We start from the raw sequence: 288,358 nt of genomic DNA, 5'->3' as shown, positions 1-288,358 counted from the left end.
CAGTCAAATTGCTCAAACTAAAAACAATGCTAGACTGTATTCAGAGGTTATTTTTTAAGGCAGAATTTCCAGTTTTCCAAGAGGTCACGGGCATTATCAATGACCAATGGCCAACCCTCTCTAAAGAGAGAAAAAAAAAAAAAACAGCTGAAACACTTTGAGCAGCATCAAACGTCAGCTTAACAAAGTCAAACTTTTACCAAATAAGACAGCGTTCAGGAATCAGCACACCTGAGAGAGAGAGAAGACACCCGGAGGGGCCCTTGCTTCGTGGGGCAAACTTGGAAATGAAACTCCATGCCTGTGCCTCCTACCGACATGCAGAGGCCCTCTGCAGGTTCTGTTCACTGCAGAACCTGCTGGGTGAATGCTGAGAACATACACCAGGGTTCATAAGTTATAATGATCACCAGTCATACACCTTGCTCTCAATAGGCAGGAAAAAACGTTTCCACCCTGGGCTCCCTGAAGCAACTCCAGGGGCAGAGCTGTGATTCTGAGCGACTTTGAGTTTTGTTCACTTAAGTTCTGTTTTGTTTGCATTCTTGAGTTCCTTTGTGGGCTCATTCCTTCCAAGCCAATACCCCTTGAAGGCTCTCTTGTGTTCCAAGAGCATCTTGGTGACTTTCATAAGTCCATTCATTTTCAGAATTACAGTAAGAATTTGGGGTTTTTCACTGAGAACTAACCCAGTCTCACATCAAAAATCAAGTCAAGATGCTAGATGTTTCTTTGGTGTAGGAATGACAGTGACGAGGACAAGGACTGTGTTTTGCTGAGAGAAGGGAATTCGCTGCCAAACACTCATGTGTTATTTTAAATCCTTCAGCAACTTCAAGGTACAAACACTCTCCATTTTGCAGAAGAAAAAAACGGAGCTTCAGAGAAGTTGTGTCATTTTCCCAAAGCCTCAGGCCCCTCAGTTTCATAGCAGGGGTTTAATTCAAAGTGACTGGATGTCACAGTGCAAGGCCTTTCCACTCCAGGGCACACAGACACAGTTGGAAGATTCCAACCCAAGAGGTGAACCATCCAAGGAGGAATACAATAAAACTGTCACAGCCATCTCAATTCAGGTTTCATGCCTAAAATCAAATGCTTCTCCCTCCCCAACCCTTCATGTCTACATAGTCACCCCTGTGTGGACAACAACTGTGCCATGAAGTATGTGTGCATGACTGCATGGTTACAACCATCTCCCCGTGTTCCATGGTATTCTCCAGGAGATTAAGGAATAGCTAACTCGTTTGCAAGAGCAAATGCTTAAACACTGTTAAAGCCAATTCAGTTAAAATGCCTTTGTATCTGCCAAGTGGAGAAGGTTTCCATTTTGCTCGAAGCAGAAACTGGCTGTCCACCTCTCCTGTGCTCCAAAAGTGCAGGGCTGGTTTATTTCTGTTCACATTCAGGGCAAACGTTAACCATTGTTGTAAATGCTGACACTACCTTGAGACACAGTTAAATAGCTAAGCCCAGAACAGATGAACGAAGGAAGCAGAAAGCCTGTTGGCCAGAGCACCAGCTTTTGGGGGAGCTGACAGCAGAGAAGTCTACAAGATAAAGGGCCTGGGGATGCTCTTGGTGGATGCAGACCAGGGTGTCTGGAAGGGCTGTTCACAAAATTCAGTCCCTCCCACAGTGTGACAACCCTGAGGGGTACAGGTTGCTGGCAGTGAATTCCATATCTGGGTCTGGTTAAAAGAGAATGAAGAATATTCCATGGGAACCATGAGATATTTGTTTGATGCCCACTGTTCGTAGACTTGGGGCACTGCTAGAGACAATTTAGGAGTAATTAGAGCTCAGGGCCTGAGGCTCCACTTTAATGCTTGAAATATGACTCATTTTCCTGGCCTTTGAGCTATCAAATTGGACTGGGTTTCCCTCAACACTTCCTCACCATTATCCACAAAATGATTCTCATGGAAAACGCAAGCTAAAACTAAATTTTGACTTGTGGCACAGAAGTGTTGATACCAATAAAATCTGTTGACCAGATGGATTAGTAAGAATGAGTTACCACAGGCATTTAAGAAACTGAAATAACTATAGCATGACTGTTTGGAGGATTACTGAGAATATCGTCCCTACACCCATGACCTTCTAATTCAAGATAAACTTAAATAGATAGATGGATGATGATTGATTGTTGATGTTGTTCAGTCACTCAGTCATGTCCAACTCTTGGCAATCCCACGGACTGCAGCACACCAGGCTTCGCTGTCCTTCACCATCTCCCAGAGCTTGCTCACACTCAAGGCCACTGAGTCAGTGATGCCATCCAACCACCTTGTCCCCTTCTCCTCCTGCCTTCAACCTTTCCCAGCATCAAGGTCTTTTCTAATGAGTCAGCTCTTCAGATCAGGTGGCCAAAGTATTGGAGCTTCAGATAGAAACACGCATGCATGCTCAGTCACTCAGTCATGTCCAACTTTTTGCAACCCTATGGACTGTAGTCCACCAGGCTCCTCTGTCCATGGAATTCTCCATGCAAGAATACTGGAGTGGGTTGTCATTTCCCCTTCCAGGGGATTTAAATAGGTAGATAGATATAAAAAAGAAAGGGACAGAGGGAAGGAAGGAGGGGAGGAGAGATAAAGCACTGGACTCATGTAAAATAGTCTACAATCTACTGTTATGCTTAAGGTATAAAATTAACAGGTATTTATGAAACAAAGGAAAACAATTGGAAGTAAAGACTTAAATAACCTTGTAGGTGTTTACTGAGAAGCCAGGCCTGAGATGTTTTGAATTTTAATCTGTGTGTTATCATATGACTGGAGCCAATATGTGCATTTCATAAGGAAATAAAAATCTGGTAAATTCCCATGTTTCTTGTGGTTGATGATGTCTGTAAGTTTCTTGGTCTTACTCTCACATAATTGTGCTCATTCTGTAATTTACAGACCAATTTTAGAGAACAGCATAAAAAGGACACAAACTGTTTCTGCAACTGACTCTGCAAGTAATTTTTCTTCATATAAAATGCTTTGATTTGATTATAACTGAGCTCCTTCCCCAAGGCTCCAGGTCAGATCTTTGGTGAGAAATAGCAGAAGCAGAACCTCACTGGATACCATGATGAAAGGAAGCAGGTTGTCAGTGGGTATCCCTTTTGGACTTTCCTATACAATTCCTGGTGGCTCAGACTGTAAAGAATCCACCGGCAATGCAGGAGACCTGGGTTTGATCCCTGGGTCAGAAAGATCCCCTAGAAGAGAGCATGGCAACCCACTCCAATATTCTTACCTGGAGAATCCCAAGGACAGAGGAGCCTGGTGGGCTAAGTCCATGGCATTGCAAAGAGATAGACATGACTGAACGACTAAGCACATATAATCCTGGGCTCCTACATAGACTATGTCTATGTCTCTTTCATAGACAGCAAGGTCAAGCCATAAACGGGAATCAATGAAAACAGAACCCTCAGTGTTCCCCACCCCAAACTTTTGAATCTGTGGATTCTACCAATAAAAATAAATCTAAAGTTGTATGTGTTTACACTCACTATCACTCTCAAGTGTACCCACATCACAGATATTTGAAGACTTTAATCTGGCAAGAGCTGAGGACTGAGGAAGCAACAGTATGTGTGAGACAGGCTACCCCATCTCCTAAGGAACGCACAACTCAGAGGGGCTGTGGAGAGACACAAGGTGTTGACTTAAGCACATCTAGGGTTTAAGGAATGTCATGTTTTATTATTCGGACAGATACTGTTAATGAGACTATGCTGAAGGTGGGTTTGGAAATGATGCTTGTGGCGAGGTGCAGGGGGCGCTATAATAAGGACAAGCCTGGCTTAGGTGGAAGAAGCAAGAGTTATAAGAAAAGCTACACATCACACATCACACAAAGCAAAATGCACTGACCCTCACAGGACAGGCTGTTACAATTAGGGGCTTCTCTCACTTTTAGTCTGGCTTCACTGTGGCTCTTTTAAAACAAGCAAAGAGGGGACTTCCCTGGTTGCACAGTGGCTAAGAATCTGCCTTGTGATACAGGGGACACAGGTTCCATCCCTGGTTGGGGAACTAAGATCCTACATGTCACAACTAGAGAAAGAGCGCTTGCTGCAACAAAGAACTGGCATAGCCAAAAATAACTTTTAAACACATAAATAAGCAAGGAGGAGGGCATCTCATGGTAGCAAGGGACCTAGAGATCATTCTACAGGGTTTATTCTACTCTTCCTTCCACAAAAAATCACATTTTGCAGCATTCAAAGATGAGCACTGTACATCCCCTAGTTTTCATGTTGTAACCCTACCCCTCCAGTGTGAGGTCACTAAGGAGACAGTGGGAAGTCACAGGGTCATGAGTGTAGAGGATCATGAGTGGGATTAGTGCCCTTAGAGACGACTCCCCAGAGAGCTCTCTCATCCTCTTTGGGATCACAAGGATACAGTGGGAAGCTGGCAGCCAGCAACCTGAAAGAGGACTCTGCAAAATCTGGCCATACTTGTGCCCTTGTCTCTCCCTTGTCTCAGGTTTCCTACCTTCAGAACCATGAGACATTAACTGCTATGGTTCATAAGCCTCTCAGCCTGGGGTACTTTGCTGTAACAGTCCATGTGGACAGACCACCATCTGGGTTTGTCCTTTCACATGTGCGTTTTATACTTTTACCATGCTTCCGCACAAATATGAACCCCTCACCACTGGGTTCTTGTTCAGTCACTCAGTCACGTCCAACTCTTTGGGACCCCATGGACTGCAACATGTCAGGCTTTCCTGTCCTTCATCATTTCCCAGTTTGCTCAAACTCACGTCCATTGAGTCTATGATGACATCCAACCATCTCATCCTCTGTCGTCCTCTTCTCCTGCCCTCAATCTTTCCTAGCATCAAGGTCTTTTCCAATGAGTCAGCTCTTTGCATCAGGTGGCCAAATTGCTGGCACTAATGAATATTCAGGGTTGATATCCTTTGGGATTGACTGCATCAGTCCTAATGAATATTCAGGGTTGATATCCTTTGGGATTGACTGGTCTGGTCTTCTTGCCATCCACGGGACTCTCAAGAGTCTTCTCCAGCACCACAGTATGAAAGAATCAATGCTTTGGCACTCAGCCTTCTTTATAGTCCATCTCTCACATCATACATGACCATTGGAAAAAAGTCATAGCTTTGACTATATGGACCTGTTTTTTAATACACCGACCATTGAAAGTGGATAACAGGTCCTGCTTTAAAGCTGGGGTGGGGCACCTTCCAGAGCCTTCTCTGAGACTGGCAGTGCTGACACGCAATGTGAATCTTCCACATCACATTGGACGGGTCCCTCTCCTCTCTCCAGGAGCAACATTAAGCAGTAACCAGCTCAGTGTCTGCACAGGGATTTCCACAGCAACAGTACAGACATTACATGTGTCATTTGTTGCAATAATGCAAAATTTATCTTTCTGAGAAAGGAACACAGGGATCTTGGTGGGACTTACTTGGGAACAATAGTTAACAGTCAATTTATTTCCAATTGTTTTCCAACAAGGAAAAAAATAATTCAATATATGGTTAGTTTTAAGAGGCTTCATGACTTTGAAAGGGATTTGGATTTTCTCAGAAACAACACTTGGACAATCAAATTTAATAATAATAACGTGCTTAGCTGCTCAGTCATGTCTGACTCTTTAAGACTCCATGGACTGTAGACCGCCAAACTCCTCTGTCCATGGGATTTCCCAGGCAAGAATACTTGGAATGGGTTGCCATTTCCTCCTCCAGGGAATCTTCCCAACCCAGGCATTGAACTAGTGTCTCCTACATTGGCAGATTCTTAACCACTGAGATACCTGGAAAGCCCTAATAATATTAATAAATAATGGCAAAAGGCAAAAGATAGAATGGTGGCACTTTTATAAATCTATTTAAAAAGTGATCAGTGGCTAGATTTAAGGGCAAATAAGCAAATAGGATTCAGTAACACAAATGTTCAGAAAATACTCTTCCTAGAAATCTTTATTTATTTATTATTTTTAAAATTTTGTTCTTTTTAACAGTTTTAACTGGAGGATAAGTACTTTACAATATTGTGATGGTTTCTGCCATACAGCAACATGAATCAGCCATAGACATTTGTATGTCCTTTCCCTCCTGAACTACCCCCCTCCATCCTACCTCCCTCCCCGACTCATCCCTTCAGAGCACTGGCTTTGCGTGCCATGCATCACACATCAAACTCCCACTGGCTATCTATTTTACATATGGTAATGTACATGTTTCAATGCTACTCTCTCAAATCATCCCATCCTCTCCTTCTCCCACTGAGCCCTGAACAGTCACTTCAGTTCGCTTCTCCTCTCACTGACTGCTTTATGGAAAACAGCATCCCCCAGCAAGCAAGCAATTTTAAAATATGGCTGAATATTTTTTATCCCAGGATAATTACAAGTTCATGCTGGTGCCAAATATAAATTATGTCTTATTTCTCTCTGAAAACCATGGCAGGGATTTCCATGGCATTCACTAGAGCATATGGCCAGACATGTGCATTCTTTTGAGAGGTCACTCGTATACGTGTGCTTCAAATTCACGTGCACACTGTGCCGAGGATGGCAATAGTGGCCACTGGTCTGAGTTTTCACTAGTTGATTTCACTTTCAGATGAGCTCGTACATCAAGCTCTCAGCAGTGTGGACTTATTAAAATGCGAGCATTTGCCAACTTGAAACACTGTCAAGTGCAGTTCATTGTTCCCTTTCACACTTCAAGAAGGGGGAAATGCTCTCACTCTCACCGCATATCATGAGTGACTGTCTTATTCCCACCTGAAGTAATCGAGCTGAAGCTGCTACTTAATTCCAACATCCACCTTACCACCGCAAATGTCACTGCAAATGTCAGGCATGCAGTTCTCAGCATCAAAGCAGGTTGCACAATTTGCTCTAGGAGAGAGGGCTGTTTTTCCCCCAGCATAGCCAACAAACAAAATAGATTTTTATTTCTTTTACAGCACAATGGCTCTGAAAGAAGCAGTCATCTTCTATACAGCATGTCTTTCTGGCATAAGGTTGAAATAAACACAGAGAGTATGCTTGAATTTAAGGTCTTTATGAACAACACAGTCAGCAACTACTTACAGATTGCATGAATCTGTCTTTGACATCATTCAAATGCAGCCCCAGACTTCATCTCTTCCCCCGAACCCCTGTTGCTGGAACTATCTCAGCGGGTTATGTTGATGTCCTGTGAGAATTAGTCCTCTTTGGAAGAATCTATATAACTCCCACTGATTGTGATCCAAGTTTTGCATTGCAGAATGAAGAATGAGAATGTGCGTAAGAAGAGGAGTTTTTTATTTATGATCGCATAAGGTATTAGCAAGCTGTGTGTCCGTGTGTGTCTGTGTGTGTGCGTGCACACACTCTAAGTCGCATCAGTCATGTCCAACTCTTCGCAACCATACAGACCATAGCCTTCCAGGCTCCTCTGTCTATGGGATTTTCCAGGCAAGAATACTGAAGTGGGTTTGCCATGCCCTCCTCCAGGGGATCTTCCCCACCCAGGGATCAAACCCACATCTCTTATGTCTCATGCATTGTCAGGCCGGTTCTTTACCACTAGTGCCACCTGGGAAACCTACTAACCAGCCATACTTAGGTCAAAACTTCAGAAAGGTCTCCAAGTTAACAGCAAGTTAGACCTTATATAGACCCACATTCTTTCCTAAGAAAGGCCATGAAGGAAGCAAATGTTATTGCCCAGAGTTCAGAATAAAGACAGGAAGATATGGGTAAGATATTAAGTAAAGAAGGTTGAAGGGCCAAGTGAAATCCCTTGGATAAATTAAAAACTATTCAAATATTTGCTGGAACTCGAGCCTTTGGCTTCCTGGAGAGCTCATCTTAATTAGCATTATAAAATGAGATGCATTAAGTATTTATGTGATAGGACAGATGATACTGGCACAGAAAGGACTGGAAGCTTTGGTGGACTCTGTGAGGTTGATCTAGATGAATGCAGTGTGGCAAACGTGGGCTCCAAGCAACATAGGATGGAGCTTCAGAGAGATGAGTAATTGTATGTCAGTGTGTGTGCACCAGACCCTCCCAAGTCCCATGGGGTACATCCATGCAGAAGAAAGAGTTTTAAGAAAGAAATGGTAAAAGAATGAATCCCTGTAAGATACAGAAGAGAAAAGAGAGAACTGCTCATATCTCTTTGGTTTATTAAGAAGATTTATTAAAGCTGGAAACAAGATCTATAATGGCCAACCAGGTTTCTTAATCCATGACATAACCAAGTGATCTCAGAAGATTAGGTTTCTGACCCTCCCTCAAGTTATGGATTTTGGTATTAAATTGAAACCAGCCAAAGGTTAGACTGATGTCATATCTGGGCAGGATGTGGAGGATGCAGCTGAGGGATCCTGGGAAAGACCTAGAAGCAAGACCATCTCCAATCATTCACACCAAGCATCCTAAGACCACTTTGTGGACAGTGTGGAGTGGGAGGTGGTCAACCTAGTCAGCGGAACAGCGTAATCTCCATGCAGTAAGCCTCAGTTTACTGAGGGATCACCAAGTGGCCAAACTTTGGCTACTCCTGATTCTGGGAGAAGAGAGTTTTATTGTATCTCAGTGAATTTCATAGTCTATAACCTCCTATTCATTTGGTTGATGAAAAAGTTTCAGGGCTACGATGGTTAATGCTTTTTAACTGAAGTATAATTAACATATAACATGTTTCAGGTGTATGACATAATGATTTCATATTTGCATATATTGCAAAATGATCAACATAATAAGTCTAGTATTTATCACCATACATAATTACAGATTTTCTTATTCTGTTGAAAATATTAAAATTTTTTTTTTCATTTTGTATTGGGGTAGAGCTGATTAACAATGTTGGGATAATTTTGAGTGGACAGCAAAGGGACTGAGCCATACCTACACATGTATCCATTCTCTCCCAAACTCCCCTCCCATCTGGCTGCCACATAATACTGAGCAGAGAGAATATATTTTTTTAGATAAAATGGATTTCCTTTATTCTAACTCATAACAAGGCCCTTACAAAGTTACACCATGATGATTATTTTATTTCATTTTTATATTTTTAAACTTTTTATTTTGTATTTGGGTATAGCCAATTAACAATGTTGTAAGAACTTCAGATGAGCAGTGAAGGGGCTCCGTATCCATCCTCCTCCAAACCCCTCTCTCTTTCAGGCTGCCACAAAACATTAAGCAGAGTCCCCTGTGCTATACAATAGGTCCTTGTTGGTTATCCATTTAAAAAAGAGCAGTATGTACTTGTCCATCCCAAGCTCCCTAACTATCCCTTCCCCTCATCCTTCCACCTGTGTTGAAAATTTGTAAGATTTATTTCCTTCAGTTCAGTTCAGTACAGTCTCTCAGTTGTGTCCGACTTTTTGCGACCCCATGAATCGCAGCTCACCAGGCCTCCCTGTCCATCACCAACTCCCAGAGTTCACTCAGACTCACGTCCATCCTAGTCAGTGATGCCATCCAGCCATCTCATCCTCTGTCGTCCCCTTCTCCTCCTGCCCCCAATCCCTCCCAGCATCAGAGTCTTTTCCAGTAAGTCAACTCTTCACATGAGGTGTCCAAAGTACTGGAGTTTCACCTTTGGCATCATTCCTTCCAAAGAAATCCCAGGGTTGATCTCCTTCAGAATGGACTGGTTGGATCTCCTTGCAGTCCGAGGGACTCTCAAGAGTCTTCTCCAACACCACAGTTCAAAAGCATCAATTCTTCAGTGCTCAGCCTTCTTCACAGTCCAACTCTCACATCCATACATGATTACTGGAAAAACCATAGCCTTGACTAGACAGACCTTAGTTGGCAAAGTAATGTTTCTGCTTTTGAATATGCTATCTAGGTTGGTCATAACTTTTCTTCCAAGGAGTAAGCGTCTTTTAATTTCATGTCTGCAATCACCATCTGCAGTGATTATGGAGCCCAGAAAAATAAAGTCTGACACTGTTTCCACTGTTTCTCCATCTATTTCCCATGGAGTGATGGGACCAGATGCCATGATCTTCGTTTTCTGAATGTTGAGCTTTAAGCCAACTTTTTCACTCTCCTCTTTTACTTTCAGCAAGAGGCTTTTTAGTTCCTCTTCACTTTCTGCCATAAGGGTAGTGTCATCTGCATATCTGAGGTTATTAATATTTCTCCTGGCAAACTTGATTCCAGCTTGTGTTTCTTCCAACCCAGCATTTCTCATGATGTACTCTGCATAGAAGTTAAATAAGCAGGGTGACAATATACAGCCTTGACGTACTCTTTTTCCTGTTTGGAACCAGTCTGTTCTTCCATGTCCAATTCTAACTGTTGCTTCCTGGCCTGCATACAGATTTCTCAAGAGGCAGGTTAGGTGGTCGGGTAGCAACTTTGAAATACACAATACAGTATTATCACGTACGGTTGCCGCAGCGCATACTACATCTCCATGACTTAAAACACATTCAGTACATCATGGTTTATACTCCTGAAGTAGAAGGAGTGAATGGATTAGTGACATGATGCTCTAGGTTGTGGCAGATTTTAGCAAGGGACATCTCTAACCAGTAACTACCATGATTACTTCCAACTAAAAGGAGGAAAATATTATTCCCATTTTAGAAGAGTTTTCTCTTTGAAGGATGAGTGATACCCCCTGCCCTGTTCTTGGAGATCTGTTGGAATACCTCAGTCTCTAACCTTATGGGCAATGTGAGACAATGAAAGACTAATAGTGTTTGCAGACCTGGACTCACAATGGTGTGTGCTGATTGCTCTATCCAGGTTACCTGTTATTTTTTAGCCTGTATCCTATCTGGTGGAGAAAATTTAAATGTCATGTGTAGAATATTTCACACAAACCTGGCCCTTTTCAGGTAGTCAATAAGTATTAATTTTGAGACTCTATCATGCAAACAAGAATGAGACATCTCTGCCATTGAGAACCTGCTTCTTTGGTTCAGTTTTCTCTCACAAACCTAATTTTGTGGCAAAGCAGACTTCAAAGACAAAGGTAACATAAAGATGCATCTCAGTTTTTTTGGGGGGTCCATATAACCAGCATTCGGTAGCCTTAAAACAGTCCGAGAGGGAGAACTCTTCATCTCCCCTTGAGAAACTAAGTATTCTTCCTCACCAATAACTGGCAACACTTTTTTAAAACAAGGAATATTTTTAGTATAAATACAGGGAAAGAAATGGAGGGAGAATATATGAGCCCGTCCTTAACTATCTATGATGGCTCATATTCTAACTACATCTTTGAAACTATTAGCCAATCAAGTGTCAGCCTGATTATATAAGTCATGAGCTCTTAGAGCACATATGTTCACATATCACAAGATGTAGAAATTTAGGGATTGTGTTCATGAAACAAACAACGGGGGTGACAAATGAGAACCGTTTTTGAAATTTTAAACCTAAAAGCCAGAGCCATACTGCTTGCCAAAAAAGCAGTTCCATTTCCAGTTCCGCATATCAGCCAAGAAAATCTTGTAAAGAGAGATGGGTTTTAGTAGTTTTTAACCAGCCACACCTAAGATAAATATCTATGATTTCACATCAAGAAGATGTCCATCTTTAAACTCTCCAGTTGATGCAATGTTAAGAAAAATAAAACAAAATACATTCACTACTTTCTTCAATCTTTGTATTAAACACAACCATTTATACAAGAGCAAAATGGTCTCCACTCAGAATAATTCATGTTTGCCTTTTAGCACTTGTGTATCCTAGAGCTTCCGAGAAACACTTTTTGAGGGAACATAGGATCCATCATAAAGTTTCAGGTGCCCTATGTAACGGCTGGGTCTTCTAACAGTCTAGAATCACTGACAGTATTCATCTGCTTTCTGTGGCATCTGCAGACATGAAAAAAAAAATCTAGGGAAATGAAAACCGTTTCCAGTACATGAGCATGCACCTGGTATCATTGCCAGCGATGTCAAAACTAATGTACTAACACTGCACTGAGGGTCCGATCAGGTTGCTTGTGGTTTCCAGTTGTATAAACTCAGTGACTTTTAAAACAAGTTCAGTTGACTTGACAGAGATTCACAGGTAAAGCCATCCAGCATAAGATGACTCAACTCATGAGCATGAAAGGTGTCACTGGGTTGTTTTTTTTTTTCTTGGTTTTCCTTTTTTTAAGACTGCATTGTATTCAGAGCATTTTAAGGTTCACAGAAATTGAGGGGTAGAACATCGATTTCCCATTCTCCTGCTGCCCACCCACACACAGAACCTCCCCCACGATCACATACAACGTCCCGATGTGACACAGCGAACATCCCCCACAATCACATACAGCCTCTCCATGTGACACACACCACAGACTCAGATGATCAGCATTGAAACCTCCATCTACTAAAGGAATATTTCATACCCCTCTAGGTTTTAAAGTCACTTGGGATGGTCACTCACTGTGTGGTTACACTGTGTAGACACATGGGCGTGTTAAGTTGCTTCAGTCATGTCTAACTCTTTGCAAGCCCATGGACTGTAGCCTGCCAGGCTCCTCTGTCCATGGGATTCACCAGGCAAGAATACTAGAGTGGGTTGCCATGCCTTCCTCCACGGTATCTTCCTGACCCAGGGATTGAACCTGCATCTCTCATGTCTACCTGCATTGGCAGGCGAGTTCTTTACCACTAGAGTCACCTGGGAAACCCATGTAGACACAGAGGTTCATTCATTTTTTTTTTAATTTTAGGAATTATTTTTTAATTAAGTGCTTTTAATTGTCAATACATAAAATATAAGTATAGTTTCTTTTCTAGACTCCTCAGACTTAGGTCCTCCAGCCCTCATGTGTAGTCATTATCTTATAATTTCTCTTTCAAAGGATTGTTGTTGCTGTTTAGTTGCTAAGTCATGTCTGACTCTTTGCAACTCTATGGATGGTAGCCCGATAGGCTCCTCTGTCCATGGGATTTTCCAGGTGAAAATACTGGAGTGGGTTGCTATTTCCTTCTCCAGAGGATCTTCCCAACCCAGGGTTGGAACTTGCATCTCCTGCATTGGCAGGCAGGGTCTTTACCACTAAGCCACCAGAGAATTCTTCAAAGGACTGCTTTTAACTTAAGAATATGTACATGTGTGCATATATGTCTGTGCACGCATAGTTACTCAGTCATGTCTGATTCTTTGCAACACTTTAGACTGTAGCCCGCTGGGCCCCTTTGTTCTTAGGATTTTTCAGGCAAGAATACTGGAGCGGGTTGCTATTTCCTACTCCAGGGATGTGTGTGTGTGTGTGTGTGTGTGTGTGTGTGTGTGTGTGTGTGTGTGTATACATGTAGGCTTCCCTGATGGCTCAGACGGTAAAGAATCACTTGTAATGCAGGAGACCTGGGTTCAACCCCTGGCTTGGGAAGATCCCCTGAGGAGGGCATAGCAACCCACTCCAGTATTCCTGCCTGGATAATTCCATGGAGAGAAGAGCTTGGCAGGCTACAGTCCATGGTGTCACAAAGAGTCAGACATGACCTAGCAACTTTCACTATATATATATATATATAGTGAAAATTTCACTATATATATATATATATTCACACATTCTTTTTCTTAAATAAATGGCAAAATGCATGTTTTTTACACTTTTTTCACTATATGATATATTCTGGAAATCATTTCACAATGTTGTATGGAAACATACCTTGCTAAGTCACTTCAGTCGTATCTGACTCTGTGTGACCCCATAGACAGCAGCCCACCAGGCTCCGCTGTCCCTGGGATTCTCCAGGCAAGAACACTGGAGTGGGTTGCCATTTCCTTCTCCAGTGCATGAAAGTGAAAAGTGAAAGTGAAATCACTCAGTCGTGTCCGACTCTTAATGACCCCATGGACTGCAGCCTACCAGGCTCCTCTGTCCATAGGATTTTCCAGGCAAGAGTACTGGAGTGGGGTGCCATTGCCTTCTCCTGAAATATACCTTGGTCCTTAATAAAATAAGCCAATCTCTTTAAAAAATTATTCAACAACATTCTTTCCTGAATAGCATTTGGGGATGAGACTGTATAATTTCATTATTTGTCACACATTTTTTCTGAGACCTTAGTTTTCTTAGGCAAGTCCTCATAGTCATGTAATATCCATTAGCTGTTACTAGAGCTAGAAATAATAGTCACAGTCCTTAGGAGACCCCTCATAAACCCCAGCGTTTCTGGGTGGTATTCATCATCTTGGGCTTCCTAGGTGGCACTGGTGGTAAAGAACACACCTGCCTAATAGGAAATGTGGTTTCAATCCTTGGGTCAGGAAGATCCCCTGGAATAGAAAAAGGCAACCCACTTCAATATTCTTGCATGGGGAATCCCATGGACAGAGAGGCCTGGTGGGCTATGGTCCATGGGGCCACAAAGAGACAGGCAACAACTGAACCGACTGAGCACACAAAACACACACACATCATCACTTTTCTTGCGTCCACCCATATCTCATCATCTTAACAATAGTTTCAAAATTTTGTTCACGTGTCTCTCTGATCCTCTTCATAAGACAGATAGCGTAATAGGTAAAGTCTAATCCATGTATTAAATAGACCCTCAAGGTCTATGAAAATTAATTTGAAAACTGAACTCTGATTATACTAAAAAATAAGTCGAAGTTTTCAGTGAGATTTTTAAAAAACAATGTTTTGTAGTTCAGGCTGTCTGGCATGATACAGGAGATGTAGGGTCTGCTCAGCAAAAGGATAACTGTGGCTGAGTCTGATGTTGATAACTTTATGCTTTGGAAGCACAAAGAAGCACAGAGAATCTAAAGAGAAGATGAGTTCTTTTATCCCCTGAGGTTAGGAAGCTCACTGCTCTTATATGAAGACACTTCCAGCCACCCTGATCCCCGCGGAAAGATCCACGCATCAGCAGCTGTAAGCGATTTTGCTTTAGCCAGTCACAGGAAAGAGCTGTGAATCCTTGCACTGAGCACCTAAAGCACATTTTATCTATACTGCTTAATGGGGCATTAACTCATGACGTTTTTGGCTTCTTACCTGCTTCATGTGTAAATTCCTTTTTCTTCAATGTGAATGTTTCTTATTTATGGTTCTGTTCCTTTCAGAGGTTCTGTTCTGTTCCCTAGCACAGTATCAAAAATATCATGTATATAATACAAGATTGTGTATATATAATCGTCTATGTTATGTACATGGTGTGTATGTATGTGCTTAGTTGTTCAGCCATGTCTGACTCTTTGTGACCCTGTGGACTATAGCCCACCAGGCTCCTCTGTCCATGGGATTTCCCAGGCAAAAATACTGGAATGGTTTGCCATTTTCTTCTCTAAGGGATCTTCTCGACCCAGGGATCAAACCCGTGTCTCTTAGGTCTCCTGCATTGACAAGTGGGTTCTTTACCACTAGCACCACCTGGGAAGCTCCATACACAGTGTATGTATGTATATATGGCAACTCTATAAGTACTTGCTGAACCATTTACATATATAATATCCATTGAAGACTCTGTCTTTAGAAAGAAAAAACAATTTGGTCTTCCTAAAATGCTTTCTGAGAAATTGTGTGAAATGTTTTGTTTGGGTTTTGTCCTGTATTTCCTAAGTTTGATAGGGATTTTTCTCCTCTCCCGACTCCAAATTGGTATGTATTTCTCATTTTATTTTTTCTCACTTTAAAAATTTATTTATTATTATTATTTTTTTTTACAATATTGTATTGGTTTTGCCACATACCAACATGAATCCACAACAGGTCTACACATGTTCCTAATCCCGAACCCCCCTTCCACCTCCCCCATCCACACCATCCCTCCAGATCATCCCAGTGCACCAGCCCCAAGGATCCCCCACCCTGCATCGAACCTAGACTGGCGATTCATTTCTTAGTGATATTATACATGTTTCAATGCCATCCTCCCAAATCATCCCACCCTCTCCCTCTCCCACAGAGTCCAAAAGACTGTTCTATATATCTGTGTCTCTTTTGCTGTTTCGCATTCAGGGTTATCATTACCATCTTTCTAAATTCCATATATATGCATTAGTATACTGTATTGATGTTTTTCTTTCTGGCTTACTTCACTGTATAATCGGCTCCAGTTTCATCCACCTCATTAGAACTGATTCAAACATATTCCTTTTAATGGCTGAGTAATACTCCATTGTGTATATGTACCACAGCTTTCTTATCCATTCATCTGCTGATGGACATCTAGGTTGCTTCCATGTCCTGGCTATTATAAGCAGTGCTGCAATGAACATTGGGGTACACGTGTCTCTTTCAATTCTGGTTTCCTTGGTGTGTTTGCCCAGCAGTGGGATTGCTGGGTCGTAAGGCAGTTCTATTTCCAGTTTTTTAAGGAGTCTCCACACTGTTCTCCATAGTGGCTGTACTAGTTTGCATTCCCACCAACAGTGTAAGAGGGTTCGCTTTTCTCCACACCCTCTCCAGCATTTAGTGCTTGTAGACTTTTGGATCACAGCCATTCTGACTGGTGTGAAATGGTACCTCATTGTGGTTTTGATTTGCATTTCTCTGATAATGAGTGATGTTGAGGGTCTTTTCATGTGTTTGTTAGCCATCCTTATGTCTTCTTTGGAGAAATGTCTATTTAGTTCTTTGGCCCATTGTTTGATTGGGTCATTTATTTTTCTGGAATTGAGCTGCAGGAGTTGCTTGTATATTTTTGAGATTAGTTGTTTGTCAGTTGCTTCATTTGCTATTATTTTCTCCCATTCAGAAGGCTGTCTTTTAACCTTGCTTATAGTTTCCTTTGTTGTGCAGAAGCTTTTAATTTTAATTAGGTCCCATTTGTTTATTTGTGCTTTTATTTCCAGTATTCTGGGAGGTGGGTCATAGAGGATCCTGCTGTGATTTATGTCAGAGAGTGTTTAGCCTATGTCCTCCTCTAGGAGTTTTATAGTTTCTGGTCTTACATTTAGATCTTTAATCCATTTTGAGTTTATTTTTGTGTATGGTGTTAGAAAGTGATCTAGTTTAATTCTTTTACAAGTGATTGACCAGTTTCCCCAGCACCACTTGTTAAAGAGAGTGTCTTTAATCCATGGTATATTCTTGCCTCCTTTGTTGAAGATAAGGTGTCCATGGGTGTGTGGATTTATCTCTGGGCTTTCTATTTTGTTCCATTGATCTATATTTCTGTCTTTGTGCCAGTACCATACTGTCTTGATGACTGTGGCTTTGTAGTAGAGCCTGAAGTCAGGCACGTTGATTCCTCCAGTTCCATTCTTCTTTCTCAAGATTGCTTTGGCTATTCGAGGTTTTTGGTATTTCCATACAAATCTTGAAATTATTTGTTCTAGCTCTGTGAAAATACCGCTGGTAGCTTGATAGGGATTGCATTGAATCTGTAGATTGCTTTGGGTAGTATATTCATTTCCACTATATTGATTCTTCCAATCCATGAACATGGTATATTTCTCCATCTATTAGTATCTTCTTTGATTTCTTTCACCAGTGTTTTATGGTTTTCTATATATAGGTCTTTAGTTTCTTTAGGTAGATGTATTCCTAAGTATTTTATTCTTTTCATTGCAGTGGTGAATGGAATTGTTTCCTTAATTTCTCTCTATATTTTCTCATTATTAGTGTATAGGAATGCAAGGGATTTCTGTGTGTTGATGTTATATCCTGCAACTTTACTATATTCATTGATTAGCTCTAGTAATTTTCTGGAGTCTTTAGGGTTTTCTATGTAGAGGATTGTGTCATCTGCAAACCATGAGAGTTTTACTTCTTCTTTTCCAATTTAGATTCTATTTATTTCTTTTTCTGCTCTGATTGCTGTGGCTAAAACTTCCAGAACTATGTTGAATAGTAGAGGTGAGAGTGGGCACCCTTGTCTTGTTCCTGACTTTAGGGGAAATGCTTTCAATTTTTCACCATTGAGGATAATGTTTGCCATGGGTTTGTCATATATAGCTTTTAATATGTTGAGGTATGTTCCTTCTATTCCTGCTTTCTGGAGGGTTTTTATCATAAATGGATGTTGAATTTTGTCAAAGGCTTTCTCTGCATCTATTGAGATATTCATATGGCTTTTATTTTTCAGTTTGTTAATGTGGTGAATTACATTGTTTGATTTGCGGATATTGAAGAATCCTTGCATCCCTGGGAGAAAGTGCACTTGGTCATGGTGTATGATCTTTTTAATGTGTTTTCTGATTGCTGGAATTTTGTTGAGGACTTTTGCATCTATGCTCATCAGTGATATTGGCCTGTAGTTTTCTTTTTTTGTGGCATCTTTGTCAGGTTTTGGTATTAGGGTGATGGTGGCCTCATAGAATAAGTTTGGCAGTTTATCTTCCTCTGAAATTTTCTGGAAGAGTTTCAGTAGGATAGGTGTTAGCTCTTTTCTAAAATTTTGGTAGAATTCAGCTGTGAAGCTGTCTGGACCTGGGCTTTTGTTTGCTGGAAGATTTCTGATTACAGTTTCAATTTCCGTGCTTGTGATGGGTCTGTTAAGATTTTCTATTTCTTCCTGGTTCGGTTTTGAAAAGTTGTACTTTTCCAACAATTTGTCCATTTCTTCCAAGTTGTCCATTTTATTGGCATATAATTGCTGATAGTAGTCTCTTATGATCCTTTGTATTTCTGTGTTGTCTATTGTGATCTCCCCATGTTCATTTCTAATTTTATTGATTTGATATTTCTCCCTTTGTTTCTTGATGAGTCTGGCTAATGGTTTGTCAATTTTATTTATCCCTTCAAAGAACCAGCTTTTGGCTTGTTGATTTTTGCTATGGTCTCTTTTGTTTCTTTTGCATTTATTTCTGCCCTAATTTTTAAGATTTCTTTCCTTCTACTAACTCTGGGGTTCTCCATTTCTTCCTTTTCTAGTTGCTTTAGGTGTAGAGTTAGGTTATTTATTCGACTTTTTTCTTGTTTCTTGAAGTATGCCTGTATTGCTATGAACTTTCCCCTTAGAACTGCTTTTACAGTTCCCACAGGTTTTGGGTTATTGTGTTTTCATTTTCCTTCAATTCTATGCATACTTTGATTTCTTCTGTGATTTGTTGGTTATTCAGAAGAGTGTTGTTTAGCCTCCATATGTTGGAATGTTTAATAGTTTTCCTCCTGTAATTGAGATCTAATCTTACTGCATTATGGTCAGAACAGATGCTTGGAATGATTTCAGTTATTTTGAATTTACCAAGGCTAGATTTATGGCCCAGGATGTGATCTATCCTGGAGAAGATTCCGTGAGCACTTGAGAAAAAGTTGAAATTCATTGTTTGGGGGTGAAATGTCCTATAGATATCAATTAGGTCTAACTGGTCTATTGTATCATTTAAAGTTTGTGTTTCTTTGTTAATTTTCTGTTTAGTCGATCTATCCATAGATGTGAATGGGGTATTAAAGACTCCCACTATTGTTGTGTTATTGTTAATTTCTCCTTTCATCAGTTCAGTTCAGTCGCTCAGTCGTGTCCGACTCTTTGTGACACCAGGAATCACAGCACACCAGGCCTCCCTGTCCATCACCAACTCCCCGAGTTCACTCAGACCCACATCCATCAAGTCAGTGATGTTTTCCAACCATCTCATCCTCTGTCGTCCCCTTCTCCTTCTGCCCCCAATCCCTCCCAGCATCACAGTCATTTCCAATGAGTCAACACTTCGCATGAGGTGGCCAGAGTACTGGAGTTTCAGCTTCAGCATCATTCCCTCCAAAGAAATCCCAGGGTTGATCTCCTTCAGAATGGACTGGTTGGATCTCCTTGCAGTCCAAGGGACTCTCAAGAGTCTTCTCCAACACCACAGTTCAAAAGCATCAATTCTTCAGCACTCAGCTTTCTTCACAGTCCTACTCTCACATCCATACCTGACCACTGGAAAAACCATAGCCTTGACTGGAGATGGACCTTTGTTGGCAAAGTAATGTCCCTTCTTTTCAATATGCTATCTCGATGGGTCATAACTTTTCTTCCAAGTAGTAAGCATCTTTTAATTTCATGGGTGCAATCACCATCTGCAGTGATTTTGGAGCCCAAAAAATAAAGTCTGACACTGTTTCCACTTCTATTTCCCATGAAGTGATGGGACCAGATGCCATGATCTTAGTTTTCTGAATGTGGAGCTTTAGGCCAACTTTTTCACTCTCCTCTTTCACTTTAATCAAGAGGCTTTTTGGTTCCTCTTCACTTTCTGCCATAAGGGTGGTGTCATCTACATATCTGAGGTTATTGATATTTCTCCCTGCAATCTTGATTCCAGCTTGTGCTTCTTCCAGCCCAATGTTTCTCATGAGGTACTCTGCATATAAGTTAAATAAGCAAGGTGACAATATACAGCCTTGATGTATTCCTTTTCCTATTTGGAACCAGTCTATTGTCCCATGTCCAGTTCTATCTGTTGCTTCCTAACTTGGACACAGGTTTCTCAAGAGGCAGGTCATGTGGTCTGATATTCCCATCTCTTTCAGAATTTTCCACAGTTCATTGTGATCCACACAGTCGAAGTCTTTGGCATAGTCAATAAAGCAGAAATAGATGTTTTTCTGGAACTCTCTTGCAGATGTTGGCAATTTGATCTCTGGTTCCTCAGCCTTTTCTAAAACCAGCTTGAACATCTGGAAGTTCACAGTTCACATATTGCTGAAGCCTGGCTTGGAGAATTTTGAGCATTACTTTACTAACATGTGAGATGAGTGCAATTGTGCGGTAGTCTGAGCATTCTTTGGCATTGCCTTTCTTTGGGAGTGGAATGAAAACTGACCTTTTCCAGTCCTGTGGCCACTGCTGAGTTTTCCAAATTTGCTGGCATATTGAGTGCAGCACTTTCACAGCATCATCTTTCAGGATTTGAAATAGCTCTACTGGAATTCCATCACCTCCACTAGCTTTGTTCATAGTGATGCTTTCTAAGGCCCCCTTGACTTCACATTCCAGGATGTCTGGCTCTAGGTGAGTGATCACACCATCGTGATTATCATATTGCAGAGCTCTTATGTTGGGTGCATATATATTTCTAATTGTTATATCTTTTTCTTGGATTGATCCTTTGATCATTATGTAGTGTCTTTCTTTCTCTCTTTTCACAACCTTTGTTTTAAAGTGTATTTTATCTGATATGAGCATTTCTACTCCTGCTTTCTTTTGGTCTCTATTTGCGTGGAGTATCTTTTTCCAGCTCTTCACTTTCAGACTGTATGTGTCCCTTGTTTTGAGGTGGGTCTCTTGTAGACAACATATATTGGGGTCTTGTTTTTGTATCCATTCGGTCAGTCTTTGTCTTTTGGTTGAGGCATTCAACCCATTTATGTTTAAGGTAATTATTGGTAAGTATGATCCTGTTGCCATTTACTTTATTGTTTTCGGTTCTCATTTATACACCCTTTTTGTGTTTCCTGTCTAGAGAGTATCCTTTAGCATTTGTTGGAGAGCTGGTTTGTTGGTGCTGAATTCTCTCAGCTTTTGCTTGTCTGTAAAGCTTTTGATTTCTCCTTCATATTTGAATGAGATCCTTGCTGGGTACAGTAATCTGGGCTGTAGGTTATTTTCTTTCATCACTTTAAGTATGTCTTGCCATTCCCTCCTGGCCTGAAGAGTTTCTATTGAAAGATCAGCTGTTATCCTTATGGGAATCCCCTGTGTGTTATTTCTTGTTTTTCCCTTGCTGCTTTTAATATTTGTTCTTTGTGTTTGATCTTTGTTAATTTGATTAATATGTGTCTTGGGGTGTTTCACCTTGGGTTTATCATGTTTGGGACTCTCTGCATTTCTTGGACTTGGGTGCTTGTTTCCTTCACCATTTTAGGGAAGTTTTCAACTATTATTTCTCATGGTCTTTCTTTTTGTCTTCTTCTTCTGGGACTCCTATAATTTGAATGTTGGAGCATTTCATATTGTTCTGGAGGTCTCTGAGAGTGTCCTCATTTCTTTTAATTCGTTTTTCTTTTTTCCTCTCTGATTCATTTATTTCTACCATTCTATCTTCTACTTCACTAATCCTATCTTCTGCCTCCATTATTCTACTATTTATTGCCTCCAGAGTGTTTTTGATCTCATTTATTGCATTATTCACTATATATTGACTCTTTTTTATTTCTTCTAGGTCCTTGTTAAACCTTTCTTGCATCTTCTCAATTCTTGTCTCCAGGCTATTTATCTGTGATTCCATTTCGATTTCAAGATTTTGGATCATTTTCACTATCATTATTTGGAATTCTTTATCAGGTAGATTCCCTATCTCTTCCTCTTTGGTTTGGTTTGGTTTGCTTTGGTGGGCATTTACTTGTTCCTTTACCTGTTAGGCATTCCTCTGTTTCTTCATCTTGTTTATATTGCTATGTTTGCAGTGGCCTTTCTGTATTCTGGCAGTTTGTGGAGTTCTCTTTATTGTGGAGTTTCCTCACTGTGGGTGGGGTTGTACAGGTGGCTTATCAAGGTTTTTTGGTTAGGGAAGCTTGTGTTGGTGTTCTGGTGGGTGGAGCTGAAATTCTTCTCTCTGGAGTGCAATGAAGTGTCCGGTACTGAGTAATGAGATGTCAGTGGTTTTGGGGGAACTTTGTGCAGCCTATATATTGAAGCTCAGGGCTGTGCCCTTGTGTTGCTGGAGAATTTGTGTGGTATGTCTTGCTCTGGAACTTGTTGGCCCTTGGGTGGTGCTTGGTTTCAGTGCAGGTATGGAGGCATTTGATGAGCTCCTATCAGTTAATGTTCCCTGGAGTCAGGAGTTCTCTGATGTTCTCAGGATTTGATCTTAAGCCTCCTGCTTCTCGTTTTCAGTCTTATTTTTACAGTAGTCTCAAGACTTCTCCTTCTATATAGCACCATTGATAAAACATCTAGGTTAAAGATGAAAAGTTTCTCCACATTGAGGGACACCCAGAGAGGTTCACAGAGTCACATGGAGAAGAGAAGAGGGAGGAGGGAGTTAGAGGTGACCCAAATGAGATGAGAGGGAATCAAAAGAGGAGAGAGCAAGCTAGCCAGTAATCACTTCCTTATGTGCGCTCTACATTCTGGACCACTCAGAGATGTTCATGGAGTTATACAGAGAAGAGAAGAGGGAGGAAGGAGACAGAGGTGGCCAGGAGGATAAAAGAGGGAAATGAAAAGGAGAGGGACAGATCCAGCCAGTAATCATTTCCCTAAGTGTTCTCCACCATCTGGAACACACAGAGATTCACGGAGTTGGGTAGAGAAAGGGGAGGGAGGAGACAGAGGCGACCTGGTGGAGAAAAAGGACCGTCCAAAGGAGGAGAGAGCAGTCAAGCCAGTAATCTCGCTCCCAAGTAAAAATGGGTATTGAAGATTGGGTTTTTGAAGGTACAAAATTGATAACAACTACTGAAAAGCAAAGATTAAAAATGTAGAGTACAGGTTGGATTTTCAAAAATACTATATTAAAAGAAGAAGAAAAAAAAAGTCACAAAAATTATTAAAATACATATATATGTGAAGTTTGCTTTAAAAATAGGGTGTTTTTTTGAAAAGTAATAGTAGCTTATAAAAATGAAAATTAGAGTAATAGAGGACTTAAAAATTTTAAAAAGGTTAAAAAAAAGAAGAAAAAAAAGAATGATCATAAAAATAGTAAAGATATATCTAGGACTTTCTTTGGTGTTGTTGTGGGCAGTGTGGTGTCAGTTCATTTTCGGATAGTTCCTTGGTCTGGCTTATATTTCTCAAGATCTATAGGCCCCTTCCTATGTAGTTGGTACTAACGACAGGGTTTTCATCTATTGTACCTGTCACTTCCAAGGTGGTTCCCTCTGTTTTAGCTTCTTCTGTTTGCTGGTCTCTTCAGTGTCGGATTTCTGCCCTGACACAAGGGAGCAGTGGTGGACACTTTTTAGGCTCACTTGTTCAGTTGCGCTGTGGGGAGGGAGGGACACTGCAAACAAATAACATTGGCGTGTGCTCGCAGTGTCTCAGCCACACTGGGCCTGCCCCCGCTCACAGCGCACACAGCTCAGGTTGCTCCGCCGGGAACCGTCTGAGGTTGGCCCGGGCTGCATGCACCTCCCAGGTCTAAGCCGCTCAGGCTCAGGCACTCAGGTAGTCCTCAGAGGCACAGACTCAGTTGGGCCTGCGTTTTGTGCCCTTCCCAGGTCCGAGTAGCTCAGGTGTTTGGCGAGTGCAGTCGCTGCGACTTATTGCCTCTCACGTCCCTTGTGCTTGTTTTTCTGTGTATACAGCTGGCACACTGTCTCAGGCGGATGATGACTGTCCAGAACCCCAAGAAGTCTTAGTTAGCAAAGGAGCCTGCTTCCAGTTTGGTAGATAATGTCTCTCTGGGGCTGCGGTTGCCCCCTTCCGACCCTTCCAGTTCTGGCTGCCTGTCATGGGAGGGGGATGGTCTGCAGCTGGCTAATTCTGTTCCATCCTTTGTTCTGTGCACCGTCTTGGTGGTGTCTTATGTTAGAGCCTTTCACGTGGTAGCTATCCCACAGTCTGGTTTGCTAGCCCAAGTTAGTTCGGTTAGTTTGCTCTGATTACACTTGGGGCATTCAGGTCCAATCCTTACTCTAAGCAATGTAGCCCGCGCCTCCCTGCCCAGCCCCAGCTTGCTAGTGGTGGATGCAGGTGTCTGCGCTGCTTCTCCCCTGGGGGAGTTACCATTGGGCTTGTAATCTGTGGGTTTTTATTATTTATTTATTTTTCCTCCCTGTTATGTTGCCCTCTGTGCTTCCAAGGCTTGCCACAGACTCGGCAGTGAGAGTGTTTCCTGGTGTTTGGAAACTTCTCTCTTTTTAAGACTCCCTTCCCGAGACGGAGCTCCGTCCCTACCTATATTGTCTCTTCTTTTGTCTTTTATATTTTTTCCTACCTCTTTTCGAAGACAGTGGGCTGCTTTTCTGGGTGCCTGATGTCCTCTGCTGGCATTCAGAAGTTGTTTTGTGGCATTTACTCAGTGTTAGAATGTTCTTTTGATGAATTTGTGGGGCAGAAAGTGGTCTCCCCATCCTATTCCTCTGCCATCTTAGGACCGCCTCCCCTATTTTTTCTCATTTAAAAACCTATATTTTAAAATGTCTAATACTTCCCATGGGACATTATGATTAAATGGTCTGTTTATAAGTTTAATAGTAAATTGTCTTATACTTAAAGGTTAGTTTCATCTAAATTAAGACATAGTAAAAATGGAGATCCAACCAGTCCATTCTATAGGAGATCAGTCCTGGGTGTTCTTTGGAAGGACTGATGCTGAAGCTGAAACTCCTATACTTTGGCCACCTCATACGAAGAGTTGGATCATTGGAAAAGACTCTGATGCTGGGAGGCATTGGGGGCAGGAGGAGAAGGGGACGACAGAGGATGAGATGGCTGGATGGCATCACCGACTCGATGGACGTGAGTTTGGGTGAACTCCGGGAGTTGGTGATGGACAGGGAGGCCTGGCGTGCTGCAATTCATGGGGTCACAAAGAGACAGACACGACTGAGCAACTGAACCGAACTGAACTGAATAATGCCCCAGCTCTTGTTTAATATTGTCAGAGAAGAAGCATGCATGTGTGTATGCTTAATCATGTCTGACTTTGCAACTCCAAGGACTGTAGCCCACCAGGCTCCATTGTCCAGGGGATTCTCCGGGATCCACTGGAGTGGATTGCCATTTCCTCCTCCAGGGGATCTTCCCAACCCAGGGATAGAACCCACATCTCCTGCATTGGTGGGAGGATTCTTTACCACTAAGCAAGCTGGGAAGCCCAAAATAAGTTGTCATTTAGTTGCTCAATCGTGTCCGTCTCTTTTGTGACTCCATGGACTGTAGCCTGCCAGGCACCTCTGTCCATGGGATTTCTCAGGCAAGAATATTGGAGTGGGTTGCCATTTCTTTTTCAAAAAAAAAGAAAGGATAGGATCCTAATCAAAATTTTAGTAAGTGTTATACATGTTAATGCTTAAGAAATACATAAGTACTATAATAAATATTTCATTTTATATTGTGAAGACATGAGATTCACTTGTGTGGAAAGAACTGCAGCTTGTGATTTACAGTCAAGTGGTGGAAGGAGGGTTATCAGAAATAGGAAGGAAATTTTTAACACCAGACATGGACAGATGTGACTTAAAACACTAATAGTGAACTGATACAGTGGTAGATGTTCAAGATGCGTGTGTATGAGTGCCTGTGTTTGTGTGTAACCCGGGCCAGCTGGGTGGACTTTTCTGTGTTCACCTAGTGTTTCCTGTGAATGTCTGGTGCATAATAAGCACATGGAAAATTCCAGTTATGCTCAAATTGTTCCCTAATATATCAATCATGTTGGAACAAATTCACATTTTCAAAACAAGTGTTGTAGCCAAACTAATTATACTTTATTCCCATCTTAACATTTGTCATTACATCTATTTCTTCTCCCAATTTTGAGTCTTAATGCTGCAAAAGAAGTGCCCTCCTCCTACATGGAACTTATTCTTCCAACTGTGTTTTCATGGTAGTTTGCCAGGGGGTCCCTGTCTTTCAAGGGGTCTGACTTCAACACTTACACCTGCTCTCTTCAGCAACTGGATGGAAAAAAAAAAAAAAAGTCTCTCCTCTCACAGTTTCTCCTTCTGTTCAAAAATGGACAATTTTCCTTTTTCTGTCGAAGTCCCACTCTTTACCCCACTGTGTCCTGCGTCTAATCTCCAGTTTCTCCTTTCAACTCATAAACATAAGATGAAGGCTCCGTGTCTAGAGCCACCATTTCTCTTCACACCCTGACAGACTCTTTAATTCCCCATCAGCTCTCTTGGCAACAGCCTCAGTGTTGGCAGATTCATCCACTGTCTTTCCACGTTCATCCTCCCATTTCTGTAAAGCCTCTGATTGCTGATGGCTGTTTCATTTTCCCGAGGCTCCCATAGCATAGCACCACAGACTGGGCAGCTGAAAACTGCAGAAATACATTCACTTGCCCTCGTGGAGGCTGGAAGCCTGAATCCAGGGGTTGGCAGGAGCGTGCTCCCTCTGACACTCTGGATAGAGTCCTCCTGCTTCTTTCCAGCTTCTGGTCACAGCCACTGCTCTCTGTGTCCTTGGCTCACAGCCTCCCCCCACTTTCTGTCGCCACAGGCATCTTCCCATGTGTCTCTCGTCTGCTCATCAGGATGCCAGGCATACTGGATCAAGCACCTGTTCTACAGGTTCTAACAAGTGTGACCTCTTGTTAATTTTCATCTTTATGACATCTGTAAAGGCTCTATTTCTCAGTGAGGTCACACTCACAGATACCAAGGGTCAAATTGTCCACATCTTTGAGGGGATTTTCCCATAACAGTCACCTATTCTTTCTTGAAATTCTCATTCATTTGCTTTCCAAATGCAATAAAAATATTTTTAAATTTCTGTGTGCTTACTCAGCCCTCCTCTATGCATTTTACATCAATTTATGTATTCCACATAATCTTCATAACTCACTTAGTTGCAATTATTTTTGCCCATTTTACAGAGCATAAATGACTGCTCACAAATACACAGCTAGTCACGTGGCTTGAATCTGAATCTAAGAGATCTGATTTCAGGACCCACATCTATCACAATTCTTTGACCAGCAACTCAGGATCACAAGTCCTGGAGACATTCACTGCTGATCCTAGAAAACATGGCTGCAATAAAGTGATAAGAGAAAATCTCAAACTACAAAGAGTTAGGACAGAGATTTAAAGCAACAAAGGTAAGTTAGCATTTCAAAAGGTTTTGCCATGGTGGTGGGGGGAAAGGTCTGTCACTGAAGAGTAGGACAAGGGGACAGGAAAGGCATGAGCATGTTGGTAGGTTGAAGGTAGAGGTTACATAGAAGCATCCTGAAGAGACAAGAAGATAAGGACGGCTGATGAGACACGCTCTTAAAAGACAGAGGAGAACGTGATGAGGACTGCAAATGGAGGTGCTGGTTTTGAAAAGATATCATTTCACCAGGTCACAGAGAGGGGCTAGAGAAAGGTTTTTTTCTCTCCTGTCTCAACTGTACCAAACATGTAATGTCTGTCTAAGAGCAGACCTCAGCAAACACCCTCTTTCTTTTCTCCCCAGAAGTGTTTCTGACTTCTTAAGGAGAGGGCCACGTCATTCTTTCTTGGCATTCCTCTGATATGTAAAAACTGATTACTACCTGCAGCCAATAATCTTTTTGCTGAATAAGTAGCCGTTCTGAGAAAATGTATTCCCTTTGAAAAGTGATTAACTCGCTTCTGTAATTTATTCTGTACTGGGTTTTGTTTTCTGAACTTAAGTCTGTACTTAAGCAGAGCAACACTGCCAGCTTTTCTCGTCAGAATTCACATGTGAAAATTCGGTGGTTGGTACTTTCACTGCCAAGGACATGTATTCATGGTTATTAGAGGCAGGGGAGTGGGAGAAATGTAGCGATGTTAGTATGTTAGTCAAAGGGCACAAAATGGCAGAAAATAACTAAGCCATGGGTAATAAGCGCAAGCTGGGATCAAGATTGCCAGGAGAAATATCAAGAACCTCAGATATGCAGATGACACCACCCAGAAAGTGAAGAGGAACTAAAAAGCCTCCTGATGAAAGTGAAAGAGGAGAGTGAAAAAGTTGGCTTAAAGCTCAATATTCAGAAAATGAAGATCATGGCATCTGGTCCCATCACTTCATGGAACATAGATGGGGAAACAGTGGAAACAGTGTCAGACTTTACTTTTGGGGGGCTCCAAAATCACTGCAGATGGTGACTGCACCCATGAAATCAAAAGACGCTTACTCCTTGGAAGAAAAGTTATGACCAACCTAGATAGCGTATTCAAAAACAGAGACATTACTTTGCTAACAAAGGTCCATCTAGTCAAGGCTATGGTTTTTCCAGTGGTCATGTATGGATGTGAGAGTAGGTCTGTGAAGAAAGCTGAGTGCCAAAGAATTGATGCTTTTGAACTGTGGTGTTGGAGAAGACTCTTGAGAGTCCCTTGGACTGCAAGGAGATCCAACCAGTCCATTCTGAAGATCAGCCCTGGGTGTTCTTTGGAAGGAATGATGCTAAAGCTGAAACTCCAGTACTTTGGCCACCTCATGCAGAGAGTTGACTCATTGGAAAAGACTCTGATGCTGGGAGGGATTGGGGGCAGGAGGAGAAGGGGACGACAGAGGATGAGATGGCTGGATGGCACCACCAACTCGATGGACGTGAATTTGAGTGAACTCCGGGAGTCGGTGATGAACAGGGAGGCCTGGCATGCTGCGATTCATGGAGCCGCAGAGTCGGACACAACTGAGCGACTGAACTGAACTGAACTCAAATGATGTGTAATGTACAGCATAGGAAATAAAGTTAGGGGTATTGTATTAACTTTGTAAGGTGATAAATGGTGACTAGACTTATTTTGGTGGCCATTCTGCAAGGTATACAAAAATTTAATCACTAGGTTATACATCTAAATATAAATTTGTATGCCAATTGTACTTCAATTTAAGTTTAAAAATAAAATGTACTTTTATCATAAAAAAAGAAAATTTGGCAGTTGAAATGTAGATATCATTCAAAAAGACTCCAACTTTTGTGACTGACAGAGATGATCAAGTTAAATGGTCCCGAGGATCCGCCATCCCCTGGAGGGTCAGGTGTGTCAGCCGGGTGCCACTTAGCACTGCAATTCCTACATATGCCTGATGGAGTCAGTGTGAAACATCACCAGACTCCAAGTTTCAAGTCCACCAAAAGATAAGTCAGCAAACAAATACACAAATAAAAGGAGAAGAAGAAGATAAAGAAGGACGCAGGGGAAGAACAGAGAAGATAAAAAGACAAAGAAGAAAGTCATACAAACTTGTGCTGAAATCAAAATGACACGCTGGCATCCATCTAGCTGATGGCTGATAATTTGTAGGTCCACATAGACATCCAACCTGTAAACACTGAAAAGGCCCAAGATAAACATTCCTGCTTTACTGCACACTCACGGTCTCGTGCCAGCCCGGCCAGCTAAGTCTTGGCTCCCTCTGCTGCTTCCTCCCACTCCAGCCCCCACTCGTGTTTCTGCACAGACCCCTGTGCCAGCAGAGCCACCTACCAGCCATCTGCCAGGCTGCCTTCCTGCCCTCATTCATCTGAAAAAGTATCTTCAATCCCACTCCATCAGGAAGACTACCCCAATTTGTGGGCAGGATTTTAAGAATCAGCCTCAGGAATATAAAGACAAGGATGTTTTATACTTTATATGAAGAGCTTTAATTTCAAACTCTCACAATCTGTACAATAGCATTATAAGGTATTATTGTACCTATTTTTACAAAGGAGGAAATTAAAGCTTAGAAACATTATTTGTCCACATTTCCTAGATAGTAGAGGTCAAAGTTGGAACTCAAATACAGGCCTTCTAATTATTGCTGGTTTAAATTGTTTTGAGGCTTTCTAGATAGCTCAGTGGAAAAGAATCTGCCTGCCAAGGCAGGAGATGCAAGTTCGATCCCTCAGTCCAGAAGATACCCTGGAGAAGGAAATGGCAACCCACTCCAGTATTCTTGTCTGGAAGATCCCATGGACAGGAGAGCCTGGTGGGCTACAGTCCATGGGGTCACAAGAGTTGGACACAACTTAGCGACTAAGCAACAACAAATTGTTTTTATTTTTTTTTTAACAAATTGTTTTTAAAAGGCAAAAATGTATTATGCACTCTATTCTAGGAACATAAGGGATATTCAAATGATTGTGCAAGTGCCCCATGAGCTCATAATAAATATTAAACATATTCATCTACAAAATTAATTGCGCTGACACAGTAGTAAACCAGAGCAGGAAACAGCTTTCTAGGAGTGAATGACTGAGCCACTAACTTTTCCCAAGCAACAGAGACTACTATTTAGTGTTTCAATTTGCAAAAATGCAATAAAAAGCTCTGCTAAATCTCTGGGCAGGTTTATAAGTAAATAATAAGCATTTAAGATACATAGGATTCCTTTATGATGCCCTCAAGGTGAGAATGATCACAAGAGAAATTTAACAATGAATGCCCCAAGAGAAGCTAGCAAATATTAAACAAATTTCAGCCAAGTCCTTTTCATTAAACTTTCATGCTTTCAACAGATATTCATGAGGGTCTTGTCTGTGTCAGTCAATTGATAGGATTCAGGATGTAGCAACTAAATGAGGTCCAGTCCCTATAGCCTAGGAACACCTCTCTGCCTGCTCCCTTTCAACTTTCTGCCCTCATGGACAATTTGCTCTGACTTTGTCTTGGTCATTTTTCTGAAGATGTCTCATTTTTTCCAGCCTGGCTCTCTAACATTTCAGGTGTTCCTATAGTACTGACTCTATAGTCTAGAGAGGGTAGCTGTCAAGACTGCTGCAAAGCCTGATGTTAGTTATTTTGCAAGCCTTTTAAAAAAACATTTTATTTTATAAGAGTATAGCTGATTAACTATGTTGTGATAATTTCAGGTGAACAGCAGAGAGACTCAGCCATACATATTCATGTATACATTCTTTCCCAAACTCCCCTCCCATCCAGACTGCCACATAACATTGATCAGAGTTTCATGCGCTGTACAGCAGGACCTTGTTGATTATCCATTTTAAGTATAGCAGGGTGTACATGTCCATCCAAAACTCCCTAACTGGCCCTTCCCCCAGCAGCCATAAGTTTGTTCTTTAAGTCTGTGAGTCTCTGTTTTGTAAGTTCATTTGTATCATGTCTTTTCAGATTCCACATATAAGGGATGTCATACGATATTTCTCCTTCTCTGTCTGAATTACTTTACACTGTATGACAATCTGTAGATCCATCCCTGCTGATTTTACAAGCCTTTTTTTGAAAGAAAAATCTTTCTCTACTCTCTATACCATCCTTACAGTCGAGTTCCCCTTCAAGACATCTGATTGGGTCAGGAGAACATTACAGTTGCCCAACTGCTACCTACAACCTGAACCAGTTATACTAAGGAAATTTCTCACTGTCCTGACAATAATGAGATAGTGTTTCAACACCACGTGGCTGATAGCTTTTGAATTTCATAGATTTGGTCACATGACATGCTATAGGCACAGAGTCACATTTACATTGGGCCGATTCTTACTGATCTTCAGCAGATTATAGAAATCACAGCTGTAAATAGAAGATTTCAGAGAGGAACAGAAGTTTCAATAAAATAGAACAGAATATGATTGAGGTTAAAAGGGAAGAGCATGACTTCTGGAATGACATCCTGAATCCCTCCATAAATTCATTCCTCCATAAATCAAGAGCAAAAACGATTGGAAATCAAAATTCCAAAAACTCTGGAAACTAGCAAAAGGCTTGCAACAATCTTGTTGATTCCAAGATTCAACAGTCTTGAATAAAGAGCACTTATTCAATTAACACTCTAAACCTAGTAAGAACAGGTTTGTCCACTGTAATTTTTTTAAACTTTTTTAAGGGAGAATAATTATTTTCAATGTTGTGTTGGTTTCTACCTTGGGGATAGTTTAATTGCTAAGTTGTGTCTTACTCTTATGACCACATGGACTGTAGCCCACCAGGCTCCTCTGTCCATGGGATTTCCTAGGCAAGAAAACTGGAGTGGATATCCATTCCCTTCTCCAGGAGATCTTCCTGACCCAGGGATCAAACCCGTGTCTCCTGCATTGGAGGGATTCTTTACTGCTGAGCCACTTGGGAAACATGTAAAGCAGCCATAATTATACATAGATCACCCATAATTATACATAGAGCCCACAGGCTGGGCTCCCTGTGTTATACAGCAACTTCCCACCAGCTATTGGTTTTACACGTAGTGGTGTATCTATGTCAATACTACTTTATCCAGTCGTCCTACTCTCTCCTTCCCCCACTGGGTCCACAAGTTGGTTCTCCATGTCTGTGTCTCCATTCCTTCCCTGAAAATAGGTTCATCAGTGCCATTTTTCTAGATTCCATATATATGCACTAATACACAATATGTTTCTCTTTCTGAATTACTTCACCCTATACAACAGTCTCTAGGTTCATCACCTCACTAGAACTGATTCAAATTTGTTCTTTTTTATGGATGAGTAATATTCCGTTGTATATACATACCTCATCTTTTTTATCCATTCATCTGTCAGTGAAGCCTCTGTAAGTTGACTTCTTACTCACGAGTTCCACAACATGCTTAAAAACTAGCAACCCTGCAACCACAGAAGCTACAAAAACCAACAGGAAGGCAATGCACATCCAGACACAACACCAGAAAACTACTGAAAACCAAAAATAATGATAGAACATTGAAAGAAGCGAAAGAAAACAGCTCATCACATACGAGAGGTCCTTAATAAGACTAGCAGCTGACTTTCCATCAGAAATCATCAGAAAGCAGTAAAATGACATTTCAAAAACCAAAAGAAAAATTGTCAACCAAGGATTCTATATGCAAATTGAGACATTCTCAAATAAAGAAAAGCTGAGAGAATTCATCACCAGCAAAACAGCCTTACAATAGAACTAAAGGGACTCCTTTAGGGTGAATTGAAAGGACATCAGATTCAAACTTATTCCATTGAGAAACTTAAAAGACAACCCACAAAATGGGAGAAAACATTGATAAGTAATACCCAGAATAGAACTGTTAAATTTGTTTGTAAAAAGATAAATCATCCAATTAAACAACAAGCAAAGAATTTGAGTAGATATTTCCCCACTGAAGATATACAAATGTCCAACCAGCACATGAAAAGATGCTTAGCATAATTAGTCATTAAGGTGTTGCATATCAAAACCATAATGAGACATCACTCCACACCTACTAGGATGACTAGGATCAAAAGACAGACAATAACAAATTTCTGTGAGAAAGCAAAGAAGTAGGAGCCCTCAGACATAGCTGGTGAAAATGTTAAAAGAAAAAAGTTTCAAATACTTGGAAAACAGTTGGCAGTTCCTCAAAATGTTAAACACAGAGTTACCATATGACACAGTAATTCTACTCCTAGATATCTACCCAAGAGAAATGGTAACACACAAAAGCATGGATGTTCATAGCAGCATTAATCATAATAATTATTCTTATTCATAGCTGAAAACAGAAACAACCCAAATGCCCAAAATTGAAGAATGGCTAAACAAAATATGATCTATCCATACAATTAAATATTAATCATAAAATATGATACCTGTTACAACATGGATCAACTTTAAAATATTATGCCATATTTTTAAAGGCCTTACACAGAAGACTTCATGGTTTTTTTAATTTATTCTAATTGGAAGCTAATTACTTTACAATATTGTGGTGGTTTTTGCCATACATTGACATGAATCAGCCACGGGTATACGTGTATTCCCCATCCTTACCCTCCCTCCCACCTCCCTCCCCATCCCATCCCTCAGGGTCATCCCAGTTCACCAGCCCTGAGCACCCTGTCTCATGCGTCTAACCTGGACTGGCAATCTATGTTACACATGATAATATACATGTTTCAATGCTATTCTCTCAAATCATCCCACCCTTGCCTTCTCCCACAGAGTCCAAAAGTCTGTTCTTTACATCTATGTCTCTTTTGCTGCCTCTCATATAGGGTCATCATTACCATCTTTCTAAATTCCGTATATATGTGTTAATATACTGTATGGGTGTTTTTCTTTCTGACTTACTTTGCTCTGTATAATAGGCTCCAGTTTCATCCACCACATTAGAACTGATTCAAATGTATTCTTTTTAATAGCTGAGTAATATTCTATTGCATACATGTACCACAGCTTTCTTATCCATTCATCTGCCGATGGCCATCTAGGTTGCTTCCATGTCCTGGCTATTGTAAACAGTGCTGCGATGAACACTGGGGTACACGTGTCTCTTTCAGTTCTGGTTTCCTTGGTGTGTATGCCATGGCATATGGCATTTCTATTTCCAGTTTTTTAAGGAATCTCCATAGTGGCTGTACTAGTTTGCATTCTCACCAACAGTGTAAAAGCGTTCCTTTTTCTCCACACCCTCTCCAGCATTTATTGTTTGTAGACTTTTTGATAGCAGCCATTCTGACTGGCGTGAGATGGTACCTCACAGTGGTTTTGGTTTGCATTTCTCTGATAATGAGAAATGTTGAGCATCTTTTCGTGTGTTTGTTAGCCATCTGTATGAGAAGACTTCATGTTGTATGATTGCATTTCTGTGAATTCTCTAGAACAGGAAAATCTGTGGAAGTAGAAAGTCAATTGCTTTCGATTTCAGAGGCCGGAGAATAGTGAGCTGGAGAGTGATTGCGGTTGCTTATGGGTTTTCTCTTGAGGTTATGAAACTGGTCTCAAATCAGAGTGTGGGGATGGTTGTACAACTCTGAGAATACAATGAACACCACAAACTGTACACTTAAAACAAGTGAATTGTACAGACTGTGAATTCATCCTCAAAAAGCTCTTTTAACCAAAAGGTAAGAAGTGAAGATAATTTACATAGATTCACAGTCTCCACAGTAGCTTGCAACAAGATGCTAAGAAATTTTAATTAAAAGATATTAAACACTACATGGCAGACATAGATATCCATGATTTAGGGTGTGTAATAATGATTTGATAACAACTGAAATTTACTGATTACTATGTCCTGCTGGGCACTGAGCTATAAATTAGACAGTTTTAAAAGTCCTTTGTCAGCATGGATCAAGAAAATCCCATTTCGCAGAATTTGTCATAAGGATGTAAGATAGCTTTGGTTGGAAAAAAGAAGAAACAAAGGTAAAAATGTATCTGTTACAGCATTCCTTATAATAGTAAAAGCTCAGAAGCTGTTTAAATCTTTAACAATAGTGAAGTGCTTCATCTCTCTATGGTAAATGCAATAGTAAATTTTATATACATAATATTTAATCAATAAAAATTATAATTCAGAAAGCTAGCCTCTTGTTTAAATAAAGGGCTATGAAATTGCTAGTGTGTTACACTATTAATAGCAAACATTTATTCAGTATTTCTGGTATTGCATTAAACACTTTCCATAGATTAATTCATTTAATCCTCATGGTAATCTTTTGAGGTAATGGATGTTCACACACATAGCAGTTAAGTAACTTGTAGACATCACCGTGTTAGTAAGAGGAATATCAGTATTTGAATCTTGGCCACAGAACCTCTCAGACCATGTCCTAGCTATGTGGCTGGACCACCTTTCCGGCACAGTATCATCTCCATGGATACAGACAAGGACTGGAAAAGATATTCCAAATGGAAACACCTACCTTGATGGCAGGATAAGGAATACATTTTTTCACTCTAGTTTTTAAACTTTCTAAGGTTCATATCTTAGACCAAACCAGTCAATCCTAAGAGAAATCAGTCCTGAATTGGAAAGACTGATGCTGGAGCTGAACTTACAATACTTTGGCCACCTGATGCAAAACCTGACTCATTAGAAAAGACCCTGATGCTGGGAAAGATTGAAGGCAGGAGAAGGGGATGGAAGAGGATGAGATGGTTGGTTGGCATCACCGACTCGATGGACATGAGTTTGAGCAAGCTACAGGAGCTGGTTATGGACAGGGAGGCCTGGTGCGCTGCAGTCCGTGGAGTCGCAAAGAGTCAGACACGACTGAGTGACTGAACTGAAGTGAAGGTTCATATGGGCTTCCCTGGTGGCTCAGACAGTAAAGAATCTGCCTGAAATGCAGGAGACCCAGGTTGAATCCCTGGGTTGGGAAGATCCCCTGGAGAAGGGAATGGCTACCTACTACAGTATTCTTGCCTGGAGAATTCCATGCATAAGGAGCCTGGCAGGCTATACTTTGTTGGCTTTATACAAATAAAAATCAGGTAGAAACAAAAATCTTATATTCCTGTCATTATTCTGGCTTCACAGCTCCCTCAAGATAAAGGATTTCATGTTTACCAAGTAAATAAAATGCAAACGCAATACCAAAACAAACAAAAATCTTTTCTATTCCATCTTAGAGAACGCATATCGTAATGTGTCTTAGTAAGAAAGTTATACCAATTTTACCTTGACTTTATCCGCACTGTTGGGGTTAAACAGCTGATGTTTCCCAGATCCCAAAATAATAGGGCCTAAGCATCTCGTTTCTCCAAAAACATAAAGGGATACTGTTGCCTTGGCACCGGCATTCTCAAGATCCCTGGTGACAACAGTCACCTTCAAATCTCCTTCTGCAAAGTAAAAAGGAAATCATATGAAATTGTGGAGGAAGGCCATACTGATGTTAGGAAATGAGGAATTCTACATAATAGTTCTGAAATGAATCATTTGTGAAATCAAGTGTTAAAATCATTGCTGATCATGGACTCCTTTTTAGAAGGTAGCACATGGAAAATTTTGGCATGATTATAGCATTTTAATGAGCTTCCTAGGTGGCTCAGGGGTAAAGAATCTACCTGCCAATGTGGGAGATGCAAGAAATGTAGCTTCAATCCCTGGGTAGGGAAGATCCCCTGGAGGAGGAAATGGCAATCCACTCCAGTATTCTTGCCAGGAGAATGCCATGGACAGAGGAGCCTGGCAGGCTACAGTCCATGGGGTCGCAAAGAGTCAGACACGACTGAGCAAGCATGCACAGCACAGCATAGCATTTTAATAACAAAGCAAATATGCAGTGGGCTTTTCAAGCCAAAAGATATTTTGGAGGGATTTAATACTAGGTGCTTGGCTGGAAGACTAAGGAGTGCCTAAATAGTTAGGCATCACTATCAAATCTTTGGGTGGGAATGGATGACAGACATACTGACAACTCAGTTTGAAGCCTTTTCTACACTAGGAGTCACCCTCTCAAGCCAGGACTAGTGACACAGTTTGGAGATCCTAGCAGAATCATAGTGAGAATGCAGAAGATGAAAAACAAAGCCAAAAGAGCTCAAATGTTTTCAAGAAAGAATACTGGAGTCCCCTAAGGGTTGGAATGTTATTTGTAGGACCTAGCAAAGGAAACTGGGCTTGGGAGAGGGGGATGACAAGAAGGTGCATTTGCAATAGTGGGTGAGTGAGCTCCCTGCCCTCATGCCGGGAGCACAGGAGAACTGAGCAAGCCGAGCATGACAGAGAACATCTTTTTAAAAGATCTAAAAGCTTGTTCTGGGATTGCTTAGTTGGAAAGACAAACCGAAATGGTTTATTGGATCATTTTGTGCACTGTGGACAACTGCACCATCAACCCCGCAGCAGTGAAGCTCTCTGATGCCGAGCCCACACCAGGCAGTCAAGCGTAACAGAGGATGAGGTCCTGTCAGCTGGGAGTCTGTAACTCAGATCATCAACAACCATCCCAGCATCTCAGGGGTGATTTAAAGACATCTTTGCTGCTATTTCCAAAAGCTCCATAAACACACCCCACCTTGTGGGTATTTTTCACATTTTCAAGATGGAATTAAGAGTCATCACCATTCTGGACACCTGAGTTATTAGCAACATCTTTGTTGTTATCTTTGATGACAAAGATAGAGTTTAAGCTTTGGTGTCAAAATACCAAGGAGTGCAGAAGTGAGAGAGGAGCCCTCGGCCCCATTTCTCCTGCAGCAAGTAGGCTCTGAGGAGCGGCACTTCATGTGGGAAAACAGAAAACATGTACATTTCAAACAGTAATTCCATTGAGGATCCTATCACGGTATTAATTCTTTCTATTTTTTTTAATGTGGGCTATTTTTAAAGTCTTTATTAAACTTGTCACTGTATTGCTTCTGTTTTGTTTTGCTTTTTTGGCCCTGAGGCATTGGGATCCTAGCTTTCTGATCAGGGATTGAACCCACACCTTGTGCATTGGAAGGCAGAGTCTTAAGCACTGGACCGCCAGGAAGTCTTGATATCAATTGTTATAGAAAGGTTTCCACCTAAGCTTTGATGAATAGTTCAAGAAGTTAAAGAACCCCTTCCTTATTTTTGTATCTTAACCACCTCATTCTCATCTCCTTTCTTGCCTCCTGGACCTGCCCTGTGTCTTAGCATCTTGCTTTCACAGGAGAAGGTCAGGGATGGGTGTGCACATTGGCTAGGACAACTTGTTTACTGAAATAGAGATAAAGAACAAGGAGCCACGGATTTATATAATTCTCTTGTGTTCTCCCCTTTTGGAATTAGCCTGTCACCAGGATGGGAGCTTTAAAGGGAGAGTTACTAGTGAAATGTCTAATATGGTGATTTTCGTTGATTTCAAAGTTTTCCTGGACTTGATTTTCTTTCCCACCACTGGACAAAAATATTTTCCAATATTTCCATAGTATACTTCTAAACTATGATTGCTTAACTTCTCTAAGAATGTCTCAGTAGCTAAAATACAAAATTGGAAATTTTGTAGAAAATAACTTAGAGGAACACTTTAAGTCTATATTGAAAAGTTCCACTGTCCTGAGAAAGTTTATTTTTATCAGATCTTAAAAAAAATGTTTATAGTTTTTGTGTTGCTTATACGTGTCACAGTTATAAGTTTTTTTCTGTAATTTGTGAAACTTTTTTCACCAAAAAAATAAAAATAATCAAAATAACATGAGTTCAGATATTCTTTCTATACAAGTTTCTCTTTTCTTTTTTTTTTCTTATAGCTGCTATTTATTCAACCAAGGAATCACACCAACAAAATACTATCATCCGTTAACCCCTTTAGAAATCATTTCTGTTAACTCAGAGGAAGAAAGAGACTTTCATGTAATTGAAATCTAAATATTTATCTTATATTTACTAGTGTTATGAGAGGCTTTAAAAAATGCAATTGCCGATAATCTACCTCAGACTGTCCCATTTTATGCTTTTTCTCCCCTTAGACTTCAACCTTAAATTTGGGAGTGTACAAAATCCTACTACAGAAAAAAAGAAAATTTTCTTGGAGTCTACATCCTAGGAGGCTTATTTTTCTTTCATGTTAAAAATATTTAGCAACAGGAGAAGTCACCATGATAAGAAGACCACATACTCACAACTAGAGAGAAGCTCTCCGCAAATAGAGAAAGCCCTTGTGCAGCAACGAAGACTCAGCATAACCAAAAGTAAGTAATTAAATAAAACCTTAAAAATAAATTTTTTAAGTGGTCTAGATATACTCTATGATCTCTCAGTCACCCACAATAAACTTAGATTTGTTGTCAATAAGAATATAAAGTTTAACAGGATCTTTTACTTTAACAATGAGAAGTAGATGTTCTGTTGTTTGGCATTCTTATGCAGCTAAAGGCAATAAGTAGAAATGCGACTGAACAAGGAAAACTTGAACCTCAGGATAGGATGCTATGTCAACATGTGGAATTTAGTAACACTTGCTACTTGCAATTTACCTTGATTCATGGACCTAACATTTCAGGTTGTTCTTTACAGCACTGGGCTTTACTTCCATCACTAGTCACATCCACACCTGGGCACTGTTTTTACTTTGGCTCTGTCTCTTCATTCTTTCTGGAGTTATTTCTCCATTCTTATTCAGTAGCATATTGGGCACCTACTAACCGGGGGAGTTCATCTTTCAGTGTCCTACCTCTTTGCCTTTTCTTGGGGTTCTCAAGGCAAGTATACTGAAGTGGTTTGCCATTCCCTTCTCCAATGGACCACATTTTGTCAGAACTCTCCACCATGGCCCATCCATCTTTGGTGGCCCTACACGGCATGGCTCATAGTTTCACTGAGTTAGACAAGGCTGGAACAACAGACTGGTTCCAAATTGGGAAAGGAGTACATCAAGACTGTATATTGTCATCCTGCTTATTTACCTTATATTCAGAATACATCATGTGAAATACCAGGCTGGATGAAGCACAAGCTGGAATCAAGATTACAGGGAGAAATATCAGTAACCTCAGATATGCACATGACACCACCCTTATGGCAGAAAGAGAAGAGGAATCGAAGAGCCTCTCAATGAAGTGAAAGAGGAGAGTGAAAAAGCTGGCTTAAAACTCGACATTCAAAAGACTAAGGCAGGGGGGGAGGGAAAGATGGCGGAGGAATAGGACGGGAAGACCACTTTCTCTCTCACAAATTCCTCAAAAGAACATTTCAATGCCGAGCAAACTCCACAAAACAACTTCTGTAGGCTGGCAGAGGACATCAGGCAACCAGAAAAGCAGACCATTGTCTTCAAAAACAGGTAGGAAAAACTATAAAAGACGAGAAAGGAGACAAAGGAGGTGGGGAGGGAGCTCTGTCCCGGGAAGGGAAGCCCGTCCCGGGAAGGGAATTTTAAGAAGAGAGGTTTCCAAACACCAGGAAACACTCTCCCTGTTGAGTCTGTGGCAAGCCTTGGAAACACAGAGGGCAACATAACAGGAAGGAAAAATAGAGAAATAATTAAAACCAACAACAGATTACAAGCCCACCAGTAACTCCCCCAGCGGAAAAGCAGCACAGACGCCTGCATCCGCCATTGGGAAGTGGGGGCAGGGCAGGGACGCGCAGGAGGCGCGGGCTGCAGTGCTTTGCAAGAATCGGGCAGGAACGCCCCACGCGCAACCAGAACGATCTAACTTGGGCTAGCAAACCAGACTGTGGGATAGCTACCACGCGAAAAGCTCGAACATAAGACACCGCCAGGACCGAGCACAGAACAAAGGACGGAGCGGAAAAAGCCGGCTGCAGACCATCCCCCGCCAGGGACAGGCAGCCAGAGCCATAAGGACTGGAAAGGGGCAATTGCAGACCCAGAGAGACTTTATGTACCTAACTGCAAGCAGGCTCCTTTGCTAAGACTTCTGGGGGTGCTGGACAGACAATCTGCCTCACGGGGGGTGCCAGCGGTCCACCCAGAAAGCTGAGCAGCAGCGGCAGAAAAGGTGACAAGCCGCGGCGATTGCGCTCGCCAAACTCCTGAGCTACTCGGACCTGGGAAGGGCACAAAGCGCAGTCCCAGCCGAATTTGAGCCTCTGAGGGCTGCCTGAGCGCCGAACCTGAGCGGCTTGGACCGGGGAAGTGCACGCAGCCTAGGGCCGGCCCCAGATGGTTCCCGGCTGAGCATCGTAGAGCCGGAGCGGTTTGTGCGCCGCGAGAAAGGACAGGTCAAGCGGGGCTGAGATACTGTGTACACACGACAGTGCTATTTGTTTGCAGCATCCCCCCTCCCCACAGCGCGACTGAACTAGTGAGCCTGAAAAACCAGCAAACAGAAGAAGTTAAACAGAGGGAACCACCTTGGAAGTGATCCCACACGGCCCATAACATCAGAGAAGGGCCAGATATATTTTTAATATTTTAAAAATCATTCCTTTTTTTTTTGCTTTTTTGTTTTTTTGTTTTTTTTCTTTTTTTCTAACTTTTTTTTAATTGTTAAGTCTTCTATTTCTCCTCTAATTTTTATTTCTATAACCTATTATTACTATTTTTTTTTAAAAAAGACTTTTTTTTTAAGGCAAACACCATATATAGTCTTTGGATGGTTGTTGGTGGTTTTTTTGTTTTGTTTTGTTTGTTTGTTTGTTTGTTTGTTAATAATTCTTTTTTTTCTTTCTTCCTTTTTCCTTCTGCTTTTCTTTAATATTGTATCTTTGAAAATCCAACCTCTACTCTAGATTTTTAATCTTTGCTCTTAGGTTTTTGTTGTCAATTTTGTACATTTAAAAACCCAAACTTCACTATCCAAGTTTACCTGAGAGCAAGATTACTGGCTTGACCACTCTCTCCTCCTCTGGACTCTCCTTTTTCTCCACCAGGTGGCCTCTGTCTCTTTTCTCCCCCATCTCTTCTCTATCCAACTCTGTGAATCTCTGTGTGTTCCAGACGGTGGAGAACACCTAAGGAACTGGTTACTGGCAGGATTTGTCTCTCTCCTTCTCATTCCTCTCTCTTATCCTCCTGGTCACCTCTGTCTACTTCCTCCCTCTCCTCTTCCCCGTATAACTCTGTAAATACCTCTGAGCGGTCCAGACTATAGAGCGCACATAAGGAAGTGACTACTGGCGAGCTTGCTCTCTCCTCTTTTGATCTCACCGCATCTCATTCCAGTTACCTCTAACTACCCCCTCCATCTTCTCTTCTCCTTGTAACTCAGTGAACCTCTCTGAGTGTCCCTCAATGTGGAGAAACTTTTCATCTTTAACCTAGATGTTTTATCATCTGTGCTGTATAGATGGAGAAGTCTAGAGGCTACTGTAAAAATAAAACTGAAAACCAGAAGCAGGAGGCTTAAATCCAACGCCTGAAAACATTAGAGAACTCTTGAATTCAGGGAACATTAAGCAATAGGAGCTCATCAAATGCCTTCATACCTACACCGAAACCAAGCTCCACCCAAGGGCCAACAAGTTCCAAAACAAGACATACCACGCAAATTCTCCAGCAACACAGGAACACTCCCCTGAGCTTCAATATACAGGCAGCTCAAAATTATCCCAAAACCTTTGATATCTCATAACCCATTACGGGTCACTCCACTGCACTCCAGAGAGAAGAAACCCAGCTCCACCCACCAAAACTCCAACACAAGCCTCCCTAACCAGGAAACCTTGACAAGCCACTGATAGAACCCCACCCAAAGTGAGGAAGCTCCATAATAAAGAGAACTCCACAAATTACCAGACTATAAAAAGGCCACCCCAAATGCAGCAATATAACCAAGATGAAGAGACAGAGGAATACTCAGCAGGTAAAGGAACAGGAGAGTTGCCCACCAAACCAAACAAAAGAGGAAGAAGTAGGGAATCTACCGGAGAGGGAATTCTGAATATTGATAGTGAAAATGATCCAAAATCTTGAAATCAAAATGGAATCACAGGTAAATAGCCTAGAGACAAGGACTGAGAAGATGCAAGAAAGGTTTAACAAGGACCTAGAAGAAATAAAAAAGAGTCAAAATATAATGAATAATGCAATAAATGAGATCAGAAACACTCTGGAGGCAACAAATAGTAGAATAACAGAGGCAGAAGATAGGATTAGTGAAATAGAAGATAGAATGGTAGAAATAAATGAATCAGAGAGGAAACAAGAAAAACGAATTAAAAGAAACGAGGACAATCTCAGAGACCTCCAGGACAATATGAAACGCTCCAACATTCGAATTATAGGAGTCCCAGAAGAAGAAGACAAAAGAAAGACCATGAGAAAATCCTTGAGGAGATAATAGTTGAAAACTTCCCTAAAATGGGGAAGGAAATAATCACCCAAGTCCAAGAAATGCAGAGAGTCCCAAACATGATAAACCCAAGGCGAAACATCCCAAGACACATATTAATCAAATTAACAAAGATCAAACACAAAGAACAAATATTAAAAGCAGCAAGGGAAAAACAAGAAATAACACACAGGGGATTCCCATAAGGATAACAGCTGATCTGTCAATAGAAACTTTTCAGGCCAGGAGGGAATGGCAAGACATACTTAAAGTGATGAAAGACAATAACCTACAGCCCAGATTACTGTACCCAGCAAGGATCTCATTCAAATACAAAGGAGAAATCAAAAGCTTTACAGACAAGCAAAAGCTGAGAGAATTCAGCACCAACAAACCAGCTCTCCAACAAATTCTAAAGGATATCCTCTAGACAGGAAACATGAAAAGGGTGTATAAACCCGAACCCAAAACAATAAGGTAAATGGTAACGGGATCATACTTATCAATACTTACCTTAAACGTAAATGGGTTGAACGCCCCAACCAAAAGACAAAGACTGGCTGAATGGATACAAAAACAAGACCCCTCTATATGCTGCTTACAAGAGACCCACCTCAAAACAAGGGACACATACAGACCGAAAGTGAAGGGCTGGAAAAAGATATACCACGCAAATAGAGACCAAAAGAAAGCAGGAGTGGCAATACTCATATCCGATAAAATAGACTTTAAAACAAAGGCTGTGAAAAGAGACAAAGAAGGCCACTACATAATGATCAAAGGAACAATCCAAGAAGAAGATATAACAATTATAAATATATATGCACCCAATATAGGAGCACCACAATATGTAAGACAAATGCTAACAAGTATGAAAGGGGAAATCAACAATAACACAATAATAGTGGGAGACTTTAATACCCCACTCACACCTATGGACAGATCAACTAAACAGAAAATTAACAAAGAAACGCAAACTTTAAATGATACATTAGATCGGTTAGACCTAATTGATATCTATAGGATATTTCACCCCAAAACAATGAATTTCACCTTTTTTCAAGTGCTCATGGAACCTTCTCCAGGATAGATCACATCCTGGGCCATAAATCTAAACTTGATAAATTCAAAAAAATCAAAATCATTCCAAGCATCTTTTCTGACCATAATGCATTAAGATTAGATCTCAATTACAGGAGAAAAACTATTAAAAATTCCAACATATGGAGGATGAACAACACACTTCTGAATAACCAACAAATCACAGAAGAAATCAAAAAGAAATCAAAATATGCATAGAAACTAATGAAAATGAAAACACAACAACCCAAAACCTGTGGGACACTATAAAAGCAGTGCTAAGAGGAAAGTTCATAGCAATACAGGCATACCTCAAGAAACAAGAAAAAAGTCGAATAAATAACCTAACTCTACAACTAAAGCAACTAGAAAAGGAAGAATTGGAGAACCCCAGAGTTAGTAGAAGGAAAGAAATCTTAAAAATTAGGGCAGAAATAAATGCAAAAGAAACAAAAGAGACCATAGCAAAAATCAACAAAGCCAAAAGCTGGTTCTTTGAAAGGATAAATAAAATTGACAAACCATTAGCCAGACTCATCAAGAAGCAAAGAGAGAAAAATCAAATCAATAAAATTAGAAATGAAAATGGAGAGATCACAACAGTCAACACAGAAATACAAAGGATCATAAGGGACTACTATCAGCAGTTGTATGCCAATAAAATGGACAACGTGGAAGAAATGGACAAATTCTTAGAAAAGTACAATTTTCCAAAACTGAACAAGACACTATCAATGCTGGACAGATATACAATGGACAATGGAAGAAATGAAACTAGATCAAAATAAAACTCCTAAATGTACAGATACAAAATGGGTACACAAAGACAATCATCTTTATCTGGGCACTGCACACCAAGTACAGTGAATCACTGATGAGATCTGGAATTTTCTAGACCACCACAAGACACACACACAGCTGCAGTCTAAAGATCAGCAAACTATAAAACTCCTAGAGGAGAACATAGGCAAAACACTCTCAGACATAAATCACAGCAGGATCCTCTATGATCCACCTCCCAGAATTCTGGAAATAAAAGCAAAAATAAACAAATGGGATCTAATTAAAATTAAAAGCTTCTGCACAACAAAGGAAAATATAAGCAAGGTGAAAAGACAGCCTTCGGAATGGGAGAAAATAATAGCAAATGAAGCAACTGACAAACAACTAATCTCAAAAATATACAAACAACTTATGCAGCTCAATTCCAGAAAAATAAACGACCCAATCAAAAAATGGGCCAAAGAACTAAATAGACATTTCTCCAAAGAAGACATACGGATGGCTAACAAACACATGAAAAGATGCTCAACATCACTCATTACCAGAGAAATGCAAATCAAAACCACAATGAGGTACCACTTCACACCAGTCAGAATGGCTGCGATCCAAAAATCTGCAAGCAATAAATGCTGGAGAGGGTGTGGAGAAAGGGAACCCTCCTACACTGTTGGCGGGAATGCAAACTAGTACAGCCACTATGGAGAACAGTGTGGAGATTCCTTAAAAATTGCAAATAGAACTGCCATATGACCCAGCAATCCCACTGCTGGGCATACACACCGAGGAAACCAGAATTGAAAGAGACACATGTACCCCAATGTTCATCGCAGCACTGTTTATAATAGCCAGGACATGGAAACAACCTAGATGTCCATCAGCAGATGAATGGATAAGAAAGCTGTGGTACATATACACAATGGAGTATTACTCAGCCGTTAAAAAGAATTCATTTGAATCAGTTCTGATGAGATGGATGAAACTGGAGCCGATTATACAAAGTGAAGTAAGCCAGAAAGAAAAACACCAATACAGTATACTAACACATATATATGGAATTTGGGAAGATGGCAATGACGACCCTGTATGCAAGACAGCAAAAAAGACACAGATGGGTATAACGGACTTTTGGACTCAGAGGGAGAGGGAGAGGGTGGGATGATTTGGGAGAATGGCATTCTAACATGTATACTATCATGTAAGAATTGAATCGCCAGTCTATGTCTGACGCAGGATGCAGCATGCTTGGGGCTGGTGCATGGGGATGACCCAGAGAGATGTTATGGGGAGGGAGGTGGGAGGGGGATCATGTTTGGGAATGCATGTAAGAATTAAAGATCTTAAAATTTAAAAAATAAAAAACTAAAAAAAAAAAAAAAAAAGACTGAGGCATCATGGCATCTGGTCCCATCACTTCATGGCAAATAGGGAAACAATGGAAACAGTGACAGACTTTATTTTGGGGGGCTCCAAAATCACTGCAGATGGTGACTTCAGCCATAAAATAAAAATATGTTTGCTCCTTGGAAGAAAAGCTATGACCAACCTAGACAGCATATTAAAAAGTAGAGACATTACTTTGCCAACAAAGGTCCACCTAATCAAAGCTATGGTTTTTCCAGTGGTCATGTATGGATGAGCGTTGGACTGTAAAGAAAACTGAGCACTGAAAAATTAACTGTGGTAGTGGAGAAAACTCTTGAGAATCCCTTGAACTGCAAGGAGATCAAACGAGTCAATCCTAAAGGAAGTCAGTCATGAATATTCATTGGAAGGACTGATGTTGAAGCTGAACCTCCAATACTTCAGCCACCTGATGCAAAGAGCTGACTCATTTGAAAAGACCCTGATGCTGGGAAAGATTGAAGGCAGGAGGAGAAGCAGACTACAGAGGATGAGGTGGTTTGATGGCATTACCGACTCAATGGACATGAGTTCGAGCAAGCTCTGGGAGCTGATGATGGACAGGGAAGCCTGGTGTGCTGTAGTCCATAGGGTCACACAGAGTAGGACATGACTGAGCAACTGAACTGAACTGAATACTTGCTAACCAGCTAAGGATATTGTCTCCATATTACGTACAAGCCTTGTGGTGGATGCTCAAAAGGCCCTAAGGGACTATGTGAGTCAAATTAATAAGTTATACTCCACAGAATTTATTTTGTTGTTGTTCAGTCACATCTGATTCTTTTTGACCCCATGGACTGCAGTACGTCAGGCTTCCTTGTCCTTCACCATCTCTTGGAATTTGTTCAAACTCATATCCGTTGAGTTAGTGATGCCATCCAACCATCTCATCCTCTATAGGTCTCACCTAATACCAGAGTACTCGTGATTCACCAGCAAACCACAAGCCAAGTGTTCTTCCTTTGACCAATACAACCCAAAAATGTCCTCTCCAACTGCATTAGGATGTGTGCTGGTTCAGATTGAACAGGTGAGTTATAAACAAGGCATGCAGAGCTATTACACCTCACTGATTTCCCAGCTCAATAGTTTCAATTATGCCCCAATCAAAAATCCCAGGAGTACTTACCATAGGCAGCCTGGACAAACCAGACTGTGCTGCTGCATGAGGCTGTATTACTTAGAGAAGTCCTCGCTGATGACTCCTGACACTTGCTCTTTTGCCATGTGACTGTGTACTGCTCTATAAAAAGGTGAAGTCTATCTCCGTCTCCCCTTGAGTCTGGGTTGTTGTTGTTTATTCACTAAGTTGTGTCTGACTCTTTGGACCCCATGGACTGTAGACTGCCAGACTCCTCTGTCCATGGGATTCCCCAGGCAAGAATACTGGAGTGGGCTGCCATTCCCTTCTCCAGGGGATCTCCCCTACCCAGGGATGGAAACTGCATCTCTCCATGGGCAGGCAGATTCTTTAATACTGAGCCACCAGAGAAGACTTGAGGTTGGGTTGCCCTTGGTCAATATAGTGCAGCAAGAGTGACATTCTAGGACTTCCAAGTCTAAGACAGTCTGGGTCTATTAAAACACTCCTTTGGGGCCTGCAGGAGGTACACAGTGAGGCCACAGGTAGGTAGGTAACCCCAGGTAAGCACGCAGTCCCAGGAGTTGGCAGCATGGGTGAGTCACCGGGGAAGTCAGCTTGCTGCCCCTTCAGACACACACCCTGCAGAACTTTTGGACTACAATCTCAGAAGAGGTTCAGAAGTTCACCTGGCTGAGCCATATGAACCTACTGAAAGGTGAAAAGTAACAGTAAATTTGTTTTGAGCCACTAAGCTTCGGGGTGGTTTCCTGCACACAGAAACCTGGAAGAGCTATTGAGAGCATCTCACAGACAGCAGCTCTCGAGTATCTGCTTATAAACACTATTTGTGTTGTTTTTTTTCCCAGGAGGTCTGGTTGTTAGCATGGAGGCGAGGGGTTTGACTGGGCATCTCTTTCATTTTCCAGGTTAAGGGGAAAAAAGTAGACTGCAGGCCTGCTATTAACTTTTTCCTTTCCAAATTTTCTTACTAATTGGAGATGTATTTTCAGGAAGGCATCAGTGAGTTATTTTGGTGAACAAAGCTCCTGGAGCTGGTGGAGTTCAAGGCCCCTCCTTAGATCTGAGCCTTTCATCTTTTTACCTTTTTCTGTGCATTCTGTTACAGGGGTTCATGCACTTGACTTTGCGACTCAGAAAATTGCCCCTGTGGTGGAATATAGAAACATCTTTGTCTAGACACGTTAGCAGTTACTTGGCAACTATTCACTGAATGAATACTCGGAGAAAGGTGGGGAGGATGCATGTAAATTAAGCTCTTAGCAAGTACTTGTTTGTTCACATATTGAGAGGAAAAACTCTTCAAGCTGCCTGCCGTGGAGTCACACAAAGCACAGTAGAAACTATGGGACCTGCATGCTAGGCCTGATGACACACACACGGCAGCACATGGTCCCCGAGCATCACAGGAAATGCGGTGAGCAGAACAAAACCCAGTGCGCCTGCGCGGATGCACCTCCACGGGCCTGGTTATGGTCCGCGAAAGGCGGGTCAGTCAACGAAGACAGGTGCTACCACGCAGGAGACGTGTGCAGAGCTACCTGGTGGAGGGCGGTGTCAAGTAGCAGGGATACAGGGAACTGCAGGCCCTAAAGTTGTCCAAATCTACCCTCTCCCAAAGCCCCACAGGAGGGTCCCCCAGACTCGAGTTGGTGAATCCAAGAATTCCTTCCACCCACAATCCCTTGGCTCCTTCGGAGAAGCCAGAATAAACCAGATTCTCTCCATTTTTACTTCCACGTCAGTGTTTTAACCTTACTTTCATAGATCGGCAGTCTGCCAGATGCTTAACTCAGCTCTGTTCAGGACACTGACACCCAAGCCTGCGGCAACTGCACAAAGCAGCTCCGGACGTCCAGGGCCCCCCTCAGAGGACCGCTTCTCTTTGCTCCACCCCGCAGCTGTCCATCGGGCACTTTCCACCTCCAGGCTCGGGCATGATGTCCCTCCTTCACCTTTTCTCCTCCCCAACCTGGTGAACATCTTTGACTCCGGGCTCAGCACAGAGGTCGCCCCCTCTGTGGGGGCATTTCCAGACACCCTTGCCTGTCACTAGAATGAACCTTCTCCCTCTGCCTCTCCTGGACTCGGGGCACACTTCAGCCCTTAGACGTGTAAATAAAGCTGCCTCTCTGGGCCTCTCGACCCCTGAAAGGCACAGTTCTATCTTAAATGACCCTGTGTACCCAAGTCTAGTACAACACATGGCACAGATCAGCCTCTAACGGAAAAAAAAAAAAAGTGAAAGATTCATACATTTGGGTATCCATTAAGAAGTATTTTGAAAAGTAAAGAACTCATAGATGAGGAAGGACATTCAAGGTATTACTAAGAATGCTTCAGCAGCATATAATAATATTTCTCAATTAACAAAGAACAAGTCTTTCTGATGATATGTCATTAGTGTTTTTTGTACAAAGGACAAGGACATTGTTATTTACCTCATAATTGGTCTTGTTGTTAGCACAAAGATAATAGAAACAATTCTGACCTTGTATGACCTGAATTTTGAAGGGTGTGTAAATATATTTCAATGAGATTGGCAGAGATACTGTAAACAAGACAAATTATTACTTTATTCTAATTTTGATTAATTTTATCTCCAAATAATTCTATGCATACAAGCTCACAAGTCCTTCAAAATACAACCTCATAAGAGGATCATGAGGGTTTTTTTGAAATTTTAAAGTACTTTACAAATATTTTTATTCTTCCAAGAGACAAATATCATTAATCCTATTATACACGTGGAGCAATAGAGAAATTCCGTGCTGACTAGCACAGGAGTTCAGATAAATTTGATTCTGAATTAGAAACAGCTATGCTTCCTAGAATAAAATGGTTTCAAACAATGCTTCGTTTTCTCCACTTTAAGTCTGGAAAACAACCAGAGAACACTATCAGCAAGGAATCTATCATGCATTTCATACTGATATTGGTTTGGTGTGTACCTTTTGTCATTTGTCTGCTTCTGCTCGCTGTGTATTGCTGTGGTGAAGGGCACCCTGGTTCAGACAACCCTGGAGGCAAGGGACCGCTGTGCAGCCCACTTCAGCTCCAGCCCCACTGCTGGTCCAGAGGGGCTGCTGCCAGATGCTCTAGACCCATGATGCATCTCATCACCAGGGAAAGGAGAGTTTGGAAATGAGCATCTAGGACTTCCCTGGTAGTCCAGTGGTTAATAACCCACCTGCCAATGCAAGGATATAGTTTTGATTCCTGGTCTGGGAAGATTCCACATGCCATGAGGCAACGAAGCTCAAGGGCCACAACTACTGAGCCGACGCTCTAGAGCCCAAGCTCTTCAACAAGAGAGTAGCCCCTATTCACTGCAACTAGAGAAAGCCCACATACAGAACTAAACACCCAGCACAGCCACAAATAAATAAAGACCATTTAAAAAAAGAATGATTTAAAAAAAGAGAGAACATTTACTGGGTATATAAGATGCATCAGGGTCTATGTAGGTGCTCTATGGATATGATTTGACCTAATCCTCACAAGACCCCATCATTTCTATTATCATCTCCATTTTATAAGAAAGAACCAGGCACAGAGAAACATAGATTTCCCCAAGCCATGCAGGAGGTAACTGGTGTCATCAAGATGTAGAATCTGCACTATTAACCAAGATGCTCAGCAGCTCCTCTGTGTGCCAGACCTGTTACAGGTCACTGTTCAGGAGGGAAAACTGTTCTCTGGTGCAGCTGAACGTGAGTCCCTCTCTGAGTGTATTCAGCTCCACCTCACAACTGGGTCACTGGCAGGTAAGACGGCATCACAGGTAAACGCATGCTTCTGTCAGGTGCCCAGGCTTCTTGTGACCAACCTCAGCCTGGATTCCAGCTTCTCATCAGTGGCATTTCTGCCTCATCAGAACAGGCTCCTCTGTCCATGGGATTTCCAAGGCAAGAATACTGGAGTGGGTTGCCATGCCCTTTTCCAGGGGATCTTCCCAACACAGGGATCAAACCTGCATCTCCTGTGATGGCAGGTGGGTTCTTTATGACTGAGCCACCTGGGAACCATAACACCACTAGATTCCAAATAAATTGCAAAGACAGAAATGAATACACAAAAAGCTCAAAACCCCAAACTTTTTGGTACCTTATTTCATTCCCAAGAAAGTTAAGGGAAAAAATCCCCTAATTCCAGATAATAGTAACAATAAAAGGAGTCATCAGCAGAAACCGAGTGATAAGCAGTCACGCTCAAGACAGCTGAGTTGTTGTGGGGGTGCCAACACCCCTGGGCTAAGTGTTGGGCTCCCAAGGAGTGGGAGCCAGGCTTGAGACTTTTGGAAATGAGGGCAAAGGGGCTGTACCCTCAGTGAAATGTTGGCCAGCAAATAACTGTCAGCAAAGGAAGCTCAGCGGAAACACGATTTATGTCTATGAAAGCTCTAGGTGGAAAGAGATTACTACAGATAATAACAGCAAAAATAATAATCTTTTCCAACAGTTAAAAACATCCTTTCACTCAGGTCTGAAATAAGGCTGAAAGCTAAAGATCCAAAAATATGGCCTAATAAGTTAGGAAAATAACACAACAAAATAAATCCAAAGATACAGATGACATATGCACACATAAACACACACATTCTTAGTGTCTAGGGGATGTCAGAAAAAGTTTCATTAAACAAGAACAGTACAGACTATGGAGTCAAATCATTTGGATTCAAATCCTAAATTTGCTACTTGCCATTTGTGTGACTTTAGGCAAGTTAAAAAAAAAAAAAAAAAACCACTTCTCTGTCCTTTAGCTTCATCACCTGTAAAATGGAACAGTGATACCATGACTCCCATGCGTTATCGTGAGGATTACGTAAATGTAGATTGACTCGCATAGCCCCAGCACAGCACATCCTACATGTGTTCACTACTAATGCTACCTTTACTGCTTCTCCACGTTGCACCAGAGATCTAGATAGCATGTTAGGGCAAGAAAAGGTGATGACTATTCACACATGATATGGCTGTTTTTTTCAGGTCATTCAATAGTATCTTGAGAAGACTTATTAGAAATAGAATTATTAATAATTTAAATATATTTATGAGCTTCTCTTCCAAGGAGTAAGTGTCTTTTAATTTCCTGGCTGCAATCACCATCTGCAGTGATTTTGGAGCCCCCAAAAAATAAAGTCTGACACTGTTTCCACTGTTTCCCCATCTATTTGCCATGAAGTGATGGGACCAGATGCCATGATCTTTGTTTTCTGAATGTTGAGCTTTAAGCCAACTTTTTCACTCTCCTCTTTCACTTTCATCAAAAGGCTTTTTAGTTCCTCTTCACTTTCTGCCATAAGGATGGTATCCTCTGCATATCTGAGGTTATTGATATTTCTCCTGGCAATCTTGATGCTTACTCCTTGGAAGGAAAGTTATGATGAACCTAGGTAGCATATTCAAAAGCAGAGACATTACTTTGTAAACAAAGGTCTGTCTAGTCAAGGCTATGGTTTTTCCAGTGGTCATGTATGAATGTGAGAGTTGGACTGTGAAGAAAGCTGAGCACCGAAGAATTGATGCTTTTGAAATGTGGTGTTGGAGAAGACTCTTGAGAGTCCCTTGGACTGCAAGGAGATCCAACCAGTCCATCCTAAAGGAAATCAGTCTGGGTGTTCTTTGGAAGAACTGATGCTAAGCTGAAAGTCCAATACTTTGGCCAACTCATGCAACTGGGGGCAGGAGGAGAAGGGGCCGACAGAGGATGAGATGGCTGGATGGCATCACCAACTCGATGGACATGAGTTTGAGTGAACTCCGGGATTTGGTGATGGACAGGGAGGCCTGGCGTGCTGCGATTCATGGGGTTGCAAAGAGTCAGACACGACTGAGTGACTGAACTGAACTGAACTGAACTGAACTGATGAGCTTCCCTGGTGGTTCAGCTGGTAAAGACACTGCCTGCAATGCAGGAAACACGGGTTTGATCCCTGGGTTGGGAAGATCCCCTGGAAGAGGAAATGGCAACCCACTCCAGCATTCTTGCCTGGAGAATCCCCTGGATAGAGAAGCCTGGCAGGCTACAGCCCATGGGTTCACAAAGAGTCGGACACAATTTAGTGACTAGACCATCACCACCAAATGTATTTATTATTACAGAATAGATATAAATGTATTGGCATTAACAAGAGGGTTTAGTATAGTCGTTAGCTATAAGAGGTACCCAGAAGGCATTGACAAGTTGGAAAAGTCAATCCAGCAAAGTACATTAAAGATATTATCTCATGACCTAGTCCAGTCTAATTCAGAAACGCAATTTTACCATGGCAACGATTTCACCTATAGAATTATAAATATTTACATTTATAAGCTGTCTAGGCTTGGGAGACAAGTCTTTAGGTAATTGCGGGAGTTTACTAAATGTGGCACAGAGTTACTGATGGTACATCATCATATTTATTATTAATCACCCCAAAATGAACTTAACTCAGCTGATCCTTCCTTTTACTTTCCTGCTACCATCACACTGAGATAGCTTCTTGGTCTACTTTCTTCCTACTGCAGCAGCATAAAAAGGCATGAATTACATAAATGTGCCTCGTATGCTTTCAAAATCTAAGACTCAGTGTTGAATTTGCTCCTCAACACTTAACCACAATGTAGCCCTGCCTTGTCAGATTAGGCTACTTAACTTCTCAAGGTCTTTTCACACCATAAATTAGCTTATTCATGTAACTCTAAGTCTATTAATGAATTTCTAAGAATTATATTGAAATGGAGCAGGGACCCCACTTTTGGTAACCCAAGGCATATTAAAGATCAAATTCCTTAATATTCTTCAGAATTTAAAAGTGAAATAAAATAAAAGAGGATCATTCACAAATAATTAAGGTGTATCACAAACTAAGGCCTGTGATTAATCCACATTTGTGCTATAAAAAAACAAAGACATTATAATGAGGCCAGAAGAATAAACAGAAACCACTGAAATAATAACCAAAAAAATCTTACAATAGTTTATTTTAATCAAAATTACACTGATAAACTCTATCTACCAAACTCCTAGGTAACCACTACTACTATATAATGTAACTTCACTCTATTTGGTATCACTTATATTGATACTTTGGACACCTGATGCGAAGAGTCAACACAGTGGAAAAGATACTGATGTTGAGAAAGATTGAGGGCAAGAGGAGAAGCAGGCAGCAGGGGATGAGATGGTTAGAGTGCATCACCAAATCAATGGACATGAGTTTGAGCGCACTCTAGGAGATGGTGGAGGACAGAGGAGTCTGGCATGTTGCAGTCCATGGGGTCACAAAGAGTCAGACATGACTTAGGGACTGAACAATAACAACAATATTGGTTATATGGCTATTATTAAAAGAATTCCAACATTTTCATCCTTAATTGGGGTCTTCAGCTTAAAATTATTAGCTTTTATTATTCTTATATGCCTTGCCAAGTTCTGGAATTAATGGATAATTTTTTCACTTAGAATGTCATTCCAAGCTTTATTATTTAAAGGTTTATTGTAAGACACAAACCTTTTAAGAGTCCTTAAAATTACTAAGAGATTTCAGTACATTAGTAAAATTCTGTTTATATTAATACACATACAGCCTTTCCTCTATAAATAACTAAAAAACAAAAAGTAAAATATAAGCCAAAATGCAGTTTCTAATATTAATAAAGACAAGTGCTAACTATCAGCTTGAATGTGATGTCTTCTTCTCAGTAGCCATCCTGGTCAATATAGGATTTCATGAATACAACACTGTCAGCATTAAACCCTGCCTAGTTTCAAATTATCATACACAGTACAAACACTTTTGAAAACATAGAGGTTTGATGACTTGACATGCATATTAAGGAATCTGTATTTACCAATTCCACTTGAATCAGCTTTAAAATGTAAGCATATTAATAACAATCACAGGTTGATTTGAAGAAGCTCTAATAGACAAAGCTAAACTCAAAAGACTTAAAAATAAAACTGAGAAATCAGTATGCAAAGTTAGTGGCAAAAAAAAAGAGTATAATTAATAGAAATTAACCCTTTGAAAAATAATTATTTTTCCCATACATTTATATTATTGAAGAGAAAAAGCATCTGTGGCTAAAGTAGCTTTTGTTAGTTTCTTTATAAATCAGACCATGATTTAATACCTGTTTCTGCAATCATTTTAAGTGTTTTTTAGTCAATAGTTTAAACTCAGTTAGAATATACTAAAAATTGTTTGAGGTAGGTAATCTTGGAACAGAAATAAATTATTTCCAGATGATTAAATAGACAAAAAGTGGCAACAGCATTTGCCATTTGTTTCTTGTATTTTAGGTTGATGATTTATTTGCATTTCTGCAAAAATAAAAGTGAAGTGCAGTTAATAATAGATCTGTTGATGATATTACAAGTGACAGGAAAAAAAGTGTGACTTTAACTCTTAAATGGAAGCAAATCCTTGGGTTGATTGTTAACTCACAGGAGAGCCTATGCATTGCCCAGACACACCTTACACACTCTTCTGTGTATAATCTGATGTGAAACGTAAGCTGTGGAAGAGAATGCTCTGGGGACACCTGGGAGTGTCCTTGATGTCCGTTGTACGAAAGTCAGCTTGTACTTTATTCTACTGCAGTTGTCATTGATCCTCACCTTGAAGACCAAGTCAATCTCTGCATGGATTATGCCCTGAGACATAAATGGAAACCATCTGAGGGAAAGAAAAAAGAGAGAGCAGAAAGGAGATAAAATTAATATTTTTTCTCTATGTTTACAATGAGTTTGTTTCTGCATTGATGTTGAATGTTAAAAGGTAACTATAGAAAGAGCTTTTTATAAAGTCAAGCACAGTTCAATCTACCATTTACTCATACCCGTGGGAAATGACACCATCACTGTGGCTTGAAGAATAAAGCACCGCTAGACTTGCGACTCAGTCCTGCCCACCGCCCCCCACCATCACTGCTCAGGATGGGCTGTGACGGGGCCAAAAGCTGCCAAAAACCCTGAGCCTGATGCCCGGCGGGGCCAGAGGGTGACTGCCCTGTGGTCCAAGGGAATCTGGCACAGAAAGGTAGGTGCCACCATTTCATTACATCCTGAGGATGGGCCTCTGTCTTGCTTTCATGTGGCTTCCTTTAGTAGCTTTCCCTCAGCATCTCCGAAAAGAATCACATTACCTTAAAATTCAGGGCTAATATCCCCCCTTGGGAAATGTGCCTGTGGGGAGTCGAGCTGGTCCTGGCCACGTCCCTCTAAACCAGCCCAGCCTCCGAGTTAGAAACAGCTTGTGCAGAAGAAGGCTAGGCTCAGAGACCTAGTAGTAGTAGTTTCACCACTTCCTGGCCTTGTGAGCTCAGTTTCCTTGACTAGATCACCTGCCTCAAGGTGTGGGGAGGCGGAAACACTGATGTCTTACCAAGCGGTACATAAATGTTACTACTATCCCGTAAGAACCACTGTTACAATTATGCCACGCTCCTTCCATCCATCCTCCCTGGCAGTAGACCCTCAGAAAGAGTCTTCTATGTGCTAGGCTCCTTGCTGAGTGCTGCAGATACAAGAAGGACAGGAGTGATGGGGCACCTGAGCTGAAGGGGTTTCCGGTGTCAAAGAAGAAACCAATGTGCAAAGGTGTAACTGTGCAGTCACATGTGATGTGAGAGATGCTTACAGGTGTTATAGGAGCCAGAGGGGAGACTGACTGTCTCTGAGTGGCCAGAATTGGCAAGTTCAGAGAATGAAGAACAAAAACCTTTTAGCAAAGAGGTGCTGACTGGGCTGACTGTTGGTCAGTGAGCAGATGCCTGATGGACAGCAAGAGGTTGGGATGGCACCACGGGGAGACAGAGCGGTAGTGGCCGAGATATACAGAGCAGATGCCACAGGGCTGGGGCACAGGGTGCTACTGGGAAACACATGGCGGGGTGGACAGGGGGTGCTCTGTCGGGGGAGTCACTAAGTTAGGGTCGGGGAGTTCTGGGATCTGAGAATGCTTAGGAATTCAGAGGCCAGGCTGTGGGACTGACTTCACCAGAGTGGCCTTGAAATCACTGGAGGATGCTAACAGGTGGGGCTGAAGAGGACCTGTGGACACACACCTGCTGCCCAGCTGTGAGTACCGCTCCTCTCTGCACCTTCAAAGGCAGGGAGAAACCTCTTTTCTTCTGACCCTCAACTCAAGGCATTCTTTCTCTTCCTCCTCTAGAGTCTAACAACGTATCATTTACTTTATGCATTTATTGAGCCTTTAGTTACGCTATCTTTCTTGTTTTGGTTTATGTATCCATCCAGTATTCTTGCTTGGAGAATCCCATGGACAGAGGAGCCTGGGGGAGGGCTACAGTCTGGGGGGTTGCAAAGAGTTGGACATGACCAAGCATGCACAGTGGCATCAGAAAGAATCCATCCTTGCAGCCAGATGACAGTCTCCACAGCTTCCTTCATAGGCCAGGACCAGGCCAGCTTCATGTGCACTGGAATTCTACCTGGAGTCAGACCGCCTGGTTCCCACACTGACATGTGAACCACGTTCTTGACCTCTAAGCCTCAGTTTCCCCATTTGTAAATTATACATAATGATCATACCTACTCCATTAAGGATGCAGGATTAAACACACATATTCAATTATATCATCTGATGTGTGCCAACATGTGATAAATGGTCAGTAAATACAAGTTGCTGTTATATTCTTATACTATATATGCTATGCTATAATATATACTAGAGTATATATTATATACACTATATAAGCTCACTCACTCGCTCAGTAACTTCAGTGGTGTCCAACTTTTTATGACCCCAAGGACTGTAGCCCACCAGGCTCCTCTGCCCATGGAATTCTCCAGGCAAGAACACTGGAATGGGTTGCCATGCCCTCCTCCAGGGGATCTCCCCAACCCAGGAATCAAACCCACCATCTCTTGTGTCTCCAGCATTGGCAGGTGGGATCTTTACCATTAGTACCACCTGAGAAGCCCCATATAAGTATGCACTGTATATATTATATTATACACTATATGTATATTATATTTTACATATATGCATATTACATATATACATTATACATATATATTATACATTATATTATAAATATATATATACTTATACTATATATAAACTATTAAAGTATATTATACTCTCTCATTGCCAAATACAGTACCTTGTACATAGTTGGTGATGGAGTCAATGTAATTCAGGCGATGGCCCTCTCCCACCCAGGCCCCTCTTTTCAGAAGAAACAACCCTTGGAGAGCAAGGTTTGTACCAAATGACCTGCCTCTCATCCTAGCCAATTGGAGGACAGATTAGTTAATCAGGTGTTCTCTCTAAATATTTTGACCTCAGAGTTACAGAAACGGCGATCTGAGAATGCCACCCCAGGAGGCATCACAGTGCCCGTACTGTTAAGGACGGTTGGTGTTCTGGAACCCAAGCTGACTGCAACTCAAAGAGATGGGTGAGAAGAACATTCCAGAAGCAGCTCATCTCCAGAGACAAGACAGCAGACTTTCAGTGAAGTGACACCTTGACAATCTAGAGAGCATGACTGGCTGTCTGCTCACTTTCCAGCTTACCAAGTTCAGCTTTATTTCCTGAAGCTGGGTTCCACGAGAAGTACCTTCAAAACTACCATTTCTAAAATAAGCTTTAATGAATTTCTCATCCTTGCAACCAAACCTGAGTTTACTGACTGACCAATTAATGTTTTAAAAAATCATACTCTAGTCTTGTGTTCAGTCCACTTATGGGAAGTCTCTATTGTGATTTCTTTTTTTTCCTTCAGAAACTGCTGGACTAAAACAAGCTCTGAAGCTAAGCAGGGTTGGGCCTGGTTAGTACTTGGATAGAAAACAAATTCTGACTCTGAAAGCCACAGAGACCTCTGAGCATTAGATGCCTACTAAAAATAACTCTCTTAGCCAGCTCCAGGTTTAGATTCTTAAAGGCTTGAAATCACCAAAACTATTAGTTTTTTTTTAATGTTTATTTTTGGCTGTGCTGGGTCTTCATTGCTGGCTTTTCTCTAGCTGCGGCAAGCAGGGACTACTCTCTAATTGCAGTGCACAAGTTTCTCATTGCGGTGGCTTCTTTTGTTGTGGAGCATGGAGTCTTGGGCGCATAGGCTTCAGTAGTTCTAGCTCGTGGGCTCCAGACCACAGGCTCACTACTTGTGGCGCACAGGCTTAGATGCTCCGTGGCATGTGGGGAACCCGTGTCTCCTGCATTGGCAGGCAGATTCTTCACCACTGAGCCACCAGGGAAGCCCAAAGTGTTAACTCTTAATTCCCTCAGTGGCCGTCATTTCTATGAATTTTTTTTTTAATAGTTGTATTTTTACAAAGAGCCATCAGCTCTTTCCTCATGTATCATTTCTAGTGAACAGAACAGGACAGATTTTAGTTGCTAGATGAGAACTGTTTGCAGGACACAAGTGTTTCCTTCTGCATGTGCCTCCATCTACCTGCCTGGGCACCTGTCTGCGCCCATCCTTCAGTTTCTACCCCATCAAGTCCTGCAGAAGGAGCTGAGCAATTAGCCAAGGCCAGTTGTTGAGGACTGAGAACCACATTTCACATCAGGACTCGAACATCCCCCCAAAGTCAGTGAACAGACGGGAGTACTGGAGCAGTGAGCCGGGAGGGGAGCACCGTGATGTCAAAGGCATGGAACTAAAAGCAAACAGCAGGCGCTTGCTTGCCCAAGCACAGCATACCCATTACGCAGCCACAGCAGAAGCTCACTTCAACATTGCTTCCATCACCAGGGAACTCCCTTTCACTGGGACAACTAGGAGACACAAACACAGAAGAAAACTTTTCTCGCCTTCTATGATTCAAGTCAACAAGCCATAGAAATCTGCATGATCTTGCCCTAAGACACGTGGGCTCTTTCAGGTGGTGGGGGGGCGGTGGTGCGAGAAGGTGGTAGAGATTAGATAGTGTCTGAGATACATTTTGGATATGGCAACCACTCATTCACACCGAAAATGGCAGAAGGAACATAAATGCTTGTAAGAGGCTGTCTCCACACCGCTCCGAGAGATGAGCAGAACTTCCGCCTGTGCCTCATTCTGTCAGTTTCCACCATCGCCACTTGTCACTTTAGTACCAAGGACTGGCTCAAACTGACAAAGAGAGCCCAGGAGCCAGCAGCAGAACAAATACATGCTCAGAATAGCAAGAAATGATTAACAGTGGCCTCGTTTGGGGAAAAAAAAATCAGTAGAGTTAAATGATTGCTCACTGTCTCATGATAATTTTTATTATTTTCTCTCCCCTACAAAAATAGTATTTTATATTTTTATACCTTATCAAAATTTTAACCTCTTTTCTTATCCATGTTATTCATTATTCCCCTTTCTTTTCCAGAAAGGGAAAATAAAATCATTTGTACATGCACTGAGCACTGAAGAATTGATGCTTTTGAACTGTGGTGCTGGAGAAGACTCTTGAGAGTCCCTTCTGCAAGGAAATTAAACCAGTCAATCCTAAAGGAAGTCAATCCTGAATACTCATTGGAAAGACTGATGCTGAAGTTGAAGCTCCAAAACTTTGGTCACCTGATGCAAAGAGCCAACTCATCAGGAAAGACCCTGATGCTGAGAAAGATTAAGGGCAGGAGGAGAAGGGGGCAAAAGAGCGTGAGATGGCTGAACGCCATCACCAACTCAATGGACATGAATCTGAGCAGACTCTGGGAGGTAGTGAAGGACAGAGAAACCTGGGATTCTGCATTCCATGGGGTTGCAGAGCTGGACACTGGCTGAGTGACTGAACAACACGGGCTGAACTAGTTTGAAAGCAAATGAATACATAAACAATTTTTAATGACACATCTGAGGATGTTACAGAGGGGACTCATTAGGTGACCTGTGAGGTTTCTTCCAACCTGAGATTCCACTGTGCTTTCCACTAGTTCCTCCCTCTCTTCCTGCCACTCCCTCCCCCCTTCCATTTTTACAACTGGCTGAGTCCCTACTTGGTGTAAGAATCCATGTTGAAGAATAAAAACAAATGTGTGTGACCCCACTCTTAGGACGGTTATCATCTAGCATGTGAGGCAAACGGTTCACAAGGATGGTGGCCACTGGCAGGTCTCAGCACCATGTGGAGGCCTGAGTAAAGGCTGGAGAACTTTCCAGAGAAGAGCTCCCCTCTGATTGGACAAGGGGAGAAAGCTTTGTAGCATGGGCAGCACTTCACCCTGGGCGTTGAAGGGTCTGTATTTCAATAAGCAGTGTGTGTGTGTTCATGCGCACACTCAGGCATATCTGACTCTCCTCGCAACCCCATGGACTGTAGCCCACCAAATTCTCTGCCTGTGGGATTTCCCAGGCAAGCATACTGGAGTGGATTGCTATTTCCTTCTCCAGGGAATATTCCTGACCCAGGGATTGAACCCTGTGTCTCCTGCCTCTCCTGCACTGCAGGTGGACCCTCTACCACTAAGCTACCAGGAAAGTCGAGACATAGTTAAACCTTTTAGGTCCCGTGCTCTAATCTCCAGCCCCTTCTTTCATGTGATTTCCCACAATACTTAGGGTGTCTTGATGAGCACATGCCCTTAGGCTCAGGTGAACACACACACAATTCTAACTTATTCTATTCCAGGAAACATGGAGGATGCTGAACAGAAAAACAGAAAAACGATGGACCTGAACTTGAGAAAAGTCTTCTGAGATCTTGAAGAGGTAGGCTAGATGTAAACACAGAAACGTGACCCAGAAGTAGCGGGTTAGTGTCATGTGCTTTGGTACAGGTTTACTGAGCCCAGCCCCCGGCTGGAGGGCAGGTTCCAGGCAGAGGGGACAGCCCTCTTCTTAGCTCACAGTAAAGACACTGGTGAGAGCCCGAGAGGCTCCAGGCAGTGCGTCGGAGCTGAGAAGGGCACCGGGCGGCCCGGGAGCAGAGAGAAGCCGAGTCTGCAGCCTCCTGACCTGTCAGCCGCCCCAACCTGTGGCCCCAGCAGCTCCCGCTGCAGGACAGGGAGTTGACTAGAGACGGTCCTCAACGCGGGGTGGGGCCTTCCTCTCCGCTCTGCCCATATGCTAGCCTCACGGGCATGCAGGGAGGTGAGCTACCTTCATAGAACAGCAGACCCCCTTTTGCACAGTCAGCAAGATGGCGTCGAGCGTCAGGAAATGGGCAGCCTGGGCTGGAGCAGAGCTGGCATTCCAGCTGCGGACAGACCCAGGACCTGCTGACACTGTGTTGTCCAGAGTGGACACCTTCCCGAGTCTGCTTTCCTTCCACTTTTACACAAAGGAAATTATCTCAACCTTTCTCAAAAAAAAAAAAAAAAAAAAAAAGGCCTCCTGGCTAGAAATGAGGCTGAAACACTTACAAGCGTTGGCTTCAGCCTCAGCCTGGAGAACCTGGTGGGGCTGCCTGTCCTCAGTCCTTAGGATAAAATGCCTCGAGGTCCCCTCCCTCCACCACCCCACGATTTGGTTTTATGAGGACAGAGCTGGTTGTGCTGCTCTGCCCTGACAAGTACAGTTAGGTAGTTGTTTTAAAATGTCATTTATTTGTATTTAACTTTTCAGTTTCTGCATCCATAAATCCCTTCCTATTTAGAATCCCCCGGGGTAGGCCTTTATTTCCAATAACCTGCTTGCACGAGCTCTTGTCAAGGCCACTTCCCAAACCTGCCGGTTGGAATGGAAGGTGACACTGAGAGCTTCCTCGACTGGAAGCTGAAAAACTTTGCGGCTGCTAACTGTCTGCGGACCTAGACCTTCCACGGTAAAGTGGGTTCATGCATATATTCATAAAAGACATCATTTCTATTAAGAAGTAGCTGCTAGCTTTGGACAGAGGAGCCTGGTAGACTGCAGTCCATGGGGTCACTAAGAGTCGGACACAACTGAGCGACTTCACCTTCACTTTTCACTTTCATGCATTGGAGAAGGAAATGGCAACCCACTCCAGTTTTCTTGCCTGGAGAATCCCAGGGACAGTGGAGCCTGATGGGCTGCCCTCTATGGGGTCGCACAGAGTTGGACACGACTAAAGCGACTTAGCAGCAGCAGCAGGAGAAGCAGCTAGTTTTTAAAATATTATTTCATTATTAAAAGTCTACACACATGCACAGGCACATGTCCAAAAACACTACAAGTTTGATGATAAACAGAAGTCTAGAGATTCCTAATTTAATGTTAATAAACTTGCAGTGGATAGTACTCCACTCAAATAGTATATGGATTAAAGGTGCCTCCCAAGTTCACGTCCACATAGAACCTCAGGATGTGACCACATCACATGGAAAGAGGCACTCGGAAGATGTAACTGATTAAGATGAGGTCAGACTGGAGCAAGGCCAGCCAGCCCTCTGCTCTAGGGTCCTCATCAGAAGAGGAAGAGCAACACAGAGACACAGAGATAAACAGGAAACAGCCTGTGATGACAGAGGCAGAGACTGGAGCTACGCAAACGTAGGGGCACCACAGGCTTCTAGCAGCATCTGACCAGACAAGACACTAGAAGAGAGGAGAAAGAGCGACCCGAGATGTCAGGGCCCTGATGACCTGCATTTCAGACTTACAGCCTCCAGACCTATGAGAGAATACAGTTCTGCTGCTTCAAGCCACCAAGACTGCAGAATACCAAGTCTATAATTTGTTAGAGCATTCACTGGCAACTAATACAAATAGTGAAAAAGACTCTACCTACCACGTGTGTGTGCTCAGTAATGTCCAACTCTTTGTGAACCTATGGACTGTAGTCTGGCCAGGTTCCTCTGTCCATGAGACTCTCCAGGCAAGAATACTAGAGTGGGTTGTCATTTCCTCCTCCAGGGATCTTCCCAACCCAGGGGTTGAACTTGTGTCTCCTGCGTCTCCAGCATTGGTAGGTGGGGTGTTTACCACTGAGTCACCTATCACTACAGTAAAGAAGAATATTTACTTCAATTCATAGTTGAATGTTGACCTGATACAGATGCAAATTTTGCTTGCTCCAAACTTCAAGCAGCCAGCTCTTCTGTGTGAATGGTAGAAATTCAGTGTCGTATACTCTATCTATGGGCTTCCCAGGTGGCTCAGTGATAAAGAATCTACCTGTGATGCAGGAGATGTGGGTTCGATCCCTAGGTCAGGAAGATCCCCTGGAGAAGGAAATGGCAAGCCACTCCAGTATTCTTGCCTGGGAAATCCCATGGACAGAGAAGCCTGGCGGGCTACAGTCCATAGGGTCACAAAGAGTCAGACACAACTTAGTGACTGAGAACACACTCCGTATTTATGCACAAAAGGCAAAAATATGAAGTGTTCAGGTATAGAAATAAAATACAGCCATAAGGATGTGGGTGTTCAATTGAGAAGATGCACATTCCCGCAGGAGGTGTCTGTGTCCTCCCCATCGCTGGGTTTTGTGTTTCAGCCACGCCTCTCCCCACTTAACTCATGAAAGGAACCAACACCTGGTGAGCTTTCTCTCTGCCCTGGTTCAGCCCTGCTGTACATTATTTTCCACGAGGAAGCATCAAGAAGCATGACTGGGATTTCTTCCCTTTGCCCTCTGATGTGCACTCCAAGCACCCCTGCTGTGTGCACCCCAGCACCCGTGCCCACTACGAGACCAGCAGCCCAGCGTGGCCGTGCCCCACCTCCAAGTCCGCAGGGCCGCTACCTTTTGCCAGGGAAGGTGCATGCGGATGCCACCCCAGCTCCCTGATACCACCTTTTTGCAGAACCATCACTGAGACTTGTCACTGGCCTCACAGAGTAATAGCATCTTCTACAGTTTCCCCAGTGAACTGCTTCCATGAGAAATGTATGGATCTGGGGTGAAGACAGAGAAGACCCCACAGGGAGCTCCTGAGTCCAGCACGAGACCGTGCGGGCAATGACAATAGTCCGAGGGTGGCCCAGCAGCTGGGCACTGCCTCAGAGCTAAGGCTGCTGCAGTTAGCATCAGAAGCAGATAACGAGGAGAGCAAGACAAGCAAATTACTTTTTGATCCATTAAAAATGTATTTGTGGTTATGCTTCTTTCTCTCCTGGAGTTTTATTTCCTCCACTGGAGTCGTGTCCAGGATAATAAATAGGCAAACCCTGACACGAAGGCCTCCAGCCTGTGGCTCTTCTTACATTCCTGCCCCAGGAGCAGCCTGTTAGGTGGTCAGGTTGATGGCCTGATAGCACATTTACTTTCCGTGAACGCTGACTTTCCTTGAGGCACAAGGGGCCAATCCCTCTTCTGCCCCCTCCCTCCCCTCGTTCTCTCTCTCCTTTCTTTCTCCTGTACACCCTCTCCTGCGCCTTTTTCTGTAAACCATGTGAAGCACATTCCTGTGTTTGCTGTGAACAAGCACCTTGGAACCTTTATCCCTAAACAGAACCACTTTTTCATGTCAGAATCTCACTGAGGTTTCCAGAGACGCAGGACCTGAAGTAGGTGCTAAAAAGGAACAGAGAAACATCCCCACCCATCACCTCCTCTCATGTTCCTGCTGAGAACAACCACCTGAAGATCATCTGAGGGAGGGTCAGGAATTTACTTACTTCTGGGACATTTCCAGAACCAACAGTTGCCTATAACTACGGTTCAGCTACTTGGTGTAAAGGGCAGATCCAGCGTTGCCGTAGGTCCTTGTGGCACAGGTCATCCTAACAGCTGTCTGCACAGTTGCTGTTGTTCAGTCACTCAGTCGTGTCCAACTCTGCAACCCCATGGACTGCAGCATGCCTGGCTTCCCTGTCCTTCACTATCTCCTAGAGTTTGCTCAAACTCCTGTCCATCAAGCCAGTGATGCTATCTAACCATCTCATCCTCTGTTGCTCCCTTCTCCTCCTGCCCTCAGTCTTTCCCAGCATCAGGGTTTTTTCCAATGAGTCAGCTCTTCACATCAGGTGGCCAAAGTATTGGAGCTTTGGCTTCAGCATCAGTCCTTCCAATGAATACTCAGGATTGATTTCCTTTAGGATTGACTGGTTATGCATTCATTTTAAAAGTTGCTCCTTCTTTACCATTCTGGGTAATCTCTGTCATTATAACAGTAGGCATTTTTCCCCTTCAATTATAATAATAATCACCATTTATTAGCTCCTACTATACAGTAGGCTCTGTGTTGAGTGCTTCATATTTATTTCTCACCCCATAAACTAAATCAAATTATGATGTCTGTTTTAAGATAAGAAAAAGAGGCAGAGGTTAACTAACATGCCCAGATCATGCAATAAGGAAACCATGTATGTCACACTCTGAAGCCCTGGTGCTTGAACACACCAGACAGGCGCTGGGTACTCCTCTATACACAGTTCCCCACACACAAAGCCTTTCACTCTGTGCTGGGCACTGTCCTAAACACTGAACCTGCATCATCACATCACCTTGCTCACCCCTAACACTATCCTAAGCAGCACTGAGCCCTGTTAAATGGGTGGACAGACTGGAACTCAGAGTTTAAGGCATCGACCCAGCATCCACAGGCAGCAATCGAGAACTAAACTTGAAACCCAGGTAGGCAAGCATGCACCCTATGCAGTCCACTGGATGGACTGTCAAAGGCTACTGACCCAGGGAAGATCACAAGTCAGTCAAACATAATTTACAACCTGACCTTCAACACCCAAATGCTGGAGATGAGCAAAGGACTGTTCTTCTCAAACCATCCAGAACCTCAGAAACCCACTTGGAACTTCTTCAGACCCGAGACAGCAGTGCAATCAGATCTCTAGTGAGGAAAACCCAAAGCACGTCTGTGAGCCCTGGAACAACCCAAGATCTAGGTCAGTAGAAGATGCTTTAAGAGGCTAATCATTTTACTTAGTACCTAAGATGTTCCCTGGTGGCTCAGATGGTAAAGCGTCTGCCTATAGTGCGAGAGACCTGGGCTCCATTCCTGGGATGGGAAGATCCCCTGGAGAAGCAAATGGCAAACCACTCCAGAACTCTTGCCTGGAAAACCCCATGGACGGAGGAGCCTGGTAGGCTACAGTCCAGGAGGTTGCAAAGAGTCGGACACAACTGAGCAACTTCACTTTCACTTTAGCCATTGAAAAGGATTGTCTTTACTCAATTCAAGAAAATGTTATGTAGTTCCTACTATTTTTCTGGGCACAGTGTTAGGTTCATGGCTCTCTAAGTATTAATGGAGGAGAATAAAAATCTGAAAAATAATAAGAATCTGACCTTGGAGATACACACTGACTATTGAGAAAGGCAGATATAGAGGTTTGATTTCAAACAAGCAGACACACTCATGGAAAACAAAAGAAAAACTATGAAGTGGCAAAGTAGCAGAAAGGAGGGAGTGTTTCACTATGGAGGGTAGGCAGGGAGGTGTCACAGAGGGAACCGCATGCTGGGTGTACAAGGAAGAGTCAGAATTTTGCAGAAAGAAGAAGGGAAAATCTTTCCCGGTGAAGGGAACGGCTCAACCAAACACGCAAGGTTTGAAGCAGTGGACACAATGGAAGGACCGCATGTGGTGACATGTTGACCACGACATCACAGAGGTGTCACATGAGATGAAGGGAGACACAGACAGTGAGATGGTGGAGGGCACTGGGCAGGTGGGGAGGGAGTGGGAGCAGCGCTGTGCAGGCACCGTTTGCTAAAGTCTGGGGGCAAGATGGTCGGCACACTAAAAACATCAGTCTGAAACTGGTGAGCCATACAGAGCAGGGAGAGATCTGGGTGGGAAGGCCAGTGAGCAGTGAACAGTAAACAGATGAACAAACCTTGGAGCAGGGTCAAGACATCATGGTTACTTGGTTTCAGCTTTGGGGGTATGAATGCACAATTTTGTACGTGTGCTTCTGTGTGCTTGTTTGTTTGACTTAATCTGCAAACGAGTTGCAAATCTTCAAATCCTCTTCTTTCTGTTCTTACATTTTCACAAACATGAAGTATTTGCACAAACATAACACATTGTCAGAGTGCACTCATATTACAAAAACTGATGACTTAATATGGTATAATCTATAATACAGAACAATGTATCAAAGTTTCTGCTGTTATCAATTAAATATGAATTCAATCTAATGCCCTGATCTTTTGGAAATGAACCAAAGTCCATTAGTCTCAGACCATAAATTTATCCATTTGAGAAATATAAAAGCACTAGCTTTTGTTGACTAGAAGTTTAAAATATTCTAAGCTGGAAGAACATTTGATGGGGTCTCTAGATTAGCTGGCAGGCTCCTTCAGGGTGCTTCTGAGTAAAATCTATAGTCCTAAACAAACAAAGTTAGGCAGATATTGGTATTTTTTTGAAACTGAGCAGTGGATATATGAGTATTCATTACTTCATCCCCTCTACTTTTACTTGTTTGAAATTTTCCATAATGAAAAATATCCTTTTGAAAACAGTACTTCTTCCTTGAACTCTACTTACCCTAATAAAATGAACACCAAAATTCAACTTAGCCCTGAAGGAAAAAGCTGCAAATTTAATAGCACTATGCCTCTGTTTACCACTACAAGAGTACCATTTATTGTATATGTGTGGTATTATAAGTTCTAAATCTTTGTCTTCCTTCCATGTAGATAAAAGTAGCTCTATTTTTCTCTTTTAACAGATGAGCATTTTAAATACAGAAGATAGTCTTATTTTACCTGTAATACCTAATTTCCCAAACTATGAACATCTGGCCCCATCCTGGACTCTCACTGACAAACATAATCTCACTCTTAATCTCAGCTGTTTCTGATGTCTTTGAAAGTATGAAATAAGATTTCTGAAGTATTTTTCAACTAACATGATTTTAATATCAATGGCTAATGTGACCCAAATCTATCTAGCATGACAGCTAAATTGCAAAACTAGGAGGAAGATATTTCTTGTGCCAAACAACTTTTAACTACTGTCTGATGGAAGTAGAAAAAAGACCGCTAGAGTCATGATCTAATTAGTCAACAATGAATGGGAGTCTTTCAGGTAATGCTCATGGAGCAGGAGATTTTTTTCCCAGCTAAGCCACAGATACTTAAAAAATCATTTCCAGTGCAACCAGAGAAGACAAAGTTTAAACAAGTGGGCATTTTGTAGATGGCATGTGTAGTAGGAGAGCTTTATCATCTGGATTTCCAGGATTCCATGTCTAAATCAAAACTTGTGCCATGTCAGCATTTAGAATGGCTTCATAAATTACTCTCATAATCATGCTCACTTGTTCAATTGTGTCCGAATTTTTGCAACCCCATGGACTGTAGGCCGCCAGGTTGCTCTCTCCATGGGATTTCCCAGGTAAGAATACTGGAATGGGTTTTCATGCCCTCCTTCACAGGATAAATTACACTCAGTCTTCTCTTTATCCATTTTGGCTCACTCTCCATTTCTACTGCATTACCATCAACCACATTAAAGAACTTGTAACTCTTTGTACAATGAATTAATGATTTAAACTTCATTCTGTGTCTGGCATGCCCTAGATATTGTCTTCATCTCATTTATCCATTTTTGACCCCATGTTTTTGAGTGACTGTTCCATGCTTAACTGGCTCACTAGAAGTTAGATGTTTTGTTTCAAGAAGTCAGATGTTTTGGCTATCACTGTATGACCTTACATCTGATCTTTAGTTGGCACACAACACATATTTGATGATTTATTAAATGAAAGAATGATTTTTAAAGGTCTATACTTACCATGAAGCCTAATTTTATCACTTTTGAAAATAACTTGGCCTGCTCTGCCTCACTGTAAAACTTATTTTCAATCCTTAAAAACTTAACAGTGGCATTAATAAGGGATTAACACCCAAACTATTTAAAAAATAATAGCAAAAAACAAAGAATTCAATTTTTAAAAGGACAGGAACTAAAGAGACATTTTCCTAAGAATACATCCAAATGGTCAACAGGTACACGAAAAGATGTTCAATGTCACTCATCAGCAGGGAACTACAAAATAAAACCACAATGAGGTATTACCTCACACCTGTTAGAATGGCTATTATCAAAAAGACTAGAAATAAAAGTGCTGGTGAGGATATAGAGAAAAGAGAACATTTGGGCACCATTTGAGGGAATGTAAATTGGTACAGCTACTGTCGAAAACAGTATGGAAGTTTCTCAAGAAGTTAAAAACAGAACTGCCATACAATCCAGTAATTCTACTTCTGGTTATTTACCCAAAGAAAATGAAAACAAGGTATCAAAGATATATGTGTATTCACATGTTTATTGCAGCCTTATTCATAATAACCAAGATGTGGAAACAACCTAAGTGCCCCCAAACAGATGTATGGAGAATGGAAATGCATATAATACACATAATAATAGTATAATTATAATTATACTATTAATTATACTAATAATTATAATACTATAATAATAGTAATGCATAGTAATTATTATTCAGCCATGAGAAAAAAGGAAATGCTGCCACTGCAGCAACACAGATGGATCCTGAAGACCCTGTGCTGAGTAAGATAAGTCAGAAAGAGACAAATATGATATCACTTTTACATGGAATCTTAAAAGAGCTGAACTCATGAAAATAGAAAGTAAAATGGTGGTTACCAAGGACAGGAGTAGGGGGAGAATTAGGAGAGATATTTAAGGTACAAACTTGCAAATAAGACCTAGAGAACTCATGCACCTTGTAGTGATTACAAACAACAAGATTGTATGATAAACATCAAATTTACTGAGACTAGACCCTAATTATTCTCATCGCAAAGAAGAAATAAACATATAATGATAGAGGTGTTAGCTAATGTTACAATGGCAATAGTATTGCAGTACATAAATGTATCAAAATAAGCTGTACACCTTAAAAAAAATTAACAATGGTAACATTTTTAAATGTTTCTGCCAGAACAAACTTGCATAAAATATGTAGAAGATTTTTCTCTTAAGTATTTTGCTACTCATAAAAAAAATATTCCTAGAAATTTCAACTAGCATGCTATTTTCTTTCCTTTCTTTCTGTTTTTTTAAGCATGCTATTTTCAACCAAGGAAAATTTTACTTAATGTGGCCATTCCAGATTTAGGGGCCCTTACTTCCTGACACAAGATTAAACTCCCCATCTGTGAAAAAAATGTAACTAAATATATGTTTTTCATGCAGTGTCATTTGTCACATGGCTCCATGGATTCATGACATGACATGAAATACAAAACTGGGCCTGGTCCAATGCAATAAAAACCAAAAGGCTAACTCCCCCGCCCCTCTAGTTGACCGTGGGGTTTTCAGCAAGAAACATCTATGTTCTGTCACTTTCTAAAGAACAGAGAGCACATGCAATAACTCATTTTCGAAAAGCAGCTTTTTTAAAGATAACATTATACCTGTCTCTCAAGATGGATTTAAGAAAAATGGTTCACAGACAGTGGTCATTATTTCATTTTGCCCAAAGATGACTACCTTCTGATGCACAGAATTTATCAGATATCATTCATCTTGCTTGTCAGTCAAAAGAACATAATACATTTAAGAACGAGGAAAATAATTAAACATACTGAGAGATGGAAACTAAAACTCCAAACTTCTGAGGCCTAGAGTACTTTATTCGTGCCTTAATTTCTGTATCAGGAAAATGGGGGAAGTTAGCTTTGTTGTTGCTGAGTCTTTGGTGAGAATTTGCTGTTATTCATTAAAAAAAATCATAAAATATTTTGTAAGTAATAGTTCAATATCATGTCATCATTTAATACCACTTTCCTTTCAAGTATTGTTCTGGAGTGAACACTGAATTCAAGAGAGAGAAAGAAACATTTTAAAATATACGTAATCTCTGCAATATGAAAACGAAGCATGAAAAAGCAAGATAACAGCCGAAAGCAAGTTCACGTGGTATAATGTAACCTATATTATAAAAATAACATGGGGCTCTTCCTGAGGTAGACACAGAAAAAGCAGCGCAGACAAACAAACCATAAGAAGAGAAAACAGCTGCTTCTTACGTGCAGTTGAAGAGGCTCCTCTGGCCTCTGGTTCTGATGGCATTTCTTGCTGGTTTCTTGACTCAAGGATCTTCTCCTCTTCTTGGCTGGGTGTTACAGACATACCACTTGGGTTTTCTCTGCCAACTGAAATTAAGATTTGGAAAGATTCTATCCTCTCAAACCATTTGTTTCTTCTCAGAAAACCCACCATCTGCCCAAATATGCAAGTTTAAGTTTTGCTATTGTTTCCACTTCGATGCCGTCAGAGCTCTTTACTCTGCACTACACAGTAACCAGAAAAATGATTTTTTTTATAGCAGCGGGCTGCACATGAGTGGTATCCCTATTAAATCTGTGCACTCCTTTTAAATCTAACCAATAGTTTAACGCCATAATATGAATTGAATGACTTATTCAAGATGTTTTTCTTATAGCTTCTAAATGGGTACACTGCCTACATCAAAAGGTAAACCTGACTAAAACATTGTTCAAAAATGCTTTATGTAACTCTACCAGAAATTTAAGAATCAAAGAAATATATATATATATATATATATATATATATACACACACACATACCTACAAGTGAAGAAAACATTAGCTAGTTTTCTGCCTTTTATTTAGAAACAAGTTGTTTTGGCGTCTTGTTCAGAAATAGATATCCCCAACCTAGCTATGCGGAGAAGGCAATGGCACCCCACTCCAGTACTCTTGCCTGGAAAATCCCATGGACAGAAGAGCCTGGTGGGCCATAGTCCATGCAGTCACTAAGAGTCAGACATGACTGAGCGACTTAACTTTCACTTTTCACTTTCATGCATTGGAGAAGGAAATGGCAACCTACTCCAGTGTTCTTGCCTGGAGAATCCCAGGGACGGGGGAGCCTCATGGGCTGCCATCTATGGGGTCGCACAGAGTCGGACACGACTCAAGCGACTTAGCAGCAGCAGCAGCAACCTAGCTATGAAATTAAAAGATGCTTGCTGCTTGTTATGGCAAACACAGACAGTTTAAAAAGCAGAGACATCACTTGACTGAGTGACTGATCGACAACAACAATAGATAAAGATACAGATATTATATATACTACCCCCAAGATACATATTATATTTATGTATCACTCATCTGATAGGATATTCATTTTAAAAATGTTGAGAATTTTATATCCATCTCCACATAAAGTATAGGTAGATCTTGTTAGGAAAAGAGAAGTTAAGTAAGAGACAGACAGACAAAGAAAATCATCTAGATTTTGATTAAATCAAAATCCATGGGACTAAACAGGATAAAAATTATATCACAAACTGAATTTTGAGATAATTTAAGAACACATTAGAGTTACTCCATTAACCTTTGCTCAGGCAAATATGTTCTAAGCTTCGGTTGTTTAAACAAAGCCCTTAAAACCTTACTTCACTTTGCTAGAAAACCTGAACTTAAATATGAGGGAAACCAGTTTCAAAATATTCACATTTCTATCCCATTCTTAGAATTTTTATCCCAAATCCTATTTTAATTCAAATCCCATTAGTGCTGATCTTTTTATCTCCTTTTACACTGTGAACATTAAAAATTAATCACAATGAAGCTGAGAATGTTTCTAACAGCCCCACCCCCTCTCTGAATATGAGACATCCTTAAATAACAAAATACAAGCATGCATACACACACACCCATACACACATGCACACATCCAATTTAAACAACTACAAAAGAGCTTAATGTAGCAAAAAAAAACTCTATACCTAACATTAAACATCTGAGAATCTGAGGTGTGTCTTTATTATGCCTTTTTCACTGTTTCTAGAATAACAAAAATGTAAATACGGTGAAATTATCAGTCATTGTACACACATCATGACAAAACAAATCAAAATGGAAACATTTCAAGGTAAACGTACATTTGATGACTTGTGGATAGAAGAAAACACTCCCGTTCTCAGTATAAACAACTGGTTTTGCCTGTCCATCTGACTGAAGTCCAACAAACAATCCTGGGCTCTTCACCGATTCCAGGCTTATACATGCATTTTCCAAGTTCTTCTTAATTTTAAAATGACAGTCACTGTCTCCTATACCCTATAATCAAGAGAACATTATTTCATAGATATGAACAACACTGAAGGATAGAACTTAAAACCAGTTATTTCACAAGAACATAATTTTGCTTCAAGTCCTCTTGACAAATTTAGAAGCTGTTTGCACAAAGCCCACTATGTGCTTCACCTGCTCCATAAGATCTGGAAACAGAGGCCAGTGATTGGCTGAGCGAGTGGACACAGGACTCTACATCTCAGAGGGCCTTCACATGAGTAGAGGGCAGTGTGTGCCCATTACCTCCAGACCTGCCCGCCCCTGTAAGTGAGGATGGAAAGCTGACATATGAGTGTTTTGGAAACACTCTAAAGTAGTGTTGGAAAAGAGGGCAATTCCTACAAGTCCATTTACATTTAAACAGAAACCAGGTGCTTCCCTGGTGGTCCAGTGGTTAAGAATCCGCCTTGCAATACAGGAGACACAGGTTCTATCCCTGGTCCTGGGGGACCCCACAAGCCCCTGAGCAACTAAGCCTGTGTGCCACAACTACTGAACTCATGCTCTAGAGCCCATGCTCTGCAACAAGAGAAGCCACTGAAATAAGAAGCCAGCACACCACAATGAAAAGTAGCCCCTGTTTGTGCAACTAGAGAAAGCCCATGCACAGTAATGAAGACCCAGCACAGCTAAAAATAAATACATAAATAAAACAAATTTTTAAAGAAAACAAACATAAACCAATTTTCACCAGTATAGAGTCCACATAAATGACTCAAGGCCTGTAGAGAAAAACATTCAATACAGTATTGCAAAGTAAAAGAAAGTAAAAATAAAATTAAAAAAAAAATTCAAGAACCAGATGCCAAAGGAGTAATCTACACACCCTTCAGATTATCAAAATCACCTCTTTTTATGGCATTTAAAATCTAATATTAGAAAACATTTCACTTTTTGTTGCTTTAAAAAGTCTTCTTATAAGATTTAGGAGTTCTGAAAAATAGGTTTTGTGAGACTGGACTGAAATTTCCAATATTATCTATTATTTGTAAAAGATAACTGCATTCAGGTCCCTGCCCTCCAAAGTGAGTTTCTTTTAGGTAAGAACCAAATGTCTGTTGTCTGTTCTCTCCCATAATGCAAATATGAATTAAGCAACCTCTACAGTCTGTTCTTGTTTTGGATACAATAAAACTCTGGCTTTGGTTTGTATGGCCAAGTAGAGGACACAACGACATATACAAATAAAAACACAATATGTAAGGCCAACAGGATAGAGATGAATTCCTTCAGTTTGGGGAGAGCAAAGTCACTAAACCCTGGAGAATAAGGAAGAAACTCAATAAACGTTTGTTAGCTCTAGAAATAGTTATCCATTTTGATCATTTCTAATCTCATAATTTCTTCATGCAATGTCTTTCCCTCTCTTTTTGATAATGAAAAATGGTATTATTCCCTCTAAAATTCACCATTTCAAGTGATAGGCTTTAGGACACACTATGGTGGCTAAGACAGTAAAGTCTGCCTGCAGTGCAGGAGACCTGGGTTCAGTCCCTGGGTTGGGAGGAGTCCCTGAAGGAGGAAATGCCAATACACTCCAGTATTCTTTCCTAGAGAATTCCATGGATGGGCTATAGTCCATGGGGTCAGAAAGAGTTGGACATGACTGAGCAACAAACGCTTTCACTTTCACCCACATTGTGGCATCTTGGTCTACTTAATGTTTCAAGCTGGGGTGCAGGAAGGATTTTCTGACTTTTCCCCAAAGCCAATCATAAGACCCTCATGTGGGAAAGGTGTCCTCCCAGGGACTCCTTATCTCCAAGACAGAAGGGTTTTGATGAATAGGTCCTGCCCTTCCCCCAGTCCACCAGGCTTCACTCATACCCTTCTTCATCATCTAATGTCTTTCCATGGATCTCCATTTTTCATCACACTCAGCATAAGAACACCCAGCTTCTTCACTCTGTTCTTAACAAGGGCTGCCCATGGGAAAAAGTAGTCAACCAGAGTCTAATCTTTTTAGGTTTTCAATCATGTCTGACTCTTTGAGACCATGAACTGTAGCCCACCAGGCTCCTCTGTCCATGGGATTTCCCAGGCAAGAATACTGGAGTGGGTTGCCATGCCCTTCTCCAGGGGATCTTCCTGACCCAGGGATTGAACCCTGGTCCCCTGCACTGCAAGTGGATTCTTTACCATCTGAGCCACCAGGGATTTGCATTTTTAGGTTTTATCAGAAGCCTAACTGAGCCAGAAGGAGGGAATTATCCAGCTCCAGCCCTCTCTAGGACAGAGAAGCACTTTTACAGTTCACAGTCCAGAGGTGATGAAATAAAAATTCACATCTTAAGAAAAATTCAAACATAAAACTTTTTCTCAGCCCTTTGGCCTCCTCCCTCCCCTCCGCTGTGCAATTGTTTATCTGCATGGTGCATTAATCAGATATCCCCCAATGGCAGAAATACCTGCTCAACCATAAAGATCAATGTTTCTACATCTGGCACTAGCCTCATAACTCTTTAGAAAATAATGTTTCTTTCTCAAGTCCCATAAGGGAGAATGACAACCCACACCCACCTTGTACATGCAGATTATCTTTGGTGAAATTTGTTAAAATGCTGATATGTAATTTCCCGTAAAGATAGTGATTAGCGAAGAACTGACTGGTCAGAGGACTTGGGGAGATACTGGGCTACAACTAATGGAAGTTCTCAGCTTAAATATTTACTCATGACCTTATTAATGTTACTAGCTGAATTATTTGCATTCTGCCTATCTTTTATGTGGGCTTTCCAGGTGGCTCAGTGATAAAGAATCAATCTGCTGCCAACGCTGGCGACACAAGAAACTTGGGTTCAACCCCTGGATTGGGACGATCCCTACAGGAGGAAATGGCAACCCACTCCAGTATTCTTACCTGGAGAATCCCATGGACAGAGGAGCCTCGCGGGCTACCATCCATGGGATCACAAAGAGTTGAACATGACTGAGCACACACATATCATTGTTTTTTTAATTACCAAATGTGTGACTAAACCTCAGATAAAAGTAATGATGACTAGGCAATTTGAAATAATTAACCAAATATATAGTTTTATAAGATCAATGATTAAAAAGCAACAAGAGGGAACCACTTTCTAAACCACAGCAAATTAGTGAGACAGGTGGTCCAGAGGCTTTTGGTTACTGATAACAGGGTCTAGTTAAGTAACAGCACTGACTGGCCATCCACGAAATCCTCTCCTGACTTGGAAATGAGCATTCCTAGTGCTATGGGCAATGGCACCCCACTCCAGTACTCTTGCCTGGAGAATCCCATGGACGGAGGAGCCTGTAGGCTGCAGTCCACGGGGTCACTAAGAGTTGGACACGACTGACAGACTTCACTTTGACTTTTCACTTTCATGCATTGAAGAAGGAAATGGCAACCCACTCCAGTATTCTTGCCTGGAGAATCCCAGGGACGGGGGATCCTGGTGGGCTGCCATCTATGGGGTCGCACAGAGTCGGACACGACTGAAGCGACTTAGCAGCAGCAGCAGCAACAGCAGCAGTAGCAGTGCTACTGGACAAAGCTGTTCCCACAAAATGCCTCCCAAAACATTGTCAAAATTAAGACCAAAAGGGAGGGGATTGTAAAATAACGTTGCCTACCATCCAGTTCTACAAACCATTAGCACTGCAAATCTCTGACATATAGTATATCCTAAAAGGAACTCGGGACAAAGATTAGGAGGAAGCACTTGTGCTCTGGGAAAACTGAAGAGCTCTTCAGATGGCTAGATATTTTCAGGAGAAATTTTTTATGAATCTAGATTTTTGCATCTTCCCATTCTTAGAATGGGGCTTCCCAGGAGGCTCAGTGGGTAAAGAATTTGCCTGAAATACAGGAGACGCAGGAGATTCGGGTTCAATCTCTGGGTCAGGAAGATTCTCTGGAGGAGGGCATGGCAACCCGCTCCAGTATTCTTGCCTGGAGAATCCCATGGACAGAGGAGCTGGCAGTCTACAGTACATAGAGTCGCAAATAGTCAGACACGACTGAAGCAATGAAGCACACAAGCACGCATACTTAGAATAGCATTAACACCATTAACTAAGATGTCTGCTTCTCATGACCAGCAGCAAGCTTCTGCTGGGGTTTGTCCGTGATTTCATATACCCCCTTCTCCATAATCACACGTATATTGACCTCCCCACTTACCTCTTTGGAACAGTTCTCAAAGCTCTCCAACAGGCTGTCTCCCAAACTACAGCCTCAGCTTGCTGCTGCTGCTACTAAGTTGCTTCAGTCCTGTCTGACTCCGTGCGACCCCACAGACTGCAGCCTACCAAGCTCTCCCGTCCCTGGGATTCTCCAGGCAAGAACACTGGAGTGGGTTGCCATTTCCTTCTCCAATGCATGAAAGTGAAAAGTGAAAGTAAAGTCTCTCAGTCATGTCCAACTCTTCGAGACCCCATGGACTGCAGCCCACCAGGCTCCCCCGTCCACAGGCAAGAGTACTGGAGTGGGTTGCCATTGCCTTCTCTGCAGCTTGGCTCAAATAAAGTTTTCTATTTCTTTCTTAGATTTACTATTGATTAAATTTTTCATTGACAGAGACATAGATCCACTAAAAACATGACTTATCATTATTTACATAAAATGAAGCTTTTCACTGAATTAACACACTGATCTAGCATCAAGTATACCTGGCCCAGCTCTATGTTTCATAAGCAACTTCATCAAAATATGCATAGTCCTTAACTTTCTAGTTACTTGCATGTGTAGAAATATATTTTGAGTGAAGAGGCAACATTAGATAAAACAGAAGAGAGAATCATACCTACTTTCTACAAACTAAACTCTTGCCAACAAACAAGACTCCTACTGGTATGGGGCGTGTTTGTGCATATATTGTCTTTGGTTTCCTGGTCACTCTACAGCTTGTCTTTCCTACAAATCCTACACCTTTTTCCCTTCATATGCATATTTAGTGACAAGTTCCACCTATGTTGTTGTGAGGCCTGTTTTTCTTCTTTATATTAACAACCATACAATTGTTCCTAGAAAAGGCAAGCATTTTGCATTCATGCTACCTTGAATCCCTTCTACACCCAAATCTATTAAAGTGATTTACTCCTACGGCGTAACAATTTTATGATAACAGAAATAGAAACATTTGTTACAGGATCAGCATCACTTGGTTTAAACATAAGTGTGTTTGCCTGTAAGAAATGTTTTCAAATATACAATGGCAGACACATTGCAAACATTAATGCTTTTATTCAATTCAATTTCTACAATCAGCATCTGCAGAGTAGCTCCCAGGACTGAGGCAGTCAGGTATTTAAGGAATAGTAATGTCCGCTGCATCTTCAATTCCTTTGGAAATCATAAGCATGCCTTACACCAGCCTCAATGCAAATCAGGATAATTAAGGTAATTGCTACCATTCTCTTTTCAAAAGTGAAGTCATTCTAACCCAGGGATTTCTGATCAGATACAGTGAAAGTGAACAATGATGTGCCTGATTGTTATGTATCAATAATAGCTCCTAAGAGCAAAAAAAAGCACATGTTTTCTGACTAAAAGACCCACCATGGAGACAGGCTGGAACCTGGGACCCTTTGCGGCAGTGCTGAAATGCCTGAACCTGGACAAACACCTCCTCAAAAAACAAAATAGAAACAAACTATACAGGATTAAAAATAACTGAATGCATGCACAGGGGAGGGCAAATGCTGGACAAAAGATACAAAGAGACCAAGAAACCCCAACTGCCATTTCTAAACAGCCTGGAGCAAAAGCAGGGGACTACACATGCCCCCTGCACACACCACAGAAGGGATGGGCAAACCACCTAAGCCACCCCTCCTGCGCGACCTGTGGACACATCCCCTCACCCTAGAAGGAGCCAGCTCTCCTGCCTCCGGCAGTGAGCAAGGGCACCTGCTACTTGTTCTCACTCCCTCCTGTGGCAGTGTGCTCAGCCATGCCTGACTCTGTGTGACCCTGTGGACTGTAGCCTGCCAGGCTCTTCTGTCTATGGAAGCCTCCAGGCAAGAAATACTGGAGTGGGTTGCATTTCCTTCTCCACCTGCTGAAGCGGAAACCCCAATAAAGCCTTGCCTGAATTTCTTCTCTGGCCTCTAGTCAATATCTGTTAAGGAGGCCACAAACCTAGTCAACATCACTACCAAAATCTCAGGGGGAGAAGTTTAGTTGGACAACCATATTGAAGGGTTACTAGACAAGTTATGATGTAAAGAAAACACTACGATGGAAACAGTAGAAGTAATATACATATGATGAGAGTTCTGTGCAGGCTCCTCTCTGCCAAAGTACTGACAATCACATAAGTCTACTGAGTAGATCCTGAAGATCTAATTGGCTTTTTCAGTGAGTCATGAGTCAGGTGGTGCCCCACACAGCACGTGGAGGAGAGACTGGGGGCGGGAGGCTGCCAAATAAAGAGGGTTCTAAAGGCAAGACAGGAGAGTCATTAACAAAAAAGGTTATTTCAGATTAAGTCATCTCCCTTCAGGGACAGAAGGGTCTTATTAGATGGGTTACCTCATCTTCCTTTGTGGGCTGGAAAGGGTCCACATGATCGCTTACCTCACTGGAGCTGAGGTAACTCCAGAAAATCCCTAACCAACCAGCTAGGACTCCATTTCTGGAGGAGGGTAAAACTTCAGTTGGGTTTCCCTGGTGGCTCAGTGGTAAAGAATCCACCTGCCAATGCAAGATACATGGGTTCAATCCCTAGGTCAGGAAGATCCCCTGGAGAAGGAAATGACAATCCATTCCAGTATTCTTGTCTAGAGAATCCCATGGATCCATGGGGAGGAACTTGGCAGGCTACAGTCCATGGGACTGCAAAGAGTTGGACACAACTTAGCGACTAAACAACAAAACTTCAATCAGGCTAGATATTAAGTCCAGGTTTGGTGGCGACATGCCCAGCGTAAGTGACTCTTGGGCCCATGCTCTTCTTTTTAATAATACCAAAATAAGGACTTTCCTGGCAGTCCAAAGGCTAAGACTCTGTGCTTCCAACCTAGGGAGCACAGGTTTGATCTCTGGTTGCAGAACTAAGAGCCCACATGCTGCATGGCCACAGAAAAAGAAGAAGAAGATTCACAAACATTTTTTGAAAAAGCTTCCTGAATTGCCAGGGAAAAGTAAAAGCAAATTTGAAATGAAGACAATCAGGGGGGGTGGTCCTAGGATGGCAGAGGAATAGGACGGGGAGACCACTTTCTGCCCCACAAATTCATCAAAAGAACATTTCAACACTGAGTAAATGCCACAAAACAACTTCTGAATGCCAGCAGAGGACATCAGGCACCCAGAAAAGCAGACCATTGTCTTTGAAAAGAGATAGGAAAAAATATAAAAAACAAAAAAAGAGACAAAAGAGGGAAGGACAGGGCTCCATCCCGGGAAGGGAGTCTTAAAACGAGAGAAGTTTCCAAACACCAGGAAACACTCTCACTGCTGAGTCTGTGGTGAGCCTTGGAAGCACAGAGGGCAACATAACCGGGAGGAAAAATAAATAAATAATTAAAACCCACAGATTATGAGCCCAATGGTAACTCCCCCAGGGGAGAAGCAGCGCAGACACCTGCATCCACCACTAGCAAGCTGGGGCTGGGCAGGGAGGCGTCGGCTGCATTGCTTTTTAAGGATCGGCCTGAATGCCCTCAGGGTAACCACAGCAAACTAACTTGGGCTAGCAAAGCAGACTGTGGGATAGCTACCATGCGAAAAGCTGTAACATAAGGCACCACCAGGACCGCACACAGAACAAAGGATGGAACAGAATTAGCCGGTTGCAGACCATCCCCCTCCAGTGACAGGCAGCCAGAGCCGGAAGGGCGGGAAGGCGGCAATAGCAGCCCCAGAGAGACATTAACTACCAAACTGCAAGCAGGGTTCTTTGCTAACTAAGACTTCTTGGGGTTCTGGACAGTCATCATCCGCCTGAGAAGGTGAGCCAGCTGTACACCCAGAAAACTGAGCAAGCAGGGACAGGAGAGGCGATAAGTCGCAGTGACCGCGCTCGCCAAACACCTGAGCTACTCGGACCTGGGAAGGGCACAAAAAGCAGGCCCAACCGAGTCTGCGCCTCTGAGGACTACCTGAGTGCCTGAGCCTGAGCGGCTTAGACCTGGGAGGTGCGTGCAGCCGAGAGCTGGCCGCAGACGGTTCCCGGCGGAGCAACCTAGAGCCTGAGCTGTGTGTGTCGTGAGCAGGGGCAGGCCCAGTGTGACTGAGACAGTGTGAGCACATGCCAGTGTTATTTGTTTGCAGTGTCCCTCCCTCCCCACAGCGCGACTGAACAAGTGAGCCTAAAAGTGTCCACCACCACCCACTTTGTGTCAGGGCAGAAATCAGACACTGAAGAGACAGCAAACAGAAGAAGCTAAAACAGAGGGAACTGCCTTGGAAGTGACAGGTGCAAAAGATTAAAAACCCTGTCATTAGTACCGACTACATAGGAAGGGGCCTATAGATCTTAAGAAATATAAGCCGGACCAAGAAACTATCCAAAAATGAACTGACCCCACACTGCCCACAACAACACCAAAGAAAGTCCTAGATATATATTTACTATTTTTACAATCATTCTTTTTATTTCTTCTTCTTCAACTTTTTTAAATTTTTAAGTCCTCTATTACTCCTTTAACTTTCAGTTTTATAACCTACTATTACTTTTCAAAAAACAGACCCTATTTTTAAAGCAAACTTCATATATATATATATTTTAATAATTCTTATGACTTTGTTTTTCTTCTTTTCTTTAATACTGTATTTTTGAAAATACAACCTATACTCTAGATTTTTAATCTTTGCTTTTTGGTATTTGTTATCAATTTTGTACCTTCAAAAACCCAATCTTCAGTACCCATTTTACCTGGGAGCGAGATTACTGGCTTGACTGCTCTCTCCTCCTTTGGACAGTCGTTTTTCTCCACCAGGTCGCCTCTGTCTCCTCCCTCCCCCTTCTCTTCTCTACCCAACTCTGTGAATCTCTGTGTGTTCCAGATGGTGGAGAACACTTAGGGAAATGATTACTGGCTGGATCTGTCTCTCTCCTTTTCATTCCCCCTTTTATCCTCCTGGCCACCTCTGTCTTCTTCCTCCCTCTTCTCTTCTCTGTATAACTCTGTGAACATCTCTGAGTGGTCCAGACTGTGAGGTGCAAATAAGGAAGTGATTACTGGCTAGCTTGCTCTCTCCTCTTTGATTCCACCTCATCTCAGTCGGGTCACTTCTAACTCCCTCCTCCCTCTTCTCTTCTCCATGTGACTCTGTGAACCTCTCTGGGTGTCCCTCAATGTGGAGAAACTTTTCATCTTTAACCTAGATGTTTTATCATTGTTGAGGTATAGAAGGAGAAGTCTTGAGACTACTGTAAAAATAAGACTAAAAACGAGAAGCAGGAGGCTTAAGACCAAATCCTGAGAACATCAGAGAACTCCTGACTCCAGGGAACATTAACTGATAGGAGCTCATCAAACACCTCCATACCTACACTGAAACCAAGCACCACCCAAGGGCCAACAAATTCCAGAGCAAGACATACCACACAAATTCTATAGCAACACAGGAACACAGTCCTGAGTTTCATTATACAAGCTGCCCAAAGTTACCCCAAAACCATTGACATCTCATCACTCATTACTGGCAACACTTCATTGCACTCCAGAGAGAAGAAATCCAGCTCCATCCACCAGAACACTGACACAAGCTTCCCTAACCAAGAAATCTTGTCAAGCCACACCATACAACCCCACCCACAGCGAGGAAACTCCACAATAAAGAGAACTCCACAAACTGCCAGAATACAGAAAGGCCAACCCAAACGCAGCAATATAAACAAGATGAAGAGACAGAGGAATACCCAACAGGTAAAGGAACAGGATAAATGCCCACCAAACCAAACAAAAGAGGAAGAGATAGGGAATCTACCTGATAAAGAATTCCAAATAATGATAGTGAAAATGATCCAAAATCTTGAAATCAAAATGGAATCACAGATAAATAGCTTGGAGGTAAGGATTGAGAAGATGCAAGAAAGGTTTAACAAGGATCTAGAAGAAATAAAAAAGAGTCAATATATAATGAATAATGGAATAAATGAGATCAAAAACACTCTGGAGGCAACAAATAGTAGAATAACGGAGGCAGAAGATAGGATTAGTGAAGTAGAAGATAGACTGGTAGAAATAAATGAATCAGAGAGGAAAAAAGAAAAACGAATTAAAAGAAATGAGGACAATCTAAGAGATCTCCAGGACAATATGAAACATTCCAACATTCGAATCATAGGAGTCCCAGAAGAAGAAGACAAAAAGAAAGACCATGAGAAAATACTTGAGGAGATAATAGTTGAAAACTTCCCTAAAATGGGGAAGGAAATAATCACCCAAGTCCAAGAAACACAGAGAGTCCCAAACAGAATAAACTCAAGGCGAAACACCCAAGACACATATTAATCAAATTAACAAAGATCAAACACAAAGAACAAATATTAAAAGCAGCAAGGGAAAAACAAGAAATAACACACAGGGGATTCCCATAAGGATAACAGCTGATCTTTCAATAGACACTCTTCAGGCCAGGAGGGAATGGCAAGACATACTTACAGTGATGAAAGAAAATAACCTACAGCCCTGATTACTGTACCCAGCAAGGATCTCATTCAAATATGAAGGAGAAATCAAAAGCTTTACAGACAAGCAAAAGCTGAGAGAATTCAGCACCACCAAACCAGCTCTCCAACAAATGCTAAAGGATACTCTCTAGACAGGAAACACAAAAAGGGTGTATAAATGAGAACCGAAAACAATAAAGTAAATGGCAACAGGATCATACTTACCAATAATTACCTTAAACATAAATGGGTTGAATGCTCCAACCAAAAGACAAAGACTGGCTGAATGGATACAAAAACAAGACCCCAATATATGTTGTCTACAAGAGACCCACCTCAAAACAAGGGACACATACAGACTGAAAGAGAAGGGCTGGAAAAAGATATTCCATGCAAATAGAGACCAAAAGAAAGCAGGAGTAGAAATACTCATATCAGATAAAATAGACTTTAAAACAAAGGCTGTGAAAAGAGAGAAAGAAGGACACTACATAATGATCAAAGGATCAATACAAGAAGAAGATATAACAATTAGAAATATATATGCACCCAACATAGGAGCACTGCAATATGTAAGACAAATGCTAACAAGTATGAAAGGGGAAATAAACAATAACACAATAATAGTGGGAGACTTTAATACCCCACTCACACCTATGGATAGATCAACTAAACAGAAAATTAACAAAGAAAGACAAACTTTAAATGATACACTAGATCAGTTAGACCTAATTGGTATCTATAGGACATTTCACCCCAAAACAATGAATTTCACCTTTTTCTCAAGTGCACACGGAACCTTCTCCAGGATAGATCACATCCTGGGCCATAAATCTAGCCTTGGTAAATTCAAAATAATTGAAATCATTCCAAGCATCTTTTCTGACCATAATGCATTAAGATTAGATCTCAATTACAGGAGAAAAACTATTAAACATTCCAACATATGAAGGCTGAACAACACTGGTGAATAACCAACAAATCACAGAAGAAATCAAAAAAGAAATCAAAATATGCATAGAAACGAATGAAAACACAACAATCCAAATCCTGTGGGACACTATAAAAGCAGTGCTAAGGGGAAAGTTCATAGAACTACAGGCATACCTCAAGAAACAAGAAAAAAGTCAAATAAATAACCAAATTCTACGCCTAAAGCAACTAGAAAAGCAAGAAATGGAGAACCCCAGGGTTAGTAGAAGGAAAGAAATCTTAAAAATAAGGGCAGAAATAAATGCAAAAGAAACAAAAGAGACCATAGCAAAAATCAACAAGCCAAAAGCTGGTTCTTTGAAGGGATAAATAAAATTAACAGACCATTAGCCAAACTCATCAAGAAACAAAGGGAGAAAAATCAAATCAATAAAATTAGAAATGAAAATGGAGAGATCACAACAGACAACACAGAAATACAAAGGATCATAAGAGACTACGATCAGCAATTATATGCCAATAAAATGGACAACTTGCAAGAAATGGATGAATTCTTAGAAAAGTACAACTTTCCAAAACTGAACCAGGAAGAAATAGAAAATCTTAACAGACCCATCACAAGCACGGAAATTGAAACTGTAATCAGAAATCTTCCAGCAAACAAAACCCCAGGTCCAGACAGCTTCACAGCTGAATTCTACCAAAATTTTAGAAAAGAGCTAACACCGATCCTACTCAAACTCTTCCAGAAAATTGCAGAGGAAAGTAAACTGCCAAACTTATTCTATGAGGCCACCATCACCCTAATACCAAAACCTGACAAAGATGCCACAAAAAAAGAAAACTACAGGCCAATATCACTGATGAGCATACATGCAAAAATCCTTAACAAAATTCTAGCAATCAGAAAACACATTAAAAAGATCATGCACCATGACCAAGTGCACTTTCTCCCAGGAATGCAAGGATTCTTCTATATCCACAAATCAATCAATGTAATAGACCACATTAACAAATTGAAAAATAAAAGCCATATGATTATCTCAATAGATGCAGAGAAAGCCTTTGACAAAATTCAACATCCATTTATGATAAAAACCCTCCAAAGAAAGCAGGAATAGAAGGAACATACCTCAACATAATAAAAGCTATATATGACAAACCCATGGCAAACATTATCCTCAATGGTGAAAAACTGAAAGCATTTCCCCTAAAGTCAGGAACAAGACAGGGGTGCCCACTTTCACCACTACTATTCAACATAGTTCTGGAAGTTTTGGCCACAGCAATCAGAGCAGAAAAAGAAATAAAAGGAATCCAAATTGGAAAAGAAGAAGTAAAACTCTCACTGCTTGCAGATGACATGATCCTCTACATAGAAAACGCTAAAGACTCCACCAGAAAATTACTAGAGCTAATCAATGAATATAGTAAAGTTGCAGGATATAACATCAACACACAGAAATCCCTTGCATTCCTATACACTAATAATGAGAAAGTAGGGGGGAAAAAATTAAGGAAACAATTCCATTCACCATTGCAACAAAAAGAATAAAATACTTAGGAATACATCTACCTAAAGAAACTAAAGACCTATATATAGAAAACTATAAAACACTGGTGAAAAAAATCAAAGAAGACACTAATAGATGGAGAAATATACCATGTTCATGGATCGGAAGAATTAATATAGTGGAAATGAGTATACTACCCAAAGCAATCTATAGATTCAATGCAATCCCTATCAAGCTACCAGGGGTATTTTTCACAGAGCTAGAACAAATAATTTCACAATTTGTATGGAAATACAAAAAAACTTGAATAACCAAAGCAATCTTGAGAAAGAAGAATGGAACTGGAAGAATCAACCTGCCTGACTTCAGGCTCTACTACAAAGCCACAGTCATCAAGACAGTATGGTACTGGCACAAAGACAGAAATACAGATCAATGGAACAAAATAGAAAGCCCAGAGATAAATTCACACACCTATGGACACCTTACCTTCGACAAAGGAGGCAAAATATACCATGGATTAAAGACAATCTCTTTAACAAGTGGTGCTGAGGAAACTGGTCAACCACTTGTAAAAGAATGAAACTAGAACACTTTCTAACACCATACACAGAAATAAACTCAAAATGAATTAAAGATCTAAACGTAAGACCAGAAACTATAAAACTCCTAGAGGAGAACATAGGCAAAACATTCTCTGTCACAAATCACAGCAGGATCCTCTATGACCCACCTCCCAGAATACTGGAAATAAAAGCACAAATAAACAAATGGGACCTAATTAAAATTAAAAGCTTCTGCACAACAAAGGAAACCATAAGCAAGGTGAAAAGACAGCCTTCGGAATGGGAGAAAATAATAGCAAATGAAACAACTGTCAAACAACTAATCTCAAAAATATACAAGCAACTTATGCAGCTCAATTCCAGAAAAATAAATGACCCAATCAGAAAATGGGCCAAAGAACTAAATAGACATTTCTCCAAAGAAGACATACGGATGGCTAACAAACACATGAAAAGATGCTCAACATCACTCATTATCAGAGAAATGCAAATCAAAACCACAATGAGTTACCATTTCACGCCAGTCAGAATGGCTGCGATCCAAAAGTCTACAAGCACTAAATGCTGGAGAGGGTGTGGAGAAAAGCGAACCCTCTTACACTGTTGGTGGGAATGCAAACTAGTACAGCCACTATGGAGAACAGTGTGGAGACTCCTTAAAAAACTGGAAATAGAACTGCCTTATGACCCAGCAATCCCACTGCTGGGCAAACACACCAAGGAAACCAGAATTGAAAGAGACACGTGTACCCCAATGTTCATCACAGCATTGCTTATAATAGCCAGGACATGGAAGCAACCTAGATGTCCATCAGCAGATGAATGGATAAGAAAGCTGTGGTACATATACACAATGGAGTATTACTTAGCCATTAAAAAGAATACATTTGAACCAGTTCTAATGAGGTGGATGACACTGGAGCCAATTATACAGAGTGAAGTAAGCCAGAAAGAAAAACACCAATACAGTATAATAACACATATATATGGAATTTAGAAAGATGATAACAATAACCCTGTATGCGAGACAGCAAAAGAGACACAAATATATAGAACAGTCTTTTGGATTCTGTAGGAGAGGGAGAGGGTGGGATGATTTGGGAGAATGGCATTGAAACATGTATACTATCATATAAGAAACGAATCGCCAGTCTAGGTTTGATGCAGGATACAGGATGCCTGGGGCTGGTGCACTGGGATGACCCAGAGAGATGGTATGGGGAGGGAGGTGGGAGGGGGGTTCAGGATTGGGAACACGTATACACCCGTGGCAGATTCATGATGATGTATGGCAAAACCAATACAGCATTGTAAAGTAAAATAATTTAAAAAAAAAAAGAAATGAATACAATCAAATAAAGTTCAAATTTTGGACTTTATTATTAATATAATCATAATAACAATACCAAAATAAAGGTGAAACAGGCTTCCCTGGTGGTTCAGATGGTAAAGAATATGCCTGCAATTTGGGAGATGTGGGTTCAATCCTCAGATTGGGAAGATTCCCTGGAGAAGATTCCCTGGAGATGGAAATGGCAACCCACTCCAGTATTCTTGCCTGGAGAATCCCATGGACAGAAGAGCCAGGTGGGCTATGGTCCTTGGAGTCTCAGAGTCAAGTAGGACCTTAGTGAGTAACACTACTGTCCCAAAGCAAACAGAACCTCTTTTTTTTCAAGTTATCAAAAATCTTTGAGATGCTGAAAATGAAAGTGAAGTCGCTCAGTCATGTCCGACTCTTCGCAACCCCGTGGACTATAGCCTACCAGGCTCCTCCATCCATGGGATTCTCCACGCAGGAATACTGGAGTGGGCTGCCATTTCCTTCTCCAGAGGATCTTCCCAACCCAGGGATCGAACCCGGTCTCCCGCATTGCAGGCAGACACTTTAACCTCTGAGCCACCAGGGAACCCTCAAGAGAGATGCTACTTGAGCTTAAAAAACTCCAATACACGATTGCTGGCCTCAGTTCCAAAGTGCACAGGAAATCCTGAACCTAGCTTTTCATCCTGAGAAGTCCATGGCGGGGCGACGGCAAGGGCAGGGGGTTGGTCCTCGTGCTAGTGCACAAACAGCCTGAGCAGAAACAATCTGAGACCCAATTCTCCATCTGAAAAGCTGTCAGCAAGGTTGGTTCTAGAAAAATTGCTGAAGAAAACCACTTTGTAGTTTGGAATCACCTCCCTGCGGGATATCCTAACTCCAGTTTCCTCTTGGAGATCAACCCAGTTTCTCCAGGCTCATACCATGAATCCTCCACAAGAGGAGGTGGGCGCACCTGGTATGACTGAGCACTAGCACCAGTGCCGCTGTGGACAATCACTCAGCCAGTTCCCCTGTTAGGATAACACTCCCCTGCGTTAATCTGTTCATTTTCTGCTCATCTTCCTATGCTCAGAAAGCCTTCCGCCAGGACTCCTTCCATTCTCTCAGCTGGTCAGAGCGCTGAGTCACCCACCTGGCAGGCGGAAGGAAAAAGAAGGAAGCCTGAGTGTTCAGAGGAGCACGGACAGAGCCAAGATTCTGCTCCACACTTGCAGAGGAAGCGTCCTCACTTGGAGGGACAAGAGAAACACCATGCAGAGGAAAAACTGGAAGCAACAGAGAGGCCCCCGCAAACTGGAAAGAGAGAAATGGAAAAACCAAGAGAAGCCCCATCCAACCAGAGGATGAGACAGCCACACGTAAGGTGACTGAGCACCAAGCTGGCCCTGGTTGTTGTCACAGGAAGACAGATTTCAGGGCTGGCCCATCCCCAGTTTGGGGTGACACTTATCTGTGCCCCCATGAACTGCCTCCAGCAACTCTGAAACCCATGCACATAAAGACATGTGTCACGTAGCAACACATCTTCTGTCTCCTGGTTCTGAGCAGTCCCACAAGCCCCAGAAGAAACAGGTTTGTCCATTCTGTGGATGTAGGTGATGGCAAGGAAGGTGGCTTCCTGGAGGTGACCAGGCATGATGAAATCTCACCTTCTATAGTCTGGCCACAGCAGAGCTGGTAACCATTTTCGTCTCAGTTCATCCACTTGCCAGTTTAAAGGCCATAAGCAGGACTCTGTCTCTTTTGTGACATGGGACACGCCCACTTCCCAATGCTCTTATGAGCTGATCCAGGATGCTAATTAAATGTGTGTGTACATGTGCTTTTCGCTTTTGCACTGTGCACAATGAAGTCAGGGGCATGGAACCATGAACGGTCTAAATCTTCCCTCCTCTCCAAACAGAAGCTCACGCAAATTCTCCCAATCAGAGAGATTCCCCCCTGGTAACGGGGGACAGGGAGCATCTCCAAGTTTATCTAAAAGGCACATATTAAACCAAACTCTTTCAAATGAAAACAGATGAGCAGAGCATTAATAGACTTGCTAAATGGTGACTGTATGAGCCCCTCAACCTGTCAGAGATGTACGAAAATATAAAAGATGTGATATTGGTTACAAGTCACCCCTCCAGAGTTACAAGATGTTAAGGAAAAACTCCTAATATTTAGAGCATAAAATTACTTTCTGGGACTTCCCTGGTGATCCAGTGGTTAAGATTCGGTGTTTCCAGAGCAGGGGGCCCCAGTTCAATGCCTGGTCAGAGAATGAGGATCCCACATATCACAGGGTTCAGCCAAAAAAAAAATTACCTCCTTACTCACAAAGCAGGCTTTCCACTTGGGGGAACTCAGGTTCCAAGGAAGCAGTTCAGGAAACACAGATGAGCTGGGACTTCCCAGGGCCTTGGTTCCCAAAGTGTGGTTTGGGGCCTGACTCAACAACAGCAGCTTGATGCTCATTAGAAACACAGACACACAGGTGCTGGAGCAGTCTATCTGAGTCAGAACCCATTTTTTAACACTACTGCCAGGTAATCTGCACACACCTTTCATTTCAGAAGCAGTGTCTAAGGGTCAGGACCCCTTATGATCACACTAAGAGGGCACCCACCCCCACCCATGTTTTAACAATACCAGTCAAAGGGGGCCACCACGTAACACATCCAATTTTCCAGCGTTCTCTTGGGTTAAAACTAAAAAGCAAAACACTCAAGCAAGTAACACTTGTAGCAATTCTTGGCAAGTGTCTTAGACATTCACTGAGAAAAACACGAGCAGATGCTTACAGCTCCGTCACACCGTCCATCCTTAATCCTCAGAAACATCCGTGCATTCTTCACACTTTCAAACATGCATATCCCAGAGCTGATTTTATGCACTCTCCAGTAGGACTTTTCAGACAGCTTTCCTACGCCCGTGCAGCTCCCATCCGGCTGGAGGCAGAGGGCCTGGCACAGGCTGGTGGCAAGCAGAACCACTGCGCTGTTGAGCAACACACCCTGCAGAGGAACCAACAGCACAGAGAGGCAGTAAGTGACACGCCTGTGTCTTGCTAGAGAAATATGGCAATAGAGCTCATTTTCTTACAAAAGCTGCAGTGATCACGATCTTACCAGAAGCTTGGTGAGAAAGAATGAGCAAAAAAAAAAAAAAAAAGGAAATAAAAAATTTAACTGCTATGTAAAGCTAAACAAAACTAAAGAAGATGGTCTGGTTGACTGTTTATGATTTACATTAATCATTACTCATTGAGACTGTAAGAATCAGCATCAGATGCTACAGAGATTGTAAGAAGATGCAAAAGCCACAAACATTTCTCTTAAGTTTCCAATCACTCTAAGCAAATAGTTTGAATACTAACACAGAGAAGAATAAAAATAGTGTTCTATAAGAGTGCTTGAATTTTGACAAGTAATCTATGGATATTAGTTAAATGTATGCATGTAGGAGGGGCTTCCCAGGTGGTGCTAGTGGTAAAGAACCCGCCTGCCAATGGAGGAGACATAAGAGATGCAGGCTTGATCCCTGGGTCAGGAAGATCCCCTGGAAGAGGGCATGGCAACCCACTCCAGTATTCTTGCCTGGAGAATTACATGGACAGAGGAGCCTGATGACCTATAGTCCATAGGGTCTCAAAGAGTTGGACATGATTGAAGTGACTTGGCACTCACGCACACATGCATGGAGGAATAAATGAATGAATAAAAAGTATTGAATATAACTAAAGCCAAATTAAGTAAATCTTCTGTAATCAATTGCTTCGTCAGTTCAGTTGCTCAGTTGTGTCCGACTCTTTGCAACCCCATGGACTGCAGCACACCAAGCCTCCCTGTCCATCACCAACTCCTGGAGCTTGCTCAAACTCATGTCCACCAAGTTGGTGATGCCATCTCATCCTTTGTCATCCCCTTCTCCTCCTGCCTTCAATCTTTCCCAGCATCAAGGGCTTTTCCAATGAGTCAGTTCTTTGATCAGGTGGCCAAAGAGCTTCAGCTTCAGCATCAGTCCTTCCAATGAATATTCAGGACTGACTTCCTTTAGGATGGATAGGTTGGATCTCCTTGCAGTCCAAGGGACTCTCAAGAGTCTGCTCCAATACCACAGTTCAAAAGCATCAATTCTTCAGTGCTCAGCTTTCTTTATGATCCAACTCTCACATCCATACATGACTATTGGGAAAACCATAGCTTTGACTAGACGGACCTTTGTCGGCAAAGTGATTGATGCCTCAGCTTTTTTTTTTTTTTAATTTATTTTTTAAATTTTAAGATCTTTAATTCTTACATGCGTTCCCAAACATGAACCCCCCTCCCACCTCCCTCCCCACAACATCTCTCTGGGTCATCCCCATGCACCAGCCCCAAGCATGCTGTATCCTGCGTCAGACATAGACTGGCGATTCAATTCTTACATGATAGTATACATGTTAGAATGCCATTCTCCCAAATCATCCCACCCTCTCCCTCTCCCTCTGAGTCCAAAAGTCTGTTATACACATCTGTGTCTTTTTTCCTGTCTTGCATACAGGGTCGTCATTGCCATCTTCCTAAATTCCATATATATGTGTTAGTATACTGTATTGGTGTTTTTCTTTCTGGCTTACTTCACTCTGTATAATTGGCTCCATGTTCATCCATCTCATCAGAACTGATTCAAATGAGTTCTTTTTAACGGCTGAGAAATACTCCATTGTGTATATGTACCACAGCTTTCTTATCCATTCATCTGCTGATGGACATCTAGGTTGTTTCCATGTCCTGGCTATTATAAACAGTGCTGCGATGAACATTGGGGTACATGTGTCTCTTTCAATTCTGGTTTCCTCGGTGTGTATGCCCAGAAGTGGGATTGCTGGGTCATAAGGTAGTTCTATTTGCAATTTTTTAAGGAATCTCCACACTGTTCTCCATAGTGGCTGTACTAGCTTGCATTCCCACCAACAGTGTAGGAGGGTTCCCTTTTCTCCACACCCTCTCCAGCATTTATTGCTTGCAGATTTTTGGATTGCAGCCATTCTGACTGGTGTGAAGTGGTACCTCATTGTGGTTTTGATTTGCATTTCTCTAATAATGAGTGATGTTGAGCATCTTTTCATGTGTTTGTTAGCCATTCATATGTCTTCTTTGGAGAAATGTCTATTTAGTTCTTTGGCCCATTTTTTGATTGGGTCATTTATTTTTCTGGAATTGAGCTGCATAAGTTGCTTGTATATTTTTGAGATTAGTTGTTTGTCAGTTGCTTCATTTGCTATTATTTTCTCCCATTCCGAAGGCTGTCTTTTCACCTTGCTTATATTTTCCTTTGTTGTGCAGAAGCTTTTAATTTTAATTAGATCCCATTTGTCAGCTTTTTAATATGCTGTCTAGATTGGTCATCTTTTCTTCCAAGGAGCAAGCGTCTTTTAATTTCAAGGCTGCAATCACCATCTGCAGTGATTTTGGAGCCCAAGAAAATGAAGTCTGCCACTGTTTCCGTTGTTTCCCCATCTATTTGCCATGAAATGATGGGACCAGATGTCATGATCTCCGTTTTTTGAATGTTGAGTTTTAAGCCATCTTTTTCACTCTCTTCTTTCACTTTCATCAAGAAGCTCTTTAGTTCCTCTTCACTTTCTGCCATAAAGGTGGTGTCCTCTGCATATCTGAGGTTGTTGATATTTCTCCCTGCAAACTTGATTCCAGATTGTGCTTCATCCAGCCCAGCATTTCACATGATATATTCTGCATATAAGCAATAGCTTAAGAGGAAGATATAAAAAGTTCTTCAAAGTTAGTTAGAAATGTACTAACACAGTATAGAAATGAATGAAAGACACAAATCACAAAATACAAATGATGAATATGCAGAGGAAAAATAATCTATACTAGTAACAAAAATAATAATAAAGTGAAAATTAAACGTATATTTCTCTAGAAGATTGTCAAAGTTTCTTTCAAGGACTGCCATACTCAACACCAAGGTCCATAATATTAATATAAATAATATATTGCTCTGTCAAAGGGAACTTGGTAATAAAGAACATAATTTTACCTGGAGAGGTCTGGCCTTTGTCCTAGGTTTCTGAGAAGTAATCGCCAACCCCTAAGGGTGCTGTGCCTAACAGGAGTGTCTTTGCTTGCCTGGCAGCCTTGGGTCAGCCAGATAGTAAAGATGTGACTTAGGGTGGGAACTTTGCATAACAAGGTGTCACCTGACCTTCCAAGAGGTCTCTTCCCTCTGCATCTTTTCCCTTAGTGAATGTTAAGTCTGCATCGTTTCTCTGTAATACCACGAATGTGAGAGCACTGATTAAGTTCTGGGTCATTCTCATGAATTATCAAAACTTGATAGCAACCTCAAGAATCCTTCACTCTGAAGTCCCTGTCAGAAGCGAGGGTGGTCATGTCAACTGTCCCCTCTAATCTCATGATTTGACCTTCCCAGGATTAAGTATTGGTACATTTCTGGAAAAAGATTTGTCAATATGTTGTCAAGAGTCTTAAAGGGCTCATATTCTGACCTTTCAGTTCAATTTTGAATGATCTAGGCTAAGAAAATAATAAAATATGTTGTCAGAGACATAAGTCCAAGTACATTTTCCAGTAATATATTACAGGTAATAAAATAAAGAAATTAAGATTAAATGTCCAATGACAAATTCATATTTTCCTAATGTTTGAATATAATGTAACCATTAAAAACCATGTTGTCTGGAAAAAATAATAACATCATGAAGGGTTTATTACATAGTAGGTCTAAAAAGTTTTGAAGACAAATTGACTAATTGGATTCATAGTTCACCAGATTAGATATGTTATACTCATTAAAAAGTTGTAACGTCTTGGAAAACATTCTCTTTACTTTTAAAATGTAGATAACAATATCTGTCAGAAATGTCATGGTGATTAGATTTAGTATTGTGTGTGGTGAAGCTCTCAGTAGTGTCTGTAATAAAACAGGCAATCTCACAAATGATAGCTATTGCATTAATAATATCATTTAAAGATAAAAAGATAAATTCACAAACATGTATTACAGAGAAAGAAACATAAGCAATATGAAATGATCCCACACATACAACACTCAAAGAGTATAAACACGTAAATATTCTGTTAGAAAAGTTAAATATAGATTTGTTTCACTCCCAAATGTAAGATTCTCTAACTTTTTATTCGAAATCCCCACAGCCATAGTTTTAAGCTGCAAATTCAACTGACATTGGCTGTTACTCCCATCATTGTAGTGTTGCTAAGGCTGCCATCCCTACAACCACATTCTGGGTGGACAAAATGACCACAGGCATCAATGCCCCGAGTGGAAAGAGATCTAATTTCTCCATTGCGACTTCATTCAAGAGTTTTCCTCAAAAGGGCAAAAGAAAATACAAGTTTAACAGTATCAACTTTAATGACCTTCCTCCAGTTTACCTTGACAAAAACCACAAACTCTTTTGAAAGGTGTGCATAGCCTGCTGATGATTCATTAGTTATTTTGCCATGGCGATCAAAAATAACCAAATGGCCGGGAACCCGTGCTGACTCAAGGAGTGCACAGCGGTTGGGCTGAGACAGCACCCGCATCTCAGTGGAGGCCCCACCACTAGCCTAAAAGAAAAAGGGAGAACAAAACAAAATGAAAGCTCTGCATAAGCAATAGAAAATGTGTTGACACTCTATGTGTGCACAGATCCAGTGCACTCCATGGAACCCTTGAACTAGCGTACAACAGTGACATGTTTTCTGATTCAATTCTTGTGATCTCCCAGCCTGATTTCCAGGTTCTTGCTCCAAGGACCTTCTCTTCATTTCTCAGAAACCATGTAGAGCGCTAATAACAGCAAAAATAACTCCAGTGGCAGGGTAATTTAATGAGATGTTAATGTGTATTTTATCATTATTTTTCATTTCTTTTTTTGTGTCTTCCTAATTAAAGACTACATGGGATCAAATGATGAAATTAACAGATGTGTATTGCTTGTGAAAAACTGAACAAATCAAGGAAGATAAACTATACTGAGACATTTCTAGTTTGGGGCACTGTTTGAGGTCTGACCTCTCACTGTCTCAAGGAGGCATCTGGGCCTGAAAGTAAGGACTTACTGATGCCGCTTGAGAGGCTTGATCCATGACACTAAGGCTGCCAACCTCAGTGAAGTTTCTTGTGTGAGGATGGCAGGTAAGCCACGGAGCTGTTCACCAAGAAATCATCTGATGTTTGATGAGAACTGGGCAGTGAGCAGTGTGGACTGAAGTTAAGAGAGTTGCCACCAGCTGTTCAGAGACCTGACACACCAGATGAAATGCATATACAACAAGGCGACCTTCATAATAACCAAGGGGGGATTTTTCTCCAACCTAGAGGGAGAGGGGCTTACAGAGAGACTTAATTTGATTTTAGAAAAATAAATAGAACATTTCTTGAACTGTTAATTTGAGTGGATTCCATACCCACAACATTCATATTTATTAAACTTCGTACTACTGACTAGGACCTTTATGAGCAGAATGCACTATAAAATACAGCATGGGGACTTCCCTAGTGCTCCAGTGACTAATATTCCAAGCTCACAATGCAGAGTGCCTCAGTTTGATCCCTGATCAGGAAACTAGATACCATATGCTACCACTGAAACCCAGTGCAGCCAAAATATAAATAAAAAGAGGTATAAAAAACAGCATGGGGTAACATGCCAAGTTCAAAGCAAAGAAAAGACACCATGAAAGAAATGTGACTGATTCATGTCCAAGTCTTTGCAGCCCCATGGACTCTAGCCTGCCCGACTCCTCTGTCCATGGGATTCTCCAGGCAAGAATACTGGAGTGGGTTGCCAGTTCCTTCTCCACGGGATCTTCCCAATCCAGAGATTAAACTGGGTCTTTTATGCTGCAGGCAGATTATTTATCATCTGAGCCACCAGTGAAGCAAGTAAGTAAATTAATTAATAATCTTTTTAAAAAAGCAATACAGCTTCCCCCTGACTATTTCCCCTCTTGGCATCTTTGTCCTGGAACCTGCCTACTACACTGTGAGAGAGTCAAGCAGCTGCATTGAAAGAAGGATCACACATAGCTGTTCCACTGAGAGCTGGCATCGACTACCAGACAGACCTATGACTCAACAAGCCCCTGGATGACTCCAATCTCTAACATTTCAGCCACTTCACTTGATGCTGAGAGGAAGAGAGATGTGCTACCTTCTCTGGGTCCTGCCCAACTGCAGATAGGTAAACAAAATAAATATGGTAAATGTTGTCATAAAAAAAAAAAAGATGACTGATTAGTCCCTTAGCCTGAATTTCAGTCCTACAGGTCATGCTTTTTCTTCAAAATTTATTGCTATCCTTAAGTTTTAAAACAAGCTATAAGTAAAAAAAAAAAAAAAAAAAAGTCATTGCATAAAATTATGTAAGATTATATGAGAAAGCTGTAGAATGAGGGGTGGAGTCCTGGCATCTGTACTCCATGCCTGCTTTCATACTGATTAGCTCTGAGACTTTGGACAACACAGTCGTCCCACCCATCAGGCTCCTCTTCTGTCAGAAAGGGATGCTAATGTACTTTCTCACAGGACATTAAAAAGGCTAAATGTTATAACACATAGTTAGCACTTAAAACAGTACATGCCATCCTATGCTTTCTCAGTTTCAAAACAAATAATCATTCATGGATCTTAAAAAGACATTTTTAGAAGTTTTATATATTTTTACATTTTTATTTTATTTTTAATTGTAGGATAATTACTTTACACTATTGTGATGGTTTCTGCTGTGTATCAAAATGAATCAGCCATAGGTATACCTACGTCCCTTTCCTCTTAAACCTTCCTCCCACCTCCTTTCCCATCCCACCCCTCTAGGTTGTCACAGAGCACCAGCTTTGGGTTCCTTCCAAACCTAAACTAAGTAATCTCATACATTCACTCACAAAGCACACTGTGCTGTGCTTAGCTGCTCAAGTTGTGTCCAATTCTTCGCGACTCTATGGACTGTAGCCCACCAGGCTCCTCTGTCCATGAGATTTTTCAGGCAAGAATACTGGAGTGGGGAGCCATTCCCTTCTCCAGGAGATCTTCCCAATCCAGGGATCAAACCTGGGTCTCCTTCATTGCAGGCAGATTCTTTACCAACTGATCCACCAGGGAAGCCCAACTAAGTAATACAAGGCATAATTATGTGAAACTATTGGTTTTCTCCTAATAATGTGATCCTTGAAGGGGCCTTTGAGAGGTCAGATTTCCCATTTTGAGGCTCACTGAAATTTTGAATGTTCTCAGAGACGTGTTCTACTTTTTCTTGTCTAAATTCTAACTGCTGAAATTTAAGGCCATTTACACATCAAAATCTCAAAAATCAGTGAGACAAAACAACATGAAAAAGTGGAAGCAAAAGCCAAAGGAAAACACAAATTCATAATCTTATGAAAGTGTCTTGTGCAAGAATATATTATATATATATGGATACAATATATTTGACATACAGCAAAAACAAAGATTACCACATACCATTCCAGTGACAGAGCCATTGTCAAGAGCCAGAGAAAGGTGCCTCAATTCATGACTTTGGAAAATGCATACATTTCCTTTGTTGAAAATAACATCAAAGAGACCTATAAAACATTTTAAGTATTAGCAAGTAATTTGTGCTCTTAAAGCTTTTTTTCTTATTCAATTATACATTGAAACCTCCTAACAATACATTTTATGACAGCTCTCAGTTAAATGTTTTTAATTAGTCAAAAGGTAGAAGAATGTTGGTAACCTTTAATAATCTACATGTTGCTTGGCATCTGGTGGCATTTCCAAGGAAAATATCTAATGCCTTCCCAAAATAAACTGCAAACTCCTGGGACAATCCAAAAGAAAGCAAAAAACCAAAAACCAAAAAACACTCGATTGAACTGTTGCCAGGAAGACAAATTATCCTAGTGTGAAAACCCATTTCCATTCTCAAGTCCCAGAGACTTGAGATAAAATAAACTGATGCATTCTAAAATTAAATACATACTATTAGGGCATTGGTGACTGGTTTGTATGATTATCATAACAAAGGTTATGTCAACATATATTTGATTGCTTTTAGCTTTCAGTATACTTTTACATGCCATTTTATCTTGAAACAAAGCTTTTCTTAAGGTCATGAATTTTTTTTACCACTCTTTGTACAGCTAAAAACCAACACTTAGAACAGTGCCTAGAACATAGCAGGCCCTCAAGAAACATTTTTTACACAAGATCCCTAATTAGATCCTCCAAAACAAATACAAATGCTGCATATCACTTACATGTGAAATCTAAAAACCAAAACAAATACATACTGAGAACAAATGGTTGGCTGTCAGAGCGAGGGGGTAGAGGGTGGCAAAAGTGAAGGGAATTAAGAGGTACAAACCTCCAGTCTTATGATAATTAAGTTACAAGGATGTAATGTAAAGCATAAGGAATATGGTCAATAGTTCAGTTCAGTCACTCAGTCCTGTCTGTCTTTTTGCGACCCCATGAATCGCAGCATGCCCGGCCTCCCTATCCATCGCCAACTTCCGGACTTCACCCAAATTCATGTCCATCAAGTCGGTGATGCCATCCAGCCATCTCATCCTCTGTCATCCCCTTCTCCTCCTGCCCCCAATCTCTCCCAGTATCAGAGTCTTTTCCAATGAGTCAACTCTTCACATGAAGTGGCCAAAGTATTGGGGTTTCAGTTTTAGCATCAGTCTTTCCAATGAACACCCCAGGGCTAATGGACTGGTTGGATCTCCTTGCAGTCCAAGGGACTCTCAAGAGTCTTCTCCAACACCACAGTTCAAAAGCATCAATTCTTCAGTGCTCAGCTTTCTTCACAGTCCAACTCTCATATCCATACATGACCACTGGAAAACCATAGCCTTGATTAGACAGACCTTTGTTGGCAAAGTAATATCTCTGCTTTTCAATATGCTATCAAGGTTGGTCATAACTTTCCTTCCAAGGAGTAAGTGTCTTTTAATTTCATGGCTGCAATCACCATCTGCAGTGATTTTGGAGCCCAAAAAAATAAAGTCTGCCACTGTTTCCACATCTATTTGCCATGAAGTGATGGGACCAGATGCCAGGATCTTTGTTTTCTGAATGTTGAGCTTTAAGCCAACTTTTTCACTCTCCTCTTTCACTTTAATCAAGAGGCTTTTAGTTCCTCTTCACTTTCTGCCATAAAGGTGGTGTCCTCTGCATATCTGAGGTTATTGATATTTCTCCTGGCAATCTTGATTCCAGCTTGTGCTTCTTTCAGCCCAGCTTTCTCATGATGTACTCTGCATATAAGTGAAATAAGCAGGGTGACAATATACAGCCTGATGTACTCCTTTTCCTATTTGGAACCAGTCTGTTGTTCCATGTCCAGTTCTAACTGTTGCTTCCTGACCTGCATATAGGTTTCTCAAGAGGCAGGTCAGGTGGTCTGTATTCCCATCTCTTGAAAAATTTTCCACAGTTTATTGTGATCCACACAGTCAAAGGCTTTGGCATAGTCAGTAAAGCAGAAATAGATGTTTTTTCTGGAACTCTCTTGCTTTTCTGATGATCCAACAGATGTTGGCAATTTGATCTCTGGTTCCTCGGCCTTTTCTAAAACCAGCTTGAACATCTGGAAGTTTGCAGTTCATGTATTGCTGAAGGCTGGCTTGGAGAATTTTGAGCATTAGTTTACTAACATGTGAGATGAGTGCAATTGTGCGGTAGTTTGAGCATTCTTTGGCATTGCCTTTCTTTGGGAGTGGAATGAAAACTGACCTTTTCCAGTCCTGTGGCCACTGCTGAGTTTTCAAAATTTGCTGGCATACTGAGTGCAGCATCATCTTTCAGGATTTGAAATAGCTCAACTGGAATTCCATCACCTCCACTAGCTTTGTTCATAGTGATGCTTTCTAAGGCCCCCTTGACCTCACATTCCAGGATGTCTGGCTCTAGGTGAGTGATCGTACCATTGTGATTATCTGCATCGTGAAGATCTTTTTTGTACAGTTCTTCTCTGTATTTTTGGCACCTCTTCTTAATATCTTCTGCTTCTTTTAGGTCCGTACTATTTCTGTCCTTTATCAAACTCATCTTTGCATTAAATGTTCCTTTGGTATCCCTAATTTTCTTGGAGAGATCTCTAGTCTTTCCCATTCTGTTGTTTTTCTCTATTTCCTTGCATTGATCACTGAGGAAGAGTTTCTTATCTCTCCTTGCTATTTTTTGGAACTCTGCATTCAGATGCTTATATCTTTCCTTTTCTCCTTTGCTTTTCCCTTCTCTTCTTTTCACAGCTATTTGAAAGGCCTCCCCAGACAACCATTTTGCTTTTTTTGCATTTCTTTTCCATGGGGATGGTCTTGATCCCTGTCTCCTGTACAATGTCATGAACCTCCGTCCGTAGTTCATCAGGCACTCTTGTCTATCAGATCTAGTCCTTTAAATCTATTTCTCACTTCCACTGTATAATCATAAGGGATTTGATTTAGGTCATACCTGAATGGTCTAGCGGTTTTTCTACTTTCTTCAATTTAAGTCTGAATTTGGCAATAAGGAGAACACTGTACTAATTTTCTGTGAGGACAGATGATCACTAAACTTATAATTGTGATCATTTCATAACATTTGCAATTGTCAAATCATTCCACAGCACACTTGAAACAACAAAACACTGTATGCCAACTATACTTCCATTAAAAAAATAACCAAAGCAAATGTTCAAAACTTGTTGAAAAACAAAAAAGTTAGAAATCTCAGTTAAATTATAGAGTTAATGAGCTCTCCACCATGAGTAAGTAGTTCAAGAATGGAAATATTATTTAGTTTTAACAAAATAAATTTTTTTAAGTTACATAACTCTTAAGTTCAATGTGAAAAAACGTACTGAATCCAATATATGCCAAAGAGAAACATCTTAACTTTTCTAGCGTTCATTTTTAAATCCTCTTAATAGGGTTCTCAGTAAAATTAGAAATGACTTTCCTTTCATGCTAAAGGAAAACTTTTTATAAATTACACCTAACTAGAGGGGGACCTCTCTCCTCCATGCCAACACCCACACTCCCTCCCACTGCAACCAGAGAACAGGCACAGCCCTTCAGCTGGTGACAAAGGAAGCAGGTGCTCCAGCTCTGGCCCTTTCTACTCCCAGAGGAGCTGCCTCACACAGGTGCTTTCTCTCAGGTTCTCTGTCACTGGTGAGCACAGCCCCTGTAGGGGAGACAATGGGTGCCCCGAATCTCGCCTCCTTCTAGGAGCCAGTACCCCAACTTGCTTTCATCAGTATTAAAGCTGAGGTTCTGACTTCCATTTGTCTGTGTTCTGTATCTTATTTCTTAATTGATTTTGTACACAGGAGTGGAAGAAAATGGTATTATTTATCAATGCCTTTTCAAATACCCAACTCTTAAAAGACAATAAAAACATCCCATTAGAATTAATTACAGAATTAGAATGCCAATATTACCAACACTATTCACTTTCATAAGGATGTTCTTGCCAGTGGAACAGTGCTTGAAACCAAATCAATAGATATAACTATTGGAAGGTAGATAAATTTATCATATTTGTAAAACCTAAAAACTCTTTAATTAGAGTGGAGTAAAGTGGTATGAATCAAGATAAGTATGTATCTAGACCTGACATACCATAGGCACTTAACAAATACTGAACAAATAAAACATAAAAACAACAGATTTCTACATATTTGTAAGTATTAATATGTTAGCTTTATAATGCCGAGGGGTTTATTTACAATGTTAACCACAGCCTTGGAACAACACTAACAAGATATTATAGTGCCTATGTGAAGAGAGGAAATATATACACAGTGGACGAAGTTTAGTCGCTAAGTTGTGTCTGACACTTAACACCCCATGGACTGTAGCCCGCCAGGCTCCTCTGTTCAAGGGATTTCCCAGGCAAGAATATTGGAGTGGGTACCCATTTCCTTCTCTTGGGACCAGCTCAGTTCAGTTCAGTCATTCAGTCATGTCCAACTCTTTGCAACCCCATGAATCGCAGCAAAGCCAGGCCTCCCTATCCATCGCCAACTCCCGGAGTTTACCCAAACTTTTGGCCATTGAGTCGGTGATGCCATCCACCCATCTCATCTTCTGTCGTTCCCTTCTCCTCCTGCCCCCAATCCTTCCCAGCATCAGAGTTTTTTCCAGTGAGTCAACTCTTCACGTGAGGTGGCCAAAGTATTGGGGTTTCAGCTTTAGCATCAGTCTTTCCAAAGAACATCCAGGGCTGATCTCCTTTAGGAAGGACTGGTTGGATCTCCTTGCAGTCCAAGGGACTCTCAAGAGTCTTCTCCAACACCACAGTTCAAAAGCATCAATTCTTCAGCACTCAGCTTTCTTCACAGTCCAACTCTCACATCCATACATGACCACTGGAAAAACCATAGCCTTGACTAGATGGACCTTTGTTGGCAAAGTAATGTCTCTGCTTTTCAATATGCTGTCTAGGTTGGTCATAACTTTCCTTCCAAGGGGTAAGCGTCTTTTAATTTCATGGCTGCAATCACCGTCTGCAGTGATTTTGGAGCCCCAAAAAATAAAATCTGATACTGTTTCCACTGTTTCCCCATCTATTTGCCATGAAGTGATAGGACCAGATGCCAGGATCTTTGTTTTCTGAATGTTGAGCTTTAAGCCAACTTTCTCACTCTCCTCTTTCACTTTCATCAAGAGACTTTTTAGCTCCTCTTCACTTTCTGCCATAAGGATGGTGTCATCTGCATATCTGAGGTTATTGATATTTCTCCCGGGAATCTTGATTCCAGCTTGTGCTTCTTCCAGCCCAGCATTTTTCATGATGTACTCTGCGTATAAGTTAAATAAGCAGGGTGACAGTATACAGCCTGGCATACTCTTTTTCCTATTTGGAACCAGTCTGTTGTTCCATGTCCAGTTCTAACTGTTGCTTCCTGACCTGCATATAGGTTTCTCAAGAGGCAGGTCAGGTGGTCTGTATTCCCATCTCTTTCAGAATTTTTTAGTTTATTGTGATCCACACAGTCAAAGAAAGGCTTTGTTATAGTCAATAAAGCAGAAATAGATGTTTTTCTGGAACTCTCCTGCTTTTTCCAGGATCCAGCGAATGTTGGCAATTTGATCTCTGGTTCCTTGGCCTTTTCGAAAACCAGCTTGAACATCTGGAAGTTCACGGTTCACATATTGCTGAAGCCTGGCTTGGAGAATTTTGAGCATTACTTTACTAGTGTGTGAGATGAGTGCAACTGTGCGGTAGTTTGAGCATTTTTTGGCATTGCCCTTCTTTGGGAGTGGAATGAAAACTGACCTTTTCCAGCCCTGTGGCCACTGCTGAGTTTTCCAAATTTGCTGGCATATTGAGTGCAGCACTTCCACAGCATCATCTTCCAGGATTTGAAACAGCTCAACTGGAATTCCATTACCTCCACTAGCTTTGTTCATAGTGATGCTACCTAAGGCCCACTTGACTCCACACACATATACATATATATACACACATGCACAGGCATACACACACATACATACAAACACAGTCTTAAATTAATAGAGGGAAAACTCCTAAAGACAAAAATTGAATACTGTGAAAACCTCAATTCCTTCCAAGTTAATATTTAGATTTATTGTAATTGTAGCAAAATTTTTCTCAGAATTTCTTGGGAATGATGAAATAATTTAAAGTCAATATGTAAAAAGAAAAAAAAAAAACCATAAGCATTAACTCTCTGATCAGTGCTTTGTGCTGTAGTTTGTGTGTTGGAATCTCAAGTCCCTGTCTAACATTTCAAAGAGCTTCTCACCTCAGCTTGGGTGCAAGGATCTGGGCCAGGCCTCCTTCTGTCTGTTTCCCTGTCTCTCCCACCTCCGTCTACCAGGTGAGGCTGAAGGTGACTCGCTGCTCACACGAGTCTCATGGAGTCAGCGCTGGAAGTCCCCATGTTTGGTCATGGCCCATTTCTCCATCCCATAAGGCAAGGGTCCCATAGTGACCTGTGAGTATGTCACACTGGGTTTGCATCCTTCTAACACCCTCAACTGGAGAAGGCAATGGCACCCCACTCCAGTACTGTTGTCTGGAAAATCATATGGACAGAGGAGCCTGGTAGGCTGCAGTCCATGGGGTCGTGAAGAGTCAGACACGACTGAGGGACTTTACTTTCACTTTTCACTTTCACCCATTGGAGAAGGAAATGGCAACCCACTCCAGTGTTCTTGCCTGGAGAATCCCAGGGATGTGGGAGCCTGGTGGGCTGCCGTCTATGGGGTCTCACAGAGTCAGACACAACTGAAGTGACTTAGCAGCAGCAGCAACACCCTCAACCACCTCCTGGAGCTGGGGAGCCCTAGCAAGACAAGGCCCTCTTGCATTGGATGCTGTTAGGGGTGGCTGGATGGCACCTGCTCACATGTTCTATCTGTGCTTGTTCTAAATTTGCCAGGCCTCACATTCAACAGACCTTAGGGGCCCACATCAACCTCTGCCCACTCCTACCCTGCTGTGCCCTCCTAGATTCTCTCCAGACAATCTAGGGGCTCTGGGTCCACTCTCCTCTTGCCTTCCAACTTACAGCTGGCCTCAAAGAAGACACCAGTGCAACCCATGGGCACATAGTCCTTGAGCAGCAGTGACGTCAGCTGGTCAGACTTTCATAAACTCAGTCAGGAAAGACACAGCATGCCCGCTAGGGTGATAGTTTATTAGACGTGGCACAGGAGGCATCAGGAGCAACAGATTCCTACATATCCCCATCCCCTGATTCCCCTGGGGTTAATGCAGAGCAGGACCGGGTGAATGAGGCGTGGAGGGACTCTGGTTACAGCTGAGGACCCTGAGCTTTAGAAATACCCAGCCTTATTCAGTTCAGTTCAGTCACAGTCATATCTGACTCTTTGAGACCCCATGGACCATAGCACGCCAGGCTTCCCTGTACATCACCAACTCCCAGAGCCTGCTCAAGCTCATGTCTATCGAGCTGGTGATGCCATCCAACCATCTCATCCTCTGTCATCCCCTTCTCCTCCTGCCTTCAATCCTCCCCAGCATCAGGGTCTTTTCAAATGAGTCAGTTTTTCGATCAGGTGGCCAAAGTACGGGAGTTTCAGCTTCAGCATCAGTCCTTCCAATGAATATTCAGGACTGATTTCCTTTAGGATGGACAGGTTGGATCTCCTTGCTGTCCAAGGGACTCTCAAGAGTCTTCTCCAACATCACAGTTCCAAAGCATCAATTCTTCAGCATTCAGCCTTCTTTACAGTCCAACTCTCACATCCATACAAGACTACTGGAGAAACCATAGCTTTGACTAGATGGACATTTGTTGGCAAAGTGATGTCTCTGCTATGCTGTCTAGGTTTCTCACAGCTTTTCTTCCAAGCCTTTTAATTTCATGGCTGTAGTCACCATCTGCAGTGATTTTGGAGCCCAAGAAAATAAAGTCTGTAACTGTTTCCATTGTTTCCCCATCTATTTGCCATGAAGTGATGGGACTTGATGCCATGATCTTCGTTTTCTGAATGCTGAGTTTTAAGCCAGATTTTTCACTCTCTTCTTTCACTTTCATCAAGAGGTTCTTTAGTTCACCTTCACTTTCTACCATTAGGGTGGTGTCCTCTGCATATCTGAGGTTATTGATCTTTCTCCCTGCAATCTTGATTCCAGCTTGTGCTTCATCCATCCCGGCATTTCATATGATGTATTCTGCATATAAGTTAAACAAGCAGTAGGATGACAATATACAGCCTTGACGTATTCCTTTCCCAATTTGGAACCAGTCTGTTGGTCCATGTCCGGTTCGAACTGTTGCTTCTTGACCTGCATACAGATTTCTCAGGAGGCAGATAAAGTGGTCAGTTCAGTTACTCAGTTGTGTCCGACTCTTTGCGACCCCATGGATTGTAGCACACCAGGCTCCCCTATCCATCACCAACTCCTGGAGCTTGCTCAAACTCACTTCCACCAAGTCTATGATGCCATCCAACCATCTCATCCTCTTTCATCTCCTTTTCCTTATGCCTTCAATCTTTCCCAGCATCAGGGTCTTTTCTAGGGATGAGTCAGTTCTTCGAATCAGGTGGCCAAAGTTTTGCAACTTCAGCTTCAGCATCAGTCCTTTCAATAAATATTCAGGACTGATTTCCTTTAGGATGGATTGATTTGATCTCCTTGCTGTCCAAGGGACTCACAAGACTCTTCTGCAACACCACAGTTCAAAAGCATCAATTCTTTGGCACTCAGCTTTCTTTGGAGAAGGCAATGGCAACCCACTCCAGTACTCTTGACTGGAAAATCCCATGGACAGAGGAGCCTAGTAGGCTGCAGTCCATGGAGTCGCAAAGAGTCGGACATGACTGAGCAACTTCATTTTCACTTTTCACTTTCATACACTGGAGAAGGAAATGGCAACCCACTCCAGTGTTCTTCCCTGGAGAATTCCAGGGACGGAGGAGCCTGGTAGGCTGCTGTCTATGGGGTTGCACAGAGTCGGACAGGACTCTTTATGGTGGTTTGGTATGCCCATCTCTTTAAGAATTTTCCACAGTTTGTTGCAATCCACACAGTCAAAGGCTTTCGCGTCAATAAAGCAGAAGTAGATGCTTTTCTGGAACTCTCTTGCTTTTTCTATGATCCAGCAGATATTGGCAACTTGATCTCAGGTTCCTTTGCCTTTTCTAAATCCAGTTTGAACAACTGAACGTTCTGAAGCCTCGCTTAGAGAATTTTAAGCAATCTCATCATGCAGGAAGAAATGGCAACCCACCCCGGTATTCTTTCCTGAGAAAATCCACAGACAGAGGAGCCTGGTGGGCTACAGTCCATGAAGTCACAAAGTCAGACACGACTTGGCTACTTAGCAACAGCAGGTACAACTATTCACATAGGTCCATAGAGACACTGCAGAGAACAATAAAGACGCATTAGAAACTTCCAATGTGGCAATATATTGTATATTTAAAATTACATGCTTAAAATAAATTAATTTAAAAATAAATAAAATTACATGCTTAATCCTTTTAGGAATATCAATTGAATGAGTGTGAATTTAGGTTATGTTTTTTTCCTTGAAAAATACACCTATATAATGAGAGAACTATGTGAATCTGTATTTTATAGTAAATCTTTTGAAATTTTAGGGGATGGGAAGTTCGTGAACTGGCACTGATATAAGGTAGCCATCAATGGTTTAGAACTAAACACTTATTTGTATCGTCAGCTGGGCCTTCCTTTTGGCTCTGAGATCCCATATTAGGGACAGGAAGACTTGTTTTTGATGGTCATTGTCAGAGTAGGCATAGTATTATTTTTTTTAATTCTTAACAGCTTATGATCATAAAAATGAAACCCCCTGTGGTATTTCAATGATCTTCTCATGCTGTGTATCTCCTCTTGGGTCTAGTGTTGCCAAGAAATGGTTCAGCAGCTCTCAGAGAAATGAGCACTCTAATTCTGGGCATGGAAATAGCTAAATTCACAACCAGCTTGATAACTAAATAGAAGGCCTGGCGCATGATAATACATTTTGTGTGTGTGTGGAGTGAACATGAAAGCCAACATATCTGAGACATATTCTTAAAATATTTTCTTGAAAAGATGTTCATGGGTCAGCATTGTTCATCACAACCATTTCCAGGCAAGTGAAAACTGATTCATGAATGTGAATTTACAGGACAAGGCATATAACATCAGGAAATAATGCTGTAGTAATTATCATACATAAAACACCTCCTGTTGCAAAAATGTCAGTTACGCCAAGGAAAATGACTCATACCATCCTGCACCTGCCTTTCTTAGGACTGCTCATTCTAGTCTATATATTGCAGGACTAGAGTATTTAGATGCTGGGAACATTTAAGGGTAAAATTTCTCTGTTTTTATCATCTACTGGTTAGTTAGTTCTACACATACATTCACATGCCTGCTGTCTGTGCAGCTGCAGGACACCAGTTCTTTCCTGGGGAGCCTCTCTGCATAACTCTCTGGTTTTATCCATATCATGAGGCCTGGCTTCCAAGAAAGATTAATCCAAGAAGTGGAGGCAGAAGACGAGGACTTTAGGAGTTACAGCGTGCTTGCTCTATTAGTCAAAATACAGAGACAGGGCTGACCCAGAGAGGGATGAGGCAGACGCTCCACTTCTTGATGTGGGAAGGTTGAGTTCCCTCTATAAACCAGCTTGTCGGGGTGGGTGTTAGAAGACAAGTATCCCTACATGCGTCATTTTCCTTCATGGATCAGTACCTCTGAATAAAGGGATTTACAAATGTATGTGTGAGTGTCTGCTCAGTTCTGTCTGTTCCTGTGACTCTATGGATTGTAGCCTGCCAGTCTCCCTCTGTCCATGGGATTCTGCAAGCAAGAACACTGGAGTGGATTACCATTTCCTTTTACAAAACATATAGGGAAATGTTCCAGCATAGTAGTGCTTTGATGTCACTATTTCTCTCCCTCTCTTTCAGCACCCCAGGGGAGTAAAGAAAAAGACCTTCCTTCCCTTCCCTGGAGAATATTTGCTTACATTCTCGTCTTTTCTTTTTCTGTCTCTGTCTGTCTCTGTCTCTCACTCTGTTTCTCCTTCTCTGGAAGGAAAACTGGGCAACCCTGAAAAAGATCAGAGTTTCTTACCTTGGGTATTTCTCTGCTTTAATGTACCTACCCTTGTATGTAGGTAACATCAGGCCTTCACTTGATGATACTGAGGGGTGGGGACTTGGGGACCCAATGTAAGGTACTGCTCTACCTGTTGCATTTGTTCCCAGAAATAATGGTCTTGGTCTTTGACTCAGTGCTCTTGTGTTTTTTGCAAGTAAAGTTAAACTTAGATCCTTTATGGTTTCTGATTTCAAAATGGGAGAGATTTCTGCATTTGGAAATACAAGCCACTCTCTTCAATAAGGGAAAAGAGTGTCAGCACTGGCAGCAGGGGCCTTGGGAAGCATGACATGAAGGACTGTTCTGAGAGATCTAAGTAGGTAAGTGATCCCAAATGGGAACCAACAGGCAAGAAAAATGTCTGAGAAATAGACTAGTTTTGAAAAGAGAAGCTACTAGGATGCATTCTCAGATTCTCACACATTTTTATAGAAGGGGAAGTTGGATTATTCCCTAGGGTCTCTAATAGGAGGTGGAAGTTACCTTCTTAGGAAATGCTGGAGGTTAATATCTCCTGCATATCCTCAAGGTTATTTGAAGGCACAGTTTCTAACAAGGCACAGCAAAGTTATATCCACAGATGCAGAAGGTGGATTTTGCTTAAATAACGATGGTCTAAATTTCAAGGTGACAGAGGATGAGATGGTTGGATTGCATCACTGCCTCAATGAACATAAGCAAACTCCAGGAGATAGTGAAGGACAGGAAAACTTGGTCTGCTGCAGTCCATGGGGTCACAAATAGTTAGACATGACTTCGTGACTGAACAACAAAATTTCAAGAGTTGAAGGTTTGGGTTCATAGTCCAGTCTGCCATTATTGGATTACTCCATCTTCATGAATGTTTGTGGCTGTGGCTTCGTGACGTGCTGACATTAAACAACCAATCCAATTTCCCTTTGCTTAGTTCTTCCTCTGTACTATCATTCTGACACTACAAACAAGCATTATTAGAATTGTTGTATGTGTTTGTCTTCTGTATCAGATGATGAATCTCTGGAGCTCAGAAAAATGTTGCTTCAGTCTTGTTTATTTTTGTGGCCCTCACATTATTTAACATAGCGCTTTGAAGTAACAGGTTCTCAGTGTTTAGTAGAACCTACTTAATTGCTTAAATGGCCGTACCCTTTCAAGAACTACAAAAGCTGTTTTTTATAAACACTTTATGTTAATTGCCTACGTATTATTCTTCAAGTAAGAATTACCAAATATAAGTGTTTTCATGGTGTACTGTCTGCATAATTGCATCGTCTGCCAAGATTTAGAGTCTCTCATCTATTGACCATTTGTGTTAATGTAGGTAGTAAATTATTTAAATGGTTTAATACTGGTATAAAGTCATCTGAAAAGTAAGAAGCACAACTTAAACTCGGTCTAGAAACTTGCTTTCCTCCAGCTCCCAAAACTGCCATGGCATCACATGCTAGGCCCATGATTTTACCATATTTGTCTGTCTTCTCTCCAACCGCGTCCACTGTGCTGTCTGGATGCAGACGGACAAATCCTCCAGTAAGCCTGTTGTAGAACTGAAGAGTATTTCCTTTCCTAAATTTCCAGCTTTCTGCAGCCCACTAAGTAGAAAAATGAAACAAACAAACAACACCAATATGAGAAGACAGAAGAAGTTACTAGGAAACACCCCTTACTAAACATTATATACTGATTTAACACATCAAATAGCTATTTGAACACTGTTTTGTACCAAATAATTTAGGGCCAAAAGTAAAATCTTACTGTTTCTTTTCTAATAACTTCCAGCTTTTGCCCTGAGGATGTAAAGGAGGGAAAGGACCATTAATTTCAGCAGAGTCAAGCTTTCTTTCCTCAATCATTATAAAACAGAGCTTTCTGAGAAACACTCACTTGCAGAGAGGATACTGTTATTCCTGGCATACAGTTCTCTGACGATTTTACCATCATCTTCCCCTTGATCCAGCCATCTATGCAAAGAAAAGTGAATCAAGTATATCCTGAATTTATATTTACACTGCTGCTGCTAAGTAGCTTCAGTCGTATCCGACTCTGTGTGACCCCGTAGACAGCAGCCCACCAGGCTCCCCCGTCCCTGGGATTCTCCAGGCAAGAACACTGGAGTGGGTTGCCATTTCCTTCTCCAATGCATGAAAGTGAAAGTGAAAGTGAAATCGCTCAGTCATGTCCGACTCTTCGCGACCCCATGGACTGCAGCCCACCAGGCTCCTCCATCCATGGGATTTTCCAGGCAAGAGTCCTGGAGTGGGTTGCCATTGAACCACTAGTAATTATCTAGCCAGGACAGAAATAACAGCTAGTGGGCATGCTAAGTTGCTTCAGTCACATCCAACTCTTTGCAACCCCGTGGACTGTAGCCCGCCAGGTTCCTCTGTCCATGGGATTTCCCAGGCAAGAATATTAGAGTGGGTTGCCATTTCCTTCTCCAGGGGATCTTCCCTATCAGGAATTGAACTCAGGTATCTTACATCTCCTGCACTGGTAAGCAGATTCTTTACCTCTGTGTCATCTGGGAAGCCCTCATTCTCCTTATTGATGTATAAAGAGAAATCATATTTTTAAATCTGAACAAAGACCTAAATCTGTATCATCAGGAATGATGATAAACACAATGGATATCTTTGCAAGTAGAAGAAACAGCCCCTAAAATTCAGGTTCAAAAAAGTTACCCAACAAAGCTTCAGTGACCAGGAGTGACTGAATAAACTCTCCATTTGCCCCAAATACATGAGCCTGGCACTGACTAATATGAAATGAATTTGTTCAAGGTAAAGCATGCCTACCAACCTGTGGCAGAAAAAGCTGTATTCGTGGTTCGTTGTGGGATCCTTGATCACAACGTCATCAAGAAACCAACCATTTCCTAAATACAAATTAAAGAAAGAAAACTGCGGTGTGTATAGGTTACAGACTGGGTATTACTTGAGGTTTTGAGAAAGAAGCTCTAGCTTTTGAGTAAGTAAAGCCCTCATGCACCTGTAAGGTTTAATACTTCAGATAACACAAGATACTTGGGACGTGGACTCTGAGGCATTTAAAAATATTTCTTCTACATGCAGAGCCTACTTCAAGGCTCACCAGGCTCCTCTGTCCATGGAATTCTCCAGGCAAGAAAGAATACTGGAGTGGGTTGTCATTCCCTTCTCCAGGGAATATTCCCAACCCAGGGATCAAACCTGCATCTCCTGCACTCACAGGCAGATTCGTAACCATCTGAGCCACCAGGGAAGCTCTTTTGTTTTAATGTTTATTTATTTAATTACAGCATGTGGGATCTAGCTCCCTGACCAGGGATCAAACCTGGGCCCCTTGCACTGGGAGCACAGTGTCGTAGCCACTGGACCACCAGGGAAGTTACAAAGATTTGTATGTTAAGACATATACTTTAGTGTGACTTTCCAAATGGTTGAAAATAGAACAACTCTGCAATTGCTCTTGATTTCATAAACTGCATTTATAACCCTGAACCTAACATCTTTCAAAGAATATATATCTGATGAGTTAGCAATACTGTCAATTTCTAAAATGCATACACACTGAAAGCTACTAAAGTCCAAATTTAAACTTTAATGTATATATTAAATACATATTCATTCAGAAACTCTGTCCAAGCACACTGCAAGAGCTAGTTTAATGAAGATAACAGCCTCTTCTTAAATGTTTAGTTTTATACTAACTTGCAAACTCATGTTGGTTAAAATACAATTTAATTTATAGATAAAACGGACTATTTTAACTAGCCATCATGGTTTTATTTATACAAAGGGCCAGCTCAAAATGTATCCTCCTTTAATTAAAACTGCTTGACTTGCCGAGGTAATACTCATCAGCTGTAGACTCTAACACAGCACATGGTCACAGACTGGTCTTTGTTTGGTCTTGGACTTCGTCCCTCACCACATTCCCATCCCTGAGCCGAGCCACACTCCTTGTCATTCCTTGTATGACCCTGTCTTTCATGTTTCCTCTCCTGAGTCTGATAGCTCTTGATCAACACCAGTAGATATGTCCAGGCACTGCACTCCCACCTCTTTCCAGTTCTCCACCATTTTCTCACTTGTGATGTTCCGCTGGGTGGTGGAGTAACCAACAGTCTTTCTGTAAAGGAACCACTGCAGCAGTTTCTCTCCATCATAGTCTGAGATCTTATCTTATATAAAAATAAATCTTGCCACAGATTGTTTTTGCCCCAAAAAATGGAGAGACCTGGTCGCAATTTGGTTAAATAAAATTCTTAACTCATATAACTGCCAATGCACCACAAACACAGGCAGCTGGGGCCTAAAGGAAATATGTAAATACATGCACACACAAAACCTTCACCTCTCTCACCAAAACACAGAACAAATCAAAACAAGAACACAGTGCCAGCTGAGATCATTGGTAAATAAATCGTTAAGGAACAAATATGTTCACTTAATCCTCAGGACAGATAGAACCTGTAAATCAAACTGTCCTGGCTAGAGTTTCCTATTACTTCTCAATATGGCTTTCAGACCAGGCCAGTTTAATAATTCAGAGGGACATGTATTTCTCATTGTTGATGTTAATTATTATATATTTTATATATTTTTGCTGCTACTCTGAAGAGCTTTTATATCTCATATTTTCAATAGAAAAAAAACAGCCTCCAGTTATTGTATATTGAATTTAAATTCTAACACTTTATAAATTCTCTTCTTTCATCCATTTTTCAGTTGATCCTCCTTGCATTTTAATAGACATTTCTATCACCTGTAGACAATAAATTTACCTTCTACTTTCCAAAGAATGACTATTCTCATAAGAAGAAAAATCCTTATCGTATTCCTAACTTTCATGGATTTCATTGTGTAAGTGGTCATCTTTAGTTAAAAATTTTAAAACTATTTTTTCTGTTCCAAATTTTGAAAGAATTTTTAATAATAATATTAGTTAACTGCTGACAGATAATTTTTTTGCTTCAGCTTTCTGAGGTGATGTGTTTTATTAATAGATTTCCTATTACTGAATGATCCTTCAGTTTCCCAGCATGAACCCTACTTAGTTGTCATATATTATCCCTTATTGTACATCTCGATTCATTTCATACACATTTACCTTCAAATAATTGCACACACGTGCATCCCTGTTACTGACCTACAATAGTTCTTCTGGAGAATGCAGGCTCCATGGGATACTCCCATTGTGCCAGCAACTGTGAAAATCCTCAGAAGTAAAACATATCCCATTTTATTTGGGTATTTGGAGCAGGACAAAATGGGAAATTTAACTGTCAAATTAAAACATCGTCTTTTTCTGCTTGGGCTGCTGTAAGGAAATACCACAGTCGGGGCAGCTTTTAAACAAGAGAAAAGTATTTTCATATTTACCATAGAAAATACTCAGCACAGAACTTTGTACATAGCAGGTCTACCACATATATTCCCTGAATTGAATTTGCTGTGTATGTTACTTGGGCATATTAACATGTCCTTTCAGAGTCCTACCAGAGCATTCACCATCCAACAAGCCTGCTGGGTAGTCATCTGACTCCCTGCAGAAATGGAATATTACCTGACTTAGTACTGACCATAGATCAGAGCCCAGACTCTGTAAAATTAGTTGTCAACTGGCAGAAAAATAAGATGCAATAGCCTTGGATCTGATAAAAATATAAGTGAATTTTGTCCAAGAGGGAAGATAACCTCAAAGTTATGTTTTTATTATCTTAGGACATTAGCCATACTTTTAGTTCGTTAGTCAAATCTATCATTCTTTCTGTTTCACTGATCACAAATGTATATTTTTTTATTTTTGTGTAACTTCTTTTGAACTAGCTTTGTCACCTGGCTGGGTCCCTCATTAATTATTTAAACACATATCCACTACATATTGATATAAGAACTCTGTTCTTAATGTTCTGAAAGTTGACATTTTTTAGTAAAAGAGTTTATCATCTTCTTTGATGCTTTGGGAGGTTTTTATCCTTTTTTGTGGTATGTGCACTTTACTCGTGTCTTTTGTTAAAGGATTTTATCTTATGGAGACCTTATGCAGTAGCAGAAAATGAAGATGTGGGTCAAGTCACAAAAGTGATAGGAAACCTGGGGAAGAAGTGAGAACAAAAATGGCAGCAGAGAACACAGCTGAGACAGGACACAACAGGAAACACAGCAAGCCTGCCACGAGAGACTCCTGAAGGTGCTGTTGTTGGCATGATAGTTAGCACTTCATGGACAGTCCCCGTCACTGGACGCAGACATGGTATCCAACAGGAGCATGCCTGGAACACTGCCACTCACCTTAGAGAATCAATACTTAGAAACCACGTCATTATGAGTTTTCCACAGTTTTTTCTAGATTTGTATGAGGCATCACAAGAACGGAACACAACCGCACTTTGAATATCTACCTGTGGAAGACTCTTACCTGGTCCAAGCCCATCATGGGCTATGACAATCTTGTACAAATTCCCCAGGTGCACAGCTTCCAGGAGGAAGCTGTCAACCTGTAACAAACCAAAACAGTACAGTTAGATCTAGACCATGAGCTGATTTCTAATAAGAGTATAAATTAAGATACAGCAAAAATTCACTGTGAAAGAATTAGGTTCATTCAATAAATACATACTTCTACATTAAAGTAAAGGTATGCACACATTACTATTAATATATTTAAAATATATAACCAATGAAGACCTACTATTTTAAAAAGTGATGCTGTATTTTACCACTGTCTTACTATTTAGCGATAAACATTTAGTTGTTTTCCTAAGAAAGATAAGTACTGAATACATTTTCAGCCTTCATTGATTATTAAAAAGTGTTTCTTCCTGCAAAAAAAGTAAAGATAAAACAGAAATATTAACTTATAGGACATAATAACAAGTTTTCTAATTTTTCCTTCTTGCCAACTTCATTACAAAGGCATAAATTTGTGGGCTCTCTACAAATATGTTTTCAAATAATAATAATATAAATGTAATAGTTATAAAATACACTGTAAGTCTCCATTTATTTGACTATAACAAACTCTCATCTGTCCTGAATGAAATGTTTTAGCAATGATTAGGGACCATTCACAAAATTGTTTCTAAAGTAATTTTAGAATATTGATGAAAAAATCATTGAACATTTAAAACATTTTGCCTGAAGTCTCAGTGCACTGCTACCATCAAAACTATGCATGTTTGTGCTCCAGTGGTTTGTGCATTCAGAATACAGGTAAAAATGAGGAGCCCAGAGTTCTTTCACTAAAACCTAAGCTAAGGATACAGAGTAAAGAGCAAGAAAAATACACGATTTAGTGTAACAGTTGAAAAATAATTCAATAACAAAAGACACATGTCTTATACGTTTTGAAATATTTTCACATATATTTTATCCTTAAAAATCACTAGGTGAGAAAAAAACATATCCTCTCTACAGATAAAAACACGGAGGTGTAGAACCAGTGTCAGAGCCCAGATTCTCTGATATTTATTAATATTATTAATACCTTCCTTTGCCATCACTCTACCTCAACATAAATGGACTATAAAAATATAAATAACAGATAAAGCCATTAGCATTTATTTACAAAAATACAGTCAATGCCTGGTAATGGTAAATGAGTAATACTGCCATTTCTTTATTCATGAATGAAATCTGCTGGAAAAGGAAGATTTTCTATGCAATGACAGAAATACTAGCAAAGAAAATCATGTATTATTATATTTATGATGACTGACATAAAGAACTCTAAGAAAAAAAGGGGAAACAATGAAAATATGTTGACATACTCAAAGGCTATTTGCATCCTCAAAAAACAGTTGAGATAACTACAATGGGTTGTCTATAAATTACTCAGTTTTAAGAAGTTTTAAGAAATTAAGTATTACTTACATATTAGTATCAGTAACAGTAAATATAATGTAATACATTCAGTTTCTATATTTGACAATGAAAGATGCTATAGTCGGTCAGTGAACAACACAGGTTTGAACTTACACAGGTCCACTTCTATGTGGATTTTTCCCAATAAACATGTACTACAGCATTATACAATCAGCGAGGTTGGTTGAATCCTAGGATGCAGGACATGGATGTGGAAGGTCAACTGTTAAGCTATACGCACATTTTCAACTGTATGGGGCCAGAGTTCCTAACCTCCTGTGTTGTTCATGGGTCAACTGTATATAGTAATCCTTATTTAACAATATACAGGTGTTGAAAATCAGACAGTTGGTAGTGACTTCAGCATGATGGTGGACAGGGAGAACCAAGCCTTTGTTCCCCATGGAGGCACCATTTTAATGACAGCATGTGGACTAGAATACTTCTGGGACCAGGAAAGAAGCTGCAGCACCAGTCCCATGCAGAATGAAGCAGGAACTCCATCAAAATAGACAGGAAAGTTTGTGACTTTTTACATGCCTCATACATGGCATGTGCAGGCCCCTAACACCTGGGTTATTCAATGATGGACTGTAGTAAAGATGGCACATTTTTTTTTTTAACCATAAAAACTTAAAACTCAGACAAAAGACTTTTTGTTACTTACTTGTCCTCTTAAAAAATTCAAAGTGCTCTTTGATCGAAATAGTTGTCTGGATCCTGTATCTCCCTTTTCTCCATAGACAGAAATGTAGATGTTTGCTACTGTTCCAGCATTCCAAAGCTCACCTGTTGCCACGTGTACTTCATACACTGTCACTGACAACAACAACAACAACAACAACAACAAAAAAACAAGCCTTACTGCCAAGCACCAGAAGATCCCCTGCAGAATGAAGTGGCAACCTGCTGCAGTATTGGTGCCTGGGAAATCCCATGGACAGAGAAGCCTGGAGGGCTACAGTCTGTGGAGTCACAAAGAGTCAGATATGACTGAGTGACTAAACAACAACAACCACTCATATGATAGAAAAATTACACATTTCTAATCAAGAGCTCCAGGTCCAGGTAAGATGGAGCAACACACCCCACTCAGTCTCTCTCACTGAATACAGCTACAGAATCTTGACAGAATGCATGCAGCAGCTATATGAAGGCTCTGAATAGTAAACAGTAGCAGGAGAATGGGGATTTAGCAGAATTATGTATTTATGTATATATAACATTTGCTTATATATAAAAGAAATTAATTATAGCAATGATACAGTGGGTAAGAGGGGAAGAATATTTATTTTGTCAAAAGGTATTCAGAAGATGGTGGAGGAATAGGATGGGGAGACCACCTTCTCCCCCACAAATTCATCAGAAGATCATCTGAATCCTGAACAACTTCCACATAACACCTTCTGAATGCTGGCAGAGGACACCAGGCACCCAGAAAGGCAGCCCATTCTCTTCAAAAGGAGGTAAGACAAAATATAAAAGACAAAAAGAGAGACAAAAGAGTTAGGGACGGAGACCCGCCCTGGGGAGCGAGTTGTGAAAGAGAAGTTTCCAAACAGCAGAAAATCCTCTCACTGGTGGGTCTGTGGGGAGTTTTGGAATCTCAGAGGGCAACATAACCAGGAGAGGGAAAACAAAAAAAAAAAGACAAACAAACAAAAAAAAACACCACAGTATATGTGCCTAACCACAACTCCCAGCAAAGAAGTAGCCCAGACATCCCCATCCACCACCAGCAAGTGGGGGCTGGACAGGGAGGCGTAGGCTGCATGCTGAGGGTAAGGACCTGGCCTGAATGCCCTGAGGACAATCTGAGGGAGCAATTGTGAGATAGCAAACTGTGGGATAGCCAGAGAGAGGAAAAAAAAAGAGAGAGAACTTTCCCACAAAAAGCTCTAACCTAAGGTGCAGTCTGGCCTGCTCACAGAATGAAGGATTGAGCAAATACCAAAAGAGAGCTAGCGGGCTGCAGACTGGCCCATCACTGCCCACGTGAGGCAGAGAGACAGGTGGGCAACAGCCACAGCCAGAAGGCAAGAGGCAATCTCGGCCCCAGAGATGGAATCCACCAAACTGTGAGCAGGCTCCCAGTTGCTAACCACATCTTCCTGGGATCCTGGGCAGTGGACATCTGCCAGGAGGGTTGCAGCCTGAGATTAGCTCCCCAGAGGAGACACACGGCACACCTGAGACAGTGCTCTTCTGGCGCACCCAGGAAACCAAGCAGCCAGGACCAGGGAGGTGATTAAGATGCACAGCCCACCTAGGACAGTGAGCTGGCCAAGCACCTGGTCACCTGAGCAGCTCAGACCTGGGAAGGGCATCAAACACACACCCAACTGAGTCTGTGCCTTTGTGGAGTGCCCAAACCTGAGCAGCTTATACCTAGGAAGTGTATGAAAGGCAGGGCCTGCTTTGGACAGTACACCCAGCAGAGCAACTTGGAGCCTGAGCAGTGTAGATCAGGAAAGCACATGCCTCCATGAGCTGGGGCAAACCCAGTGTGGTGCCTATACTACGAGCACTTCCCACACAAGCCAGTGATATTTGCTTGCAGTATTCCTCCCTCCCCACAACAGAACTGAACAAGTGAGCCTAAATAAGTGACCACCTTTGCCCCCTTGTGTCAGGGCAGAAATTAGACACTGAAGAGACTTGAAAACAGATGAAGCCAAAATAAACAAAGAACAGGGAACCACTTTGGAAGTGACAGATGCAACAGGTTAAAATTCTGTAGTTAGCACTGACTAATCACTGGAAGGGGCCTACAGACCTCGAGAAGAAACGTAAGCTGAAACAAGGAACTATCTGAAACTGAACTGACCCCACACTGCCCTCAACAGCTCCAGAGAAATTCCTAGATGTGTTTTTACTATTATCGTTTTTAATTTTTTTAATTTTTAAGTTATTACTCCTTTAATTTTCATTTTTATAACCTACTATTACCTTGCTGAAAAAAAACCTTATTTTTAAAGCAAATTTCATATATATTTTTATAATTTTTGTGATTGATTTTCTTTTGTATTTTTAATATTACATGTTTGCGAGTCTAACCTCTACTCTAGATTTTTAATCTTTGCTTTTTGGTATTTGTTATCAATTTTGTACCTTTAAGAATCTAATCTTCAGTACCCATTTTTGCTTGGGGTGTGATTACCTGGACCTCATAGTGGCTCAGATCATGAACTCCTTATTGCAAAATTCAGACTTAAACTGAAGAAAGTAGAGAAAACCTCTAAACCATTCAGGTATGACCTAACTCAAATCCCTAATGATTATATAGTGGAAGGGAGAAATACATTTAAGGGACTAGATCTGATAGACAGACTGCCTGATGAACCATGGACACAGGTTCATGACATTGCTCAGGAGACAGGGATCAAGACCATCCGCAACAAAAAGAAATGCAAAAAAGCAAAATGGCTGTCTGAGGAGGCCTTACAAATAGCTGTGAAAAGAAGAGAAAGGAAAAGCAAAGGAAAAAAGGAACGATATAAGCATCTGAATGCAGAGTTTCAAAGAATAGCAAGGAGAGATAAGAAAGCCTTCTTCAGCGATCAATGCAAAGAAATGGAGGGAAACAACAGAATGGGAAAGGCTAGAGATCTCTTCAAGAAAATTAGAGATATCAAGGGAACATTTCATGCAAAGATGGGCTCAATAAAGGACAGAAATGGTATGGACCTAACAGAAGCAGAAGATATTAAGAAGAGGCGGCAAGAATACACGAAAGAACTGTACAAAAAAGATCTTCACGACGCAGATCATCACGATGGTATGATCTACTCACCTAGAACCACACATTCTGCACTGTGAAGTCAAGTGGGCCTTAGGAAGCATCACTATGAACAAAGCTAAGTGGAGGTGATGGAATTCCAGTTGAGTTATTTCAAATCCTAAAAAATGATGCTGTGAAAGTGCTGTACTCAATATGCCAGCAAATTTGGAAAACTGAGCAGTGGCCAAGGGACTAGAAAAGGTCAGTTTTCATTCCAGTCCCAAAGAAAGGCAATGCCAAAGAATCCTCAAACTACTGCACAATTACACTCATCTCACACGCTAGTAAAGTAATGCTCAAATTTCTCCAAGCCAGGCTTCAACAATACGTGAACCATGAACTTCCAGATATTCAAGCTAGTTTAGAGAAGGCAGAGATCAAATTGCCAACATCTGTTGGATCATCAAAAAAGTAAGAGAGTTCCAGAAGAACATCTATTTCTGCTTTATTGACTATGCCACAGCCTTTGACTGCATGGATCACAATAAACTGTGGAAAATTCTGAAAGAGTTGGGAATACCAGACCACTTGACCTGCCTCTTGAGAAATCTGTATGCTGGTCAAGAAGCAACACAGGACATGGAACAACAGACTGGTTCCAAATAGGAAAATGAGTATGTCAAGGTTGTATATTGTCACCTTGCTTATTTAACTTTTATGCAGAGTACATCATGAGAAGCACTGGGCTGGATGAAGCACAAACTGGAATCAAGATTGCTGGGAGAAATATCAATAACCTCAGATATGCAGAGGACAACACCCTTATGGCAGAAAGTGAAGAAGAACTAAAGAGCTTCTTGATGAAAGTGAAAGAGGAGAGTGAAAAAGTTGGCTTAAAGCTCAACATTCAGAAAGCAAAGATCACGGCATCCAGTCCCATCACTTCATGGCAAATAGATGGATAAACAGTGGAAACAGTGGCAGACTTTATTTTGGGGTGCTCCAAAATAACTGCAGATGGTGACTGCAGCCATGAAATGAAAAGACGCTTTCTCCTTGGAAGGAAAGTCATGACCAACCTAGACAGCATTTTAAAAAGCAGAGACATTACTTTGTCAACAAAGGTCCTTCTAGTCAGAGCTATGGTTTTTCCAGTAGTCATGTATGGATGTGAGAGTTGGACTATAAAGAAAGCTAGTGCCGAAGAATTGATGCTTTTGAATTTTGGTTTTGGAGAAGACTTTTGAGAGTCTCTTGGACTGCAAGAAGGTCCTGCCAGTCCATCCTAAAGGAAATCAGTCCTGAATATTCATTGGAAGGACTGATGTTGAAGCTGAAACTCCAATACTTTGCCCACCTGATGTGAAAAACTGGCTCATATGAAAAGACCCTGATGCTGGGAAAGATTGAAGGCAGGAGTAGAAGGGAATAACAGAGGATGAGATGGTTAGATGGCATCACCCACTCAATGGGCATGAGTTTGAGTAACTCCAGGAGCTGGCATGCTGCAGTCCATGGGGTTACAAAGAGTCAGACATGACTGAGTGACTGAACTGAACTGAACTCTGATTACTGGCTTGATTGCTCTCTCCCCTTCTGACTCTCCCTTTTCTCCCCAGGTCACCTCTATCTCCTCCCTCCCCCTTCTCTTCTCTACCTAAGTTGTGAATCTCTCTGGGTGTCCGGGCTATGGAGAACACTTAGGGAACTGATTACTGGCTAGATTGGTCTCTCCCCTTTTGACTCCCACTCTTCTCCTCTTGGTCACTTCTATCTCCCTCCTCCCTCTTCTCTTCTCCATGTAACCCTGTGAACCTCTCCGGGTGTCCCTCTTTGTGAAGAATCTTTTCACCATTAACCTAGATATTTTATTATCTGTGCTGTATGGATGGAGAAGTCTTGAGGCTACTGTAAGAGTAAGACTGAAAGCCAGAGGTAGGAGGCTTAAATCCAAAACTTGAGAACACCAGAAAACTCCTGACTCCAGGGAACATTAATTGACAAGAGCTCATCCAAAAGCCTCTGTACCTACACTGAAACCAAGCTCCACCCAAGAGCCAACAAGTTCCAGAGAAAGACATACCATGCTAACTCTCCAGCAACGCAGGAACACAGCCCTGAACATTAAAATACAGACTGCTCAAAGTCACATCAAACCGATAGACACCCCAAAACTCACTACTGGTCACTTCACTGCACTCCAGAGAGAAGAAATCCAGCTCCACCCACCAGAACACAGACACAAGCTTCTCTAACCAGGAAACCTTGACAGGACGCTAGTCCTACCCCACACACAGGGAGCAACCTCCACAATAAAGAGAAACCACATTTTCAGCCTACAGAAAGGCCACCCCAAACACAGCAATCTAAACAAAATGAAAAGGCAGAGAAATATGCAGCAGGGAAAGGAACATGATAAGTGCCCACCAAACCAAACAAAAGAGGACGGGATAGGGAGTCTACCTGAAAAAGAATTCAGAATGATAGTAAAGATGATCCAAAATCTTGAAAACAAAATGGAGCTACAGATAAACAGACTAGAGACAGGGATTGAGAAGATGCAAGAAATGTTTAACAAGGACCTAGAAGAAATAAATAAGAGTCAATCAATAATGAATAATGCAATAACTGAGATCAAAAGCACTCTGGAGGGAAGCAACAGCAGAATAACTGAAGCAGAAGGTAGGATAAGTGAGGTGGAAGACAGAATGGTGGAAATAAATGAAGCAGAGAGGAGAAAAGAAAAAAGAATTAAAAGAAATAAGGACAATTGCAGAGACCTCTGGGACAATGTTAAACACCCCAACATTCAAATCATAGGAGTCCCAGAAGACAAAAAGAAAGGGCATGAGAAAATACTTGAGGAGATAATAGTTGAAAACTTCCCTAAAATGGGGAAGGAAATAATCACCCAAGTCTAAGAAACCCAGAAAACTCCACAGGATAAACCCAAGGTGAAACACCCCAAGACACATATTAATCAAATTAATGAAGATCAAACACAAAGAACAAATATTAAAAGCAGCAAGGGAAAAACAACAAATAACACACAAGGGGATTCCCATAAGGATAACAGCTGATCTTTCAATAGAAACTTCAGGCCAGAACGGAATGGCAGGACATACTTTAAGTGATGAAGAGAAAAACCTACAACCCAGATTACTATACCCAGTAAGGATCTCATTCAAATATGAAGGAGAAATCAAAAGCTTTACAGACAAGCAAAAGCTGAGAGAATCCAGCACCACCAAACCAGCTCTTCAACAAATGCTAAAGGATCTTCTCTAGACAGGAAGCACAGAAAAGGTTTATAAACTCAAACCCAAAACAACAAAGTAAATGGCAATGGGATCATACTTATCAATAAATATCTTAAATGTAAATGAGTTGAATGCCCCAACCAGAAAAGACTGGCTGAATGGATACAAAAACAAGACCCCTATATATGCTGTCTACAAGAGACTCACCTCAAAACAAGGGACACATACAGACTGAAAGTGAAGGGCTGGTAAAAGATATTCCACGCAAAGAGAGACCAAAAGAAAGCAGGAGTAGCAATACTCATATCAGATAAAATAGACTTTGAAATAAAGGCCATGAAAAGAGACAAAGAAGGACACTACATAATGATCAAAGGATCAATCCAAGTTCAGTTTAGTTCAGTTGCTCAGTCGTGTCTGACTCTTTGCAACCCCATGAATCACAGCACGCCAGGCCTCCCTGTCCATCATCAACTCCTGGAGTTCACTCAAACTCATGTCCATCAAGTCAGTGATGCCATCCAGCCATCTCATCCTCTGTCATCCCCTTCTCCTGCCCCCAATCCCTCCCAGCATCAGGATCTTTTCCAATGAGTCAACTCTTTGCATGAGGTGGCCAAAGTACTGGAGTTTCAGCTTTAGCATCAGTCTTTCCAATGAACACCCAGGACTGATATCCTTTTGGATGGACTGGTTGGACCTCCTTGCAATCCAAGGGACTCTCAAGAGTCTTCTCCAACACCACAGTTCAAAAGCATCAATTCTTCGGTGCTCGGCTTTCTTCACAGTCCAACTCTCACATCCATACATGACCACTGGAAAAACCATAGCCTTTACTAGACGGACCTTTGTTGGCAAAGTAATATCTCTGCTTTTCAATATGCTATCTAGGTTGGTCATAATTTTCCTTCCAAGGAGTAAGTATCTTTTAATTTCATGGCTGCAATCACCATCTGCAGTGATTTTGGAGCCCCAAAAAAATAAAGTCTGACACTGTTTCCACTGTTTTCCCATCTATTTGCCATGAAGTGACGGGACCAGATGCATGATCTTCGTTTTCTGACTGTTGAGCTTCAAGTCAACTTTTTCACTCTCCTTTTTCACTTTCACGAAGAGGCTCTTTAGTTCCTCTTCACTTTCTGCCATAAGGGTAGTGTCATCTGCATATCTGAGATTATTGATATTTCTCCCGGCAATCTTGATTCCAGCTTGTGCTTCTTCCAGCCCAGCATTCCTCATGATGTACTCTGCATATAAGTTAAATAAGCAGGGTGACAGTATACAGCCTTGACGTGCTCCTTTTCCTATTTGGAACCAGTCTGTTGTTCCATGTCCAGTTCTAACTGTTGCTTCCTGACCTGCATACAGGTTTCTCAAGAGGCAGGTCAGGTGGTCTGGTATTCCCATCTCTTAAAGAATTTTCCACAGTTTATTGTGATCCACACAGTCAAAGGCTGTGGCATAGTCAATAAAGCAGGAATAGATGTTTTCTGGAACTCTCTTGCTTTTTCCATGATCCAGCGGATGTTGGCAATTTGATCTCTGGTTCCTCTGCCTTTTCTAAAACCAAGAAGAAGGTAGAACAATTTTAAATATATATGCATTCAACATAGACATGCCACAATATGTAAGGCAAATGCTAACAAGTATGAAAGGGGAAATTAACAGTAACACAATAATAGTGGGAGAATTTAATACCCCACTCACACATATGGATAGATCAACCAAATAGAAAATTAGCAAGGAAACACAAATTTTAAATGATACAATCAACCAGCTAGACCTAATTGGTATCTATAGGACATTTCACCCCCAAACAATGAATTTCACCTTTTTCTTAAGCACACACAGAAGATTCTCCAGGACAGATCACATTCTGGGCCATAAATCTAGCTTTGGTAAGTTAAAAAAAATTGAAATCATTTCAAGCATCTTTTCTGATCACAATGCAGTAAGATTAGATGTCAACTACAGGGGAAAAAAAACTATTAAAAATACAAACATATGGAGGCTAAACAACATGCTTCTGAATAACCAAAAAATCACAAAAGAAATAAAAATATGCATAGAAAGAAATGGAAATGAAAACACAACAGCCCAAAACCTATGAGAGTCAGTAAAAGCAGTGCAATACAGGCTTATCTCAAGAAACAAGAGAGAAGTCAAATAAATAACCTAACTTTACACCTAAAGCAACTAGAAAAAGAACAATGAAGCACCCCAGGGTTAGTAGAAGGAAAGAAATCATAAAAATTAGGGCAGAAATAAATGAAAAAGTAACAAAGGAGACTACAACAAAAAACAACAAAACTAAAAGTTGGTTCTTTGAGAAGATAGATGAAATAGACAAACCATTAGCCAGACTCATCAGGAAAAAAAGGGAGAAGATTCAAATCAATAAAATTAGAAATGAAAATGGAGAAATCACAACAGACAATACAGAAATACAAAGGATCATAAGAGACTACAATCAGCAACTTTATGACAATAAAATGGACAACTTGGAAGAAATGGACGAATTCTTAGAAAAGTATAACTTTCCAAAACTGAACCAGGAAGAAATAGAAAATCTTAACAGACCCATCACAAGCACGGAAATTGAAACTGTAATCAAAAATCTTCCAATAAACAAAAGCCCAACACCAGATGGCTTCACAGGTGAATTCTACCAAAAACTCAGAAAAGAGCTAACACCTATCCTACTCAAACTCTTCCAGAAAATTGCAGAGGAAGGTAAACTGCCAAACTCATTCTATGAGGCCACCATCACCCTAATACCAAAACCAAAGAGGCCACAAAAAAGAAAACTACAGGCCAATATCACTGATGAACATAGTTGCAAAAATCCTCAACAAAATTCTAACAGAATCCAACAACATATTAAAAAGATCATACATCACAACCAAGTGGGCTTTATCCCAGGGATGCAAGGATTCTTCAATACTCACAAATCAATCAATGTGATACACCACATTAACAAATTGAAAGATAAAAACCATAAGATTATCTCAATAGATGCAGAGAAAGCCTTTGACAAAATTCAACATCCATTTATAATCAAAAACCCTCCAGGAAGCAGGCATAGAAGGAACATACCTCAACATAATAAGACATATATGATAAATCCACAGCAAACATTATCCTAAATAGTGAAAAATTGAAAGCATTTCCCCTAAAGTCAGGAACAAGACAAAGGTGCCCACTCTCACCACTACTATTCAACATAGTTTTGGAAGTTTTAGCCACAGAAATCAGAGAAGAAAAAGAATTAAAAGGAATTCAGATTGGAAAAGGAGAAGTTAAACTCTCACTGTTTGCAGATGACATGATCCTCTACATAGAAAACCCTAAAGACACCACCGGAAAATTACTAGAGCTAATCAATGAATATAGTAGAGTTGCAGAGTATAAAATTAACACACAGAAATCCCTTTCATACCTATACACTAACAATGAGAAAACAGTATGGTTTTCTCATTGTTAAGAGAAATTAAGGAAACAATTCCATTCCCCATTGCAAAAAAAAAAAAAAAAGGATAAAATACTTAGGAATATATCTACCTAAAGAAACAACAGATCTGTATATAGAAAACTATAAAACACTGATGAAAGAAATCAAATGTGACACAAATAGATGGAGAAATATACCATGTTCACAAATTGGAAGAATCAATATAGTGAAAATTAGTATACTACCCAAAGCAATCTATAGATTCAACGCAATCCCTATGAAGCTGCTGCTGCTACTGCTAAGTCGCTTCAGTCGTGTCTGACTCTGTGCGACCCCATAGACGGGAGTCCACCAGGCTCTCCCATCCCTGGGATTCTCCAGGCAAGAACACTGGAGTGGGTTGCCATTGCCTTTTCCCCTATGAAGCTACCAACTATATTTTTCACAGAACTAGAACAAATAATTTCACAATTCGTATGGAAACACAAGAAACCTCGAATAGCCAAAGCAATCTTGAGAAAGCATGGAACTGGAAAAATAAACCTACTGGACTTCAGGCTATACTACAAAGCTACAGTCATCAAGACAGTATGGTACTGGCACAAAGACAGAAATATACATCAATGGAACAAAATAGAAAGCCCAGAAATAAACTCATGCACCTATAGACACCTTATCTTTGACAAAGGAGGCAAGAATATACAATGGAGAAAAGCAATCTCTTTAACAAGTGGTGCTAGGAAAACTGATCAGCCATTTGTAAAAGAATGAGGCTAGAACACTTTTTAACACCATACACAAAAATAAACTCAAAATGGATTAAAGATCTAAATGTAAGACCAGAAACTATAAAATTCCTAGAGGAAAACATAGGCAAAACACTCTCTGATGTAAATCACAGCAGGATCCTCTATGACCCACCTCCCAGAGTAATGGAAATAAAAGCAAAAATAAACAAATGAGACCTAATTAAACTTAAAAGCCTTTGCACACTGTAGGAAACTATAAGCAAGGTGAAGAGACAGCCTTCAGAATGGGAGAAAATAATAGTAAATGAAGCAACTGACAAAGAACTAATCTCAAAAATATACAAGCAACTCCTGCAGCTCAATTCCAGAAAAATAAATGACCCAAATTGAAAAATGGGCCAAAGAACTAAACAGACATTTCTCCAAAGAAGATATACAGATGGCTAACAAACACATGAAAAGATGCTCAACATTACTCATTATCAGAGAAATGCAAATCAAAACCACAATGAGGTACCATCTCATGCCAGTCAGAATGGGGGCTATCCAAAAATCTACAAACAATAAATGCTGGAGAAGGTGTGGACAAAAGCGAACCCTCTTACACTGTTGGTGGGAATGCAAACTAGTACAACCACTATGGAGAACAGTGTGGAGATTCCTTAAAACACTGGAAATAGAACTGCCATATGACCCAGCATTTCCACTGCTGGGCATACACACCAAGGAAACCAGAACTGAAAGAGACACGTGTACCCCATGTTCACTGCAGCACTGTTTACAACAGCTAAGTCATGGAAGCAACCTAGATGTCCATCAGCAGACGAATGGATAAGAAAGCTGTGGTACATATACACAATGGGATGTTACTCAGTCATTTAAAAAAATGCATTTAAATCAGTTCTAATGAGATGGATGAAACTGGAGACTATCATACAGAGTAAAATAAGTCAAAGGAAAAACACCAATACAGTATATTAACACATATATATGGAATTTAGAAAGATGGTAATGATGACCCTATATGCAAGACAGCAAAAGAGACACAGAGATAAAGAACAGACTTTTGGACTCTGTGGGAGAAGGCGAGGGTGGGATGATTTGAGAGAATAACATTAAAACATATATATTACCATATATGAAATAGACTGCCAGTCCAGGTTCAATGCATGAGACAGGGCACTCAGGGCCGGTGCACTGGGACGACCCTAAGGGATGGGATGGGGATGGAGGTGGGAGGCGGGGTTCAGGATGGGGGACACATGTACACCCATGGCTGATTCATGTCAATGTATGGCAAAAACCACTACAATATTGTAAAGTAATTAGCCTCCAATTAAAATAAATAAATAATTTTTTAAAGATATTCATACTACTCATGAAAACATATAGTGTGATTTGAAGTGGTCTCAAATTAGCTGTAAATATATATTTATAAACTCTAGGGCAACCACTCAGAGAAGGCAATGGCACCCCACTCCAGTACTCTTGCCTGGAAAATCCCGTGGACGGAGGAGCCTGGTAGGCTGCAGTCCATGGGGTTGCTAAGAGTCGGACACGACTTAGCAACTTCACTTTCACTTTTCACTTTCACGCATTGGAGAAGGACATGGCAACCCACTCCAGTGTTCTTGCCTGGAGAATCCCGGGGACGGGGGAGCCTGGTGGGCTGCCATCTATGGGGTCACACAGAGTCGGACACGACTGAAGTGACTTAGCAGTAGCAGTAGGGCAACCACTAAAAAATTTTTAAGTGTCACAGATATGCTTTAAAAAAAGAGAGAGAGAGAAATAGAATGAGTTTCTCAATTGAATGTTCACTTGAAGCCACAAAAGACAGAAAAAGAGTAAAATATAAATATAGGAATAAAGAATAAGAGTAACAAAAATAGTAGCAAATACAGTAGATATTAATCTGATTATATCAATAACTACTTTGAACATCATGATTTTAAAAAAACAGTTGAACAACAGAGATTGTCAGAGTGAATCCAAAAATAAGACCCAACTATATGTTGTTTGGGCTTCCCAGGTGGCACTAATGGTAAAGGACCCATCTGCCAATGTAGGAGATGTAAGAGATGCGGGTTTGATTCTGGGTCAGGAAGATCCCCTGTAAGAGGACATGGGAACCCACTCCAGTATTCTCACCTGGAGAATCCCATGGACAGAGGAGCCTGGTAGGCTACGGTCCATGGGGTCACACACAGATAGACATGACTAAAGCAACTTAGTACACACACACATACGTTGTCTACAAGAAAACCAGTTTAAAAGTAAATATACACATAAATTAAAAGTAAATTGATGGAGAAAATATAGCCTGCTAACACTAATCTAAAGAAAACAGGAATAGTTGTATTAATTTCAAACAGCTGCTGCTACTGCTGCTAAGTCGCCTCAGTCATGTCTGACTCTGTGTGACCCCATAGATGGCAGCCCACCAGGCTCCCCCATCCCTGGGATTCTCCAGGCAAGAATACTGGAGTGGGTTGCCATTTCCTTCTCCAATGCATGAAAGTGAAAAGTGAAAGGGAAGTCGCTCAATCGTGTCCGACTCTTAGCGACCCCATGGACTACAGCCTACCAGGCTCCTCCACCCATGCGATTTTCCAGGCAAGAGTACTGGAGTGGGGTACCATTGCCTTATCCCAAAGCGAGGCTGCAGAGGACTAAATTTCAAACAGAACACATGTCAAACAGGAAAGGCTTTCAGGAATAGAGCATTTCATAATAATAAAAGGGTCAATTCCCCAAGAAGACATGATAATCCTTAATGTTATGATAGATAGTGATAATCCTAACAGAGCATCAAACTATAGAAGGTAAAACTGATAGAACTGCAGGGAGAAAGAGATATATCCACTACCATAGTGGAGGCTTCAACACTTCTCTCTCAGAAATGGATAAATCCCACGGCAGAAAATCAGTAAGGACATAGGTGAACCCAATAACACTACTGATCAATAGTTTATAATACACGTCAATAGATTATTTCATACAACAGCAGAATACATATTTTTCCCACGCCCACATGGGATAGTTACCAGGATAGACCTCAGTCTGGGCCATAAAATACACCTAACAAACTTAGAACAGAAATCATACATTGTCTGCTCCCAGACCACAGTGGAATTAAAACTAGAAATCAATAACAGAAAGATAACTAGAAAATCCCATAACATATGGAGACTAAATAACACACTTCTAAATAACACATGGGTCAAAGAAGAACTCCCAGGAGAAATTTTTAAATGTTCTGAACTAAGTGAAAATGAAAATACAACTTATCAAAATTTGTGGGATGCAGAAAAAAGTAATGCTTAGAGAAAATTATAGCACTGAATGTATACATTAGGAAAAAAAGATCTAGAGTTAATCATCTAAGTTTTGGAAACTAGAAAAAGAAGAACAAATTAAATCCAAAGGAAGTAATAAGAAAAGAAATAAGACTTAGAGCAGAAATCAATGAAACTGAAAACAGTAAATCAATAGGAAAAAAAAATCAATGAAACCAAAAGCTGGTTCTTTGAAAAGATCAATAAAATTGATAAGCCTCAATCCAGGCTAACTAAGCAAAAAAAGAGAGAGGATACAAGTTACAAATATTAGAAGTGAAACAGGGAGAACCACTATAGATCCTGCGGAAGTTTTAAATGATAATAAAAGAACATCATGGAAAATTCTATTTCCACAAATTTGATAACCTAGATGAAGTGAAACAATTCCTTGAAAAACACAATCTGCCCAAACTCTCACAAGAAGAAACAGAATTTCAGCTTTGTAAGATGAAAAAGTTCTAGAGATCTGTTGCACAACAGTGTGAATATACTTACCAAACTGTACATTTTCAAATGTTTAGAACAGTAAATTTAATGTTATGTATTTGTTACCACAATAAAAAAAATATATATGCATATTACATTGATACATATGTGTGTATATACATCAATCCCTGGGTTGGGAAGATCCCCTGGAGAAGTAAATGGCAATCCAGTATTCTTGCCTGAAGAATCCCATGGAAAGAGGAGCTTGGCAGGCTATAGTCCATAAGGTCACACAGAGTAAGACACAACTGAAGCAACTTAGCACACACACAACAATTACCGTAGGGAAGGCAAGGGAAACCAGTATGTATTTGCAGAATATGCCTCCTTTGAGCAATTTTACAATTAAAATGAGAGATGAAGAAGCAGACATGACCTCTGCATCATTACTAACAGTGGGTAGGACAGGGCACCTAGGGAATGTCTCCCCCACCAGGTGAAGGGTGGGGTGATGAGGAAGAGTGTTGAGAAGAATACTCAAAAAGTGTTGAGGGAAAGGCTTATGAACGGTGAGAACAAGGCTCACATGAGCCTTCACTTTTCAGCAAACAGAACTATTCATATCTTTTCAAAAATATTTTAACTTCAAAAATTTAACAAATAGTTCATTACCATATTTAAAAACCACCAAGGAATTATCGGTCTCTGCAAATTTTTCAGCAACTCATGCTTCCTATTAAGTTACACAAGTTATTATGTGAAAAGTGTTACTCCCTCAGTCATGTCCAACTCTTCGCAGCCCCATGGACTGGAACCCACCAAACATCTCTGTCCATAGAATTTTCCAGGCAAGAATACTGGAGTGAGTTGCCATTCTCCATCTCTCCAGGGGATCCTTCTGACCCAGGGATCAAACCCAGGTCTCCCACATTGCAGACAGATTCTTCACTGTCTGACCACCAGGGAAGCCCAAGTTATTACATACCTAAACATAGTATTAGCTTCTATGACATTGTGGAGCTCTTCTTCAACTTCACATAATACTTATCATTTATTTCTTTAGAAAATTAAGATACCATATTTTTGTGCTCTTTTTTTTTTACTTTAAAATATTGTATTGGTTTTGCCATACTTTGACATGAATCCACCACAGGTGTACATGAGTTCCCAATCCTGAACCCCCTTTCCACCACCCTCCCCATATCATCTCTCTGGGTCATCCCAGTGCACCAACCCCAAGCATCCTGTATCCTGTATCGAACCTAGACTGGCGATTCATTTCTTACATGATAGTATACATGTTTCAATGCCATTCTCCCAAATCATCCCACCCTCTCCCTCTCCCACAGCATATTTTTAATAGACAATGTTCTGAACTGGAGAAAAATCTGTTTTTATCAATTGCCCATCTAATAATTCCCTTTTCCTGTTCTCCTCCAAAGCAGAAGCCAGCAGACACAAGAGCAAACATATATTTGGACAGAATCACCCTAAATTCATGTGGCCATGAGCAGTGACTGTCAAACTCTAAACACATCCTATTTCTCATCCACATTTACACAAGTCCTGATCGCACCCCTGCTTTTGGCCAAATGCTCAGGAAGTTATTGAGCCATCCTGTTTTCATTTTCAAATCAAATAGATAAATTTTCAAAAATAAGACTGAGCCTGATAAGCAAAGCATACATTGACTTGTATGTTTTCAGCCCAGGAATAACTTCATTGGACATTCAATTCTCTCATGACCTTCTAAGAATAAATTTTCTGTTTTTGATTAAGAGGCATTTCAGTCGACCTTCCTACAGGCTTAACTGTTGACAAGAACATATTCCTGAATGCCAGTACATGAAACAACTAAAAAATATTTAGATGCAGCTGTCATTCCTGCAGAGGCAATTTATGAGAAGTAAGCAGTTTCTTAATCATTCACTTATTTATTTACTCGACATGGGTTGAGTTTCCCTGTCCTTCAACATTTAGGCAAGCAAGCATTATTCGTGCTACCTGGAGTGGATCTGCCCTACCTGGAAGGATGGGCTGCCCCTTGTTCAAAACAGGAAATTCTCGACAGATTTCCCCATCCTCTTGATCTCGTGCCAACCATCGTTGAACAGGTATGTGAAACTGTCTTCCAGCATTCAGGTCCCACAGTTTGATCTATAACAGAAACAGTATGACTTCTAAAGAACATAATACATTATCAAAGAGTCAAATACAATTTTGTGTCCAAGCCTGACACTGAAGAAGGCTTTCAACTTTCTTTTAGTAAAAGCTGTTGAACACTTCACAAGAAAAGTGCTAATTTCTTCTATTGCTATCTCAAGTACAATGGCATTTCTTTTCTCTAATTTGAAATTTTTCAGTTTCTTATTTCTCTATTCTGAAATGCCAAACATGCCAATTTCCTCCTAAATTTTCTAAGAGTCATCCATATTTTCCTATTTGGAAATATAATTACAATTTTTAAAAATCTATTACTTCCTTGTTCCAACCTCTTAGTAATGACTTTTTTAATTTTAAAATGATTTTCTAAAACACTAGCATGAGCTTAGATTTCATGCACTACAGATTCAGATCAATATAGTTCCTTCTTTGGGTTCCTAGCAATTACAGACATTCAAAGTATCATTCTTTATTTGGTACCTATTATACAGTATTAGGGCTTCCCGGGTGGCTCAGATGGTAAAGACTCTGCCTGCAATACAACAGACCCAGGTTCAGCCCCTGGGTCAGGAAGATTCCCTGAAGAATGGAATGACTACTTATGCCAGTATTCTTGCCTGGAGAATTCCATGAAAAGAAGAACCTGGCAGGCTACAGTCAATGAGGTAGTAAACAGTCAGACACAAATGAGGGACTAACACTTTCTATACCATATTTTATCTTGGACTTAAACAAAGATGTTAATAAATTCTGGTAAGATCAGACGAATGCCCCCAAATCACTGAAAAGTAGAAATACGTTTTCTGATTCTAAAATCTAGCCTTTGATGAGTAGGGTACTATTATTCTTTTAAAAGCTTCAATGAGCTCTTGTTTTTTCTGTTAAATTAATCTTACTATATTTAAAATGTCTTAAATCAGAGATTTTCAACTTTACTGTGCTTAGAAAATCACATTGTAATAAAGGTAGATTGTTGATTCCTAAACCTACTGTCTCCATGGGCCCTGGTAAACCCCAGAAACCTGCATTCATAAAATCCCATCACACTTTAAGCAAGGCTCCCCAAAACAGAATCCATTCCCTTCTGCCACCACTATTTGGTCAGGTTTTTAATTACAGTCCAAGGAAGACCATTTGAGAAATACAAAATAAATTACCATTTGAAATGCTTTATTTTGTAAACTTCCTTAAATAAACTATAAAAAACAAGATGAAGTTCATAAAAGCAACATGATTATTTTATGGACTGTGGACATGTATCATTATTGCTATAAAGGCTCTGTGTTTTCATTCAAATCCCCTCAAGTTATAGGCACAAGTTAGCTCACTTAAAAATTTACATTTCAAACTTCTAAACAGTACTATAAAAATTCAACAGAAAATCCTCTACCTATTATCTAGCATCTTGATTTGCTAGTTATATAAGGGTGTTATATACTCAGGATAAGACCTTGGATGAAAAACATCTCCTTTTCACTGGTGCTGAAGGACGGGTGAGGTAAACCTCAGGCAAACATGTGGCCTTGCAATGAGAGAGGAATCGCCATAGACAGAAACACACTAAAAACTTTCGGCCTGACACTTTTGTTTTTCCTTGACAATATTAAATAACTTTTTCAGATCACTTAACCACTGTCTCAGCATCCCAGCTTCATAATCCACATAATATTGCTTATTGGTTACTAACCAAATAAGTTAGTGATCACTTTCATAAATTAGTTTAGCTCACTAAGAGAGAAAAATAAAAGACAGTATTATCATATATAATCATTTACATATTAATGTGGATACCATACTTCAAAAGCTCTAAATAGCATTAAAAAGTATCTTATATAGAAGCCAGGCAGTAATCCCGAATTTTGAAATCTGACTTCTACACTCTGTGTTTTCATTAAGTAAATTTCATTTTTGCATTCTGCTTCAGGATCTTTCTTTTGTGTCTTTAATGTAAAAGAATGGCATTATTAATAAATATATATTTATGCTAATGAAATAAAAGATATTTACTCATCTTCCATGAATTTTTCATTAACTTTCTCATATATTATAAAACTGTAGAAGAAGTTTGCCAAGAATATCAGGGGTTTGACTGGGTGTTCTTTGCCTTTTGAGAACTTGCTTAAAGATTACTTATTCTGAAATGACAAAAGATGTAGATACCATACATAAAAAGGGATGACAAGTTGTGTGACTTTCAGTGTTAAAGAGGTGCATTTCTGCAGTCACTGGAATAAGTAAAATTTTTAATTCTGAACAATGTAGAAAATTTAAGCCTTCTTTTGCTCCTGAAAGTATTCAGGGAACATTATGTCACTTAGCATGAGTAGACTAAATTTGAGGGGTGGCATTCCAGTCTAGTAGATAATTATTTCACCAAGGGAAATGAACTATTTTTACAACTCTTCTGAAGCAGGTAACGTCCACCTAGTCATGTTTCCATCACTATTACAACCAGGTGGCGCTAGTGGTAAAGAACACACCTGCCAGAGCAGGAGATATAAGCAATGTGGGTTCAGTCCCTGGTTGGGGAAGATCCCCTGGAGAAGGGCATGGCAACCTGCTCCAGCATTCTTGCCTGGAAAATCTCATCGACAAAGGAGCCTGGCAGGCTACAGACCATAGGGTCGCAAAGTTGGACATAACAAAGGTGACTTAGTGCACAACCGTATCAAGAAGCAGTGTGAGTTTTTACAGAGTCCCAAGTGTTTTCTTTGCAAAGAGGTGAGAGGACTGTTTGGTTGAGGTGCTTCTCTCAATTAATTAGGTGTTAAATTATTAATAGCACATGATATTGCTCCCTTGAGGAATACACTGACTAAAAGACCCAGATTTGACTCCATCAGCTCACAGTACAAAGTCTGATTCCCAAGCAGGATTTACAAGGATGTGGCGAAGGATGGAAGCGTGGGTACCTCTTTACCTCTTTACAGTGCCAGGAAGGGGAAAGCCCGGAGTTGGTGTGACCGACACGGATCTTAAAGAGCATCCCAATGTCTCCAACCGTGATCTGTAAAGGAACCACAGGAATTTTTTTCTGCGTAATTTCATAAAATCCATTTTTAAAACCTTCTATTACAATATTATATACTGACAGAATAATCAATCAATAAGATCTTAAAATTATACAAATTTACACACCTAATAACAGAGTGCCAAAATATATGAAGCAAAAACGGACAGAACTGAATGAAGAAATATTTTACAAAAACTGTCAGAGACAATTTGAATAACTCCCCTCTTTGAATAACTGTAGAACAACTAAACAGAAAATCAGTAAGGAAACAGAGGACTTGAACAACATTACACACCAACTAGATCTAACAGACAGAAGGTTCCACTCCAACAAGCAAGAATACAAAGTTTTCCTGTGGCTGATTCATGCTGATGTTTGGTAGAATCAATGCAATATTGTAAAGCAATTCTCCTTCAACTAAAAATAAATAATTTTAAAAAATAGTAATAGAGTTTTCTCAAATACACATAGAATATTCTCCAAGACAGATTATATGTTATGTCACCAAGTAGGCTTTGACAATTGAGTATCTTTTCTAACTATAATGGAATGAAACTAGAAATAAATATAAGAAAGAAAACTGGAAAATCCCCACATATGTGTAAATTAAACTACATACTCCAGCAATGAATGAGTCAAAGAAATTGCAAGGGAAATTTAAAAATATTTTGAGATGGATGAAAATAACGTACAAAAAACATAATGGAGGGGACATCCCTGGAGGTTTAGTGGTTGAGAATCTGCCTTTCGATACAGGAAAACGTGGGTTTGATTCCGGTCGGGGAACTAAGATGCCAGGTGCTGTTTGGCAACTAAGCCCACATGCCAAAACTACTGAGCCCACATGAGCACTGAAATGAAAACAGTTCCACTGCTGGTCTCCCCTGCTTCATCTTTGCTACCTCTGTTTCTCCCTATATCTTGATCTCAGTGGGTCTAGCCAAGACCTAACCACTTGCTGACAACTTCTGTGCTTTCCTTTATTTGATCATTTTTCCCTTTTGACCTTGACTTTTAGGCTTATTTGTTAAAGCCTCACACAGAAAGGCACAGCCCTTGCTCCTGACAGCCATGAGTACAGAAACAACAAATGCTGGTCATCCAGTATTTCTCTCTAGCTGTTGTCTCTTACCATATTGTAGTTTTACTTATGTGCAATCCAGAGCAAAAAAATTGCCACACATTACTTTTGACTGAGCTTCTGCAAGACACATGTTGTTATGATAAGAGGCACCCAATTCAACAGACTGCATTCATTCCAAAGTATTAATACCTACTAGATGCATCCCTTGCGTTATCAGCTTTTACTAAGTTTTGCTACTCACAGTAAATGTGTCTTCATGACCATCCTGAAATCGGGCTCCATCGGCTCCATAAAGATATATGGGGGCTGAACTTCTATGTTGTCCATACAATATAATATAAATCTGTGAGCTGGTCCCGGCATTTGGCAAGTCACTGGTGATTATGGAAACTTTCCAGTTACCACCTATACATGCACAAACAACACAGAGACTTACAACAACTTATATTTACGGAAGACTAGGGAGAGCAGGTCAACATGAAGCTGAGAGAGTCCAAGATGGACATAACTTACTTTTTTTCATTGAAAAGTGCTATAACACAGGATTTAGAGCTGATTTTTTAAATACTCAATAAAATGACTGCCTCCTATGGTGTAACTGGGAGAATATTTCCTAGAAGATCTTTAATAAGGTTGTCATGGTTGATGATGCCTGGACTCCAAGTGTCACTATTTAAATTCTCCTAAGTTCCCATAAGATGGTGATTGCAGCCATGAAATTAAAATACTCTTACTCCTTGGAAGGAAAGTTATGACCAACCTAGATAGCATATTCAAAAGCAGAGACATTACTTTGCCAACAAAGGTCCATTTAGTCAAGGCTATGGTTTTTCCAGTGGTCATGTATGGATGTGAGAGTTGGACTGTGAAGAAGGCTGAGCACCAAAGAATTGATGCTTTTGAACTGTGGTGTTGGAGAAGACTCTTGAGAGTCCCTTGGACTGCAAGGAGATCCAACCAGTCCATCCTAAAGATCAGTCCTGGGTTTTCATTGGAAGGACTGATATTGAAGCTGAAACTCCAATACTTTGGCCACCTCATGCGAAGAGTTGACTCACTGGAAAGGACCCTGATGTTGGGAAGGATTGGGGGTAGGAGGAGAAGGGGACAACAGAGGATGAGATGGCTGGATGGAATCACCAACTCAATGGACATGGGTTTGGGTAGACTCTGGGAGTTGGTGATGGACAGGGAGGGCTGTCGTGCTGACTGAGCGACTGAACTGAACTGAAGTTCCCAGAATTTTAACAAAACATCTCCAATAGTCTTAGCTCTGACATGTAATATATACACTCATAATTATATCTTTTAAGATCTTTTGAGTTTAGATGTTTATTTTCTAAAATAAAAATTATGTAATGATTTACATAAACATAAAAATTGGAATCATAATTTAAAGGAATTTCAAAAGTCACCTGATACAATTTCTTCATTTATTAAGTATTACTAATTAAAGTAACTAAGTTCCACAGATATTAAGCAAATTTTGTACCACCCAGCAACAAATAAAAACAGTGCTAGACTATATACAGTTCCTGGTGAACATAACTGTGATAACCTAAATATATTGACAGTAGTATGATATTCAGTCTAATTTTGCCAGGTTTCCTTGGAGTAAACATCAAGAATTGATTAACAAGAAAACTGAAGTAATGAAAAATCAGGGAAACACACTCAAGCTTATATCAAAAAAGAAAATGAGGCAGTAAAATTCAGAATTGTAAACTTAAGTAATATTCTACTCTAGAGTGTGAATTACTCTCACCCATATTTGAACTAAAATACATTTCCTGTCTTGATCATTCAAATAACAATCAAATTCTAGATTTAAATTTTACTTATATGGTACAATAAATATATGTTAAATGAATGTCTATTTTTTAAAATCTACTTTAAAACAAGAAATTCTACTTAATTTTTCCAACAGTAAAAAGGCATGTTAGGCTACCAAATCATCTTGGTAGATAATCAGTTAGTAAATAAAAATTCTGTTTTAAAAAACTGAAGCATGGACAGGCTGTCTTTAACAATGGCAGAAGCAACTAAATTGTAATTACAAACTACAGAGCTAGGAAAACCCTAGCTGTTTTCTGTAGAGTAACTAGTATGTTAGCGCTTGTTTGAATAAAATGAAAGAAAGCTCTTCAGCTTTTGCTGCCTTAGAAATGCAGCGAAGAGTTCAGGGAGATCAATACTTGCTAAATGTACAAGGACCAAATCAATAGGGAAAGAAATTGCCTTTTCCAACAACTACGATAGGAAAAGATGAAAGGTATAGGAACAGAAATAAAACTGAAAAATAATGAAATATGATGTCTGTTTACCATATGTTTTTGCACCTCTTTAAATCACTAAAACCTTAACCTTGGAAGGGAGTGTTGTAAAAACTATAGTAGAATCTAAAGATCATGAACTGAGATTCATCTTTTAGTTTATAACTTCAGTCAATCAACACCCTACAAGTCAGCGAGTACTACTGGGCCTCCAGGGTCATAGGGAGGAGTAGACGGAAATCGCAGAATGACGTCTTGGTCCTCTTCCAGTCTATAATCTAGATGAAGCAGGAAGGCCAACACACCAAAGAGGAAAAAATACCAGAACGGAACACTCTTAAGGTAGGATGCTGATGAAGTGAGGTCATGGTACAGAAAAGCTAGCAAAATAAAAATTTTTTAATTAAAAAAAATAATAACTGGCTCCAAAAATCAACAGAAATTAAACAAAGATGGTATAAAACCTTTTGCTATAATCTTTGTAAAACAGAATCCAAGAGAAGAGTGAGACATGATTTCAGGAATTTATAGGGCAGCTAACCTGGCTTGCTCAGCAACATTATGGGAGGAAGAAGGTGAGTAGATAAAATTCTAAAAACCTTAATATTCATACCCTTGTTGTTACTGTTGTTGTTAAGTCACTCAGTTGTTTTCAACTCTTTGTGACCCCAAGGACTGCAGCCCACCAGGCTACAAGGGATTTCCTGTCCATGGGATTTCCTGGGCAAGAATACTGGAATGGTCTGCCATTTCCTTCTCGAGGGATCATCCTGACACAGAGATCAAACCCACGTCTCCTGCATTGGCAGATAGATTCTTTACCACCAAGCCACCAGGGAAGCCCATTCATACCCTATTAGGCCCTAGTTTGAAACAGCAGGTTGAAAGGTGAGTAGATGGGCTGGATAGAAATGGGATGCAGAGAACAGACAAATGGACAAATAGTTTGATAAAATATTCAAATTACCAAAATATACACAAAATAACTAGAAATCTTCTAAAGCCCTTTATCTTTTAAAAAATAATAATTAAAATTGGTAGTTAACTCATTTTAACAAGGAACTACAGGCCCCAGATGGTGAATTTTCTACCACAACTTTAAGAAACAAATAATGCCAATCCTACACAAATCCTTTGGAACAGCTCCCAACTCAGCATGTGAGATGAGCATTACTCTGATACCAAAACCAGACTATGGTACAATTAGAAAACTACAGAGCAATAACCCTCATGAAGATAATTGAAATAGTCTCAACAAAAATATTTGGAAGTGAAATCAACCACAATTTTTAGGTTGATCTCAGGAATGCAAAGATTTTTAACATGTAAAAATTAATCAGTATAATTCATTGGGCTTCCCAGGTGCCACAGTGGTTAAGAACCGGCCTGCCAATGCAGGAGATGCAGGAGACGTGGGTTCCATCCCTGGATGGGGAAGATCTCCTGGAGGAAGAAATGGCAACTCGCTCTAGCATTCTTGCCTGGAGAATCCCATGGACAGAGGAGCCTGGCGGGCTGCAGTCCATGGGGTTGAGAAGAGTCAAATATGACTGAGCGACTGAGCACACCTCAAGTCTGCGTATGGTTTCACAGGACTTTGGACCCAAGGAAGATCACAGCCAGTGTCTCACCCATACCTGACTTACATGCTATCAAAGATGGGATTCCACACTTTTTGAGATGACTATATGATATTATATGATACAGGATATTTTGGACTTAAAGTTGATGCTGGAATGATTAAGACTTTGGGGAATGCTGGGATGTGATAAATACATTTCACAATAATTTTCTAGGACAGGAAAACTATTGTGAGTTAAGTCCCCAGAAAGCGGTGTTCAAACTCTCACTCCTGAGCCCTGTGCATGTGACCTTACGTGGGGACACGATTGCTGTGCATGTGATTAGCACAAGGTAAAGTCACACTTGAGTGGTGCTGGTGTCCTTAAAAAAGAGAAGAGACAGAGACAGAAGAAAGACTGTCAACAGAGATTGGAAATACACAGCTGCAAGCCAAAGAATTCAGACTTGTAGCAACAAGGCAGAATAAATTCCATTTTTCCCCTTTTTTAAACTGGTAGGTTGAAAATCATGGCATCTGGTCCCATCACTTCATGGGAAATAGATGGGAAACAGTGGAAACAGTGTCAGACTCTATCTTTTGGGGCTTCAAAATCACTGCAGATGGTGACTGCAGCCATGAAATTAAAAGACGCTTACTCCTTGGAAGAAAAGTTATGACCAACCGAGATAGCATATTCAAAAGCAGAGACATCACTTTGCCAACTAAGGTCCATCTAGTCAAGGCTATGGTTTTTCCAGTGGTCATGTATGGATGTGAGAGTTGGAGTGTGAAGAAGGCTGAGCGCCGAAGAATTGATGCTTTTGAACTGTGGTGTTGGAGAAGACTCTTGAGAGTCCCTTGGACTGCAAGGAGATCCAACCAGTCCATTCTAAAGGAGATCAGCCCTGGGAGTTCTTTGGAAGGAATGATGCTAAAGCTGAAACTCCAATACTTTGGCCACCTCATGCAAAGAGTTGACTCATTGGAAAAGGCTCTGATGCTGGGAGGGATTGGGGGCAGGAGGAAAAGGGGACGACAGAGGATGAGATGGCTGATGGCATCACCGACTCGATGGACATGAGTTTGAGTGAACTCCGGGAGTTGGTGATGGACAGGGAGGCCTGGCATGCTGCGATTCATGGGGTTGCAAAGAGTCGGACACGACTGAGCGACTGAACTGAACTGAATGAGCTCAGCCGCAAAGTGTCTGACTCTTTGCGACCCCATGGAACCCACCAGGCTCTGCTGTCCATGGGATTTCCCAGGCAAGAATACCAGAGTGTGTTGCCATGCCCTCCTCCAGGGGATCTTCCCAACCCAAGTACTGAACCTGCATCTCCTGCGTTGGCAGGAGCCATCATCGGGGAAACTGAATACTTGGGATGAAACCACTGGCCATTGTATTCCAAGCAAGGCAAAAAAATAAAAGTGTTGCATTGCAGCTACCACTGTTTGAAGATTGATGGTGTGAAATCAAGTGATCGTAAAATAAATAACTTCTGAGTAGCAGAAGACATAGAACTAATGGACGAGAACTGCTTCTCGAATCTTGCCAGAGTAGCCTTTCTTTTCACTTTCCACCCCAAAGTAGCAAAATGCCAAGGCTGGGAGTCCAAGACAATGACGGACGGCTTTACAAATGGGCTGTTGTGTTTGGTTCTCTGTGGCACTCCTCTGCACAAGGCTTCTAAGCACCAAGCTGACTGGACTCACACATCTTGTCCTGGCTTCTATCTATACCCAGGAGCATAAAGTCCATGGCTACTTCCAGGCTGTGTACCTAGCAGTGCTTGAAAACTCCCAGCAAGGCATTCAGGGCTTTGGTCTCCAGCTGGTTGAGCAATATTTGAAGAGGGAAACAAGAGGAGATAGAATAACAGCAATTTTGAAAGAGAACGGAGTTGGAAAATTTTGCACTATCTGCTTTTAAGACTTATTATGAGGCTACAGTAATCAAGATGGTGTACTTTGGCATACAAATAGACACACCGATCAATGAAATAAAATAGAGAACAGAAATACTCCCACGCATATATGGCTGAATGATTTTCAACAACAGTCTAGCCTTTTCAATTGAGAGTATTTCAATAGGAAAAGAATAGTCTTTTCAATAAAGGTGATGGAATAATTGTACATCCACCTGAAATAAAATGAGCCTTGGCCCATACCTACTATCATATACAAAAAATAACCTCAAATGAGTCAAATACACCCAAGGTAAGTACTAAAACTATAAAACTCCTACAAGAATACATAGAAAGTCCTGTTATTGGGCTAGGCAGAGATTTCTTAGATGGGACTTGAAAGATATAAACCTTATATCTTACAAAAGATATAAAAATAGAATTTTATCATATTTTAAACTTTTGCTAGTTGAAAGTCTCATCAATTAAGAAAATTAAAAAGCAAGGTATGTACAGATGTGAGAGTTGGACCATAAGGAAGGTTGAAAACTGAAGAACTGATGCTTTCAAACTGTGGTGCTAGAGAAGACTCTTATGAGTCCCTGGACTGAAAGGAGATCAAACCAGTCAATTCCAAAGGAAATCAATCCTGAATATTTATTGGAAGGACTAGTGCTGAAGCTGAAGCTCCAATACTTTGGCCACCCAATGTACAGAGCCGAATCATTGGAAAAGACCCTGATGCTGGGAAAGACTGAGGGCAGAAGGAGAAGGGGGGAACAGAGCATGAGATAGTTGGATGGTATCACCAACTCAAAAGGACATGAATTTGAGCAAACTCTGGTAGATAGTGAAGGACAGGAAAGCCTGGTGTGCTGCAGCCCATGGGGCTGCAGAGTCGGACACAACTTAGCAACTGAACAACAGACAGAGAAAACGTGTAAAACGTGTATCTGAATACTTTATATTCACAACATATAAAGAACTCTTCCTACTCTAAGACTGCAAAGACCCAACAGAAAAGAAGATTTGAAAAGACACTGTGCCATAAAAGACACAGGAGTGATAAACACCAAGTTACTAGGGAAATGCCAATTAAAACCACAAACAGCTATCACAAACACACACCAGAATGGCTAAAATTTAAAAGATGCTAACACCAAGGGCAAGCAAGAATACAGAGCCACTGGAATTCTCATAAGCTGCTGCTGGGATGTGAAATGGCATAGCTACTTGCAGAAGCAACTTGCAATTTCTGATAAGAGTTAAATATACGATTACCATGCAACCTAGCAATTTCACTGCTAGATGTTTACCCAGGAGAAATAAAATGTATTTCCTGTAAAAAGACTTGTGCCTGTACTTGTGGTCTTTTCAGATCCCACACCCCCAGCCCACGTGCGGTGACCCAGAAGTGTGCAGGATATCATGGCCAAGGAGGTCTCCCCTCTGAGGAGCAAAAGGTTCAAGCCCCATGTCCAGCTCCCAGTCCAAGGAAACTGCACCAGGAAACAAGTTCTCACAAGGTCTGACTTTAAAAAACAATAAACAGCAGAGCTGACATACAGGAGAAACCAAGACTCTGCTTTTGAAGATCTTGTGCACAAACTGACTCGATTTATGCCCCAGCAGAGGTGGCAGCTTGACAAGTGCCGGGTCACACGAGGAGCTTCACTGACTAGGGGTGACTGAAGGTGCGTGCTGGGGGCAGGGGTGGAGAGCCGCCTTCAGGGACAGGCAATGTGCAGCCAGTGCAATGGGCAAACTCTGTGCTGCAGCCTCACATCCTCTCCAGCTCATCTCTCAGCCTTCCTCTGAAGCAGCTCCTCACAGGGGCCCCATTTGGTGGATGAGGAAACCAAGAGAATGAGTGCTGACTGCATGGAACATGGCTTCAGCATCTGTTTAACCCTTGAGAATGCAACACACCTATGGCCCTGAAGGCGAAAAGGGAGAATACGTGATGTGTGTGTGTGCATGCTAAGTCACTTCAGTCGTGTCTGACTCTTTGTGACCCCATGGACTGTTGCCTGCCAGGTTCTTCTGTCCACGGGATTCTCCAGACGAGAATACTAGAGTGGGTTACCATGCCTTTCTCCAAAGGATCTTCCAGACCCAGGGATTGAACCTGTGTCTCTTATGTCTCCAGCATTGGCAGGTGAGTTCTTTACCACTTGCACCATCTGGGAAGCCCAGAACACCTGACTGTTGTTCAGTCGCTAAGTTGTGTCTCTTTCCGACCCCATGGACTACAGCACACCAGGCTTCGCTGTGCTTCACCATCCCCTGGAAAATACCTGCTAGCTTCATGTGAAAACCACTCCTATCAGCCCAACCCGTAACTCATTAACTAAGCTTCAACCTGAGTTAGAGTTTTGGTTGCTCCAGTCTCCTCATCCTTCCTGGGGATCAACTCTGATGGTTTCTGATAGCCAGCATTTCCCTTCATATCCCCACGACTTGTGAACTTACACTCCTTGTGAACAGTGTATTTCTTCTAATTCTGAACACTGCTAATCCCTTCTGGGTTTGAGACTCAGGGCTGCCTGCACAATTGGGTCCTCAGCTCTCTGGAGCAGAGGCACGCAGCCCAGGCCTGGCTTGAACCTTAGCTGCTCCAGAGAGCCCACCAGCCTCCCGCTGAGAGGCCTGAGCGCCTGGCCGCATGTGGCACAGCTGCCATCTGGTGGCCATGGGTGGTAACTGCATCAACCCACCTGGTGGTGTATTCCCCTGAACACAACCGGCTAGACCCCTCTCTCAGTCCTCAAGCACTTCATCTCTAAAGCAAGTCAGGTCTGTGTGCTAGTCTTAAAACTTCCTCTAATGTCATTTAATCTAGATTTCCCAATGTTTCAAGATTTTTTTTAATGTAAGCCTCGTGAAAAATTTTAAAATCCTTTGAACGTTTAAAAGAAAAAAAATTTTTCACAGACATGGCTTCATAAAATACAAGAAACTTAGTTCTGTCCCTCAGCATCTCTGCATATCTTCCCATATGTATGGATACTGAGTTAATAAAGCAAGAGCATGACAAGCACTTTGTATTTGCCCAGCACACGATTATGAGGCACCCACCATGTCCCAGATCAAGTAAAACGCTAGATCTGGGATATAAATGTGAGAAAGACTTGGCTCCCAGTCTCAGACTTCAGTGCATCAGAAGACATTCGTTTTAAACAAGTGCATTACACAGCAGAGCATCTCTCATTCATGTTCGTCACTCCCAATTTTATTTTTCCCACCAGTATCATCTGGGCCTCCCAGGACAACATCTGATGTCATATTACTAAAAACTGTATGCTATATGCCGCATTTTTCTAAAACCTCCTGGTTGTTATTAATGATTTCCCCCATTTCCTCGGTATGCCTAAATAACATGGGTGTGTGCATGCTAAGACCCTTTGGTCATGTTCCACTCTTTGCAACCCCATGGACTATACCCTGCCAGGCTCTTCTATCCATGGGATTTCCCAGGCAAGAATACTGGAGTGGGTTGCCATGCAACCCGGGGGATCTTCCCCAACCCAGGGGATCTTCCCCAACCCAGGGATCGAACCCTAGTCTCTCGCATCTCTTGCAGGAGGATTCTCTACCTGTTAAGCCACTGGGGAAACCCCAAATATCACTCCTTCCAAATTAAAAGCAAAAATAATTTCCCTGTGTCTCTGCTCTGCAACATTGCCACAAATCTTCAATTTGTCAAAAACAAACAAACATGCGGTATATGCAAAATGCAATAAAGCCAAGTGCAGGTATGTCTCCACAATTTTAGCCCTTTTATTTCACTAACATTTTTCACTGCTCATTACAGAAGCTTACATAACATTACAATTTCCATATTTCAATTAGAAGAGTACATCACTCAATGCAGAAAAATCATACTCTATGTAGAGGTAGTATTCCTCTGGTTAAATAAATAGCAACTCATAATTTTTTATGAATTTGTGACTCAAGCTGAACTGAAATAGAAAATCAAGGTATTCTTTATGTAAGTAATTACTTTTAGCTCCCCAATGCCAAATTTATGTTATATTAGCACCTCCATATGTGGTTCCAAAACCATTAATTTTTCTATTTTGAGTCAATTCCAGACAAGAGACATAGATTTCCACATTTTATAAGACTTGTTTCTATACCATCAAACAATGAAAAACAAGAACCTAAAAAGATTCCTTGGTCAAGATGGAGGCAAAAATACCACAAGTATTCAAGAGACAATTTATGGTTCTCAGCCTAACAACATGTTTTTATTTATATCTAATTAAATGTTTTATTAACACAGGTGGACATGGAAAGAAATCTGTAAAGTTCTTCACAGCAGTTCTTTTTTTCAAATTTGAGAACTCTGAAGCCACTTTTCTCTTTTCTTTTCCAACTTGAATCATTCCAGTTCCTCTCATTTTTCTTCACAAAACATGCCTTAAACTTTTTCATTTTCTCTGACCTATTTAAATTTCTTGACATTTTTCTAATGTTAAAGAGATTATAATTTCTAGGAAAAGTACTGGAGAGCCAGCTGAGTGGTACAGCATCATTTTCTACTCATGAGGAAAAATGGTGAGTCCTGTCCTAAGGAAATACTTGCAAGTTCATTAGATAGATGTTATAAGGAAAGTAGATTCAATACATTTGGCACACACACACACACACACACACACACATTACAAGATTGTTGTGACACTCTTATAATCATACTTTCATCAAATCAGCAGTTAAAATTAATAAATGAAGTAATCTATGTCTATTCCAGTAACTCACTAATACCTTCAATACACATTTTGCACTAAGTTGACATTAAAAAATGGGAGGGAGAGATGTAATTCCTGTCCTCAAGGCATTTATGATATCTTAGGAGGAAAATAAGAGAAATAAGAAAATACACATGTTCAAGAGAAAAATGCATAGAAAGTTCAAAAAGAATAAAAACCGAGTCTGTAACTGCTGGAAAAATGGAAGAATACAGGAGTGATGAAAGTCAAATTGGATTATCCAGTGGCAAGATTTCTAGGGTAAGATCATTCTGAAGAAGCGGGAAATTCTTAGAGGTATCTAATCCACGTCCATCCCATGTGCTTCATCTTTTCATAAGGAGAAAACACTGATGAAAGGCTGCGCTAGTACTGAAATCAGAAATCTGCTTGTTCATCACGGCTTTCAAGATCAGTCCAGTGTAATTAGTTTTCCTCTTCCCAAATGAAAAGATTTTCATCTTCAAAAATATAAAATATTTCTAAGATACTTCTGTTGCTAATACCTAAGAATGTCTCAACTTGGCAAAACAGGCGGGCTTGGCCAAGCATTTCAAAGGACAAATGATAGCTGTGTTCTCTGACTACTTGGTTGAGATTCGTTCCTGAGTTCTGGAATCTGCTGTTTAATAAGTTGTTGTTCTCATCAACTACTTCAAAGATTTCTTTTGTCTGACTGCTGGGGTCTTGTGTATTTGAATTCACCTGACCCACAACTGACAACAACGTGTGCAAGAAACTCTTTAAATATGACTGAAATTTATTGAAATTATTTTCTTCCTCTAAGCCCAAGCAGTTACTTTGTTTTAATTTTCTCCTTCTGTCCATCAAGTCAAGTGTGTTATTAAAATGAGCCCAATCATGTGTGTTTCCAACGGCATTATCAGTAAGTGCTCTTCTACTTCTTGTTTTATTGTTCTTGTCTCTGAACATGGTTTTGCTTGACTGTCGTAAACATGGGTGTATTTTCATCCATAACTGGAGACCCAAAGAATTTTCAACATCAGAATCTTTGCAATATGCAAATCCTCGGTGTTCCTCATTTACAGGCTGGTTAATCACAGTTAGTATCGGGCAATGCTGACCACAGATATTATAGAGTTTATCCAAAGAGTCGCCTTCCTGAAGGGCACCATGAATTACATTACTACCAGCCAACGGTTGGTTCCTAACAGCACCATCAGAGACAGGATGGACTTTGTTACCAGCAGACGCGAAGACATGAGTGGCAGACGTACACACTCTCTCTGATCTAAGGTTACCCTTCTCCTCTGCTGAGTGATTGGGTTTTCTCTCCTGAGCACAAGCTTCATCTTGACTATCCAGCTCATCGTCATGGAAGGGCTCCGAGTCACTACAATGAGGCACATTAAAATAATTGCATCTCAGCTCAGGAGGCTGAGTCAGTTCCTCTAGCTCTGAGGAGGATAGTTCAGCCATGTTTGGGCCTGGAGCCAAGTTTCCAAAATGTGAATACGGAACCTCGTTGCTGCTATTATCCAGTAGAGTATCCACTGATGTGGTGTCTGCATGGCCACACGGGCCAGAACATTCCAGCGATGATACTCTTAGCAAATGATTCTCTTTCAGGAGCCACTTGCCTTTGTCAATCAGTACTCCCTCTTCCCTGTCCCTGAGGATTCTTTTATGATCATTCTGTTTTGTACCATGTTCTGCAATGTCTTCCCTGGGAGAACTGTCCCTCACGTTATTAACATCACATTTATCTCGTTTTTGCTCCGGAAATTTCTGCAACACAGCTGAATTACTAGACACCCGTTCCAAAGAGGCAAGTGACTGACCTTCAGGATCATAAAGACCTACTTTCCCAGTGCCCTGAAATTCCACAGAATCACAAGGATAAACCTGAGATGTGTGTGTAGATCCAGCAAAAAAAGATGGTCTCATCATCTCTGCTTTACCATAAAGTTTCTCTATTGTCCTTTTAACAAATCCTTTGTTGCATTCTTTCTCAGGGATCATCTCCTCATCACTGTCACTGGGGCCATCGCTGGATGTTTTGTATGACTGTTCATTCTCACTGTTTTGTCTATAATCTGACCAATCAGAAGTTCCTGACCTTCTTAGGCCATTTTTAAAATTAAGAGGAGACTCTGCAGAACTTCCAGCTTCCAAGCTTTCCACCATCTTTCTGACTTTTGTTTTAGTTTCTCCTTCACTGGGCTCCTTTTCTGTATTTTGCTTAGAATCATAGCAAAATACTAATGACGGTGGTGTCACCAGTTTCCTACTGATTGTCTCACAAATTATACCATCCTTTCCTTCTTCAGCATCATTTCTGCTGGACACGTTGATCAATTCCAAACTTTGACTAGCCTCTAACTCCTTTTGGATCAATTCTTCAGTCAGTTGCTCCCCTGAATTTACCTTTATATTAAAGATATCAGTGTTCTGGTTTTCTAATTCCTCAAAAGATTCCATTTCTGAGACGTTTCTTTCACTTGATGTCATGCTGTTGCTTGTTGAGCCTGGTTCTTCAGAAGTCTTTGAATCCTCCTTATCAAAAGATGTATATACATTTTTATCCTGAAATTTCTTTAATGAACAACTTCCAGATTTATCTAAAAAACTATGTTCTCCATCAAGCTCTGATTCAGTTGTATTTTGGAAAGAGCCACAGTGGCTTAAACTACTGATATTTTGGTGTGACACCAACATATTAGAGCCGTGTTTACACTCAGGGTCTGCCAAAATATTTCTGTCCTTCTGAACTTCATCAACTCTTTCTAACTCTTCGGTCAATTCCAAATTATCAGCTCTCTCATAGCTATGGTTTTGTTCATAAGCACAACCCTCATGAGAAGACACAGCATCAGTAAGTGAAGAGATGTCTCCTAAGAAACAAGCCTTGTTCATGGAAGTCTGATCCGTGGTACAGTCATTACTGGGGAAAGAATCTTCAATGAGGTGACAAGTCTCTTTTGGAGGGTAAGTCTTAACTACAGTGTCCATTTTACATGGAGAGCAAGTCACTGCTGTAACACAGACTTCAGAGACTTCCTCACTGGCAGTATGGCTTCCATCTAAAGAGATTTTCTGTGTTTTCTCATTTTCAGCACACTGAGGAATTATCTGAATGCTGGGTGTAGAGCAATTTGCAGAAACACCTATTGGAACCACATCCTGTTCTTTCTCAGTGAGTCCAAAGTGATTCGTGGTTGATTCCACTAAGCTGGCCACGGCGGCCTTCAAGTCATCAGCTTCCTCTATGACAGCAATGTGCTTCAGCACCTCCAACAGTGCAAGTGTTTCTGGACTTCCACTGGTCGCCTTGAGAGCGTCACCTGGACAGAAGCTATTCACACCTCCCTTTAGGGTTAGCACCAGGAGCCAAGCTAGGAGTACATTAGTGGAGGAATTACATATCAAAGAAGGGAAAGGAACTTCTGAAAGTGAACCTGGCATCTGAACAACTCCATTTTGAGCCTTGGGACTGCTAGGAGCCAAAGCTTGCAGCTGGCGAAGCAGCTGGACTGGTGACAAGTGCTGTGGGGCGTCCCCTTCCAGATCTACCTGTACGGCAGTCTCTACGCTTGGCCCTTTTGCAGCAAGGTTTATGTCTTTGTAAACAAGGCTCATCTCTTGCCCTGACTTTGCAGCAGATACTTGACTTTTAGCATTAGGATCATCCATAGCTGACTGTGTCAAAGTACAGAATTCATGAACAGAAAGCAAGTAAGTATCGTTCAGAGAGTCAGTCTGGCTCTCACAGTGATCCTGGATGAGTTCTTCACTGCTATCTTTGTCAAAAGACATACCTACTTTCTTATCTAGATTGTCTCCTGTCAAACTGTCACTTTTAGTTGTGTGTCTATTACTTTGCATAACAGAATCATTTCTTTTTCCAGAACTAGTGCAGGAACTGTTTCCTGGAAGAAAACCGTTGTTGTAACTCGCCACACTCCTTTCCTTTTTGTATACTGGAGCTGACTTGCCAAGCTGCAAAGCTGCTTGTGGACTTAAGTTCTGCAACCATCTTTGTACATAACTTTGAACTGAATGATGGGTAACATTCTCAGGAAAAACAGCTTTTTCCAAAGAAGCCAAGGAATTTGCCCTAGTTGTGACATGCTGCTTACTTACAGTAGTATCTGATTTCAACTTATCCCTTTTTTGTTTTTTCTGGCTCCTTAAAGTTATGTGTGAGTTATTAACTTTTGAAACTAAACTCCTCCTTGACGTTCCTCTCAAATACCAAGATGCTGTTTCTGCCTGAGACTCTGGCCCACAAAAAGCACTGGGTTTTTGCTCAAGGAAGTTAAACAAATGAAACAAATTTTGATTTTCAAAGGTATTTTTGCAATATCCAACCTCATTATGGGAAAACACTTTCTCTCCTTGATCAATTTCTCTTTTTGTAGGTCCCCCCAAGTTTACTTTGTTTAGTGGTCTGGATTTTCTTCTGGCTAAAAGTCCTTGAACCTTAGGTTTATGAATAGTATTTAATTTATTTCTATGGAAATTTCTGGAATTCACAGGATTATTACCTTTTGAAGAAAAATAATTTGATTCAATTACTGTATCACTTGCATGGAGGTCTTTCTCACAAAGTATGGTCCCTTTGAGGGGACTACGTGAATCTCGCAATATGGTTTCCTGTGCAATTCTACCTCTTGTGTTCATTCTCTTATTCTTCCTGGGGATTCTTTTAGTTGCCATCTCTCCAGCCTGATGCTGAGAATTTATCACATGCTGCTGAGATTTCATCTTTTTTTTGCTATCAACTGAAGATGAAATCTGCTTTTCATTTTCTGGAAGTTTTGTTAAACCACACTGAGAAAATTCATGAATCAGTTGGTCGATTCTTGTAGTGACAGTAGAGGATCCTACTGAAGCTGGGGTCTTGGAAATAGTTTTGTCAGTTCCAGAGTTGTTACTTGAAGAATGAGCTGCATCTGCTAAGAAAGGGCTGGATCTATCATCGGTGTTACCATAAGTTCTTAAATTCCTGACCCTAGCTTTGTTGTCTGCTGTGACATTATCAACTATTCCTTCCTCCACAATGGAGTTTTCTGATGTAGTCTGTGGCAAGCCACCATTATGGGACATCTCTAACATCTTCTGACTTGTAATTTCTACAACACCAGCACTTACTGCATTTGATTTGAGCAACCTGCTTTCCTTTTTTCTTTCTAAAGATGATGCTACCTGCTCATCATTATCAACTTCAACAACTATGGGTCTGTTGGACACAGATGACATTTTACTGCAAGAATGTGTGACCATGTGATACTCGGACTTGTTTTCCCAATCTCTCCTTTCTTCATTGTAGGAAAACTGCCCAATCATTTTCTCTTGAACCTCAGTTTCAGATACTAAGGTCACACTCCCTATCACAGACTTCTTCTGCCTCATTCTCCTTGGTCCAGGTGTAGGGGGCCTGTAGAAACGATGTTTCACTCGATCCTGAGTTCCCTGGGTGGCATCTGTGTCCATAGCAGGGTTCTCCAAGCTGGTAGAACTGCGAGTTTCAACATCTTGATCTTTCACTTGAGTGTTCACCTCCTCCGCTAGACTGTCCACCAGACTACCACCTTTCTCCAGAGGTGAGATGTCTGTGGACAATGAACATGCAGTAATCTTTACACCAGATGATCGATCATCCGTTCTCCCTGGGAGACTGCTTATTTCACTTTTTTCACCATTATTGGACAGATCAGCTCTACAGAGAGTGGTTGTCCATTTTATGGTTTCTTCCTCTTTTATCTTGAATCGAATTTTCATCTCAACTGTCATAGTGCCATCTTGATTAAAAATAATTGATTTCTCAACATCATCTTCAGAAGGATATATCAATAAATTCTGAGAATCATTTTTTTCTAATGCCAAGTAATTTTCAGAAGCAAAAGAATGATCTGAGTAGCAATCATTACTCTGCATTTTCTCAGAAGAAAGAGAATAAATCTGAGACGTTGGGCTTGAAGGTACATGTGTGCTCACTTTCAAGATTTTAAAAGTAAAACACAACGTGGAAGAGAGAGAAGTCATAAATATCCAATAGAGGAGGCAGCAAAGAAAGAAAAGAAGAAAATGAACAATTAGTATGAAAAATACCCTATTTTCTAAATGTCATAGTAAGATGTTGTTAAGTTTCTCACCTCTATGTATTCATTTGGTCACTTTAATTCATGGTAATATCTGGTACATTTCTACAATATACTCTTTTTAAAAGAACTTAAATTCTACTTCAGTGAGGAAATTCACAGAATTGTACTTAAGTCTTAATGAGTTTAATAAGGTAATTTTAATAAAGTATAAAGTAGAAACTGCTAAGGATTCTAGCAAAAATAAAGAGGTTTCTGTGAGGTTTGGTTTTGCTGTATTATTCTGTTTCACAGTACTGGACTTGGGGTGTAATCCAGTGCTGCTTACCTATCCATATAAGCAAGGGATAGTTTTATGGTGGTATTCATCTTCCTATCAGTATGTATCAGAGAGAGGTATCTATAGCATTATCAAACTGAAAACAGTTTTATAATTTATTTTAAAGGCAAAATTAATTTAGTAATAATTATTAATCTAACATTATCTTCTATAAACAGTACATTTAATTTAATGTACTGCCACAAAACAGTCACAAAACAGAAGAGCGCTAATCACAAACCCAGATATCTAGATATTTTTTTAACATGCATCTCTAGCGATGACCTTGGCACTCATGCTTCCTCAACTCAGTCAAATTACTGCCTGTAGCTTGTATAGATGTGCACATGCTTGTGCTGTACTGTGCTCAGTCGCTCAGTCGTGTCTGAGTCTATGTGACCCCATGGACTGTAGTCCACCAGGCTCCTCTGTCCATGAGATTCTCCAGGCAAGAAAACTGGAGTGGGTTGCCAAGCTCCAGGGAATCTTCTTGACTCAGGGATTGAAGCCAGGTCTCTGTCGTCTCCTGTACTGGCAGGTGGATTCTTTACCACTGAGTCACTTGGGAAGCCCTGTGCATATGCTTACCATCAATTCAGGGTATAAGGCTAGAGATACTTTCTCTTATTTTGGGAATACATTTACCAAAATTATAAATGAAAATGTTTCACTCATTATAATAAAAAGTGAATCTAAGGGCCTATGGCTTTTACTAGAATAACTTCAGAAAGTGGAGCATGTATGTAGTTAACAGAATTTTTTGTAAGTCAATCAATCTGAGCCCAGCTGTGCTACATGGTATTTATTATCTATAGAAAACTCAAAACTACTGGTGCGTTGCTTACTCACATCCCACAGAATTTAGAATTCCTCTCTAAATCAAGAAATGATGGCACTTTGATCTTTTATCTAGGTATTAGGTGCAAAACGAAAGAAAGAAAAAGAAACTCATCAATTTAAATAGATGTATCATTGATTGATCTGAAAAACAATCTTTCTAAAATTATTAATCTCTCTGACTCTTTGCAGCTATAAATAGAACCAATTTCAGTTTAAAATGTTTTGATCCTCTCTTTTTCTGTGATGAAGGAAATTGGTCATTTAAGATGAATTGCTGTTGTTGTTTTTGAGGTTAAAACAAAACAAAACAAAACTTAAGGCTAAAAATAAGGGCCATATATTTAAGTGACTTACGTTTTCTGCTTTCTGACCTAGCATTTCCCTTGGGGTACACACGACGAGAGATGCCTGGTAATCTAGCAGGAAGCAAGTACTTTTGGATGTCATAATTTCCTGGTTTAAACGGTTCCCTTCCTGCTGCCACCACAGCTCCGGAGCTCAGGATCACAGCCTGCAGACTGGGAACCTAGGGGAAAAAATCAAAGAGCCATGGTCCTGACACAAGCAACGTGAAGTTCTACCCTTTCCATACAGAGTTTATGACAGATTGAATTCATTTAACAACCTCCATGGTTTGAAAGAGATACTCACCAACCATCCGTTGAGCACCAATGATGTATAGAAACTAATGAAGTACTAAACGAGGATGAGGGGAGAAGGGGGCATTAGACCAACATCCTCATTCAGCCCACAGCTGCCTGGAACAGATCAGAGTTCTGCCCTCATAACTAAACAAACCTTCAAAAGGTATGCAGTACTGCCTCTGTCCTACCCACCCAAGCACCCAGCTGGAAAAGGGACTGACAGTCACTCCAGGACCGCGACATTGAGTGATAGTGGACACGCAGGTCCCAGAAAAATGCCTTCTGTCCCCAACAGAATAGCACTCTAGGCCACTCTTTTTTAAGAAATATCATTGAGATAACAGGGAACAGAAAATCTGACTTTACGTTGGATCTGTTTCTTTGACTTTAACCTTTGCTTTCCAGTTGCTTTTGTTATTATCATCACATTATCAGCCATTATTACATAATAGTTGGCCTCAGGGAACCCAGACCGACTGCCTGAATGCTCACCTAAAGTGCCTTTGTTCAGCTCTAGGGGAGACAATCTGACCTTGCCCACCTTGGATGGCTGCAGAAAAAGAAGAAATTAACATGTCCTCACCCCAGGCTGGCCCAGGCTGGAAATATTTTGCAAAAGTAATGGCTATTTTACTTTATTTCCTCACCTCCTACCCCTCTCTATTCTATAAAAAAAAACTGGCAACAGATTCCAATAAGATGGTTTGGAGGGGACACTAGTCTTCCATCCTCTCAGTCTGCTAGCTTTTGAATCAAGTCCTATTACTTGCCTCAACACCTCATCTCACGATTTATTGGCCTATCCTACAGTAACAGATTAAGTGCCAATACCTTCTTTTAAGTCAAGGCTCAGGGGAAAGAGTGGAGGAGAAAAAAAGAGGTCCTCCTGGACCATGCCTCATCGGAATCTGGCCTCACAAGGAAGAACATCCACCCAGGTGAGCCAGTGCCCTCCCATGCACACTGAAGCATGTTAGCATGCAACTGTGAGCCTGCACGAACGCTCTCACACATGCTTGCGCGCATGTAGGAAAAACCTTGCGGGAGGGGAACACCATCACATCACTTACTACTAGAGCTCAGATGTGAAGAGCCCCCGTCCCCTCAAACGCTCACCTTCCTTCCGTCTGTGGCATACAGCTTGGTCACCGGGCGCTGCATGACCTGTGTCAGGTATTGAAGGAAGACCTCGAAGCTCTGCGTGATCCTCCTGTTGAGCACGATTGCACGCCTCGTCTTTGGGTCGCCATTTCTGAAGACCACGAGCCGTCGTGGCGCGCGCAGCATACCGGGAGCAGCAGGGGCGGGGCCTCGCTGCACATGCGTGCTGAGAGCTCGGCTGCTGAGCCAGGGCCGCGGGCGCCGCCGGGCCTTGTCCAGGTCCACCGGCTGCACCTTCCTGCCGTGGGAGCACAGGTATGACTGACCGTCCTCCAGCTCTTCCAGGCGCGTGATGCTGTGCCTCCCGCGGGGGGTGCTGATGTTCCGCACCCCGAAGGGCAGGGGCACCTTGCCCGACAGGTTGTCCAGCAGAGCATCGAATGTCTTGAAGGAACGAGGGTTCAGCACCACCCGGACCCCGCCGAACTGAGGGTCTCCGCTCTTGTAGAAACTGATCCTTTTGGCCACAACAGGCTGGGTGATGCCCGACTGGCGAAGAGAAGGAAGCTGACCTTCAGAGGAGATCCGGCGAACCATGGAGAAACTGGTGGAAGGAGTTTCACTCATTTTGGTTGAGACCTGGGGAGGGAAGGAAATTATTCATCTCATGGTAACAGCACCAAGAGGAATACGTGCTGATGCTAACACAGCTACTGAGAGCTGTTCCTAGGATTTCATTCATTCACTTATTCATTCGTTATACTTTACTGTTTTGAAAGATAACTATCAGGGCTTAAAATAAGAAGATATAAAAGCAGCAGTTAAGTAAGGGTGTTTATAATTGAAAGATTAAAAGCAGCCTAAAGGAACATCTGTGGTCGTCTAGTGACTTAAGACTCTGCTCTCCCCATGCAGGGAGCCTGGGTTCCATCCCTCTTCAGGGAACTAGATCCCACATGCCACAGTTAGAAATCTGACATGCTGCAACTGAGACCCAGCATAGCTAAATAAATTAATTAAATAAATAAAAATTAAAAACAACCTAAAGACACCAATGAATTGGGCACAGGTGGAGAAGGCAATGGCACCCCAGTCCAGTACTCTTGCCTGGAAAACCCCATGGACGGAGGAGCCTGGAAGGCTGCAGTCCATGGGGTCGCTGAGGTCGGACATGACTGAGCGACTTCACTTTCACTTTTCACTTTCATGCATTGGAGAAGGAAATGGCAACCCACTCCAGTGTTCTTGCCTGGAGAATCCCAGGGACAGGGGAGCCTGGTGGGCTGCCGTCTATGGGGTTGCACAGAGTCGGACACGACTGAAGTGACTTAGCAGCAGCAGCAGATAAATCATGAGGTATACATCCATGGAAAACTGCACAGCCATTAAAGAGGGCTTTATTGGCCTGTATTTATTGGCATAGAGAAATGATCATGACATTTATTACTAAGTGAAAAAGCAGCTTGTAGAATACACACGCTAGGCCATTGCCAATGTGTATAACATTTATTATACTAGAAGACGAAAATGTATATACAGCCCAGTGCTGATGGTGGTTATCTATGATGGCATAGCTGTGGATAATATTTGTGGTTTTTTATACATTGCCAAATTTTGTGACTCTTTAAAATTAGCAGGTATTATTGAACAATTTTAAAAATTAAAGAAACGCAAATCAGAAACCATCCAGTGAGAAGAGCTTTGCAACTGATCAGTTTAGTTCTGCATGTCCTGACAGTCAAGGAAAAGAGAGAACACAGGAAAAGTTTATTAAGTTCAAATTGTATGTTAGATGGAATCAAATGAACTCATTTGGAGGAAGTTGTTTCCTGACATTAAATTCTGGAAGGCCCTTAAAAAAAGGGCCATATTAAGGTAGTCTAAGATGTTTTCATTACAGATTGTAGAAAATGCAGTTTAATTACACTTAGCTAATCGTACGTTGGAAAATGCTGCAATAAACAAATATTTTTAGAATAAATGACGGCATTACTATATGCTGCTACAGATGATGCAGTCTGGTTACTGGTAGTAGAGCCTGAAAAGTGAAATTTTTGGTCGGAATTTAAGAGCTGTTTCAGCCAATCACTAAGGTTTTCCTTGTCCACATTCCAAGAGTCTGACTGACAAGTGAGCAGCTTATGGGAGGGTTTATCTGAGGCTTGGCTTGTTTTTCATTGGTAGCACACTGCAGCTACTTTCTGTTGTTCTAAATCAATGTAATTATTAGTGTCTTTTGACAGAGTAAGAATGCCCTGCAGCCTTGAAGACAAATTGAACAAACTAAATAAATATGGTCAGTATCATACAGATGAATAAGGCATGTTCAGCACTGTAAATCAGTTATAAGTCTGGGCCAAATCACTTACTTAAATGTTTGCAAGCTGTTATCTAAGACTCTTCATTTATCTCCAATATGACTTGTCAATATTATTTATATGTAAAGTAATATAATGCGTTCAAAGATCAACCGAGAAATGAGATGTGTCTCCCCTTCTCTCTTCTCAAGCAGTTTACAGTAATTATAATACTTGAGACACGAAAGGCAGTGTAGCAGGAACTGGGGAATCCAGCTTTGCGGTGTCAGCAAGACCTCAATCTCTGCTCATCCTCGGCTGATAAACTCTGATCTGACCTGACAAACTGTGCTGTGATGGAAGGGATGAATTCCTTCATTATCTGAACAAAAGATTTCAGAAATCTTTGCCTCCAACCACTTTTTAGGCTCGTTTACTTAATATTTATTTGAAGTTATTTTACATGAATAGTGTTTAAGACACATTTTTCACCAAATTTGAATTGCTTATTCATCTATACATAAGTTCATGTGTGTGTGCTCAGTTGTGTCCGACTCTTTGAGACCCTGTGGACTGTAGCCTGCCAGGCTCCTCTGTCCATGGGATTTCCCAGGCAAAAATACTGGAGGGGATTGCCACTCCCTTCTCCAAGGGATCTTCCTGACACAGGGATCGAACATGGGGCTCCTGCATTGGCACACAGATTCGTTACCACTTAAGCCCCCAAGTTTCTGATGAGGCTTTTAATTCCAATAGCATCCTGCCTGGATCTCACTATTTGGAGAGCCGCTCACCTGCTGGTCATGTTGGGAACACAGTTATGTGAGCTGATACTCTTTGGGTTTTGTTTGGGGGGGGGGGATGGGGGAAGGTATCTCGGTTTTTGTTTGTTTGTGGCTGAAAAAAAGAGAAGATTTTGTGCTGGGACCAGAAAGGAGACCATAAAAACTAGGGTCCATGGGAGGGAAGACATGGCCCCCATGGTCCTACTCTGACTGCTGCCCAGTCCTGATCATTGGTGTTGAATCTAATGCAGGAAGGAAGAAGCTGGAGTTACCATGTCCTGGGAAGAAGCCATATGCCCAGCAGAGGACAAGCATCTGCAGAGCAATTACCTGCAGCAGAGTAGTTGCCAGGCACCTTGAAGAGGAGGCCACAGCAAAAAAAAAATACAAGTTCCTCTGGTCTTCACTGCTTCTAGAGGATCTATAAGAACTCTTGGAAGTGACTGGAGGAAGTTTTGGAGAGTGCTGATATTTTGCATACATGTGGCTGGGATTTAAGAGCCCATGGTGAGGTGGGCAAGCACAGCAGAGTGTAATGAAGACTCCACTATTATTGAATAAAAGGATCTCTGGGCATACAGTGGGACTTCCCTGGTGGCTCAGACAGTAAAAGAATCTGCCAACAATGTGAAAGACCTCGGTTCAATCCCTGGGTCAGGAAGATCCCCTGGAGAAAGGAATGGCTACCCACTCCAGTATTCTTGCCTGGAGAACTCCAAGGACAGAAGAGCCTGGTGAGCTACAGTCCATGGGGTCGCAAAGAAGCTAGGATCTTGAGGCCCTCCATTGTCCTTACCACTGACTGCCCTAGAGGTAGCAAAGCATCCAGTACACAAAATCTCTTGCCTCCAACCCCAAATTATATTGAAATCTGCTTCTAATGGCAACTTGCTACCAATATCATCCCCTCTTCTTTGAATGTTCTTCATTGCTGAATCAGACCATGAAGCTGTGAATACTTGCATAGCTTTTTAATATTAACCAGATTCAGCACCCTTGGTTTCCCTAGGTGCAACTATTGTTACACTGCTCTGTGCTGTCACTGGTCTGAGTCATGTGTGCAGCTCAGAGCTAAATAGTTGCCTCTACCAAGAGGGCTGTACCTTCCTTCTCTCCCCTCCTCACTTGACAACAGATGACAGGTTTATCAAGTGCAGGCACATCATTTCTTAATTATATTTTTAATTTAATTTTCTGGCACACAGTAAGAATGCAAGCAACTCAGAAAGAAAAAGTTAAAAACAAAATATAAAGCTGGTATATTCATTATGTTCTGTAGTGATTCAGAGATCTGATGTTGCAAGAAAAAATATTTCATTTCACAGGTCATAACTCTATGGGACTAGGGTTTAGGGTTCAGAAAGGAAACATGCGACTTATTCTTTGTGGCTTCCCAGGTGGTGCTAATGGTAAAGAACCCACCTGCCAATGCAGAAGGTGTAAGAGACACAGGTTCAATCCCTGGGTGGGGAAGATCCCCAGAGGAGGAAATGGCAACCCACTCCAGGATTCTTGCCTGGAGAACCCCACGGACAGAGGAGCCTGGCAGGCTACAGTCCATGGGGTCGCAAAGAGTCAGACACGACTACAGTGGTTTAGCACGCATGCACATTCCCGGTGGCAGTCCCAGCTCTTCCAAAGCACGAGCACCCTCCTTCTTTGATGTATTGCACAAATATCTCTAATGAGTAAATAGAGCTTTTAAATCAGGAAAAAAACTTCACTCGTATTTGAATACACTTGAATTTCTTGATTTCCTGATATTAAAGTTCCCTCCTACTTCAATATCAGCATATTGAGAAGGTTTCATGCTTATCTGGATAAAGATAATATTAGCAATAGTTATTGTTTTTCTAATGGTTATAGATAGAACACAAATATGTAGTCTAGATATAAAATATAAAATAAAGTACAGCTAGCTAAAATAGATTATTTTCACAATAAAGATTTTTAAAATAGTTTTGTACTTACCAGAACTTGAAACTTCCTTTAAAAAGATGGCTCAAGTTCAATAATCCTCACAAATGTTACTGGATATGTAACCTGTTTGTTTCGTGCAAAGAAACTAGTGTCCTTGGGTGTATTCTGAGTTGGGCCGCTCAGAGATTGAGGGCAGCTTATTAATTTAATCCGAGGCGATGCTAATCACCGGGCAGACTGCACCTTAAGGGAACCACAGCCAGAGACAAGCCAGTTCCCATCATGCTCCAGAGTCCTGAGTCTTCCTAATTAGTGTCTCTTGCGTTGCTTTCTGCTTCCCTAGTATCATTCTCAGGGGAAAGTACTTCCCCAATTCATTTTCCTCCCAGACAGCCTCAAGTCCTCACTTATTTGTATTAAAGAGGAAAAGTTGTTATGCTGCTAAAAATGACATTTTTGTCATTCTTTGATAAGTAGTTCTGAGTCAGTATTTACTCATGGTAGTCATTAAAAAAAGGACCTAAGCCCTTTGTTTTTAATGCAAGCACTCCTGAGTATTGTGGCATCGATGTAGTTCTATAAAGAGGGCTGTAAGTTTAACAGGCCAGCTGCTCAGCATAGCACAAGTGCAAGAGGCGCCACGCAGAAGGGGTGCTACACCTCCACACACCCTGTCTCCCACTGCTCTGCTTTAATCATCGGGGGTTTGAACGTGTTTTAAGACTGTGTCACACACGCAGTCCCCAAATGACACATACTGCCTCCAACAGCTACCTGCAGTCTAAGCTGATTTGAAGATGCCTCCCACCTAATCGGATTTACCGGGCTTCTCACCTCAGCTTTGAACCTCAAAAACAACGGGAGGGGTGCTCTGGGAAAGAAGGACCTAGTTCAAACCTGTGCTTCCGAGTGTTGCCTCCAAACACATCACTAAAGGAACAAGGTGATGACATGGCACAGTTTGCCTAGTAAATACTGACTTTATAACAAGTGACCAGTTAAAAAGTAAAAAGGAAAAAACAAATATGATGCATTAATACATATATATGAAATCTAGAAAGATGGTACTGATGAACCTATACAGCAAGGGAACCAAAGGAGAGGCAGCCACAGAGAATAGATTGTGGACACGGTGAGGGAAGGAGAGGGTGGAGGGAACTGAGAGAGCAGCATTGTTTCAGTGTATTTTACATTACCATACATAAAACAGGTAGCAAGTGGGAACTTGCTGTATGACACAGGGACCTCCAGTCCTGTGCTCTGTGACCACCTAGAGGGGTGGAATGGAGTGGGATGTGGAAGGGAGAGGGCCTAGGTATACTTATGGCTGATTCATGTTGATGTATGGCAGAAACCAACACAATATTGTAAAGTAATTAAATTTTTTAAAAATGTAAAAAGGAGTAAGAAAGGGACAGAGGAAAGAAAGGAGGGAGGGTAGATACGAGAAGTGAGTTATAAACCTCCATTTATAACATCACCATCCACACAGACATGGCAACTGAAGCAATAAACAAATGTATATTTACAGAGTAGTGACAGACAAGTCATATATATATATGACTGAGTTACTTTGCTGTAAAGCAGAAATTAACACAACATTGTAAATCAACTATACCTGAATAAAAGAATTTTTTAAATGCTTGGCTAAGGAGTTTTGATTCTATTCTGTAGAACATGGAAATGCACTGAAAAATTTTGAGCAGAAATGACATCAGAACTGAACTTTTCACTGACTTTGTATGTCAGATGACTTGCGGGGAGGAGACTGTGGTGACAGAAACTGGGGAGGTGGCCCTAAAAATAGTTAAATCAAGAGCTCCTGAGGGCCTGACTTAGAGTAATGAGAATAGAAATAGAAAGGAAGGAAAGTATTTCCAAAAGTTTCAGAGGTAAACTCGAAATAACACAACAATAGGTCGACTGTGGAAGGCAAGGAGATAGGTAATTTATTTAATCCTTTAAATGAATAATCTACTATAACTAAAGAAGCCAGTGCAGAGCATAGTTCAGCAAAATTGCATGAAGCAGGCTGAACAAAAATGACAACAGGCATTGGCTTTTATCAAGTATACTTGCTGTGTCCTCATTTAAATGAATAACTTGAGTTTTTTAAGCTACATAAGAGGAGAGACTGTGAAGTCAGGAATTGTCCTAATCCATTCCATTTTTAAATACTTAGTTTGAGGTCACAGAAGGACATCCAGGTAGTGGTGTGCAAAAACCAGTTATTAATATAACACTGAACATTGGGAGAAGTCAGAATAAAAGAGAGATTTTAGAGGCATTCAAGGAGGGGCTATAATTTGTGTGTTGGGATCACCAAGAGAAAGAATTATGAAAGCAGTGAATATTATTATTCACATTAAGAAATGGGCAGACTCGGGAAGTTATGTAGTATTTAAACTTGTGGTGTGACCAGATTTCTATAATCAACATCATAGTCAGAATTATGGTGAAATAACAAAAATTCACAATCCCCAAATTCACAATGGAATTTCACATTTCCATCATTGGCTGATCAGATGAAACTGACCTAGATATATTGAAATTTTAAATTCAAAATGATCCAGATTAAAATATCTTCAAGTCTATTATAGCCTTTTGGAGAAATAGTAGTATTAAAACAGAATGCTGTACATTCCAAGAATTTCTTAAACTATACCAAGATGAAATTCATTATTTCTGTGACTAATAATTTTTAATTCAGGACAAATTAATTAGTTACAATCACTTGGTCAGAATCTGATAAATACTATTTACTAAATGAAAAGCTGGAAAAAAATGAGTTGCTCTAAACATGTATCTGTCAGGGATAAATCATCTTTTGTATAATGTCTTCAAGAGTGTGCAAAACACTATAAAGAGATATGTTTTACTCTACCAAAAAAGAAATAACTTCACTATTAGTCAAAGAAAATGCAGCTATCCTCAAAATATGCATAATCATGCTAAGGTTGCTTCCCTAGTAGCTCAGCTGGTAAAGAATCCGCCTGCAATGCAGAAGACCCTGGTTTGCTTCCCGAGTTGGGAAGATTCACTGAAGAAGGGATAGGCTACCCACTCCAGTATTCTTGGGCTTCCCTGTGGCTCAGCTGGAAAAGAATCAACCTGCAATGGGGGAGACCTAGGTTTGACCCCTGGGTTGGGAAGATTCCCTGGAGAAGGGAAAGGCTGCCCACTTCAGTATTCTGGCTGGGAGAATTCCATGGACTGTATACTCCGTGGGGTCGAAAAGAGTCGGACACGACTAAGCGACTTTCACTTCACATGCTAAGGTCAGAGACAAGTCAATCCAAAAAAAATATTCCTAAACTTCTTAACAAAATAAAACAATATTTCTGCTTATAAAAATCAGGTAAGTAGACTCTCAGTTTATACTTTTCTCTCCCCATTCATAAGCAGCTCTTGGATTTTACATCAATTATTGGAAACAGCCAGTTTCTAAAAAGTGATTTGGGGTAAGTCTCCCATGGTATGTTCTTAGCACACTGCCATGGGGAAATATTTAGCTGTTCAAAGGTTCAAACTTTCTATGAAGAGATGAAAGTGGAAAATTTCATTTCATCTGTGTGATTAGATTAAGTTATTTTAAAATGTTTGGAAGATCTTTATTGCTTAGAGGAAATAGGCTTTCTTGAATAAAATCATACTATGCAAAAGGATTTACTTATTTTAAGATAGATGTTGGCTATTTTTTTAAAGTGAGAAAAACACCTTGAAATTCTTTTAGACTGATGACACTTTTGCCTTAAAAAAGGAGACATTTGGATATTCTCTCCAGATAGTAGTTTTATGCTAATCCTTGCCACTAATCCTGTCATCAAGAGCTTTCCTTTCCTGTTAAAGAATATTTTTAAAAGTCACAAACATGGTCTTTTTAACTCATTCTAAAAACGGAAATTTCTGAAAAATGTTAGCACATGTATTTTTTATTGAACTATAGTTGACTCATAATCCTATACTAGTTTCAGATGTACAATATAGTGATTTGGTATATCAGGGACTGCACACCATGCAAAGTTATAAAATACTGCCACCATTTTCTGTTCTGTACATTCCATCCCTGTGACTTATTTCTCTTATTACTGATAGCTTGTCACCTTCACCTACATCCCTCCCTCCACCCATCTCCTTTGACAATTACTAAAATGTTCCCTGTATCTGTGAGTTTATTTTATTATATTTGTTGATTCATGTTTGCTTTTTTAAAATTCCACATATAAGTGAAAACATACTTTTTATGAATTCAGAATAAAACTTTTATTGAAATATAATTGATTTACAATGCTGTGTTAGTTTCGGGTATATAGCAAAGTGAATAAGTTTATATATATATATATATATATATATATATATATACATTTTCAGGTTCTTTTCCCTTATAGGTTATTTCAAAATATTGAATATAGTCCCCGTGCTATGCAGTAGGTCCTCGTTGGCTATGTGTTTTATATACAGTAGTGTGTGTATATTGGGCTTCCCTGGTGGCTCTGACGGTAATGAATCTCAAACTCCTAACTTATCCTTTTTCCCCTCCCCTTTGAGTAACCACAGATTTATTTTCTATGTCTGTGAATCTATTTCTGTTTTGTAAGTAAGTTCATTTGTATCTTCTTTTTTTAAGATTCCAGATATAAGTGATATCATATGCTATCTATCCTTCTCTGACTTAACGTCACTTAGTATGATAATGTCTGGGTCCATCCATGTTGCTACAAATGGCTATTATTTCATTCTTTTTTATGGCTAATATTCCATTGTGTGCATATATATATGTGTATGTATATATATACACATACCATATCTTCTTTATCCATTCCTCTGTCAATGGACATTTAGAGTGCTGCCATGTCTAGGCTACTGTAAATAGTGCTTCAGTTAACACTGGGGTGCAGAAAACCTATGTCTTTAATTAACTTTCATAATAATTGCAGTGCCTCTAATGGCCCTTTATTTGCCTTAAAATTCTGCGTTTTTGAATTCTTTTCATCCTAGTACCTCTAAGGAGAGGGGGAAATGAATATATAATCACAGACTGGAGCTGGAATCAAAGTCTGAAGTTGAAATTTTAATTTTGCCTGAAAAATAGCATGACAATTTTATATTGTAACTGTAATATTTTATTGTAAAAATGGTTCAAGTTATTTTTCATCAAATAAATTGAGAGGTATCAGAATTGTCCACCATGGCTTTTCAAAGTCTCCCTCTAAACACAGCAGCAAAGAATATGTTTCTAGCAAAAAGTAGAACACTCGTCAAAATAGAGAGAAGGCCAGCAGATGGGGCTGCCAGTCCCCTGCCTGACCTGACACGGTCTGGCCACCAAAGTCTGCAAAGTGCAGACTCAGCCTCCCTGGTCTGACCGCCCAGTGCCTCATCCTCTCCAGAGGATTAAGAATGGTAGAGTGCCTACTCAGCGGCATGGCCCTGAACTTCAGCCTCCCCTGTGGGCCAGTCTGCATTTCAGTCTGCAGTTCTTGACCTTGGTTCATGCTCCACTTCTCTGGGGTGAAAAGACTGCCGTGGACCCCACTGATTGGACTAAGATGGCCTTTGCCTGCTGCAGCCCAACCAGACTTCCTGCCTGATAGAAATTCTAAAGATGGGGGGTCTTCCCTGAATCAGGTCTGGCTTACTCCCTTCCCAGTGCAGACTTCCACCCTTATCCCAGGAATCCCTGCTTCCTGTCCTCTGCACACCTCAGATATGGCCGCAGACACCAGGTGGCCGTGAGATTAGCCGATTGGGGAGTGATTACCAGTTAAGGTGCTGATGTGGGGAGGTAACAAACAGCTAGTGCAAGGAACTGCATCCCAGGCTGGGAGCTTGAGTTTACTAGAACAGAACTAATACAGATTTTTGAGAAGGAAAAAGGACAAGACAAAAATGGTATTCAAGATGATATTCTAGTGGCAGAAGGTAATGTACACAAGGATGGGAAAGACCAGAAAGAGAAATATAGCACAGAAACAGGTCAGCATGGTAACAAATCTTTAGTAATCAGCCTGAAATAAAATGATGGTGCTGTAGTGTATTATATTACACATAATAAAAATAGAAAATAACTAGCTTGTTTGACTTCTACAGGAAGAAATACTCTTTTTGGCCTACAAAGATTCATAAGGTGGGTAATCTCCCAAACTCAAAAGAACTCTCAGATGCACATAATCTAAAGTCAATTGCAAATATAGAGTTTTATGGTAGATGGTTTACAAAAATGAGTAAATTGACTCCTTCCCTATGTTCACATTCCATAAGGAATGTGTCATCTGTAGCACCTCCCAACACAGGTGGTGTCTGTTTCTTCACTGCTTCAATCTAAGCAGCTTTGCATGACAGAATGAAGTGGCAGGACATTACACCAGTACCAAAACTGAACCTCTAGAGAATGGGTACACTCAGTTCTCCCGCAAACCTCATGTGAATAAGCCAGGCTGGCCTGACAGATGATGTGAGAAACCTAGGCCAGGCGCCCAGTCAGTGCAGTCAACAGCCAGCTGACCCTCAGAAACAGAGCCACCTCCCTGACCACAGACATAGAAGCAACCTAGCCTAGCCCAGAAGACCTGCCCCTATGAGCCTCAGTTCAGTTCAGTTGCTCAGTCCTGTCTGACTCTTTGCGACCCCATGAATCACAGCATGCCAGGCCTCCCTGTCCATCACCAACTCCCGGAGTTCACTCAAACTCATGTCCATCAAGTCAGTGATGCCATCCAGCCATCTCATTCTCTGTCATCCCCTTCTCCTCCTGCCCCCAATCCCTCCCAGCATCAGAGTCTTTTCCAATGATTCAACTCTTCGCATGAGGTGGCCAAAGTACTGGAGTTTCAGCTTTAGCATCATTCCTTCCAAAGAAATCCCAGGGCTGATCTCCTTCAGAATGGACTGGTTGGATCTCCTTGCAGTCCAAGGGACTCTCAAGAGTCTTCTCCAATACCACAGTTCAAAAGCATCAACTCTTCAGCGCTCAGCTTTCTTCACAGTCCAACTCTCACATCCATACACGACCACTGGAAAAACCATAGCCTTGACTAGACAGACCTTTGTTGGCAAAGTAATGTCTCTGCTTTTGAATATACTATCTAGGTTGGTCATAACTTTTCTTCCAAGGAGTAAGCGTCTTTTGATTTCATGACTGCAATCACCATCTGCAGTGATTTTGGAGCCCAAAAAAATAAATTCTGACACTGTTTCCACTGTTTCCCCTGTTTCCCCTGTTTCCCTATCTATTTCCCATGAAGTGATGGGACCAGATGCTATGATTTTCATTTTCAGAATGTTGAACTTTAAGCCAACTTTTTCACTCTCCTCTTTCACTTTCATCCAGAGGCTTTTTAGTTCCTCTTCACTTTCTGCCATAAGGGTGGTGTCATCTGCATATCTGAGGTTATTGATATTTCTCCCAGCAATCTTGATTCCAGCTTGTGCTTCTTCCAGCCCAACATTTCTCACAAAGTACTCTGCATATAAGTTAAATAAGCAGGGTGAAAATATACAGCCTTCACGTATTTCTTTTCCTATTTGGAACCAGTCTGCCGTTCCATGTCCAGTTCTAACTGTTGCTTCCTGACCTGCATACAGATTTCTCAAGAGGCAGGTCAGGTGGTCTGTACTCCCATCTCTTTCAGAATTTTCCACAGTTTACTGTGATCCACACAGTCAAAGGCTTTGGCATAGTCAATAAAGCAAAAATAGATGTTTTTCTGGAACTCTCTTGCTTTTTCCATGATCCAGTGGATGTTGGCAATTTGATCTCTGATTCCTCTGCCTTTCCTAAAACCAGCTTGAACATCTGGAAGTTCACGGTTCACATGTTGCTGAAGCCTGGCTTGGAGAATTTTGAGCATTACTTTACTAGTGTGTGAGATGAGTGCAATTGTGCAGTAGTTTGAGCATTCTTTGGCATTGCCTTTCTTTGGGATTGGAATGAAAACTGACCTTTTCCAATCCTGTGGCCACTGCTGAGTTTTCAAAATTTGCTGGCATATTGAGTACAGCACTTTCATAGCATCATCTTTTAGGATTTGAAATAGCTCAACTGGAATTCTATCACCTCCACTAGCTTTGTTCATAGTGATGCTTTCTAAGGCCCACTTGACTTCACATTCCAGGATGTCTAGCTCTAGGTGAGTGATCACACCATCATGATTATCTGGGTCGTGAAGATCTTTTTTGTACAGTCCTTCTGTGTATTCTTGCCACCTCTTCTTAAAATCTTCTGCTTCTGTTAGGTCCATACCATTTCTGTCCTTTATCGAGCCCATCTTTGCATGAAATGTTCCCTTGGTATCTCTAATTTTCTTGGAGAGATCTCTAGTCTTTCCCAGTCTGTTGTTTTCCTCTATTTCTTTGCATTGATCGCTGAGGAAGGCTTTCTTATCTCTTCTTGCTATTCTTTGGAACTCTGCATTCAGATGCTTATGTCTTTCCTATTCTCCTTTGCTTTTCACTTCTCTTCTTTTCACAGCTATTTGAAAGGCCTCCCCAGACAGCCATTTTGCTTTTTTGCATTTCTTTTCCTTGGGGATGGTCCTGATCCCTGTGTCTTGTACAATGTCACTAACCTCAGTCCATAGTTCATCAGGCACTCTATCTATCAGATCTAGGCCCTTAAATCTATTTCTCACTTCCACTCTATAATCATAAGGGATTTGATTGAGGTCATACCTGAATGGTCTAGTGGTTTTCCCACTTTCTTCAATTTAAGTCTGAATTTGGCAATAAGGAGTTCATGATCTGAGCCACAGTCAGCTCCCAGTCTTGTTTTTGCTGACTGTATAGAGCTTGTCCATCTTTGGCTGCAAAGAATATAATCAATGTGATTTTGGTGTTGACCATCTGGTGATGCATCCATGTGTAGAGTCTTCTCTTGTGTTGTTTGAAGAGGATGTTTGCTATGACCAGTATGTACTCTTAGCAAAACTTTATTAGCCTTTGTCCTACTTCATTCTGTATTGCAAGGCCAAATTTGCCTGTTACTCCAGGTGTTTCTTGACCTCCTAATTTTGCATTCCAGTCCCCTATAATGAAAAGGACATCTCTTTTGGGTGTTAGTTCTAAAAGGTCTTGTAGGTCTTCATAGAACCGTTCAACTTCAGCTTCTTCAGTATTACTGGTTGGGGCATTCTGAGCCTAGTCCAACCCAAGAATTGTAAGCTCAATTAAAACACTTGTTTTAACCATAAGTTTGGGGAACATTTTTACGTGGTAAAAGCTAACTGATGGAATTATATACAACAAAAAAAAAAAAAGAAAAGAAAGAGAAAATTAGTAAATAAAATAGTTTCAGGTACAGAAGTGATCTGTAAAATATAAATTAGGGTAGGGCTTCCCATGTGGTACAATGGTAAAGAATCCACCTGTCAGTGCGGGAGACACAGGAGACTCAAGCTCCCTGGGTTGGGAAGATCCCCTGAGAGGGAATAACTACCCACTCCAGTATTCTGGTTTGGAGAATTCCATGGGCAAAGGAGCCTGGCGGACTATAGTCCATGGGTCGAAAAGAGTTGGACATGACTGATGACTGAGCACACACACAAAGTACAGTAATTTGGCAGAAAAGTGATAAAAGCCAGTCAGTTTCTTGGGGAAGTCCTCTCTGAGAAGGGGATGTTTAAGATAAAACTAAATCTGAAGGAGAACAAACTATTCTAAGATGTAGTAGAAACGTACACCAAATAGAAGGGGTAGCGTGAGCAAAGGCCCTGTGACAGAAATGAGGGCAGAGAAGATGAAAGACATGAGCCAAGTGGAGAGTGAAGGCAACATCAGAGGAAGAAGAGGAGGCGCCTGGCTATTTAGGCCCGCGGGCGGTGGAGAGGGGCTTGTGGCTGTTCTGGTGAGGAACTCAGGGTTACCCTGTAGAGAGACTGCCCTGGTAACAGCAGAAGCCAGGCCCTTGGCTGACAGATACTGGGCAAGAATGAGAAACCTCTGGGCCTTCTGCGCATCAGTACTGTGGACATGAAACTGTTCTAAAAAGTAAAGTGAAGTGAAGTCGCTCAGTCATGTTCCACTCTTTGCGACCCCATGGACTGTACCGTACGAGGCTCCTCTGTCCATGGGATTTTCCAGACAATAGTACTGGAGTGGACTGCTATTTCCTTCTCCAGGGGATCTTCCCGACCCAGGGATTGAACCCGGGTCTCCTGCATTGTAGACAGATGCTTTACCTTCTGAGCCATGAGGGAAGTCCTCTAAAAAGTAAAGTCTATTTTAAAACATCAGAAAAGTAAGGGGATAGGAGAAGGATTTTAAGAGACTGGTAGAAGAAGAAAGAGGTACTGGAAGCCAGGTAATGATACTGGGACTTGCTGTGTGTGGGGCTCATGGCCAGAGCCACTGGGCACTCAGGGAAACAGCCTATAGTTGACAAGCATGTTACAGGGAGAAGCCAGTGCTGACTCTATGTTGGAACTGTTTTCTTTGACTTGCTTTTCATTGCTTTTGTTATTACAGTCATACATGATGGCCTGCCTCAGAGGGCTCTGGGTCCTGCCTGACCATAAGCTAAAGTGCCTTTGTTCGGCTCAGAGACAGAGAATCTGACTCTGCCCACCTGTGAACAGATTAACACACCTCTTCCAAAGGCTGGCCATTTCCTTGGAGATGTTTTGCAAGCCTGAAGATCCTTTCACTTTACTTCCCCACTGCCTCTTCCTTTCTTTCTGCCTTTTGACTTTGTAGCTCCTCATTGCTTCTTTCCCTCTGACTCTACAAAACAACACAACTTCCAGACCCCACAAGGTAGTTATTTTGAGGCGCTAGGCTGTCATCTTCTCGGGCAGCTGGCTCCCCAGATAAAGTCATTTTCCTTGCCTCAACACTGTGTCTCAGATTTATTGACCTATTTTGCAGCCAGCAGAGCAAGGTTCAGTTCAGTTCAGTTCAGTTCAGTCACTCAGTCGTGTCCAGCTCTTTGCAATCACATGGACTGCAGCACACCAGGCCTCCCTGGCCATCAGCGACTCCCGGAGTTTACTCAAATGCATGTCCATTGAGTCAGTGATACTATCTAACCATTTCATCTTCTGTCATCCCCTTATCCTCCTGCCTTTAATCTTTCCCAGCATCAGGGTCTTTTCCAATGAGTCAGTGGCCAAAGTATAGGTGTTTTAGCTTCAGCATCAGTCCTTCCAATGAATATTCAGGACTGACTTCCTCCAGGATGGATTGGTTGAATCTCCTTGCTGTCCAAACAGAGGAGGCCATGAGAATCATGCAAACCCTACAGTGAGTCTAGAGCCTACCACTAGCTGTTCATGTGCCCCATGGTGAACTTACCTAGCTTGTCGGCTGTGAAATACAGAGAAAGACAAGCATCTCATAGGCTGGGCAACAGCAGATGAGGAGCGTATGTAAAGCGCCAAGCCAAGTCCTTTTTAAATGGAAGACATTTCATGAGGGTTGGTCTCACTCTCTTTCACCTTCCTTGCCAGACAGAAGACCTGGTATCCAGAATAAAAGCTGAAGACCCAGGGGTACTAAACTCAAGGTAGACATACAGCTGGAACTGCTATAAAATAAGCAACTGCCTTTCTTCCCATGAATGCCCCTTCAGAACGCTCCCCTGACATTCTCACCTACCTGCACCTTCCCACTACTGACACCAGCTTCTGACCTAACATAGCGGGTATACAACTTCAGGCTAAATGGGTAGGGGGCTTGGGGAGGCGTGGACTGGGAGTTTGGGATTAGCAGATGCAAACTAATATACATAGTATAGATATACAACAAAGACCTACTCTACAGCACAGAGAACCACACTGGATATCTCATGATAAACAATAATGGTTTGAATGTGAAAAGAATACGTGTAACTGAATCAGTTTGTGTAACTGAATCTGTACAGCAGAAATGAGCACAACATCGTAAATCAACCATGTTTCAGCAAAATACATAAAAATAAAAAACTTCAAGCTAAACTGAAATGTCAGTTTCGTGGCCAAAGAAGTTTTGGTTGCCAAAGGCTGTTGTCCAGCTCCTTCTTTGGTCCTGCTTCCTACTTTGGTGAGATCAGAATATTCCAACTACTCTTCTAAACTCCCTTCAAAATGTGCCTCCTGCAGCAGCCCAGGTTCTGAGCCTGACTCTGACCTCAGAGCTGTGATTGGCTTACTTGGGACCCCCTCAATCCCCGGGCTCTTTGCTTCTCCAGCCTCTCTTTTGCTCAATATGCCCAACTCAGTATGTCACAGGGGCTCTCCTGGTGGCTCAGAGGTAAAGAATCTGCCTGCCAATGCAGGAGACATGAGTTCAATTCCTGGCTAGGGAAGATCCCCTGGAGAAAGGAATGGCAACCCACTCCAGTGTTCTTGACTGGGAAATCCCTTGGACAGAGGAGCCTGATGGGTTACAGTCCCTGGGATGCCAAAAGAGTCAGACAACCGGGCAACTAATCAACAACAGCAACCGTATGTCATGACCCATCTCAATCTTCTGCAACATGCCATCCTGAAAGCACCATCTACTGTGCAAACCTTGTTTCTGTAAAATTGCTTCTTTAATCCTTACAGGACAGAGTATTCTTCTGCCTTTGGATCAGCTTTCTGTTCCCAGAAATAACCAAAATGGAAAGATGTTCCATCATTTGCAATTAAAGTCATAGGATAAAAGCCACAAGCTGGCCAGTTGATGGTATTAACTTCCTTATCAAAGGTGGACGAGCTCTTCTGTAAATGTAATTCAAAAATAGACACAGACATAAGGCAACAGGAGGGGACAGCTTTGCTTCGTAGGAGGAGAAATTTGTAAGACAGGATTTAAAATGAACTAAACTTGGTGTATGAAATGGCACTTTTGTTGTAATTTTAAGCTTTGTAAGTAGAATCTATAAATATATCTGAGGGGCAAAAAAATGCCAAGAAGGCTAAAAGAAAAAATATACATACATTAGAAAATACAAAAAAGAAAGAGACCTCTCCACAGACTCACAGAAACTAGAAAGGGAAAATTCTCTAGTCTCCGTGTTCTTTGTGCAGCAAGTAGAACTCATTCATGAATGTTTGATGGTCTCATTTTCAATGATCCAAGAGTCTTGACTCCAGGCCCTTTGCTTGTAAAACCATTCTGTTATCTAATGTACCTTCACAAGCTGACAAGCCTTCCAGCCCCTTGTCTGTGTGTGCTCAGTCATGTCCAACCCAGGGACTGTAACCCACCAGGCTCCTCTACCCATGGAATTCTCCGAGGAAAAAGACTAGAGTGGGTTGCCGTTCTCTTCTCCAGGGGATCTTCCTGAGCCAGGGATTGAACCTGGATCTCCCACATTGCCGGCAGATTTTTTACTATCTGAGCCACCAGGGAAGCCTGAACCTCATCAAAACCAGGATAGGCATTCTCTAAAGATCACTGGGCTGGTACGGAATGTGAGTCCTGACTTCTGTGTCCCGACTTCTGTGTTTCCAACGTTACCAACCATCCCAGAGGCTTAAGAAGGTCTAAGTTAGGGGCTCCCCTTGTGGTCCAGTGGTTGAGAATATGCCTGTCAATGCAGGGGATGCAGGTTCAATCCCTGGTCTGGAAAGATTTCACATGTGGCAGAGCAACTAAGCCCATGTGCCGCAACTACTGAACCATAATTAGAAAGTCCATGGGCTGCAGTGAAAGATCCTGCACGATGCAACTAAGACCTGAAACAAAAAAGAAGGCCTAAGTTGTATTAGTAACTGTGCAAAGAGTTCATTGAAAGACACAATCAACACTATCAGCTAGCAGTAGCTAACACATGCCAGACATCACACCACGGGCTTTGTACACTTCAACTCTGACCTTAAAACAACCCTGGGGAAACAGCCTCCTCTAGGGTCCAACAGCGAGTTCAGGGCAGGTTGGAGCCACTGTCTCAGTCAAGTCCATCTGGCTGGGACCCTGGCTTTTCTCACCGCACTGTGTGATCACTACAGCACTGGTCAGCACCTGGTCTGGTCCAAACAGCAGGTGTCTCTGGAACCAGGCAGAATGTGAGGTTAGGAGGCAACAGAGCTCCACGCTCCCCGGGAGATGCGCTGCTCTGGGGATTCAAGAGGGCAGTCTTGCAGACCGATTTTGAAGACATTGGTCCCTGGCATTAACTCACAGGAATGAGGAACCCAGACACAGTCTCAGTGGACACCGGGGTATGAAGTTGGGGATAGAGAGCCCAGCTGCCCTAACTGGGGAGTAAGCAGGATGAGGAAGCAGTGTACTTGATACTCAGCAACCCCATGCAGCCTGCCGACCCTTCCACTGTGGCTTCAGGGACCCTGGGGCCCTCCAGGGCTTTGAATCAGGAATCAAACATGGGTCCTGACTATGGACTGGGGTTTTAAAGAACCTGGTCCAGAACTTCTCCCTGACCCGGGCACTGTGTGCCTGCATGCCAACTCGCTTTAATTGTGTTCAATTCTGTGCAACCCTATAGACTGTAGCCCACCAGGCTCTTCTGTCCATGGGATTCTCCAGGAAAAGATACTGGAGTGCACTGCCATTTCCTCTTCCAGGGATCTTCCTGACCCAGGGATCAAACCTGCGTCTCTTGCATTGGCAGACGGCTTCTTTACCACTAGCGCCATCTGGGAAGCCCTATGAGGAATGTTAGCACTCTTTCCTACAGTTGAATCAATAATCCTAAATGCCCCAGACTTAACAAGGTGGGAGGTGGAATCCCCCAACACCCAACCCACTGTTAACCACAGGGCAGGTGCCAGCCTGGGAGGAGGGCGAGTCCTTGATTCCCCCTGGATCTCTGGCCTGCAGATTTCAGCCTACATTTAAGCTTCTGGAATCTTTGTGAGTGAGATGTGCTGACTAGATTCATCGGCAGCTTGCATCATGCCCCCCTCATTTGGAAACGTCAATAACCATCAAAGGAATCTGCCTGGAACTACTGATTCACAGCTGCATGTCTACCGAGATAACATAGGGTGGAAATCTGGACATTTTGGGCCCAGATTCCAGCCTCCCAGACAAAGCTACGCTGATTACATCAAGAGTTCCTGAAACAACACACCAGGCAGCTTTTCTAAGATGCAACAGATTCTGAGTTGAAACTCACATGGACTTACAACCCAACCATTGAGAGGAAGCACTGAGACAGAATTGGAAGGTTAATTAAGAATCTGCTTATTTGAGGAAATCATTGTCTTTCCCTCTCTTTTCAAGGGACAATAAGTCTATTTCTAAGAAGGGCATGTGGCAGAGCTGGAATCCCACTCACCCAGAGGCTGTTTTCCCTGCAAAATATGGACACTCACACCAGCTCACATGGTGCACACAATAATTCAATGAAGTAGCTTGCCTACAACCCCGTGTCGTATGCTTAACAAACCAGAGTCCTTCCTTTGATTAAGAGGACACAAGAACTCAGCAGCTCACTTTGTGAAGCTGTAATAGGGGGTGTTTTTACTTGAAGAGTACAGCAGTATCTTGGGATGCTGGTTAGAAATTCTAAAATACTTCGCTTCTAAAGTCGGAGGTCAAAAGAAATGGAATACAGAATTGCTTTGGTACAGTTCCCACTAATCTGTGGCTGCTAAGATGCTTTAGGAAATTAGTTGATTACTTGGAGCCAATCCTCTCTATAATTAGAAAATTCTGCCGTCTTCTCCTTTCCGGAAATGTCTAAGAAGCTTCTCATCGATGGAATTTATCCAAGTCTGAGGTCATCCAGGCCAGTGGGGGACACTGACTAAACACCCTGGACACACCTGACACTGACCTGGACTCACCTGCACTTGATCCACCGCCGCTGCACACCTTCCAGCTGTGGGACCTGGTTAATTACACAATGTGGGGAGGTCGTTGCGGTATATGTCTTACAGTACTGTTTTAAGATTAAATGAGATAAAGCAGCTTGCATGCTCAGTCACATCCAACTCTTTGGGACCCTATAGACTGTAGCCCCCCGGGCTCCTCTGTCCATGGGATTCTCCATGCAAGAATACTGGAGTGGGTTACCATGCCTTCCTCCAGGGGATCTTCCCAACCCAGGGATCGAACCCAGGTCTCCTGCAGTTGCTGCATTGTTGGTGGATTCTTTAACACTAGTGCCACCTGGGAAACCCTAGGTCACAATACCTACTAAGAAATCCTGTTAGCCAAAATTATTATTAATAAGCAACTTACAACATTTGTGACTGCTTGGTAACATACGAACCAAGTAAGAAGGGAATGTGAATTTAATAATACTTCTTTCTCACCATTGCATAAGCAAAAAAAAAAAAAGTATTTTTTCATATAAAACAATCACACAGGCTACAAATTTTGAGTGCTGATTCATTATTTCTAGCATTTATATTTTAGTCAATACAATGACAATAAAATTTTCCCCCTTGCGTGGAAATCACAAGTAAATAAATGATAGACAATTTTTATACCAAAAATAAGCAGTATTTTCCCATCCTCTCAGATAGCTTTCTCTTATTTAAAAAAGTTTTCATTTCATACTTAAAATTATAGAGGGGTAAATAGAACTACTAGAAGTAGCAGCATTGCAAATAAATCTAAAACATATTCTGATCAGTTGAATCAAGTCGAGTTTTCAGAAATCTCTGTCCCATTTAACCTGGAACCATTGATAACACTGTCCACACCTTCAATTGCCTCACGACCACATCCCTACTGGCCCATGATGCCCCAAGTCTTATCAAGGAAACAAAGCCTGTGAATGTCCAGACCCAAAGTGGAAAGAGATTAACTCTGGCCCTGGAATAAATAACTTCCCTATGTTTTCACTTCCAGACTCCTAACATTTTTCCCTGCAGTTTTGGATATGACCAGAAGTGTCACACATCCCTCACAAAGATGAGCAATTACACTCTGATCCCAAGTAAAAATGGGAGCCTGTAGGATCTTGTCATTGTCACCCATGTGGCATCATTTTTTTAACATAGCTGACAATGCCTTTTGTGGTATCGAATATACCTTTGAAGAATGTCTTTAAAGCATGAGAAGAGGTTCAGCGTCAATTTGTTGTTCCTGCTGTTTAGTCACCGAGTCATGTCTGACTCTTTCGTGACCTCTTGGACAGTAGCCCACCAGGCTCCTCTGTCCATGGGATTTCCCAGCCAAGAATATTGGAGTGGCTTGCCATTTCTTTCTCCAGGAGATCTTCCTATCCCAGGGATCAAAACTGCGTCTCTTGCATTAGCAAGCTGATTATTTACCACTGAGTTACTGAAGAAGCCCTGGGGTCAATTAGGTTGCCACTTAGTCATGTAAGAGAGGCAGGAACGTACTTCCGTGGCTGCTAATGAAGTTGTCAGGACAGTGGCTGTTGCAGGTTGATCACTAGCATTGATCAGTGGTAAGAGGCTGACATTCAATCCTTCATTTTCCCCTTAGGACACGCACACAGCACATAAGCTGAGAACTTCCTAATGCAGGAAACAGCAATTGAAAAACTGAGGTATTCCTTCTGTGTGTTCATACCCTCAGGTGAGAAAGAACTCCCCTCCCTCTAGTTAATCACAGTGCTATGGAAACAGACATTTTCTGTGCTTCCAATTGTCAAGTGCACTTCACTTTCCAGACCCATCATCAGCTTTTCTCCATCACCATGGTTTTGGTACACTGTGTTCTGTGTGTTAAGGTGCTATACTCGTGTCTGACTCTTTTGTAACCCCATGGACTGTAGCCCACCAAGCTCTTCTGTCCATGGGATTCTCCAGGCAAGAATACCGGAGTGGGTTGAAGGATCACACCTGGTCTCTTATGTCTCCTGCATTGGCAGGCAGGTTCTTACCACTAGCACCACCTGGGAAACCCCTTTGGTACTTTAGGGAACAACTAACCCAGGACCCCTAATTCCAAGTCATCATAAGACACCATCCAGTGGAATAGAGTCCTGGAATGGTAGGACTGATCCTGCTGAATCCAGGAGCCAGGGTCGGGCATCCCTGGCTTCACTTCATCTAAGACTGGAGGTGCATTGGCTTAGGACAAAGCCCATGATGAGACAACTCTATATATAAGAAGGGCTTCCCTGTGGCTCAGCTGGTAAAGAATCTGCCTACAATGCAGGAGACCTGGGTTCGATCCCTGAGTTGGGAAGCTCCCCTGGAGAAGGGAAAGGCTACCTACTCCAGTATTCTTGCCTGGAGAATTCCATGGACTGTATAATCCATGGGTTCGCAAAAAGCTGGACACGACTGAGTGACTTTCACTTCATATAAGAAAGTTCTTACTGATACTGAGTCAAACTGCTACTCAAGATGCTCACTTTTTTCCAAAAAGTCTGTGCTTGACAGCAACAGGAACTTACATGTGAATTGTGGAAACATCCCGAGAGGTAGCCCTTGATGAGGAACCCCTTGACAGGGTAGATGTTGCTTCAAACTCTCAGCAGGAGGGCAGGCACTAAACATAAAGGAGGCCCCCAAATAGACAACCAGGCCCAAAACCTGAGGCTGGGGATCAAGGGCAAATTTCTACTCTTTGGCTGAGCAATCCCAGACTGCAGAATCATGGGAAACAGTAAGTTGCTGCTATTTTAGGCCAGTTAGTGTTGGAGGAGTTATGTAGCAGTAAATATCTGAAACATGGACATACACTCAAAGTTTCAACAAAATGTCACAGACTAATTGAAGCCCATTCCCAGGCTTCTCAGAGTTGTGCACCCAAGTCTGAAATCCCTGGATGGCAACGCTCCCAGGCCCCAGTCTATGAGCTCAGGGCTGCATCTTTTATGACTTGCCCACACCTCAAAGTTTGCAGGATCCTATTTCCCCAAATAGTGATCAACCCTGGGCCCTCAGCAGTGAACGTACTGAGTCCTAACCACTGGACTACTAGGGAATTCCCAAAAGGTTTCAATTTTTATGCCTCTTGCTTATCATTCCCCCTGCTTGGAAAGCCATCTCCCATCAGAATTTCTTCTTACCAGACCCCTAACCATCCTTCAGTTCAGAAAGATATCCTAGAGAAGGGAATGGCAACCCACTCCGGTATTCTTGCCAGGAGAATCCCATGGACAGAGGAGCCTGGTGGGCTAAAGTCCATAGGGTCGAAAAGAGTTGGACACGACTAAGCGACTAAAACATGCACTGGACTTCCCTGGTGGTCCAGTGGTTAAGAATCCGCTTGCCAATGCAGGGGACACGGATTTGATCCCTGGTCCAGGAAGATCCCACACACTGTAGAGCAACTAAGCCCATACCACACAAGTACCAAGCCCACACGCCCTAGAGCCTGTGTTCCACAACAAGAGAAGTCACTGCAATGAGAAATCCATGCACTGCAACAAAGAGTAACCCCTGATCACCATAACTAGAGAAAGCCCGTACGCAGCAATGAAGACCTGGCACAGTCAAAAATGAATAAATAAATAAAATTTTTAATAAAAATAAATGCAAATCTAAGCATTCTTCAATTTGAAGGAAAAGCTACTGTATTGAGAGTTTGACTCTCTAGCTTCATATAAAATTCATCTTCCCCTCAAACCTTAAACTAGAACTCAACCCATTAATCAATCCTCTTTCTCCTGAGTTAGTTACTTTCAGCCTCAACTTTAAGTGAGACGAAACACTGACCTGCCTCTCTTCATGATAACAACGGTCACATCCTTAACCCTGATTCCCTACCACTGACCCGGCATAGCTAGTGGACGGTTACGTCTTTTTTCTGTTTGCTTTGGAAAGACCAAATGGAAAGCAGAGTCTACGCCTCACTCAAGCTGCTCTGCCTCATTCTTCTTGGAAAAAGAAGGTGATGACTGATTTATCTAAATACGGTTAAGACATCTGGTCTATTGTGTATGCTCCCAACCATCAAGGGTCAGGGTTTTATGACAAAATAAAGAAAAAAGGTTAAGATGCATTGAGCATTGTAAGAGGCAGTACAATAGAAGGAGAGGGCATCTTAAATCTCTATTTATAGTAATGATGCTATTATTAGCAGGACTTTTTTATGCCAAGATTATCAAGACACCCTGAAGGCTCCGTAATACAAGTAAAAACTCAGATCTGGCTGTTGATCATGTTATCAGATACTTTCAGAAATAACTCTTTGGAAAAACTGGTCACCATGAGGATAAAATGACACATTCAACCCCTGAGAATTCTGGCACCACAGACCCAGCAAAGAGTGACCCCTAGGATGGGTGAGGGGGCAGTGACCCTAAAAAAGGGCATGTGTCCTTTGTGCTGGGCTGTCCCATGCAAGGAGCAGATACTGAGCACATTAAAACAGACGAAGGCAGGGACCAGTCCCTTCCCTCTGTGCTGAGGTCAGAACCACCTCGTGTCCACTGCTGATAATGGACAGGAAAGCGCTTGCTTGATCCCTTCCTATACTCTATTGTTGTTGATGTTCAGTCACTCAGTCGTGTCCAGCTCTTTGTGACCCCATTGACTGCAGCACGCCAGGCTCCCCTGTCCTTCACTATCTCCTAGAGTTGGCTCAAACTCATGTCTATTGAATCAGTGATGCCATCCAACTATCTCATCCTCTGCCACCCCCTTTTCCTCCTGCCCTCAATCTTTCCCAATATCAGGGTCTTTTCCAATGAGTTAGCTCTTCACATCAGGTGGTCAAAGTATTGGAGCTTCAGCTTCAGCATCAGTCCTTCCAATGAATATTTTGGGTTGATTTCCTTTAGGATTGACTGGTTGGATCTCCTTGCAGTCCAAGGGACTCGCAAGAGTCTTCTCCAACACCACAGTTCAAAAGCATCAAGCCACAGTTCCAATTCCTCACAGAACGTTTCTGCTTTCCACTCTAAAAGAACCACATCTTACAAAGAAGCTTCCAGTCAGAGGGGTCCTTAAAGCCGGAACTTTCCAGATGGCTCACTGATGTCCAGACAATGAAGTTACTTGCCAGGGGCCTCACAGCGAAGATGTAGCAAAACTTGCATTGCTTCTGATTTCAAAGGTTGGGTGACTTTCATCAAATCACGGGCAAGGTCACTTTCTCTAAATAACTGCTTCTTGATCCATGAGACTAAAGGGAGCTCCGTGGCTGCCCTTCTTGGTAAATATGCAGCCAAGAGGTCTAATGTCTGAGAGAACCATGTGAAGACAATTTTCCAAACAAGCTCCATTATCCAAGCAAACCAGCCTCCTAGTTTATAACCCAAGTTTTCCTAACTTATGATTCTTTCTCACAAAAGACACCAAATTAAGGCTAAACCCAGGAAAATAACGCAAGCACCCCAGATTCTAAAAATGGTGTGTAAGGAGGATCACCCTTCAGCAGAGAGAACAGTAAGTGATGATCTTAGCCGTCCTTGTGGACTGATGGGTGTCCTCACAAGCACTAGTACCTGTGGAGGGTCCCTTCTGTAAAAGCTGAGTCTTTGCACATGATCAAGTTAAAACAAGGTGCTAGGGTGGGTCCTAACCCAGTTATGACTGGTGACCTTATAAGAGGGAAATTTGGACAGTACTGGGCCCTCATAGAGAACACCACATGGAGATGAAGGCAGAGATCAGGAGATGTGTCTGCAAGCCAAAGACTGCCCACAAATCCCAGAAGCTGGGAGAGGGGCAAGGAACAGACCCACCCCTCATGGCCTGGCTGGGAACCAGAGCCACGGACACTCTGATCTTGGCCTTCTAGGCCCAGAACTAAGAGACAATAGTTTGTCCAAACCATCTAGCTTATGGTACTTTGTTTGGCAGATTCAGCAAACTGGTACCATTACCCCATCTGACAAACAATGACTGAACTGATTGATTTCACTGGCCCTTCTGTCCTAACCATCTCCCCTCCCCCACTGCCCCAGTTCCATGGAGGTGTGTAGGACTGTACAGGGGCCCTGAGTCCATGCCTGGCCCTGGATCCTGTCTGCTGTCATGGGAGGGGACACCAGACATGGTATACAGCCAAGAATAGTTAAGACATGGTCCCTAGGGCCGGAATTCACACCTCCCAGGCAAGGTGAGCTCTAAGCGAGTGAAGACAAGCATGGTGCAAGCTGCAGAGACACCGAGGCTGCCCTGAAGAAACTGGGCTGCTCTGTGGGCCAGGGGAGATTTGGGAGGGACAGGAGTAAGGGGGAGGTGTCAACATCCCAGCAAAGCAGGTAGGGGAGGGTCAGGTCATGTCCAGCAGGACCAGCTCAAAGGGAGTCCAGGGGTGGGGCCAGCCTACGGGGCAGAGAGGAAGACAGGGCTCCGGTGACAAAGCCTGTCAGGGCCACTCGGGCTGAAGAGGCAGTGTCAGTAGCAGCGGTGAGTCACTTCCAAACCTCAGTTATATTTGGATCTCTGTTGGGCCTCATGGTATCCTTTCTGTTTCATATTTAAACATGGAGTCTAGCAGGCCAAGAGCAGGAATGGTGACTGAGCAGAGGATTTCATCCGGACCACAAGCCAGCTTTCCTTGTCAACATGTTCAGCCATTAGGCTCCTGCGAGAAGGCATGCTCTTTGTGTTTGCTTCTTTGTTCCAAAACAGCTAAGAACAGTTTGACATATACTGTCAACTATACAAAAGGATGGAGAAGGCCATAGCAACCCATTCCAGTATTCTCACCTGGAGAATCCCACGGACAGAGGAGCCTGGCAGGCTACAGTCCAGGGGGGTCGCAAAGAGTAGGACACGAGGGAAGTGACTTAGCAGAAACATACCAAAGGGAAGAGACACTGGCCGTTTAATGCTGATTAAACTGGTTTCTGGAAAAGGAAGACCATGCTCTGCAAGGATTAATACTGTGACACCAGCTGCACTCTTCCTGCCCTCAAGACAAGCTAGGAATAAAGGCTATAAGCTGCTGGATTTTCCACATCACTTTTAAGATTTTTGTTCTGCTGTTTGCATTATTAATTACCATTAACAACTATTGAGTACTTAGTACGTGCCAAGCATTGAGCAGAGCTCCCCACATTCTTTTTCTTCTTTTTAAAATGTATTTATTTGGCTGCATCGTGTCTTAGTTGCAGCACTCAGGACCTTTACTTTCGGTTTGTGAAAGATTCGTTGTGGCATGTGGGATCCAGTTCCCTGACCAGAGATGGAACCCAGATCTCCTGCGTTGGCATCATGGAGTCTTAGTCACTGGACCACCAGGGAAGTCCCCCCTTTCTTTCTTAATACTCCAGTCCATGAAAGAACAGGCTTTTATCAATATTACCTCCATTTTAAAGAGGTGGAAACTGAGGCCTCACAATGTTAACCAACTGATCTTCAGTTGCACAGAAACTAAGTGGTGGAGCCACTTAAAAGTCAGCATTTTTTTAATTCATGAGGAAACTGGAGTCCAGCCTAGATTTCATCCCATGTGTGGGTGTCCGGAGAAAACTGGAGCAATTAATTCTCAGGCCACCTCGTCTATTGTCAGGGCACTGGGTTTCCAGCTGATGGAACTTGACAGCCATAGTTTCACACTTTCAGGCTCACACCCAGCTTCCTGAAGGGCAGACAGCCCCAGGGCTATCCTGTCCTTGACCACAGAGGTCAGATCAGCCGTGATGTGTGCAGGGCCAGCATTGTCTCTCCCAAGTCCTGGGTGTATAACACTATGAGGTTTAGGAGCTGCCCAGTTTCTCAGGAGAGAAGATCAACCCACAAACGGTCTTGTGTGCACCAGTTCTGGCCAATGCATCCAGCTGCCTGCAACAAGTATTTTCTGAGATGTATAGCAGGGATTGCTAGCTGTATGTCAAAATCCATTCTTCCCTCCTTTTTAATAAAAGGATTCTGACTTTTTTTATAAGTCAAGCACACTTTTCAGTGTCTGTCAAGGCCATCTGCTACCAGGTCTAACCAGAGTTGGAAGCAGTAGTGTAGTATGGTTCTTTCAGGAAGACTCCTAAATAGGGAGGGATTCCCTTTTTGTTTTCTTTCTTTCTCTTTTCTGTCCTGGAATTTGATTCAACAGTTGGCGCTCCAGCAGCCATCCTGGACTACAAGATAGAAAAGATAGAAGAATCTTCTGTCTCACACTGTAGACCCCACCAAACCAGACCTGCACTGTGGATTCATATTTTTTTTAACAAAAAACATATATGTCTATTTTTCATGTTTCAGTTATACTCTGTAAGAATTATCCAACAGAAGCATTACTGTGTACCAGGCTTTGAGCCTGAAACAAGTTCCCGCCATTTCCCCCACCCCCAAGACACACATTCAGACAGTATAATAAATAGTTTGAGTGTCTGGACAACGCTTGACCTAGTGTAGCAATCACAAATACATCACACCAACCACAAACATTACCCATAAAGATTTTACAGAAACGCTTCCGAGGACCCTGAAATTTTGTGAAACATTCTCAAATCCATGACTTTATAATAGATTCTTCTTCTACACTGAGTGATTTTTTTTTCCCCCTGAATCTATAAAGTGAAGTCATTTTGCTTCCCGTTTCTTGCTGCGTTCAGAGACCATAACACTGAAAACAATTACCTTGAACCAATAGGAACATTTTTTTCTTCTCCATCCCACCTGTTAAAAAGTAACAGTCTAGAATGTGTGTGCTTACATTTCTACTCTACTTTTCCTCAGGAAGCCTCCTGATAATAAGTGAAATGCCCATGACTTTAATAAGCTCTGAATTAAGCTGTAGAAACAATTCTCTTTGTAGTTTCCTGAAAGGTATTTGGATCTGAGACTGTAAAAAAAAAAAAAAAAAAAAAAAATTGCTCCGATACTGATGCCCATGTCAAATTGGCCCTTTTACCAGAATATGATGGAAGTTTTCTATTCATGTTGCCAAGTGTAGGCTTCCCTCTGTATGTCTAAAGACCTTAACTGATGAATAACAATAGTACATCCTGTGACTACAGAGAAGTTTGACAAAATATGTCAAATAGGCACTTAAATGTAAGGAGACAGAATAATTGCCTATACTGAAGAGTTTTCCTCTGAGATTTGTCTTTGGAGAAGCAAAAGTCAGGTTGCCTTTTGCACTACAAGGTTTTAAGTGTTCAGATCAACTGTAAGAAAACCAGGGAACACCCAGGCCAAAGGAAGGGCTCAGAACTGCATCTAGGATTTTCAAGGGGACCAGTCAGCTCTGTCCCTGCTCCACCCACCCTGGGGTGGAACCAGGCAAGCCTCCGAGCCCACTCTGCCAGGCACCCCCAAGGCCCCCAGGCCCAAGAGCCCTTCCCTCTGTTAGCTCCATCCATGTCAGCACTTTCCTGGTCGTATCAGATTGCTTTGTGGCTTGTAGCAGTTGCTGACCTGAGACCCCTGTAAATAACTCATCAGTATTTAATCTCTTATCTTTTCCCTTTCACTCTGGAATCAGGGGGTGAGAACCTGGGGTCTGGGGAGGGGGGAGGGGTGCTGAGCTCAATAGTGATCCTTTCCACAGCTCAGCCACCACCAGCCACAGCTCTCCTGGGCCAGCCTAGGTAACAAAGCCACAGCTCCGACAGGAAGACAGTATGAATACCAACTGAACAAAGACAGCTCTTAGGAAGGAAGGAATGGCAGTCACCAAGACGAGATGCTCCAAGTGGGAGGTTAGGATTGACATACACACATAGGCAACACTGTGTATAGAACAGACAACTAGTACAGACCTACAGGATAGCACAGTGTGTGTGTGTTTGTGTGTGTGTGTGTGTGTGTGTGAGCTAAGTCATGTCCGACTCTTTGCAATTCAGTGGACTGTAGCCCACCAGGCTCCTCTGTTCATGGGATTCTCCAGGCAAGAACACTGGAGTGGGTTGCCCTTTACTGCTCTGTGGAATCTTTCTGACCCAGGGATTGTAGCTGCATCTCCGGCATTGCCAGGCGGATTCTTTACCACTGAGTCACTGGGAAGCCCCCATGTTAGAGTCCTAGGGCCCTGTCATTACAGGCCTAGTGATGTCACTAATTGGACACCACCATTTCTGGAGGCCTGGGGGGTGCTGGGCACCTGACCCCAGAGGGTTGCAATGGAAAAGGTTTCGTGGAGGCCATGTGACACCATAGCCATGGCTGACTCCAGCCAGGCCCCCTTTCCTTCACACACCCTCCTGAGGTCAGGTCTGCTCTTCTCCTTGCTGTACCAGAAAGGAGACTGCAGCTCTGAGAGCTTCAGCCACTTGCCCAGCCCGAACTAGGGAGTCATGGGTCCGGGGTCTCAGCCCCAGGCCAGGCCAGGCTCCAGACCTGACACCCGACTCCTCTACTGGAAACAGGCCAGGTGCTTGGCACCCCCAGGCCTCCCAGAACAGTGGCAGCCGTTTGAGGGTGGTCATCAGACCCTGTAATGACCAAATGAGAGAAATCCTCCCAGTAAAAAAAAGTCTACATTCAGAAAGCGGCCTCCAGAGGTGAAGACCACGGGTGTACATCTGTGAACAGAGCACAGTGTGCTCCCCATGCTCTTGGCCCCAACAGTCCTGGCATCAGGAACACAGGCCAGGATGGAAGCCTCAGGCCTTACCAGTGGAAGATGGGGACAGGAAGGTTCTAGAGACAGTCATCACTTCATAGGAACAGTTAGAGCCACCAGGCGTGACATCAGCATAACCTGAGGAAGCTCCTCCTGGGTGAGCTCATGTACATTTCTGAAGAGACAGCCAAAACTGCTGCTCAAGGTCAGTCCTTTCCAGTTACTTCCACTCTTTAGACAAATATAGGGGCCTTGGGGTGTCAAAAAATATAACAGTAGTTAACATGTATAAGGCATTTAAAATATGCTGGGCTCTTAAGGAGAAACATCCTATGACATTCTTTATCTGTGGAATCTAAAAAGAAATGATACAAACAAACTAACCTACAAAACAGAAAGAGACTCACAGACTTAAGAGAATGAACTTACTGTTGCCAGGGGAAAGGGATAGTTAGGGAGTTTGGGGTGGACATGTACACACTGCTATATTTAAAATGGATAAACATCAAAGACCTACTGTGTAGCACAGGGAACTCTGCTCAATGTTACGTGGCAGCCTGGATGCAATGGGGGTTGGGAGGAAAATGGATACATGTGTATGTATGGCTGAGTCCCTTCGGGATTCACCTGAAATTATCACAATATTGTTAATCAGCTATGCATGCATGCATGCCTGCATAGTCACTCAGTCGTGTCCAGCTCTGTGATCCCATGGGCCATAATCTGCCAGGCTCCTCTGGCCATGGGATTCTCCAGGCAAGAATACTGGAGCAGGTTGCCATTTCCTACTCCTTAATTGCCATTTCCTGTAGTATAATCAACTATACTCCAATACAAAATAAAAAGTTTAAAGACTGGGGGGAAAATGTGTTGGGCTCTTAAATATCAAACAAGCCTACAAGAGTGGTCCTTTTTCTGCATCACACAGCTGGAAATGGAGATGAAAGAGGGAAAAGACAGACTCCGACCCGGGGGTTCTCAAAGGTCGACCCCAACAAGCAAGGCTGTCTCGGGATCCAGCTCCCCAGGATGACTGGGGGGAGCGGGGCATGGTGTTGGGAGGGAGCAGGATGCCCTGGTGCGCGTCCTTCTCGGCCTGTTCCCACCTCCCATCTCCTTAGGAAGCCCCCCCCCCCCCCCCCCGGCAGCCTGAGCCAACCCAAGCACTGACCCTTCTGTTTTGGGCTTAAAGGGAAGCCAGTTAGGTTTTCCTCTTCCTTTCTTGGCATTTGATTTCCTTCCTTATCAGAGTGGTGAGACCAAGGGGCTGATAACAGGATGTAGACATAAGGGAAACAGTCCACAGTCACGGCTGGGACACCTTTAGTGTTGTAGGGTTAGGTTTGGAGCTGCAGGGGTCTCCAAAAAAGGGGGTGTCCATCTGGCCTGCCTGTTGACCAGAGCCTGTATCACCATCTGGGGCAAAATCTGTAGAAATAGGAAGTGTTTGCCTAGCTGTGTGTTCTTTGCACAGAACTCCCCCAGGGACCTTCAAGAACCTTTCACAACCTGCTTTTCTCTTTTATGTTAAAGCGGATGCCATTTTAGCACCTGCCATGAAAATGCTTTTCTGATCAATTAATATTGAAGTCTTAGATGACAATTCTTAATGTATAATGACACTCCACCAGCCCTAATTACTTAAGATCTTTCTTTTAGTTCAGAGACTGGCTTTTATATCATAGACCAATGTTATAATTTCAACATTCAAAGATGCCTTCTCTGAAATGTCACATAGCTTCAGATATGAATAACACAATTGTTTAATAAAAAGCAACTGTCAATCAGTCTTCATTTTCTTCATGGCTCTAAAAATGCTACACCTATATTCCCTAGTTTCATAGATGAACATGATTAAGACAAGAAGTTTGAGACTCAGTTTCAAACCATTTGAGTAATAGAAAAGCTGCTAATATTTTAGAAAGCTTCATTTTAAATTACTTATTACTATTAGGATCACACATTTCTCGAAGTAACTTAGGGGCAAGAAATACTAGAGTGGATTGCCATTCCCTTCTCCAGGGGTTCTTCCTGATGCAGAGATGGAAGTCGGGTCTCCTGCATTGCAGGCAGATTCTTTACCATCTGAGCTACCAAGGAAGCCCCCCTACTCTTCCACAGCCAATCCCATATGCCTCCTATAGCTTGTTCAGTCACCCAATCGTATCTGTCTCTTTGAGGCTCCAAGGACAGTAGCCCATCAGGTTTCTTCATCCTCCACTAGTACTTTATCAGGATAAGTGATATTTATGTTAATGTCCCAGAAATGCCATAAAAATTTGAAATATCTTCTCAAAGGAAAAATTAGTTTCATTTATATTTGAGTGTGTTTTCATTGAGTATAGTTATGACAACACCATGGCATTAATTAGTATATAATAAGGATATATAAATAATGGGATTCACCTGCCATGCATAGAAAGCAATTTCCTCATAGAATGTTCTAGCAATTATATTTACTGATCTTTTTTTTTCTGTTTGATAATTGCTAAAATTACTTTGTGATTAAGTAAGTTAACCTGGAGTAAGATAATTCAATGGCCAGAGTCTATACATTTTGTCAGTTAACCACCTGAAAAGTCACAGTGTATGTTTTAAAAGCTGACTTCGATGTTCCCTTTCTACATGGCTTGACCGTTTAAGTCATGTTCCCCAAACTTGTCTAGCAATTCCTGGTGCTGAGGAGCCCTTTCACCCTGGTAATGCCCAGGTCTTTGCTGTGTTTAGAAGTTTCTAAGGGTGCTGTCTGGCTTCTGTGTTATGTTGCTATTAGACTAGTTTAAGAGCTTAACTAAAGTAAATGTTAGCAGACACTGAACACCCATTTCTATGACACTGATCCATCAAGAAACCTGAACAGTCACTCCAAGTTGCACTGTAAATATATAAATTCTACTTGGCCAAAAGGAAGAAAGACATTCATGCTATATTCTTATGAAAGTATTATGCCATTAATTTCAAGCATGCCAAAGGAAATAATAGAGAAGAAAATGGCTCTGGTATTCCTACCCACAGACAGAGGAGCCTGGCGGGCTACAGTCCATGGGGTCTCAAAGAGTTGGAAATGACTGAGCAACTAAAGAAGAAAAAAAAAAAAAAAAAGAGATTGAGGATTTATTACCAAGTTTAGTAGTAGGAGCTTCTGTTCAGTTCGGTGGGGCCAGCCTGACAGAACCCTCTCCTGAGGATCCCTGGCCTCCAGGCTAACAGGGTGCCAACAGTTTCCTGTTCCCTGCCTGGCGCCCCCCCTCCACCCACAATCAGCTGTGGTTGTTCAGCCTCCAAAGCCTGTGTCACACCTCCTGAGGCTGCAGAGCGGCCCCGTTCCCGATGCTGGAGAGATGCGGGCGGAGTCTGAGTGTCCACAGGGAGGTTCCCAAGTTAGCTCACCTGAAGTTACTGAATGCCACTACCCAGCAACGACACAAAATGTCCCCTGGGCCACATGGGGCTCCCCAACTGAATGATGTAGACTTATCAGACCCAAAGAAACAAGATCTCAGTTCATGAACTGGGTGCTCACAACGTACTGTACATGGTGCCCACACAGCCCTACCGGTGTTGTCCCCATCAACAGATGTGTAAACAGGAGGAGGGGGAGGAATAAGCTGCCCAGGGGAAGGGCTAGAGCAGGCATCCTGGAGCATGCTGTGATGTGTGGGATTGGTCTTAACTCCTATGCACGGCCCACAAGTTCTTGAACTAGAAAAGAGTTGTCCAAACAACCTCTGAAAGCTAAACCTCCTTAGAAATATCTGCCAAGATGCCCTACAAGAAAAATAAGTTCCCTCACCTTCCCCATAGCAACCAGGACTAAAAACAATTGCGCTCCAGCCTTTCCTGCTTTCTCTACCATCGTTGGCATAGTTTCCAAAACCACTGAGTGATCTTCAATGTTTCAGTAAAAGTTTAAGATGTCCTCCCTTTTAAAGACCTAATTATAAAGTTTAACATTTTAATTACCTATTCTTGTTTTTAAAAAGGGTAAGGAGGAAAAAAAAAAAAAAGCATATATTTTACCTGTAATTTCCAAGACAAATTCCTCAGTTGCTTCCAGAATGTCTTACCAGAAGGGCTGGAGTCAGGAAGAGTCAGAGCCCAGGGCCTGGCAACCTGGGGAACCCATGGATCCAGACACTGCTTAGGAGTGAACTGGGCTTCTGTCTGTGCTGGCCAGAGGGAACGGCAATGTTTGTGTTTTCACCTGGATTACCTGTAGCAACAGTAAGCACTGCAGGTAACTCCAGACCACAGGCTGGCAAGAACAGAGCTAGTCTCAGATTCACAACTACTAGTGAGTGTCAGTGAGTGCACTCCTCTCATTCCATACAGAAATGCCCAGACTAGATCACCGACAGCTGCTTTTTCCCTGCCATCCCAGTTACCTATAATACCCAACCAAATCATCTACTTTAAATAAAACTTTTTACTAAACGAACAATAAAATAACCTGTTTGTCCAATGGATCCTCTCTGGCATACAAATAGAAGGTGCATGTGACCATGTGAGCTTTTTACCTTATTCTGAAGATGATGTTTTGAATATTCACCTTGAAGAGTATGTTTTCGTCCGGTAAGACACCATGACGTGATGGTCAAGTCCCCATTAACAAGCAGGTTGATTCAATTCAACTGGTATTTGTTAAGTGTTGCTCCATTGAAAAGATAGGCCTACTTGAAAAAAAAAAACTAAACTCTGACTTCTAACAATTAACAAGCCAGCAGTCTTTCCTACTAGACCATCAACATGCAAGTATTACCTTCACTCTTCGCTTACTCTCTCAATACTCATGTGCATATCTCTTCAGCCCAGGCAGAGAGGAGCTCCGAATACTGCCAGAAGCCCGGGGGGTGGGGGGCAGGAGTGAGGGGCTCAGAGGATGATGAATCACTGTCATCAATATCACCTTCCTTTTGGTCACCGGAACCCCTGGCTGAAGGTCTCATACTGTTTCATGGTTTTTTAACAACTTTATTGAGATGTATTGACTACGAGGAGCTCCATGTATTTGATATGTACATTTTTATGAGGTTGGACACCTGCAAAACAGCCATGACACCGCCGCTGCAGCCGAGGAAATAGACTGATCCATTACCTCCCAGAGTCTCCTTGCCTCCCTTTGTGTTTGCTTGTTTGTTTTTATGGTAAAAATACTTGCCATGAGGCCCGCCCTCTTCATACACTCTAAAGTGCACACACTATAGGCGTCTACTGTGTTCAGTCGTGTCCAGCTCTTTGTGACCCCATGGACTACAACCCACCAGGCTCCTCTGTCCATGGGATTTTCCAGGCAAGAATAGTGGAGTGGGTTGCCATTCCCTTCTCCAGGAGATCTTCCCGACACAGGTATTGAACCTGTGTCTCCTACATTGGCAGGCAGATTCTTTACCACTAGCGCCACCTGGGAAGCCTGTTACCCATTTAATCATCTGCTTATTTGGGGTGTTTTGTTATTAAGTTGTGGTCTCATACTGGTTTTAATACTCAGAAAAAGGCACAATCTGTTTGCCTTTCTCCTAGACAGAGAAGATATAATTTTGGTGAGTATAACACATAAGAAACGAAGTTCCTTCGAAAGTGACTCCAAATGTCAATTTGAGAGAGTGAGAAATTCTGTTCAGAGGAACCTGTGCCTTTAAGAAACACTGAACTTTTTGTGTGTTTGTTTGTTTTTACTATGTATTTCTTTTTTATTATTTTTTAAATTTTTTTTAATTTTATTTTTTTACTTTACAATACTGTATTGGTTTTGCCATACATTGACATGAATCCACCACAGGTGTACATGAGTTCCCAACCCTGAACCCTCCTCCCATCACCCTCCCCATATCATCTCTCTGGGTCATCCCAGTGCACCAGCCCCAAGCATCCTGTATCCTGTTTTGAACCTAGACTAGTGATCTGTTTCTTACATGATAGTATACATTTTTTTTTTTTGATGAGCTGAGCAGCAGGGGGCAGGATGGTGCAGTGGACAATCAGAGGCCAGGGCAGGTCTTATCCTCCTGGAAGTCTCCTCACCTCTGCTGAGCATCTAACTCCTCTGCAGAGAAAGGACCTGGGCTGGATAGACCTGACGCACTAGCATTTTTTGCCTACCTACTCAGTAGCTCAGTAGTAAAGAATCTGCCTGCAATGCAGGATACTTTGGTTCAAGTCCTGGGTCAGGAAGATCCCCTGGAGAAGGAAATGACAACCCACTCCAGTCTTCTTGCCTGGGAAATCCCATGGACAGAGAAGCCTCGTGGGCTATAGTCCGTGGGGTTGCAAAGAGTTGGACAAAACTTAGCTACTAAACAACAACAATGAAACAGTGCAGCAAAGGCAATTTTTTCATTTCTTCACCCAACAAGCATTTGTTGAGGACCTATTTGGATACAAACATTTTGAGGAAATTCAGCAAGCCCCCAAGCAGATCTTCAGATGCTTGAAAACACTGTGTCAGCCTCACCCTGCTCTCTGTACACTTATTATATGCCAACCTGGCCTCAGTCTTTGCCAGAGGGAAGGATCACCGTAGGATACAAAATTATAACATCTAGAGTGAGACAGTTAGCAGAGATAAAGCCTTGTTCAGATTGCATCTTGTGCTAAAGTTCATATAAAAAACATACACAACCTTATCACACTAAGTACTTCATAATTTGTGCAACAGGCTTTCCTAGTGGCTCAGTGGTAAAGAATCCCCCTGGCAATCAGGAGACACAAGTTCGACCCCTGGATTGGGAAGATCTCCTGGAGAAGGAAATGGCAACCCACTCCAGTATTCTTGTCTGGGAAATTCAATGGACAGAGGAACTTGGCAGGCTATATTTATACACAGAAGTGAAGAGCTTCAACAAGAACAGGGGAAATGGGAGAAATCTTGCTACACTGAGACAACCATACACTATGTTGAGACAGCATATGAGCATGGTTAATGACAATGTTAAGTTGAACCGTATAAATTACAATTTTTCTAATTCAAAATAGGTCAATTATCAGTAATTTTGTATCATTTAACCTACTATATACAGTAGGGCTATGAAAGAAGCTGTGGGGAAGGTGGGTGGTGCATCCTGTGAGGGGAGTTTGGATTTTATACTACAGTCTGTGACAAGCCACGCAAGAATTTCAAACAGAGGAAAGATGTGACATTTATTTTGTAATTACCATTCTGATAATGTGGCTAAGCTTGAAGGCAATGAAACTGGATTCAAAGAAACCAGTTAAGTGACTATACCAATAGTTCATTAACTCATCAGTATTTGTTAGTTGCGGCATTTATTGACCGAGGGAGAGAAAGATGGCTCCTCAAAGATGTCCACATTCTAACATGAGACTTATGAATGTGTCAGCAAAAGGGACTTTGCAAACATGATTAAAATACAGATATAGATATAGATGGGCTCCCCTGGGGCTCAGTCCGTAAAGAATCTGCCTGCAATGCGAGAGACCCAGGTTCCATCCCTGGGTCAGGAGGATCCCCTGGAGGAGGAAATGGCAACCCACTCCAGTATTCTTGCCTGGAGAATCCCAGAGACAGAGAAGCCTGGTGGGCTACCATCCATAGGGTCTTAGAGAGTTGAACACAACTAAAGCGACTTAACCCTCATGCACACATGCATGGATACAAAGATGCAAGTACAACATACAGGTTCTGTGTCTCTAGAAAATGCAGACTAATATACCTATCACAAACAAAGCATTTTGCTAAGCTCTGGCAAAGAAGTAAGAAAGGCTTGAACTAAGGAAAGTAGTGGGAATGAATAAAGAGGGAGAAACTGAGGGTGTGGTGGAGATGTAATCAATAGACCAGGTCTGCTGGGTGGAGAAGAGGAGAGTCTCGGGACACCCCTCCCGGCTTCTACCTTGGGGATGGTGGGATCACCAACTTCATCTGGAAAAAGAAACAATTTACAAATGTATACATAAACGTAATTAATCAAAATAATTTACATCACTTGAAAAAATTTCTAATTAATCTAGAGATTAACTATTTGCTAAAGATAAATTTTGTCTGTGAGATACTCTTCTTTTCTCAGGAGAAACACCCTGGAAAGAAGATTCCCAGACATTAGACACGCAGTACTTTGGAAACAATCTCCAAACCCTTGGATGAAGAGTGTGAGTTTTCTCACCTTCCTCCATCCTCTGCTCTCATTTCACATCCTGCTTTCCCCTTCCTCCTTCCTTCTCCTACCTAGTTCTGTGAGTCATACACGGGAAGGAAAACTATACACAGCATTGGTAAGCACCATAGACTAAAGGAACTGGTAAACTACAGTCAATCTTTGACTCTTAGAGTTTGTAGTTGTTCATTCCCTAGGTCATGTGCAAATTTTTGCAACCCCATGGACTGCACCACACCAGGCTTCCCTGTCCTTCCCTATCTCCCGGAGTCTGCTCAAACTCATGTCCATTGAGTCAGTGATACTATCTAACTATTTTATCCTCTGTCGTCCCCTTCTCCTCCTGCCTTCAATCTTTCCCAGCATCAGGGTCTTTTCAAATGAGTCAGTTCTTTGCATCAGGTGGCCAAAGTATTGGAGCTTCAGCTTCAGCATCAGTCCTTCCAATGAATATTCAGGACTGATTTCCTTTAGGATTGATTGGTTTGATCTTCTTGCAGTCCAAGGGACTCTCAAGAGTCTTTTCCAACAACACAGTTCAAAAGCATCAGTTCTCAGCACTCAGCCGTCTTTATGGTCCAACTCTCATTCATACCTGACTACTGGAAAACCCATGGCTTTGACTGTATGGACCTTTGTGAAGACCTAGCACAATACAGGTGTTAAAATTCAGGTCCACAATGTTCACTTTCCCAAGGTCCTGAAACGAATGGGGGCACCGTCCAGAACTGCAGGTTGAGGGTCTGAGCTTCTCCCAGTCACAAGCTAGCTGCCCCAGTTCACAGACGCTGCTGAATTCATAACACTATTGAGTTGGACACAAAGACAGGTTACTCCTCACAGCAAAAGAAGTGGCCAAAGAGTGAGCATTTTTGTGCCAGTCCCCTTGGCCCCAACCCCATGGAGTGATGTTAAGAGGGCCAGAAAACACCTGGATGTGTGATGTGTTGGGTCATATAAGAGGAACCCTGGGTTCATGAAACCCAATTCTTATTAAAGGACAGTAAGCATATCTGTCTTTTACTCTGGAGAGAGACACACCTCTGTCCTCCTGGGCTGTCTGCTAAACACACATCCTTGGAAAGCGAACAAACAGCAGCCAGTGTCTTGATGGCAAGATGGGTAACCGGCAGGAGATCTCCAGAGAGTTGTTTCCCAACAGCCACGGCTGGATTCAAAGCTGTTCTCCCCTTTCTCCAGCAGAGGTCTATTCTGTTCTGATGCCGAAGCTGAAGCTTAAGCTCCAATACTCTGGCCACCTGATGCAAAGAGCTGACTCACTGGAAAAGACCCTGATGCTGGGAAGGATCAAAGACAAAAGGAGAAGGTAGCGACAGAGGATGAGAAGGTTGGATGGCATCACAGACTCACGGGACACAAGCGAGCAAACTCCAGGAGATAGTGAAGGACAGGGAAGCCTGGAGTGCTACAGTTAATGGGGTTGAAAAGAGTCGCACATGACTGAGCAACAACAACAAATTCTGTTTTGTCCTGCAGTCCATACTGGCACTCACCTCCTGGAGTCTGCACAGACACTACACTGCAAAGCGAACAGTGCCGAGCAAGGCTGCCCTCACGCCGGGGTCAGCTGCACTTCAAGGATTCTGAGGTCCTCCCCCAACTTCTGACCAACTGGTGATAAACTCAGAGGTTCCTATAACCCACTGGTCTCAATAATTTTCTAGAAAAATTCACAGAACCTAGGGAAGCTCCGGTTTTACTATGAAAGTGAAAATGTTAGACACTCAGTCATACCTGACTCTTTGAGACCCCATGGACTATAGCCCACCAGACTCCTCTGTCCCTGGGCAAGAATACTGGAGTGGGTTGCTATTTCTTCCTCCAGGGAATCTTCCCGAACCAGGGATCACACCTGGCTCTCCTGCATTGCAGGCAGATTCTTTACCATCTGAGCCACCAGGGAAGTCCAGTTTTACTATGAAAAGATACAAATCAGGAGGAACAGCCAAAGGAAGAGACCCATAGGGTGAGTGAGGGAGGGGGAGACAGCCTCCCTGCCCTGTCCCTGTAAGTGCGGGCACCTCACCCTCCAGGCCTGTCCACATTCACCAACCAGGGAGCTCTGCTGAGCTCGGCATCCAGAGTATTTGTCGGTGTTTCAGTATATTGGCATGATTGATTAACTTACTGGCTGAGAGAATGAACCCAGTCTCCAGCCCCTGCCCCCTCCTCAAGGTCAGGAAGCTGAAAGTCCCAACCCTCTAATCACGTGGCAAGTCTCCTTGGTAAACCAGCCCCCAGCCTGAGGCCACCTGGGAGCCTGGGAAGCACCACCTCGCTAACACAGCAAAGGCACTCCTATCAGTCAGAAACCTAGGTCTGAACCAGACAAACTGTCTTTTACATCACAGTTATTTTCACAGGAAAAGGTGTATTTGCATCGCCTTTACCCACAAGGCCAAGGTTGGTTTTGAATTGCTGTTACTAAGAGTGTCCTTGAGACTTTTTTAGAGGTCAGACTCCATCTGCAAGTGGCCAGGCTTAAAACAGATACGTTCATTCCAAAGATGGCAACTGTATCTATGACAACTGGTACATTTCTTATCGCTACCTTACTATCTTGTTAAAAATTTGCAAGCAAAAGATAGCAAAGTTTGTTATTTAAAAAAAAAGTTTGAGAGGAATACCAAAGGCTTCTTTGGGCAGCGTTTCAGTTTTACAAGATGAAATTTGCGGGTGGACAGCTTAATACGACTGTACTGCACATTAAAAAGTGGTTTCAATGAAGTAGTTTATGCCACACATGTTCTAGCACGATTTTTTAAAAGAATCCCCCTTGGGTCAATTCCAGACTAATTTAACTTGTGCTCTAAGACAGAATCTTTTCCATTTGGTTACATCAAAGGTGTCCCTTTTCCACTCAGTCATTTGGGATCTTGGATAGCTGCCGGTGATGGGGAGGGAGAAGGTGAGGCCATCTCCCCACTGAGAGAGAATGAATGGATGGATGAATGAATGAATGGTTTGTCGTCCAAGACAACAGACCAATACTAACATCCCTAAGACCCACTTGCCTCTTAACTAACCACGTTTCACCCCAAGGATCAGGACTTAACACTGGTGGGCAAACAGTTGAGCAGCAAGAGCTATGTATTTTAACCATTCTAGCTTTCATGAATATGGATTTTCATGAACACAGCTCCGACTCTAAGCCACAAAGGAAGTTCCACAAGAGTTCCATCTCTCCCCCATCCCCGTCATGGGTACCATTTGAGTTTTCCCACTGTGTTCAGGGGCCAGATTTGGCTTCAAGATTTCCCAACCTTGTAGCCTTTGAGTCACTCGTGACTCCTCTCTCCCCTTTCCTTCCTAAATTTAATAAATTACCACAAATGTGCTTCTTCTTCCAATAGAATGTTCTGCCCAGCCACACAGCGCAAAGCTCTATTGTTGGAGCCACCTTTCGGTGGGGGGTGGGGGGGAGGGGGAATTCCAGCCCCAGGCGTTCCCGAGGCCACTGAAACCTGGGGAGGGACCACTCAGCTCTCACTCCCTCCTTTCCTGATTCACTGGGAGTCCAGAGGGAGGGAAACAGCCAGGCAAGAGCTTCCCACCAGCCCAGAGCCTGGGGAGCAGGGGGCTTTCCCCGGGCGGGCCGGCTCCTGGCAGACGAAGGTCTGACTTCCAAAGCATGGCCTGGGCTGGAGTCGGTCACCGCCCTTTGAAACCCCTTTGAAGCTGGGCAGACGTCTGGCCAAGGGCAAGCTCGAGAGCTCCTCCGCTCAGCCTGGGAGGGGTGGTTTCCTGTCTGCCTTTCCCAGGATGGAAGTGCAGTAACAATCATTTTGCATGATCCTCACTTTAGACACCGAACTCTAAAAAACCAATAAAAATACGCTTGATGTGAGATAACGCATCAGACAGGCCAAGCCTTATTCAACTACTATCCAATAGAGGCCTAGTATCATATTATACTTTATTTTTTAATGTTGTAGAGGCTCTTTCCATCAGAATCAGATTAAACATGTCCAGCTCCTTGAACAATTTCAGATTCTGTTCCACCTTGACTGTCCTTTGATGAATGTGTTTGGGTGGTTGATTTCTCTTAAAACTTGGTGCCCCACAGGGAACACAGGATTCCTGAGGTGGCCTTGAAGGCAAGCTTTCTGTCAACCTAGCCTAAAATCCTTATTCTCTTCCACATAAACTATTCCCAAGTTCAGGCCTTCTCTTCTGGACAAAGAGAATTGGGTTGGAAGGCGCGCGCGCGTGTGTGTGTGTGTGTGTGTGTGTGTGTGGTTTTTTGTTTTGTTTCTCTAGGAGAATCAGAAAATCAGAACTGAAGAGTTCACAGAAATTGCTATTACAGTACTTTCACTTTGTGGGTTCCAGCACATGTGTGGGCCATGAAATCAATTTCAAAAGGTCATCACCAGCTTTTTCTTTAAAAAATGGAGTAGAAGAATTCAGAGTGCATTGTATTTATGAAGGGGAAGAGTTAGTTCATGAAACTTTTGTATCAGATTATGTGTCCATGTGCCTGTGGAAGGACAAGGAGTGTACTAGGTTATGACAATTGAATTTTGGTCAGAAGAATTGAAAGTCACTGGTCTGGCCCAGCCGGGAATGGGCAGTGCCCTGTGATCAACAAGCACCGGTCCAAAACCTAAAGTCAGAGAATGCTTTACACCTGGGCCCGACATGTAGGAACCGCATGACCAGGGGAAGCTGTTAAACTGCATCAGAACTCAGCTCAGTTGCTCATCTATGAAATGGGGAAAACGACAGTACTTTCCTCCAAGAGGCATGAAGGAGAAACACATTAATTCTTACTTCCATGGACTAAGAACATTTCTACCACGTGCCAAGAAACATGCTGTGAATTTTGCCGTTATACTTCTGACCCTCAGCAAACAGCCCTTTGTGTTTGATATTGCTGCTGCCATCTGTCCGATGAGGAAAGTGAGGCAGTCTGGTCCAGCCTGTGAACCTACTCCTTCCAGAACACTGGCCCTCAGTCTGCTGTGATCAGTTGCTCCACTGTACCCAACTCTTTGCAACCCCCGTAGACGGTAGCCCACCAGAAGTCCTCTGTCTACGAAATTTTCCAGGCAAGAATACTGAAGGGGGTTGCCATCTCTTACTCCAGGGCATCTTCCCAACCCAGGGTTCAAACTCACGTCTCTTGGGTCTCCCACATTGGCAGGTGGGTTCTTTACCACTGAACCACCTGGGAAGCCCTCGGGTCCACTGTGCCTCTGTCCAAATGTGAGGACACAAATACTGTGCGTAGCACTGTTAGTACTAAGTACTTAGTCCTCACACCAAGGAGACTTTGCAATTCAGTGCTACTCAAAGGCAGGCTCTCCTCGAGACGAAGAGGGGCTTCTGGACCACAGGTTGTCTCCCTGCTTCCTTCACCTGGGAAGTTGTGCCTATTTGGCTCCACTAAGGAATGTGCTTCATGATGAATTTCAGTGACACCTGGCAGGAGCTCCTGCCTCGTCCAGGAACGGCAACACGCCGTTTCTGACTGGGTGGTTCATGGCCTACGCCCTGAGCAGCACTGCGTGAAATGGCATGGTTACCGCATCACAGCTATCACGACACACATACTCAGATCTCCCCTTTCGTTGTCTAAAGCTCTTTGTATGACTCCATCAAAGGCAGGAAACACATGCGTCCATCCCCTTGTCTGCTTTCAGTCCCCTGAGAGCTCTTGGAACCCTTCTGACGCATACAAGGCAGCCAAGCTCCTCCCTGGCTTTGCGTCACCACACCTGCTAACCTTGCCTTCTGTGTCTTCACGGAAGATGCTGATAATGACATTGACGGAGATCAGCCCAAAGACAGATCTGCTCTCAGGAACAACAACTAGAACGATCTCTAGTCCACTCCAGGCCTGTGTGCCTCTGCGCTGCCGGGTCTGCTTCACTTTCTTCTCTTCTGGTGGTTTGTTTTTTAACTTTCTATCTTACACTGGCGTATAGTTGATTAACAATGTTGTGGTAGTTTCAGGTCTACAGCGATTGCTCTACATATACACGTATCTATTCTTTTTCAAATTATTTTCCCATTCAGATTGTTCAAAATATTGAGCAGAGTTTTCTGTGCGATACAGTAGGACCTTGCTGGTTATCCGTTTTAAACATAACACAGAGGAGAGGGTGCGGAAAAGGGAACCCCCTTACATTGTTGGTGAGAATGCAAATGAGTACAGCCACTATGGAGAACAGTGTGGAGATTCCGTAAAAAACTGGAAATGGAACTGCCATTCAGTTCAGTTCAGTTCAGTCACTCAGTTGTGTCTGACTCTTTGCGACCCAGGCAAAGAGTCCATGGACTGCAGCACACCAGGCCTCCCTGTCCATCACCTACTCCCAGAGTTTACCTAAACTCATGTCCGTTAAGTTGGTGATGCCATCTAGCCATCTCATCCTCTGTCATCCCCTGCTCCTCCTGCCCTCAATCTTTCCCAGCATCAGGGTCTTTTCAAATCAGTCAGTTCTTCACATCAGGTGGCCAAAGTATTGGAGTTTCAGCTTCAACATCAGCGCTTAGAGTGAACACTCATGACTGATCTCCTGTAAGATGGACTGGTTCCATCTCCTTGCAGTCCAAAGGACTCTCATGTCTTCTCTAACACCACAGTTCAAAAGCATCAATTCTTCAGCACTCAGCTCTCTTTATGGTCCAACTCTCACATCCATACATGACTACTGGAAAAACCATAGCCTTGACTAGGCAGACCTTTGTTGGCAAAGTAATGGCTCTGCTTTTGAATATGCTATCTAGGTTGATCATAGCTTTCCTTCCAAGGAGTAAGCGTCTTTTAATTTCATGGCTGCAATCACCATCTGCAGTGATTTTGGAGCCCAAAAAAATAAAGTCTGCCACTGTTTCCACTGTTTCCCTGTCTATTTGCCATGAAGTGATGGGACCAAATGCCACGATCTTAGTTTTCTGAATGTTGAGCTTTAAGGGAACTTTTTCACTCTCCTCTTTTACTTTCATAAAGAGGCTCTTTAGTTCTTCTTCACTTTCTGCCATAAGGGTGGTGTCATCTGCCTATCTGAGGTTATTGATATTTCTCCCAGCAATCTTGATTCCAGCTTGTGCTTCTTCCAGTCCAGCATTTCTCGTGATGTACTCTGCATAGAAGTTAAATAAGCAGGGTGACAATTTACAGCATTGATGTACTCCTTTTCTATTTGGAACCAGTCTGTTGTTCCATGTCCAGTTCTAACTGTTGCTTCTTGACTTCCATACAGATTTCTCAGGAGGCAGGTCAGGTGGTCTGGTACTCCCATCTCTTGAAGAATTTTCCACAGTTTATTGTGATCCACACAGTCAAAGGCTTTGGCATAGTCAATAAAGCAGAAATAGATGTTTTTCTGGAACTCTCTTGCTTTTTCAATGATCCAGCAGATGTTGACAATTTGATCTCTGGTTCCTCAGCCTTTTCTAAACCAGCTTGAACATCTGGAAGTTCATGGTTCACGTATTGTTGAAGCCTGGCTTGGAGAATTTTTAGCATTACTTTACTAGCATGTGAGTTGAGTGCAGTTGTGCAGTAGTTTGAGCATTCTTTGGCACTGCCTTTCTTTGGGATTGGGGCTTCCCTGATAGCTCAGTTGGTAAAGAATCTGCCCGCAATGCAGAAGACCTGGGTTCAATCCCTGGGCTGGGAAGATCCCCTGGAGAAAGGAAAGGCTACCCACTCCAGTATTCTGGCCTGGAGAATTCCATGGACTAGTGCATGGGGTGGCAAAGAGTCAGACATGACTGAGAATTGCCATATGACCCAGCAATCCCACTGTTGGGCATATACACTGAGGAAATCAGAATTGAAAGAGACACGTGTACCCCAATGTTCATTGCAGCACTGTTTACTATAGCTAGGACATGGAAGCAACCTAGATGTCTATCGGCAGATGAATGGATAAGAAAGTTGTGGTACATATACACAGTGGAATATTACTCAGCTATTAAAAAGAATGCATTTAAATTAGTCCTAGTGAGGTGGATAAAATTGGAGTCTATTATAGAGTGAAGTAAGTCAGAAAGAAAAACACCAATACAGTATATTAACACATATGTATGGAATTTAAAAAATGGTAATGATGACCCTATATGTGAGACAGCAAAAGAGACACAAAGAATAGAGATATACACAAAGAGATACAAAGAACAGACTTTTGGACTCTGTGGGAGAAAGCAAGGGTGGGATGATTTGAGAAAATAGCATTGAAACTTGTATATTACCATATGTGAAATATATCACTAGTCCAAGTTCAGTGCATGAAAAAGGGCACTCATGGCCGGTGCACTGGGACAACCCCGAGGGATGGGATGGGGAGGGAAGTGGAAGGGGGGTTCAGGATGGGGGACACATGTACACCCATGGCTGATTCATGTCAATGTATGGCAAAAATCACTACACTATTTTAAAGTAATTAGCCTCCAATTAAAATAAATAAATTAATTAAAAACTAAATATAAGCACTGAAACATGAATAGAGAGGAAGCCCTAGGAAATGAGCTGCTGTGAGGGCTCCATCTAGTGGTGAACAGGTGTCAATGCACTTCGACTGCAGAGATGCTGAATGGAAAGATGCTGGATGGACAGGTATGTCCATTTAACAATGAAACAGAAATAAAGAACTCAGAAAGAGACCCACACAAACACAGTTCACTTTTGGCAAAAGTATTTACAAAGGCAACTTAGTAAAGAAAGTTTTATATTTGCAACAAATATTTCTGGAACAGTGGAGTATCCATGTACAAAAAAGGAAAAAAAAAAAAGAAAAAGAACCTTCACCCATGCCTCATACTGTACAAAAATTAACTCATAATAAATCGTTGACCTAATTCTAAATCTAAAACTTTAAAAGTTCTAGAAGAAACAGAGAAGAAAATCCCTGTGAACTTGGGTATGGTGAGTAGCGTTTATATATAAGCCTAAAAATATGAGTCATAATAGAAAATTTGATAAATCATACCCTTAAAAAATGTAAAACTTTGCTCTGTAAAATACACTGTTAAGAGAATGAAAAGTCAAGCCCCAAACTTTGAGATAAATATTTATATATCCTATATCTGATAAAAATCTCATATCTGTGTGGCATATATAAAGAACTCTTAAAGTGCAAGAATGTTTGAACCACCTTACCCTTTAAAAATGAGCGAACTATATGAAAAGATACTTCTCCAAAGATAATAAACAGTTGGCAAATAAGCATGTAAAATGAAACTTTAAGGAAGCTAAATTAGAGAATTCCGTGGTGGTCCAGTGGTTAGGGCTCCTTGAGCTCTTACTGCCAAGGGCTTGGGTTCGATCTCTGATCAGGGAACTAAGATCCTACTTGCTGTACAGCTGGAGGAAAAAAAGAAAGAAAGCTAAATTAAAACCACACATGGGGACCACTACATGCCTCAGATGGCAAAGTTAAAAACTAACCATGCAAGATGGGTGAAGGTACAGAGCAGGAACGCTCATTCATCATTAGTGGGAACACAAATGACACAGACATTTCGCAAAACCATTTGACAATTTCCTACAGGGTTAAGGGAGCTTCCCTGGTGGCTCAGATGGTAAAAAATCTGCCTGAACTGCAGGCGACACAGGTTCAATCCCTGGGTCAGGAAGATCCCCTGGAGGAGAGGACAGGGTTGGACACATGCTTACCACATGACTCAGAAACCCCACTCCTAAGCAAACTGAAGATACATGTTCCCCTAAAAGCCTGTGTGCAAACTTAAAACAGCTTTATTCCCCAAACTGGAAACAACCCAAATGAGCTTCCACAGGGGTCTGGATATACACACTGTGTCCAAACACACAACAGAACATGACTTGCCCAAACAAAGGACAATCTGTTGACTCACACAACAACCGGGATAAGCCTTAAGTGAATTTTTCTAAATGAAAGAAGCCAGAGCATTTTCCATGTATGTGACCTTCTGGCAAAACGGTGCAGACAGAAGTCAAATCAGAGGTTTCCAGGATTAACTGAGGGGAGTAACTGAGGGGACAACACAGGGACTGTTCGGGGACTGGTGAACATAAATCTGGAAAACGGCAGATAAGATGATAAAGTGTGAATAAATGTTTTCCCATTGGTAGTCTTGCTGTAAGGGAAGTACATGTAAAACACTACATCCAGCAAACAGGAAATATTCCTCCGGTTCAAGCACATGTGAGATAGTCGGAAACTTAAACATAAACAAGCATTAAGTCAAAGGGAAATTCAATACATATTAATATCTTTAAAATTATATGCTGACCAATTATCAGATCAAAATTCAGTAATATTAAAAATCAAGGACCAAAAGATTTCCAATGCCCCCCTCAACACACACACTGCTTTAGAAAATACAAAGCGCACTTATAAATAATTCATGGGCAAAAAGAGAAATCATAAGAAAAATGACTAAATATTACAATTTAAGTGAAGATAAAACTGATACATATTTTTCCATCATCCTATTTGTATATATACACACACATATAAATGTGTGCTATGTAAATATACATGTGCGTGCTAAGTCGTTTCAGTCATGTCCGACTCTTTGCAACCCTATGGACAGTAGCCCACCAGGCTCCTCTGTCCCTGGGATTCTCCAGGCAAGAATATTGGAGTGGCTTGCCCTGTCCTCCTCCAGGATCTTCCCAACTCGGGGGTAGAACTCACCTCTCTTAGTCTCCTGCATTGGCAGGCAGGTTCTTTATGACTAGCGGCACCAGAGAAGCCCATATACATACTTGTAGATATGTATACATATGTACAAATATATGTATATACACAAGTAGGATGATGGAAAAAAGACAAAGGATGAGAAATATAGAAAAAACAGGATAGGTTCAAGAGTGCTAACAGTTGATAAGTTTTTCCATAAAGACTCACATACACAAAAAAATGACAGTTTTATTCTAGAAATAATTATAGAAATTTCCCTACTACTGAACCAAATGAGCTCCCAAACAGACTGGGTTTACTAAGTTCCCAGGGTACTAAAAGAAAATGACCCACACCGAGGTACATGACAGAGAATGAGAGACAGGTATGAGAGACAGATGGTAATCACAAGTATTTCAGAAACTAATCAGAATTATGTGAAATGATCAGGAACAATACGCACCTCTTCTCAGTAAGCCCCTGAAGAGTGCGGTCCACAAGAACAGTGGCATAAACACAGGGGCAGAACCAGATGCAGGAACCAGTGGCAGAACTTCGGAGAAAGTCCCTTTTCCTTTCCTTGTTCAAGCCTCTGATTCCCAGCATAACAGTGAAGAGAAACCCCTGGAGGGGCTCCTGGAGCAGGCCTAGAGCACAATTCTAGATCAGAAAGAGCAGACAGAGAATTCTCCAAGGCTGATCTCTGAGAAAGAAAGGATACCAATCGAATACCTGATGAGTGTGGCCAACAGTGAGAAGAGGTTGAAACTTAAAGAGGAGACCTTGGGAAGCCAAAGAGGATAGGAAAGCAGAAAAACAAGGAAAACAAAATCCAAAAGCCTATTATTAACTTGAGGGAGGAAAAGGCTTGTGAAACAGGAAATGTAATCACGCTATACTGCACCCCTCTTCAGTGAATACTACTTATACATCCATACAATAGTGCAGAGCCTGAGTATCGATTTAATGTAAAACGGTGACCCCAGCTCTCCTAGGACAGAGGCAGAGGACGGATGTGGGAGCACCCCTTATCTTCTGCAGCAGGGAGTCAGCAGATAAACTGAAATACTGAGCAATGAGAATACATCATGGTGATTAGAAATAAAGACATACACATACCTATGAAGGTTTCATGTTGATGTTTGGCAGAAACCAGCACAATATTGTAAAGCAATTACCCTACAATTAAAAATAAATAAGTTTGATTACAAAAAAAATACACATATAGGTGCAAACATGTATGCATACTATATTAATCAAGGAGAATTCTAAAAAAAACAGAAATAAAGACCTTGTAGACTGTGAATTAATGATGCAGATAGTAGGGAGGGATTACTTCTTTAAAATTCTTGGTGATACTTGAAAGCTAATTACTTGTGGTTCTCTGTGGACTACCACAAAATCAATATTTAGAGAGAATGTATATATGCTTAAGTGTTAATACTAAGACAAATTGAAATTAAAGAGCTAAGCATACAACTCTAGGAGTTTGTAAAAGAACACAGTTAATCCAAAGAAAGTAAAATGAAGAAAATAATGAACTAACAGGAAATTAAAGAAATAAGAGAGGGAAAGATAAAGGAAAAGGCTGAATCTTTGAAACAAACCAATAAAACATGTGGGGCTTCCCTCACGGCTCAGTGGTAAAGAATCTGCCTGCCAGCGCAGGAGGCTGAGATTATATCCCTGGGATGGTAAGTTCCCCCAGAGAAGGAAATAGCAACCCACTCTAGGATTCTTGCATGGGAAATCCCATGGACAGAGGAGCCTGGTGGGTTATAGCCCATGGGGTCACAAAGAGTCAAATATGACTTAGTGACTACACAACAACAGCAACACATAAAAAAATAGGTCATAAAAGATACAGCAAAACTTTAAGACATCATAAAAGAATACCCTGAACAGCTATATGCCAATAAACTTGACAACTTAAATGGAATGGAAAATATGAACTGCCAAGAATGAAACTAGAACACTTTCTAGCACCATAATAAACTCAAAATGGATTAAAGATCTAAATGTAAGACCAGAAACTATAAAACTCCTAGAGGAGAACATAGGCAAAACATTCTCCAACATAAATCACAGCAGGATCCTCTATGACCCACCTCCTAGAATACTGGAAATAAAAGCAAAAATTAACAAATGGGACCTAATTAAAATTAAAAGCTTCTGCACAACAAAGGAAACTATAACCAAGGTGAAAAGACAGCCTTCTGAATGGGAGAAAATCATAGCAAATGAAGCAACTGACAAACAACTAATCTCAAAAATATGCAAGCAACTCCTGCAGCTCAATTCCAGAAAAATAAATGACCCAATCAAAAAATGGGCCAATAAACTAAATAGATATTTCTCCAAAGAAGACATACAGATGGCTAACAAACACATGAAAAGATGCTCAACATCACTCATTATCAGAGAAATGTAAATCAAAACCACAATGAGGTACCATTTCACACTAGTCAGAATGGCTGCTATCCAAAGTCTACAAGCAATAAATGCTGGAGAGGGTGTAGAGAAAAGCGAACCCTCTTACACTATTGGTGGGAATGCAAACTAGTACAGCCACTATGGAGAACAGTGTGGAGATTCTTTAAAAAACTGGAAATAGAACTGCCTTATGGCCCAGCAATCCCACTGCTTGGCATACACACCGAGGAAACCAGAAGTGAAAGAGACACGTGTACCCCAATGTTCATCGCAGCAATGTTTATAATAGCCAGGGCAGAGAAGTAACCTAGATGTCCATCAGCAGACAAGTGGATAAGAAAGTTGTGGTACATACACACTATGGACTATTACTCAGCCATTAAAAAGAATACATTTGAATCAGTTCTAATGAGGTGGATGAAACTGGAGCCGATTATACAGAGTGAAGTAAGCCAGAAAGAAAAACACTAATACAATATACTAATGCATATATATGGAATTTAGAAAGATGGTAATGATAACCCATGAAATTAAAAGACGCTTACTCCTTGGAAGAAAAGTTATGACCAACCTAGATAGCATATTGATAACCTATGAAATTAAAAGACACTTACTCCTTGGAAGGAAAGTTATGACCAACCTAGATAGCATGTTGAAAAGCAGAGACATTACTTTGCCAACAAAGGTCCGTTTAGTCAAGGCTATGGTTTTTCCAGTGGTCATGTATGGATGTGAGAGTTGGACTATGAAGAAAGCTGAGTGCCAAAGAATTGATGCTTTTGAACTGTGGTGTTAGAGAAGACTCTTGAGAGTCCCTTGGACTGCAAAGAGATCCAACCAGTCCATTCTAAAGGTGATCAGCCCTGGATGTTCTTTGGAAGGAATGATGCTAAAGCTGAAACTCCAGTACTTTGGCCACCTCTTGTGAAGATTTGAATCATTGGAAAAGACTCTGATGCTGGGAGGGATTGGGGGCAGAAGGAAAAGGGGACAACAGAGGATGAGATGGCTGGATGGCATTACCAACTCGATGGACGTGAGTTTGGGTGAACTCCGGGAGATGGTGATGGGCAGAGAGGCCTGGCATGCTGCAATTCATGGGGTTGCAAACAGTGGACATGACTGAGCGACTGAACTGAACTGAACTGAAAGATAACCCTGTATGCAAGACAGCAAAAGAGACACAGATGTATAGAACAGTCTTTTGGACTCTGTGGGAGAGGACGAGGGTGGGATGATTTGGGAGAATGGCATTGAAACATGTATATTATCATATGTGAAATGAATCACCAGACCAGGTTCGATGCATGATGCAGGGTGCTCAGGGTTGGTGCACTGGGATGACTCAGAGGGATGGTATGGGGAGGGAGGTGGCAGGGGGGTTCAGGATAGGGAGCACGTATACACCCGTGGCAGAACATGTTGATGTATGGCAAAACCAATATAATATTGTGAGGTAATTAGCCTCCAATTAAAATAAATAAATTTATTTTAAAAAGATATTAGAATGTAGTCAAAATATAAATAATTATAAAAATTCTATAGAAACACTTATCTGTAACAATTGCAGCACTAACTGTGTATTACATGCCTGCCTCTGTTTTAAGTACTTACAAATATTATTCCATTAGCTTGTCAAGCTGTCCTCATGCAGTAGATAATATGTTCACCATGTTATACAGATATACCAGGATAAATAACTTGTCCAGGATCAAAGAGCTAGGCAATGACAAGGTAAAGATTTCAAACCAGAGTGTGCAGTACAGAATCCAAGTTCTTAAACACTATGCTATGGCTTAAACTGTTCACACACACACACACACACACACACACACACACACACACACAGAAGGACTGGAAGATAACAAAAACATTTAAAAATGATTATCTTAAGGCAGTGGGAACATGAATGCTTTTCATCATATTTTAAATTGCCTATAATATATTAAATAATTTCTAAACAGAAAAAAAGGAAACAGAATTTGATAATTAAGAGGGGAAAAAAACAGCCAAGTTTCATTCAATAAAGACTGAAGTGGACCACGTAGCATATGAATTTTCAAATCCCATTTTGAGACTTATTACCTAAGATACATCTATTATTGCAGGTCATATTTCCATGATTTGTTAAGACTACACAAAAATACTATTGCTAAAGCTGTGCATTCTATTCCTGTTATGAATTTTCAGACCAAGTAACATATGGTGCATCTCTTATAAAGTTTAATCTGAATTAGTTATTCTATGTTCCTACCCCACCCCCTAAGGTGGGTAGGAATACTGTAAATGTATTTCTACCATTGAAATTTAAGAGTAGATCCACATAATTCAATGCTAATAAGCAGGACTGTTCACTGGAGGCTGAAGGCAATCAAATCCACTTTAGTTTTCAAAAATATATTGTGTAGAATCCTCAGTATTTGAGACAGTCCTCTTACTACTAATAGAAAGTCTCATAATTTTAACAAGAAAATCCTTAAAATTAATAATAAAAAGGAATAGAAAATCAAAGTTGTCTTTAAAAAAATATGAACTGCCAAAATTAACTCAAAAAGAAACTGAAAATATGAATAGACATAAAATATTAAAGAAATTGAATGAGTCGTCAATATCAGAAAATCTCCAGGCCTAAGCAGTTTTAAAGGTGAATTTTACCAAAACTTTGAGGAATGGATAATTACTATCTTTACATTAACCAACTCAAGAAAACAGAAAGAGAACAAAAACTAAACTCATGTTGTGCCGTTTACAAACCTTGATACCAAAAACGGAATAGCGTGAGAAAGGAAGCTTTAACCAAAAGAGTTCCCTATAGCATAGGGAACTCTGCTCAATATCATTGTATGTACGCTTAGCCCTCAGTTGTGTCCGACTCTATGACCTCACGGACTGTAGCCAACAAGGCTCCTCTGCCCATGGAATTTTCCAGGCAAGAATACTGGAGTAGTTTGCCATTTCCTCCTCCAGAGGATCTTCCCAGTCCAGGGATCTAACCCACATGTCTTGCATCTCCTGCATTGGTAGGCGGATTTTTTACCAGTAGCGCCACCTGGGAAGCCAATATTTACATTACAAGCATTATAGTATTTCAGATGAGAAAACTGAGGCATAATTAAGCGACATACTAGGAAATCCTCCCAGTTGCAATGTTGAGACAGGGACAAAAAAGTATCAGTGTCTTCTCAGCTTTTTGAATCTGTTAAGGTCTAAATTCTGAACAAGCGGCTCATGTGCCTGGCTTATTTCAAAAAGAAGCCTTATTAGATGCCATGGTTGAAACACAGGCTGTCAGACACATGGGTCCTTCTTTGACTTTGCTAGTTCATGATAACGTGAGACCGTCAATGAGACATCACTTTACACCCTTTCATACCCTTCATAGGCTTCCCTGGTGGCTCAGATGGTAAAGAATCTGCCTGCAATGCAGGAGATGCAAGAGACTCAGCTTGATCCCTGGGTCTGGACGATCCCCTGAAGAAGGGTCATGGCAACTCACTCCAGCATTCTTGCCTGAGAAATCCAAAGGACAGAGAAGCCCGGCAAATTACAGTCCTTGGGGTCACAAACAGACAAGACTGAAGTGACTGAGCATGCACATATACCCTTCAAAAATGGAATCCTGGAACTCCTCTAATGAAACTAGTCAACATGTCCTCCCTCTTTTCATTCCAAAGATTTATTTCAAATATTTTATGTGCTCAATAACCTTGATTCTAATATTTTAGCGTGACTCTATTCAAAGTCATATTTGCAGATGCAGAATGCTTTTGGCGGTTCATTCCAGTATCAGGGTGATACATAGAGCTTGATTTATACAGGGTTGGAATCATAGAACTGGAAGAGGCCCAGCCCCCCACAGATACAAAGTAGCTTCCTCACTATCATATTCAGGGTCAAAACTAGAATCCTACCCCAGCATCCCCCAAAAAAATTAACCCTAAGGAAAACAAGCTTGAAAACACAGAGGCGTTGTAGCAACAAAAGCCATCCAGAACCCTTGTGTCCAGCCTGGGTTCCTCATGCCGCACTTGCCCCGCGCCACGCCGGCCCCGCGCCATGCCTGCTCCGCGTGAATGTCCCTGAAAGAATGAAAACAACAACAGGATCCTCTCCACTCACAGCTGCTGCAGCAGGACATCACTGGGGATCTTATTTGGGGACCAGAAGTGTGGAGCTGCACACAGACCCCTCTCCCTCACCATGAGCACTAATGCAAACCAAAAGTGAGTTGTTTGCTCTTCCTCCTTCCAAGATAAAGCATGTTCAGTTCCTCATCTCTATAACCAGCTTATCTTCAAAGAATGTTGCAAGGACGTGAATGTATTCTGTTTCATGAGTTTTTCTTACGTACCGTGACACGTTCATACTGTGACAGCAAGTGATCCGACAAAATTGTACATCTCAAATCCCACAAAGAAAAAGGGAGGGAGGAACAATACTCTAAGACACACTTAATGACCTTTCGGACATCTTAGCTGACTCAGTGGTAGTATTCCAATACACATAATTTTTTTTAAATCCTGTGATCCACGAATATTTCCTTTAGACACTTCAAACAAGTATGAACACCACACTGGCTCACATGAAAATCTCACTCTAAACCCCATTAAAATAGTTTTCACTTCTCTACCCAAAATGGAGATTAATAGAGGCTGAGATTCTAGTTACTAGACAGAAATGTCAAGCCCTTCCATGTGATAATTTCTTAATAAACTGCATTTTAAAAAATTCAGAATACTATGATTTGCAATGTACCTACATGGTTTTTCATTAAGCATAAAAATTTGAAAAGGCTTAAGTCTTAAAAACAAGAAAGTAAATTGAAAAACTTAGCTTAGTGAAAGTGTCAGAAAAAAAATTTGAGTTCTAATTCAAATTTTAATATTTTTATTGATATTTTAAATACCCACTAATATTTTTAGAGTCTGAGCAGCTCATATAATAAAAACAAAATAGAGAGTTTTCCTTCCTTTTGTTGTCCCTCCTGGTTCAAACTTCTTATAAAAATGCACATCCCTTCCCCATCAGATGCTAATGTTGAGTCAGGGAGAAAACAGGGACCATCGTGGGGGTGCCCACTTTCCATCCACCAGAGAGCGATGCACTTTGCTTTGGTACCATCCTACGCTCCATCTCTTGCTCTCAGTGAAACACACCCATCAGAGGCTCTGTGCTTTTTCACTTCTGAATTCCATTTACAACCTAGATCATCCACTCTCCTCCTCTACCACATTAAACATGCTCTGGAATTCCCTATCTTTAATAAGGAAATAAAAACCCCTCCTTTCTCCCCAAGTCCAGCTTCAGCTCTTCCTCCCATACCTTGGCTCTGTAGAGAGTGGTCCACAGTCCTGGGTTCATCCCTTACCCATTGTATCCATACCTCATTCTGTTCCGTCCCAGCTGGTCCACTGAGATTGCTCAGGTCAGCAAACCCCAGTTTGCCATTTCTGTTCTTTGTAACTGAACACCCCCAATTTAGCCGGCCCCCAATTTAGTGGCTGAGCACAACAATGTAATATGATGTCCCAGCTGCATGGGTTCTCCTGTGAGATCTGTCCTAAAGTTGCCATTTCAGTGCATATGAACATGGAATTCTGACCAATAAGATCAATGGGTCTCAGAGTAAATCACTTAAAACTTTGCATTATGGTCTCTGCAAACTGATGAAAGTAACTATATGCACCAATCGACGCTGAAGAGTCCTTGGGCTCCAGGACTAGAACACATGTAAGAAGATTTTCAAAATAGTGAAGCTCCACGTCACTGTTGGTTCCTGTTTCAAACACGTTTGGGACCAAAAAGAAAAAATAAAATATCATGGGCTCAGACTGAAGATTATGTTCCCTCCAGTATACAGAAATGTTTGCAAAGCTTACACAATGCAGTCTATGATTAGAGTTTTGTAAGAATAGAGGGAAAAAAACTGGGTATAAAAAAAGAATAGATGATTTTTTAAGAATTAAGAAATATAATTGAACTCTTTGCTCTTCAATGATAGGGAAATTATGTCTTTGTCAATATGTTATACATTAAATACAGGTTTTAAAAATGTAGTAGTTACACAGTTATAACATGTGCTGGTACTGATAGGCTGAAAGAAGTTGCTCAGTCGTGTCTGACTCTTTGCCACCCCCTGTATGCCACCCCATACAGTCCATGGCATTCTCCAGGCCAGAATACTGGAGTAGGTTGCCTTTCCCTTCTCCAAGGGATCTTCCCAACCCAGAGATCGAACCCAGGTCTGCCGCATTGCTAGCAGATTCCTTGCCAGCTGAGCCACAAGGGAAGCCCAAAAATACTGGAGTGGGTAGCCTATCCCTTCTCCAGCAGATCTTCCCGACCCAGGAATCAAACTGGGGTCTCCTGCATTGCAGGTGGATTCTTTGCCAACTGAACTCTCAGGGAAGCCCACTGATATGTTGTGCCTGAAATATTTTTAATATTTAAATTTTAAAAATTAAGTCAGGAAATTGAAAAGATTATTTGGCAAAACCAACCAAAAAATCGTTTCCCCCAGTTAAATATTTGTAAACAGCTCCTTCAGAAAAAGTTCTTCTTTCAAATATGGGGATAAGAGCTTATAAGAAGGATGCACAAAGGGATGCAGAGCTTAAGAGCACACGCGCTGGACCACACTCCAGGATGGTTTGACACGAGGGCAAATTATTCAATTTCTCCAGCCTGTGTCACCTCCCAATCTCATTCCTCTCCCACCCTGCAGAGAGCCAATATCCTCAGTTTGGTTTTAAATACTCCCCTGCATGCATTTCTTTTAAAGCAAGAATGTAGATGATTGGCAGTAAAATATAATTGTTTCATATTTTCTACACTTTAAATAAACAGGAGACTCTGCATGCTTCTGTGATTTACCATCTTGCCTAACATCACCTTTGGTATCTACCCATGTTAATACTTAGAGCTAGAGTTCATTTTCATAACAGTATACCTATAGATTATTGGACATTTTAAATTTTATTAAATATTATCAAATTGCCCAGAAAGCAGTAGTACCAATTGAAACCCCCACAGCAGCCTGAGTCTCTTTTGCCTTATAATTCAGTACACGTTTGCCCCCTGGTAGATGAGAAATAGTATACACTGCACTTGCAATGGCATTTATTGCCTAACAACCGGTAGTGCTGGGGGGGGGCGGGGTGAGGGGTATTATGTTTTATTAGCCATTCCGACCCCTTCTTGTCTTTCTTATGTATACCTGCTGCCTATGTTCTCTTGGGTTGTTTTATTTTTTTTTTAGGAATTTATTGCATATTTTTTTACTCTGTCAATTCATGCAAATATTTTTCCAGCTTCTAGTTTCTCTGTTAACATTGCTGATGAAGCCTTTTGATGTCCTGAAATTTTAAATCTTAATTTACTTGAATTTATCTATTACAATTTGTGCTTTTTTTATTTGTTATTCTTTTCCCACCCAACCCCTCCCCAAAAAATTCACTCCTCACTCTTATAAAATGTTGTCCCATATTTTTTCCAAATATATTCTGAAGGTATATCCCAAACTGGGGGGCTTCCCTGGTGGCTCAGATGATAAAGGATTCACCTGCAATGTGGGAGACATAGGTTTGACCCCTGGGTTGTGAAGATCCCCTGGGGAAGGGAATGGCAACCCACTCTAGTATTCTTACCTGGAGAATCACATGGACAAAGGAGCCTGGTGGGCTACAGTCCACGGGGTCACAAAGAGTAGACACAACTGAGCAACTAAGCACATCCCAAACTGACAGGGTGTGTATGCATGAGATGGTTTTTACTTTCTTCCACATCCATTAATGTATTCTGCCTTTCACAGACTCTTTAGAGTAGATATTATCAGAGTTGACAGATAAGGAAAATAAAAACTGGGAAAGATATGTAATTGGTTCAAGGACACACAGTTTGTCAGTGACCAAGAAATGGAAGTGAACATCTTCATCTAAATGACCTCCAGGATGTCAAGTTCATCAGCATTTAAATCTGGAATCTTATCTTGACCCCTCCCTCCACCTCCTCACTCTTCACACAAGGAAGAGCCCTACACCTGGCCAGGTGCAGCAGCCTCAAACCTAAGGGCTGGTTGAACATCGGATTTTCCAAAAGCTGTAGATGTCCTCCCCAGCCCCACCAGAGATTAGAACGCAGTCAGGGTGAGACCAGGCATTGATAGCTTCTGAAGCTCCCCAGACAATTTTAATATGTACCTATCAGGGCCGCAAACCACTGGAACAGTGCCCCACCCACCCCCACCCCTGTTTAGTGAGGCTGGGGTATTTGGAGCTTTCCACTAGGAGTAAGACTGTCATCTGGCAGCCAGAGACTGGTGATGCCGCTAAGTAGGAGAAAGTGTTAGCCACTCAGTCATGTCCGACTCTTGGCGACCACAGGGACTGCAGCCCACGAGGATCCTCTGTCCGTGGGATTTCTCAGGCAAGAATACTGGCATAGGTAGTCATTCCCTTCTCCAGAGGATTTTCCTGACCCAGGGATCAAACCCAGGTCTCTTGCGCTGCAGGTAGAACCTTTACCATTTGAGCCACCTGGAAACCACATTGCGTATAATTTCAAAGGGTTCACAGAAGCCGTGAAGCTTCTTGCACACTCCCAAGTAAGAACCTCACCTTATCTCTGAACAGAGGGTGTGCACTAGCATGCAGCTGGGATGGTCTGAAGCCCCTCCTGAAAAGTGCAGCTCTTAGCAGAGCCCACTCCTGCCCACCTTGGTCCTGGAAGTTGCTCTGCATACCAGCAAGTGCTCCCAGGAACCTCAGAGCCTACAGGGGCTGCTTCCCCACCAGGCACAACTTTCCTCCTGGGTACAGGCTCAACTCTCCCCATCCAGACTCAGCTCCAGAATCACTCTCCTTGGCCACCTTTACTGACCACTCAGCCCCATCCCCTTCTTTGCTCTCAGTAAGAATCTCTTTCCCTGTGGTCCCTTAGTTCTCAGAACACGTACCTGCCAGAGCCCTTCCTGGACTTTATTACGTTGTGATATTTTTCTTTCATTCGTATGAGTCTCCCATCATATCTGGATCAGCAAGAGTATCCTTCATCTCTGAAACATCTGTGTCTGGCACAAACAGGAGCTCAATAAATGTTGCTAGTGAGTTTTAGTTAGTTCAATTCAATTCAGTCATTCAGTTGTGTCCAGCTCTTTGCAACTCCATGGACTGCAGCATACCAGGTCTCCCTGTCTATCACCAACTCCCGGAGCTTGCTCAAACTCATGTCTATCGAGTCAGTGATGCCATCCAACCATCTCATCTTCTGTCCTCCCTGTCTCCTCCTGCCTTCAATCTTTCCCAGGATCAAGGTCTTTTCCGATGAATCAGGTCTTTGCATCGGGTAGCCAAAATATTAGAGCTTCAGCTACAGCATCCATCCTTCCAATGAATATTTAGGACTGATTTCCTTGAGGATTGACTGGTTGGATCTCCTTGCAGTCCAAGCAACTCTCAAGAGTCTTCTCCGACACCACAGTTCAAAAGCTGAGTTCTTTGTCACTCAGCTTTCTTTATGGTCCAACTCTCACATCCATACATGACTACTGGAAAAACCATAGCTTTGTCTAGATGGACCTTTGTTGGTAAAGTAATGTCTCTGCTTTTTAATATGCTGTCTAGGTTGGTCATAGCTTTTCTTCCAAGGAGCAAGTATCTTTTAATTTCATGGCTGCAGTCACCATCTGCAGTGATTTTGGAATTCAAGAAAATAAAGTCTCTCACTATTTCCATTGTTTCCCCATCTATTTGCCATGAAGTGATGGGACCAGATGCCATGATCTTAGTTTTCTGTATGTTGAGTTTTAAGCCAGCTTTTCACTCTCCTCTTTCACCTTCATCAAGAGGCTATTTAGTCCCTCTTCACTTTCTTCCATAAGGGTGGTGTCATCTGCACATCTGAGGTTATTGACATTTCTCCCGGCAATCTAATTCCAGCTTTTGTTTCATCCAGCCCAGCATTTTGCATGATGTGCTCTGCATGAAGTTAAATAAACAGGGTGACAATATACAGCCTTAACATACTCCTTTCCCAAAACGGAACCAGTTGCTGTTCCATGTCTGGTTCTAACTGTTGCTTCTTGAACTGCATACAGATTTCTCAGGAGTCAGGTAAGGTGGTCTGGTATTCCAATCTCTTGAAGAATTTTCCAGTTTGTTGTGATCTGCACAGTCAAAGGCTTTAGCGTAGTCAGTGAAGCAGAAGTAGATATTTTTGTGGAATTCTCTTACTTTTTCGATGATCCAAAGGATGTTGGCAATTGGATCTCTGGTTCCTCTGCCTTTTCTAAATCCAACTTGAAAATCTGGAAGTTCTGAGTTTATATACTGTTGAAGCCTAGCTTGGAGAACTTTGAGCATTACTTTGCAATTCTGAGCATTAATTTGAGCATTACTTTGCAATTTTGAGCATTGCTTTGCTGGGATGTGAGATGAGTACAATTGTGCAGTAGTTTGTGCATTCTTTGGCATTGCCTTTCTTTGAGATTGAAATGAAAACTGACCTTTTCCAGTCCTGTGGCCACTGCTGAGTTTTCCAAATTTGCTGGCATACTGAGTGCAGCACTTTCACAGCATCATCTTTCAGGATTTGAAATAGCTCAGATGGAATTTCATCACCTCCACTAGCTTTGTTCATAGTGATGCTTCCTAAGGCCCACTTGACTTCTCACTCCAGGATGTCTGGCTGTAGGTGAGTGATCACACCATCGTGGTTATCTGGGTCATGAAGATATTTTTTGTATAGTTCTTCTGTGTATTCTTGCCATCTCTTCTTAATATCTTCTGCTTCTGTTAGGCCCATACTGTTTCTGTCCTTTATTGTGCCCATCTTTGCATGAAATGTTCCCTTGGTATCTCTAATGTTTCTGAAGAGATCTCTAGTCTTTCCCATTCTGTTGTTTTCCTTTATTTCTTTGCAGTGATCACTTAGGAAGGCTTTCTTATCTCTCCTTGCTATTTTTTGGAACTCTGCATTCAGATGGATATATCTTTCCTCTTCTCCTTTGCCTTTTGCTTCTCCTCTTTTCTCAGCTATTTGTAAGGCCTCCTCAGACAGCCATTTTGCTTTTTTGCATGCATTTCTTCTTCTTGGGGATGGTTTTGATCACTGCCTCCTGTACAATTTTATGAACCTCCATCCATAGTTCTTCAGGCATTCTATCTACAGATCTAATCCCTTGAATCTATTTGTCACTTCCACTGTATATTTGTAAGGGATTTGATTTAGGTCATACCTGAATGATCTAATGGTTTTCCCTACTTTCTTCAATTTGAGCCTGAATTTTGCAATAAGGAGTTCATGATCTGAGCCACAGTCAGCTCCTCATCTTGTTTTTGCTGACTGCATAGAGCTTCTCCATCTTCAGCTGCAAAGAATATAATCAATCTGATTTCAGTATTCACCATCTGGTGATGTCCATGTATAGAGTCATCTCTTGAGTTGTTGGAAGAAGGTGTTTGCTATGACCAGTGTGTTCTCCTGGCAAAACTCTGTTAGCCTTTGCCCTTCATTTTGTATTCCGAAGCCAAACTTGCCTGTTACTCCATGTATCTCTTGACTTCCTACATCTGCATTCCAGTTCCCTATGATGAAAAGGACATCTTCTTTTGGTGTCAGTTCTTAAGGTCTTGTAGGTCTTCATAGAACCATTCAACTTCAGCTTCTTCAGCATTAGTAGCTGGGGCATTGACTTGGATTACTATAATTTTGAACAGTTTGCCTTAGAAATGAACAGAGATCATTTTGTCATTTTTGAGATTGCATGCAAGTACTGCATTTCATACTCTTTTGTTGAATAAGAGGCCTACTCCATTTCTTCTAAGGGATTTTTGCACACAATAATAGATATAATGGTCATCTGAATTAAATTCGCCCATTCCAGTTCATTTTAGTTCACTGATTACTAAAATATCAATGTTCATTCTTGCCATCTCCTATTTGACCACTTCCAATTTACCTTGATTCATAGTGAATTTTAAGGAACAATAAAGTTAGTGTTCTTTTCACTCTATCGTATATTGTTTTTAATTTATGCTTTGATGACTTTGCATCTTTCCCTTGCTTGGATAGCATCATCACTGACTCAATGAACATGAATCTGGGCAAACTCCTGGAGATAGCAAGAGACAGTTCAGTTCAGTCAGTCAGTCATGACCAGTTCTTTGCGACCCCATGGACTGCAGGACGCCAGACATCCCTGTCCATCACCAACTCCCAGAGCTTACTCAAACTCACGTCCATTGAGTCTGTGATGCCATCCAACCATCTCATCCTCTGTTGTCCTCGTTTTCTCCTGCCTTCAATCTTTCCCAGGATCAAGGTCTTTTTAAATGAGTCAGTTCTTCACATCAGGTGGCCAAAGTATTGGAGCTTCACCTTCAGCATCAGCCCTTCCAGTGAATATTCAGGACTGATTTCCTTTAGGATGGACTGGTTGGATCTCCTTGCAGTCCAAGGGACTCTCAAGAGTCTTCTCCAATACCACAGTTCAAAAGCATCAATTCTTCAGCACTCAGCTTTCTTTATAGTCCAGCTCTCACATCCATACATGACCACTGGAAAAACCATAGCATTGACTAGATGGACCTTAGTCGGCAAAGTAATGTCTCGGCTTTTTAATATGCTGTCTAGGTTGGTCATAATTTTTCTTCCAAGGATTCTTGGAAGAATAGAATGAGAATAGAATGTGAAGGACTAGAGATCTCTTCAGAAACATTAGAGATACCAAGGGAACATTTCATGCAAAGATGGGCACAATAAAGGACAGAAATGGTATGGACCTAACAGAAGCAAAAGATATTAATAAGTGGTGGCAAGAATACACTGAAGAACTGTACAAAAAAGATCTTCATGACCCAGATAACCACAATGGTGTGATCACTCACCTACAGCCAGACATCCTGGAATGTGAAGTCAAGTGGGCCTTAGGAAGCATCATTACAAACAAGTCTAGTGGAGGTGATGAAATTCCAACTCCTAAATTTCAAATCCTAAAAGATGATGCTGTGAAAGTGCTGTACTCAATATGCCAGAAAATTTGGAAAACTCAGCAGTGATCAAAGGACTGGAAGAGGTCAGTTTTCATTCCAATCCCAAAGAAAGGCAATGCCAAAGAATGTTCAAACTATCACACAATTGTACTTATCTCACATCCTAGCAAAGTAATGCTCAAAATTCTCCAAGCCAGTCTTCAACAGTATGTTAACCGTGAACTTCCACATGCTCAAGTTGGATTTAGAAAAAGCAGAGGAATTACAGATCAAATTGCCAACATCTGAGGGATCATTGAAAAAGCAAGAGAATTCCAGAAAAAATTTACTTCTGCTTTATTGACTACGCTAAAGCATTTGACACAACAAACTGGAAAATTCTTCAAGAGATGGGAATACCAGAACACCTTGCCTGGCTCCTGAGAAATCTGTATGCAGGTCAAGAAGCAACAGTTAGAACTGGACATGGAACAACAGACTGGTTCCTAATAGGAAAAGGAGTATATCAAGGCTGTATATTGTCACCTTGCTTATTTAACTTTCGTGCAGAGTAAATCAGGCGAAATGCCAGGCTGCATGAAGCACAAGTTGGAATCAAGATTGCCAGGAGAGATATTAATAACCTCAGATATGCAGATGACACCACCCTTATGGCAGAAAGTGAAGAAGGACTAAAGAGCCTCTTGATGAAAATGAAAGAGGAGAGTGAAAAAGCTGGCTTAAAGCCCAACATTCAGAAAACTAAGATCATGGCATCTGGTCCCATCACTTCATGGCAAATAGATGGGGAAATAATGGAAACAGTGGCAGACTTTATTGTTTTGGGCTCCAAAATCACTGCAGATGGTGACTGCAGCCATGAAATTAAAAGACCTTTGCTCCTTGGAGGAAAAGTGAGAGACAAGGAGGTCACAGATAGTCAGACATGACTTAGCGACTGAAAAACACAACAAATCTTTCCCTTATAATTAGAGTTGACTTATTTCTTAATCAAGGTGATGAGTGTCTGAGTATTCATGATATTATTCTTTATACATATTTTTTATATTCTGGAAACATTTTCTACTTATATGTAAAATCTATTAAAAGAACAATCACAATAAACAAGTGAATACCTAGGTGTCACTTCGGTTCTGTGGAATCACACCCCCAGATCCACAGTGCTGAGATCTTGTTTCTTGAGACCCAGTTCTAATTTCCCCTAGCGTCTTCTTCTGGTTGCAAATCCATCCTCAGCTGATGGCAGAAGGTGAGAATTTAGAAACATTTTTCCAAGTTTGAGTGTCCAAGTGAAGAAAACTCATCAAGGACAGAAGAAACAGAACTTGAATGAAGATTACAAAAGAAAGATTTTTGAGTCTAGTAATTTTACACAGAGATTTTAATACCTGTGTGGACATCATGAACTATAGTATTCTGTTTATTTTAATGTGGGAAAAACCTCATGAACACTGGATCACCAGTTTCCAGGTAAAAATCACATCCTCATCTAGAGAAATGTTGAGAATCTTGTTTCATAATCCTAGCGCATGCTCATTACGGAAAAGGACTTTTACAAACAAATCACTTTGAATTATTCCATGGCAGTGTTGTTTTATATCTCCTACCCTTTGACCATTAGAAAAACTTATTTCTCTGCTCTTTAAAACAAACAAACAAAAGTGTTGTTTGCTTTTAAAGTATCACCTCTTTTTCACTTTGATTTACTGCCCTTTGGCGACCAGCCCACTGGTTCTCAGCCAACTCATCAGACTCCTCTGGGCTGCTCTGCAAGGGAGGGACCCCAGATCGCGGCTCAGGAAGCCTGCTCAGGGCCAGGGTTCCTCCAACGTGCCCTCTACGTGTCAGCTGCCATCTGCTCGGCTTTCTCTCCTTGGACAGGGCAGGTCCTCTGGGATGCTCGCTCCCTTTCCCCTCCAGTAGAGTCTCTGCCTACAGCCCCCGAGAAACAGGGTGGAAAGAAAAAAAGGTCCTTCTCAGGGACCAGCTTAGAGGAAATAGCCTCTGTGTATTTGAAGGTGATGACAGGGGTCGACCCCTGGAAAACAACAACTAACAAAACAAAACAGCCTCTTCTCTTCCAAGGATCCTGCCTCCTCAGTCCTGGAATCACTGTCCTGCAGTTTATGTGAGCTCAGGCTGAGTCTCCAAACAACTAAGATCACAGAGGACAGAGGTCAGCAGATCTTATAAATAAGCTTTTTGGATCATACATCAAGAGAGCATTTGGCCAGAGTTTGAGGACTGGTGTTATCTGGTTTGAGATCAGCTTTGCTACTGACCAGCGCTATCTTGAATGAGTTACAAAATCTCATGGAGTATTCCTTTCTTCTCCTGGAAAATGAATAAAAATAAAACCTCTCCTACCTACTTCCCGGAGACTCACCTTTGCTTCATATAAGGAGAAATTTTGCCTGCATTTTCAGGGTATGGACTTAAGATAATCCAATTCTCTTTGTTACACGGGGAGAATGTTTAAGAGTGACAGTTTTTCTTGGCATCGAGACAAGCTCTTGGACAGGAAACTGCTCTAGGTGGATATTTTCCCACATTAGCACTATAAGAAGAACCAACTGTATGGAATATTAGGAAGAAATATTTCTCTCCCTTTCAAGGCTGTATTCTTTGAGCAAATATTCCCCAATAGTCTGAAAAATAGGAAAAAAAAACATTTATTTCTAAAATGAAGCTATTCTTTTAAAGATTATAACAAGGAAAAAAATTCAAGTTGGTTTGGGATGTCTGTCCAATTTCACATAAAATCAACTAAAGAACCCTTCAGGACAATACACCCCAGTGTTCACTGCCGCACTATTTACAATAGTCAAGACATGAAAGCAAACTAAATGTCCACTGACAGGGGAATGGATAAAGAAGATGTGGTATCTACATGTGTGTGTGTGTGTGTGTGTGTACATATATACACACACACAATAGAATATTACTCAGCCGTAAAAAAGAATGAAGTAATGCTATTTGCAACAATATGGATGGGCTAGAGATGTTTATACCAAGTGAAGTAAGTCAGAGAAAAAGACAAAAGCCATAAGATACCACTTACATGCGGAATCTTTTTTTTTTTTAAGGTACTAACTATTGAACTTATTTACAAAACAGAAATAGACCCACAGACTAGGAAACAAATTTATGGTTACCAAAGGGGAAAGGGAAGGGAGGGATAAATTAAGAGTTTAGGATTAACATATACACACTACTGTATGTAAAATAGATAAACAACGAGACTAACAGTCCTCGAACTAACAGCACAGGAAACTATACTCAGTATTTTGTAATAACCTATAAGGGAAAAGAATCTGTAAAAGTGTATCTATATATTACATATATATGTATGCATACAGGCTGCCTAGGTGGTGCTGGTGGAAAAGAACATGCCCGCCAATGCAGGAGACGTAAGTAACACAGTTCAAGCCCTGGGTCAGGAAGATCTCCTAGAGTAGGAAATGGCAACCCACTCCAGTGTTCTTGCCTGAAAAATTCCAGGGACAGAGGAAACTTGTGGGTTACAGTCCATGGGGTCACAGAGTCAGACACAACCGAGCAACTGAGCACACATATATGTGTATATTATATATGTGTGTGCTGTGTTGTGCTTAGTCACTCAATCATGTTCGACTCTTTGCAACCCCATGGGCTGTAGCCCTCCAGGCTCCTCTGTCCATGGGGATTCTCCAGGCAAGCATACTGGAGTGGGTTGCCATACCCTCCTCCAGGGGATCTTCCCAACCCAGGGAATCGAACCCAGGTCTCTCTCATTGCAGGCAGATTCTTTACTGTCTGATCCACCAGGGAAGCCCATAAATACTGGAATGGATAGCCTATCTCTTCTCCAGGGGATCTTCCCGACCCAGGAATCAAACAGGGGTCTCCTGCACTGCAAGTGGATTCTTTACCAGCTGAGCTACCAGGGAAGCGTGTGCATATATATATAATAAAAATATATAAAATATATTTACTTATATATAAACAATATATATTATATATAAATGTATATATATAAATAACTGAATCACTTTGTTGTACACCTGAGACTAACACCGTGTTGTAAATCAACTATACTTCAATTTATAAAAAGATCCGTAGAGTACAAAATCTCATGCACACATACATGCACTCACAAAAATATGTGTATGTGGAAGTACACATATTGGAATAGAGACAGGTGAGTTTCCCTCTCCTGTGTAACAGCTGGAATGCCTTATCATTCCACACTGTGGATGCCCCACCTCTTCACTTTGTTGATAAACCGACGGGTCGCCACAAAAGAACACATGGTGTACAATTCAACTTTGATCAATAAAGAATCAGTACAACACTTTGCAGATACAAAGGGACCATTTACGTCTCAGGTTCTGAGGTCAGTTACTCTCTTCCGTTAAACAACTTCCTGTTTTCTTCTATAGGGTGGTTTACAACGCTAAACTCACTGCACTATTTTTGTTCTTAAGCTTTTTTTCCAACAAGCAAAATCAATGCACCTGAACAAGAAACCGATTTTTTTTTTTTAATCTGGTTTTCTCACAGAATCAGTGACAGAAGAGGATTAATTGTTTGTTTTCAATCCTGGCTTTTTCTCCTCCTAGATCTATTTTTGAATCACACTTTATTTTGGGATGTCCTGACTGGGATGATACTAAATTGGAAAGCCTGGTGCAAATTTTATTGACCTCCATTTCCTACTATAAAGGATGTTCCCCACCAATGTGTCATCCACAGGGCAGACAAAGGTTAGAGAGGAGGGAAGCCATTCCAGATGGTGCGCTCAAGAAGACCAGGGCCAGACTCTTCTTGTTTTCTTGGATTGTTTTTAAATCAATGGTCAAGAAAGAGGAAACAACATTTGGGCATCCTCCTTATTCCAGGCTGAGCTCAACCCAGTGTTAATTGCAATACTCACGGCAAACACGATGTTTAAGAATTGGTCCTTATGACCTGTTGCTTGGCTACCATAAAACAAATGTATGGAGTGATGAGTATAGGGATAGATGGATGAACAGGTACATGAGTGGAGGAATAAATGAATGAATTAATATTACTGATGGAGTTTTATTTAAACAATGCAGAAAGACTCAAAAAATCAGCTACCACTTAGAAAACTATATGAATTAGAGGGAATGTCCTCTCCTTTGCTTTTCAGAAAAAAAGTTAACAGTTTGGCTCATATTTTTATCATATGCTTTTGTCATTTTATATTGTATTATTGGGCTTCCCTGGTGCTTCAAGCAGTAAAGAATCTGCCTTCAGTGGAGGAGATCCAGTCAGGAAGATCCCCTGGAGAAGGGGATGGCAACCCACTCCAGTATTCTTGCCTGGAGAATTCCATGGACAGAGGAGTCTGGTGGGCTAGAGTCCATAGGTCTGCAAAGGTCAGACACGACTGAGTGACTAACACACATTGCATTGTTATCTACTTATCTATATTATTTATCAATCATCTATATTATTAACATTTTCAATTAAATTTAATTTTCCTCAAATTATAATCATATTTCCCATAGTGATCTAGATCTCTTTTTTTCTCCTTATCTATCAAGGGCTGTTCATATCAACATAGAGATCAACTCTGTTCTCCTTTAATGACCACATGGTATTCTAATATATAGACATACCATAAGCAATTCAGTCAGATTCCAACTGAAAATTAAATTATTTCGTTTTTATGCCATTGCTAACAATACCACAGTGTACTCCTTTGTACATATGTGTCTGACCATCTGCATTTTTTAATTTTTAATATCCTTTGCTATCTTCTCTAACTGGTTTGTCATTTTTTCTTTATAGAAACTGCACAGCAGGAATTTTAACATGTTGCCATTTACATGTGTGGCAAATATTTTCTCTCAATCTGTTGCTTGCCTTTTGAGCTTGTTTTTGGCATCTTTCACTGCTTACTGCCTTAAAACTTGTTTGCAGTCAAGTTGATTTTTCCTTTTATTGCTTTTTCTTTTCCAGACAGTCAAAAGAAATGTTCTGCCAGCCCTGAGGTTTTAATATATGTATCTATATTTTTGGATGGACATATTTAATATCGACTACATTTCCATGGGCTTCAGCACATTTTAGAATTAGGTTCTTGGTATATGACTAGTTCTAGCCAATAAGAAGTGGGCAGAAGCAACTCATTTCTTTGTCATTGTGATCCCTGACCATGGGCACCCCTGTTCGACCCTCCAGCTCTCTCTTCTCCTTCAGTAGCATAGTTGAAAACCACATATTTCAAATTGCTTAGAAGATGGAGCAGCCTCAACCTCAATAGCTGAATTATCACCTGGAAGGGGTACCCTGAAGAATTTCAAGCTCAGACTCTCTGTACAATCAAGATGCTCTCCTATATTAACAGTAGAACTTTAGGCTACTGTAACCCTAAGATATTTTTGATACTAAATACACTTACCTTAACGTAACAATACAGTATAAATTTTTCTTCTATATTTAGAGGCTCAATTCATACTATACCCTTTTTTTGGAGGCGGGGGGGGGGGGCAGGTACTACACCAGGTCTTGGAATCTTTAGCTGCATCGTGCAGCATCTAGTTCCCTGACCTGGGATCGAACTGGGCCCCCTCCACTGAAGAGTACAGAGTCATAACCACTGGGCCACCAGGGAAGTCCCTAAAACTTTTACTAGTATGCAGTGTGGGAGTGACTTTATTTTCTTCAAAATCCTTTCATTATCATAATATTAAACCCACCTGTACAAACGTGTCCGTTCCTGCTTTAGCTGGAATGTGATGTATTTATCGGCTTTTGTATGATTGCCTCTTTCATTTAAATAATTACAAGTGTATTTTAAAATCTTAGCAAGTTCCTCCTCACAATTCTTCTTTTTCAAACTTATTCTTCCACGTAAATTAGAATCAATTTATTGCCCAGAATAATTCCTCAGATTATTAGTCAGATTTGTGTTATAATTGTACACTGATCTGAGGAGAAACAGCATCTGCATGCTCTTAGAAATTATGATATGTCTACTTATTTTAGTCCTATTTGATTTCTTTAATAAAAATATATAATTCTTTTATTAAATACTCAGGTGTTTTACAGACTAATTTTGATAGTATCTTGAATATGATTTTTCTCATTTCAGTTTCTAATTGTTCAATACTAATAAAAAGGAAAGTAATATTTATTCTGTATTTTGTCTTACATATAGCCAACTTATTCTCTCAATAGTTTAACAATTTCTGTTGAATTTTTCAGATCCTTAATAATATTATCATATCATCTACAGAAAGAAAGAAAGAAATCAGAAAACTTTGCTCTGTTTCAGAATGGTTCCTCTTCCTCTTTCCTTGCTGGAAGCATGAGAGGATTTTTCTCTGGTACCATAGGAATCAAGCTCCTAAAGGTAAATCTCACAGAATTGTGGGTGTCCTTGGAGTTTTTGACCCTCAGAATGATCACCTAGAGCCTCTTGCAATTTGTCAATTACATATCAGCACTTCTCTCCCCAGCACTGAAGTCTCTGCTCCAAGAAGCCAGAACATGCTGTATTCATATGTCTGTCTCTCCAGTCTGGGGCACAGTGGTTTTTTCTGTATTCTTCTCTTCATTCCTAAAGAATATTTTCCCTGGAGGTAGGATTCTGGGTTAGGAGTTCTTTTCTCTCAGCTCTTGAGAATGCTGATACTCCTTTTCGGCCTCCATTATTTCTCATGAGGAACCCATTTGGCTTGCTTTTTCCCCTATAGGTAGTACAGCCTTTCTCTCTGCCTGCTTTCAAGTTTTCTTTCTTTAATTTTCAGAAGTTTGACTACGATCCGTCTTGGCACAGAAATATTTCACTTTATCCTGTTTGCGGATTTCTCAGCCCCTCTACTTGTAGGTGTATATCCCTTGCCAAATTTGGGGGCTTTTCAGCTATTATTTCATTGTCTTCAACTCCACCTGGTTTCTCCTCTCCCTTTGGGACTTTGATGACATGAATATTAGATTTTTATGACAGACCCACATGTCACTGAAGCGCTATTCATTTTTTAGCATTTTGCTATTAAGATTAAACAATTTCTATCATTCCCTCTTCAGATTTATATATTCCTTCACCCGTATTCCCCATTCTGCTGTTGAGCCCATCCATTCAGTTGGATTTTGGTTTATTTGGTTAGTTGGTCGTTTTTCTCGCTGTTTGATTATTATGTTTCTCAGTTTCAAAATTCACATTTGGTTCTCTTATATTTTCTCTTTCTTTTCTGAGAGTTCATATTTCTTTGCTGAGACTTTCTCTTTTTTTCCCCATTTATTTCAAGTATCTTTGTAATTGCTTACTGAAATGTATTATATTATGGATGCTTTAGAAATTTTGTTAGATAAATCTAATATGTGTAACATCTCATCTTTGGCTTTCCTTGGCAGCCTTGTTTTTATTCTAGTTGAGATTTTCCTGATCCTTGCTATAATGAGCAATAGTCAGTTGAACTTTGGACATATGGGGTATTATTTTATAGAATGGATCTTATTTAAATCTTATGCTTTGGAAGATCTCTTCTGAAACCGTTCTGGTGGAGGAAGGAAAGTGCTACTCATTAATACAGAGTTTCCTATTTGTCTTCTTTTGATGCTGGGGGGAAGGCCCTTCATAACTGCTCCCCCCATGATCTGCATTCGCATGTGGAGAGCAGCCTCTTTAAACGTAGCAGTAGTGAGAGCCCTGACTCTGTGACTTCCTCTGACACCTGTCGAACAGCAGAGGAGGTGTGAGTCCAGTCACTCCATGCTGTCTCCACTGACATAACAGGGGGATGGCGGTCCATGTAGACATTCCCGCTCCCCACTCAGCCCTCATTAAAGCCCCACTGGCGGGTGAGGGCACCTTGTTATAGCAGAGCCAGGATGGAAGTCCAGGTTTTTGCTGTTAAGGCAATGGAGGTGATGGGGAGCTGCCAGGGGAGAGAGAAGACCAGTTTTTTCTGGGGTGTTTGGCTGCAGTAGAGCAGATATTCTCTAAAAGTTTTCTTGTTGGGGTTCCTTTTTCTTGGTCCTTTGTGTAGAGATGGCAGACTTTTCCTGAGGCTTTTTTAGTTTGGGTCCATTTGTATTTCCAGGTTGCCAGGTTCCTTAATGCCTCATCTAGGATACATGAGAAAAACTAAAGCCTAGGTCCCAAGGTCCCCAGCCAGTCTAGTTTCTGTTTTTCATCTTTCAGAGTCTTCTAAAACTAATGTTATGTAAAACGTCCAGTGCTTTTAGTTAGCAAGAGGAACAGGGAAGAGACTGTCAAAACCATCTTCCTAAAGACAGAAGTCAAGACGGATTATCTTCACCAATTCGGAAATGCACTTACCCTTACAGTTGGCTCTCTCATTACCTGATACAAAGTTTTATTCCATAACTGTAAACAATATTAGCCCACATCTTCAACAGAATATCATCTTGAACAAATATCATCTTTCCTCTCTTTTCATGCACTTTACTTTCAGTAAGAGATGTTTGAGAATGAATAAAAGTATATGTAACACAAGTGCTCCCTGTGGCTTTGACTTTTTTGTAGTTTAACCAAATAATTCAAATATCTATCAATAAAGGACATGGATTTTTACTTTCACACAGGCGAATAGTACATATGCCCTTTAAAAATGAGATACAAATTTATGTGTAAAAAAGTTTAAGATAGGGACTTCATTGGTGGTCCAGTGGCTAAGACTCCACGCTCCCAGTGCATGGGGTCCAGGTTCAATCCCTGGTCAGGGAACTGGATCACACAAGCCACAACTGAAAACCCCGCAAGCCGCAAGGACCCAGCACAGCCAAATAAAAATTACTTATTTAAGATATATTGTGATAAGACTAAAACAATTAGAAAATATTTCAAGCTTTCCTGTTTTTAATTTTTACAAGAGCTTTAAAAATAAATAAGTGATGATCAAAACAAAGAAATAAGAAATGTTTTAGTTTGTTAATAGCTATGTTCCAAAAGCAACTTCTTATGGTTTCTCTCATCAGAAGTTCACAACATACATAATCAGGGCAGGAATTACCCCTAGGTTACCTTCCAGTCCAACACAATTTCTAGATACCACATAACTCTCTATCTACATTTCTTGGCTTTTATTCCCCTTTAAAACCATCTGTCTGCAAAGCAGCCTGTGATGTAAGATAAACAAGTGTGACACTATGCAGAGAATCAAAACTTACAAACATTTGCTCCCTAATTCCTCAGAGTCCGTTTTCAACAAACAGGTGTTTCTCCTTTCCTATGTACTTTACGTACACATCAGATAAACAGCCTTAGCGTATTTAATCCCAAGGAGGTCCATGACATATGACTTTTCTACTTCAAAGGACTCTAATAATAGAACATGCATAGAAATATAGCTCTCCGAGCAGAGTAAACAAACACTGCTCTCTCCGGAGAGGGATCAGATGGATCCGCTTCGCTCAGGTCTCTCCCAGAATTCCATTGTTGTCTCTCTTTAAGGAAAACCACTGAATCTGGGATTGGGAGCTTTGCTCAAAACGTGTTTCCTTTCAAAACACAGGGAAACAGGATTTTTGGCCACAGGAGGTCAAGGTCAGCAATCTAACAGAATTGGTTCTTTTGAACTTCCTTTCTAAGAAACACATTATCTGATGAAAGCTGTTACGTTGCAAATCTGTAGACATCCTAGTGATGATCAATTCTGTTCACCACACAATGAATGATTTCAAGAAAGACACCTATGCCATCTGCAGATAAGTTTAATGATTCAAAATGGAAGGTTCCAGATAATATGTACAGTTCTGGGAAGACAAAAATAGTGTTTTATCACTTTTATGTGTCCCACAATGAATTGTATAACAGAGCCCTCTACATTATAAGTAATCAATAATTATTTACTTAATGAATAGTTGGGTTTTTTAAAATATTTTTTATGTGGACCATTTCTAAAGTCTTTATTGAATTCGTTACAATACTGAGCCTGTTTTATGTTTTGGGTTTTTTGGGGTTTTTTTTTTTTTTTTGCCCCAAGGCATGTGGGATCTTAGTTCCCTGACCAGGTATCGAACTCCTATTCCCTGCATTGGATGGCAAAGTCTTAACCACTGGACAGCCAGGGAAGTCCCAGAAGAGTTATATTTTTAACAACAAAAGAAAAGAAACTTATGAAAATTAAGAATGTGCAGAAATGCAAACTAAATACTCAAACGTCTCCTCCCATATAGCACTGCTTTCAGTGACCTGAACTTATATAGAATGATTTGCAAATATGCATATTGTTACCAGATAAAACAGAAATGCATTTTTATCAGGATGGTTTGAGTACCATTGTCTTAAACGTGGATAGTACTTTTTGAGAATTTAAGAAATTTTTCAATAAATTATCTCAAGTTAGCACAACAGAGATTTCAATGTTGTTATTATAAAGATGGAGAAATTCAGATGAAATTGACCTACAGACATCCAACGAGTGAGCCCCAGAGCTTGGCTGTTATCTAACCTTCACTCCTGTAGATGGGACTTGCTTTTGTTTTGAAAAGAAAACACTCCAGAAGTTCTTATCACAGTAAGATGGGCTTAGGCTGCCTTGTCCCCTCTAATCACTTTAAGCCGTGGTCTGACCCCTTTCTCCCTGATATCAAAGGGCTGATGATCATCAGTTGAGTTTTAAGTAAGAAATATTAAAGAAGAAAGCACAGCAAGGCGGGAGGGAGATGTTTGTCACACTGGCAGGTTTTCCTCCCTCCAAGGATCCCTTTCTTGGTTGACATTATCCACTTCCTGCCCAGAAGGAGAGTGTTCAAGGAAAAAGTCGATTATACATTTCCTTCTGCTTTAAACAGACTTACAGAAACCCATAAAATGTTCTCATTCTACACCAGAGAGTGAGAATTCTTAGATACAGTGGCAATTCTAAATTAGAAAATAAGAATCATTAGAAAACACAGTGGTGGTTCGTTTACACAAAATATTACAATATTGTTACTCATCATTCAATCTTGCTTAAATTATTAAATTGGTCAGTCTTCATTTAATATGAGGAGGCTTCTAGTTTCTCTTTTTAAAAACTCATTTCAGTAAGAATCAATGTGGGGGTTGTCCATCTCTTTTTAAAACGTGATGACATCTACCACCAACTTACGTTTGTAGATTAATGAGATGAGCAGTAACAACTGACTCCTATGTGTTAACTACATTTTCCTTTTAATGCTAGAAATTACCAAAATCTGGTTCAAAGAAAAACCAGATTTTGCCATATACATTACTAAGGGACAAGTTAGCAGTGATTTCTAAAAAGGTCCCGAAATGACTACCCAGTGAAGATGCCGTACGTACATGCTCAGCCGCTCAGTCGTGTTCAACTCTTTTCAACCCCATGGACTGTAGCACACCAGGCTTCTCTGTCCATAGGGTTTTCCAGACAAGAATAATGGAGTGAGTTGCCATTTCCTCCTCCAAGGGATCTTCCCCACCCAGGGATCAAACTCTCATCTTCTGCATTACCGGGGGGCAGGAGGAGGTGGTGGCTTACCAATAAGCCACCTGGGAAGTCTAGTGAAGATATCAACTGGACCCAAATGCTAAAATCAGGTAGCATCATCTTATAGGGAAGGAGATGTCTGCAGTGGGTGACCCAAGCTTGCCAGTGCACTGGTCATATGGACCTCACTCTGCAATGCTGGAAAGTAGAACATCCCTGGGACTTGATGCTTTCATGGCTGCCTCCAGTCCTGGCCCAATATATGAGGCAATCCAGAGCCAGACCCAGCAGGTAGCCTCACAGGAAATTCTACCCTCCGTAATGGCTCTCATTTCCTCTCCTGCCCCACATTTACAGTCCCACAGGCAGCAGGAGGAGTGTGAGTCCCCAGGAAACACAGACCTAGCTGCAATGTCCTGCTTCTCTGGATAACATGTACCCTTTGTTGTTGTTGTTCAGTTGCTCAGTTGCGTCTGACTCTTTGTGACCCCACAGACTGCAGCACACCAGGCTTCAGTGTCCTTCACCATCTCCCAGAGTTTGCTCTTATTCATGTTCATTGAGTTGTTGATGCCATCCAACCAACTCATCTTCCGTCACCCCCTTCTCCTCTTGCCCTCAATCTTTCCCAGCATCAGGATCTTTTCCAATGATTCAGCTCTTCGAATCAGGTGGCCAAATTGTTGGAGCTTCAGCTTCAGCCATCTGTTCAGCTACTTCTCTGGATAACGTGTAACTTTTGTTAGCAGCCATAAAATGAATACAAGACTACACCCTTTTCTAGGAGAGTGTCTGTCATGGGGATGACTCAATAAAGGCAAGTCCAACTGAGTAAACAGGATTCCAGTGGGCAGCATTCTCGGCTTTTTATTAGGATTTCTGATAATCCTATATTTGGAAATTTTGTCTTAACGAGACAGTTTGCTTTGAGAAACACCTATGTTCTCTTAGAAGATGATCTATAGGTCAAAAGAAAAGTGATGGCTTGAATTCTAGAATTTTACAATTTTAAGGGACTAAAAGCAAAGAGGAACTAAACAGCCTCTTGATGAGGGTGAAGGAGGAGAGTTAAAGAGCCAGTTTAAGACTAAAAACTAAGTTTAATTTTAGAAACTAAGATCATGGCAAATAGAAGGGGAAAAGGTGGAAGTAGTGACAGATTTCCTCTTCTTGGGCTCCAAAATCACCATGGACAGTGACTGTAGCCATAAAATCAGAAGATGATTGCTTCTTGGCAGAAAAGCACTGACAAACCTAGACAGAGTGTTGAAAAGCAGAGACATTACTCTGCCAACCAAGGTCCGTATAGTCAAGGCTATGGTCTTCCCAGTGGTCATGTACAGTTGTGAGAGTTGGACTGTAAAGAAGGTAGAATGCCAAAAAATTGATGATAGCTTCAAACTGTGGTGCTGGAGAAGACTCCTGAAAGTCCCCTGGAAAACAAGATCAAACCAGTCAATCTTAAGGGAGATCAACCTTGAATATTCACTGGAAGGGTTGATGCTAAAGCTGAAGCTCCAGTATTTTGGTCATCTGATGTGAACAGACGACTCATTGGAAAAGTCCCTGATGCTGGAAAAGATTGAGAGCAGAAGGAGAAGAGGGCATCAGAAGATGAGATGGCTGGACGGCATCACCGATGCAATGAACACGAACTTGGGCAAACTCAGGGAAATGGTGAGGGACAGGGAGGCCTAGCGTGCTGCAGTCTGTGGAGTTGTAGAGTCAAACACAACTGGTTGACTGAGCAACAACAAGGGACTAAAAAATGCATGCTTGTCCAGTAGTTTAGCGTGTCCAACTCTTTGTGATCCCATAGACTGCAGTCTACCAGGCTCCTGTGTCCATGAGATTTCCCAGGCAAGAGTACTGGAGTGGGTAGCCATTTCTTTCTCCAGGGGATCTTCCCGATCCAGGGATCAAACCCAAGTCTCCTGCGCTGGCAGGAGTAAAGGACAGAGAGACTTTACAGAGCGTGCAGGAGGAGTCCAGTAGCTCCTAAAAGTAATCATAAATCACTGCCTACCTCCTCAAGAGTCACCCTGAGAGGAGAGGTGGAGGAGGGGGCACTTGCAAAAATTTTAGGTTCCTTGCCGGCCACCAGGAGCAGCCGAGTGTAGGTGTCCTGAGCCATAGTCCAGACGTGCGAGAAAGGAAGCCCCCAGGACGGCTCCAGCATCAGCCACTTCCTTCGGCCCCGCACAGGAGACCCAGAGCAGGACCTGCCAAGCTGGGCTCAGTCTGCTCCCAGAAGTGTAAAAAGATACTAGTGACTACAGTTTAACAGTAATATTAATGAAGGATTGTTGTATACCACTAGCACAAATGCATGCACATGTGTGCACACACATACACGTACACACACCCCTACACATACATGTACCCGATTTAGGAGCTTGGGATTTGAGGTGGAAAGAGCAGGAAGAGGGTACATCTCCAGCATCTATATATTTTTATCATTGTCCATCAGTTACACCCCAGTAAAATTTAAAAAATAAAAGTTGTATTTTCTTTAGCAAGCTCATCAGGTATTGTGAATAAGCAGCCAAGTCTAGAAACAACTAAGAATCTCCTAATCTCTTGCTCTTAAAACAAGATTACCAGATTTCTCTTGTTATCTCACTGCCTTTCAATGACTGTGTCTAGTTAGACACAGCAGACACAATGCCCAGTGTGGTTCTAAGGCCCCAGAAGCAAAATGTCTGAGAGTTGAGTGAAGCTCAAAGGTCTGCTGATTGACACTCTTACCCCAGTTGCCCTCCCTAGGCAGGGCTCAGGAGGGGCCACTTCTCATGAGTGAGCTGAAGATTCAGAACCAGAAAGGCTGAACAAGAAACTTGGAAATTTTCTCCTAGGTTCTCTCACTGTTTATAAAACTTGGCAAGCAGCAGCAGCTTTTAGTATGTTTTTCATTCAAGTACTCTTCTATGAGCTTGCCAGGTGGCGCTAGTGGTAAAGAACTCACCTGCCAATGCAGGAGACATAAGAGGCTCAGGTTCAATCCCTGGGTTGGGAAGATCTCACATGACTAGCAGCAACCAAGCCCAAGCACTGCAACTACTGAGGTCAGTCTGCTGCGAGCTGAGAAAAAAAAAAAAATTGTGCTGCCCACGGGGTTCCCCATGGCACCGAGCTGCTCCCAAAGGCAGACTCTAGTCTCTATATCAGACAGGGAAGTGTAGCCTGGGGAGTGAACAGGTTTCTTCTAAGGGAAAACAGTTTCTACGTGTCTAGGAAGTGTCATGATGCTGCACATAAATACTTTCACAGGCAGCATTTCTAAAGAAGAAGGGGATGGAGGAGGGAGAGAAGTGGTGGAGGAGAGACATGGATTTTCTTTCATTTTATTTTCTTAAGAACTGACTGCCACTCTCATTAGACTACTGAAGACATAACCAAATCACATTTCCAAATGAGGTTTGATTTTTGCCCCCTTCTACCATGAACCTGGTCGTGAAAAGCCCCAGGTCCAATTTTCATCTAATATCAAGGTGACCTCACACTATGAAATGCATATTCCTGCATTCTTTATCTATGTTCAACAGAGGAGAAATTTTCTGTTTTGAATAGGATGTGTGCAGGATACATTTTGTTTCTCAACTGCAATAACAAGGAGCTTTAAAGTAAATCCGACACTGTAAAGTACTTTTACAATGCCTTGGAAAGAGCCCAAGACTCTTAAATACGTTCTCCCTGGTAAATGGTGCTGCCACCCTCTGCATGAACAATAAACCTATTCCCTTGATAACTCCAAGAAATATCCACTGAAATGCATTTACTCTGATAAGAAAGAGAGTGGAAATAAGTTCAGATCTTGGAATTGTTTTTAACTCCTTGTGGGAAACCCCTTTTTAAGAAGCGTCACTCAGGGCTTTTTCTTTCCTGATGGTTTATAACTTCTCCACTCCAGACAGGCTGGTTGGCTTGTCTGCTTGACCCCACAGGCTTCTGTACACGTTACAAGTTTTGTACTCTGTGAGCATACTATGCACCTAGCATATAGTTGCCCATGGGATATTTCACATGTCCTTTCACAAACATTTAATGATTCTGCTTGCCTACAGAATTAAAATTCAAACACATCTGCCTGATTTTCAAAAGCTTCTATAGTCTGACTTCAACTCATGGTGGTGGTTGTTGCTCAGTCACTAAGTCGTGTCCGGCTCTTTGCAACCCCATGGACTGCAGCATGCCAGGCTCCCCTGTCCTTCACTATCTCCCAGAGTTTGCTCATGTCCATTAAGTCAGTGATGCCATCCAACTGTCTCATCTTCTGTTGCTCCCTTCTCCTCCTGCCTTCAATCTTTCCCAGCATCTGGGTCTTTTCCAATGAGTTGGCTCTTTGCATCAGGTGGCCAAATTATTAGAGCTTCATCTTCTGCATCAGTCCTTCCAATGAATATTCAGAGTTGATTTCCTTTAGGATGGACTGGTTTGATTGCCTTGCTGTCAAAGGGACTCTTCAGAGCCTTCTCTAGCACCACAATTCAAAAGCATCAATTCTTCGGCACTCAGCCTTCTTTACAGTCCAACTCTCACGTCCATACATGACTGCTGGAAAAACTATAGCTTTAACTGTATGGACCTTTATCAGCAAAGTGATGTCTCTTACCAATTCATGGTAATCAACATAAACAAATGCTAAACACTTGGAGTTCAACTACTGTTTATTTATTTCACTTCCTTCAATTAAATTAAAACCTATTTGATGCCCCGTGTGTGTGAGTAACAGGAAGTACAATTCACCCTCTTAGGAGTCTCTCTTATCCATTTCTGGGTCATCATCCTAGCTTTACAGAGTCCCAAAAGAGATCCCTTGGACATCCACTACCAAGGATAAATAACAAAACAAAACAAAAAAGGGTCAACCACAGAATAAAAGGGATACAGGAAAGAATCAGTGATGGAAGAGAGAAAAATAGAAATTACTCAGTCTGAACAACAGAGAAAACAGATTTTAAAAATACAATGAATGGAGTTTCAGTGACCTTTGGGACTCTTAACATAGGAGCTATCAAGAGTTCCAGAAAGACAGACAACAGAGCTGAAAAATTACTTGAAGAAATAATAACCAAAACCTTCCAAATTTGTCAAAAACATAAATCTACAGATTAAAGTCACCTGAGCAAATCCAAACAGGATAAACTCAAAGAAATGTGGTCAAAGACACATCACAATTAATTGAAGACAAAGTAAAATTCTTGAAAGCAGCATTAAAGCCAGAGAAAAAGAATACCTTACTGTGGGGGGGTGGGATAAGAAATCAATGAAACTGAAATCAGAAAAACAATAAAGCACATCAATGAAGCAAAGAGCTGGTCCTTTGAAAAGATCAGTAAGATTAACACACTTCCAGCAAGACTGACAAAGAAAGACAGAAGATGCAAATTAGCAATCCTTATCCATAGTTTTGCTTTCTACAGTTTGTGCTGCCCATGGTCAACTGAGGTCTGAAAATACTAAATGGAAAATTCTAGAAATAAGCAATTCCCAAGTTTTAAATTGTGTGCCCTTCTGAGTAGCATGATGAAATCGCAAGTCATCCAGCTCCATCCTGTCCCAGATGCCCAACCATGAGCATCATCAGCTCCCGACATCCAATCATCGCGTCATCACAATCGAAGATCCAACATCAGCTGGAGCAAGGCTCCTCCTCCTCACACATTGTCAGAAGGTCAGCGGTGGCCAATACGGTGTCACAATACCTACCTCATTCCCTTCCCTTGTCCCATCATACAGACATTTTATCATCACAAGAACGGTGACTATAGGATAGCAAGATATTTTGAGAGAGAGACTATATTCACATAACTTTTATTACAGTATATTGTTATAACTGCTCTATTTTATTGTGACCTTAGAATCAGACTTGAGATCTTGCCTGAACAGAGGTGAAGTGGCAGGAAGTGGCAGGGACAGGGGACGGCAGGGGTGACCCCAGGTAACCTCATGACCTCCATAGACACACGAGTCTCCCTGGGTCCAAGTGTGTCTGTGTGTTAATTGTTCAGTTGTGTCTGACTCTGTGACCTCATGGACTGTTTAGTGTCCTCTGTCCATGGGATTTCCCAGGCAAGAATACTGGACTGAGTTGCCATTTCCTTTTCCAGGGAATCTTCCTGACCCAGGGATGGAACCTCCTGCATTGCAGGCAGATTCTTTACCATCTGAGTCATGATGGAGGGCACCATGCAAAGTGGCCAGGAGTCAGCCCTCTTGTTGGTGCACCACAAAGAAGCAACCTTCCCAGGAAGCTGTGGGCTCACTGCCCAGGGCAGGGGTTGAGAGGAGAGTGGATGTGGATGCATCCAGCCACAGTCCATCTCCCATCAGAGAAGGGGGCAGGGTGGAGGCCCCTCAAGGCCCTCACTGTGGCCACGAGACAGCCAAGCCCTGTCACGCTGGGGCTTTAAAACCGGTGAATGATTTCCACAGGCGCATTAGAAAGAGAACTACCAGTGGCCAGGTAAGTAAAAAGGCATTTGTCCTCCTCCCCTCCTTGCCCCACACTCTACCATCAGCACGCACAGCAGGTGCTGGCCTTGGGGAGGGCGTATCTGTGAGACAAGCAAGACCCTCCTCCAGGACTGAGAGATAGGTCCCTGCTGATGCCCTCCGGAGGAGAATGGAAAGGATAAGATTTCAACTAAGACTGAGGCTTGACGGTGAACTGACCTTTCACATTCTTTGTTTTCCAAATAAATAAAACGGGTTAGATTTTAACAACTAAAAGTAACTAGAAAGTAATAAATTCTTCCCAAGAATTCACTAAAGAGCAAGTCAGGGAGAATTAGGAGAGCATCATGGAAGCCATACTTGGAAAGAAACAAAACCATTCTGTGTTTACATCCCAGTGAACTGAGACTGGTCAGTTACCTGGTCACTACAGGCTCAGGCAGGGTGAGGTGCAGATGCCACCGACTCCCCCTGCCCAACCCGCAAGGATACACCTGGTCATGAGAATGCAGAGGTCCTACTGGCCGCGTCACTCTGTTAGCATGCCACACGTGTCTCTAGCCCTTTCAAAGACTCCACAGGTAGCTGCTATGACCCACACTGTATAGAAGAAACAGACGTTCTGACTGGTCAGATGACAGCAGCCCCGCTGCAATGTGGCCCTCTCTCTGTGTCTCTGCCCTGACCTGCCGGTGACTGTCCTCAGCGCCCCTCACAAGCCCCCACCCCCACCCCGCAGCTCCTCTGTCTGTTTCCTCCCCTGGGGGACCCTCTGCCTGCCTCCCAGGTGGACTTCTCTATCCTCCAAGAATGTCTCTTCCCACGGCTCCCTGATCTTTCTGCTTTTAAATCCCCAGTAACCCAAGACCCTGAACCCAGATTGTCTGACATGATCACCAGCCAAGCAGAGGAAACCCTTCTCTGGGCCCTCCTGAACCAAAAAAGAAAAACAGGCTGGAGCACAGCCTCAGGGAGGAAGTGGGCGGGGGAGGAGGGGTGGTCTGCTGGAGAGGATGTTGACCCCCACGGGTCAGACCAGACCCAAGGAGGGGCCCTCTGGGAAGAGGGAAGTGAGAACGGAGACTGCCTGGAAGGGATTGTTCATGCTTTCAAGCCGGGCCAAGCGGGATGAGTAACGCCAGAGGCTGGCGGCCTGAGGCTCCCTCACACCTCACTGGGTTTTGGGGTGGAGAGGCTGGCCATCCCACAGAAAATGCCTGGGAACCGCCAAGAACTGACCTCCTGAACCTTTCTCCCGAAAGGCATGAGCAGCCCTGGTGAGGCCTGGTACTGGCCGCCAGGGTTCTGGGGTCGGGTGATGCTTCTGTTAGGGCATGAGTGGAGCTTGCCTCTGGTTTTGAATTTGAAGGTCCTTGGGCGGCTGTCTCTCTCCCTAGGGGCGCGCCTCTTAGGGTCTCCGGAGTGGCCTTTTTGGAGACACTGGGGAGAACCCAGGGTTCCGGGTCCCTGTGTGCTCTCCTCCCTCCTGGGCAACTCTGCAGAGGCCACCAGCTCTGTCCCTGCAGTCAGGCCTCAGGGCAGCAGGGCCCGTCTTGACACAGGGCATCATCCCTGTGCCTGTCGGACAGTCAGGGAGCCTGGTCAGCATTGCTCAATATTAGGAATAAGAGGGTCTCCCTGGAGGCCAAGTGTGGGAAGTCCGGCCATCCGGGCTGAGCAGAACCCTAACCAAAGCCTTAGGCTTTGGCTCAGGAATCAATATTGAGCTGGTTGGAAGGGGAAAAAAAGGTCTTGTTAATAATGATTTTTCAAGTTTAGCACCTTAGTGATCAAGAATAATTATTTCAAACAGGAAATTCTTAGAAGCAGGGCATTGCTAATCACACTTATCTGTAAACCCCACCGATGATTACAAAGGTGATAAGAGATGTGGGCTTGCTTAGCCTTGAGCTGCTGCTGCTGTCAGCAACACGTCCCAACTCTGGATCTCATGCCCCTGAGTTAAAAACATCCATCTCTTGGTTTCCAGAGAGATGTGGAAAACTTCCTTTATCACTAAGAGTTCTGCTACCTCTTCCTCCCTGTGGTCCAGTATGAGTGGATTTTCCTGTTTCACCATCGCTCCATTTTGCATTTCAATGGCCAGCTCCTGGCCCTCTGTTCTAACTTCCCTCCTCATATCCTGGATGACTTGATTAAATCCGCTCCCCCTGACAAGAGGTTCTTGAAATCTGCACGGAGAGAATTACGGTCCCCCCCTCCTCTACTGCCCCTGCGGGGCTCCAGGGACCACACGGGGTCCATGTCCCCTGGCTGCACCCTTTCATCTCCCCCACCCCCAGTAGCCCCACCCCAGCCCCACCTGGCTCACTATCAGCACCCTGACCCAGGTCATCTTGGAAGTCCCCTCTGATGCATTCTCTTAGCATTCCGGCTTCTCCCTCAGTTTTTTCTTTTTTTTTTTTTTTTTCCCTTAAAAAAAAGTCTTTCCTTTTTTTCTGCCTCCAGCCTAACAGCTCTCTCCAGACCTCATTCCCTCCATACTGAACTTCATTAAATCTTTGAGCTGAAATCTGACCAACACTCCCTGACCCTCTTGTACCTTCTAAATCTTCTGAGGGATTATCCATAAGCCAGTGATTATCAAACCAAGCTGCACAGTGCGATCTATCCTTTAGAAAGAAGACCTCCTCCTAGGAGATTCTGATCAAATCACCTTAGCCTGCCGTCAGAATGTTTCAAATTTTAAAATCTCTTGAGGTGATTCTAAAACCCCAGCTTCAAAAGCCTCCTCCAGTCCCACTTCTCAGATGCTAATCTGGAGCTCTGAGCACATTACCCTGAAGAGGGAAGTCAGTCTGCGAAACTGTCTCCACGGTCTCCTCTGGGCCTTCGCAGTACACGGAGTACACCGGAGCTGAGAGACTTCACCCTGATTTTACGAAGAAAGTAGGAGTAACCTCCCCTAGTTTCCTCACCCTGTCACCGTCCTCCCAGCCTTGGCTCAGAAATACCTTCCCCACTTGGCTCTGTCCTCTTTTAAGGACTCAGGTGAGCAACAGTGCTTCCCTGGGGCCTCCCTATCCAGAGGAAGTGCTCAGAAAAGAAAGAAATAGTTCTCAGTCCTGTCTGACTCTTGCTCAGTTGTAACTCTCTGCAACCCCATGGACTGTAGCCCTCCAGGCTCCTCTGTCCATGGAATTCTCCAGGCAAGAATACTAGAGTGGGTTGCCATTCCCTTCTCCAGGGGATCTTCCTGACCCAGGGATTGAACCAGGGTCTCGTGCATTGCAGGCAGATTCTTTACTGTCCTAGCCACCAGGGAAGTCCAGATCAGCTATTATTATTTTTAATCCAGGCCCCTTCACACAGAATCCATCACTCTGCTTTCTGCCAGAACAATTCTTTACTGCCCTGACCACCATTAACCATTGTTTGTCTACATGCCTTTCCCGCATGTAAAAAAAACCTTACATTCCTTGAGAACACAGAATGTGCCTTTGTTTATCTTTGGAAACAATATAGTACCTAGAATTTAATAGATGCTCAATAAACATTTGATGAAATAAATATACAAACAGCTGACTTCTTGGGTAGTTCTGATATCAATATTTTCATCTATTTAACAGCCACAATCCCAATCACCTCAAGAGACTTTTAAAATTTGAAACACCCTGATGGTGTGTATGTGCAAGAGCTGAGTTACTTAAGTCACGTCTGATTCCATGCAACCCTATGGACTGTAGCCTGCAGGGCTCCTCTGTCCATCAGTAGGCCAAACCCATTTGGTAAAAATCTCTTAGAAGGAGATCAAGCCTCAGTCTTCTTTCTAAAGGATAGATCACACTGTGCAGCTTGCTTTGATAATCACTCAGAAGATTTAGAAGGTACTAAATTCTCAGATGTTGTGCTACCAGAAATACCTGGCTGTAATCTAGTATGAAACAAGCTGTCAACTTAAAAAAGTCACAACCTCAAAGTTGAGAGTTATATTTTATTCAGTAGGAATTTTTAGGCCAAACCATTTGGTCAGAATCTCTTAGAGGGAGATCTTCTTTCTCAAAGACTGAATGTACTGTGCAGCTTGCTTTGTTAGTCACTGGCTTATGGAAGGTAGAGGGACTCAGAAGATTTAGAAGGCTCTGAATTCTCAGATGTCGTACTACCGGAAATGCCTGGCTGTAACCTAGGAAGAAACAAGCAAATAAGAAATAGATGCGTGAAGTGTTAAACAAGAGCTAATTTGGGGTGAGACCAGTGGAAATGTCCAGTGGGGGTGGGCGTGACAGCAGAGCAGAGCTGCACCAGGGCGAGGAAGAGAGGGCCTGACCAACTTGAGCTGGTGCAGCTCTGCTCTGCTGTCACGCCCACACCCACTGGACATTTCCACTGGTCTCACCCCAAATTAGCTCTTGTTTAACACTTCACGCATCTATTTCTTATTTGCTTGTTTCTTCCTAGGTTACAGCCAGGCATTTCCGGTAGTACGACATCTGAGAATTCAGAGCCTTCTAAATCTTCTGAGTCCCTCTACCTTCCATAAGCCAGTGACTAACAAAGCAAGCTGCACAGTACCTGATCCTCTCGGTGAGCATCATGGCTTCCCACAGCTGTCACAGCTATGGTTCTACGTCGAGCATTCACAGGACTTTGGATGAAAGCGAGATCACCATGGCGAGGTGGAAGGGAGGGCTAGGAGGGTGGGGGAGTGGGGAAAAGCAGGGCACACATGGCCAGTGGGCAAAAATGACCCAGAACTGTCCAGTGGCTCTTCTGAAATGACTCTGTGTTTGTTCCTGAACACGGCATATGTTAGGTCATGAATGGTCCCTAAGAAGTCAGTGTGGCTAAGGGATCTAGGGTCTGACACTGCAAGACTGGGGTGTCAGCCTCGTCTGGGAATTTGTTAGAAATGCAACATCTGGGCCCTATTCAGTCAGAATTTGCATTGTATTAAGCAAGAGGCAGACACACTCTGATAGTGAAGGACAGGGAAGCCCAGCATACTGCAGTCCATGGGTTCGCGAAGAGTCAGACAGGACTCAGCGACTAAACAACAAGACACAATCTGAGTCTGAGAAGCACTGTTGTAACTCAGGATTGGACACAGAAATGCTGCCCTGGCCTGGAACCTGGCATTGCTAACCACCTCTCAGGCAGGGTAAATGCTGCTGTCCTGGGACCCCCACATCTGACAACTGGAGGAATTCATCATTAAATCTACAGCCTGCTTGCTCCCTGGGCATCTGTTAGGAATCCCTGCCTTTTAAACAAAGACACCAACACTAAGGCTTTTAAACCGTACATGCACACCTGAAGAGTTCAGAAGCCTGGCCCTCCTTCCTCCTGGGAGCCTGGACTTGCCGGCTCAGTACTGTCACCTGGAATGCAGGTTCTGTGGTGGCCCAGTCTGCCTCTGCAGCGTGGCTTCACCCCTGCTCCACCCAAGGATCCCGAGGCTGAGAAGAGCAGCAGCTAACTGAGGGTCCTTCCTGGTATCCCTTACAGGTCACACACAGAGCCCAGCAGCTACTTTGGTCTGGAGTTCTGTGCTGAGCTCCCCCCATCCAGCCAATTTCAGGAAAGCCTGGACTTTTTCTACAAGAGATGCTGTCCCCACCCCCCTCCCTGGGGCAGCATCCATGCCCCCCTGTCCTCTAGGTCTGTAGGTAGGTCTGGCCAAGGAAGAGCAGTCTCAGAAAGACAGGAAGGTGACAGGAGTTTCTTCCAGGGTCTATTTTCTGGCCCCATCCTGATGGGCTCTGACTGACACAGCTTCACTCCTCGTCCCCTAGCCAGAGGTCCTGCCTGGCTAGCAGGATCCCTAAGTCTACCACTACCTTGGGATCTGGTAAGGCCTCTCCCTCTTCCACACACCAGTGATGGGTGACGCTCTGAGCCACTGCCTGGCTTAGGAAGCCAATGGTCCCTCCGAAGAGCCCCCTATATAAACACTCTCTTCGCCCCTTAATCTCCCTTCTTTCACCATTTTAATTAAGACCCTGACTGACACAGATACAACTTATTAAATTACTTTGCCAAAGAATATAAAATCTCCACATGCAGATACTTTTTGAAAGCTTTATTTACAAATTTACAGGTGTCCATAACCAAGAAGTCTAGAAAGAGTGGCTTGAAATACAAAAGATACACAGTCAATGTTAAAAGTTTAAAACCAGCTGGGGTAAGAGAGCTTTCCAGGGGGAAGAAAGCACTTTCTACCGCGGTTCATCAATTTTTCACTGAAGCCGAGGACCCTGCATCGCCTCTTCCGAGATGGTAACAGTGTTAAACGTTGTTCTTATTATAACCTTCATTGGGGACAAACAGCAAAGTTTCATAGGCCGGCGGCTGTAATTCAGCCGACCTCCAAGGACAGAGCGCCGGGTCTAAGCCAGCATCGTGACGGCGAGCAGGCAGGTGGGGGACGTCGCGGTCCCCTGACGGAGGAGTGAGGGGTGAGTTTCGTGCGCTGGGGGGCTCCAGGCCCAGCCGGGGATGCAGGGACCCGACGGCCCACAGTGTCTGGGCATTGGCACGGCGAAGAAGGTCGGGTCTGGCTCCACGCGGTCCGGGGGTGGGGGTCTTGTTGGGCGTGGGCAGACGGGATCCGTAGAGCGGGGTCGCGTCCAGGCCCTGGCAGGGGCGGGGGGAGTCGGTCTGGTTGTCCCGTGGGTTCAGCAAGACCCTAACGCAGCGCCACTTCCTCCAGGAAGCCCACTGCACCGCCCGTCCCGCCTCCCTGGAGACCGAGTCGCTCCCAGATTGGATCTCGCAGCGCCGGCCTGAGTCCCACAGGCGGGAGGCCCGCAGAGGGGTGGCCCGCAGAGGGGTGCCCCACATCTTCCCCATCAGAGTGAAGACGGCGCGGAGCTTAATATGAGCCATCTGTCAGACAGAACTCGGTCCCCCGAGGGGCACTGCGGCCGATTTCACCCACCGCGACCAAACGAGTCACTCGGGTGGCCGCTCAGTCCTGAGTTACTAGGGTCCTAGAAGTGCCCATGAAGCCCCACTCCCCTGCAGCCCGACCCCGGCCCCAGTGAGGCAGACCGATGGGAAGGCGACCTGGAGCGAGGACAGTCGGCGGGGTTTTCTACCCACCGCCCTGCTGCCAGCGTCCCCAAGACCCCAGACCGAAGAGGACCCGCACAGTCCCAGCCACTCCCTCTCGGGCGAAAGGCGCTCCCCCAGGGGTCCCCTACTGCTTAAATGCAGGGCCTCTCCATTCATGTGCACAGGCTGTCTTTGCATGAGTAGGAGACAGTCTTAGGACTGTAATTGTGCATGAAAGGATTAGTGTACAAACTTATGTGGCACTGGAGGTGGGACAAGTGGATCTGACCCTAGGGAAGAGTGGGGAAGACCAGCAACCAGGTAAACAGAGGTTCAGCCTGTAGGAACACAGGAACGCCAAATCTCACACACACACACACACACACACACACACACACACACACACACAAATGTGTGTATTTATATATTGCATATGTATTCATATATTTCATATATATAAATATATTTCATATATTATGTATATGTTTATATATAAGTATTTATACATTATATATGTATTTATGTACCATATATGTTCAAACCACTCAGTCTTAAGGGAGATCAACCCTGAATACTCGTAAGGACTGATGCTGAGGCTGAAACTCTGGTATTTTGGTTATCTGATGCAAACAGCTGACTCACTGGAAAAGTTTCCTGCTGGGAAAGATTGAAGGCAGGAGAAGAGGGCATCAGAAGATGAGACGGCTGGATGGCATCACCGATGCAATGGACATGAACTTGGGCAAACTTCGGGAGATGGTGAGGGACATAGAAGCCTGGTATTCTGTAGTCCATGGGGTTTCAAAGAGTCAGACACGACTGGATGGCTGAACAGCAACAATGTATATGTTATATATGGATTTATACATATGTTCATATATTATATATGTATTTATATAATATATATATTTAACTGAAAAGGCAAGCAGCAGAATAACAGGGAGAGTACATCCCATTTGTGAGGCCAGGAAGTCTACGGCCATACCACCCTGAACTGGCCGGATCTCCTCTGTGAGGGCAGGAAGAGGGGAGAATCCTTCAGGACAGGTAGAGGCCACTACTTTTTCCCTTGATGTTCTGCTTATATGACTATCAAAAAAATAAGAAATGTTATAAGTGTTAATGAAGCTATTTATGCAGAACACAAATGATTTTGCATTGGTAAGATGAAAATAAAGCCTGGCCATTTTTTTTTTTCCTTAAAAAAAAAAAGCACTAACTCTCCCCCAAGTCGGAAAGACTGAAAGTAAAAGGAGCTTGAACTCCTCACAGCCAGAGGCCATGGCTCCCGCCTTTCTAACACAAACTTCAGCATCAAAAAAAACAGCTCAAGATGAGCAGTCTATATCACTCGAAATTCTAAAGCTCTGCACGTTTTCCGAAAAGTGCCCTTAATTCACTTCCAGCTTTATTAATGACCAGCAGTTTTGTCTGCCGTAAATCTCTCAGTTTCTACCTGAGAAATAGAGAAGGAATCAGCTTTTTAAAAACTTAAAGAAAAAAAGCACTCGAGTTTTCTTTTTTACGGAAACTTGCCTGATTAGAGGACATCTTTAGAAACATTCCGAAGACCGCAAAGACATATTCTTTATGATTTATCCCTGGAGACGGTGAACAGTTTGTCTTGAACCTGATTTCATCTTCTGCTCCCAAGACGATTTTGCACCTGCCTGATCACTGCTTTCCTGCTGGTAAGGCTCCAGGTAGGAGCGAGTTCTCAGGGGTAAACGCACGCAGACTTCCCCAAGCCAGCGTCCCCTCCACCCCACCGCATCCAGCCCGGCAGACGCCCCCACCCCTTTCTCCCTCCCGGGTTCTCCGGGAGGGAGTCCGGCGCAGCACCGCGTCCTGCCGGCCCGGGCGTCCTGCGGGCCTCAGGTGCTGCTCCTTGAAGGCGCCAGGTGGAGATTCGCCCTCAGTCGGCCCGCAGTCCCGGCCGGCGCCCTGCCGCTCGCTGCCGCCTTGTCTTCAGTTTCACACCCCCACGGGGCCCAGCCCGGCGGTGCCGGCGCGCCGCGCGCTCCGGGGCTGGCTCGGAAGTCACTGGCGTACCCCGCCTTCGGGCTGCTCTAGGCCATCCAGCTCGGCCCCGCGCCCCGCAACCCCTCGCAGGACACGCCGCCTCACCCGGCCAGAGGGAAGGGGTGGGGAACAGGAGGAGGAGATGCCAGAGCCCCAGCCCGGCCCCGGCCCCAGTTCCAGCCCAAGGCTCAGTCGGCGACCCCGCCGGCTCAGGGACGCTGCGGACTCCTCCCGGCCCTGGGGTCGTTCCTGCACAGACCTCCTGACCCTTCGAGAGCCCTGCTCCCGGCGCTGGCCGCACCCGAGCGGCCGAGAACCCGGGCCAGAGCACCGCGAACACGGCCACCCGCTCCCTACGGCGCGGCGTACAGTCTGGGTTGATCTTCTCTCTCGACAGAAAGTCACAGGCCGAGACCCCAATCGTCTCCCCTCCTCGGGGGAGAGTCAGACCCGGATGTCCCGTTGGGACCTCTGAGGTCCCCGCGCGGCGGACCCCCTCCTGTAAGATTCGGAAGGGAAACCCTTCGAGGCCGATTCGCTCCGGGTCGCGCACACCGGCTCCAAGCAGCCCGCCCGAAGGCGCAGAGCCACCGGAGCGAGCGAAACGCCTCGAAGCAAGAGCACGACGTTGCGGTCTTTCCGTCCGGGTCACCAGGGGGCTGTACCCTCCTTGACCCGCACCAAAGCTAAGAGCTTTTACCTTCTAGGTTGAGTCACTTCAGGGTCTGGTTGAAATGCCCCTGAATTAGGAGCAGCTTGAGCGCGGGTCCCCGCAAGCGGAGCGCGGCGCCCTGGGTTTCCAGTGCCTTCTGCGCCCGGAGACGACAGCGCGGGAGGGACTCTCCGCCGCCTCCCGGGACCTGGGCCCGCGCGTGGCGGAGGGTGGGGGTGGGCGTGGAAACTGACTGTCGAGCGCAGGCTTCGCCCCTGAACATGATTTTCATTTTCTTGGTGCAAAACTTCAGCGACACTACTTCTCCTTCCTACTGGGAGGAAGAAGGGACTGGATCTAAAATCACAACCACGGTGGGAAGCAGTCTCTCCCGACTGACTGGAATTGATTGAAATGCTGTGAACACAGATGCCTTTGCGTATAACACATGCATCACCATCACTATTCCGTCTGCTTCCTCCCCTCACCTCGCACACGGAAAATTTGTCCCTAAACATCCCCTTTCGCCGGACAGAGGAGAGCCGCAGGGAAAAATAGGGGGCACTGATATTCTTACTTCGCAGAGGGGAGAGGGGACTTCCTGCCTTTGGAATGAAACAAACAACAACAACAACAACAAAATGGAGGGAGGGGTTTACCCAGAAGCAAAGATAATCAGTAGAACAAATGGAAATAAGGTTGTTCGGTGAATGGAGGCCCGGGACGACGAGCTTGGAAGTCAGTGTCTAATACTGAAGGACGTGGAACTAGCCTCTTGGGCACATTAAAAAATTAATCGCCAGAGGACCAGTTACTAATGTAGGTAAAGACCCATAGGACCAAAAGGGGAGACAGGGGAGCTGACTAGTTTTTGGATGCCTGCATTTTTCTGAAAGCTGACATGAAGTAATGGTTGTCAGGCAAGAATCATTTCTTATAACCAATACATAAAATTAAAAAGATGAATTAAATAGGACAAATTTTAAAATCATTTTAATGAATTTTAAAAGCTGTACACTTTCCATACCCACAACCTCTTTACTGAAATTGCAAACTTGAATTTCTATTTTATTTCTCCCTTCTGTAATCTCCCATTTCAGTTTAATATTTTTCGTATGTGTGTCTGTCTACAATCTAAAGTCTTTTTTTTCAGACACCCAAACAGATTTGTCAAAATAAGCAGAATCCAGACCTATGTACTGGAGAAGGAAATGGCAACCTGCTCCAGTATCCTTGCCTGGAAAATCCCATGGAGAGAGAGGCCTGGAGGGCTACAGTCGCTGGAATTGCAAGAGTCAGACATATGTATTCCTATGGCTGATTCATGCTGATGTATGGCAGAAACCAACACGATATTGTAATTATCCTCCAATTAAAAATAAAAATTTAAAAAGAATATATTTAGTAGAAAACATACACATACAAAAATTAGCAGAACCCAGTACATAGGGAACAACTCTAAAACTGTCCCTTCATTTCATGGTTGGGTCAGAGTTTTCTTGTCTTCACCACATCCAACCACTACCCTGGAAGAAATAACTTCCAAGGGCTTGAATGGTTCAGAATCCCTTCTATGTAGTTCCAATATAACTTAAACCTGCTGGAGTTGCTTGGAATGCCTGGAAGCCAGATTTTCTTTCTTCATTTCACTCTATTTACTCATCCTCAAGAATTTCAACTCTTTTATGCCCTTAAAAAAATAAATGGTATGGCCATGTAGTTCAGGACTTGAGAAACTATGACTGGTGGGGAAAAGTGCTGACTAAAAGGTGAATACCAGCAGTCTTGGCACTGAGCAGTGTGTCCTGGTGAAGTGTCCCTTTTATAAAGACCTTGAGATTTTCATACAAAATGAGAGTTTATATGAATTGAGGCTTTCTATGTGAAGTTCTTCTTCAAGTGACAATCATTTCCATTTTAAAACCAGAGAGGCTGAGCTGCCCAAAGCTCAGACTGAAACACACAATCTGGATTCCCAGCTCACACGGGCAAGCTTGTGAGGCTGGGAAATCTCAATCCACCAGACAAAGCACCAGGGGAGGGGAGTTATTGCTGTTTCTCTTTCCCGATGAAATAACGAAATCAAATCCCTCGAGTCTACTGGGAAAGATGGAGACACATGGAATCAAAAGGTTGAGAAGGGGGAAGAAAAGAGGAAGCGATTCCTGTGGTGCAGAAACAATCCTTTAAACACCATCTAATTCGTCCCTACAAGCCAGTAAGGGAGACAGATAGGGCTTGTATTGTCCTCCCTACTTTTTTACAGATGAGCAGACCAGGAAAGGTTAGTGCCTTTACCAAACTCACAAAGCTACAATGCTAAGCCAGAGAGGACTTCTGACTCAAAGCCTAAGAGTTTTCTCCTTTCGAAACACTTCCGCTTATTCAGCCATTCTCTGCTCTGCTCCAAAAGCTTATGCTCTGTGTTGCTAGGCTTGCAGTCGTGACACATATTCAGCAGAAAGGACTTCTAGCCACTGGCGACTGTCTCAAATAGAAGAGAGGCCAAACAGGAACTCCCATTCCTTCAGGAATGTCCAATGGAAAACTGAGGGAGGTACCAAGTACAAGCCAGTCACTCAGTCACTTAGAAGGTGCGCAGTTAGGAGACACAAAGTGAACACACGGTCGTTGTGCCCCAGTGCTCCTTGAAACCTCCCAGGAATCAGACAAACCAGAATACTGCTAACCACTTTTCCTTGCCTTACAAGAGGTCAAGTACGTGAGAGGGCGCTGACCATGACCCTGGAGGAATCTGGGTCCACAACACGGCTGCTGCGGCATGTTGACCCTCATCCGAATCCCACAGAGTGGAATTTCACAAACCATCCTTCTGAGCAACATCAGTTTGGGGATTTATGGATTGGACTCTGACAAAGTGTTTGAGACTTTGGCTCAAGTGGAAAGAAGACCCTCGAAGCTAATTGTCTTCAGTAAGAATACGATGAAAAGTTTCTTATTTTATTTAATCAAACTGTTTGGGCCTAAGCTGCAGAGAATGTTTACTTTAAAGAACGTTATTACTATTGTAGCAATAGCTTATTTAACACTTGCTGTCAATGCTAAGAAATTTTATATTTTTCTAAGAAGTACTGTGTTATTATATAAATACTATTTTGTACCACACTGAGAACTTTTAATATCCAGAATTTTGAATAAAGCTGGGAGAATTGCCAGTGGTGAGGGTTTAGTGTTTGTGTGAGGCACACAGTGCAAACTGATTTACAGGAAGCTGCCTAATGATTCAGGAGAAGGCACAGAGCTTCCTTGCTGGAGGGAAGGTTGAGGAAGGTGTTACAGTGAAAAATTAAGGGGATGCAGCTGATAGATCAGGGAACCTCAAGGAAGGTTCTGTGAGTCTCAGGTTGATCATGTTGAAGAAGGAGCAAGACATGCCTCATCCTATTCCAGACAAGGACGAGCAGGGACACTAAAACCACTTTTTCTCAGATGAATACTCAGGATTCAGAAGGAAGCACCTTGTAAGCAGGAAGAATAAATCAATGCTGAAATAATATATGTGAAATCTCTCTCCCTGAGCCAGTGCTGTTAAAAATAATCAAAGGAGAATAGGAGGAGGAAGGCAGTGTTGAACATCTATTTTGTGACCAAGGCAGTTCTGAGTATTAAAAACAAAATGGGTACTTCCCTGAGGATCCAATGGTAAAAGAATCTGCCTTTCAATGCAGGAGAGGCAAGTTAGATCCCTGAGTGGGGAAATAAGATCCCACATGCAATGGAGCGAAGGCTCCCTGCAATGAAAGATCCTGCATGATGTGTGCCCAACGCAGGGGGGGAAAAAGTAACAAGGAAGAAAACAAAACAAAATTAATAAAAATAGAAACAAAATGAAATGGGACACTTAAGAAAGTTAGACCACAATGATATATTTTGGTTAGTAGCACCTATTCCATTTTCTCTTAAATTCTTTTGTTTATATGTGCTTTTCTTGACATCAGCACAAATTTATATAAAAATCTGAAGTCTTTTGCAGTGTAATTCAGATTAAAGGTACAATCATCTTCTGACATAAGAACAGTAAGTGAAAGAAATAGCTTCATTGGGATACTGTCTCACAGTTGCTTGCATAAGGAGCTTACACATTTATTTGTAATTCATCAGACCCGCCCTTGCAGCTTTAATAGAGATGAAGGCAGTGTCTCAGTGGAAAAGAAAATATTCTCTTCTTTTCTGAGTCTCTCAAAGGTGTGTAGACTCTGCTGGCTTCCAGTCTGGGTACCTCAGCCCATGAAATGGTTGGATTCCTACCTCCTGGCATAATTCTAAAATACTTCCAAGGTAAAGACAAGGCAAGAAGGAGCAGGGGAAGCAGTGTGTCCTTTACGTATTTGTCCCCAAATAAAACCATTAAAATTGAGACAAATTCATGACATATATATATATACACTACCATGTGTGAAACAGATAACTAGTGGGAAGCCACTGTAAAGCACAGGAAGCTCAGCTCAGTGCTCCGTGATGACCTAGAGGGGTGGGATGGGGTGAGTGGCAGGGAGGCTTAAGAGGGAGGCGATATATGCATATATATAATTGATTCACTTCATTGTACAGCAGAAATTAGCACAATATTATAAAGCAATTATACTCCAATCAAAAAAAAAAAAAAAAACCAGTCGTGAGCTGGTCCTTACAGTCACTTCATCTGAATCGTTTAAGGAAAGAGGACTCTGAACATGTGACACCAAAGACCTCTAACCCCCGAGTCAAATTCTACATTCTGCCCTTCACTTTAAAATTGCATTGGTGTCTTTGACAGGACCCAAAACTCTTCCTGATTTTTCCATGAGGACCCACATTCTTACACTTCAAAATAAGAAAGGGTCATTTAAGGACAAAACACTGCTGGATAATCTGTTGCTAAGTAACCAAGGTCCCCAGTACTTCATAGTTCACAACCACCATCTTTTTTTTTTCCTTTTTTTTTTTTAAAATCTTTCCTACCTGTGAATTGATCGAGCTCATTCTGACATTGTTCTTCTACCTCTCTTGCATTCCATTTGGCAGGTTGGAGGCCAGAGATGGGAGTCAGCCACTCGGCCTCTCCTCTCCACACAGCCTCTGCATGTGGTTTCACCACCTTGATAACCAGGCTTCCTACACAGTCACTCCGGAGCACGAGAATGACTGACTGCCAAGCCTTGGCGGAGGGCTGGTTCTTGGAGCTGGCACAGCCTTGCTTGGGCTGCATTCTATTGGGTTAGAGTAGCAAATCCAACCCAGATTACAGGTGGGAGGGGTTGATACAAGGATGTAAGCACCCAAGGTAGGGAGCAAAGCCACGCCCACCACACCACACAAAGGAAGAACCCCACATCTTCACCTGGGTAAGGCATCGAATTTTGCTTTGAGATGTACTGCTCTCCTGCTTCTTGATTCAAAACTCAGTAATAGGAGAGAGTTATTGAGATGTCCCTGTTTTCTCAAATAAAGAGAAAATAACTGCCTTTTTGCTTCAATGCTTGGGCCCTATGCTTCCCAACAAACCTTGATCATCAGAGCTTCTAAATCTGAGGTTTTCATATTCCTATAGCCTCTGGAGGAGTTAGAAGTCGTGCCTAAAACTACATCTAAAATATTCCACATGTGCGTGTGTGCCTGCATCCGGCGAGGCCATTCCTCGCTTTCGTAGACTATAGTCTTAGACAAATTCAAGTAAGCATGACCAAGGTGCCTGGAGCTCAGGTCAGCAATCCTGATTTCTACCTCCTGACCAACTTCTAAAGTATCTCAGAAGTACAGATGTGGGGGTGGGGTGGGGAATAATTAGATCATTTAGGTATTTTTCAAAGTAAAACAAAAAGCAGTCACTAGCTGGCACCTGAGGTCACTCCCTCTGAGTCCACTTGAGGACAGACAAGGAATAGGCAAGAGCTTCTGCCCCTAAGTTATTGTGAGAACTAATTTCCCTCCATTTGGAGTTAAAGGCATTAGAAATGCTGAACCGTTTTAATTCTTATTTTCCCTCTCATTATTTGACCTTTCCCTGGTGAGTAGTTAAGAATGTGACTTCATGGGACTTTTGTTTCTTTGAAACGCTTTCTTTTCTCCTTTCCTCTTTTCCCTATTTATTATTATTATTATTGGCCATACCACAACAGCATGCAGAATTCTCCTACCAGGGATGATACCTGTGCCCCCTGCAGTGGAAGCAGAATCTTAACCGCTGGACCACCAGGGAAGTCCACATCTTCTTAATTTTTTTTCAGAGGCAGCAGCAAAAGGTAGAACTGACTCTCCTTGTGCCCTAAAAATGCCTGGTGGGGTCTGAACTGGTGACCCGGCCTTGACCCTCAGCAGGTGAGGTACCTCTGCTCACTTTATCCACCAGGAATGCAGGAAACAGAACCTGTCTGGGGTCAGAGGAAGAAAGAATAGTGTAGGGTACTAAAGGCAAATAAAGTGGATAGCTAGAACACTGAAGGTTTGCATGTCAAATGTTTAAGGTAAACTGTTATGCCTAACAAAATAGACTTATTTTCCTCACTGAAATTTTTATCTTGAACATTCCTAACATCCAGGAACTCTTAAAAAAAAATAAAAAGACATGCCCTATTTCTCCAGAGAATCCAGCCAGCCGACCATCTCAGTTCAGACAACCCTCAAGATAAATGCTTTAAGCCGCCTTCCTACCCCTTCCTTTTCTCTATAGCATTTATCGGTATAGACAATGGTAGCTTCTTACAACCAGAAAGCAAGTTCTCCCCGTGCCCAAGGATATACTGTGCACAAAGGAAAAACAAATGTGAACAAATATATTGTCAGAACTTGCAACACCAGGCTTTTACCTTGTACAGAGCAAGTAAGGGATCTGTGCCTCCATGTGTCACTTGCAAAATGGGGAGAATTGCACCTAAACTCCCAGGCTTCATCAGGCTCAAATCAGTACAAGACAGCATTGATGAAACACCTGGTACAGGAAATGCCCATTGGGAATCATCTGTATCCATCCATTTATGTCTCATCTACTAAGTGTGATGGGAAGGGCCACAAACACAGAGCAAGGCTGATCAGCTTCAAAACCTGTGACTCAGTTTCTTCCCTGATAGGGCAGGACAGTGATGCCCCAGGACTGCAGCTGTAGTTGCATTTGCAAAGCATTCTGCCTACGTATCCTCCTTGGATTCCTCCCAAGCTAAGAACGGCAGGTATCAGGAACTGCAGCAAGCCCCATATGCAACTTATAGCAAAAAATCCCACTGAAACGATAGGTGCTAAGCTTCACTAACAGTTGAGGTCACAATGCACATTTTATTTTGATTAGTTCCTATGACTCTTTCCAATTAGTTTTAACCCAGCAACACTGCTTTCCAAGGTGTAGACCTGTGGTAACTGGCGATTTCAGTATTGAGAGGGAGTTTTAACGACTCGTGGTGAAATGCAGAAAAGAAAAAAATTTATCCAAAAGCCTCTTTATGCAGGTCTCAAGATACAACCAAAGTTACCTGGATACTCTCCTGAGTTGGAAAGTGATATATCAAAACTGAAAATAGTTAAGAGAATTATGATTAACCATTACTATGTAGAGACTAGGGTCACCTGAAATGCATAAGTTAGGCTCATTCTGTGAGTTTCCTTTCCCCTAGCAAAATCAACTAGGGATGCCCAAATGTTTATTTGAGGGCTTCCCCTTCAAGTCATTCAGGTCTACTATTACAAGAGAATGAGAAATTCACTGTGCCTATATGTTTAGTGTTATAGTTACTTTAACAGGGATCTCAAAAACTAGCCTTTGTGACAGAGAATTCCAGATTTTATTTTATTTTTAAAGATTGAAAAAAAAAAAAAAACACACCCGGGATAAAAATTTCGTTGATTAATAAAGCTTTGAAAAACGGAGCGAGTCGTTCCCGGACCCAGTGGTGAACTTGAACTTGTGAACTTGAACTTGGAAATGGGGTTTTGACAAGGGCCACTGTGGGCAACAAGGGTCTGAACCGATCTTCAGACACCACCTGCCCCGTTTTATTCCCCACCCCCCTCAAGTGTTCAAGTGGCAGACAAAATAAATTACCATAAATTATACGCCAAGGCAACTTAACAACACAATTCGACGCGAGGCTGAGTGTCCCTCGATCCTTGGGGAGGTGTGTAACACTGTGCGCGCTTTTGGCCGCAGGCCCGGCGGGCGGAGACGGCTCACACGTCGGGATAGTTGCAGTAATACACCGCGGAGCTGGCATCGGACACCACCGAGGACAGGGCCCCGTGGCCGTCGGGCAGGGTCACGCCGGCGTCGTGTCCTGGGTAGGGGAGCCCCATCTCCGGCTTGCACACGAAGTGCAGGTACTGTTCGAACTCTGTGCGCTCCACCTCCCCGAGTAGCTCGGCCGGAGCGCCCGGTTCTGCACTGTCCCGGCAGTGTAGCGCCTCTGGCGGGGGCGACGGCTGCCCAGGGCCGGGCGGTGGCGGCTGCGGCGGCATCTGGAAGCCGCGTCCCCCGCCTCCTGCCGCCGCCGCCGGGGAGCCCACGGGGCCGTAGTACATGTGCAGGGCGCTGGGGGGCGCGAGGAGGCCCGGCATGGCGGGGCCCGCAGTCTCCGGGCCCAGCCGCGGGTGCAGGGGCCCCGCGCCGGGTGGCTCCGGGGGCCCAGCGTAGTCCGCGGCCGGGGCGTAGCTGTAGGGCCCAGGGGCCGGACAGTCCGCGGGCAGCGGCGCGGCAAAGAAGGCCGGGTCGGGTTCCACGCCGTCCAGCGGGGACGTGTCGGGCGTGGGCAGAGGGTAGCCGTCGAGCTGGGGCGCGCCCAGGCCCGGGCAGTCGCGGTAGTGGCCGCCCAGGTGCGGGGGCAGCAGCGGCGGGCCCGCGGGGAAGCCCTGCTCCGGGAAGGGCAGGCCCAGGCCGTCCATGGCCACGCGGCCGCCCTCGGGGCCCAGCGCGGCCGCCGGCGGCTCGGCCAGGCCATGCAGGAAGCCGCCCTCCACCCGCTTCAGCCGCTTCACCTGCTTGCGCCGCCGCGGCCGGTACTTGTAGTTGGGATGGTCCTGCATGTGCTGGACGCGCAGCCGCTCGGCCTCCTCCACGAACGGCCGCTTCTCCGCCAGCGTTAGCGCCTTCCACGACTTGCCTGCGGGACGCGGGGTGGACCGGGCCGCGGGTTTAGCGTCTGAGCCCGCGCTCCCAGGCCCAACCCGGCACTACCGCCTCCCTGCGACCTCGGCTGGTGCCACTCCCGGGGCGGGGGAAGGGATTAAGGGAAAGGCTGAAGGTTGGGGCTGTGGAGGCAGGGCACTGGTCGAAGACAAGAGATCTCGGGCCCTCCAAGACATTCCCCCCATTCCCCCCTCCCCCCGCCTTTCTGTCGCTCCTGGAAGCGGCTTCCCGCTCACCACCCGCGCTTGTTCGAGGAACTGGCCAGGAGTCGGGGGAACGGGCGACCCACCCAGCCCCGCGCCAGGGTGCCCTCGCCGCCGTTGGGATGCGCGGGGAGCCGCCTGCCCGGAGCCCCGGCCGACGGTGAACCCGGGGGCCAAAGCCCAAAGCCTCTTGGAGACTAGGAGATCCGGCAGCGGGAAGAAACAAGGTCCCCAGGGAAGGACGTGGGGGCCGCGCACCCGCAGCCTCGGGCGCAAGGTCCGCACCCTCTGAGCCTCAAGGTTCGCCGGGCCTGGGCCCCGGCGCGGACTCACCCAGCATCTTGCTCAACTCGGCGTTGTGCAGATCTGGGTTCTGCTGCGCCAGGCGCTTGCGCTCGTCCTTCGCCCACACCATGAAGGCGTTCATCGGCCGCCGGATGCGAGACTCGCCCTTCGCTCGGCCCGCCGGCCCGGCCGGCGCCCCGCCGCTCGCCGCCGCCTCGCCCTTCATCTTCATGTCCCCGAGAGGACTCAGCGACTCGGCCCAGGGACAGGGGCCCAGGCCGGCCATCACGGCGGGCAGCGCGCTCCGGGGCTGGCTCTGCTCGTCACTGGCGTACCCCGCATCCGGGCTGCTCATGGCGCTCCAGCCCGGCCCCGCGCCCCGCAACCCTCTGCCGGACACGCCGCCTCCCCCTGCCGGGGGGAGGGGGTGGGGAGCGAGACAGGAGATGCCCGGCGGGCCGCTCGCGTCCTCCGGCCGGACCCAGCCGCCCGCGTCCCTGGCAGAGATCGATCGCAGACCCTGGCACAACCCGCGCCCCCGCCAGCCCAGTGCCACTGCGGGCGCCCCCCGGCCGCGGGCCTTTTCTGCACAGACCCGGCCAATGGAGCGGCGGGGGCGGGCCGGCCGGCGATGTTAGGCCCACGCCCAGCCCGCCGCCCAGGTCCCAAGTTTCAGCTCAACCCCACGCCCGCCCTTCCCCCCTCCCCGGCCCCGCGCCCAGGGCGACACCTGCCCCTGAGAAAACGGGTTGGAGCCGGGCTTTGGCGCCGCGTCGGCGGCTCCCACCCTCCAACGGGGACCCCCTGATCAACCTTCTAGGGTGCTGATCGCCCTGCTGCCTAGAAATACTTGGCCACCGCAGTCCGGATCGAAGCAGGAAGCACCCACTCAACCTGGAGCTGAGGAGGTTTCAGCAGTGGGGGGCTCGCCTTCTTCCCAGAGTCCCACGGACATCGTCTCCAAACTGGAAAATACTCTCTCCCCAAGGACTCGACGTACCTGTATTATATTCAAAATGCTATGTCCGAGGTAAATTCTACTTTCGAAAACAAGGTTACAAATCCTGAAGAATTTTTTTTTTAAGCTTTATCCAAAGAGACTAACCCACCCTTGAAAATGTGTACAGGAAATGTTTAATAAACTTAACAAAATGTCCTCCTATGTGTTCAGAAAAAAAAGATTTAGTTTTGATTTCGTAAATGTGGTAAAGATAGCGATATTTATCTAAACGCCTGTCAAATGGAGGAAATAAAGCAACCTTTGAGGAACAAAATACTTGTGGCCCTTGGAATCTGTTTAAGGTATTGGGAGGGGGTGGGTTCTTCAGTGTTTCTCAAGACTGGAATGAAAACTTTTAAGATTTAAACTTCTGTTTAAATTCGAGAGGCCTTTTTTGTGGGTTTGTAAACAAACCCTTCTGTCAAATTTACATACAGCACACCAAACATCAGCCAACAAGTTTATCCTTATAACCCTGTGAGGTAGAGCCCATTCTGTCTTACAGGAGAGGAAGCTGAGGCCCAGCAACGTTAAGGACCTTGCCCACTAGCACAGCACTGGGGAGTGGAATTCACCTCCAGAAGTCTGCCCTCAGACTTGGTGCTATTAACCACTAACCCAAGCTGTTGTATTTGTGTATTTGTTTATGTGTTGTGTTGTTTGCTAAAGCAGTGACCACAGCCGCTCCTGCATATATAGACAACTTTTATCAATCTCCACAACAGATTTGTTTTGCTTACTGTGAAGAGATGATGGAAACTAGGGCTTACATCCGGGATCTGGGAGGTAAGGCCTGAAGCTTGCAGTGTGGCATTGCTTGACAAGTAGTCTATCAAGACTGCTTACTGGGGGCATTCATAAAAACAAAGAAAAAGCCTTTGAAAGCAATTGGCCTTTAGTTTCTCTGAGTTTGCTATTTCTCCGAAGAACTTCTGCACACTTGTTTTAAGCCAACTTAATTCCTTGAGGATCTATGACGTTGGCTGCCCCCCACCCCCAACTTCAGTGGCCAAAAAGTGGTTCTGGTTCCTGGGTCTCTGAGATTCAGACAAGAAAAAAAGTTAATCTGCTTAAGGAAATAATAGAGAAGTGTTATTTTTAATAGATGGTTTTGAAACAACTGATAATCTTAAACACATTTAACTGATTATGCACTTTTCCTTTAAGAGCTTATTTTTCCATAAGAGAAAAATATGGGCTTGAAAATTAAGCATAATTGCATTGCAACTGGTTATCTAAGTAAGGAAACTATAGGAATAGAGAGAACAAATTAAACCTGTAGGGCCTTGTTCCTTTATGTTTTCTTGGCAATCACATCTAACTTTGTTGCAAAGTAATAAATATTTTCCAAAGGTCTCAAAGCAGGATTTTCTGTTAGGGCAAAAGTTTTGTGAACTAATAGGAGTTTTCTTAAAATATCGATGGAAAAAACAAACAAAAATAATGCCTGTTCCAGACTACATTTATCTCTCTAGATGAATCTATTTGATGAATTCCATAAAAAAAAAAATAACATAGGGTACAGGAAATGCAATCCAGGTGTGAATTCAAAAAATACCTGTGCACAGGTTTACCCTGTACATTTTATTCATCCTTGGGTGCCTCTTGGCCACCTGATTACAGGAAGAGGTGCCAAGAAGGTCAAGAAACTGATGGGAGTTTCTTGTTATTACCTGCACTTGTTCTTGGAGTCTAACTACTGCTTTTCTTTTCTTCTTTTTTTAAGATATTGAGAAATTAGGTGAGAGCACAGGATGCATAGGATGGAGATGTAGCTTTAGATTTTGGTGTCCCCCCACCCCCTACTTATTGTAACACTCTCCCTTGGAGTTATAAAGTAACGATTTACTTATATTTACAAGAGAGGAATTGTGGTGCCTTTCCAAGACGAGTCCCTCCTGCAGGCGGTTACCTGTGTTTCATCCAGGCTTCTGATCCTGCTTTTGTCATAGATTTGAGGGGAGCGTGTTGGGGTGGGGGGTGGCGGCGCCGCAGACCGTCCACGAGGTGTGTGTGGACTCTTCTATTTCAGTCTCTTAACTAAACGCGGCGTTGGAAGTCGAGTTCTGGATGTTATCAGAGCCAGCCACAAATGCCACATGAAAAGCAGCAAACATCCGGAGTGGCTTCCTGCTAGCCTTGCTTTTCTCATCACGAGAGATTTACGCGGGGGGAGGGGGGCAGACAGATTGGCGAGGAGGAGCCGTGTCCACCCGCCCGCGTGGCCGGAGCGCGCGGGGACTGGGACCTCTGACTTCTGGCTGCTAATCCATGCCCAGTCCCCAGGCTGGGCCCAAAGCTGGAAAGTCTGGGCAAGGACGCGACTAGCGCGGTGCGAAGCCATGCCCGTTACCCCGCCGGGCCCGTGGCCGGCGGGCGCAGCGAAGAATCCGGGTAGGTGGTGAGCAGCGGTTCGGACCCCTGCGTGACCAGGCACCGGCCCTGGGTTTCCTGCAGGCTTTTGTGTTTCGATGCTCGGGAAGCGGGAGCCGGACGAAGGACGCTTCGGCCTCCGGGGAAGGCCGTGGGCACCCGGGCAGCCCCGCTCGGCTCGAGGGCGGAGGGAAAGGGGGGGCACGCCGCGGGCACCGGGAACCGACAGACAATGGTATCCCCGGAACAAAGAACAACAATCAGGTCTTCGCGTTTATAAGTCGCGTGCCCGCGGCGGCCTCCAGGAGCCGAGCGGAAGGCGGCGCGCCGCACGGAGCGCGCCTGGGGCTCCGCACTGCCCAGGTAGGGCCGCGCGCCGGCTCTGCGTATCGCTCGCGGGTATTCCTGGTCCCCCGGCGGGTCCCCAGCGGGTCCGCGAAGCGAGGTTCAAAGTCGCGGGTGAGATGGGAGGGGTGGGGAAGAAGGAGGGCCCGGGAGATCACGGCCACCAGCTCCCACCGCGAGGCCCCCGAGGGTCAGAGCCCCGCTGCCTCTCACCTGGCGCTCTACCCTGCCTTTGGGGCGCCCGCCTCTCCCGCGGGGCCGAGAGGGCTTTGGGGACCCTCGCTCCCCACCAGGACAGGAGACTTGAGTTCTGCTCCCACGCCCTCTCCCCCGCCCTCCGCCAGCATCCCGCCCCAGCATCCCGCCTGGTCCGCGGACCCCTCGAGGTCTCCCCGAACCCCGCCCCAGCAGCCGGCGACTCCCGGACCGTCACCCAGTTCCCGCTCGGCCGCGCCCGGGGCTTGCACAGGAGAAGCAGGAAATGCGCTGTTCCCGGTCCGTTTCCCTGCTCAGTAACTGGTCTCCGCGGGGGGTGTTTCTTGTATTCCCCCCTCCGCCTCCCGCCCCAGCTTGGGTCCCCGGGTGGGAGTGCTGACAGCTTCCCCTTACTCCCCGGCTTGGAGAACCTCAGACTCCGCAGGGGGAGGCATCAGGGGTGAAGGCAAGGCACCAGCTCATCCTGAGGACGGATTACGGCCGCACACTAGTCTGCTCACCACCCACTTCATCTCTGGCCTCTCTGAGCTCTAACTGCAATCTCAGTAGCTGTTCCTGTGCGCCCACTTCTGCTGACACCCCAGTCCCACTTTCCTTGCACCCAGGAAAGGCCCGGGCTTTCCTGGTGGAGCTGTGTCGTCAGCTGAGCAGACAGGCTTAGCAGCAGCAGGACGTCCCCCGGGAGCAGACACCTGCACATCGGCCCCCTCTTCCCCCAGCCGGGAGCAGACAAGGCCCCTGCATCTTAGAAATGCCCAGTGCGGTACCATTAGTCTTCCCCTCTGATTGATTCGCGTGCAGCCCAGGTAGAATCTAGGCCCTCTCTACCTCAATTACTTGTTCCTGGAATGGAAAGGTGATGCTGACACCTCTAGGCCAAGCGCTCTGAATTTTTTTTTTTTTTCCCTCTAGTAGAGGTCCTGCAATCGGTGGCCTTTCTACCCTGTAAACTGGCTTGCCAAGCTTCCCTAGTCAGCAGGGCTGGATTTTGCCAGGTGGTTGGTTAGGGCAAGGTGTGCATCCTGTGATCATGGGAGTGATCAAAGTGAATAGGCTATAGGACAGGCCACTCCTGACACACTCATTACCCACCCTCCCGTGCAACTTGAACCACAACCACAAGCCTATCAGATTTGGAAATGGAGCCAGAGTCAGCTCCAGTGTTTCTAAACAGCAGAGAACCTGAGTCCTGTTGGATTCCTCTGCAGTCAGTGTTCGGTTGACCTTGGTTACATGAATTTTCTTCTCTGCCCATTTCTAGACCTTGCCAACAGCTTTATCAGCACTCTTTAATGGCCTCTTTATTTTTTTTTAACTGGAATATAGTTGATTTACAATGCTGTGCTAGTTTCAGATGTACAGCAAAGTGAATCAGTTATACATATATCCATTTTCTTAAAAGATTCTTTACCCATATAGGTCATTGCAAAGTATTGAATAGAGTTCCCTGTGCTATACCATAGGTCCTTAGCTCTCTATTTCATATATAGTGTATGCGTACATCAATCCCAGTCTCCCAGTTTATCCCTCACCTCAACAGCCTGTTTATATCCCTCTTGCATACACAGTCCATTGGTTTGTAGTAAATGCTCAGGGATACTATAATAATTGTTTTTTAAAAAAACTTTTTATTTTGTATTGGAGTACAACCAGTTAACAATATTATGATAGTTTCAGGTGGACAGCAAAGGGACTCAGCCATACATACACATGTATCCGTTCTCCCCCAAAATCCCCTACCATCCAGACTGCCACAGTTGTTCTTGATTAGATTGTGGAGTCATCTTCTTTGGAGGCAAGGCACTAAGAATTATCTCTGTAAACCTCTGTTTTCATCTGAGACACATCTGTGTAGACACACAGTCATCAGACTTCAGGCCTGCAATATCCTCTCTCACCGTCTTCTTTGCCAGAGGTTCAATCTCCAGGCACTAAACACCGGAAATCTCACCTTTTCTGAGGTCAAGTCCTCTGGCTTTTCTGAACCCACTCAGCATGTAAGTCCAGGCTAAGAATGTACTTGGAAAATTTTGCATGTGGATATATGCATACATAGATTTCTGTCTTTGGGGGACTTTTCAAAACCCAAACCTTTGGTGTTAATTTCTTTGTAGTCATAGATTACAGTTTACAAAGCAGTTGCTTGTAGGTTAACTCATTTGAGTGTCAGGAGAGCCCTGGAGGGAGGCAGGGCAACAGAGAAGGAGATTGAGCAAGGATTCTCGGACCAGCTATTTGCCCTTGCTGTTAACAGTGGTGGGTCTTGAGTTTCTTTCCATGCCCTGTCTGTGCCAGTGAATAGACCTTATGGGATTTGTAGAAACTCAATAAAACCAGAACGTAGGAAGGCATGGGTTAAGGACTTTAGCACAGAAACTTCCAGTGTGGTTCCTAATCAGATCACGATCGCAGGATCGTTTTGTTTTGTTTTTTAAATATCAGAGCTGCAGAGCTGTAACAAGAAAACATTTTCATTTAGAAGATTTGTAATTAGGTATTTTATTAGATCACATAATCAAAGCCCGAGATGACATCTCATATATTTTGAGTATCATTTTATACAAACAAATTCTAATTCAGCTGAAAAAATGAAAACAATTCAGAGTTATACGGGGATAAAGTTCAGATATAAAGATGTTGAGCTCTCTGAAGCTCTGCTCTTGTACTTCATTCAGACTGAAAGAGACATAGTTAACTATATCGAGTTGTGTGGCATTGTCACATGTTTAAAGTCTAAGCTGCTGGTCTCCTCTACACCTGTAGCTGACCAAACCTTTGGAGCAAAACATACATGTAGCAGCTAGGTAAATTCCCTTCATGTATACTGTTGTTTGGGAGAGAAATGGATGGCAAATATTATCAACTCTATTTTATGAAGTGGAAAATTAAAGCATGGAGCAATTAGGTGATTTCCTTGTTTTCAAACCAGTCTAAGAGACGAGAGAATCATCTGTTCATTTAATCAACCAATAATTCCCCCAGTACCAGTAAATCTAAGGCACAGTACAGCATGGTATATTGGTTACAACCACAGGTTTAGGAGTCCAACTCCTTGGGATTGAACCCTAGTTCTGCAGCTCACCAGCTGCGCATCCTTGGACATATTGCTGAATCTTTCTGTACCAACTCTGTAAAATGAAGAATTATAGTAATGGTCTCAGAGAATTTTATGTGGATTAAATGAGCTAATTGTTCACTAACGGCTTAGACTATGACCTAACACATAGTAAGTGTTACACAGGTATTTCATAATAAAATAAAATTTAAATTAATGAATGTGTGCACGTGAAGACATATTGGGAGAATAAATAAGAAAAGGTGACTGTGATACAGAATGTATGTACATTGTAACAGCTAAAACAAATGTTTTCAACGAAAAAATATTGTAACATCTGTGATAATGAGTAATAACTAACATTATCATGTTTTAATCAAAATTATTTGTTATGCTGGCAAAAGCTTTTCTAGAGGTGTATTAACTATTGTGCATTTTCTAATTACATTTGAAATGTCAACATTTTTACTTTGGTGGTAAAGTAGAGTGTTTTATGCATGTCAGTCTTCTAAAACTCAGTTAAGACTGGCCAGGAAAAAAAAAAAAAAGACAGAATTGTAAAACATTCAGTACTCCACTAAAAGATCTTTGAAATTCAAAGACACCTTGCAGTGAGCATTTAACCTGGGTTAAATTCTTCTCCTAAAGGCACAGAGAAAAGTTTAATTTTGAGAACTATGCCCGGGACTCACATGTTTAAAGGAAAAAAGACCCATGAATGTACATGCCCTGCCTAGCTCTTTCAGTATAAAAAGATCCCAAAGTCTTGTCTTTATTGTTCAGTAACTTTCTGCCAGGTAATTGCGAGTCACTTCAAACTGCCTCATTTTCAGTGTTCTCAGATAAGAAAGGAGAAAATATCCAATCTCTTACCCACTGTTCCAGGTAAAAAAGAGAACAAATGATCACTCAGTTTTGCAGAATAAGAGTGCTCAGTGAAACAGGGCTCATGTGTCTGCAGATGTATGGGTCTATGGACATTCAGAGAAGGTTTTTTGTACATTAAAGAAAACTAGCAAATTGAGATAAAATGGAAATAGAGATTGTAAAGAAGACTATACTGCTTTGGGTAATAATGGAATGCTGCTGTTCTGAAAGCAAAAATGTTTTAAAAGACTGCACAACAGGTCCCACCTTTCGTCCAGGACAAACCAGGTTCTGTTTTTGTGAACTAAGGCTCTGGATTTACTGAACAGCCATTATTTTAGTAAATATCGATTATTTCAGTGGTTACTTTTTTTTTTTTCTTCTTTCTCCCCAGTGGCTAATTTAAAACTGAAATTTGGAGACAAACAGACAACCGGTTCTTTTTTTTACACTTTCTTATTATTAATATGTAACACTTCCTTGGAACTCACCTGACATATACAGGGAGTCCTAGGGCTGAAGAGAACTGCATAACCCACCCTTACTGTTCAGGTTCTGTAAAATTACCCCAGTGAGAGCTTGGACACAGGGGAATGCCTTATATAGGAAATAACATATATTAAATGCTAATATATGAATGCACTTGTTACTCATACAGCTATTCTAGTACACAGCATTCTTTTTAAATCACTTATTTTAAAATAACCTCAAATTTACAGAAAAGTTGCAAGAATAGTATAAAGAAGACTCTCCAATTTCTTAGCATTTTACCTCTTTTGACTTCATCTTGATTTAAAACAACAAAAATTTCCCTACATTTGCTGTCTCTCTTGCTCTCTTTTTAAAAAAGTAAGTAAATGGATATAACAATATAAATATGTAGTCATATTTATCATAGAGCATACTGACATATACCGATACATTGTAGATACTACCTAAATATGTACTACATCTATATAGCATGTTATATATTAATACCTATGTGTGTATGTCTGAATGTGTGCGATTAGCCTTTTTTCTGAACCACCTGAGAGCAGGCTGAGACATAATGTCTCATTCAGTCTAAATACTCAAGAGAACATTCTCCCGTATAACCAGCCATCAAATAGCCAACATATTGGTTATTTGGAAATAGCATTCCTACCTAAGCTGCTTGCCCAATTCACATTTTGCAAACAAAGTCCCTTTCTTTTGGTCCAACATTCTATCCAGGATCACATATTGCCCCTAGGTACCATGTCTCTTTAGACTTCCATCTTTTCTAATAGTTCTTAATGGTTTTCAAGAGTGCAGGTCTTTTATTCCATAAGGGTCTCACACGCAGTCTTTCTGGTCTGGGCTCCTGCGTTCCTGGCAGGAAAACTACAGAGACTGTGATGTGCCCCTCCCAGAGCATGACAAGGGAGGCTGTCTGAAGCCTCATCATACTGCTGAGTTAACCTTGACCACCTGACCAGCTGGTGTCTGCCCAGTTTCTCTAGCTTCAAATCATCATTTTCCCCCAATGCAATGGATAAGTATTTTCTGTAGGGGGAACTGTGCCCTATATTATACCAATATCCTCATCAAGCCTCCACCCACCTGCCTTAGCATCTGCTAAGATGGGTGACAAAGGGTGGTTTTGAATTCCCATCATTCCTCTGTATTTATGTGTTCCTTCTGCTGTAAGAAAGTTTTCCTTTCCTTTATATTAGCATAGGCCATAGGTTCCTTCTTCACTCAGTGCTTTATTGTCCTTAATTAATATTATTTGTTTGAATGCTCAGGTTGTCACCGATTTGGCATGTGGGGCACCTTTTAAGCTAGCTCCTGTATCCTTTTGATTTGTCCTAATCATCCTTTGACTATTTCTTTATACTTTAGCATAACAAAATATTCCAGGCTTGGGACATCCCTGGCAGTCCATGCTTCCAGTGCAAGGGGAGTGGGTTTGATCCTTGATCTGGGTAACTAAGATCCCACAAGCCACATGAGGCGTCCAAAAAGTGAAAAAAAAGAATTAGAAAGAAAGAGAGAAATTCCAGGTTCTTCTTGTATTTTCCTGACTCAACCCTGATTCAGTCATTTCTGCATGAGTTGAGAGCATCTTTTAATGAAAGAGGGTGTTTAGAAACGAGAATCTGTGTTCTCATGAGTACTGGGCTATCATCATTTCTAGATACTCTCAACAGTATATATATATATGTGTGCATCTTGCATATATCTGTAGCTATTTTTATCTTCCTCCCCAAATTATTAAAACGCTGAGTTACTTGAAGATTCCTCCAATTCTGATCCAACATATGAGGGTTCTTGCTAGCCTGCTGCCTCTCTGTATTTCTAAATGCCTTTTCTGAATGTAAAGAACCTGGCTCCCACTACCCTAATATAACTGCCATTTGCTTGCTGTAATCCCGGCCACCCCACCTGCCTGCTCTTGACTTCCAGGGCAGCACCTCTGTGCAGGTCTCCTGCAGCGCTCCACTGTTTCCATGTTCAAAAGCAAGGCAAAAACATAATAATTACTTGCTTAAATTTATCTTTAAATTGTGTATGTGTGCTCAGTCATGTCTGACTCTCTGCGACCCCGTGGATTGTAGCCAGCCAGGCTCCTCTGTCCACGGGATTTCCAAGGCAAGAACCCTGGAGTGGATTGCCATTTCCTCCTCCAGGGGGTCTTCCTGACCCAGGGATTGAGCCCAAGTCTCCTGAGTTTCCTGCATTGGCAGGCAGGTTCTTTACTGCTGAACCACCAGGGAAGCCATTTTTCAATTATTTTAAGTATAAAATGTGACCATAAACTATAATAACAAAAGTTCCTTCTTTACTGCTTTTCCTTAGTGGCAAATTCCTCAGGATTCAATTAAAAACAAAATTACAAGGGATTATTTTTGTCTGTTTGGAGTGGGGTCACATACAGTTTTGAGACTATAAGTTTGATCTCAAAATACAAAAAAATGTTTCTTTTCAGTCATGGCCAGAACAAAAACTAGAAATTGGCTTGACCTAATGGGCTTTCTTTTACTAAAAATGATAAGAAAGGGCAGTGAGAATTAAACAATATTTTTTCAGAAGCGTTCACAGAACTTGTGGCAGTTTTGAGGAAATACTTCGTAAGTACGCAGCCTCTCCCCTCTTGTCAGCCACACCCACACACACATTACTCTCCATGATCTTAAATGAAGAAAATAATGCATACCAAGTCAGATTTCATGACTTGCCCCAAGTTCAGAGGTTGGCCAATCTAATTTACACTGCTTCTATGCATGACTGAATTCCCATGAGTCATTTTCATCTTCAGAGAGAGAGTTCTGTGGGACCATGTTAACATGAAGACCAATCCCCTGAGCCTTCAGATGAGGCTCAGGCCCCCGCCCCCCCCCCCCCCCCCACCGCCTTCCATGGCTGTTTCTCCTTGCAGAGCTCAGGACAACCCTGAAGGTGAGCAAATCCAAGGACCTCTCTCCTTGACTCATCTTTCCTTTTTTTCCAAAGCTAAAGGAGGAAAATGTTACTGTGTCCTTTCTACAGAAAGTGTGATGATAAAACATCCCAGGGCTAGAAAAGGCAGGCTCTAGTTAAGCAAAGACTAGAAGCATGAATGCTTGAACAAATATTTAATCATATGGGTATGTATTAACTGGTTTGGGCATTATATGTAGTGAGACTCACCAAACATATCTGATATACCAGTTCAGTTTTAGGGTGGTCGTTCATACTGAAGCTTTAATTCTTAAGAGCAGGTTAAGTCTTCAGTAGTTCAAGGACCTCTGCTAATTTGATTTTGCCAATACTTATTGTATGCAACAAACGAATTATAATAGTATATTTATGAAGAAAATTAGTAAATACTTTCCAACACCTCCACTTAGCCTTTGAGTTGGGTACGTTTTACTAGTGAACATTTCCGATGCAAGTGCATAACATAGATACCCTGTGCATTACAACAGCCTGTACAGCCACATACACCTCACATTCAGGGACTCTCTCCTTTCCGTCTACCCCTCTCTCACTGCTCTCTGCCTCCTTCGCTATATTCCTGCCAACTGGCCTCTGGCTGCTTCTAAAACATGCCAAGTTCCTTCCTCCTTGAAGCCTACAATCTCTTCCATCTGTGTGGAACCAAGGTCCCCCAGATTCTGCTATGGTTAGCCCCCTCCTCCAAAGACACCAACTCCAGGAGACCGTCCTACATAAAACAGCCAATGTCTGCCACTGCCCCCACAAACTCGTCAGACTCTCTTCTCCCACTTGGTTTATAATTTCCTAAAGTACCTGTTCCTGGCAGTCATCACGTTTTTAAATCGGTTTATTGTCTCTCTTTCCCCATTAAAATGCTAACTCCCTGAGATGCTATGGGTGCTGTGCACTGCCCTATCCCTGAACCCAGGGATACATCAACAAGATTTGTTGAATGAATGAAACACAGCCCAAGACAGCTCATCAGAGGATTTCCCCCTGCCAAAGCTGCAGAGGCTTTGACTACTGGTTGGTCTTTTGCACAGTCATTCATTTTTCTTGAAAACACCCTTTTCCCTGAGAGCTTGTATCGCTCCTAGCTAAAGCCTCATCCTGTCACTTTAAGAAGAGGAATGCCCCCTCTGGACACGTATTTCATTAACAGAGTATTATCTCCCAGAGTAACTAAGCACTTTCAAAAGAAGGGTGATGGTTACAAGAGCCCCTAAATAATTTGGGCTGATTAGGTATCTTAATCCAGCTGCCAGTTAATTGTGTTTGTTTGTGATCAAGAATATGATTTTCACCTAGCCCCCCTCCACAATCTCGCTGTGTTTGGAGAAGGCCATCTTGGTATCTGCAGCGGGCTCTTTGAAGGTGTTTGCCGAGGAGGTGGGACCGCAGCGCTCACCTGGAGCCAGGAGCTGGAGGAAGGCATGTCGGCCCAACCACCTGCGGGTGGACTTAGCGAGATCCCACCGCCCACCGCAAACAGCCTGGAGATCTGAAGACCCGAGCCCAGCCCCACCCGCTCCCTCCTCGCCCAGGTCACTATTTCTGGAGGGAAAATGACTCCTCCGGGCTTGAAAAGCTGATGAGAATGAAGGGTGGTCCGAAACGGACCTTCTGAAAGTAGCCGCGCAGAAGGATCAGGTTTCCCCTTTATTCCAAATCTGTCACCCACTGACACTTTTAAAATACAAAAAAAAAAAAAAAAAAAAAAGGAAAAGAAAAAAACCTAGAAAAATAAAATAACGAAGTCAAGCAAAATATTAATATGAGCTCACACTTTTTATTAGGAGGATCCTCAGACATCAACCTGCTCTCAATTGCTCCCAAAGCTCCTAGCTGCTTCCGCATCCCGCCGCAGACCTCAGCCCTCTGGTTCGAGGGCTGTTTCCACCGCAACCGCATCCCGGAATCCCAGCCCAGACCCGGGTGGGTCAGACCTCAGCCCCTTGCCCTCGACGGAAGACTGGCCTTAAACCTGCAGTCCTCTCTTCACTTTGCAGTTTTAGATCCCTACTTCCTTATTTAATTTTTAAAAAGGATATACTAATGGATATTATGAGTGATATTAGATGAGAACTTCTGTCACAGATAAGCATCAACTCAACAATAAGTGGTTTATTGACATTATTCACTGTTAAACACTGGGGTTGTTTACCTTGACAGCTGGGTCTGGGCAGTGGCTCTGAGTGGGGTAGGGGTGGGGGCTCCCTGAAAGCATTCAGCTTCGCTGCTGGGGGGCTCATGTTGGGGCGGGAGGGGGCGCCTGGCCAGCGAGGTGGGGGCGAAGAGGAGAGAGCGGGCAGACGGATCACTCAGGTTCACTAACCCTTCAGTGATCTGCTTCTATGTCACCGAAGTGAATTCTTTCTTCTGCTGCCAAATAGTTAAAGCTATATTGTTAGCTGTAACTACTCCTAGGCAGCATGTATCTAATATATGGGATATAATATTGGTGATTCAATATAATTTCTGTTTTATATAAAATATAGAAATGATATATATAAAATATAAACACTACATTGCACACAATTTATTATATACAATTATTGTATGTCTTGTTATGTATGTATAATAAAAACAAGTGTGTATGAAAGGAAAATGTATATATATATGTATATGTATATATATGTATATATATATATACATTTGTGTTTGTTTTAGTGGTGGGAAAACTGAAGTTTCACATAGTCAGTCTAGGGGATCTGGAACCTGAAGCCAAAGCTAGAGAATGCAGTCCATCACCTAAAGTGTCTGTGGCTGTGACAACACAGGAGCAACAGTGTGCTGCTCCTCTAGGTAGCCAGGGCTAACTCCCTGACTTGTGGGGACCCTTTGTCTTTTAATGGGATCAGTCTTTTTGGCCAAGTTCTGCTCATCCCATCCCCCAACTCATTCCGCCTTCTAACTTGATGAGCTCCCTTGAAATTCTGGCTGCCACAAATCCCTTCCTTTTCCATCTTCCTTTTGTCCCCATCACCATCAACAAAGGGCTGTGACTGCAAGTTTCCATCTGTAGAACTTATTTATATATAATAAAATATTGACTTGTTTGCTACCATTTGTATATTATCACCATACTAAGGCCTTTGTTCAGAGAGAGGGTTTTAAATCGTTAATTGATGTGAATTTGTGTTATCCAGGCAGACACTGTTTCTAAGATTCTTTTCCATTCTAAATTACAATTAACTGGACTCTCAAAGGTACTCAAACTGTCTAGTCATATTCCCTCAGTTTTAAATATTTTCACAAATAGCTTTCTTGAATTCAAATGATCTTCAAACTCTCTTACTTTACTATTTCATATATCTGTAGGTATTCTCTAAACCGGGCATTTGCAAATATCTTCAAGTCTTTTAGAGCAAGAACTTTCTGTAGGGAGAAGACCTAAAATTGTGACAATATAAAAACTGCCACAACCTGGAGTAGTACACCAAAAAGAAAAATTTTTTCTTTGGTAGATTTATTTTCAGATATAATGGATTTGCATAATAAATTTACAGTGGTATGTTGGTTCCTTTAAAAAATAGTTGATATTGTTTCTTAAAGGATATGAATATGGAAAAGTGATTCACTGTTTTACAAAATATAATTAATGTTTATATATTACTTCAAAAGTATTTTATATACATACCTCAATTTAATCTTTAAAATAACACTACTAGTTAGACGTTCTTCTTTCTTTTTTAAATTAATTTTTATTGGAGTATAGTTCATTTACAATATTGTGTTAATTTCAGGTGTATAGTAAAATGAATCAGTTATACATATACACGTATTCACTCTTTTTTAGATTCCTTTCCCATAAGGTCATTACAGAGTATTGAGTAGAGTTCCCTGTTCTATACAGTAGGTCCTTATTAGTTATCTATTTTATATATAATAGTGTGTATATGTCAATCCCAATCTCCCAATTTATCCCTCCCCTTCCTTTCCCCCTCAGTAACTGTAAGTTTCTTTACTATTGTGTTTTTCTGTTTTGTAAATAGGTTCACTTGTACCATTTTTTTTAGATTCCACATAGAAGTGATATCATATAATATTTATCTTTCTCTGACTTCTTCATTCAGTATAACAATCTCTGTGCCCAACCATGTTGTCATTCTTTTTTATGGCTGAGTAATATTCCATCATATATATGTACCATTACCTTCTTTATCCATTCCTCCACTGATGGACATGTACGTTGCTTCTGTGTCCTGGCTATTATAAACTTCTTTTTATTTTTTTTAAATTTTTTACTGAAAGATGATGACATTCAGAGAGATGAATTGACTCACCCAGAGTCACAAATCTAGGAAGGACTGGATCACTTGATTCCACAATTTATGCTTTTTCTACAATTCCACTATGCTAACATGGCTTCACACAGGCAAAAACACCATTCTACCATCTTCCTATTAGCCACTGATGATTCTTCCACTGCCTAAAGGCTTCCAGTCCCCTTAGATTAATATAGCACTTCAGCCTGTCTTGAAGATTGAGGGCAACATGCTTTTCATTCAGTATTTTTGCAGTGACACTTTCTATGTCCATAAACTAAGCTTTGATAACAAATATGGTAACAGAATTCTAAATTTAGCTTATCATCATGAACTCCTGGGGGAACATGCTCCAAAGTTTCCCAGACTTTTGCCAACAGAGATTCTGTTCCACCTGGAGAGAGTCACAGATTTGTATTACAAGCATCCTAGTGGGGCCATTTCCAGGGCTGGAAAACACTGCTTTAACATATTAGAAGTAGTAAATTGTTAATGATGTGCACTAAAATTGTTGCAACATAGAAGAAAGTTATAATGTATGCCAGTTTAAATTTAGGGTACCCAAGTACTATTTTTTCTAAAACACAAACTAAAAAAGCTTCCTTTGGGTCCTAGCTCCCTGATTATTCATAAAAAAATAACATTTCAGAGGAAAGAAACCTCTTAATTTTATCACTTTTTCCATAAAAAAGACATAACCTAGAACATCTTTAAGACGTTTGACTAATAGGAAAAAAACCTCTCAAAGCTTTCTGGAGGTATAACCCCTTCTGAGATTTTTGGAGTGGCTTCCTCCCAGAAAGAATGGTTTGTGCCTTATTTATGCACATTAATTATAGCTATTTTTCATTGTTTTGCTTACAGAGTTTAGGCTATAATATATTGCAGTTGGTTATTTTTGTTACAATTGACTACTTGTCCTATTTCTCTGTATATCACTTTCTATCACTTTTGGACACAAGGTAAGGTACTTAATAAATGCTTATTGATTATGAGTCTGATTTAATAAGAAAGATGGGAAAGAACTTGGTATCTTCTTGGCCTCCTGAAATCCTGTTTTTTGTGTATTCTTTTCAGTTCATTTCAGTTTCTAGAGTCTTACAATCTCATGTACTGCTGGGCACATAAAAAAATCAGTTGGCCTGTTTTAAATATGCGTCTACCACTGAGTTAGCCCTTGGGTTTTAAGTCATTTTAAGAAGGTTCAAAAAGGCAATCCAAGTTCCTTATAAGCATTCATTAAATAAATATAATTTTAAACATTTTTTTGCCGCAGTAACAAAGACATTGAAAGCCTTTAGACATCTGATTAGCAATATATCTTAGAAAAATGATATATGCAGTTTGTACAAATTTTTAAAAAATATTTTATTGAAGTATAGTTGATATACAATGTTATGCTAATTTATACTCTACAGCAAAGTGATTCCGTTTCACATAATGTTCTTTTTCGTATTCTTTTTCACTACAGTTTATCACAGTATATTGAATATAGTTCCCTGTGCTATACACTAGTACCTTGTTGTTTATCCTTTCCATACATAATAGTTTGCATCTGGTAACCCTAAACTCCCAATCCATTTCTCCCCCACCACCTTCCCCCTTTTGTGTACAGTTTTTATCTTTAGTAACTCTTCTCTTAGTTTGACATTCTTCCCAAATGAAAGTTGGCTTTTTGATTAGACATTAAACCTTGAAAATACATTACATTGAGAGAAGAAACCAGTCACAAGAGATCACATGCTAGGTGATTCCATTTATATGACATACCCGGAATAAGCAAATCCACAGACAGAAAAGAGATTATCAGTTGCTTAGGGGTGCTGGGGGTAGAGGGCTGAAGGGAGCCGGAGGCAAGGAGTGATAACTAAAAGGCTCGGGGTTTCTTTGGGGGGTGATGAAAATATTATGAACTTGATTGTGGTGATCACTGCACAACTGAATTTACTAAAACCCACTGGATTATACACTTTAAATGGGCAAATTTTAGAATATTATATTTTCGTGAAACTCTTATTTGAAAAATTATAAATTAGAGACTATCTGGAGAAGATCCAATATTAAATGTTTTATTTGAAATTGAACACTGGTTGGACAATGCATCACGTTAGATGACATCAATTGATACAGAATTCCCCCCGCTCCCCTCCCCTACCAGGCACATTTTCACTTGGCACTAAGTAGATTACCGTCTCTTCCAGGGTAGTTAATAGAAAAAGACTCTAGCACATAAACTAATTGATTTGTGATTAGTCATAGGATGATATTATCATCTGACAAGTTTGCTTTTAAACTTTATCTACTATTTTATGTCTTACTTTAGACTTGAATTCATAGTTACTTTGGAGCTTTCTTAAAGCATCCTGCAAATCTCATTCAGAATCCTAAATGTCTACCCTCCTCCCAGCTTCCTGCCTGGAATGGATAAAGTGAATTTTCACCTTCTCTCTCTCAGTCTTACTAAGATTAAGTGACAATTAAGTTTTGTGGTAGGAATACTGATGAATATTTAAAAGAGAAAAAAGATAAGTTTGCCTTCAGTTAATCAGTCTGTCAATGTCAGACTACTCTATATATAAAATAATCAACAAGGACCTTCTGTAAAGCACAGGGAACTCTACTCAATACTCTGTAAAAACCTACATGGGAAAAGAATCTGGAAAAGAATGGATATATGTATATGTATAACTGAGTCACCTAACACAACATTGTAAACCAACTATCCTCCAACATAAAATTAAGATTTTAAAATGACGTTTGTAATTGTAGGAATGGGAAGATAATTTTAACATACAACCTTCTTTCACTTCCCTAATACATGCTGCTTAGTGATTTTTCTCAATCTCACTTGTTCATTTTGGGACTTGAAGAAATATTTCAGAAAAATTGTGCTTAATGTTTAGTAAGGTCAGAGCTTGAAAAACATTTGTGTAGGAAGAAATTTTTATCTAGTCAATATTTCAACTTTTTACATAAGAAGCAAAATAATTTTACAAATGGATTTAAAAGATTCATGACCATATTCTGGCTGAAAGCATTTCTTTAAATGCCTGAGGACTCAAAATGAAAAAAAAGAATAATTATTTCTCTACAAATCAAGCTCTTTATAACTGGAGTTTTCAGATTTAAGCCTGAGTGTCCTTGGCAACATGCCCTAATATGGCAATTTCTAGAAGGTTCCTCTTGGGTGCAAGAACACTGCGGTTTCATTGTGAGGTGGGACGTCCCAGGTGTGGGGAAGGTCGGCATCTTTCTTCCACACCGAGAGTCTTTACCAGCTGCTTTCCAAACATCTTATTTGTCCTCAGAGAAATATTTTTCTACGATTCATTGCGGTAAGCTATCTGTTTTTGTTAGAAGAGAAAGCAAGAGTTCTTCTATTGGTAAACAAACCAAGAACTTACTATTCAGTTTTTAAATCTGTGGGGTTTTTTCCTATCCAAACAAGTAGTATATTGTAATCACAATGAAAACTTTAACTCACTTTTGATTCTTTTATTTATGGCACACTTTGGGGAACTTAGTCACTTCTATTTTTGGCCAGGAAGAAAAGAGGGGTTGCAGCCTTAAAAAGAATCAAGATTTCTCAATAACCAAGTGGGCGTTTTACCTTTACCCACTTCAAACTAGTTTCCTGTCTTCTCATAAAAATGTAATTCTTTATTTTCTATACAACTTATTAATTCCTAACATAAACAGAAAAGCATTATGAATAAAACTTAAGATCATGGAAAGGCATATTCTTCCTATGGTTCTTAAACAGAACAAGCAAACCAACAAAAAAAAAATCAACAGTGAAAAATCTAAGTTTGAAAATTGAGTTAGAAATCTGCTACCACATGCTTATACAGACACACAGTCATTTCATTTCTGATTCCAGAAAGTTAATTGGTGGAGGAAAGTTTAATAATTATTGCTCTCTATACTGTTCTGATTATTCAGATTTTTAAAAGTTTATACTTAATTTCAGAAGATGTAGCCTCTGAATAGAGTCAGGTAACATTTAACCTAATGGGATGATCGTCAGTAGAACAGAATTTTGTTCTATAATGTGAATGGCACTAAATAATTCTATATTCTAGTTTACAGTCCCAGTTTGAATTTTGACTCATCAGAGGGAGGGACATTTTCTAGAAGGGCCAAGTCATTGAAAGTTACCTGGAATCGGCTCTGAATTTGGGGACAGTCATTCATCCCACTGATCAATTGGGAATATTTGTTGGTAGAAGGACCTTCAAAATAGCTAACAAAATACCATCTTTTACCAAATTCATTAATCCCATTTAAAATAAGTGCGTTTCTCTTAGTCAAAAAATCTTTGACTTTTAGAATGTCATCATTTTGACCTACTTTTTACACTCTGATCACTTTAAGTTAAGATCAAACACAGTTTCTTTGCCTCAACTCAATGGATGGGCCTCAGTGGCTCCCAGGCTGGTTTGCAGAACTCATTATGGACTCACACAGTGTTCAAGGTTACCTTTCAATTTGTTTCAGCCAGAATCAATAAATCTCTCACCTGGTTTCTTTGCTGTACGTATTGTACTGGTTAATCATGTATACACACAGCACAGCACATTAGACCTGGAGAAAGAGTTTTCTGATGGGAGCCAATTTTTAACTACCGTGCTGTTGAAATTGGAAAACAAAGAGAAACTGCTCCTGTTTATTATTAAGGTGTGATGTGAACCAGGAGCCATAAATAATCTTGCTGGCCAATTTCCAGGGCAGAAGAAGGAAGGAAAGAAGGAGGAGCGGGGGAGAGAGAGAGAGAGCCATCTTGGGAAAATGTTTTGTTGCAGAACTTCAACTTGTAGAAAATTCTACATAGGGAGCCGCTAGCGTGCAACTAGAAAAGGGGAAATAGTCAACTCCAGCAACACAGAAGTAAGCTTTCTTACTCGTTCCGTCACTCAGTCATATCCAACTCTTTGCAACCCCATGGACTTCGGCGCCAGGCTTCCCTGTCCTTCACTATCTCCCAGAGTTTATCACTTACATACACACACAATATTTAAGAGACAGCACGAAATGCTTTATAAAAACTAAATATTAAGCTGTTTGAATGTAAAAAAGCTGTGATAGAGGGGCTTCCCTGGCAGTTCAGTGGTTAAGACTTTGCCTTGCAATTCAGGGGGTGCAGGTTCAATCCCTGGTCAGGGAGCCGAGGCTCCACATGCCTCATGGACAAAAAACCAAAACATAAAACAAAGCAGTGTTGTAAGAAATAGACTTTAAAAATGGTCCACATCAAAAAGATTTTAAAAAAAAAAAAAAAGAGGGAGAGAGAGAAAGCTTTAAAAAAAAAAAGCTGTGGTAGAGAAAATTTAAAAATATTGTCTCTGCAGAGGATCCTTCCCTTTTTCTCATGCCATTTCCATCATCTTTGCTCTGGAGTTCCCTAGGTATGTTTAGAACTAAGATTCAGGGTCCCTAGTAGTGGATGGACAGAGCATGGACTTCCTTGGCGCCCAGGCGGTTTAGTTCCGTCCCAGGCGATCCAGGGCATTGCTCTGACGTCAGAACACAGTCTGCCTGGTCTCTGTCGTACCCCTATCTATCTAGCAGTGTGGTTTGGGGTTAACCATCAAGTGTCTTCTTCCACACAGTGAGAGGGTTGCACCAGATGACTCTAGGGTGCTGCTCAGTTTTCACATTCTAGGATTCCGCACTTCTCCAAATGGTAACAAGATTTCAAAAGTCCTAGATCTCTGATGCATTAGGGGAGTAGAGTATTACTAAATCTACATATTCTAGTCTGCATAAAAATCACCTGGGGATGTGGAAGGTTGGAAGTAACTCATGAATCTGCATTTTTACCAAGCAGTTGAGGAAATTCTCACCCAGATGGCTCTTAAGAAGCTTGGGAAGACTTGCCCTCGGGATTCTTTAAGCTTCTAAGGCTGTGAAAATCAGAACTTTTTAAACGAATTTACCTAGGGGTATTTTTAACATTCTGAATGGAAATAACAGCTTGTGCATTTAGGAATTTAACATATATAAAAGACAATCCCAGGAAGAGGGGCTTTAGTCTTAGCTGGGGGACAATTTCTAGATTTAAGCTTCACATTCCCATTGCTAGTTGTGAAGAACAGTCTGGGAGATAAAGAATGATAAGAACAATGTCCCTATTTTCAATTTTAGTGTGAATTATTTCCTATAACAAAATAAAGTTCAAACTATGAATCACTGAAAAGCCTCACATTCCTTAAATCTGAACTGTTTGTTTTATATGCCTTAATACCATTAAGAGATGTTCAGAATGGCTCTTTCTAGTCTTACTCATTCTAAGCTAGTTTAATCAATGTTTAGTAATGCAGAATCCAGTATTGACCCATCCACTCTCTCTTTTTTAAATAGCAACTCTTTTCGAGGTAAGTTTCATGTATCCTGTAATTCACCCTTTAAAAGTGTTTGATTCAGTGGCTCTATATTCACTCATATGGTTCATCACCCTGAAAAGAAACTTTTTGCAGTCACTCCTCCTCCTCACCGCCTACAACCTCAAGGACCCCAGGAAATTGATAATGGACTTTCTGTCTCTGTAGTTTTGCCTATTTTGGACATTTCACAGACATGGAATAACAGCCTGTGTGGTCTTTTGTGACTGGCTTCACTTCCGTGCCTGGATGCTCTCCAGGCTCATCCCTGTGGGTGTCGGGCAGGTGTCAGGATCTCATCCCTCTCTCTGGCTGAATAATATTCCATCGACCGGATACGCCACACTTCGTCTATCCATTGATAGACATTTGGGTTGTTTCTACTTTGGAGCTGTTACGAATAATGCTACTCTCAACATTTGTATACAAGTTTTTGTGTAGATTCATGTTTTCAGTTCTCTTGGGGCAGAACTGCTAGACCACACAGCAACATTATGTTTAACCATCTGAAGAACTACTGCACTGTTTTCCAAAAACCATCTTAAAAATCCTACCAGCAATGTGAGAGGTTTCTAGTTTCTCCACCTCTTTACCAGTTCTTGATATTATCAGTCTTTTTTATTATGGCCATCCTAATGGGTATGAACCAGTCTCTCCGTGTGGTCTCTCTTGAATTTCCCTAATGACTAATGATATTGAGCATCTTTTCATGTGCTTATTGGTGATTCATGTATCTTCCTTGGAGTAAGAGTCCTAATCAGACTCTTAAGCTCATTTTGAAGTTGACAGTCTTGTTATTGTTGAGTTGTAAGAATTCTTTTTATATTCAGATACCAGTTCCTTCCCTGGAGAAGGGAAAGACTACCCACTCTAGTATTCTGGCCTAGAGAATTCCATGGACTCGCAAAGAGTCGGACATGACTGAATGTCTTTCCCTTCACTTCTCCAGAAGGATTTGGAGAAGGAAATGTTAACCCACTCCAGTATTCTTATCTGGGAAACCTCATGGACAGACAAGCCTGGCTATAGTCCATGAGATCGCAAGAGTCAGACACAGCTTAGCAACTAAACCACCACCACTACCATCAGTTCCTTATCAGAGGTATGATTTGCAAATGTTTCTCCCAGCTTGTCATTTCACTATTGGTAGAGTCCTTAGAAGCACAAAATTTGTTGATTTTGATGAAGTCCATTTTTGTCTATCTATCAGTTTCTTGTGTTTTTTCGTGTTGTATCTAAGAAACTATTTCCTAATCCAAGATCATGAACATTTATGCCTATATTTTATGAATTTTATAATTTTAGCCCTTAATTTATGTTTGATCCATTTCTTAGAATTTCATTTATTTTTTAATTGATGAAAAACAGATAGCATAATTTAAAAACTGTTGTTTAAGTGTACAATTCAATAGTGTAAGAATCGTGCAACTAATATCCAGAATTCTTCTCATCTTTCAAAGCCTAAATTCTATAGCAATCAAACAACAGCCAAATCCCCTCAAGTCTCTGATCACCCTCATTCTACTTTCTGTTCTATGAATTTGACTACCTCCTAAAAATAGTTGTCTTTTGTGACTTGCTTATATCACTTTGCATAATGTTCTCAAAGTCTATGTGTGTTGTAGCATCTGTTAGAATTTCCTCCCTTTTTTAGGTTGAATAATATTTTATTGTGTGTATAGACCACATTTTTTAAGTGTTCAATCCATTTTGAGTTCATTATTGTTGTTTATGGTGTGAAGTATTCCAATTTCATTTATTCTTTTGTATGTGGAAATCCTGTTGTCTTGGCACTATTTGTGGCCCATTTATTCTTAGCACAGATGAGTAATTGAATTTAAATGACTGTTATTTCAAATACTTAAATGTCGGGGGTGGGGGGAAAGGCAAAGACTGGTTTAAAAGAAATGGAATAATAGTATAATCAAGATGCTTTGTGTTGTGGGTAAGGATCTGTATTTCTTTCTTTCTTTTTTTTTTACTTTATTTTAGTTTACAGTACTGTATTGGTTTTGCCATACATCGACACGAATCCACCACGGGTGTACATGAGTTCCCAAACATGAAGCCCCCTCCCAGGATCTGTATTTCAAGACAAGTATTTTTTAATGTAAAATTATCATGTGATTGCTCCTTCCTTATATTTCAGAATCCTACTTTTTTGTTTTACTATTTAAAAGTAGACCATCACTTCATGTGATGCTTTAAAGGAATTGTGAAACTGAATCATTCAAACCATAACTTTAAAATATTCAATGATTATTATTATCATCAATGTTTAAATATATTGGGTATCATCAAGTTTGCATATGGACATACACATTGGGGAAAAAAGGAGTCAAAATCACCTCTACCTTTTAACAGAAATGTCATTCACCAAGTCTATGTATACTTGACTACCAATAGGTGGCGCTAGACATTTAGTCAGTATTTCCCTCATTTGTCCATAGTCTATAATATAAATAACTATAAAGTCTTCCACTGGAAAAGAAACCATCCATATAGGGAATATAAAACCACTGGGAGAAAATGGACTCTTTTCCTCATAGTCACATTCAAGCTGACAATAAGTGAACACCACTTTCATTCAAAATGATTCCACAGGGACATGTTTACAGATTTTAGCTGCTCCAATATCCAGTGCTAAAGAATCCTTCTGCCAGTGCAGGAGATGCAAGAGATACAGATTCAATTTCTGGGTAGGGAAGATCCCCTGAAGGAG

At 42.1% G+C, this 288,358-nt stretch overlaps 4 protein-coding genes across 6 annotated transcripts; 1 reads left to right on the top strand and 3 right to left on the bottom strand.

Annotated features, from left to right (window-relative positions):
• Positions 1 to 54,244: 54,244 nt before the first annotated feature.
• LOC101114620 (uncharacterized) lies at positions 54,245 to 259,245 on the bottom strand. Of its 3 annotated transcripts, XM_060393410.1 has the most exons (19): positions 259,057 to 259,245; positions 211,232 to 211,291; positions 160,119 to 160,742; positions 158,713 to 158,884; positions 140,884 to 141,047; positions 139,466 to 139,552; positions 136,407 to 136,539; positions 120,102 to 120,253; positions 117,990 to 118,068; positions 114,387 to 114,462; positions 113,472 to 113,548; positions 113,343 to 113,374; positions 113,050 to 113,179; positions 100,479 to 100,582; positions 97,406 to 97,582; positions 92,786 to 92,998; positions 74,878 to 75,055; positions 72,995 to 73,120; positions 54,245 to 56,846 (listed from the first exon to the last, which is right to left on the bottom strand). In XM_060393410.1, the coding sequence occupies exons 3-19, from the start codon at positions 160,728 to 160,730 to the stop codon at positions 56,818 to 56,820; spliced, it is 2,541 nt and encodes an 846-aa protein (XP_060249393.1). In that variant the 5' UTR covers positions 160,731 to 160,742; positions 211,232 to 211,291; positions 259,057 to 259,245; the 3' UTR covers positions 54,245 to 56,817. The 3 variants fall into 3 exon arrangements, with proteins under 3 accessions (XP_060249393.1, XP_027828762.2, XP_060249394.1); XM_027972961.3 differs by lacking the exons at positions 211,232 to 211,291; positions 259,057 to 259,245 and adding an exon at positions 195,382 to 195,555; XM_060393411.1 differs by lacking the exons at positions 54,245 to 56,846; positions 72,995 to 73,120; positions 74,878 to 75,055; positions 211,232 to 211,291; positions 259,057 to 259,245 and adding exons at positions 90,029 to 91,131; positions 195,382 to 195,555.
• On the bottom strand, positions 150,140 to 157,213 carry LOC106991348 (RP1 axonemal microtubule associated). Its single transcript, XM_015097752.4, has one exon. The coding sequence runs from the start codon at positions 157,141 to 157,143 to the stop codon at positions 151,561 to 151,563; it is 5,583 nt and encodes a 1,860-aa protein (XP_014953238.3). The 5' UTR covers positions 157,144 to 157,213; the 3' UTR covers positions 150,140 to 151,560.
• Positions 259,246 to 262,135: 2,890 nt separating the features above from the next.
• On the bottom strand, positions 262,136 to 264,248 carry SOX17 (SRY-box transcription factor 17). The gene is made up of 2 exons (XM_027972959.3): positions 263,740 to 264,248; positions 262,136 to 263,177 (listed from the first exon to the last, which is right to left on the bottom strand). Exons 1-2 carry the CDS (start codon positions 264,044 to 264,046, stop codon positions 262,252 to 262,254), a joined length of 1,233 nt encoding a protein of 410 aa, XP_027828760.1. The 5' UTR covers positions 264,047 to 264,248; the 3' UTR covers positions 262,136 to 262,251.
• LOC121820308 (serine/arginine repetitive matrix protein 3-like) lies at positions 264,045 to 278,460 on the top strand. Its single transcript, XM_042254057.2, has 3 exons — positions 264,045 to 264,311; positions 267,020 to 267,427; positions 276,297 to 278,460. Exons 1-3 carry the CDS (start codon positions 264,045 to 264,047, stop codon positions 276,555 to 276,557), a joined length of 936 nt encoding a protein of 311 aa, XP_042109991.1. The 3' UTR covers positions 276,558 to 278,460.
• Positions 278,461 to 288,358: the final 9,898 nt, after the last annotated feature.

Source organism: Ovis aries, chromosome 9, assembly GCF_016772045.2.
Source record: "Ovis aries strain OAR_USU_Benz2616 breed Rambouillet chromosome 9, ARS-UI_Ramb_v3.0, whole genome shotgun sequence".
Lineage (NCBI taxonomy): Eukaryota > Metazoa > Chordata > Mammalia > Artiodactyla > Bovidae > Ovis > Ovis aries.
The sequence above is the reverse complement of the archived record's forward strand: the minus strand, read 5'-3'. Positions and strand labels throughout refer to the sequence as shown.

What these genes read in the sequence shown, in the direction of transcription:
- LOC106991348 (XM_015097752.4), bottom strand. Translation starts at nt 157,143, where the DNA reads ATGACTTCTCTCTCTTCCACGTTGTGTTTTACTTTTAAAATCTTGAAA.
- LOC101114620 (XM_060393410.1), bottom strand. Translation starts at nt 160,730, where the DNA reads ATGAGTGAAACTCCTTCCACCAGTTTCTCCATGGTTCGCCGGATCTCC. An exon ending in TACAGCTTTTTCTGCCACAG is followed by an intron (nt 113,549 to 114,386) that starts GTTGGTAGGCAT and finishes TTCTTTGCATAG; the next exon opens with ATGGCTGGATCAAGGGGAAG. An exon ending in ATGGACGGTGTGACGGAGCT is followed by an intron (nt 75,056 to 92,785) that starts GTAAGCATCTGC and finishes TCTTGATTATAG; the next exon opens with GGTATAGGAGACAGTGACTG.
- LOC121820308 (XM_042254057.2), top strand. Translation starts at nt 264,045, where the DNA reads ATGGCGCTCCAGCCCGGCCCCGCGCCCCGCAACCCTCTGCCGGACACG. An exon ending in CAATGGAGCGGCGGGGGCGG is followed by an intron (nt 264,312 to 267,019) that starts GCCGGCCGGCGA and finishes GGACGCGACTAG; the next exon opens with CGCGGTGCGAAGCCATGCCC. An exon ending in TGGGGCTCCGCACTGCCCAG is followed by an intron (nt 267,428 to 276,296) that starts GTAGGGCCGCGC and finishes ATTTTCACCTAG; the next exon opens with CCCCCCTCCACAATCTCGCT.
- SOX17 (XM_027972959.3), bottom strand. Translation starts at nt 264,046, where the DNA reads ATGAGCAGCCCGGATGCGGGGTACGCCAGTGACGAGCAGAGCCAGCCC. An exon ending in CGAGTTGAGCAAGATGCTGG is followed by an intron (nt 263,178 to 263,739) that starts GTGAGTCCGCGC and finishes CGCGTCCCGCAG; the next exon opens with GCAAGTCGTGGAAGGCGCTA.